This window comes from Borostomias antarcticus (genome assembly GCF_949987555.1).
Source record: "Borostomias antarcticus genome assembly, chromosome: 24".
Taxonomy (NCBI): domain Eukaryota; kingdom Metazoa; phylum Chordata; class Actinopteri; order Stomiiformes; family Stomiidae; genus Borostomias; species Borostomias antarcticus.
In genome coordinates, this window is record NC_140257.1 from 10,547,396 (window position 1) to 10,768,016 (window position 220,621).

At 47.0% G+C, this 220,621-nt stretch overlaps 6 protein-coding genes across 7 annotated transcripts in view; 2 read left to right on the forward strand and 4 right to left on the reverse strand.

Annotated features, from left to right (window-relative positions):
- Positions 1–27,841: 27,841 nt before the first annotated feature.
- rb1cc1 (RB1-inducible coiled-coil 1) lies at positions 27,842–45,757 on the reverse strand. Its single transcript, XM_084457983.1, has 23 exons — positions 45,401–45,757; positions 43,945–44,075; positions 43,691–43,817; positions 43,335–43,505; positions 42,921–43,123; positions 41,970–42,387; positions 41,204–41,374; positions 40,923–41,107; positions 39,967–40,153; positions 38,981–39,062; positions 38,768–38,832; positions 38,536–38,639; positions 38,295–38,421; positions 36,250–38,138; positions 33,960–34,152; positions 33,096–33,204; positions 32,185–32,482; positions 30,410–30,464; positions 30,256–30,303; positions 29,674–29,732; positions 29,386–29,513; positions 28,867–28,937; positions 27,842–28,723 (listed from the first exon to the last, which is right to left on the reverse strand). Exons 2-23 carry the CDS (start codon positions 44,013–44,015, stop codon positions 28,646–28,648), a joined length of 4,839 nt encoding a protein of 1,612 aa, XP_084314109.1. The 5' UTR covers positions 44,016–44,075; positions 45,401–45,757; the 3' UTR covers positions 27,842–28,645.
- A 4,416-nt stretch (positions 45,758–50,173) lies between these two features.
- agap3 (ArfGAP with GTPase domain, ankyrin repeat and PH domain 3) lies at positions 50,174–164,293 on the forward strand (the record flags this gene model as incomplete). 2 transcript variants are annotated; one of them, XM_084457985.1, is made up of 18 exons in its annotated part: positions 50,174–50,531; positions 102,149–102,207; positions 103,840–103,927; positions 107,460–107,545; positions 111,297–111,438; positions 111,619–111,753; positions 113,383–113,510; positions 113,739–113,894; positions 119,177–119,260; positions 124,300–124,404; positions 128,975–129,146; positions 136,173–136,337; positions 142,892–143,053; positions 150,705–150,859; positions 151,410–151,500; positions 151,701–151,923; positions 160,766–161,021; positions 161,551–164,293. In XM_084457985.1, the coding sequence occupies 18 exons, from the start codon at positions 50,174–50,176 to the stop codon at positions 161,773–161,775; spliced, it is 2,790 nt and encodes a 929-aa protein (XP_084314111.1). In that variant the 3' UTR covers positions 161,776–164,293. The 2 variants fall into 2 exon arrangements, with proteins under 2 accessions (XP_084314111.1, XP_084314110.1); XM_084457984.1 differs by lacking the exon at positions 50,174–50,531 and adding an exon at positions 93,437–94,729.
- Positions 164,294–170,426: 6,133 nt separating this feature from the next.
- On the reverse strand, positions 170,427–172,067 carry gbx1 (gastrulation brain homeobox 1; the record flags this gene model as incomplete). The annotated part of the gene is made up of 2 exons (XM_084458464.1): positions 170,427–170,941; positions 171,620–172,067. The coding sequence occupies 2 exons, from the start codon at positions 172,065–172,067 to the stop codon at positions 170,427–170,429; spliced, it is 963 nt and encodes a 320-aa protein (XP_084314590.1).
- A 2,359-nt stretch (positions 172,068–174,426) lies between these two features.
- Positions 174,427–178,972, reverse strand: asb10 (ankyrin repeat and SOCS box containing 10). Its single transcript, XM_084457861.1, has 5 exons — positions 178,558–178,972; positions 176,838–177,105; positions 176,226–176,730; positions 175,619–175,732; positions 174,427–175,382 (listed from the first exon to the last, which is right to left on the reverse strand). The coding sequence occupies exons 1-5, from the start codon at positions 178,880–178,882 to the stop codon at positions 175,197–175,199; spliced, it is 1,398 nt and encodes a 465-aa protein (XP_084313987.1). The 5' UTR covers positions 178,883–178,972; the 3' UTR covers positions 174,427–175,196.
- A 12,185-nt stretch (positions 178,973–191,157) lies between these two features.
- On the reverse strand, positions 191,158–191,594 carry h2bk1 (H2B.K variant histone 1; the record flags this gene model as incomplete). The annotated part of the gene is made up of 2 exons (XM_084457865.1): positions 191,158–191,394; positions 191,481–191,594. 2 exons carry the CDS (start codon positions 191,592–191,594, stop codon positions 191,158–191,160), a joined length of 351 nt encoding a protein of 116 aa, XP_084313991.1.
- Positions 191,595–204,801: 13,207 nt separating this feature from the next.
- asic1c (acid-sensing (proton-gated) ion channel 1c) overlaps positions 204,802–220,621 on the forward strand; it is a gene marked incomplete at both ends in the record, with an annotated part of 75,743 nt that continues 59,923 nt past the window's right edge. Inside the window, one exon of the mRNA XM_084458397.1 lies at positions 204,802–205,359. Within this exon, the coding sequence (XP_084314523.1) occupies positions 204,802–205,359 (558 nt within the window). The remainder of the gene's footprint in view (positions 205,360–220,621) is intronic.

A 220,621-nucleotide genomic window follows, 5' to 3' on the forward strand; every position in this document is an offset into this window, starting at 1 on the left:
TTCTGTTCAAAACTAATGCACCTGATTAGTTCGCAACAGTTTTCCACCACGCTCACACGGATACAAGGGCGCTCATTCCTTTTTTTACACAGTAACCCAGCTTTTACAAAAAAAAGTCTGTGTAAAATTGTTTCAACGCCAATAAGAGCAAATCAATTAATTTAAATTCAAATTATGTCATCAGTGCTCTTGTTTTAATATCATAGGTTGACTCATATCTCCACATCAAGCACCTCTGTCGTTAGTGAGGCAAAACTAATTATGTAAATCTATTGGTTTTAGACTGTTGCTAATTTCAACATAACCTTTTACACCACCATAGGTTCACCGCTCTCGAAATGGACTGAAAATAAACCTAAATCCTGATAGATTCTGCAAACCAAATGCTATTTCATAACGGATCTGCGATGTGTGTACTTTTGGCAAAAGATCAAAATGTTCACAAAATCTACTGCCATGCACTGTAGCCTACTCTCTCTATTCAATTTCACGAATGAAATGAGCCTGATGAAAGACACAAAACCATTGTGCTCAAGTATCAAATTTGAACATCGGGACGTGGATAAAGCATGTGCTTTTTCCGCCCTTAACTAAAGGTAATAAGACCATGAGAAAGGCTTCAAGAGATACTTCACAGGGTCATAGTGAGTTCTCTTAAAGAGACATGGCGATATTGTATGATGCTGAAAGAGTGTTTACACAGGTAGAACACACAGATATATTCTGATCAAATAAGGCTATGTTTGTATGTACTGTTTACTGTAGGCCCAGGCTGGGATTTGTGTGTGTTATGATCTTGACTCGGGATATCACACATTGACATATACTGAACCGATCATCAGGGAATGGCATTATATTTGATAGTCATTACAAGGTTTTGTTATTTTATTGAAAGGGTTTCCTTCACTATGGATGGTTGCCTATCATTTCCTATCAGTTACACTAGAAGACTTTCAACCTAAAGTACATTAGGCTACTTTTTTAAGCTGCTGCGTTATAAACGAAAAGCAGACTCAGCAATATCAAACTAAGTATGCACACCCCGCCCACGCCCTGCATAACTAAAAACAACATCTCAGTCCGATTCCACCAGGGTCAGGGGGGCACGGATGTGACGCAACATGGTGTGCTCAACATGCCGCATCCTAAAGACCTCTGCAATTAGCTCCGGAAATACACATGTATTTATTCAGCTTCCAGAGTAAATTGAGAGTATGTCGTGTTTTTTTTTTACTAGAATAATGTAAACATATTCCACTTAACAAAGAAAGGTTCATGACCAGCTTCATGCCCCAAACACAGTATTATTGAAATCCGAGAGAAAATATTTACCTTTGCTTGCAGTTTTCCAGGCAACGTGTGGCAAGGTTGGCCTAGTTCACCTTGGTCAATGTATGCACAACTCTTGACTTGTTTCAGGATGTGAGCAGGATACTCATTCTCTGTAACACAACATACACAACGCAAATGAAAATCATTCTTAGCACGGCGAGATACAACTGGGTATCTAACAATTCTGAAGCAACTAGATGTTGGTTCATTGATAATCAATAAGGACTGGATTTCTGCTAACCTAGAACCCCCTTCCTAAGATACTGTATTGGTCACGAGAGACATGGCAACATTCAGTCAGAGACAGAGGGGAGAGAGACCACCTCCCACGACATAAGAAACAAGATGCAAATTGATTGCTTGACAGAGATCAAATTGCTTGCCTCTAATTAATACAAAACATCCAAGAGGGAAAACAAGGATGAACACAAAGAGTACATTAAGCCTCTTCACTTCAACAGATCTTATTAAAGAATTATTTATTTCTGTTAGCTTTGAAAGAAAAGGAAAAAGCCCCATCTTCTTAATTATAGCTCTCAGAGCACCCCACCCAACCCAACCCCAGCAAAGGGGGGATTGAACATCATTTGCATAAGAAAAAAAAGACGCCCTACAATTGGAGTTGGTTTGTCATCTACTGAATCATATTTCAGGCCCCTCCCCCCTCAACACAAACAGAGGATCTCAGAGGACTGTTTGCCCATGTATGGGGCAGATTTCTCAGGGGGGGGGGGGCAAGCTGCCTGATGCTCTTGGGTTCTATTTGATTTTTTATGTGTTAATCTGGCTGCTTGCTGTCCTTGGGCCAGGAAGCCCATTCTCCCTAACCCATCTGCTAGCGTTCCCACCGAGGAGGAGACTAAGGGCTGAGACTGGGCGAGAGAGGGCCTTCCCAGTCCAACCAGTCATGAATAACCATCGCCTCACGCCGTTTTCCAGAGGGGTGGAGTTGGATGGCTGACTTCACATGGATCAATCTCCATGTCAACACACCCCCCCCCACACACACTCTAATACAACAGATAGTGACATTAAATCACAGATAGTGAAATGCAATCAAGCATATAAAGGCCTATCACATGCAGTTTTTGTCCATGACCATGGTATTATGTGCAGTTTTATACCTTATACTACAAATAAGCCAATTCAAATAGAGATGCTTTTTGTTGAAGTTCAGAGCTGCTCCCTCTATGTATCGTACTAGTGAGTGTCTACTGTACGAACTTGAACTTGATCATAGTACTAGTTCAGTTCTAAGACACTCAGCATGTCACTATCTCACACCGTTGTGTACCTCTAATTTTTTGCAAGTGCAGCTTCTATTTACGATTTTTCCAACGTACGACTACTCCGCTAGAGTAGATATTCATGAGTATAATCATGATCATTGACCTTCAGTCATTGAAATGTCCCCTTGTCCCCAGCTTGTCCCCAGCTTATCCCTGCACTTGGGACACTCTTGTGTAATTAATACAGACTCTATTGTGATAGAGTAAAACTGAATGGGAGCCTATGAGTGATACTTCATCAGGAAAACCCATAAAACTGTACCGTACCCAAAGTAAGATTTTTAAGATAGTGAAATTAATTACGTTGTTTACATGTTCTTTAGATAGGGGCCAAACGCAAGATCGCAGAGGCAAATGACTCAAAATAAGATTTGAAAACGTCAGCACGGCACATTCAGCCAACCAACTGTTATGATTAGATTAATCTTTTAACATAATTACCGTCCAAAGCTGCGCGTGTGTGTGGAAACAATGCATACATAAAGAAGTGGGTCTGTGTCTGAACTGATACCCATCCTCTCTCCGCGAGCCTGTCTCTTACCCTTCTTCAGCAGTATCATTTTGAATTATGGGGAGGGGAGGGGAGTGAGCAAGGTCACTGTCTGTTCTGTATCTACCATGCTTGTTTTGTTTGCCTCACCAGAGTCCCACAGAGTGAAGGGTTAAAACTGGAATGGATTTAATTATGGAATGAATGGAATTATAATGCGCCTGCAGCAAGTTTTGCTCCTTATTTATTAAAGCAGCTGATGGGCCAGGTTTGATGAGCCACTTCTGGCATAATTGAGTCATCACACAAAGAGGGTTCCTCGCATTCAGAGTGGTTTTATCAGCAGCAAACAGACCTGATTACTGGCAATTACACTCTGATCTAGGGGAAGGAGAAAAAAACCCAGAGTGAATGTGCAGGGTAACTTCTGTGTTTATAGTTTACCCCGGGAATAATTTCCACATTAATTCTACATGCTAAGTGTTTCTGTTTCTGCATAATAAAGAGCAAACGGCAAGAGATAGCACAATTTACTTTCATATTTCCTTGTAATGAATGTCTGAGCGCAGAGCACACTGATCACTATTTATGTGAAACACAGGAGCCGTTTGGCTTTTGTTATCATCCTCGGCCCTCAGAATCAGCAGTATGTAAAGTAGTTCCAACAGAAACAAAAAGGTGTGCTAACAATAATATGGCTGCTCGTGCAGTGCTATAATACCTTGTCTGTGAAGCCAAAGGGAAATGCTATAGGCAAAGAACACAGAACTGCTTTCACTTCCTTTCTTTGAGATGTAAATGGTTTCATGGTGAGTAAATCACACCCTGCTCAAATAAACAATTTTTTTCCAAAAAGGATTTTCTATTTGCAGTGTGACCAGGCAGCCATCAGATGCCCTCTGCCTAAAAAGCTAGCAGCTGGACATTAGAATAATAGCTAAGAGACATTTTAGGGAGGGGGAGGGGGGTTCTGATTTCCTATTCATATCAAAGCTGGCCATTAAATGTTGGCAGATTTTATATGCTTTTGGATTTTGTAGCATTCTACTGTGCTAGGCTATATGGACTCACCTCCTTCATTATTTTAACAAATATATATGGTGGGGCTTTTGTAGTGAATTTTCAAAACACTGAAAATATTAAATTACAAAAAGCTTGACAATTTAACCATGTCAGAAGCATGTACGCCAAATAGTACTGATCCTGGTCCTGATAAAAAAAAGAAAGGAGGTCCAGTTTTAAACAAAAACATTTCATGGAACCTACTGGAAATAAAAAAGAAATCTCCAAAGAGAGGTGCTGGTTTCCGAAAGACAATGAGACAAAATCTTGACGCCGATTGTGATTTTGGATATAACAGTCTCACAGGCCCATAGACCGCCAAGCAAAGTGTTTGTGTCTCAAGCCAAATGAATACTTTTATAAGGGTTGGGTACGAGCTTCTTATCACGTCTGCAAGACTGAGATACTTCAATAAAAGGACAAAGCTCACAGAAGTCTTAACAAACCATTAGGAGCCTGGCTAGCCACTGTCGCTTCAATGATTTGTTATGATGGCATAACTACAGGGGAAACTTGTTATTGGAACCAGTTAGCAAGGCTCCCATAAAAGAGTCAGATGGTGACACCTTCGCTGAGGTGATTTATGAATATATAATCTCTTTCCAAAGTCATGCCAAAGCCTTTCCTCTAAATTGAGTTCATCTGGAGCAGGACCACACAGAGGCACAAAGTCCAGATCGTTCCTTCAGCCATCAGGAAAACAAATTTAGTTTTTGACCAAATATCGGGGTCTCTTAGTTGTATTATCCGAGTCAGATGTCTAATTGATGACTGAATATCACTCTATATCAAAATGACAAAAATGCCACGTTTTCTTTTGGAAGTCTGTCCTCTATATTTCTTGGTTAGCAGTACCTACAGCAAGTTGCCACGTGGTAAAAAAAAAAAGAAAGAAAGAAAAAGATTTGAACATTTTATCAACATTGCACCATTTCAGCTCCATTTCTGGCAACACAATCTATTAACACCTTGTCATGTTACGTTGCATTGAATTTATCAGTGAGCACGTTTTTATTTTTTTGTATTATTATTATTATTATTATTTTTAAACCTGACTAATTTAAGGACAGGTGTTTGGGGAGAAAGAAGTTCCAACCCAGGTGTCTGTCATCACTACAGAGTAATCCTGCCCATTGTTCCTGTCCAAGGAGGCCCTTTCATAGACGAGGGTTTCTGAATGCTACCAGGTGGTCGGCAATTTGCAGAAACGTAGTAACCGTTCGGGCTAATCCCCGCGCCACAAAAGGCAGGTCTCCTGTGTTCTGGGGCCCTCCGGGCCGAAGGGAAAAGTTTACCTCGCGCACACAGTGTCTGAAAGGAGCCAGGGACTCTAGCACTGATTCCTAATCAGATTGCGTTGAAGTGAACAGCTCGCACGGCAGCTGTAGTTTTCCCAGGGTTAATTACCTTTCACTGCTCTCTCTAAATGAGTCAGCTGTTCCTGTCATTAAACAACTCCACTCTATCTCTGCTCCTCTGTCCTCCACACAAACACACACACACACACACACACACGCACACGCACGCACGCACACACACACACACACACACACACACACACACACACACACACACACACACACACACACACACACACACACAAACCTACACGCACAGTAACATGGATTCTATCCTTGTCTTTTTATCTTCCCAGAAGAGCCCATCCAAACATGTACTATGTAATGTGCATGGGACCCTAAAAGGGCAGAATGGGAAAGCAGGAAATGATTAGGATAGCCATTCGGTTGCTACACTAATGAAGATAAGTCAATGACTGTTGAAATAAAGGTCATTAGCATTTACTTTAAGATACAAATATTTTTTTTTATGTTATGCAGATGGGATGCAGAATTCCCAATATTACCCTCTCACACTCTTTGTCAAAGGGGAATTGTAGCGTTCTGTCAAGGTCTTCTGTGAGCCGGCTCCCAATGGCTAATTGAGAATAAAGAGGAAGTACATTACCAGCACAGATACGCACGCACGCATGCACGCAGACACACACACACACACACACACACACACACACACACACACACAGACTCACACAAACGGATTCACCTCCAGTTCAGCTCTGATATAGTTGTGCTGTCACCAATTCTAAAAAATCTGTCTGCTTACTGAGCCCTGTAGCTCAGGATGCTCTGGGAGTTTTAAGTGATTTTTGCCACTGTGTGTTTCACTGTGTGGCAAAATCCCTTGGCCACCTGGATTACAAACTCAAGTCCTTTAACTCATGCCAGTATAAATCCGTGTTAACTGGGATTTACCTCTGGCATATGAATTCTCAGTCTGCATAAGCTTTGTTTGGAATGAGTTGTACATAAGTATTTTATACAGTAAAGAGATGCCCATTGGTGAATTCCTGTTTAACTGCAATCATAAGAAGAAGAAACAACTCCTTATTGGATAAGAGTTTTTGTCATGAACATAGTGAATAGAACGTCACTGTCAGAAATATAGTCAATTACGAATCATTACCATCACTGCTCAAAGACTGGGCTACATGTAACCATGACAATGTGTACTATACACTTCCAATGGCGTGGTTTGGTCAACGTGCAATCAAATTCAACATGGCCAGGTATGGGTTGGTTGACAGAATGGCATTAATGCTACAGTATTTGCTCAGTTGTTCAAACACATGCCTTAGTCAGATATCAAAATGATCATGATGGAAAATTGTTTTTGTCAGGAGCAACCAAGGAAATCTAAATGAAGTATTATCCAATATCCATACAATCTCCTTATTCACTCACACTCTACACACACATGCGCACACACGCACGCACGCACGCACACACACACACACACACACACACACACACACACACACACACACACACACACTCACACACACACACACACACACACACACACACACACACACACACACACAGTCTTCTGGGATAGCAGAGTTAAGCCAGACCTATTTTGTACTTAAAAGGTTAGCACAGCTGTTTTGTGAGTTTGAATCAAGCTTGCCAGGTCAGCAGATGGTCTGTGATTATGATTATATGCATCAATATGAATGAATGAAATGAATAATCTTTAACAAAATGTAAATTTGACTTAGCTCCAGGATTTTAATACACAATAATACATGGACTATAAACCACTTTCCTGTCTGAGTAAGATATTTGAATGCACTTCAAATCATGTAGATTGCACTACTGTGATGAATCTAACTTACTATGATAACTTTTCCCTTGCACAGAAGACATAGTACACAAGACATAGTACACTCTCACACTAAATATCATGTCATTTGTTTATACAGTAGCCCACTGAACTTAATAGAACGTAATATGCTCAGACAAAGTCTAGATGCAGTATTGGGTCTGAAACATAATTGACACAAACTAAATGAAGCCAGGTCTATAAGCATGATATTGAAAAAAAGAAAAGAAAGAATGATAATCATAAAATACTAGAAAAGAAAGAAAATTAATGAATGTCAGAACATTTACCTAAATCCTATTATTCTGTCTTATGAATCAAATCTTTAAAAAATGTTCACCTGCTCCAGAGTGACAGTAGGTGCTACATGAGGAACAAAAGCTACAGTAAAAAAAAACTTCTGGGACAACTTGTGACAATGACATTTCATACTGTACATGGCTTCAACAGCAAACCTTGCTGGTGCTTTTCAGAATGAAACACCCGAGTTAGTAAATGACAACTCTACAACGATAAGTTCAACAAGAGAGTGGGACAAGGAGAAAGAGAAAGAATGAAAGCAGAAAGAGAGAGAGTTGCTACTGTTGCAAGTTATGTGAACATGCTGGGAAGTAAAGGGAAGTGACGGTTTCCCCAGACACTACATTAACATTTCCATCAAGTCTACTTAGGTGAGAGCACTATTTGCCCTCAGACTTTCAGCGCTGCGCCCCCTAAACAGACACAGATCCACTTGCTCACAGCTTCACATCTCTCCAGTGCAGCGCTGACACTCATCAATGTTTCCCACAGGGCAGAATTGTAAGCGTGACTTACCATGCCCCTTTTAGCCTTTGTTTTGCATTTCATAGTCGTCACATCAAGGAGGTGATGATGTAGAAGGAAATCGAGGTGGGGTAGGGTAGTCCAGCGCGTAGCTGCCGCGTGGACTGGACGTGCGGGGACACTGTGATATTCAGCAGAGCGGCTAAGCTTTTTTTGTAGCCTTTGTGTCATTCACTTAACGACCAATCTCATTAGCCGCCGGGCTACAATGGGCTGAATTATTTTCTGTGTAAATACACCACATGGTGACCCTCAAGGTAAGACCTCTGAAGGTCTTTTTAATCACATAAAAGATGGATTCCCCAAAAAATCAATGACTAAAAGAATGAACAGATTGCCCTTAAAAAGATTGAATAAAACATGGTCTGTTAGATATTCAGTTTAGGTCTGAGCTTTTTTTCTTTATGACAATTTATATGTATTTTGATACCAGTTTTATTGGTCACTCTAAAACCAGTGTATGTATGTATGTATGTATGTATGTATGTATGTATGATACTGTATACTACAGTATGTATGAATGTATGTATGTATGTATGTATGTATGTATGTATGTATGTATGTATGTATGTATGTATGTATGTATGTATGATACAGTGTAGTCCAGTACAGAGCCTTAATTCTAAAACTTCTTATACTCAAGAGTACTAAAAACAAATCGGAAAATGTGACATGGGACTATAAATGGTCAAACAACATAAAAACAGGTCCAGAATTATGTTTGACACATTCCACTTCCTTTCTGCTATTTTCCCTGATGCTGTGCTTCTGGTGCAGAACAATAATTCCATGCAAAATGAATTATTGTAAGCACTTGAAGTCATGACAGCTGTCCATAAGCGTCGGGGACGTGTCTATCGGCCAACTTGACCCTTGTTAGAAAACACAACAAAACACAAAAAGAGAATAGTGCACCCTGGGACCGCCGAGCAGGGTCACTGGAGATTTTCCAGACAAACACTGCACAGGAGAGGGGAGGGGAGGGGAGAGAGGGAAGAATAAAAAAGACAGGCTCAGAATCTCATTTTAACAGACCGCACACAATCTGGGCTCCCACAGAACTATCTCTGCCTGACCACTCTCTATTTATCCCTTATCAGTGTTTACCAACCGCTAGTTTTCTTTCATTCACAGTGTGAGGCAGTTCTCTTACTATCAGTCAACAGCTGACGCCATGGAACAGCCTCAAAGGCGAGAGGAAGGGATCAAAACTAAACCAAAGCTGTTTAAACAATACAACAGAGGAAATACATTCATAAATCCTAATTCTTCCCAACCCACAAGGGTACAAGCAGATCCTTTATAGTTAGGCCAACAAACAAAACCACAGCCAATGAGGTACATTACAATCAAGGTAAATGCTGAAATATATTTTGAAAAAAAGACGGGGGAAAAATCCCATGTAATTCTAATTAGAAACAGCACTTACACCCTTTCCATGTCAAGCAAATACAACTACTCACTAAAAAGCAATACATATATTTCTCACATATTCTCTTATAAGATACCGTAGATATTAAAACGTGAGTATTCACGATACCTATGAATTCCTCTCTAAATCTTTTTTGCATGGGTTACGTTGAAAGGCATATTTCAACATAAAAGTATAATGAAATGCAAAGTGCAAATTCAATGTGAAAATCACAAACCGATGCCTCATCCAACTCTATCTCGTTAAAAACAACCATAATTTGATCAGAATCAGAATGAAGGCTACAGCAACACTGATTCTCTAATGCTTGTTTCATATCGTCATATGCGAATGGATGAATCTGATAGATCTGTATGATTCTATAGGCTACCTACATTGTATTGTATTTGAAATCGTATTGCTCCAATTATTTCCAGAGTCCAATTATGGTGTAATCACATTTGATATATCAAGTGATGGTGGGTTAGTTGTGATAAGTTCATGTTATTTTACCCTTATCTTAACTCTTCCAGTTGTATAAAAATAGCACTGTTTTTCAGGACTACTGTTCAAAAGTTAAGTAAGTAATTACATTTATCCTTTCAACAGCTGCTCGGCAGCAGATGGAACATTTCTGAAGCCTTGTTGAATTAAATCCTCATAATTCATTTTCCTGGATTAACTAAGTGAAGTTTGAGTGAGGAAAACAGGTAACACAATGCATATCGGATGGTTCCTGAAGGCTTGTTGACATTTGCCAACTCTTAGCTACTCACTGTATTTACCAAATGAAAGATCACCAGCAATTTTATTCTTTCTGATGTTTCGCTCTTTCAAAGTTCATTTTGGCTGTGGATAACTTTGTTCTCATCTATGTCTTAGTCCTAAAGAGACATTGTTTAATAAATGAGCCATTATAAGAGAGTACTTGTTAACCTTTATCCTCTGAAGCCATAGCTGCCTCTCTTGAGGTTACTCTAATTCCCAAAAATTAAACAGATGAGAGAATCACAGTCCACTTCAAGTCATAGGATAGAGTTTAGTAAGCTGCATGGAACATGTTTGCAACAGTTCTCTACAGATGGTATCACTTCTGCTCAGGTCAACAGAGACTTTACTCGGTACCATGGACAGTTCCTGTTGCCATACTGGAGAACAGGCAGGGTAACATTACCCTGTTGTGTAGCAACTCAACCAGCAGGCCCCCACTCAGAGCAGGAAGGGTCGGAGTGTAAATGAGTAGAAAGGAGTTACACCTGTTCCTGGTCAATTCTGCGCCATGGGGTTCTGTTGGTTTGGGGCATCACAATAATATTAAGGGAGGATCTACTGTTGTGCCTTGACTGCTACTTCCACTCATGACGTGTCTCAGACTCCTAGGCTATTTGAGCGCACTTGGAAAACAACCATCTTTCCATCTTAGTTATCGAGTAAAATGTGATACATTAGAAACCCAAGGAAAGAAAAGTGAAAAGCTGGATTTCTCGTAATGTAAATGTCAGGGGAGATGTGCTATACCTGTATCCCACTGGGATCATGACATTGTAGATGGAAAGCAGGATGCTAGCTTACTTCGGTTGGCCAAAGATAATTGCACCCACACAACCTATGAGTAATCATAACAAGCTGCTATACATGTTTAAAAGAAGCAACTGAAGAAAACGTCTCACTTCTTTGAAAATGATAATCCGATCACAGACTCAACCACAAGGCCCAAGTACAGGCCAAGAAATAGATTCATGAGATGCACTAATTTTTCACACTCAGTCTTTTTTTTGCACATCAATCACAATGTAAACATAATCTTACAAGTCCTTTTGGATGTTAAAATCATTCATTGGATAAAAAAAATAAAAAAGATCAAGCCAGAGATGATGTAACCATCCTGATGCTGGGAGCTGTAGCCTACTGTTAGTGCTCCTAGTAAATGATAAACTTTCCAACATGAATCATTCTGGCTAAATCAACTGTTACCCTGGAGACACTGGAGTCCTGAGTCTCTTCAGTTTGCTCAAGGGGAAGGTATGGCCATTAACGCCACCAAAATCTCAATTCTGTACTCTTCATGACTATGGTACATTTAGAACACAGAAGGATTTCAGCATCCTTTTTTCCTTCTTCTTAAAAAAACAACTTTTTGTCTTTCGCAAGGTTACAACCCTTTAGAACACCAACATAGGTCATATGTACAGTCTATGAGATAAAATTGTGTTCTAACAACAGCTGAAATATGTTATTAAAGAACTGAGTCAAAGTTGAAGTGTGTTAGGAGTGTGGTTCTGTGTATACAGCTGTCACTGTGAAAGCTGTACACAACCAAACAATGCTTTGTCCCCACACACAATACTAACATGTGTTCCTCTAAGACTAGCTTATACTCCACACAAACGAGTTTAATTTAGGTAGACAGCATTCTAATGTCATCTGGATGAATCAAAAATAGGTCATGCTTCTTAAAAAAGAGTTTGAGCCTTCTAATCTCCTCTGTCTGAAACAGGGACAGAATCTGCAGTCTTTTTTTTTATGCATATCATGCCAACAATATTATTTCTATCAACTATATATTTCTACATGTGCCCATGTTTAAAAAAAAAAAAAAGAAAAAAAAAAAGACATAACCAGCATTATACATTAGCTACACAAAATAAGCAGTGGTCTTGGAACAATCCAACAATGAAAGGAAACAGTAATACGCACAAATATAACTTTAAAACACCGGCTCATTGTAAGACCTTTGATGAATCCATGTTACAGCATCAGACAGAGAGAGATAAAATGTCTGTCGCCTGCTCTCACAGTCCGAGCCGGATGTCAATGACAATAAATACTGACCAACACTACAGTATTAAATAAAAAGAACTTTTGTCACAAACCTACTTCTGTGATCCAGAAAGTTTGATTTCCTCTCAGTCTGCGATGGCTGAGCTGGTGCTGTGGCTTTGAAAGGTAGTCCCCAGGAATATGACATACTGTGCCTTTGACAGCCCGGAGATAAGCACCTGCGTTCGGGTCCCTTTCTACGTCACACCTCCCCATTCACAGCCCTTCAACATGATGCACATTTGCACATCAACAGCAAGACCCCCCCCCTCACCCCCCTCACCCCCACCCCGTCCTCCTCATTCTACTCCCACATCCGCAAAACACACAAACAGGCGCACAAGGAAGCAGATGCATGCAAGCTCCTACACGCACACACACACACACACTCGTACGCACACACGCACCGACACACTCGGATTCACGCACAGTCGCACGGCAGCGCGCGCGTGAAAAAAGAAGAGATACTTACACACATGCACGCACACACACTTTTTTGGGTAAATTTTACCCCTTATTTTATGATTTCAAACTTTCACTCGCTTTTTCATAAGACTGGGCATATGCCCGCGCAAGCTTCCCATATATCACTCATCATGCAAATGAGAGGGAATGTCACTCCTCGGCAGCAGATGGCCACGGATGATAACAATGGCTCAACAGACCAGTTTCAGTGTCTGCGACTTTATCGCTACGGCAACAACAACCAAAGTATATGTCATGAAAGCCTTGTCGGTTAATTTGATTCCCCCGCCTCTGCATGTTAGTACCTGTCTGTCTTTTTTATTTTTACTCTTGACTATTTGAATGAAAATCTTTTGTCTGAGACCTTTTCTGCTACTGGAGGACTGGCTATCAGTCGGAGGCAGGGACCTGGAAATGATTTTTGGTGACTAAGGAAGGCTGCTGCCTAGCAGTTATTTCAGTAATTAGGTGTAATTCCTCCCTGTAGGCCATGTTAGCCTCCTGAGTTAGCTCATGCATTAGACAGGCCTGGGTAGAGGGGGGTATGGAGAAGAAAGGGGCTCGAGACATCACAAATGCAGCTTACAAAAGCCTCAGCCGTAGTGATGTCACCCCGCGTCCTGCTGACTCCTGTTAATACAAGCCCCCATAGCAAAGAGCAAACAGTGGAAGCGTTTAGCAAACAGGGCCAGATTACAATGACAAAGGCAGCCACACTTCTGGGTGGAGCCTGGGGCGGGCGAGGGGGGTGGGGTAGAGGGTAGGGGGGAGGGGCGTGGGGGTGGGGTGCTGCGGCTCAGTCTTTTAAAATAACCGATACCCATAAGGGGCCTCTTGGAGATCCAAGTCTGCCCCATCCCCAGCTGATGATAGGGGCCACCCAAACACACTTATCTCTGGGTTGTGTCCCCCGTCTCCAGGGACCGACGTGTGAACACAATGTCTAATAATGTATTTTCAGTGCTTTTTTCTGTCATCTGCGCTTCTGGTTATGCAAGGCTGGGGACTGGAGGATGGGGCATATCATTACTTAAGGTTTGGCAGTTGATCATCACCTTGTTTAATACCTCATTTGAAAGTCTAATTTGTAACTGTCTTCAAGAGCCATTTCATGGTACACACTGAGCAGAGCACAGACAATTGCTCCATGTTCTCTTTCACCATTGCTTTCTAATGGTCAGAAAATATCAAAGAAACAAGCAATGTTGAAAGAAGTAAAAAAGCATTTTCTTTCTTTGCGAGATTGAAAATCTCAGAGCAAAAACATGCAGTATTTGTCCATGTTCTCAAGTACAGTATTGTAAGACAACAGTATAGTAAGACAAACATAGAAACCCGAAAAGGATCAGCTTACAAAAAGCAATCTTAACAAAATGATTCGAAAAATATTTAACAGGGTAGTAGGAATTCAAATATCACTTGCTGTCATTGGCACTGCCATGCCAACATAGAGAACAGGCAAACTGCAGCATATCTTATATCATATATCATGTCTTCTTCTCCATAGATAGAAGCTATGCTCTTGCAAAAAGGTTTATTTCGAGGCCATCATTGTCCATAAACTAGTGTTCTGTGAAATGATTTCATCAACAGGAAATGTGCACATAACTAGAGGTAGCAGGTGGAGAAATTAAAGAGGAGTGGGTTGGATAAAATTATGTGTCAAACAAAGGTTCATGTTTAAAAAGTCCTGGCTGTGTTTGTAGAAAGTGTTTGATTGCATTTAGAAAAGTATAACAATGGGTCACATCAGTGTCTAAAAGCTTTTTGCGTTCTGCTGCCAATGATGTAAGCAAAGTGAAATGTCAGAGCACCCCATTGTTTAAAACACCATGCAGTCTCAGCCTTGGTGAAACCTACAAAAATATAATGTTTGCCAGAATTCTTCTAATGTACTGTGAGATCAAAATGTCACCTACATAAGACCCCACCCCCTTCCCCCCCACCACTCTTCTCACCCCCACCCCAAATCCAACTACACAACACTGGGTTAGTTTCAGATGGCATGCAATCCAATAATAACACATATTCATTATTCCATTGAATATGACCGAAATATTAATTTGACTGTGTTTAATTTCAAATAAAATACTTTATTAACTGGACTAAAATCAGACAAATACTCAGATACCTCTTTATGGTGATCATGCAAGCCCTGTGTAGTCAAACCCTCTGCCAGTGTGCAAACCACTTGATGCCTTTTTCATCAGAGAAAGTCACATAAAAGGACTGAATTAAAATTTAAAAATTTGATTTGCATATGCAAATAGAAGCAACAGAACATAAGTACATGTTGCTGTGATGGCTCCAGGATGCATAACTATCTTTATGTTGATGTCAACAGACAGTGAATAACCCCTTTGAAAATGCAGCATTTTTCATGGGATTCATTATCTTCACTGCAGGGTATTGCATCTCACTGAGGAAACGACTAGAACTACCAGGAAACCCCCTTTGGGTTGACTTCTGTATGGCCGTGGACAACTCCACACCATTGTGTACTTTCAAAGCACGCACAATCACTGAAACGCAATATCAGAACCTATTAAGACATTCTTTGAGAGTACTTGAATCATATTAGGTTAGGATTAGTAATACTGTACCATGTGTAACAGAGTCAAATGTATATAGTTTTATAATTACACAAAATCTAAATTGTTATAACCGCACACGTTAAGCCTCCAGCGTCAAAACAGTATGTGAAAATACAGTAAGCATGTGACTTTCTGTACTCCTACTGTACATGCACTTCCGTGGCTTCTCCCCTATAAATTTATCTTCTGCCTTCACCTTCCCCATTTTATTTAATGTACTCCATGGGAGAGGAACTACTGTATGTTCGTGTTTGACTGACTGGAGGATTTTGTTATTTTGTCTCATTGTCAAAAATAAATGGAGATTAACTCCAAAGAGATCCTGGCCTGGGCTGTATCATCTATGAAACAACGCAGAACGCACATGATGCTAGCTAGCAACCACCGGTTACACATTTAGCACGGACATCAAACCCTAACCTTGACCCTATGCTACCCAACAACAATCAGTAGTAGCAATTCTATTACTATTTTTACTACCACCAAATGTCCTTCAGAATAACAGCCAAACAAACGCTTCTTTGAAATAATGTCCCTGGACCCTGTAATGCGCACATACCTGTAGAACCACTTACAATTGGGCTGCATTATGTTTTGGTGTTCTTTTGAAGGAAATTGTCATGCTGAGAACTCTATCTCCGCTTCCCCAACTGTCATCTCCATGGCTTCATGATCAAAAAGGGTTGCTTGAGGCGGCTGGACCTGGTTAAATAACTCAAACATCTGTCTGGTTAAATCAACAGGGGCCAAATCATATCAAAAGACTTACTGGGAGTGGCAAACCTTGCTTTAACCAACACTGTCACCAGTGTCTTCACTTAAATGCATTGCCATGAGCTTAATGATATGTCTACCAGAAAACTACACCTTTAACATTATTGTGTGAGTGTATCCCACTCACAGGACCAAGAAGACATATCCTTGTGATCCAAGCGTTACACTGGGCCAGCAAGTCATAAGCTGGGCTTTCTTATCATAAGGGCCTGGCCCCAAACCACCTTCACTACACACAGGAGGGTATGAAACAGCTTGTGTTATAGAATAACTGGCTAACATTGCAGCATGCTTTATGGTATTGGCTAAACCTTGACTGGTTTGGTCTTGACTGAGCTGAATGTGGTCTCCAGGGATCTGTGCTTTCTCTATCTCTGACAGGCAGACAGACAGACAAAGAGGAAGACACACCCACCAAAGGTCAGAGGAGTTGAAGCTTTGATGGACAGCCAAAATGCTAACCACAAACAATAGTAACAGGTGGGTCTAATTGCTTTTATAATAACGTTACTGATGAGTAGTAGATCGTCTAGACATGAGTAATGAAAGCAAGCCAGATCCCTCAGTCGTGACTGGCTCTATTTAATAACCTCTAATCTACACAACAACCTCAGTGAGTTATATGGTTAGAAGATCAGTAGCATCAATGTAAATATCTGAAATCCAATGTTGTGAGAGAAATGCTTCACCTTTATATTTTGTTATTGTCAAAATCAGAGTCAACTCCAGTGCCTAATCAGTAGTGCTGGTGTGTTTTCAAATAACTCTTACATCCGTTTGCATGACAAGCATTTTGTGGCATTCATGTGGTTTACAGTGTTTTGATTATATCCAAAACAGGAAGCTTGTCGGTGTGAATCAAAATGCAAATGTCCTTTGAGCAAAACAAAGACATTGATTATGAAGTAAGTTTCTGCTGCACAAGTAGCTTTCTTGAGTGATTAATGGGGTTGGCCATTGATTTCCTTTTGTTCTGATCTTTGTAACTTTCTGGAGACAATTATATAATTTGTTTCCTAACAATAACACCAATCTAGCTGATATTAAATCTCCCAACAGGCTCTTCTGAGTTATTTTACATTTTAAATAGATAGTTATTACAAGGCACAAAATGTAAATGTGTCCTGTTTCTGGAATTATTTATTACATTTTGATTAAGTCATGTTTTCACCTAAGAGGCTGAACATCTTGTGAGATGGGAGAGGGTGGTTTACACAGATCAGGCTGACTTGCCAGTTTATCCATTGTTGTCAGAGGTTAAATCTTCACATGCTCATCACAAACACGTTAAGCCATATAAAATGCAACAACATTTTGATGAGCTATCTATCTTGCACATATATTCATGATCTGTGGGAATGAGAGAGATTTCTGTATATTTGTTCAGGGAACAGCTATTGTTGATCTTTTAAAAAACATTACCGAAGGTGTTTGAATGTACTGTATGTACGGTATGTATGTACTGTATATATTGAATGTACTGTATAGGATGCACCTTACTCACATATCACGCCGCACACACATATACACATACACGCACTCACACACACACATACAAATACACATATACACATACACGCACTCACACACACATATACACATACACGCACTCACACACACACATACAAATACACATACTGTATACACATACACGCACTCACACACACATATACAGTACACATACACAAACTCACACACACATATACACATACACACACACACACACACACACATTCTGTACACACACTCACACACACATACACATACACACACACATATACACATACACACTCTCACACACACATATACACATACACGCACTCACACACACACATACACACATTCACACACACATATCAATGTGTATATATAATAGTATATTGTACTTGCTCTTTGCACTGTCCTGTCTTTGCACTGTCCTGTCTCGTCCCTGCACCCTATCCAATATAGTCTCCATGTTATGCACCACGACCGAAAGCAAATTCCTAGTACATTGAAAAACTGAATGGCAATAACTGAATTCTAATATGTTTTGAGTTCTCTCGATGCAATGTACTATTGACATTGACATTTGCAAGTCAAATGGTAATGTTCTGAGTACTTTATTGAAAGCTGTTTGCCATATTCTTCAAGACATTTTAAAAACTTCCACAGATACAGACATTACTTCCTGATTTCTCGCCTCATCTCTCAAAGATAGTGCTAATACGATTTCTGTGTTTTTCGCTGTTGAGAAACAAACTGGATTATGAGCAGATCACTACATAAACAGCTTTCTAAAAGGAGGCAGCTATTTTAAAAGAGGCTGAAGAAATGCAAAGAGGGATTTAAATTTTAATTTGAATTTATTCCAGCAAGTGAAAGGTTCTTTTGAGAGGGGATTTCAGCAAAGATGATGGTATTTAAAAGTGAAAAACAAGCATCTAGACCTGCTGTGAAAAACAGTCATTTTGCTTCCTTCTGGTTTCGGGGAGAAATTGGACTTGAATGTGGTCACGTCGAAAAAACAAGAATAAGTAATAGTTATAATTAAAATTGAGATATTTCCAAAGATTGTTATAGGAAATCTGGCAATTACCACAATATCTTCACACCTTGAGATACTGAATTTAGTACCAGTATTAGTTAACAAAGTAACCTGCTCTGTATAGTTTACACTACTTTATGTATTTGTTGGTTCAAGCTCACTCTTTGGATTCTTGGATTTGAAAAGTAGGTAGGCTACACAGTTTTAGGAGGCTGGGGGGATTCTTATGATGGTCGAGACTATACTACTTCAGTGAGAACCATGATGAACCAAAATGACAGCCATACAGTCATATAGTGGAGATGAACTTGATGGACTGTCGTATGGATGAATTGAATGTCTGCTTCTAGATATATGTACAGCAGACAGGATGACCAGAAGCCTTGTGCGGAGGAACCTATGCCACACAAGCAAAACAAAGAGTTGCATCATTTTGTTGTACAGATAATCCGATCATAGGCAGTGTTTCTGCATGCTATCTTCGGAAAATGCCAGCAAAGGCGCTAAGTAAACCCATTTTACAAGACTCCCTCACAAGGATAGAGTGCCAGTATCGGGATAAAATTTCACACAGCAGCATGGCTCAGTCGCATAACCTAAGCAGGCTTAGGAAAATGGAACAGAACGGTGGACTTTCTAGCTCGTCCTCCCTGTAAGGTCCACAGACAAATACATGGATGGCTGAAATGAGTCCCCCCATATCATATGAGGGCTCCGTGTAGTACGCAGTCAGAGCTCTGAGAGTTGGTGAAATGGTAAGACGGCGTTGGTGAGACGGGGGTGAGCACCTGGTGTTCTGCAGTGGAGCCTGGCAGCATTCCTCCCTTATAATTATACTGAACACTGACGGTTCAGCGTTGGGGCTGGAACAGGCACACTGGCCTCAGACAGCCTGCTTTAGTGGCTATGCAGACGAGATCCTAGAGAGAGGTGCAGATGGCAACGCCTTTGACGCTATTTACAGACCTCAGACCAGAGGCTATGGAAGCACCTACAGTATTTCATGCAGAGCCGCATTGCACTCAAGAACTACAGTACAGTACAATGGCAACAGATTGATGTCCAAAATACGTGTTACAGAACTTGAAAACTTTACTGTAAAGCTGATATTGAGCACCGCGAAATCGAGCACCATGCGCAAGACTTATGATGATAAGGTAAAAGAGACATCGCTGGCTTGTATGGGCCTGCCGTCCCGACTCTCTTCTGTCCAAATACGCCTCTCTGTTCTTACTTTGTCCACATAGGGGTGCATTTGCACAATATGAGGAGCATCTCTACTCATTTTGGAAACTGAATATAATGTGCTTTATGCTGATGTGTCATACATGGACACAGTATTGTGAGGTACAATAGTGTACAGTGAGCTCATGAATAAGAATGGTCTCTTGGGCCCTGAAACGAGGTCTCTGTACAAGACTGGACTGCATCCTTGAAGCGCCTATGGCTATGGCAGTCTAAAGTATGATATGCCAGTTGACCATCTATATATTATAACACAGGTTACACAACATTATAACACACATACTGTATGTTATCTAATACATAATGTACATATCATACTACGGGTGAGTGATAGCCTACTTAAAAAGGTATTAAAGCGACAAAAATACAAACTCAGAGGAAAGTTTTGCAGCATAAAAGTCACATAGGAGCCACATTAGCATGTGAATAGGATAAACGGGAGCGTTCTCAGTTACACACTCCACCTGGCTCCTAACCAATGTCCTTGTCAGAAGTCCACCCGCACCGCACTGGCGTACACTGAAAGACCTCCGGGGGCCCACAGTGACCATTCACCGGGTTCGCTCTTTTTTCCCCCATGCACCTGTGACTGTTTTTGTGTTTGCTATTCTTTGCTTTGTCTTTTTCTGGCAACGCTGTATCATTGGAGACACACTTTCCCTCAAAAGGAATTCTCCCGCCCAACAATGTGGTTTGTTTGTTTCACCAGATAGGCAGGCCAGAGAGTCAAATGGGGAAAAAAAATGTCACAGTAATAATTAAAATGGCCATGAGAAAAATAAGGAGAGATGTGTGTGTATATGTACTGTATGACAGGCTAATAGATGTAAATGGCCTATACCTTTTCCACGTGGTTCCATGCCTTTTTGCGATGACTCACAGGTGCAGCTGGAAAGGTTCTCCTCCTTGCTCTCCTCGGACGGCTCATCCGGTTTCTCCATGGTGCTGGACCTTAGAGAGCTGCTTTTCCATTTTCCAAAGGACTTTGCCACAATCGCTTTGTCCGCTCCTTTCATTGTTTTCTGTAAAACACATTTACAGCATGACTTCCCAGGTTTATCCCTCTTGTGAGCCATCTGCCCCCTTTTCCTGGCTCTCAGTAAACCTGGGCTCATCTTTCCCAAGCCCAAAGTAAAAGAGAATTAGGGCATTGTGTGCATATGCATTCTCTTAAGCATTCCAGAAAATGTCCTGATTGCCCTGGCCCCTGGCATTTTTTTTTTTTCAGACCGCTTGTACATTGTTTTCTCGTTTTCTCGTGTGACTGTTTGCAGTCCAGTGTGGAGAGAGCTGCATGCTTAAAACAGTATTAAAATAGTTTGAAAAAAAAGTAAGCTGTTGGTTGATCGAAACTGTGGCAAGAACAAACATGTTTTCCCATTTAATCCAACTTGAAGGAAATAAAAATAGCACATTATGCCCTAATTGAGTGCTGTACAGTCCACAAATACTATTAGCCTACAAGACCAATCAGGATTAGCAGTGGAACATACCTAGTTATCTATTTCTGAGTGCCAAGACTGCTAGCAGTGGGCAACTAAATTTCAAAAGCTGGCAAATCCAGTTGTCTCCTAAATACAGAAAGTACTTAAATCCATAGCTAACAGAAGAAAAAGACGGATAAAGGGTGCTCTGCGTATCACCGAAAAGCTTGTGCACTTTTCAGAATCACTGGCTAGGTTAAACAAATATGCTAAGTAGAGATCAAAACAATCCTTTGATCTGCAGCCTAGTTTCCAGAGAAATGGCTTGGCTGTTGTTGTAAATAACTTGTGTAAATCTGTACCATTTGCCTTCAGGTAATATCAAAAGTGCCAGGGATGCATAAGTAAATACATTGGATAGGAAATAGATCAGATAAAAGCATATAAATATTTTAGCTACAGTATACTGTACCGTACGTAGCTTGTAGGCTATGCGTAACATGCTGAGGTTGATTGTACCAGACAGTGTACAGTAGATATATTTCCACTCCATCATTATGGGAAGTATCTGACTGTTGAATGAGTTTCTACCTCTTTCCATTTAGTATTTGCAAAAATGTTCCTACCTCCATCATCCCAGTCAGGTCAAACACAGTGTAAAACATTGTGTCAAACTTCATACAAAAGAGGCTTGAAGAATTAGAATGCAGAAGCTATGCAACTTGCTGACTAACTTTGCCCTCTGTTTTGATCGAGCACACAAAGAAAAACGCTGTCCATTCAAAACAGACAGCATAACTCTTTTCAGAGAGGGGGGACCGTGAACAAACGAGGCCATGTCCTGAGCTGCGGTCCCTTTCCCAGCAGCCCCTGCTCAGAGGACGGTGAGGGCCACCGGGCCTGGGACCGGCTGACACCACTCAAGAGGCAACAGTGCAACTTTTGTGCAAACTATGGTCCTCTGAAAACATTTTTTTTTTCTTCCTCCCAACATGGACAGTGTGCTTTTCAGTTTAGCAGCTGGCTTCACCTCTCTGCTCATTTGTTCTTCCTGATGACAACAGAGAGGATTGAGCTGCAGAATGTTTTGATCTTTCTTTTTGGACCCATGAGAATGCACGCGGTAAAGAAAAACACGAATGTATACCCCTTAATGTCATTGTTTACTCTACTGTACTATAAGTGATCAAAATCCGAATTAGCCTACTAGCTACAGTAGCTAGTTTGCAAGCTTCAGTGGGATTTAGCTTTGTGCTGGCTAGCCTAGTGTAGGCAAACCACCATAATGAGCTAGCTATTGCTCAAGTAGGCCTAACTGCATAAATTGCTCTCTTAACTTTTTATACACTTTAGCACACTATAGGCTACACTAGCCTATTACTACTAGTATCCTACATTAGGCTAACCCATATGTGACATACCTTCTGTTGGCACTCGTCATGTGACATCACCTTTTTTAGGCCTACCAGTAAGTTGAGGAAAAATAAGATACAAAGTGGATATTAATAGCCTACACGTTTATATGAGAAGATCAAATATTCAGCTAGAGTCCATTTAGATACTATAAAGAGAACTTTAAGAGCGAGGAGAGCAGGGCCTAGCCATGGAGGATACCAAAGTGTTTTCTAGCGCCTCTCAGTCTCGGAAAGGAGAGTTAGAGATAGAACAGAATGTACCATATTCTTGACCCAAGTTCTGGCTCAGATGCTGCTGTATGGAGCTCAAACTGGACGTGAATTGAATCGCTCAGTGTCAACTTGTTAAATGGCATCCACTGTCGTGAAGTGGTGAGAACAGCACGTATGCATTATCGAAGAAAATCGTGAAATGACAGACTCCGGGTGTGATACTGAGGGAATGACTAACTAATAGGCGGGGTGCTACAGGCTGTTAGCGTTGAAAACCATTTATCACGTTACTTTATCTTGTCAATCAGATTCCTGGAGAGGGATAGGTGACTGATAACTTGAATTAATTATTGTCTTATTGCACATGTTAATTAATGTTAATTCTTGTCTCTTAATAACTTATCATGACGAGGATAATATTTAGTTGATCCAACAGACCTCTAGCCTGGAAGCGAGACTTAGAGAGAAAAAAAGCCTTTTGCAATACAGTCTGGACTTCTAGCCGCACAGAACGATTACAGTGGGCGGGAGCATTGCCTTGACAGACAAACGCCTTCAGCCAATCAGTGTAACAAAATGTTTACAGACCTCCAGGCTGGGTTTTTACATCATGATTAATTAAGATATTGTTAATGTGCTTTATGGAGCAGTTAATCACTCAAGTCATGGGATACCTCCATTGCTCTAAATGACTCAAAATGTCATTGATGAATATTAGCCTATGTCTCTTGAATACTGCAGAGTGCATATCCTCATATAGTTTCATAACAAACATGCTGAACGCTTTGACAAACCCAGCCTAGTCTGAAATGCTGTCGACGGTAGAAAAAAAATCTTCCTGACGAGAACAGAAACAGCAAGAAGTTCTAACAAGGAAAAGCCTGCCAGGTGGCGAACTGGCTGCACCAACAGAACGCACAATCTGTCTGCTTCGCCTTCCAAACCATTGACAGCTGCCATCACCAGCCTTGCACACTCGCACTCTGTGGCTCCTCGCCTCTCTGCCCATCCCTCTTTAGTGTTCCCTGCTAACCTCAGAGACAGGGTCACCTGGCCCCCTGGGCGCCCGTCTGTGGGCCCCTGCTGGCCCCCTGGAGACCTGCCTGGCCTGCATAGAGGGGAAGGGGGCGGGGCACCACGCACCTCGCAAGTCCGCACTGTCACACGAAGCAAGAGTAGGCCTTTTGACCTAAAAAGTCATAACTTGATTTCAAATGCAATAACGTTGAGGTGATATCGGCTTTATCGACAGTCTGACTGTCCATTTCTGATTGATTGGCACATGGGTGACAGTCATGCATGATTGCCACCCATGTGAGGTCATGTAGGCCTGTTTTGCTTGAGGATAATGTATAACAGGAATACACTGTATAAACAATTGAGGTCATTGAAACAAAATAGTCCCCTGCAAGAGGGTATCATTTAGGGTGGATCATAGACTGAATTCAATTGTAACACTATCACTGTTACATTAATGTTACAATTATGCAATATTGCAACTATCAATATCACCCTCCATTTTGTCAATTTTGATTACATGATGATTCTCTAAAACAGACTCAACCAAGGCACACCGATGCTCACAGAGAGGCTCAAATCCACAGTTTCCTTAGCATTGCAACCATGCTAAAAATAATACCTGGCAAAGTGATCGTGATCCCTTATTGGTCCCATAGTTTGATTTCACATTTAGCATTAGCATTTCCCTCCGCATAAACATTTCATTCTTCCCCTCCTGCAGCACAATGAGACTTGAGTGACTTTGGCAGGAGATTTTGGATCGGTGCTCCTGAATCCACCAGTGTATGTTATCAGCAGGTAAACAAGCTTTCGAACAAAACCATAATGGAACCGCAAGCGGCATAAAGAGGCTCATCTCAAAAGCTATACAACCCATCAAAGCTGCAGTCATTTCCTCAACACTGCAATGCAGCTGGAAAATACATGGTTGTTAGTTACAGTTTAAATCTGCTGCCTATTTTCAGACACTCCAAAACTATTTGTATTGATTACTTACTTGTCAGTAAGCAACCAGATTACCCAAATAAAACAACGGATATTTAATGTTTACTGGGTTCTTTGCTGATTTGTTTTTGTAGGAGTAAATGGGAAGGGGTGTCATGCACTGAAATCAATGGGATTTGCAGTGTTCGGTTTTTGAATAATTATCCTCAATTCCAAATGAAATAGTTCCCTGTGCATTTGAGAGGATTACTTGTGACTTTGAACTCAATGTGGAAATTATTTGGTGAGCTCTTAAAATGCACACAGTAGTTATAGGCTATATCTTGTACTTTGCACTCCAGATAAAAATCTTGTTAACCACACATGAGGTTTTCTTACCAAACTTTCCAGATTTAGACTTTAAGGCACGGAACAGCTGCACATCTAAACCTACGCACCCCCTTCTCTCTGAGTGGAGATGCCCCCAAGCCTCCTTTCTCATATGCTGAATTATCTTCATGGTGGTAATTAACGACAAAACTGTGCCATCAGATGTAAATTTCCAATGTGAACCCTGTAAAAAGCAATACATTTTTGAATTATCCATATTTATGTGGATATGTGTTACTAATAGTGCCATTATGTTGTTGTATTTTCATGTGGGTAGAAAATCTAAGATCCAGATATTGCCTCCTCTCACATATTTCTTAGACATTTCATCACACATTAAATGTGCCTCAGTCTAAGGAACCGTTCCACCAGTCAAGAGGAAGAGGACACAATACAGGAGAACATATAAGACGTGTCTGTTTCACCGTCATTCTGTTGAGGTGAACTTGTCTACTTGGTCTCTTTGGTCTCTGACAGCAGATACGTAACCTAATCTCTTTCCCTAACCCCATTCTTAGGCATGAATACTGGAGGATGTGATGGCATTAAGTCGATTTACTCCTCGGTTTGCAGTTTCAGCCTTAATGCCTCTGGTTCTTCTTCGTCAACAGACTCAGTTTCATTTTGATTTTCAAAAAATAAGAATGTTATAATGCGTGCATTCATTTTCATTCATCCATCATTTGGAGTTCACGCATACAATGTGTTTGCTTCATGAATAATACTTTATTTACCACCCCATCTAATATGTCAAATATGTCAAATCCAACTGAAAACTTATGGTTTATCTTGAAATTGAGAAGATATCAGTGGCCAAGGGCAGGATCTAAAACTAGGACATTCTTTGTGGTTCCTCTTTTTCACATCATCTTCTTGGTCCATACATTTGAGTATTGATTTGAACTGAGTTCTTCAGGCATATAATGACAAACAAAGCACTTTGAATTTCAATTTGCATGACATTTCAAAGAGATACAGTAATGATGAAGGATATTCTTGGCCTTTATATACAGTTGAAGGAATATCTTATGATGATTAATTCTATTCCTTCATACTGCATGAGTTAGGAGGATCCATGCGTTGGTTCAACTTGCTGCTCATGATGGTAGACATCTCTCCATCTTATGGATGCTGACCTATTGGTCCCAGGCTGTTGAAATGGTATTTGAAAGACCAGAAGATGGCAGCCATTACACAGCCTTCTGAGCAATATAATGTATCTTAGGTGATGGGTCAACAATGTGAAGAGACCAGTCTAGCCTACATAAGGTATAAGTCTTAAACTGCTACAGCGTGGTGGCAAGTTTTGACAACAGCCCTCGGCCGCTGTTGTGGTGAAACAAGCAAGGGACTAAATATGGCAAAGCTAGAACCCTCTGAGCCTGATGAGAGTGACTCCCAGCAGCACTGAGCTCAGTAGGGGGTGGTAAACATTTACACTAAGAGCCTGTCCAGTGCTCATGGTAGATGCCTGCCAGCCACCTCGCTATCGAATGTTGTGTTGCATATTTTGTCATTCAGGCCTGTCCCGAAATTGTAGGAATCACACCATCAATTTCTGAAGAAGCCATCCAAATGTGACAACAGGCTTATGCTAAATGGAGAAAATAGAGCTAAACATTGTTGAAACACCCCTAGACCCACATGGTGGAGAGTGCTCTGCGGAGAGCTGCTATGCTCCCTGCTGTGAACTGGGAAAGTGATGTTGGTGCGCTTCCTCTTCCACGAGGGCCGCACCGTTCTTGGGTCCTGATTTGAAGCCTTTTGAAGTCTGTTTCCTGCAATTGAGTGCCAACATACGCTAATGCTTCCACAAAAGCTGAAATTCTACACAGAATGGATATATTCTTTGTGAAATTTTAACAGACTTCTGAAAAAAATATTTCCTCACCCACAATGCAACAATCTAACAATTTTTGAAGGTTAGTTATTTTTGTTGCAGCAAAAAGTATGCACAATACACATAAAATGTACTGTGGCACAGAAATGTACAAAAGCGGGTAGAACAGTAAGGCACAAAATCAATAAAATATTGATTTTTGGTCACGTTTTACAAGCCATGGCCTGTTATTTTGTAGGAAATAAGTTCAGTTAGTCTAAAACAGTCTGTTTTAAGGTAGTACTAGTGAGCACTGAAAACCCTGCGAGCCTTATTCAAAATTGGCAGGTGGTGGCTGTAATGAATGAGCGGCTTGTCCTTTAACTAAGGAAGCAGTATTTTCCTTAGGAGCATTCCAAGGGAACCATTTACATAAATGGGCTTCCACTGCAATCCTCAAATGTGCGGGTAGCTGTTGGAGGGATTCTTGATGTACTTTTGATGTTGCACTCCGAGGTGGTCTCCATCAAGGAGATTTAACATTAACAACCAGGACACAGCTGAACATGTTCGGGATCAATCCTTTATTGTTTCAAAACTCTAAATTCTTTTACAATACAGTCATTTATTGTTACTTTTGTGATTTTGATGGGTAATATACAATGTCTTCCAATAAATGAAACACAGTCACAAACAAAGTAGTCCTTTCTACATATCAGTATTCTATGATAGTGAGAAGTTCTGTGCTGTTCTCTTTTTTTACTTTATTTTTGACAGCACAATTACTTCCCTTTTGAATCAACAAAAGCATTGTTTTTTTTGAAAGTGCATTTCAAGGATTGCAATGACTGTTTTACCCAGTCAGCCAAAATGTACATGTCAGTATTAACAGGAGGGCCATACTGTGTTGTGAGTAACAAACAGCATTAACTACATTTCCAACTACAACATTTATTTGTATAATTAAATCAAAGAAAATATATCAATATGCATGCCATGAACATTCCTCCATAAACATTTATAATAAATGTATATTTTTCATCTGAATTATGCTGATAATTATAGTATTTTCCACAAAAGGACAAATGCTGAAATAATGAAAACTAATATGTAACATCCAAATACTTTTTGTTCAATTTACACACAGGTATAATGGCGTCATGCCACAGTGTTTAGGGCCATGCCCTAATAAGGTAATAGCATTTGGTCCACAATAACATATCCTCTGGATTAAAAAAAGAAAAGAAAAAAATAATAATAATAAGGGAAGAGTGGGATCTTAAACAAAAAGTGGGTCTTTAACAGAAAGCCAAGATAGCATGATTAAGATCTTCTTTCTTTTCATTTTCAAGTTGATTATGACGTGAAGATTCTATTCAAATCTGTATGCAATATAAATATACATTTAACTCCTAACTTGGCTATATTATACTTTCTTGTTCCACGGTACCGCCTTCACTCTGTAGAACTTGGTGCCCAAAGGAACTTTGAACCGGTTCTGAGCCTGCGGGACAGAAAGTAGATGAGACACACAATACCTCCAAGACCTAGTAACACACACAAACACACCAATTACAAACTGGCCCTCACGGTATGAAGGGACACATTATTAAGTACTAGTTAAAAAATAAATGAATGCAACCTTACCTTTTTTGCCTGGCAATACTCCTTCTCCATCACTTTTCCAAGAACCCATGGCCGTCTTGTCGTCCCTGACGCTGAAGGGAAAGCACATGACTCGGTAAAGCACATCACTCAGTAATCTAAAGTATTATCAAAAACATGCAGTAGTTGTACAGCAACTACAAAACTCTCTGCCAATTGCATACCCCACCAGAAATTAATTGTTATGTTGGGCAGTGTTACTACTCTTAATATACTTGAATGAATCCTTTAACTATTTCAATTACGGTACTAGACATGGATAAAATGTATTCCTAATAATTAAACTATTTGTGACGTGCTTAGAGTACACTAAGAAAACACTTCATGGAAGAATTCCATATTTAATGCAGGTCTGATATTTTAGACTGATCACTTCCAGTCATTACATAGCAGACATGATCAAACCCCAGATGGGCGCCCAGGGGGCAAGGTGACCCTGTCTCTGAGGTTAGCAGGAAAGACCAAATCAAAAGAGTGCATCTGGGTTCTGGTGAAACTGACCTGGTTTGAGGTCCAGTGCAGTGAGAGACTCTGAATGGAGAAAGTAGAGCGTGGGACCGACGGTGAACAGCACATAGTTGTCATGCCTCTCATCCAAGATGATTAGGACTAAATCGCCCACCTGGAAACTGAAACAGACACACAAGTCAACATTACAAAAGAGGAACGGACCTAAAAATAAATAAAAATAAATAAATAAAAGAGCACACACAAAATAACAGAACTATTAGCAGAATCTGACACCATTCGAGCAGTCACACTGTAATCCTGTGATCTTTTTGCACTTACTCTCGGATGGCGATTTTCTCTGAGTGCCGTGACGACACCGATGACATGCTTTGAGACATCTACAAAAGCAAGAAGGAAGAGCATATCACTAAAGCAACCTTGACATTGCTGGTCACAGATGCTTTCCTGGTTCAACTAATCTTTGCAGGGCAACCGTGAATGTAAGTAAACTATCTAAACTCAAGACATACTGCAGCCTGGGTAGCCTGGTGTGTCCGCACTTAGACCATGATGCTACCGCCATCTAGTGGCCAGCCTGATTATAGCCCTAACTTGAGTTGCAGATTGTGACAAATCAGAAATTCAGTAAACATTCAACTTTCAGTAGACATTTGAACATTCAGTAAACTGTGAGCAGACATTCAAAATTCAGTAGACCTTTGTCGACGTTTAACATTCAGTAGTAATCTCAGCTGACATTGGAACATTCAATTGACATAAAAAATTCATTAGATTTTCAGTAGACATTAAACTCAAATCCGCTACACTTAACTATGTTTCAGTTAAGACATGCAAAACATGAACAGCTAATAGGGTGAACTATGCACACGACTGCAGATCCTGGAGGTTCAGAAAACCTACCAGTCTTTGATTTAGACGCTTGTTTTCTTCTTCCTTCATATGTAAAGTCTACAACAAAAAAACAACAACACACATTTCATTCATTTATTTAATAAAAGATCTTAGAGAGACTTAAATATATACAGTAAACCTGAAGACCAATGCATCTGCTTACCCTCTCAAGTAGCAGTATTCGTTGTTTCTCTTCTGACATCATTAGGATATTGTCGCTGAAAGTGGAAGGGGCAAGAATCAGACCAGTCTGACAAAAATCAAACAGTAGATGTTGAAAAAGATCGCAGAGACATACAGTGGTGGCCAAAGTTATTAGAACACTTGGCATATTTAAGATTTTTCAGTTGTGTGTAATTGGCCACTAAAATACCCATAAAACAAATGAAATATCTACAAAGTCATCATTATGCACTACAAACCATAGGATAGAGGCATTATGAGGAGATTTAGGTCATTTTCCTCACAAAAAACAAGCAATGCCTATTTCACTGTAAATGTCACACAATCACGCCATGATGCCACCCATTCACACCAGAACCGAAAGGGGAGAGGTAGGAAAAGAAACTTTCAGACAGATAAGTGAAGCATCTCAAAATTCTCAATCTTAAGGACCGAAGAAAGACCTCAGGAGAACTGCGTGACGAGATCAACACCACAATGACTAATGGTGCAACAGTGTCTTCAAGAACTGTGCGTCGGAAACTGGGAGAACAAGGACTTGTTGGCAGAATAGCAGCAAAGAAACCATTACTGAGAGAGAAAAATAGAGTGAAACGCCTTAAATTTGCAAAAGAACACAAGAAATGGACAAAGGAAGATTGGTATAAAGTGTTGTGGACTGATGAGTCCAAGTTTGAACAGTGGCAACAAGAGAAGAGTGTATGTTCGACGGAGGGAGGGGGAGAGATATAAAAATGAGTGGCTGGTGCCAACAGTTAAACACGGAGGGGGTAGTATTATGGTGTGGGGGGCATTTCAGCCTCAGGAACAGGTGACTTAGTAAAAAATTGATGGCATCATGGATAAGAAAGTATACCACAACATTCTGGTGAGGCATGGAGTAGCATCTGGGAGTCGTCTTATTGGGCCTGGATTTATTTTCCAAGAGGACAATGACCCTAAACATTCTTCTAACTATTGCCGGAACGGAACTACCTGCGACAGAAGGAATCTGCTGGAACATTGACAATGATGGACTGGCCCCCTCAAAGACCGGACCTCAACCACATCAAGCAAATTTGGGCGAGTTGGAAAATAAACTGGACAGATCTATTGTACATTCAAAGGAAAGCCTTTGGCTTGAGTTGCAGACATGGGTTAACATTGGTGTTGATGTTCTCAGGAAATATATTGACACTATGCCAAAGAGATGTGCTGCTGTAATTGCTGCAAAAGGTGGACATATATAATGTTATATAAATATTTTAATATAAATATTAAAGGTAAAAGTGGATAAAAACAGTAGGGCTCTCTTCGTCTGATATTTGTTGTGCTCAGAGCAACCATCTGCATGTTTCATGAACATTAAGGAATGAAATCATGTTTTGGAGGCAAAAAAAGGTCAATATTTTCAGATCTGTCAGGTGTTCTAATAATTTTGGCCACCACTGTACATGAAGCTGGGCTTACATTACCCAATCCTACCCTGTCTTCCTCTCATCTGTCCTGACTTTGTCCAAATTCTTTTCAGGCTGTCTTCAATGAGCTGTGAAACATCCTCTGAACTACACTTCAATTCGGAGGATTCTGTCCGCCTACGATTCTTGCCACCGTTCTACACCACTAACCACGAGAAATAGACCGTCTGCCCTAAGACTGCTCATCAAAGGTAAAGATTCACTGGGGAGGAGGGTTCTCTTTTAGTATCTCTGTTTATTGTACTGAGGTTGGAAGATGCTTTCTCTGTTTATTGTACTGAGGTTGGAAGATGCTTACTGCACAGTCACCATGCTGGCCTCCACTGCTGAGTCCACCCGGTCGTCGTCTCTGATGGCTGCCACGGAGGCCAGTCTGTCTGGGTCAGGGAAGGGCTCGGAAGAACCGGCCCCGGCCCCGGCCATGGCCCCAGCAGAGGCCCCGGCGCCAGCTCCAGGAGGCTCTAGGGCTAAAGGGTTAGGGGTGAAGTAGGCGGAGGAGACCAGGGTGGTGTTTCGTAGCCGGTTCAGCTCCTCCTCCAGCTGCTTCTTCTCCTGCATGACGCTGGCCCGGTCCTCAGACAGAGTCTCGATCAGACCTGCCAACACACCACAGAGGTCAGCAACAACAGTGGAAATCGATATATCAGGAACAGCCCATTCAATTAGAACAGGCCCTTTAAAACCATCTGGAGACAAGTTGAAGACCGCAGAACTGGTGGTCAGTCACACATAAGCCCTGGCGTTCCCACTCTCGAAAGCATTGTGTGATCAAGCCAAATCAAGAAAACTTTATTATCCCCTATAGAGTCAAATTGTAGCACAGCCAGCAGTACACACAGGCAAACAATAAACAATACATATATAATAAAAATAACATCACACTGAGTTCTTTAAAAGGCCGGTGGCTGCAGGGATCAATGAGTTTTACGTCTATTGGTCCTTCATCTTGGCAGATTGTATCTGTGGCCAGACGGAAACAACTTGATCTCCTTGGACAGAAGTGGGCTAGGATCAGCCAGGACTGACTGGGCGTTCTTCAAGGTCTTCATCTTATACAAGGTCTTAATCTTATACAAGGTCTTAATCTTAGGACCCTGACGAAAGCCCAGTGAGTCCTAATTCATGTTTACAGCGTGTGAACATCATCTCACAGCTTCGAAAGACATTATCACACTTCACTCCCAGCGCTTTATGTGAACAGCTAAGCACCTTTGTCCTTCTCCTGTTGCTGGGTGACCTTCCGCAGCTTCTCTGTGAGCTCATTGATGATCTGTTCCTTCTTCAGCTTCTCGCGTGTCAGAACGGTGTTGAAGTTGGTCTGGAAGGGACAGAAGAAAGGGATTTCAAACAGCTCCCGGCCCATGCATGGGAGGATGGACAGGACAATCAAACAGGGTCCGGGTTGCCAAAATGTGTCTGGGTAAAAGGTCTGATTGTCCTTTTTTTTTTGTTGCTAGCTCGCTGGCTAATTTATCAGCAAACATATAATATCAACGTTTCCAATTCATGTGAAATGAAAAATATGTCTATATAGAATTGAAAAATCACGTCCACGAACGTTAGCTACTTGGGAGCTGGTCTAGCTAGACAGCATCGGCTACCAGCTCCCAAGTAATGTCTGTGGATGAGATTTTTCAAATCTAGACGTCATTTTCATTCAAATGAATTAGAAACGTCAATATTTAATAATTCAGGAATATGAGCTACACAGCTCCGATGCTACCACATGTGCATTCCAGGGACAGCATGTTTACACCGACGATGTGACCTAACCTACTTCCTCAAACACGGTCACACTTGCCAGTGTCAAATTGCCATTTGGAATGCTCTGCAGCTAGTTCAAGGTCATGAAAACACACACTGTTCTATAATTATAATGACCCTCACGACCCCACAGACCTGCTGTCAATGAGGGGATGACAGCACAGGCCCCAGCTGAAGTGTGGTGGGGCGGTAAACAGACTGGCCAAACCCTTCAACGTGCCACAGACCACGGTTGTTCAAAGCAATTTCCGGGAAAATTACCTTAAAAATAACAGCGACCTTTAACCCCATTTCAGAGCGAGCACCCACCTGCTGCTCTGCTATGAGAGAGGTCTTGAGGTTCTGCATCTCCTCGTTCTTCCTCCTCTCCAGAAGCTCCAGCTGGTCCTGCAGCGACGCCCTCTCCTGCTGCAGCCTCTCCTGCAGGGCGGAGTCCAGGGAGAGGGGCGCCCCCCCGGCCCCCTCTGCTTGGCCCTCGGCCCGCAGGCACAGCCCAGCCTCTCTGAGAGACACAACCGCAGGACTCCAGTCAAACACATGCAGGGGTAGAATGGGACATACGCCAACCAGCATATATCTCGTCTAATCGTTCACCAGTAAGGATTTAGCCCTAAAGCTTCCTCTGAAGCACTGCACTGTGAATGACCCCCTGACTGAAGATGATATGACGTGTTTGTATTTCAGATGGTTTGAGAGCAGATATATGGGAACAGCTGGACAAGTACTAAGCACAGGGCTTCAAACCGGTTCAAGGAATGAAAACGAAACCAGAAACTAAGGTATTTTACTACGAACAAAAACGGAAAAGAAAAGAAAATCATCTTTAACTGTTCCGGAAGAGAACCGTTAATCTTTATTACAGGGTAATATATCACAAGAATTGTATATTCATGATATACCATGTGAAACCTCTTTACTATTTGAGTTAGATAAGGCCTAGCCTACTCTTTCCATTGCTTGCGAGCCCCCATGAATCCTATAGTTGGTCAAGTTTAAATGTGAACTTTTTTAACCTTTTTTCCCCATGTCTATAACTATTTTGTAAATACTGTGACAATTGCCAGAGGGTGAATAAACAAGAGCAGACAGTGAATTACATAACAGTTCTCATCTCTAAGGAAACCAGAAGAACAACTAGGTCTTGGACACACAGGGTCTACGAAGCCTGTCTAAAGCCCAGCGCTTATGTAGGCCTATTGGCCTGGCACTGCAAACCCAGACAAACTCACTAGGAGCAACGCTGCACTCCCATTTCATTTCATATGACCTTTTAAGTGTTTCTTGCACTTTGTCTTGATGCTTTTAATGTCTCATGTAAAGCACTTTGAATTGCCTTGTTGCTGAAATGTGCTATACAAATAAACTTGCCTTGCCCGGTCACACACGTTAGTTTGGAACAGGCATTTTCAAACCTGAAGTTTATTCTTTCCCCGAGATCATCAGGGCCACCACATTCACTGCTTTTGTTTCTTTTTGACACAAACTTTAGAATAACGCACCTTCCCAACCAGATGTGTTAAAATGTGTTTCATGCAAGCACTGAAAAAAGAGCGGCATTAACTGGTATTTTATCTCATTCTACCTGGTTCAGGAACGTTATGGAATGCAAGAACAGAGACGTTAAAATATTGGTTTTGCTCGGAATGAACAGATTGGAAAATATTTTCATTTTTAAGCCCTACTCTTACTACTCCTACTACTCCTACTCCTACTCCTCCTACTCCTACTCATCCTACTCCTACTACTCCTACTCCTCCTACTCCTCCTACTCCTGCTACTACTCCTACTCCCCCTACTCCCCCTACTCCTCCTACTCCTACTCCTCCTCCTCCTCCTCCTACTACTCCTACTCCTCCTACTCCCCCTACTCCTCCTACTCCTACTCCTCCTACTCCCCCTACTCCTCCTACTCCTCCTACTCCTGCTACTACTCCTACTCCCCCTACTCCCCCTACTCCTCCTACTCCCCCTACTCCTACTCCTCCTCCTACTCCTCCTCCTCCTCCTCCTCCTCCTACTCCTCCTACTCCTACTCCCCCTACTCCTCCTCCTACTCCTCCTACTCCTACTACTCCTCCTACTCCCCCTACTCCTCCTACTCCTCCTACTCCCCCTACTCCTCCTACTCCTACTCCTCCTACTACTCCCCCTACTCCTCCTACTCCCCCTACTCCTACTCCTCCTCCTCCTCCTCCTCCTCCTCCTCCTCCTACTCCCCCTACTCCTCCTCCTCCTCCTACTCCCCCTACTCCCCCTACTCCTCCTCCTACTCCTCCTACTCCTCCTCCTCCTACTACTCCTACTACTCCTACTCCCCCTACTCCTCCTCCTCCTCCTCCTCCTCCTCCTCCTACTCCTCCTACTCCTCCTACTCCCCCTACTCCTCCTACTACTACTACTCCTACTCCTACTACTCCTACTCCTACTACTCCTACTACTCCTCCTACTCCTCCTACTCCTCCTACTCCTACTCCCCCTACTCCTCCTACTCCTACTACTCCTACTCCTACTACTCCTCCTACTCCTACTACTCCTCCTACTCCTCCTACTCCTCCTCCTACTCCTACACAGGATCACTCTCATCCATTCCTCCTCTCACCTTTCTGAGGACTGTCTCTCTTGAAGCTCGTTTTCAAGTTGTCGGATTTTCTCTAACAGTCTCTTCTCCATCTCCTCTTTCTGTTGCTCCAGGTCTTTAAAGGCCTCCGAGGCCTCCTCCGTCCCCGCCGGGCGACTGTGCGCCGCCCGTCTCTCCTGCTCTAATCTCTCGGCCTGCAGGTCGCAGATAACAGTCCTCAAGTGTCGCTCCTGCTCCTGGAAGCTCCTGAGCTGCTCCTCCTTCTCCCCGCGCCGCGCCTCCTCCCGCCTCTCCAGCTCGGCCTGGAGCTCGCGGATCCGCTCGGCGCGCTCTCTCTCGGCGTCGCGGGCGCGGCGCTGCAGGGCGGCGAGCTGGTCGTGCAGCAGGGCGCTGTCCCTCTCGTGCCCGTCCACCAGCTCCGAGATGCAGTGGTCCTTCTCCGTCCGCATCAGCGCCCGCAGCTCGGCCACGCCCACCTCGTGCTGCTCTCCCTCGGCGCGGAGCCGCTCGCTCAGGCCGGCCAGCTCGCCGGCGAGGGCCCGTGTCTCCACCTCCACCGCGCTCCTCACGGCCTCCGCCTGCCGCCGCTCGGCCTCCTCCGCCTCCGCCCCCCGCAGGGTCAGCTCCGCCTCCAGCTCGCCGCGCCACTCGGCCAGCTCGGCGGCGCGGGCCTCCAGCTCGCGTGCGCGGGCGTCCCTCTCGCCCAGGGCGGCGGAGTTGCGCGCCGCCACCTCGCTCAGCCGCGCGCCGCCCTCGGCGGCCGCCGCCTCCAGGGCCTCGCGGTGCTCCGCGGCCAGGGCCTCCAGCCGGGCCTCGTGGCGCCGGCGCAGCCCGTCCTCCAGCTCCATCAGGCGCGACAGCCCGGCGGCCTCCAGCTCGGCACGCACCTCCCGCAGCCGGAGCTCCGCCTCCTCCCGCAGCCGCTCCAGCTCGGCGGCGAGCGAGTCCCTAGCGGCGGCGAGCGCCCGGATCTCCTCCCCCTGCTCGCCGACCGTCCGCTCCAGGCCCCTCGCCCTCTCGGCGTGGCCGAGCTCGGCCCGGGCGCGGCGCTCCCCCTCGCCCTCCAGCCGGGCAAGCTCCGCCTCCTTGCGCTCCAGCTGCCCCCGCAGCTCCAGCGCTGCCCGCCGCGCCTCCCCGGCCTGCTCCCGGCTCGCCCGGCTCTCCTCCGCCAGGGCGGCGAGCCGCTCCTCGTGGCCGCGCCGGAGGGACGACAGCTCGCCGCGGCGCCGCTCCCCCGCCTCCTCCTCGAGCCTCCGGCGCAGGGCGTCCACGGCGTCGCGCGCCTCGCCGGCCGCCGCTTTCAGGTGGGAGCCGAAGTCGCGCTGCTCCTTCAGCACCAGGCCCCGGAAACGGCGGAGGTCGTCCTTGACGCTCCTCAGGCCGGCCTGGGACTCCTCGGCCGCCGAGCGGTACCGCTCCACGCTCAGCTTCAACGCCGCCATCTTGGAGTTCTCCCTCTCCAGGGTGGTGGTGTCCTGGATGCGCTTGCTGTCTATGGCGTTGATGACCGACGAGTAGAGGGACTCCACCATCATCCCCGGGCTCGTGGGGTCGCTGACGGGCTGCGGGGAGGGCAGGCTCTCCTCGATCACAAACTCGTTGACGGCGGACATGAAGTCCGACTCGGGGCTCTCGGCCAGCGAGTCCAGGTCCAGGGAGCCCCCCCGCTGCAGGACGGGGTCCATGCTGGGGTGGCCGATCGTCTCGAAGTCGAAGGTCTGGGCGTCGATGCTGTCCGGGGAGAGGTCCTCCAGGGGGACGGGGACAGGGACGGGCAGGGGCTGGCAGGGGGGTCCCTGAAGACTGAGGGAGGTGGGGGTCTTGGAGGAGGTAGAGGCGGCGGTCCCGGGCGTGAATTCAGACCGCGGGGTCAACGGTGTGGATCTCTGGGCACTCTGGCTGCAGGACGCCTAGATAGAACGCATATGAACAAAGTGAGCGAGAGGAAGACATTTCAAACAAAGCCTACGTGTTCATTTGTTAGATTGACTTTGACACGATTCTTGCACACGAATCAAAGGCAATAATAGAACGTAATGTGATTTGAGCGTCGGGGTTTTCTTTACCCTTTGTTCGCTCAGTAGGTCAGTGATGGTTTGAGACATCTCATCCATACTCTGTGCAGCTTGGACTAGCTGATGAAGCATCTCCACGTGATGGTTCAAAGGCTCGAAGTCACAAAGTGTGGGAACCCTGTGAGGGGATGGACACCAAACAAAGACTTTCTCAGGGATCCGAAAATCCAGAAATCACGAGAAATGACTAGCACTGGTCAGTCTACAACCATGAAAGAGATATTAGCCGTACCTGAGAAAAGGCTGCACCTCTGTAGGACAACAGGTCTTTAGGTACTGCAGGTCCCCCAGGGAGATGTCTGGAAGCTCATAGTCAAACCTTCTGGGCTTTCGTGTCTATGAAAGACAAGGAAGAGAGAGAAAAATCTTCTTTCATCATCTTTTCCCTTTTTTTTTTTTTTTTTTTTTTTTAAATCTCGTTTTCATCTTTGGTTAAAAGAACACTACAAACGTGAGACACTTACGCAAAATGATGTGGGAGGCCATGAATCCAGTCCTCGAAACAGGCGGTTTCTGAGAAAAGATTTCCCTGGGAAGAAGATGACAGTGACAGTTCAGATTTTGCTGAGATAGTATATGTTCAGTACTTTAAAGGGTGTTCTCTGTTCTAAACCAAAGGTACTTGTAACATCAGCGGTTGGGAGGTTGAAAGGTGAAGGCGCTTCAAAGGAACTTACTGAAGAGCTTCCCAAACGTTTCCCTTTTATACTTTTCAGCCTCATAGAGTCGCTTCCCATCCTTCACAAGAGCACTGGCCCACTGAAGAGAGACGCAGAGAACAAAACATTCAGTTTCAACAGGAGGAGGAAAAATCCCCCCCCCCCCCCCCTACCCGTCCCCCCCGCCCCCATCATCATCAACGGGGAGGAAGTGGAGAGGAAGAGCCACTTCAAATTCCTAGGGATGCAAATCTCTGACGACCTGAGCTGGACACACAACACAGAGGCCATCTTAAAGAAGGCACAACAATGCCTCTACTTTCTGAGGTGCCTGTGGAGATGGGGCATGAGCACACAAACACTTGTGAACTTCTACCGCAGCGTCATTGAAAGTGTCCTGACTGGAGGCATCACGGCCTGGTACGGCAACACCACCACCACCCATGATGACCTTGCTGACCCCTCCCCCCAAACCCCCATTTGCATACACCCCACCTAGACCAACAACTGATCACTTGAACCTAATTGCACTGCCTATATCATGGACCCAGACACAGTCATCCTGGCTCAGATGGGATAAGTAGATGAGGATGATACTGATAAGACTGCTAGACTACAGATAATAAATTGCCAGTTTGGGAACCTTTAAATGTTTAGCTGCTTACCTAGATCTAGAATGAGGAACTGATTAGCATGGATAAGATACTGTAAGGACAAGTGATTACAAGAATTCCAATGTATCTGTACTTGTTACGCAAGGCAAATAAACTTAAAATTTTATTCTAATGGAGTGGAAACTTAAGTCCATCTCAGAGTAGGTCAACACTTACTGACCAGCCAAATCTCCGCAGTGACAATCACAAGATATACATAGATCTAGCTAGAGCAAGGCAAGCACTGGTTTTAATACTAGTGAGTTTCCAGCTCACTTTGGATCCCAAGTAGGCGTTCTTGATGAGGAAGGAACATTGAACAGACAGTTCATGACAGACTACAGTTCTGACCTCTCTGTAGTGGCCTATGAAGATCTTCCTCCTGACGACCTCCACCACGGCCAGGCAGTACATCTGGGGCACGGTGCTGAGGGCGTCCACCACGCGGACCCTCTCCATCAGCTCCGTCAGCAGCCTGAGCAGGGCCTGGAGCTTCTCCCCGTCCTGGTCGGCGTGGAGCATCACGTAGCAGCACCATCTGATGCACAGGCGCCACGATAAAGTGTTAGCTTACGAGCTAGCGTTCAACCTGCTCGACTTTTGTTTGTACGCGCAAATGGCGTACAGCGTGTTGGCAGAAGGATCATCGACCATGTAGTGGGAATAAATCTGATTGAAAGTAAAGGATTTGCTAAGGTTTGCTCAGAGGTTGAGTCTGATTTATTAAGAAAACATACGAGTGCAAGGACTTCAGGATATCACGCGTGAGTGGCTCATCTGACAGACGTGAAACAGAAAGGTGTTGCGTGGTCTTATATTCAAGCAATACACAGGTATGACGCTTCCAGAGATGTGATTGGCTTACCCATCTGTACACGTCATAATAAATGGCAGACATCATCAACAATGGTCAAGAGTTCAGACATGTGATCTTAGAAAGGGCGGTAAATCTTGAATAGGTTTCAGGTAGGGACAATAGAACAAAGAAAGGTTACTCTAGGCCAGAAAGTCTGGGGTGTGTCCCCCCCCCCCTGGAGATGCCTTCCTGTTGTAATGATAAAACCACAGCAGGGGTGTTTATCATTATAAAAGGTAGACGACAGGGGTGTTTATCATTATAAAAGGTAGACGACAGGGGTGTTTGGAATGGCAAAAGGTAGGACTGTGAACCAATAGGCTTAAGAACAAAAGGCTGAAATCTGAAAGGGTTGAGGCCAGTTGTCTCTAAAATTTGCATGACAACCACGTTACGGCTTCTGGAATATGAGCGCACACAGAAAACGGCTACACACAGTTAAGTGTCTTACTTGAGACGAACTTGTAGGTTGTTAGCAAGCTCCTGTTTGGCAGTGGTGCACTTCTGCTTGATGTCCAGCAGCTTCCTGTGGTTGGTCAGCATGATCATCAGCTGGTTGGCGTGGCTGAGACACAGGTCAGGCAGAACGGACGTGTCCTTCAGGTTTTCAGCCCGCTTTTGATTGGCCAAAAATCCCTAGAGTAGGAGAGACGGCCCAGTTATTTTAGTGATCAGCTGAATTAAAAGATGGCCGCCATCTTAAATCATTTTCATTCTCCTTGTTTTGCTTACCTGAGCAAGTTCCTTCTGTTCATTCACCAACTTTTTACAGCTCGCAATCATTTGGTCTAGCGCGTACAACCTGTCCTCCAGACCCTTGATAGCCTTCATGTTCTGATTATCCAGTTTGGCAATCGTGTCTCGGCATTCCGCTAAGAAGGGTTGTATAATCCGTGGGTCAAGCTGAAAATCAGGAAATATTACAATGAAGCTTCTGTGCATTCTTCTTCTACAGACAATTCACATAAAACCTCCTGGATGATCCAGTAGAACCTCAGAGATCCTCAGAGACCCCGACCCGTCGGGAATGAGGGTCATTGGGATCCTTGAAATGTTCGTTGGTGTCAAAATGCACCAAATTCACAACACAGAATATTTATTTTGTTTACTCTCAGAATAAATCAATAAATACTCTATCACAATTGGAAAGACGTTGAAATTGCAATCAAATAACCAGCTACTACAGTACAGTGGTCAAATGACGAATATCCTCGCAGTGTGCACTTTCACTCACTGAAAACATTGAATGTAGGCTGCTGCTGGTAATCGCTCGTTGACAAAATCTCTTGTAAAATAGCTGTAGTTAGGACATTGTTACGGTTTAAAATTAAGACACGTAAGTTGCTCTACTTCCGGTTTTTGACAGCGATCCGGTTTTTGACAGCTATTCGGTTGACCGGACTTTTGGGTTCTCTGAGGTTCTCCTGTAATTGGCAGGCTCATTGCCAAGAGGCCGGAGAGACGGGTACAATGGTTCAGGCCAAAAAGTGTTACTCACCCTGTTGATGGAGTCGAAGCACTTCCTCACGACTGATTCCACATCATTGGGCCGGTCTTGTACGTTGATCCAGTCCAACAGAGTGACGTTGAAGGAGAGGGGGTTGGCCCGCTCAGGGGGGTCCTCCTCCTGCAGCGCTGCTCTCAGCCCACTGCTGTCCGTCATCTCATTGGTCTCCTGGTCCTCGCTGGATTCGGGGGGAGTTGACCCTGGAGCTGCGAGAGAGCCAGGTAGCTTGGAACTCCTCTGGGACTCGGAGGGGCAGAGCACCGAATCTGTGGACTTGTCGTCCTCCTCCGTCTCATCCGAGTCCTTCTCTGGGGTGGAGCTGGACTTCTCCATGCTCTCTCTGTAGCTGTGACGGGTCAGACACTCCAGCAGCGGGATCTTGGCCATGACTGAGACTGCTGTCCCCAGTCTTGAAACAGAAAACATGACACATGCTGTCAGCGTCACCCTGAGAGCGCTCTCAACCTGATACAGCACTATACCTCAAATGCATCTATTCATCTAGCCTCAACAACAGAATGAAATTGAGCCCATTACCGATCACAGCAAACTAACACACACTATCGCATTTCACACACACTATTTGTACAAATATTACACAGAAACAAACCTCTGACTTAAACCATACACATTTTTTGATTATATTGATATTTAGTAGTAGTAATATTACATATTACTAATAATACTTATACGTGTCTCTCTCTGGAGAGGTTCAATGTTCTGGTAGAAGGTGTGCTCCATGTCAACTGTACATGTTTCTCATAGTCTTATGACCTCTTTTTATGATTTCATGTTGTTCTGTTGTATCATGCCCCTATTCTGTGTGTGTGATTATTGTAGTCAGGGTGGCACTGAAAAAGAGTTTGCTCTCAATTGTCTTCCCTGTACACACGTAAATAACGGTTTTAATTCAATTAAATTCAAGCAGAGGCAGTCACTCACTTAGTGAGTTTCAATTTGATGTCCTCAAACTCCTGTTGATAGTTCACGTATGCTGTGTCAAATTTCCAGAGTAGCTTCTGATAAGACAGGGTGCAGTCATCCAGGTTAGCCATGATGGCGGCCCAGCCTTGGTGTTGAAGGTGTTCATCATGAACCAGGCGTTCACAAAAGGAGCAAAGTTTCTTGGCAACTTCATACATTTCCTTCAAAGTGATAAGAAAGGGTAGTATGTCAGTAACAAAAAGAAAAAGAAAAACAACCATACATTGATTCAGTTAATGTAACAACGCCACAACTGAAGATGTTTCCCAAACACGGATGTAATTACAACATCATTTCGAATTTCTGGGTGTAATTCATAAGATAATGAATTTTGTGCTAGTGAATTATTAGAGGGGAAAATTTTAATTTTACCACAGCAAGTTGTGTTCGTGAGGCAACGGTGTGAAAGACTGCTGGCATCATCAGTGACTCCTCCACCTTCAGCTCCATCTCATTCTCTATTGAGAAGGTGGTTTTGGGGATCGTTGGAGCCCGGTCGCACAATATCATCTCTTTGTTAAATAGGAATATGGGGTTGGTATCCTGGAGGAACAAAACAAATCCAACACACGATCAGAACATACCATGAAAATAATTTCTCAAAGGTGTGACACTTCACATGTGTATAGTAAGAAAACAACATCATTGTGTGGAAATATTAAAGTGGATTCCACTCTACATGTATTCATCTGACAGTAAAACGTCCATTCCACATAGTGCAAACTTACAGTGCCTGCACTGTAGCTGCAGACTCGCCTCTCTGCAACCATGCATTCCCCTCCATTGACAACAAGGACTTGATGTTGGGTTGCAATTTTGTACTTGACCTGGATGGCATGTTTAAGGTCCAACACACTAAAGGAAAACAAACATATGATTACATTTGGTTTCAGACAGGGGGGAGGGTTGGTATGAGATCCTCAAAAAGTCATCTTGCAACTATTGAAGATTATTTAGTAATCGGATAATGTGTGTTTCTTACGTTTGGACAGCAAGCTCAGTGTCAAATGTCAGTGTGCTGCCATTGTTGACCTGGAACACGTACAACTTCATGTTGAATCCTCCAGATCTTCACACTCCCCTATCTTAATCATTCAGTCATTTAAGACCACTCTGCAAAAGCAAAACAATTCAAAACATGACGGTGTGAAGCAGCCATTAGCTGGAATGGGCAATAGCTATATCCAACATACTGTGTGACTTGTGATGTTGTATGTACATACAACATGACCTGTGTTGTTTTCCTACAACACGTGTTGTATGAAAAGCTATTAGCCGGAATGGGCAATAGCTATATCCAACATACTATGTGACTTGTGATGTTGTATGTAACACGACCTGTGTTGTTTTCATACAACACGTGTTGTATGAAAAAAAAAAGTCTTCGATTTATCCAATTGATGACTTTGTGAACGCTTTTGGGAAGGTTTCAATGTTTCAGAAAATGAAAGCTGCTTTCACATGTGCCAGAAAATAAGAGGTGCTTTCACACGTGGTGCCTACAACAACCTCACTATCTACATGTGAGCAGAAAAGAACTTTAGTTTCCAAGTTCAACAGGCTGGACACAGCGGTAGCCATCTAGCTCTGTTTATGACCAGCTATCATTACAGCTACATTGCAGCAATCAAAGATTGCAGAAAATCAAAATAGAAAGAGGTAATTTAGGCAACTGCTCTACCAGACAAGCAATGCGAGCTGAGTCATGTTGTTGACCATAAGCTAGCTTAGTAGCAAACCAAAACGTAGTTAGCTGATTATTTAGATACTCGCTACATTATTACCATCAATGAATTGAAAAGAACCATTTAATCCACATCACAGTGGGGTCGGCTCATTAGCACACACACTTGATCACCTCTCGGGGTCCTACATCGAAGGCCCTGGTGATCACGTTAGCTTTTAGCCTACTAGCTTGTACCCATACTAAACAGGTGGCCACCTGGTTCGAGGTCAGTGGAGAAAAGATACCGTCAATACAATTAGCTAGCTAAGTTAGCCTAGCAAGCCAAATAGTTGATACCCACTACTACTGGGCTAGCTGGCTGACATCTTAGCTAACCAGCACTAGTTAGTTGTAATAGACAGATAGCAAGCCAGCCAGTTGGGCAACAACGTTGCCACGTTAGCTAACGGAGCTAGCTAGCTAATTATATACGTGTAACCCATGGATGGAACCACAATGAGCACCTATATGCGGATAGCTAGCAAGCTAACGAGCTAGTTGCGTTAGCACTAGCTAGCTAGCATCCGATAAGCTAGCGTGTTTCATCCCCCTCCCAAGGCTCTCTCGCCGTGGTTGGACGAATTCTGCGAGTTAACATTATCAATAATCAGATGTATTGATATCAACTAATATCAACTGACACGTTTGCCGACAGTTCAAGCGAACATTACATACGATTACAAGTGAATGTCCAACAACATGAAACTCTTACCTTCCTTTGTTTACTCTCATCTCTCCCTAGTTCTTGGCGAGCTAACGTTAGCTAGCGATCTTGCTAGCTAACATGACTGAGCTCAGCATACATGGAAACGCTAGCTAGCTAGAAAACGTTAGCTAGCTGGCTCTGTGTGTGGGTAGACGACTATGCAGTGAGCTATCGAGCTGTAGCTAAATGTCAGCTAACGCTGGTCGATTCATGTTGCTCCGTGGATTCGGGCCACTTTCAGGGCTTTGTCATCTCTCTCTAAACACGGACTCCTTCTCTTCGTCCAGGATTGTGTAACAAAGCTAATGTTTAGCTAGCATAGCTTGCTAACACCCCTTTCTGCAGCTGCCAGTGATCCCTCTGCTGTGTGTGTTGTTGTCGTCGTTGTCGTCATTGCACAGCGAGGTGTATTCTGGGACAAGAAAAAGCTCATGGCCGACTGTTTTGCTGCAACGTGAGAAGGGGTGTGGTTTTTAGATTGCTAGTTATTTGCTGCTGATGCCCTCACTTTTACGAATTTAGTCAGAAACGAGTTAGAGGAGGACGTATTTCCTTTTTTATTGAGGAGGACGCAGTGGCATCATGGACAGCAATCATTGATAATAAGTGCAGTTAATGCTTAATTGATAGTCCACTGGAATCACCTAACAGGGATGATGGTTGAGACGCAGCATGTGAATGTTGAGTTGAATAATCCGTGGGTGATATCCTTTGCTGCACCAAATCAGTAACTTTGGACAATTTATTAACCTGAAAAGTAACATTGTGATACAGTTTAAAAAAAAAAAGAAACACAAGTTTCACAATATTTCACACTATTTTTTATTGCAAGTTGGGTGAAGACCTTAGTGAGAAGTTAAGATTCTGAATTATCCATCTCCGCATGGAAAAACTACTATACTCAATAATTCAAGGTGGTTTCATAAATATGGACCCTCCAGGCTTTATGCTCTGTCCCTTGCTGCTTTATATATTCATGGCTGCTTCCAATGTTGTCGACCTGGCCTCGGATCACTGGGAACCCAGCCAGGAGTGATCAGCAGAGAGTGAAGAGCTCACTTAGTCAGTCCAGGCTGGCACAGTGCATGGGACCTATTATGAAAAACTCACTTTTTCAGTGCTTTGGGTTAGGGTTAGGGTTAGGGTTAGTCTGTGATGGGCCTACTAATACAGACACTTTGAAATAAGGCAACCCTGTTGTGGGCAGCCAAGTTCTGAAAACATTTGATTCAACAAGCCGTTCAGATTTGCCTGGGCTTCTGACATCAGAAAATAAGTTGGGGGGAAAAAAGTAGCTCCATTTGCATTGTTTGAACTTCCGGAGGCCTGGGCAGAGGAGCAGGGTTTATTTGCATTAAAACTACAGACACAGAAACGGTGCATCCAGGGTGTGTTATGTACATGCTATTATTGCTATGAATAAAAAATCCCGGGGATGAGATATACTGTCATCTGCATTTACATGTATGGTGATGTTATATACACTAGATATTTGGCATTGTGTACACTGGGTATAGTGACACACTAGCTAGAGTCGTTCAGGAGCCGGATTGCTTGGGGGAAGAAGCTCTTCCTGAGTCTCTGTGTTCGCCATGTGTGTGCGGTACCTTTTCCCTGACCGAAGCAGAGAGAACAGTCCGTTGCCTGGGTGGCTGGGGTCCTTCAGGATTCTGTTAGCCTCGGTCTTGCATTGTCTAGTGTAGATGTCCTCGAGATGAGGGAGTGGCCCTCCTAAGGTACATTGCATAAGTAGAAGCTCCATCGAATCTGGTGGGAATCTAACTGCAGTGGTATGGAGGCATGCTAGAATGCTTAATCTGGGTGGTATTTTCAGTTTTAAAAAAATATATAAAAATTCAAAGACATGCTTTGGAGATCCCAGAGATCTATATTAACTTGTTCAAAATGAGCATAAAGTAGATAGACAGACAGTCAGATAGATAGATAGATAGATAGATAGATAGATAGATAGATAGATAGATAGATAGATAGATAGATAGATAGGGTAACATTTGGTGTTTGACCTTTAAGAGAGAGACTATGCCGGCTTAGGGCCAGACAGCAAATAGTAGGCCTGGGAGCAGGCAAGCTGGAAGCTTGCTAGGAAGTTATTTTGAATTCAACTGTGAGTACACTGGAGGGGGGGGGCAGTAATACCATTCCAACATTGACTTTGCCTGACTTGACCCAGAGAGATGGTTGGTGTAATGAAGTGTGATGGACTGTGAACTGTATTCCTGACAGCTTGTTAGATAGTTGGCTAATGCCAAATAGGAAAACCTTGCCTGCTACTCATTCCCCTCATTCATTGGACAAGACAAGTGATCCAGGATAGTGGTGCCAATACTGCCATCTGTCAGGATAAGAATGGCAATAAGAATTGGTTGCATGCTTCTGATTATATTGCATGTATTCTGTGTGAACATAGGAGATTGTTGACACTGTTGAATTTGTCTTTCTTTTACCATTTAAAAAAATATTGTTTCTTTGCCTGAAATGGACTGAAAAGGCTAGACAAATCTACACAACACTTATAAAGATTATTCATATTAACTGTAAATCAACAAGCAATGGGCCCTCGTTCATTAAAACCAAAGCAACCAAAACACATTCATTATTGTAAATAAATGACTGTTCCTAAACGCATAGCTTGAGAGTATAGAGGCAGCAGGATGAGTTTGGACTGAAAGAGAGTTCCTGATGTTGTCACCAGATGGAGGCAGAAAGCTGTGGGTAGTTTAGGGCTGTGATGGTTTTTGCACACACTATGCCATTTTTATGTACAGAGAAGTATGCATGTCTGGAATCCTCATAGTCTAATGCAGGATGAGCACACATGGCCGTATACTGTAACTCTGTAGGATTATTCACTAGAGTCATTTCCTTCAGCAGCACATGCTGGTACTGAATGCACTGTATGGATGTCTTCCCTAAGAGTTATATCTGCCTTCACTAAGAGTTATATCTATCTGTCTTCACTAAGAGTTATATCTACAGTTTCAAACTATTATGCATGACCAAAATTGAAACTTGTCGTCTCTAGCAATTTGAACCCAAAAGTGTGAGATAGAGAAATTGTTAAATAACCGCTCTCTCTGATCAAATTCATCTTAATTTACATAATCTGAAAGGTCCTTTGTGTAATCATGGAGTGCATTATTAGCAACCTGCTGTAACTAACACATGAATGTTGGGGATGACAACCATTTTATCTGCAGTAGACCTCAGTTCATATACATTATTATGTTATATCATTGTGCTACAAATTATTTGTTCTTTGTATCATAAGGACAATTGTACTACTCTTGGGGGTTGTGGTAAATATGCTTTGTATTTTGTAACTCTATTATTCTCTATTATTCATTTGTAAAACACCCCCTTAATTGTGTTAATGACAATATTACTTACAAATGAATGCTATTCAATTTCAAAATTGCCAGACAGGGATGCAAGAACTGTTATTCATATTATAAACATCATTATAGTTTATTCATTATGTTTTCTTTTAGATATTGATACTATTCAAATGACAGAGATGAACCAATGTTTCCAGCTAGAACTCTCTGTCCTGAGAGTTATTCAGACAGAGAAAGTAATGAATGTGCTCACTGTGAAGTCTGCCAGACCAAATGATTCAAATTCCGTGTTGACGCCGCATATGATTGAGAATTCAAGAAAACAACTGCAGACTGGGTGTTGTACAGATTCACCAGTAGATGGCGCTATCCCATCTCACAATTCAGCTTCCTACTCTCTTGTCTCTTTCCATGAGTTCCGTGAGGATTTCTCCTTACTTGTTATCCCATTCATTTGTGTTCAATTTTAGGAGAAAAAAAAAGTGACCGTATAATGTTAAGTTGATTTATTATTTTCTTTGGTGATGAACTTCCATTAAGAGTGTTCACTGTACTATGATATTGTATGTGATCTGTTTCATCCAGATCACATGTATTGTATATGTAGCAGCAGCAATAAAGTCAAACTTACCCTCTGAGATAATAATATTTTTCTTTTTCTTGTATTTGTATTTTGTGTGTGTGTGTGTGTGTGTGTGCTCAAAGTGGAGAGTGGGTTGGGGGGGGGGCTCCTGAGACATGCCCACAAGAAATTTATAAGCCGTTTAGGCACTTTTTTCTTATCAGACCAATTATTTAGTTACATAACTATCAGGTAGGTTATTAAAATTATGTGCACGTTGCTTTATTCCTCCCTCACACACGCACCCAATCGAATTACGCCCTCCCCCATCTCAAGCACAATTACGTGACGGGTGACGTTTCAGCATGCGGAGGAGGGCGCTGGGCAGGGACCACTTGGACCAAAGAAGACTGAACGCGATCTCGTTTTAACGCAGTAATAACGCATTCAGTAGCCTAGGCAGTGGACCAGGGCGCCTTGCCGAAGCTGAGCCCATTGTCTCCGTTTGACAGAGCAACTAAAGAAAACCATTCGATTTAACCACCAAAAAGGAGCGGAAAGCCCAAAAAGGACTGTCTACTGATAGGCATTGCGGTTTGCTAGCCACAGAATAGGGCAGGGCACGTATATTAGGGCTTAGTATAGCCTATAACGGAAAATGAATCACAGTCAAGTTTCAATAATATGAGTAAGAACCGCGTTTTGTTGCAATTGGCGACCAACAATTGATGCTTCAGCGCCGTCTCGTTTTAAGACTCCTGGTTCTTACGGACTTTTTTTGATCATCGTTTGAAATTCTAAAATCAGATATAGCCTGATATAGCCTATTCCCATTGTAAAGAGTTAGTCGTGCAACCCAAGATGAATTTCCAGTCGGGTGTCCCATCCGGTATCTCGCAGCAGTCTCAACCAGCCATGCCTACCCCAGGCACGGTCCCTTCGCCCGTTCCAGTACCCCAGTCTATTCCGTCCCAGTTCGGATCCGGATCGTCTGCAAGCTCAGGGGCCGGCCAGTTCGGTTCGGGGACAGTATCGGGACAGGCAGCACAACCCGGCCCAGGCTCGCAGTTTGTTTTGTCGAACTCGGCGGCCATCAGGGCTGAGATCCATCGGTTCGAGTCTGTTCACCCCAATATTTACGCAATCTACGACTTGATCGAACGCATCGATGACCTGGCCCTGCAGAATCAGATCCGAGAGCATGTAATCTCTATTGAAGGTGAGTATTGGAAAAGAAAAGCTTGTTGGATTTCACTATAGTGGTCAACATCAGGTGGTGTCATTCATTCATTGTCGGGGACAGCTCCTTTGAAGGACAGTGCCAACAATGTCGCCGCTACTCATTGTTGTCAACAATCCCTCTTTTAGGCAAAGAATCCCTTTAGTGGAATTAAAACAATAGAATGGGACTTGCAATATACTGTAGGCTATCAGAAGACTACCCGTATCCTAGGCTATAGCATATGGCTCATCTATCTATCTATCCATCTATCTATCTATCTATCTATCTATCTATCTATCTATCTATCTATCTATCTATCTATCTATCTGTCACATGTATCCTTGTACACACAACAACACAACAGAGAACATCTTAGGCATTCTATTCAGTACACTGAAGCTGAAACTTTGGGACAGACAGAACTGCACATTACAGGACAGTGCTGTGTGAACACTCTTGTTGATCACATTTTCTACCTGGCTTTTATATGCACAACATCCTCACGTTAAGTGTTGGATGCAGCACTGTGTGTGTGTATGTGTTTGTTTGTGTGTGTGAGAGAGAGAGAGGGAGGGGGGAGGCGTTTTGTGTGGGGTTTAGATTTTCAATCAAAGTCAGTTTTGAAGAGGATTATGACAACTCACAAAACCAGAGTTTTGAAGAGGATTATGACAACTCACAAAACCAGAGTTTTGAAGAGGATTATGATAACTCACTCACACATTTGTAGTGGACTTAGCTACCCTCCACCAGTTGTTTTCATTTCAATGTTTGTATCAGTCTCAATGTTTAAGGAACTAAATCTCTGTCCTCCAAATGTATCTTGTTGCCAGAGAAAAACCAGGTGGACTGGTTGCTTAACTGTAGGCCTACTATGAGTCATTTTGCAATGGGACTCACATGAACCAGGGGGCAGCCAAATATAATGACAGTACAATCAATATCTCACTGTGTCAAAGTGCCCATCCAAGACATTATAGCACCATTTTAGACTTGACATGTGGAAAAGGGCTTGCCAATATTGAAGTCCATAGTGAGTGTAGCCTCATTCTGATTTCATGTAGGTTTACTGGTTCCATTAGCTCTTGTGCTTGTGATTTAGTAACATGTATGTTACATAACAACTCCATTACAATGTAACCACATCGATTGACCCAATGCAGTGGTGCTGTAAGTCTGTTTCAGGGCACATCCGTTCCACTCAGACAGTGAATAAGGTCAGGCCTGACTCTGTACTCCAGACTCTCTTTATGGGTTAAGTAAACCGTCTACTTGCAAAGTCAGAGCTTGCATATTGCCTCCATTTATGCTGTGATTACCTGGCTTATTGTGATGGAAATTGTTGCGCAATTTTCTCGACGAATGAATGAAGCCATACCTTTATGCAATCACTTGATAGGACGACACCTGGGTCTTTTATGTCTTCTTAACAGATGCACCACATTTGTTTGAACGAGGACACAGTTAATTGAATGAAGCCATGCCTATGCGATCTATGATCATTTTTGTCAGTTACTGTTTGATTGAACTTAAATCCAGCCCTTTGTGCACCCCGAACAAAGCATATCCGATATCCCACTCCAGGAGCTGCAACAGGAGACTGTATCCACCTGTACTGTACCGTAGGACTGCAGATTTCTCTCCAACAGCAGCATCATTGCAGAGTCTCTGTTGCTAAGGAACCAGTGGCTCATGCCTTCAGATGAGAAAACCAGAGAGAAAATGAATAAACAATCTCAACCTGGCATCCTTATTGTGCATGCTAATGGCTCAGTGGATCATCCCCACCCAGTCTCATACTCAGACTCGCAGCCTTTTTTAAGAGAAAAACACAAAACACGCTGCGTTCTCCGTGTGGATCGTACAGAGCACTAGGTTAGGCTGCTCCCCACACGGCTTCTCCTGGCGCTATTTGATATTCAGATCACTAAGTTCGTCTCTGTGAGCACATTTTTACCGCAATCACTAATAACATCGCCAAAGCAGCGGAGGCCTTTCTGGTCGTGTGAATATCGGTTTATCAGACACAAAATATAAACTGCAGTGCTCACTGCACAGTTTGCAAGGACACGCCAACATATCCATTAAATGTTATATCTCATGTTATGTCTGAATTATGTAATAGTGCAGTACTACTAGTCACATTTCTAGTAAAGTGATTAGATGATTAGCCACAAATGTTACTAAATCAATAGTCTTTTTCAGTGCTTTGCCGTTACCAGTATTCCATGGCACATGCACTCTGGAGAGACTCGACATGAAATCATAGATTTAGGTCACATCGTGGCTCTCATGTGTGATATCCAGCCTGACAGATTGGTTCTTTGTGCCTTGCAGAGAGACATAGGGGCAAGGCAGTGTGGTATGTGCAGTAGAATATACCGATCAATCCAAAAGCAGTTGGAAACAGAAGCAACTGAAATGTTATCGATTTGTTCTGAACTTGGACTTTATACTCATAGGAAAAGTTAGGTAAATTCACTTTTAAATTTGCATGGAAACTACTGTATGCTGTACCATCCAGTAGGCATTCACTAGGAAAGGTATTTGATATTTGATCCCACATCCTCTTCTATGCATCGCACATTGGAAGGAAGTGGTTTCCATTCAGGGAAGTGTGAATGAGATTTTTCTCAACTACAAACGAGATTGGAGGCTAAGAAAAGAAAGACAAAGGAGTATTTGAAATGCTAGTACTATTCTTCACACCTTGTACCCCAGTGGAGATAGTTGATTATTTGTTTGCCTGAGAAAAGCTGTTAGGTTAGCAGTGTGGAGAAGAATCTAGATCAGGGTTCAGCAACCTTTACTACATGTATGAAAAGAGCCATTTTGGGTCAAAAAAAGAAATGTTTTTGTACCCATTTATGCTGGATTAGCCTGTCTGATGCTATCTAGCTAGTTAGCTAACTTGAAAGCCAACATGACCATTTAATTTAGTAATAAATACATGTATTTAATAGTAATACATTTATTTAGTTATTCATTTCTATATACTTTTTGTCAAAACCAGGGAGCCACTGGAGAGGTTGCAGACCCCTGATCCAGATCACTGAGATACAGAAGCAGCAGACAGCTGCTCAGATTGTGCAGCGTATCTCTAATGTGATCTAAGTTGTATTTTTAGCCAACCATTCCAGTGAGGAGGAGAGTTCCATTAACAAGAACGTTTGCTCTGGGAATAGTTCCCTTTGTTTTGCAACTTCTGCTGGATGTTCTGAGTGCTACCTTAATTTAGGTTCTCATCCAGCTTTTTAAGAAACTTCTTCGGTTCTGCTGCATAAGACTATTTAGTTTAGTGAACTATTAAGTTTCAGATGAGCTGTAAACCCTTTGCCCATGGGACAACTCATAAGCTGTTCTCTCTGCTTACGTAATTACATGATGATTTTGTGGTTTCCCACGAAACACAACCACCATGAAACAGCTGCTGATTATTGTATTGTTCACGGACAGAGTCCCAGGCATCCAATGTCAGGACATGGACAGAGTTTTACCCCCTGAGTCCAACTGTTACCTACTGCTGCTCAGCAGGGCTGCCTAGGGGGGTTCAAGCACGGACTAACAGGCCAGCACTCACTCCGGCATTGAGGAAGGCACAATGGCACACTGTGCACAGAAATGCCAGCAGAGAGGACAGAGACACACAGAGGACACGCAGGGAGGACACAGGGGAGTCCAGAGGCAGCAACGTGCAGGACCTAACCAGTCCCCTGGGACATGGCGGCGTAATGCATCTCTCTACCAGCCAGTTACTAGAGAGAGTGTAAGGCCACCGAGACCTTGTAGAGAGAGAATGGTAATGATGTTTCTCTCCCATAGTAGCTGGACAGTAACCCATTCCCTTATTATGATCATATTGGGATGACGCTGAACTGAAATTTGCAATGACAGAGGTCATACAGCCGGGGTTGTGGAAGGACTGTTTGCATATGCGATGTTCCCAATGTTATGACTCCAGTCGACTCCAGCAATCATTAGACATGCATTATGCCACAGCATCAGCATTAGCTTCCCTCTGGAATATGTAGGGGTGGGTCGTATACCCACCTCCCTTGTTCTCTGTGAAGCGCATTGTGTTGCCTCTGGGTATGAAATGCGCTATACAAATAAAGCTTTGATTGATTGATTGATTGATTGATTGATTAGAAGTACAGATGGGGATGAGGCTAGTCAGTTTCCTCTTGGTAGGCTGCTGAGACTACGTCGCTCCACACATTAGCCAAAAATATTGTTGAAATGATTAGGCACAGATGGACAGCAGGGAGGGGCCTTCAAAATACCAGTAGTTGAAATACTAGCCTAAAACAACTCCCATCTAAAGTTAATCAGCGAGGGTTGAGATGTTCAGAGTTAGTACCCTTGATTTGACGAACACCTCGGCACCCGGCATGATAGATGGCCACGGGCCATCAGTCAAAAGTCAAGACGGTGCTGTGGACATCATAGACCCGTCATATCCCACATACTGAGACCTCTGCTTACAAACAGGCATGAGAAGAGTGACTAGAGGAAGTCATTCAGTGGCACCACCTGCCCTTCCTAGGAAGAGCTTTCATATGGAATGCTGGTGTTTATAGTATCTCCGAGTGTTTACTGGCTGCACATCTACATATACCTAAGTTAAGCCTCACGCTCAGACACATCTTGCGAAGCTGGGAATCTATCCAACTCATGCCTGCACCTCTTATGTATTCGTGACGAGTCACGGAAGTAGCAACTGGAGCGTGAGACCGTTAAGTGGTATCTTTTAGACTGCAGCAGTACAATGTGTCCTTGTCTACATCAGATTTCCAGTTAACTGTCATTCCCAGAGCATTAATCTTAAGTGTACGACGACTTTTGTAGTCAGCCCGTGTTTCTCTCACTTATAAAACACAAAACACACCTCCTTCCAGTAGTTTCGATGGAGATTGCCGGCACCTGTAGTTTGTCTATGCCCCAAAGGTAGATGACGCAACATATCGCCATTTTCATGAAAGTGGTGGGGCCTCTTTGATGAAGTCATACCTCCCCCTTGCTTTCATTCTGGTGATGTAACATAGAACACCTGCCAGGTGGATGAAACTTCCTCATGTCACTCACACTTGGCGGTCTAATATGTATTAGCTTCTGTTGTTCTTCATGCTCTGTCAGAAACACTGAGATCAGAGCCGGTAAGGGTCGAGTGGCGCGCTGCTGATTGTCACGGGGGAGGCCAAAAGGTTAAACCCGCGCGCACGCCTTTTAGAGAGGCGCTAAAGATCGCCTCCGCCGCACGCGCCGCAAGGTCTGCCGCCGTGCGGTCAGATGGCCGAGTACAGTCAGGCGACACCGTTCGCCCCGGAGAGATGCGCGACCGCCGACACGGCCCGCACGCGCCTCGCGCTCAACAGCCTCCTTTGTCCGCTCATTACGCCGAAGGTCCCGCCCGTCCCCGGAGCCCCGAACGCTCATTACATCGCCCGTTCAGACGAGGCCAACAGTCGGGACCCGACCCTTGACCCTCCACTCGCCGGGGAGGTTCCGCGGGGCCACGTAGGGGGCATGCGTAGCGTCGGGGGAGGGGGGAGTGGGGGGGGGCTGCCTACTTCTGCTCTCCAGAGCCTGGCCTTGGTATATAGGCTCAGCGAATGTGACGCCATCCTCCACAGCAGAATGTCCTCCATTGTTCCCCGGAACAAAGACTCCCTCTCTCTTCCATTGATGGACAGTTGCATTTTTCCTCTGGTTTCAACGGATGGGCGGGAGGGAGGGGGGGAGGGGGTGAAGTGTTTTTTGTTTTTTTTAAGGGAAAAAGTAATACGATCTAACGTTTTGCTAAGTGCAGAGGGAGAAAAAAAACAACGTGAGAGGAAACATTGTTTTCCGTTTCTTTCTCTCTCTCTCTCTCCTACCAACGGATCTCTCTTAAAAAACAAAATCGGATGGAGAGAGACGCTTTGATCTGCTCCGCGCAATTAGAGTTGAAGAAGCGTCCGTTTCATTGGCCGCCCCAGATCGCCTGCATCATAGAAAGCCCTAGCCGGAATTACGACGGGATGAGAATGGTCTGTCACTCGATACCCATAATCCCCTCCACCGGTGGCTCCTTTTTCGAAAGGTGGAAGCGTCGGTCAAACTAATTTGCCCTCGCTTCTGCGCTCTGTATTAATGTCCTCCCGATCCCGTCATTGGAAGTGCGTATCTTCCCTGCCAGTGGGGTCCGGGCTGGAAACAGATGGCCAGTGACAGAGGAAGGGGCTTTGGAAGGCAGTGAGCGAGCAACAGATGGATAGCCGCATATGCCTCCAAATCCCCCATCAGTCTGCCAGCCCAAACCGGGTATCTGCTGTGGGGAGACGCAGCCCCGGCAGGTCTGGGGTCTGCGACCGTGGTGGTGAAGCCGGACGGTGTTTTATCTGGGCTCTCTAGAGGAGATTTATACCGTGGTTTGTTATTTGTGTCCCTCTCCGTGTTCATTAGAACGTTCCGGAAAAAGGAAGCGGGGCATATGGGGGCCCAGAATGTAGTGTAGAATGACAGCATGCACGGTGACGGTTATTGCATTGGAGTCTGCAACTCCCACTCCTTGAAAGCTAATTAGGAACACACAGTCTATTTAGGGGTTGCAGGGCTCTGGTAATTAAATCACATTCACACAAGGCCATATCCCAGTTTTTTTTATGCATCAGCAACTCTCAAGGACATGAGTTATGTCTGAATGTTGTCAAGCCCCCCAAAAAATTGCTTGTGGTTGTGGAGTTGTTTGATGAGTTTATGTGGTGGAAGTTGAAAGATGTGAATGGATTTTGTGGAGGCCGGAGTTATATATGATTGTGCTGTCTGCCTTCCTTTTGCCACCTTCATTAACACCTCATTGCCTTGGAGGACCTTAGAGCTCCAAAAAGGGCCCATTCTCATTTAAATTCCCTGGGGGGAAATACTGCAGGTCACACCTCCATGAAATGATAAATTGGTTTTCCTCAAGAAAGGAGCAGCCCTATAATACTTTACAATCTTTCCACCGTGTGCAGTGGGTGAATTGACATGGCATATATATATTTTTTTTTTTACCAGTGGCTGATAATAAAGTATAATACAAAATATGTGTTTTCGGTAACACTTTCTATGAAGGTCATGTTTATAAAGCGTCATAAAACACTATAAAGAGCTATAATGCTCTTTATAAATGTTAATTGTCATGCATGACAACTTATAATAAGGTTAGATATAATGTATTATACCTCCATGCTACACAGCACATTATAACTACCAATGGAAAAGACATTCCATTTCAGAAACTTAGAATTTATAATCTGTTATGAAACATTAGAACAGTTCTCCATGTGTTTTTATAACTGGCTAAAGTTAGGTAGTTATGTGCTGTGTAACATGGAGGTATAATACATTATATCTACCACTTATTATAATATATAAACCTTGTTATAGGTGTCATGCATGACTATAAACATTTATAAATAGTTTTATAAAGCCTTATAGGTGCATTATAATGTGTTATGAATGTGCTTCTGATGCATTATAAACATGACTTTCATAGAAAGTGTTAGCGTTGGTTTCTGCTCTTGGCTATCCTGGAGGTTTGCTTGGTGCTTGATCTTTTCTGTCTCTGAAAGGAGCCGACTGTCAGCGCAGCTTGTTTAACATGTGTCAGAAGAGCATAATCACCCAGGTCCCACATTCCTCATGGAGATGTAGGGTGTGGTGTTGACGCTCCAGCTAGGTGGCCTTGTGTCTGCTGCATTCAAAGGGGCTTACTTAGGCAACAAGCCTAGAGGGGAACTTATATAAACAGATTGTGCTTGTTTTTGTCTTTACATGTATTGTACCTAAGAGTGGTCTCTGTAACATTGTAGGCCTGATTACATACAATGTGTAGCCTTGGTTAGCTTTACCATTTACAACCTAACCTGTTAGATTATCTGAAAGCCCTAGTGCAACTTGAAATCCTTGAACATGGCCCGCTTCACCTTCATATGTTTTTGTTGGGGTGGGGGGGGGGCATTGTGTATCAGAGGCTGTAGAGACATCTCAGGGAAAGAGGATGTGTAATGTGACCATATTACTGTTTATTCCCCCATTTCCTGCGTTCCCTGACTGGAATTACCCCAAAGTTGTTCCACTGCACTCCCTCCGGCCGTGACCCGGGACCCCTGTCATGTGATGCGGCACGTCCCGTCCCCCCCTTAGGACCACTCCCACCCCCCGTGTGCACGGCCCCGGTGGCGGCGCGTTCACGGAGCCGTTTTGGACCTAATGCCTGATGGTCACTTGTCTGTTTGCGCGGGCCAAGGCACAAGCTGCAAACTGAGCTTTTTGTTTGTAGGTTTCCTGTCAGGGTCAGTCTTGGCTGGGTGCGGCTATGTTGTTTTATGTCCTGACTGGATTTGGGCCTCTGTTGGGCTTTACTTTTCAGCCCTTACTTAAGTGGCTTGAACAGACACTGTGGCTGCTACAGTAGAAGCCATTTGTGAGCAGGGTAATGCTATAATGCTTTATGATGCATTTATATTGCCTTATGTTTTATCCTATAATGCTTTCAAATGTCAGTAAAACACGATCAGCACAGTGCTCCTTAAAACTGACCAGGGAAGTGAAGACAAGCTAGAAAAGCAGCATTCCAAGTTGTTTCATATAAGCCTGTATCTATACAGTGTTACTTCACACAGAGGTGGTGCAGGGTATTGGTAATGAGGCCTACTTTATATATTCTAACAGCTAAGACCCATGTTACACTGATGGAAAGTGTAGCGGCTGCAAAGCCACAGCATGAACAGCATGGGAAAATGAATTAAAGATCTGTGCGGCATGTTAAGTAAGACCTACAGTAGCCTACCGGCAAAAGGACGACACATTTTTCAAGGGATCACAGATATATCAAAAGAGAGAAAACAAACAGGAAAGAGAGACCAGAAGGGAAATATGAATAAAGAATGGAACTGAAGCTGGGCCAGCATCCTGATTATTAATATGAATGATCTCCTCAACAGCTTGCCTGTTAGAAAAGCTGTTACTATGGAGATTTGGGAACAGGAAGGTCACGAGAATGCCACATCACAGAGAGACATGCTCATCATGTTTTCTTTGAAACAAGCTACATTTTGTCTTTGAGTGGTAGTGGGTAGGCTACTTAAATTCCATTTAAAGTTCTTTGAACTTTTGATGCAAGACGGTGTGAAATAAAACGCGGGGGTAAGGTCGTAGCCTAGTCGACTGTTTTGCCAATAATTAGCTTTCTTTCCCTTTGAAAGAGGCTGAGCAAATTGCTCAAAGCTGACTGGACGTCGTTTGTCAGCGTGGCCAGTTTGGATGATGAGATTATTCTATCATCGGCTTGGTAAGAGAGCTGGCTGAAAAAGTGCAGTAATCAGCAGCCGAAAGCAGGATCCTCTCCACTTTTTTTGCACGGGAACAAACTGCTACCCTCAGAGAAAAATACCGCGGGGTGAAGCGAAAGAGAGAATTATGACCCTCTCTTGAACATAGGCCAACAGTGGAGCTGGCGGCGCGCCGCTTAAGGGCTGCTTACTGTAAAGGCGGTGAGACGCGGGTCCCGATAACGCGCGCGCTTCCGTACTCGGGATGTCGGGACTGGCGGGGACCGCTTTCATTAGCCTGATGCGCCAGATGGTTTGTTTGCGAGACCGGGAGGGTCTCACGAGGCCACCCTTTCATGTCAATTAGCACGGGACTCTTGCGAGGAACTGGCCTCATTTCCTATACCAGCCCCTCATTACAGTGCCCTGCTCAATATGTATCCGTACCTGGTATTACAGCTGGTTACCCGAGGTTATTAATAGCTGAGGGGAGAGGAGGGGGTGGGGGGCGTTGGGTTAGGAAAGGATTAAGAGATCTCTTGTGGCGTATAGCAGGCCTATCCGCGCAGAGCCGCGGTGTCTCGGCGTAGGCGGCGTGTTTGAGCAGGGGGGATTGCCGGAACCTCTCTTTGAAGACAGCAAGGATTTCTGGTCGAATCGACCCTAAACGATAGATGGCCAGATGTCAGGCTGGGGGGGGGAGGCAATCCGAACGCCATCTTAGGTTACGTCGTGTGGACAGACTGTGCTTGTTCAGCGCGGGCCCCCGGTGACGGCAAACAGGGAGGGCTGTGTGTTTGTGTACTGTAAGTCTGAGCCGAAGCAAGATTTACCTGTAGGCTACCGACACACATGCCAGCGTCTGCCGCCCTAAATCAAACTGGTGGTATTTTCGCCGAGGGCAGCGCAGGTGAAGCTTCCGACCCGTCAGCGGGAGTCATGTTAGAATGCAGACGTTGTGTTTTCGTTCTCTCTACAGGAACGAACGCGTGCGTGTCTCTGTCAGTGTTTGAAGGCTGCTGGTGTGTGGGTGAGTGGGTGGGTGGGAGTTATGTAACAGCCAAGGAGTTGGCCGTACAGCTCTCGGGTGGGGGGGGGGGGGAGGGGTGCTCTCATGAAGCGTGAATTTCACCCGCACCCCCCCCCCCCCCCATGGCTGGGTGGGAAGGCTGTTTAGCGCAAAGCGGAGGGGGGGTTGGAGTTGGATGTAATAGGTTTTGAGGGGGGGGGGGGGGGGGGGCAGGGATGTAGAAGTCTGCCGTCTCAGCAACCCTTCACCCCGCTGTCCATTCTCAGCACCACTTTGAAAGCAGACACCCCGCCCCGCCTCTCTCGCTGTCCGTCTGTGTCATTCTCATCCTCTGTCTGTCTGTCTCTCTCTCGTGGGCTTTCCACAGTGGAAGTACGCGCTCGCTATCACACTGAGTGCCGCAGTGACTCATTTTGCTTGTGGCTCGCCCAGACATCCTTAGTCCAGGCCGGCACGGACGTGCGATCTTGTCAGATACGGAGACATTGGGGACGGTCGGCCAAGGGGCCGTGGGCCCGAGCCACTGAAGCCACATTAGTCTGTATGGATGGATGTCTCTGGAGATGAAGCAGTCCCCTGTGCCCTGTGTAAAAGCATCTAACCTTGTGGATGGCTTGCATGCATCTCAAAGATTTCAAGATCGTTGTAAGTTGCCGTGTCTGCTAAATGACTGTAATTTAAAAAGTCGTTTTTCCGCCTTCCCGCCTTCAAAAGTCCACAGTGTTCGATAGCTTGAAGTGCACAGATTCGAATGCATCAAAGCTTTTGGGGGGCTTTATATTGCTGCTTTGTGTGCCACTTATAATGTGTTGAACACACTTGCATTTGCATACATACGTTTGCATGTTTCAACTTAAAGGGCCATTTTACACTCCCACTGTATGTTGTGTGCACTATGCATCGTATTGTATTTGCATAATCGTTTTTCTCCATACCCCAACCTAGTCATATCCAAGTGAGTGTAAAATGACTTGCTGCTACTGTATGCTACAGTACTTAATGTCAAAGGAGCCATAGAGTGTTGATGATAAGTTAAAAATACTGGAGATATTATACTCTACGCTGTCGTTAGGTGAGTCATGCAATTTTCACATCTGCATATCCTCTCAAGGAATGGGAGAGTAGCTAGAACTCAGCAGCAAAGCCAAACATGGAAGAGTTTTGGATACTTGGAGAAGCACAGACCATCACACCCGTCCAAAACTATTCCATTTACTGAAGAAGCTTGGTTTGTGTTTGAACCCAAACATACTATTTACTACACTTGCCAGATAGAAGTAAACACTTGTCAATAGCCAACATTTTTGCTGACTTTTTTTAGTATGGCTTGTTAAGACATGGAGGTGAAATGAAAGAAATGCTCTCAACTTACGACACCTTACAGGGAATAGCACAAGTCTGCATCTCCCCAAAAACACAGACTCCTGTCTGAGTTTTACATTGTGATAAGAATAATACAATTTTAAGCATTAGGCTACGATCCACCGTGCTGTTCTAGTCCCCTCTCTAACAAGGTCATGTCCAGGGTTAGGGTTATATAGGACTAGTCCCCTCTCTAATAAGGTCATGTCCAGGGTTAGGGTTATATAGGACTAGTCCCCTCTCTAATAAGGTCATGTCCATGGTTAGGGTTATATAGTACTAGTCCCCTCTCTGATAAGGTCATGTCCAGGGTTAGGGTTATATAGGACTAGTCCCCTCTCTGATAAGGTCATGTCCAGGGTTAGGGTTATATAGGACTAGTCCCCTCTCTAATAAGGTCATGTCCAGGGTTAGGGTTATATAGTACTAGTCCCCTCTCTGATAAGGTCATGTCCAGGGTTAGGGTTATATAGGACTAGTCCCCTCTCTGGTAAGGTCATGTCCATGGTTAGGGTTATATAGTACTAGTCCCCTCTTTAACAAGGTCATGTCCAGGGTTAGGGTTATATAGTACTAGTCCCCTCTCTGATAAGGCCATGTCCAGGGTTAGGGTTATATAGTACTAGTCCCCTCTCTAACAAGGTCATGTCCAGGGTTAGGGTTATATAGGACTAGTCCCCTCTCTGATAAGGCCATGTCCAGGGTTAGGGTTATATAGTACTAGTCCCCTCTCTAATAAGGCCATGTCCAGGGTTAGGGTTATATAGGACTAGTCCCCTCTCTGATAAGGCCATGTCCAGGGTTAGGGTTATATAGGACTAGTCCCCTCTCTAATAAGGTCATGTCCAGGGTTAGGGTTATATAGGACTAGTCCCCTCTCTGATAAGGCCATGTCCAGGGTTAGGGTTATATAGGACTAGTCCCCTCTCTGGTAGAAGACAGGCTGGGTGGAGGAACCGGTAGTCAGCTGATTTGGAGAACTCAACTAAAGACAGACAGCCCTTCTCAACAACAGGGCTGGGAAAACATGCCATCGCTTATTTTAATATAAGATTTTATTGATAGACATTCTTAGCTGACATAACCTTGTTTTGTTTTTCACTTAACACTTTCTTAGGAAGAAACTAATACTTATATACAGTAGAGAAGAGTAGTCTTTATTATCCCTATCCACTATCAAAATATCAAACATAGGAAGTTGTACGCGATAAATCATATTCTGTCAGCTCGCTACACTGTGTGATGGCTTCATAAATCATTCATTTGAGATGCTCTATTATGCAAATTTGATTTGGTTAACTCTAGAAAAAAGCTCACGTTGAATTCAGCGTGGGCAACTGTCTCGCTAAAAATAACATTATGTTCCATTTATCATATAACTGTCTGCATGGTCATAATTTGCCATTACTGTCTGTTGACTGACGTTCTCCTCTCTCTACCTTTTTTTCCCTGAATGTCCTGTCCTTCTTCTGCTGCTGCCCACCATAAAACAACTCTGAAGGTAAGTCAAACCAACTGCACACAGTATCAGGCCTTCACAAAAATCACCTCAGACACTGATAGTAGCCAGGCCTTGAACCACAGTGAACGCATAACCTCATATGCCAGAGTGAATCTAACACAATAGACAGCCTTATACGAGGGTTGCCATTGACAGCACCCTGGGGTATTTCTCCAGGGCCCTAGTGAATGTTTACCTCCTCCTGCCCTCTGCTGACGCGAGCAGCTGGTGTCCTGTCCTCTCGCTATCAGCGGCTGGGATTGCCAGCTGTTGGGAGAGCGGCTTCCGGGCTCCGGCACCCGTGCTAAAGACGCTGTTCTGTATTCTCCTCCATGATCCCGATACTCTGCCAAACAGCAGGGCATGTGCACAAGGCTGCAGCCCCATCACGGCCGGCGAATACTAATGCTCCCCCCCAAAAAAGCACTTGAAGGTAGATTCTTTATCCATTTTGTTTGAGCTTTGACCCGCTTAATTGGCATGGGTGAGACGCGTTCGCCTGGACTCTTGGCTCAATTATTCTTAAGCACTGCGTCACGCCGACTTGAATGACGGATGGCGGCTGAGAGGAGTGAAGGGGAGTTTGAGGGGAGAGGTTTTTTAGGGTCAGCGCCGCGGAACTACTCCCCGCCGCCTGGCGTTAGCGGCGCGTGCCCTCTCTGCGCGGCGCAGGAGGACGCCGGCGTTGAGTTCTTCTCAGGGCTGGGCTGTGTTTGATGCAGTGTTAAGAGGCCTTCAGACCCAGCGGGGGGTTGGATCTGCCCCGGCCGAGCGGTGCCCCGTCAGGTCCCGCTGCTAGGGGGGTGGGGGCGGGGGGGACTCCCAGATGTCTGCCCCCCCCCCCCCCCCCCGGCCGGCCTACTTCCCTATGCCGCTCGCTGCGAGTCATTCCCCCTTTTTCTGTTTAAGCCAGGCATGTAATTGCCGTGATACCCTCCTGTCTCATGCCACTGGCGCGGTGTGGGGGGTAGGGGGGGGGGGGGTTGGGGGTGAGGGGGGTCGACCCGCCCTCTCTAGAGTGTCACTGAGATCCCGCTCTGTGGTCTGTCGGAGTCGGACTAGATCACCGACCCCCCCTTATCTGACCGCGCCCCCTCATCGCCCGCACGGGCGCGGGGCGACCTTTGCTCTACTCTGTGCGACCGACGATCAGGTAGCCGATCGGTGATGAGGCGGCGCCAGTCGGAGGGGCGAACGTGTCAAACCGACCCCAGATCCAGAGAGGAAGTCTCAGTCCGCCACCCCTGTATCTCCTCGGCTTACAGCAGTGGGATCATTCTGCGATTGTTTTTTTTATCTCCCTGTCAGAGAAAGAGAGAATCACACTTAGCGTTGTAGCATCGGCGAATATTTAAGCCCTCCCTGGCGCCGTCGGCAGCGTGGAGGATTGTGGGGGAAAGCTGGTTTAGTAAAGTACCGAACAGCATGAGAACGCCACAGTCCCAGATCAGCACTGTCCAAATGGTTCTCCACCATCATTTGGTTCTTTGTGTTTAGTCACTGAACAACAGAACGCTGCTCTCTGCCAGGATAAAGCTCTCCACACCCTGTGCAGAACTAAAATATTGTTTATGGCGAAGTTTATATAGCCCTTCTGTATTCAGACGCGCTGGAAAAGGAGCCAGACGCTGTGATCTACGCCGTTAGGCTGTTGTCTGTGTTCAGGCTGTTCCGGTGTTCAGGGTGTTGTCTGTGTTCAGGCTGGTGTCTGTGTTCAGGCTGTTGTCTGTGTTCAGGCTGTTGTCTGTGTTCAGGCTGTTGTCGGTGTTCAGGTTGGTGTCTGTGTTCAGGCTGTTGTCTGTGTTCAGGCTGTTGTCTGTGTTCAGGCTGTTGTCTGTGTTCAGGCTGCGCCGGTGTTCAGGCTGTTGTCTGTGTTCAGGCTGTGCCGGTGTTCAGGCTGTTGTCTGTGTTCAGGCTGTGCCGGTGTTCAGGCTGTGCCGGTGTTCTGACAAATAGACCCGCAACTGAGAACGACCTGCCTACGTGATGCGCACATGTGCAGCGTGTCTCAGAGGCATCCTGATCGACTTTTCTTACCTGACGGGACTCATATGATAGGTGGTATAGGGCACTAGGAGGTCACTGGGAGGCCCCCCCGAGGATGTAGGCCAACAAGGGGCTCTGCCCCTCAGCTGGGTGGTTCTGTGCTCTTGGGTGCATTGAGCCTTCCATCGTGCCTTTACTTTTCCCTACACAAAGCAACTCCCTGCTGTCGGTCCCTGGAGCTGTGCTGAAAGGTCCCTCCCTCCGAATTCAACTGCCATCGACGGCACCACCAGGAAACCAGAAATTTCAAATCAAATCAAACTTTATTTGTATCGAATTTGAAATAGTTAGAATTAGAATGGAATTCTGAACTTGAACTGGTTGGAATTTGATTCGGGACCCCTTACATTACGACCGCAGTGCTGGTACCAACAGACAGCTAGCGTTTTCAGAGCGGACAGACGTGGGAACATGATCTTTCCGAGGTGTCTTGCACGTCTTTGCGCTCGCCGGCGGTCCTATTGAGTCACCCTGTTGATCACGCGGTGACGAAACGAGTAATACTGCGGCTGTTTACGAGACGGGCCGCCCCTAGGCCGTTCCGCGTAACGGCGGTGAGCTCGTAGGACGTGACAGGGGAACGCGGGCGTGCGGCCGGGTCATTCGCGACCGCCCCGTCAGAGACGGCCGCCCCAGATGAGTGTGGTTGCGTAAGCGCCTGCAGCTCATGCATAAACACGAGAGGGGAGTCGTACGTCAGCCTGCTGACAGCAGAGACACAACTTTGGCTGAGCTCCCTGAGAGGTCGAAATACTCCTCCTCCTCCTCCTCCTCCTCCTCCTCCTCTCTCTCTCTCTCTCTCTCTTCCTCCACACACTCACAAGTCTGTCAGTCAGGGAGATGAGATCAGGGATTTGAAGCGAAGTGTGTGATTATAGGGTTAATAGTTGTGTTTTGTGGATTATGTGGGTAGAGAGGTTTTAGCGTTGATTTGAACTATTTCAAAAGCCTTTGTGTAATTTTAGCGCACACGACTATGGTCAAATTGAACCAGGAAACAATAGTGACGAAATCTGCAACTTGCACAGTTGTCTCTCTCTCTCTGTCACCCATAAATGTCATTTGTAAGGGTTTATACGACCCTGCAGAAGCTACTTTCCCCGGTCGCAACACTACAGTAGACATTTGTTTCCTAGTGCTTCTAAACATTCCTGCGGCACTTACGTAACTGAATTTGAGCATCTCCTGAAATTCATCCAGCAGTTGGGAGAAATGGGAGCTGACGCAACTCTTTCCACGCTAGTCGGATTTGACATTTTGGTCCAGACCTCTTCACCAGCCTCCCGAGTGTGAAATGTGTTGTGGCACTGTCGGCACAGAGAAACATCAAGAAAACTATCTTCTCTTATTCTTATATTTTTTTTAGAATAGGAAAAAGTCACATCACTTCTCTTATTTTACAAACGCAGGATTTTGAAGCACAAAATTTATTTATTTTTTGTTGGCAAAGAGGGGATTTGTTCACATAATCACATAATCTGCTCAAATCTGCCCCAGTAGGATTTCACTTGGCAATGGATCAGTATGACTGTCTTAGTGTTCAGCTGGGAGACTGCCACAGTAGGTCTGTTTGATAGTTGGTCTTGATGGCCGTTTGGCTCTTCAGCAGTTCAGCAGTAGTTCTCCCTAAACCTAGCTTCTTGTTACTCAATATCAAAAAACATATTCTCACTCAGGTTCATATATCGGTGGCAATAACAACATGTCATGTCAAAACCCACACAAACTGCAAACAGTGCGGCTCAGTGCTCAAGAACGGAGACACTTTCCCTGGTCTTTCCTGACATCTCGCAAAGTTGGGGAGGAGGAGGAGGAGGAGGAGCAGGAGGAGGAGGAGAGTGGGCCTCCGGATGTGTAGTCAGGAACCAGCCAGAGTCATCGCTCAGTTCAACCCCTCCCTGCCCCCGGTCGCCCGTCCACCGCCAGCAGCACCATCTGGAGAGGATGCCAGGGGCCGGCCTGGCGATGGCGTTGGGCTCACGGGCTCGGGGCCGCTGCCAAGGCCCGGGAGGAAAATCCTGGAGGGGAAAAAAGGCCATTTTGCAGTTTCACACCGGCCTCTCCTGCGCTCGCTCTCACCGGCGCTGGACGGCGGCCCAAAGTGCTGACGTAGACCGCAGCGGGACGACATCGGGTCGGACTCTCATCCAAATCTGCTCACCGTGGAACCTTGAACACAACCTGTGATTGGGAAGCACTCACTATGGTAAATGGACTGCGCTTATAGTATATATCGCTTTTATCCAAAGCGCTTTACAACGAAGGCCTCTCGATCACCCGTTCACACACACATACACACACCAGTGGCGGCAGCTGGCATGCAAAGTGCTAGCCTGCTCATTGGGAGCAATTTGGGGTTCAATGGCCCAAGGACACTTTCGACATGAGGAGCCGGGATTCGAACCGCCGACCCCTACGATCATCGGACGACCCGCTCTACCTCCTGAGCTACAGCACAGCCACCACTATAAAGGACTTTTGAACCCACAGCGTAGTACTTCTCTAAACCGACTGAGTCACGCGCTGACTCATCCAGGACGTTCTGTGTGGGGTTGTGTGGGGCGCTGGGTATTTATTCATCGAGCGGGTGCTATTATCTGACATTTGGGCTGGTTTCGTGGGGGAATGAAGATCTCCTTCCTCCTCGGCCGCCGGCTCTTAATTGGAAGCAGCGGAGGTCGGGCCTGAGGTGGCGCGGCCGGCGGTCTCTCTCTCTTAGCCCCGTCTCCCAGGGGAGCGCTCTGCCGCAAAGTACTTCCTTTCTTCACTTGATGAGAGCACAGGCGACCCGCCGCCTGCTAATAACGAGGCTGGTGTGCGCGCTCGTCGGTGTGCGCCCGCGCGTCGGTGTGCGCCCGCGCGTCGGTGTGTGCGCACGTCGGTGTGTGTGCGCGGGTGCAGTGTACACATGTCCATTTCACCCAGTATCATCCAGACCCTGCCTAATGTGTATTTCATCTCTCTTGAATCTGACCGGTCACTCCGTTGTCGTGGTATAAAGAGCAGTGCGTCGGCTACCATTTGCAGATGGCGAGGTTTTTTTTTCATCACCACTTACATCATTCAATTGGTAATCGCAGAGAAAGTGGGACAGAGTGTTGTATTTTCTCCTGATACTAACCCAGCTTTTAGTAGCCTCTGATAGAGCAGAAGATCTCTTTATCTGTCACGTAACATACGCGTGTACAGTCACAGTGAATGGTGCTGCCGACTCCAAGATCATGCTCAATAACAGATAACAATATTACATTTTCAAAGTAAAATTGTACGGGCGGGACCAACAATCACGGGGGGGAAATTTGAGGCCTTAATATTAGCTAGACAAATATTTGCCAAAGAATCATGTTATTGACACATCACACATTGATTTTAACAAAATACATGATTATATCTGATGAAGGGCCAACAAGCCTTGTATTTACGGCACTAAAATACCATATAAATTCAACAAATTAATCTGAGAGTATGAATCGTGTCAACATTAATATTACTGCTACACTGAAGCTCTACATTGTACCCTAACTGGGGTGGGCGCAAATTCCATCAGGTGTAATTAAGGGGGGCTCTGGGGAGTAAAGGTTGGGAACCCCTGGTAGAGACATTTGCATGTGGTTATGTTATGCAGTACATATTCTATGTCCACTAGATGCTCTAGTTTGAGTCGTTCAGGTGGCTTGCGGGAAGAAGCTCTTCCTGGACCTCTCCGTGCTCGCCATGTGTGCGCGGTATCTCTTCCCTGACCGTAGCAGAGAGAACAGTCCATTTCCTGGGTGGCTGGGGTCTTTCAGGATCCTGTTGGCCTTGGCCTTGCATCTTCTAGTGTAGATGTCCTCCAGGTGGGGGAGTGGCCTCCCCAAGGTACTGTACACACGGCTGACCACCTAAGTCCACCAGCATCTCCTTTGTCTTGCTGACGTCCAGACGAAGGTTGTTTTCCTGACACCACTGGGTCAGGAGCCTCACCTCCACCAGGTAGACCCTCTCATCATTGTTGGTGATCAGGTCTATCGCCGGCACCCATGTTGAGGGTGACGGAAGATGAGGTGTGGCAGCCTACCTTCACCACCTGGGGTCTGTCTGACAGGAAGTCCAGGATCCACTTGCAGAGGGCGTGCGTTTTGCCCCAGGGCCCTGAGCTTGGTGTCGAGTCTGGGTGGGGTTATAGTGTTGAAAGCTGAACTGTAGTCAATGAACAGCAGTCTCACATACAGTAACCCGACACGTTCCCCTTGCTCTTGTCTGGGTGGGATAGGGGGGTGTGGAGGACGTGAGCTATCGCACCCTCTGTGGATCTGTTGGGTCTGTATGTGAACTGTAGGGGGTCTAGTGTGCTGGGCAGTGAGGAGCAGATGTGCTCCTTGACCAGCTTCTCAAAGCACTTCATCACCAAGGAGGTGAGAGCTAGCGGGCGGTAGTCACTGAGGCAGGCCGGTCTTGGGTTCTTGGGTACGGGGATGATGGAGGACTTCTTGAAGCATGTGGGGACGATGGACTGCGCCAGGGACCCTTAGATGGACTCTTAGATGGAGCCAGAAGGATGTCTTTTTTAAGGCGGTAATCTTCATCTTTCATGTCTCCTGTCCTTCATGCCCACTGATAGGTGGTGATACCCGACAGGTGTCCTCCAAACCCTCTCCTGATCTCATCACCTTCACATGAGCGCTCAGGAGGAGGAGGGAGAGGAGGACGGGGGAGGGGAGGGGAGGGGAGGAAGGAGTGCTCAGGAGGAGGAGGGAGAGGAGGGCAGGAGAGGGGAGGGGAGGGGAGGAAGGAGCGCTCTGGAGAAGGAGGGAGAGGAGGACGGGGGAGAGGGGAGGGGAGGAAGGAGCGCTCAGGAGGAGGAGGGAGAGGAGGGCAGGGGAGGGGAGGGGAGGAAGGAGCGCTCAGGAGGAGGAGGGAGAGGAGGACGGGGGAGGGGAGGGGAGGAAGGAGCGCTCAGGAGGAGGAGGGAGAGGAGGGCAGGGGAGGGGAGGACAGGGGAGGGGAGGACAGGGGAGGGGAGGGGAGGAAGGAGCACTCAGGAGGAGGAGGGAGAGGAGGACAGGAAAGGGGAGGACAGGGGAGGAAGGAGCACTCAGGAGGAGGAGTGGGAGGAGGACAGGGGAGGGGAGGGGAGGAAGGAGCACTCCGGAGGAGGAGGGAGAGGAGGACAGGAGAGGGGAGGGGAGGAAGGAGCACTCAGGAGGAGGAGGAAGAGGAGGGCAGGGGAGGGGAGGGGAGGAAGGAGCACTCCGGAGGAGGAGGGAGAGGAGGACAGGGGAGGGGAGGACAGGGGAGGGGAGGAAGGAGCGCTCAGGAGGAAGAGGGAGAGGAGGACAGGAGAGGGGAGGGGAGGAAGGAGGGGAGTGGAGGAAGGAGCGCTCAGGAGGAGGAGGGAGAGGAGAGGGGAGGGGAGGAAGCTATTTCTGGCCGCTGGGCCAGTGTTAGTATTATGTGTTCACAAAATGAGTGGCCTTGACCGCGAGCCAGCCGTCCTCTCCTGCGAGAGGAGCTCGCCTCCGTCAACGATGAGGATGATGATGATGACGCATGCGGCATCCAATAACAAACCCTACAGTACCCCAACTCCTGTGACAGCTCCGCTTACACGCCGCCCGACGCGGTCTCCCGCCTCCTCCTCCCGCCGCACGGCTTCATGGGAGTCGAAGTCTTTGAGCGAAGCGGCTCGTGGGGAGGAACACGGTTGTTTTGGGGGTTGAGGAACCTGGCTAGTCGCGTGTTTTTTTTGAGTGTCGGTTAAACATTTGCTTTCAAACGGACGTTGAAAGCTGGGTGTGTATTTGATGTGTTGTCGATGAGACTCTTGTACTAAGAGCCTGGTGATTAGATATGTGTGCTATGGTGCACCTTAGAGGAAAGGTAAAAACAGGTATTTCCTCTATTCTTCTCCACACAATAAGTGATGTTGTTGAAATGGCCTGTGGCACAAACAATGGCCGCCTTTCTTGTGAGCCTGGCAAGGAAAGACCTGCTCAATATTCATTTATTCACTGGGCCACTATTGCTGAGGGGAACGCAGTAAACACTTGCTTATTTGAAGAACAACACAAATGTTATTTTATTTAGCGCTTTTAACTCTGTACTCCGGTAGGTGTGTGTGTGTGTGTGTGTGTGTGTGTGTGTGTGTCTCCCATGTTCCTGTCTATTCTAGCTTGGTTTTTCAGGAAAACAGCATGGAGCAATGAGCCTTGTGTTCCTACTGTGCATCTTTGGTATCTCACTGTGAAAGCACTTCCGCTCCCTCTCTCCCTCTCTCCCTCTCTCTCTCTCTCTCTCCCTCTCCCCCTCTCTCCCTCTCTCTCTCTCTCTCTCTCTCCCTCTCCCCCCCTCTCTCTCTCTCTCTCTCTCTCTCTCCCTCTCCCCCCCTCTCTCTCTCTCTCTCTCTCTCTCCCTCTCTCTTCCCCTCTCTCTCTCTCTCTCTCTCTCTCCCTCTCCCCCTCTCTCTCTCTCTCTCTTTGTGAGGATGGACGTGGGCGTTTTTTCAGTGCATGACAGCAGCTCTATTGAATGCAGGCTACAGATGAGGAGTAAAGAAATTCACATGACTATTGGAATAGGCCACAAAGAAATCTTAGCAAGGATGTCATATGAATATTGTGCAAATGCGTACAATGCATCTCTGGCTCAACTGTCTGTCTGTGTATGTGTGTGTGTGTGTGTGTGTGTGTGTGTGTGTGTGTGTCGCATTATAGCCTCTTTTCTATGGTAGCTTGATTTCATGTAAGCGTTCCTTTTCTTTTGTTGTCAGCGTTGCCGCGGCGCCTAATTCACTTTAGGCTCAGAAACAGTGGCACTGATGTGTGCAACATCGGCCTCCAGCTGTGCGTCTGTGTGTGTGTGTGTGTGTGTGTGATTATGTGAATTTGTGTGTGTTACACCCTCTTGACATTGCCATGGCATTGATGAATGCAGCATCAGCCCCCAGCAATGACACACACACACACACACACACACACACACACACACACACACACACACACACACACACACATTCTACCGCTCTGCTGTTTGTGATGTTTATTATCCAGACACAAGCGAAGGGAGTTATGACATTAGCATGGTCCATCAACTTAACTGTGAGCATCTCTGGAAACACGATACAAATCAAAGACACCCCGCTGCTTCAGGGGCACATTAGGTTTCATTTATGTGTACAAATGAGATCACAGTTGGCTTTCGAATCAGTAAATCTTATCTTCCAACATTTTCTGGTCTGTACATTGTTTTTGAAGCCTAAAACATCAGCCATGCACTAGGCCTCATGTCAATGATATGGGGGACCTGATGTTAAAGTAATTGTTTCAACACAGTGTCTCATGTCATTGATTGACAGTAGAGCAGGAACGGAGTCTATTCTGGTCAGGTTTTCTGGGGGACAGACAGATAGGCTACAGTTTAATATGAGCGGGGACATTTCTAGATAGCTACTGCTCAAGAAGTGGCTCACAGCATGCGACGGATGAGCAGACAGCAATATGATTGGACGGATAAAACACAGACTACTTGATTCAACTCGGGGAAAAATAAAAATAATTTGTTTTCACACCCGGACACACGCGAGCGCTTTGGGGTTGCCTAGGCAACAGGTTGCCTGCGGAATGGGTGGGCGAGTGGGCGTGGCATCAGCAGGGGGTTGTGGGCTGGTGAGAGCGGAGGCAGGCGATTGGCGCACGGCGGCTACAACGGCACGCGCGGGGGGGGGGCGGTGGGTGGGTTGGGGGGCGCCCTCTCTGACAGGAGAGATCAAAGGAGGAACAAACCGCAGACCACGTCATCCAGGACTGTGCGATATATCGGGCACCCAACGGAATGCGTGGCCTGACGGTCGTGGATGACGAAACGGTGACGTGGCTCCTGGAGGTGTGCCCGGATATACCCCCTCACCCAGGCTCGGATAGCCCCTAAAAGGATAGCCCCTCGCCCCCGAGCCTGGGGGGGGGGAGAGGACAAATAACTACACCAAACCCCTACGACGAAGATCAAAGGAGGGTCACGACGAGGTGACGCGTCGGACCGCACGCCTAGCCCCCACTGCGGCCAGGGTGTGGGGGGGAGGGGTCGCCGCTGGGCGTGAGGACGTCACGCGGGTCTCGGGGGGGGGGGAGGGGGGGTCCCTGCTGGAAGCCTGGGTGTCTCCTCGGTTCTGCGGGTTCTTCCCCAGAACTCCCCCCTAACGCTGTGAGCCGAGAGTCTCAGCCCGTTCATGAGTTCTGGGCTGTAAACACTTGAAAATACGGGAAAAGGTAACGAGCGTTGCGTCCTGTTTGTGTTGTCTCAGTGTGCCTCGGCGTTTGCTGCAAATAGAATCGGCTGTTGTGGTAATGGTAGGGTAGGAGGGAACTCGTCGGTAGGAGGACTACAGCTCCCACACCCGCCCTCGGTGAAGTGCTTTGAAACGGCATATGAACGCATTCCCACTGTCCGTGCCAAGTACCTAGAGCTGCTGCGACGCTTGTAGTTGCTCCCTATGGCCTTTACCTCTGGGGTAGCGCCTCAGGTCTGCGGCGGCTCAAACCCGGGGGCGTAGGCTACTCTCGTCACACTCTGGTGACTCTAAAAGGCCAGAGAGGCAGGCTGAACTTGAGATAAATATCAGAAGCCCTCGTCGTGGGTAAATAGACATTACTGTCTATGAATAATGGATGTGCTCAATTGCCAAATCTGATCTGTATTCCGTGGCTGTAGGCTAGCTCTCGGCTGGCGCGCGCGCGGGGACTGCGTTCTGTCTGTCGGTTCTCGACACGCCAGTCACCCAGACGGCCACCTGTGTTTGCGTTGAAAGCGTTATCCCTCGTGTCGCGGGTGAAACATAACATATTATATACCGCTCCACCAGCTCCCACCTAGTAATCTCCTCAGCCATTTTGTCTTTACCTTGTAGGAGAGGAGAAGAGAAGAGAGGAGAGGAGAAGAGAGGAGAAGAGAGGAGAAGAGAGGAGAGGAGAGGAGGAGAGAGGAGAAGAGAGGAGGGGAGAGGAGAGGAGAAGAGAGGAGAGGAGAGAGGAGAGGAGGAGAGAAGAGAGGAGAATAGAGGAGAGGAGAAGAGAGGAGAGGAGAAGAGAGGATAGGAGGAGAGAGGATAGGAGGAGAGAGGAGAAGAGAGGAGAGAGGAGAGGAGAAGAGAGGAGAGGAGAAGAGAGGAGAGGAGGAGAGAAGAGAGGAGAACAGAGGAGAGGAGAAGAGAAGAGAGGAGAGGAGAGGAGAAGAGAAGAGAGGAGAGGAGAGGAGAGGAGGAGAGAGGAGAGGAGAGGAGAAGAGAGGAGAAGAGAGGAGAGGAGAGGAGGAGAGAGGAGAAGAGAGGAGGGGAGAGGAGAGGAGAAGAGAGGAGAGGAGAGAGGAGAGGAGGAGAGAAGAGAGGAGAAGAGAGGAGAATAGAGGAGAGGAGAAGAGAGGAGAGGAGAAGAGAGGATAGGAGGAGAGAGGATAGGAGGAGAGAGGAGAAGAGAGGAGAGAGGAGAGGAGAGGAGAAGAGAGGAGAGGAGAGGAGGAGAGAAGAGAGGAGAAGAGAGGAGAGGAGAAGAGAAGAGAGGAGAGGAGGAGAGAGGAGAGGAGAGGAGGAGAGAGGAGAGGAGAGGAGAGGAGGAGAGAGGAAAGGAGGAGAGAGGAGAGGAGAAGAGAGGAGGGGAGGGGAGAGGAGAGGAGAAGAGAAGAGAAGAGAAGAGAAGAGAAGAGAAGAGAAGAGAAGAGAGGAGAGGAGAGGAGAGGAGAAGAGAGGAGAAGAGAGGAGAGGAGAAGAGAGGAGAGAGAGGAGAGGCGGCCAGGTCTCCACAGTGAGGAGGCTGTGAGCTGCGTGGGCCACTGCCCCGCTGACGAGCCTGGTTATGTAATAGATGTCACTCAGTGGCTCCGGGCAGAGGGAAGGTACGGTGGGCAGAGGGATGGTACGGTGGGCAGAGGGGTGGTACGGGGGGCAGAGGGGTGGTACGGTGGGCAGAGGGATGGTACGGTGGGCAGAGGGATGGTACGGTGGGCAGAGGGGTGGTACGGGGGGCAGAGGGGTGGTACGGGGGGCAGAGGGATGGTACGGTGGGCAGAGGGATGGTACGGGGGGCAGAGGGGTGGTAGGGTGGGCAGAGGGGTGGTACGGGGGGCAGAGGGAAGGTAGGGTGGGCAGAGGGATGGTACGGGGGGCAGAGGGGTGGTACGGGGGGCAGAGGGGTGGTACGGTGGGCAGAGGGATGGTACGGGGGGCAGAGGGGTGGTACGGGGGGCAGAGGGGTGGTAGGGTGGGCAGAGGGGTGGTACGGGGGGCAGAGGGAAGGTAGGGTGGGCAGAGGGATGGTACGGTGGGCAGAGGGATGGTACGGGGGGCAGAGGGACGGTACGGGGGGCAGAGGAGTGGTACGGTGGGCAGAGGGGTGGTACGGGGGGCAGAGGGATGGTACGGGGGGCAGAGGGGTGGTACGGGGGGCAGAGGGGTGGTACGGTGCTCTGCGTGGTACGCAGCCAGACTCCGGGAGAATCACAGGCACTGTGAGGCGACGGGTGTTAAAGACTGTGTTCCTGCTTACACTGTGCTTACAATGTTTTGTTGCCGGGCACAATAAGGCAATTACCGGCCAGGCTCACAGGCAGCCATCTTGGCCTGTATGCCTCAGGCGGTTGTTGATTGGCTGACTTGTACCTTTACGCGTGTCCAATTTTGTCCTGCGGCACATCAATGACACGTTGCCAGTTATAACGCTGTTCTTATACAAGACTGTAGTAAACCAATGAGTGTGGCTGAAATAAGTTTGTCAAATAATACGTTCTAAAAATTCCCTCCAACATAATTATCCTGAGAAAAACATGCAGATGTATTTAGATACTGATCAATTATTGTGAGGCAACAGTGACACCATCTGGACATAGTCCGTCACCACAGGCACACCACAGGTACAGTACATCCTGTTTGACCTCTGTCTGTTTTTAACCCTCGGTGCCACGCTCTCTCCGCCCTCCACCCTCATTTGGGAACAGAGTGGAGCCGTGTTAAAGCAGAATGCCGGCAGACCCACTGCAGCAAATGGAGTTGCAAAAATAGAAGATGCCTGTTGTGCCGTGCTAGGCTCAGAACGGTACGTGGGCAGAGCTTATGTTGGGATTTAGCTGGATCTCTGACGTTTATTGTGGTAAGGCAGCTCTCAATTGTTGGCTAAAGCTAGATTAGATTCTTTTTTTTCATCTTCTTCAGCTGCCCCCCCCTACCCCCCCCCCCCTGGAGTCAGAGGTCGGAGTTGCCGGCGCTGCGTTGCGTCGTCTCTGGATCCATCTGTCTCAGCACAGTAGCAGCAGCAAAGGTCACGGTGTCACAATAACACCCTGTCCTCACCAACAGAAAGCCCTGATCGATCAGGCATCTTCATGTTCAGCAATTGATAGATTGTAGACCTACAGATGCTATCTAATATATATATATATATATATACACACACACACACACACACACACACACACACACACACACACACACACACACACACACACATTATCCAGGCAATTTGATGATGCCAAAAGGTTGTCTTGCCTCATCGACAGAGAGTGGACCATTTTCCATTTCTCTTCAAAAAGCACTGCCTTTGAGAAACGTTGTCATTGTTCATCGACAGCCTCGACCTGGCAAGACGTTTCCGTGCGCTGTGACGTCCGTGGTGATTCATTTTTAACAAACCTTTTGAAAAGCGAAATACCGAATTTCGAGTCCCTGAACCCTCCCAGCTCTGTGATGCTCCTGTCTGTAGCTCTGTAGGCTGTTTGCTTTTCTAGGAGTGGGCTCATGACGTGCTCCTTGGCCTGATGCTTTCTAGCAGCAGGAGATGACGAGTCACCTGTGGAACTAGTGTCAGGTCCGCTTCTTACCTGGGGAGAAGATAATTAGCTCCCTCTCTCCCACCTGCATCTATGAATAGACTGGTCCAATGAGTCAGCACAGGGTCAGTGTCCCACATATTCACAGCCAATATGGAGTCTAAACTCCACTACAACGGGCTGAAAGAAATTCGAAATTCCACTCTTTTGTTTAAATATCAAATATATAATATAGGCTCAGTGACTCATCAGAGTTTGTGCCTGGGAAGCTTTGAAGTTCATATTTGCGGATGTTCTGTTAGGAAACATGGGGCTGCTCGCGTGGAGGAGGCTGGCACGGGGTGAGCCCGTTATGTAGCCGGCGTGCTACAGACAAATTAGGCGTCGCATCCTAACGCCCAAGAGTCAGTTTCACCTCTGCAGTAAAACCCTCGTTCGCGCCCGCTCCGGTCGACACACCGACGGCGGTGAGCGTGGTACGATCAATCCCGCGAGCTGCCTCGTCAGGTCGTCATCCCCCATCGCTATCCTTCCTGTAGACGGACCTACGACGGCTTTGATTCAGAACCGGTTTTGAACAAACGGGCCCATCAGGAGCGCTGTCTGTCCCACCCAGCACCCCGCCGGAGGGGGAACAAGGGGCTTCATCACTGTCGCGTTCCATTATCTGCCATTACGTTCATTCTGGGAAGAGAGCGGCACCCACATTATCGCGGTCACCTGAATTACACTCAATTATCAGAGACAAATGAATACAGATTGCAGCTGCTCACTCATCGGCCGCCGCGGCGCCGGGCAGGGATATAAACGTCCAATCACCACTCTCCGCTCGTTACCCGCGTCGCACCTATTTTCTGTTTTCTCTGCGTACGTTAGACGAGTGCGTCATCACCGGGCTCGGAGTGATGGTGTATTTATGCGGTATATCAGCGATGGTACCAAAAGATTAAGAGCTCAGGATACTGTGTAAGGTAAGTCCATGTCTCCTGGAATGACATTAAATAATGGGCTTCATCTAATTGGATGTTTCTAGATGACATGAAGGATTGGCATCAAAGAAGTTGGATTTTGTGGCTCAGAGTGTCAAGGAAGACTTCACCAGGGGATTTTTTTTACCAGTGTGGCTAGTTTCTATTTTTGTGGCGAGTTTCAGTGGAAGCTTCCTTCTCAGTAGTGGATATGCACTAAAACTTTCACAACTCCTGCAGTCGGGGCTTTTCTTGGGCGTGGCTGGGACAGGTTTGAGCTTAGATCTTGACTCAGGGAGGCCTGACTCCTCCCCATGCCAGGAGAGAACAGGGTAGTGAAAGTGAATGGACAGAGCAGCGCGGTCATCATGTCTTTATAGTGATCATTGGTCACATGGACTTGGAATGACCATCCTCTCTCTCTACTGCGCATGGTATAGCCTCTCTGCCCTAGGTCCCAGCGACTAGCTAGGACACAGGTTTGGCCCAAGGTCAGGCCTGGGTTAGGTCCTGGTTTATCCTGGGTTTAGGTCCCGGTTTATCCTGGGTTTAGGTCCCGGTTTATCCTGGGTTTAGGTACTGGTTTATCCTGGGTTTAGGTCCCAGTTTATCCTGGGTTTAGGTCCCAGTTTATCCTGGGTTTAGGTACTGGTTTATCCTGGGTTTAGGTCCTGGTTTATCCTGGGTTTAGGTCCCAGTTTATCCTGGGTTTAGGTCCCAGTTTATCCTGGGTTAGGTCCTGGTTTATCCTGGGTTTAGGTCCCGGTTTATCCTGGGTTAGGTTCTGGTTTATCCTGGGTTAGGTTCTGGTTTATCCTGGGTTTAGGTCCTGGTTTATCCTAGGTTTAGATCCCGGTTTATCCTGGGTTTAGGTCCTGGTTTATCCTGGGTTTAGGTCACAGTTTATCCTGGGTTTAGGTCACAGTTTATCCTGGGTTTAGGTCACAGTTTATCCTGGGTTTAGGTCACAGTTTATCCTTGGTTTAGGTCACAGTTTATCCTGGGTTTAGGTCCTGGTTTATCCTGGGTTTAGGTCCTGGTTTATCCTGGGTTTAGGTCCTGGTTTATCCTGGGTTTAGGTCCTGGTTTATCCTGGGTTTAGGTCCTGGTTTATCCTGGGTCTAGGTCCTGGTTTATCCTGGGTTTAGGTCCTGGTTTATCCTGGGTTTAGGTCCTGGTTTATCCTGGGTTTAGGTCCTGGTTTATCCTGGGTTTAGGTCCCGGTTTATCCTGGGTTTAGGCCTGGGCCAGGGCGCTACAGTGATAGTGACGGCGTTGGGGGGGGCGGCAGGCAGCTTGCAGCTGTCGCCGTGACGAGGCGGGAGAGATTGGCGCCGCTGCGCTCGTCCCGCTGGCGCGCGGCGGCTAGCAGCCTCTCCGACAGCACCGCCTGGAGGGCTTCACAGCCCCGCCGCCAAGCTCCGCCCCCCGCCACGCCTGCGCCTCTCTCATCGCCGCGAGCGACGCCCCCCCCCCCCAACGCCGGCGCTCGCACCTGTCAGCCCCCGCAGAGCCCCAGGAGTAGGGCTAGCGCTGCGGCGTGTGTGTGTGTGTGGCCGAGGGGCGGAGATGGACCTGTGGCCTACGGGAGGGCTACCTGCGGAGATGCCCGAGTAAAAATAGCTGACTGGGCCAACGGGCGTCTCGGAACAGGGATTCCCCGGGCTTCCATCAGTCCTGGGCGCCCTGCGGTTACTCATCACGCTACGTTGCATAACGGAAACCCCATTATGAAATCTCTGGCCCCTTCGAAGGATCTTCGTGGTTTGAGGTGGGTCGTTATTCTTAATGATCCAGTTAAAGGAACCAGCGCCTCTCTCCTGGGGTGCTGCTGGTGCAGTGTTGAGCGGCCTGGCGGATGGAAGAGGGGGAGGGAGGGAGGGAGGGAGGGAGGGAGGGAGGAGAGAGAGAGGGGGAGGGGAAGAGAAGAGAGGGGGGGAGAGGGAGGGAAGGAGGAGAGAGAGGGGGAGGAGAGGAAAAGAGGGAGGGGAAGAGAAGAGAGGGGGGGGGAGGGAGGGAGGGAGGAGAGAGAGAGGAGGAGGAGGGGAAAAGAGGGAGGGGAAGAGAAGGGAGGGGGGAGGGAGGGAGGGAAGGAGGAGAGAGAGGGAGGGAGGGAGGGGGAGAGAGGGAGGGAGGGAGGGGGAGAGAGGGAGGGAGGAGGAGGGGAAGAGAGGGAAGGGGGAGGAGAGAAAGAGAGAGGGAGGGAAGGAGGAGAGAGAGAGAGAGGCCCTGAAGGAACTCCTGTCCTGATCTCATTTCTGCTGCCTAAGGTGCTTTTCCCATGGCCCAGCTTCAGTTCTCGTTAGGCCGCCTCTCTCCTTACTTCGGATCCAGGAAGGCTGGGGGATGTACATGAGCTGTTGGGTCTGTTTGTTTGTGTGTGTGTGTTTGTGTGTGAAAGCGTTTGTTTGTGTGTGTGTGTGTGTGTGTGTGTGTGTGAGAGCGTGTGTTTGTGTGTGAGAGAGCGTGTGTGTGTGAGAGAGCATGTGTTTGTGTGTGTGTGTGTGTGTGAGAGCGTGTGTTTGTGTGTGTGTGTGAGAGCGTGTGTTTGTGTGTGTGCTGAGCCTGTGTGCCAGTTCTCAGTGCAATATGAGAATCAATTGCTTGCCAGGGGGTTGGACCCCTGTACAGGTGTAATGATGACACTTCAAATCCCGATGACGCACAATGGGTTGACCGAAGTGGCCTTATACGTGCTCGGCATATACTGTAGCTTTCAATGTGTTCGGTAGAAGTAGAAATCTACTTCAGAAAAAAACAAAGTAGAATCTTCAGTGCAGACAAATTAAGTAATTAGCATGTCACAACCAACAATAGGTAGTATGCCACTGAAATATTAATGAACAGCAGTCATATTCAGCCTGGTCTGACTCCGGCAAGGCCTGGCATTTCATCATTCTAGGTCCTGTGTTGCGAGTCCGGCTATTGCATCACTCCCATGGTCCTTTTGGTCTGAAGCTCTGAAGGGTCTTTAATGTCTGTCTTATGGCAACCGTGTGTCTCTTCTGCACCCGCATTGGAGCACGGTGTATTACATAACTGTCTCTGGCACGGTGTCTACGCGCCACTGTTGTATTGGCTGGCTATATTCTGACGCCGCCCACGCGGAGATCTCTCTTCGATCCGATAAACATGACTGGTCAGTATTTCCAACATTGCAATCTGGGATGGTGTAACTCCACAGTGGTTGTTTGAGGTGAACTGAACGTTTCGAGATCTTCTGACCTGCTCCCGTGTTCAAGTATGTTTATTAGCCATGTATATGGCTCACACATCCTGGGACTTTGACGGGGGTTAAGACATACAGTACACTGTTGCAGAGGACATACAGTAGGACAGGGTGCAGGACAGTACAGTGCAAGGACATGACAGCGCAAAACAGTACAAAAAACAACAAACAAAATACAGTGCAATGTGCAAATTACAATATACCAAAAAAGGGGAGGCACAAATGCAATATACTGTAAATACTACAGATTGGAGTGTGGTGAGTATACTGTATGTACAGTGAATGTACAGAGTGTAGGGTGGTGGATGAGCAGCGTTATGTAGAGTGTGTGCGATGCTGACGATGTTTCCTCGCAAAGGGAGAGTAACGATTCGTTATTGTTCTGCAGGAGTGAAGACGTATTTCCTCACGTTATTGCAAATTGGGACCGGGGGGCACAGTCTGCTCTCATATCCAGCTTATTAACTTCCCAGTAGATGATGAATTCTTATTAAATCTCAAGTCAAAGCTGTAGCGTACCTACGTAGTGGCTCGTCGTCTAAGTGATTGCGAGCGTCATATTATTAAGGTTTCCCTGGACGGTCTTGCTTTTCCGGTGCTGTTCTGGGCTCACCTAGTTGTGGTACCACTGCTCCAGTTCTGTCAGTGTTCCAGTCAGTGCCAGAACAGACTGCGGGGCGCTCATGAGAGACGGTGCGTTCAACTATTCGTCAGATAAGGAAAGGATCCAAAATTGCCGTTGGCTTCCACTAAAGTAGTCAAAATAGTGATGAAAGATTGTATTATCACAATGCAGGGGCTTCAGTGTTCTGCGGATAGGCTATTTAGTTCGGTTTCTCTGTTGCTGTTTTTTAAATTCTCTCCTTTTTGGGGTAGCGTGTAAATTCTCTCCCTTTTATCTTACTATAAAGGCAGGAATCTGTCTGTCTGCCTGTAGGCTATGGCTGTATTACTATGAACTCGAGAACAAGGCAGTGAATGAAGCTCACATTCAGCAGGTAGCCTATATTGCTCAGGACCCAAGGAAGTGTTGAGTGTGAAGTTGATTGGATGAGTGCTTATTGAGAAAGATGCAAACAGCAATACTGGCGAAAAAGCAATCTGCCCATTTGGAAGAGGCCCATTTTGAACTGTCACTGCACTAGTATTATCAACTTGCAGTTGATTTGAGCACCATTTGGTGACTAGATCCGGTTTTGGCATGCATTCCTGACCTGTTTGGTTAGGGAATAGGAAGAAATCCAAATTCATTACTCTTTTGTGTGCCAGAGTACTTTAACCAGTCGTAATACTGTGGAGAATGTTAAGGGAATGTGATAGATGAAATGTGACAATCTCAAATGTGCTCGGGACTGGATGACATCAGGCAGAACATGTCCGGGTCACTGTAAAATGGCAGCCATGGATTTGTCCTTGTCTTTGGACTTTTACAAATGAAGCTGTCGCAAACTGGTCGATTGGATCCAGATGTTTTCACCGGCCGGCCTAAATAGCACTCGGCAGCCGACCAAGAGGCTGGATGACAAGCCATCTGTTTGCCTGAGCTAGAAGTAGCCTAAGTGTGTCTGTCTAGACTGTGACATCTTCTCAATGTAATGCCATGCCATTTGTAGAGCCTATTTCGTTGAGGTCATTCAATTTAATGGCTGCTGAACTCTGCTTATAGCTGCGCCGAGGAGATTTGCCGCTTTCCGCCCTGTAGAGGAGATACTTTTGATTTTGTCCGTTTGATATCCAGGTGTGGTTAGAGAACGGGCCCTGGACATTGCTGATCGGTCCTCCTCCGCGATGCGCCCGTCACTCACTCTGGACCGCGGTAATTGCTTGTAACTGTCAACATGACGCCAGCCCGATTAGCCGGCCATCGTCCTTCAAATCTGTCAGTCACGCCAAGGATTAATTCTGTCCAGTTGAATTCTACGCTGCTCTCCTGAGAAGGCCGGGGGTTGATGATTTTCACAAGATGCGCCCGCATAATCAGGACCAAACGGCAGGAAGCGGCCTAGAACTCAGCATTCAGAGTCACTACCCACGAGCCATGCTTAGCCTAGTTACCGATAACGCAAGAGTCGTCTACTGAATACATGCATATTGATGATTAGTGTTCATTAGTGGCGATCGATGCGCAGCCCTTTAGCAGTTTTATCCCAGCTGCTTTAGGCTGGAGGTAAATACGAATGCTTTCTATTTCACCACGGCCTGCGTTTCTGTCTGCCCGCGTTAAACTGCCGTCCGTGCCGGTGTTAAGGGGGGGGGACGCAGGTCGGGATGATTGGATCCCTCCCGACAAGGAGTGCAAGTGCTGCTGCCAGCGCCATAATGAAGCTCCCGGCTCATCGTCTTAGCACGCGTGGGCGGTAGGAACGGAGACAGAAGACAGAGATTACATGGGAGCCCGAAACGCCACTGTTATTCTGGGTCCTCTTTTTTTTTGAAACATTGAAAGGAGTGAAATGGAGAGAGAGAGAGAGATAGAGAGAGAGATATGAATGTGTGGCTGCTTATTTGCTCTGTCTGAGGGAGATAGAGAAGGAAGTGCTGTTGTGGTCTTGTTCCCTGAAAATGAGGGACAGCCCTCGAAGTCTTGGGATATTTTCGTAAGATCTGCACCTATCTGTGACTTCCTTTCACATGGGGTCCTACGTTTATGATTGGCTACATGTTACCACATCACCTGTTTATTATAAGGTGTAATGCTAGTTAGTATTCGGCAAATAGGTAGTATTAGGCAAATAATGGTCTACAATGTTTTATGCATTACATTACATTACAGTCATTTAGCAGACGCTTTTATCCAAAGCGACTAACAATAATTGCATTTAACGTAGGAAAAGCCAATGTACTACTACTTGCCAGAACTCACAAGTGCACCTCCTTTCTAAAACAAGTGACTAAGAGCATAATCTAGTGCTGAAGGCAAAGTGCAAGAATATCAATCAAAATACGATAGGTGCTTAAGAGGGAGGATCGTTGTAGTACTTCTATGCATGTAGTCACTGAGCGATCATCGAAACCAGGGCATCTCTCAGACACCCATTATCTCCCCTCAACCTTCAGACTAAGGTCATGATTGTCAAGGCGAGGGGCGTGCCTGACGACAACAGTCCTCATCATGTTCCCTGTTTCAGGGATGAAGCCGCCGCATGTTTTGGTGGAACAGCGAGTTTTGGAAAATGACTCGTCATCCCCCCCCACACACAGGATTACCTTTCAAGGATTGCCACTCTCTCTTTCTATCTCTCTCTCTCTCTCTATCAAATGAGCTTTATTGGCACGATAGATCTATCTCTTTATCTCTCTCTATCTCTCTCTCCCTCCCTCTCTCTCTCTCTCCCTCTCTCTCTCTCTCCCTCTTTCTCTCTCTCCCTCTCTCTCTCTCTCTCCCTCTCTCTCTCTCTCCCCCCTCTCTCTCATTCCCCCCCCTCTCTCTCTCTCTCTCTCTCTCTCTCCCTCTCTCTCTCTCCCTCTCTCTCTCTCTCTCTCTCCCCCCCCTCTCTCTCTCTCTCTCCCTCTCTCTCTCTCTCCCTCTTTCTCTCTCTCCCTCTCTCTCTCTCTCTCCCTCTCTCTCTCTCTCCCCCCTCTCTCTCATTCCCCCCCCTCTCTCTCTCTCTCTCTCTCTCTCCCTCTCTCTCTCTCTCCCCCCCCCCCCCCTCTCTCTCTCTCTCTCTCCCTCTCTCTCTCTCTCTCTCTCCCCCCCCCCCCCCCCTCTCTCTCTCTCTCTCTCTCTCTCTCTCTCGTGGCTCACCGAAGGGGTTTTGGAGCCGGGGGGTTCGTACCGTAGTGGGGCGATGAGGACCGGGAACCACCAGCCCACGCAGAGCCGCCTCAGCACACTGCGCATCCTCCACCCTTCGGCTGGGCTCCTAGTCATCCTCCACACACACACACACACACACACACACACACACACACACACACACACACAGTCATTGCCAGCAGTGAAAGAGATTTTGGGCTTTAACGGCCCTGTTCCCTTTAAAGGGAATAGATGTGGTGCCGAACGTATTTCAATGACTGTGAAGTGTATCGGTCGTGGTGTGTAGGATGAATTTGGACACCAACACCCTGCCACTCACAAATACACACACGCACACAGGCGCACACAAAAGCACCCACACGCTCACACACACATACACACGCACTGTACGCACAGGATTACAAAGAAAAATCAAAGCACGTTCTGAAAACTGAAGTCTGGAATTTCTTTTTCTTCAGCAGCCTCCCACAGACGTGCTCAAACCTATCATTTTCTCTGCAGTGGAGGAATTGTGACGTACGCCCGTCGCTAGTGCAGCTGAATTTTAAAAAGCTCTACACCCACGCTCGATACCACTACTGCAAGCGTAATTATCCTTCTGTGCTCTGTAGCCCCTCATGCCATCTCTGTTCGTGAATCCTTTTGAGTTATTTGCGTAGCCTAAATTAATTCTTGTGCAAATGCGAACTGGACAGGATTTGCAACAGGAGCTCTCTATATTGATTTGTAAAGAGTCAGGGGACTGTGCAATAAGTGACACACAGACACCGTCTGTTATTAGCCCAGGACTGAGCATTTTTGGAGGGGCTGAACATTTCTGTTAGTGGGTGATTTGTGTGGAGTGCAGTTTTGTGTGTGATTTGTGTGCTGTTTTTGTGTGTGTGTGTGTGAGTGTGTGTGTGTGTGTGTGTGTCTATGTGCTTGTTGTATGTAAAAGGAAGGGTAGGTAATACACAATGCTTCATTGCTAACTCACTGATGGACTCACCTCATCCAGATTCTCTCAGGGAGTCATAACTACCATGCGGCCACAGAGCCAGGGAACGTAATCACTCACAGGCAGGGGTGGAGTCTGTAACCCCCCCCCCCCCGACTGCTGATGGCCCCCCTAGCCTTGCTCTCATCCGGTTTCATTAATGTATACAGTATATCCCTGGTGTGTCTTCAAGTCCAGATTCAGAATACCACTCTAGATTCAGAATACCACTCTAGATTCAGAATACTAACTCCAGATTCAGAATACTAACTCCAGATTCAGAATACCACTCCAGATTCAGAATACTATCTCCAGATTCAGAATACCACTCCAGATTCAGAATACTAACTCCAGATTCAGAATACTATCTCCAGATTCAGAATACTAACTCCAGATTCAGAATACTATCTCCAGATTCAGAATACCACTCCAGATTCAGAATACTAACTCCAGATTCAGAATACTAACTCCAGATTCAGAATACTAACTCCAGATTCAGAATACTAACTCCAGATTCAGAATACTAACTCCAGATTCAGAATACTAACTCCAGATTCAGAATAACACTCCAGATTCAGAATAACACTCCAGATTCAGAATAACACTCTAGATTCAGAATACCAACTCTAGATTCAGAATACCACTCCAGATTCAGAATACTAACTCTAGATTCAGAATACCACTCCAGATTCAGAATACCACTCTAGATTCAGAATACCACTCTAGATTCAGAATACTAACTCCAGATTCAGAATACTATCTCCAGATTCAGAATACTAACTCTAGATTCAGAATACCACCCCAGATTCAGAATACCACTCTAGATTCAGAATACCACTCTAGATTCAGAATACTAACTCCAGATTCAGAATACTATCTCCAGATTCAGAATACCACTCCAGATTCAGAATACCACTCCAGATTCAGAATACTAACTCCAGATTCAGAATACTAACTCCAGATTCAGAATACTAACTCCAGATTCAGAATACCACTCTAGATTCAGAATACCACTCTAGATTCAGAATACTAACTCTAGATTCAGAATACCACTCTAGATTCAGAATACCACTCTAGATTCAGAATACCACTCTAGATTCAGAATACTAACTCCAGATTCAGAATACTAACTCTAGATTCAGAATACTAACTCTAGATTCAGAATACCACTCTAGATTCAGAATACTAACTCTAGATTCAGAATACTAACTCCAGATTCAGAATACTAACTCCAGATTCAGAATACTAACTCTAGATTCAGAATACTAACTCCAGATTCAGAATACTAACTCCAGATTCAGAATACTAACTCCAGATTCAGAATACTAACTCCAGATTCAGAATACTAACTCCAGATCCCAGATCTTAGACCATCTCTGGGTCTCTGGTGGCTCAGCTCCTGACCTGTGGAACTGGCTGCACTCAATTCAATATGCTTTATTGGCATAAATGTCAGGTGAACAGTGTTTCCAAAGCGTTAATTAAGTAAACTAACAGATAACACTCTCTGGTGGCCACCAATCTCTTTAATGAATGACTTTAATCTGAGAGGCGTGAACAGCATATTGTTTTCTCGTGTTAAGCCGTGCTTTGGAGATTTAGCCGCAGACTTTTTTTGAACACCTCATGTCTTTGTGAGTCAGCCTCGCGCTGGTACAGTAGACTCCTACGGTCGGCCATTAAGAATACGATGCTGACTAGTCGTCATGACGACCATCTAAAAAGAGCTTTCTGTCGCTTCTAGAATACGGGACTACACTAGACCTGCTATTGTATGTCAGCATCCAGACCACCACTCTGAGGTCAGCCATCGCCTTGGCGACAGAGTGCTTGAGGGACTGCCGTGCGCACCTGTGGCTGATGGCGGTGCTGACGGTAGTGATAATGACAGGGCCGACAGTGATGGCTGTGACCAAGAGACGTCTCAAGAGCCTGCTGCTGCTGCGAATGGAAGGGGAACCGGTGCAGTGTGTGTGTGTGTGTGTGTGTGATTTTTGACACTGACACACATTCTCCAAGCATTAGTCAAGTGGTGAGAGCATGTCATACCATATGCCAGACGATTGTGGACTGCAGCGTCTGTGGAACTGATAGTACACCAGTATGCTAGCCTACGTCTGGCGTTCTGTGAGGTTTTGCCTTTTTTTTTGAATGGGTCTGTATCTGTTGTATTGACTGATGCAGCGGACCGTTAAAGTTCTATTTTCTCTCAGATACCCATTGTCAGGGGTAACTGGCAAACCAAGACTTTTAATTAGTTGGCTACCGTATCACCAGAGATGGATAGATTTTATCTCAGGACCTTGTGGGGAGATGTTCACTGATCTGGTGGAAATCACCTCCAGTTACTTTTCATGGTGTTTTTTTTTTCTTTATCAGAAAGAGATCACTTCCTGATTGTGCCGTGTGAGCTTCCTATCTCCCATGTTAAGAGTGGCTGCACTGCTACCTTCTCCCCTGGCTCGATCTCTCTATTGTCAACACGCCTCAGTGCTGTTTGTCCAAGTCCCTATCTCTACAAAGCAATGCGTTGTAATCTAGACACAGGCACGGTGATGCTACCTAGACTGCTAAGCATGTCACTGCCTACGTAACAGAATCCTTTGAACAGTATAGGCTAGTCTCCACAGTTAAGTGGCAGTTGATCTGTACCAGGCAAGTCGTAACCGGAGTGGGGTGACTGCCCCCTTCTGGCAGAGACATTAACTGCATCAGCCACACATAATGCATATTGCATAACATTGACCTTAATTTAATGAAATGGAGTGAAGAAGGCATAGGGAAGGGAAAAAAAAAACTAATTATGTAACGGTAATGAGTTTTTCCATAAAAAACATTTAATTAGTCCTGTGCTGAATAAATTCAGGTGTTATTTCCCTCTAGATAGCTGCAACAAAATGTCTCACTCCATTCCTAATCTAACTACTTTCCGAGGAGTGTGTTTCTGACAGTTTCATAATTGGAGTTCAGCTGTAACAGAATGAGTACAATATTTAAATATTTATTTTCTGGGATTCCACTTATGTCAGTGTTTCTTTCTTTTTGGTGTACTACTCTGTAAGAAACATACTTTTTGGCTGTCTAAACAGCATGGGAACATTGTGAGACTGTATGAATAATTTCTAGTTTCAAGCTATTTTCATAACTTTCTTCACTTTCCAAAGCTTCTTTCTGTTTACAGCTTTACAATAGGAAAAGTTCTCTTTCCATTACTGAGACAGGTAGGCTAGGGACGGTAATAACAATGCCTGTTCAGACTGCGCTGCAGTTGCAGTAGTTCTACTGCATTTCAAAAGAGCCTTGCCTCTAAGTGCGAACTATTATATAACTCAACAACTTGAGTATAATATTGAGGGTGGGGGTGGAAGGAGCAGGTCTACAAATGCCGTCAAAACAAATGTACCAATGAACCTTCCCTTAAAATGTGTCATGACGGCTCACGCCGATAAGATCGAGCAGACACACGCGCACACACACACACAAACACGCACACTTGCTCCAACAGACGGCACAAACACGCCGAGCCTGTTTTTCACAAAAACCAAAAAAAAACTCCCCAACGGCCAGATCGAGTTACAGGACCGCAGGCTAGCGGCGGCGTGGGGCATTCGGTAGAGGGAGAGGAGGACCGGGGGACACGCAGAGACGGCTCTGTCGCACCAGGGTGCCAGCGCCCTACTGGACGTCCATTTTGAGCATTGTGACAATGGATTAAGCCCTAATCCTATCAGCGTCATTTAGATAAAGGGCCAGGACCACTCCTCTCTACAGGGGGGATTACCAGGACCACTCCTCTCTACAGGGGGGGATTACCAGGAGGAAATGGCTCCCCACACCACCTGACCTGACACACATCCCATCTCCGACCGCCCCCGACCTCCCAGTCGTCTTCAAGCTTTAGGGAAAGTAGATGTGAAGATGTCAGGGGTCGCGTCGGACACCCTTTGAGGGCGTTAGTAGCCGGACCATGATGCTGTGCTTCGGGGGGCGCAGGCGGTCTAGGCCGGACCGCAGCCGCATCCAAGGGAACGAGGAGGATTATTTACTGGCTGACGAGTCTCACATCCTCCCCAACCCGTACTACCTGGACACAGGTAACACACGCTCACGGCAGGGGGCCACTGAGCACACACACATGCACACACACGCGGGCGCACGCACGCACGCGCGCACACACACACACACACACACACACACACACACAGACACAGAGAGGAGGATATCCTGACTATTAATAGTTATTAATTAGTTATAGATTAGACTCATAATGAGTCACAAATGGCAGCATTGACAGAGTCCAGTCAACTTTAGCTTGGCTTACTTTAAAAGCAAGATACCAGCAGGTATTTAAGCCATACTAACCTGGTTTTGTTTGAGCAATGTGGGATATTCAACTAAATCAACTTGGCTTGTTTGTTATTTGAGAAAACATTGGCCAGACCTGTTCTTCCTTGCACAATACTTTGGATACCTAAGATACTTTCCTTTCAATGTTTGCCAGTTCCCCCTGGTAACCCAAAACCTGAATCACATTACATGCACTTGAATGTGCAGCTTTATTAATATGACAACGTGACACGATTATGATACAGTAGAAGCGCGTTAGTGTGAGACAAGTCACGCATGCCTTTATTATTTTCTCTGTGTTCTCTAATGAGACAACAAGTTTGTTTCTGGTATGATCTTGTTGACGCTGTTACTTCAGGGGTGCTTCTTCCATTAGAGAGATTCATTTACCATGTCTAGGAGCATTCGTACCATGTCTACAATATCACTGAACCACGTGTCCTTCGTACCGTCTCATAATGTCATTTGAGTTTTTGTCATTAGTCATTTGTTATTAGCAAGGTTTTTTGTTCATTTTACTGTAGGTCCATGGGTATGGTTCTGTATAATGTCAGGTGTTGTATGGGGTTACTGTATGAAGTTACACACTGGAGGTTCAGGAAGTATTGTATAGTAGTTGCTGTTGAGAGAAGTACTACAGAGAGGTACTAAAAGTCTATGCATGCTATTTCCCACTTCCTTGCCACAGGGTGGCAGTGCTTTTGACTGCACCCCCAACTGACTCATGTCCCATAGATATCAGAATTGGGATTTAGGCTTGAACCAGTTAGCAGCCGTTTTTATTTGACCAGTGAATCATTTTCCACCAAAACTCTGGCAATGCAGAAACTTTATAATTAAAGAGCTGAATACACAAAAATAAGTGGTCTAATAACGGCTTGGCTGCTTCTCAAAATGTTGTAATTAAGGCAACTTAAATAGAAATGCCATTTTATACGGCCATTAATTCACAAGTTAATAACAGCACTGTTAAGATGAATTGTCCTGTTGTAAAAGGCATTCAGCCTTTCCTGGAATTCTTAACCTCTCTGCAGTTGGAGTGACTAGAACCAGGACTGCGTCTCCTCCTCTACTTACTCCATTGTCGGTGATGTTCTGTCAGACTGAGTGACATAGCCGACTTGGAATGCTCTCCTGGTTTTTGGTGAGAGGAAGAACATATTTTCCCAGTCTTGCCCTTTAAAAAATATGCAACCCACCTGTGTGCGGCCCATGTGGTCCAGCCTTTTTACAGAGCCTGAGATTAGCAGTGCTTTAAGTGGCAGCTAAAACCTGGCTGAAGAGAGGGTTGTTAGTTCCTGATACTCCTCCTCTTCTCTCTCTCTCTCTTGTCCCTCTAACTCGGGCGAGCAAGGGGAAAACTCCTCCTTTCTGTGTTCCCTCTCGCTTGTTTAGTTGCAAATGAGAACTTGTTGAGAGAGAGAGAGAGAGAGACAGAGAGACAGAGAGAGAAAGAGGCTCCAGGGACACAGTCTTCTTTCATTGCAGTTTGTTTGAGATCTTAGTCTTTGTTGACTACAGCGGGGGTATCAGCTCACCCCGGTCCCTCGACCCCCGACCCCTGCGCTCACCGTCCATTTCACCTCTGCGGAGGGCCGAGAGTCTCGGGACAGCGTCCGTCTACCGCCGTCCGTCCGGATCCGCTCCTGGTTTTCCGTCCGTCTTGGGGGTTGGGAGGGCTGCCGAAAGTTCAAACAGACACACGCACACTCGCTCATGCTCGGCAGGGCAAGGACCGGAGAGACTACGGGGTTCGTCTGCGCCGCCGGCGGAAAAAGGCTCGCTCGCAACCCGCAACCGAGGAGGGAGGATGCATCGTTTCTTTTTCACTTGTTGCGCATTTCACGTACGGCATGACGAGCGCGCGTTTGTTTGCTTCGACGCGAACTCCTTCGAGCCGGTGGTTTTCTCTGTTCCCGTCGGACAGGTAGGGGAGAGCGAGCGGAGCGGGAGGAGGCAGCCGCCTCTGTCCAGATGCCCTCGCCTGGGCGCTGAGTAGAGGACCCGGGAGGGCCGCTGGGGTTATGGAGGTGGCACCCGAGGCTTTGCTCACGCTTGTTTGAAGATACCCCCCCACCACCACCACCCCCGTGTCAAAGGTGAAGGATTACGTCTGGGGTTGGAATGCAGCCTGGAAGTGAAGGACTCGGAGAGCAGCTGTAAACAGCACCGAGCAGGGAGAGTGAGTGTGTGTGTGAGTGTGTGCGTGTGTGTGTAAGTCTGCCGTGCCATGCTATTGCTGAGCAGCCGCACGGATGATGCTATCCCCAGGGGTGTGGCTGTAGGCCAGCAGCAGCAGACTGTGTATCACGTCTCGGTCATCCTGAACAGGGATGAGGCCGAGCCGGGGCCAGAGCCGGGCCGGAGCGCCCGTAGCCCGGCGGAGGTGGAAGGGGGTCAGTCGGCTGGAAGCGGCAGCGGCAGGTCCAGGAATGGCCCGGGTCTCGGCGGTGTGAGGCCGGAGCTCGGCAGGTGGCCCTCCCTGCGCCGCGCAGGCAGAGCCGAGAGGCGGAGGGAGGAGGTAGTAGTGGAGGAGGAGGAGGAGGAGGAGGAGGGGGGAAGAATGAAGACGGACCGGTTTCTCCAACAGCCCTCGGCTGCCCGGGCCCGACCAGACGAGGAGGCGGCGCAGGCAGCGGCGCAGGCGTCCACGGAAGCTCCGGAGAACCAGACTCAGTCCCGAATGTCCCCCCAGTGCCGAGGCCCCCTCCCCGGGGAACACGGCGGCGGCGGCGGCTCTCCTCCCCGTGTCGCGCTGCGTAGGCCGCCGCCCCTCCCCAGCGACGGCGTTCCGCCCGGCAGGAGGGCGGTGGTGAGCATGTACGGAGGAGACGGCGCCCGGCAGGGGGCGGGCTCGCCGGGCGGACGGGAGCGAGCGCCTCTGAGGAGGCCCCGGAGCGTGTGCATGCTGGCGGGCCCCGGGGCGGCGCCGGCGGAGCCCGGGGCCGAGAGGCGGCGGGCGGGCTCTCTGGACGCCACACAGCAGTACCGGACCCGGAGGGCCGAGCTCCGGGCCGTGGACGGACTCAGGCCCGCTGCCCCCGCCGCCACTGCCGCCGCCGCCCCCGCCGCCCCCCCTCGGCGGCCCCGGGGCCCTGAGGAGGCAGTGGCGGCGGCGCCCCCCCCCAGGCTCCGCCAGAGGAGCTGGAGGCCCCGCCCCGTCAGTATGACAGTGCTGGAGCTGGGGAAGAAGGCCGACAGTCCGGCCGGCGGCGGCGAGGGCGGGGGCCTCCTCCGGGGTGCCTTCCGCTGGAGGCTGTTCGGCAGGGGAGCCCCCCAGGACAAGGACGTGGAGACGGGCAAAGAGGCCGGGGACGTGCGGGTAAGCCCCGCCCCCGCTGCCGCCGGCGCCGCCAAGCCCCCCGGACGGCCGGACGGCCCCAAGAAAACCCTGAGCTCGCTGCGGCGGACCCTCAGCCTGCGCATCAGGAGGGGCCGGCCCAGGGAGAGGGCGGAGGCGGCGTCCGGGCCGGCGCCGGAGGGGGATCGCTCCCGCGCTCGCAGCATGGGGGAGGACGCAGCGGCGGCGGCGGCGGCCCCGCGACCCTTCTCGTACCTCACCGGGAGGACCCTGCCGCCGCCGTCCGAGCGGGAGGACAATGCCGGCGGCGGGGGGGGGACGCAGTACATTCGCTACCACAGCAGGGGGAAGGTCAAGGTCATGGAGGTGCCCCTCTACCCGGCCAAACTGTCCGGCAAAGCCGCCGCCGAGGAGCCCAGCGTCTGGCAGCTCATCGCTAGCCGCTTCAGGAGGAAGGAGCAGCCATTGACCAGTAAATGTGAGCCCCCCCAGCCTCACAGTAAAGAGACTGGCAAACATCCACTGGCGAGGCATAAAAATCCACAGCCGGTTGCTATAGAGACACTGGCAGGCATTGACTTCAACAAAGGTCAAGGTAAGCATTGTAAGATTGATGAATTTATTCCCCTGAGTGCTTCCAAAACCCGGCGCAGCCCTCTCAAAAGACTGCATTGAAAAAGTTCACTTTAATTCAAGTGAAATGGGGTTTGCATCCATAGGGGGAAACTGGCCAAATGAAAAACACATGGAGTCTTGTGCACTAGACGATTTGGCATTCAAAACGCTTCAGCTCCCGAAGGAAGCAAACCGCATTTTTTCGGAGCTTGCGTTAATTGTGCTTTCTCGTTTTAAATGCTGCGGCGTTTCGGGTCACTTGTTGATTTGGCCGGCTCCCCTGACAGGAGGGACTCTCCTCTTTCTCGATGCGTTTTTGACCGGTGAGACGCTGTCCCGCGACCCGGCAGACATTGTGCAGTAACGGCCGGTCTCCCGGACACCGTGGCTGGCGGACTGGTAATGCTGCTGGTCTCTGAGCACCCAGGCTTAACGCCGGAGCATTAACGCAGCCAGCGGACGTAATAGGAACACTTTTGGCAGCCTAGCAGGGCTAAATTAGGACGGCTTACGCACTATAATGATGGGGGTTCGAGAGGCGTCTTCTTAAGCACCACGTTTTGAAGGTTAGCGGCCTCTGAGAAGCCAATGGAGGATTTTAGAAGTGGCATAGGCCTTACTGCCTTGCTTGTTGTTAATTAGTATTTTCTGTGGAAGCTTAAAACCTTTTGTCGACGTTTTCAGAAGTTCAGATGTAGCAGGGGTTGATATTTCTCTTGAGGGCTAATGCTCTGTCCCAATGCTACCAGGAAGCTCTATAAGTCTTCCTGAGGTGATCTGTGTGGAAGTCTATTTGTATTCGTATGAGACCAGTTACCAAGGACACCGAATCCTTTGTTGTGTTAAGTGCGCATTTGGTACAGTACTATTTGTCAGCGTTTTCCACTGTGGAGCCAGTGAAGTCAGTCAATCAGTCAGTCAGTCAGTCAGGCTGTTGGAATGTAGGTGTGCCAATCACGCTGACTAAAGCCTACTGTTCAATGCTCAGGGCGGTTCTAGGTTCCTGTTACTACCTGCCTAAGTGTTTGACACGGTGGCTGCTAAATAAATCAAGAGTGTTTGTGAGCCCAGCCCAACACACTCACACACGCACGCTTATCGTTGGGGTTCATACAGACAGATGCACGTTTTCTGTAGCAATAGAAACCAGAAGCCGTAGTTACTTTGCACCGGAGTCTCTGCCGCGTTCGACACGGTCGCCGGTCGGCGAGGCCTTGCTGCGGCTAGCGTCGGCGATGAGCGGCTCTTCGCTCTGCTCTGTTCTGTTCTGTGTGTGTGTGTGTGTGTGTCCCACTCCGGGGATGAGGTGTTGCGGTTCCCGTCGTCCCCACCCCCACCTGCGGATGAACAAAGCCATTCCTGTGTGTCAAGGCCTGCCGACGGGCACTGAACCATGCGGTCAGATGAGGGCTCCGTCTCTGGAGGAGGAGGAGGAGCAGGAGGGATCAGAAGGCATGAGGCAGCCATCGACGTGCTCTCCATAACACCAAGGCCTCTTCAAAGTACAAGTTGAAATACCAGAAGTGCTTAAGTTTGTACTTGTACTTTGAACCGGAGTAGTAGGCTACGCTATGTTGCGCTGTAGTCAAGTCGGCAGAGTGTCTTGCCTTGACTTGCTGCCTCGAGGCTGAGTCACCACTAAGACCATTCCTACTCTGTAAACCATTCATACTCTGTTAAAGATCGGATAGATAGATAGATAGATAGATAGATAGATAGATCATGATCACGGGTGGGGTAGTAGTGACTAAAGAAGTGGGTATACTCTGACTGAAGAAGTGGGTATACTCTGACTAAAGAAGTGGGTATACTCTGACTGAAGAAGTGGGTATACTCTGACTGAAGATGTGGGTATACTCTGACTAAAGAAATGGGTATACTGTTGCAGAAATGTTACAGTGTTTACATTAGTGGTGTTTAAAGAAGCGGGTGTACTGTGGGTCCATGGATAAAGAGGTGGGTGTACTGCGTATAACTAACCTCCACTACACCACTGGATAGATGGGTATGCTTTTTATCCCAGAGGGGAAATTGCTGTATTACAGCAGTAAGGAGAATAAAAAAGCACGTTCAGGGACTAATTTACAGTAGGTGCACAGAATATATATATATATCTTTTACAACAATTATATAAGCTCAAGCTGTACAAGAGTGCAATACCTACAGTGTCAGTCCAATAAAATATTGGATTATGTCCATGTCGATAAATAATAAATGAACTGTAATGTAAACTGTCCTGTCCAATAAAAGTATTGGCGACAAAAACAAACTGTCCTAGCTCCCTCCCTCCATGCTGGCTCAGGTCCAAACAGTGTCCAGTCAGTCCATGGATGTATGTCAGTCGCAGGGGATGTGTTGAGCAGCCTGATGGCGGCCGGTAGGACGCCGGTGGGAGGGTCATTCTGCCACGGGAGGGTCAGTCTGCCGGGGGAGGGTCAGGTGCTCCTCCGCCTGACCGTTGTGTGTCTCACAGAGGAGGGACGGACACATTATCTGTACTTCGTAAGCTGTGACGTCCGTCTCCAAAGACCCAGTGAGTAGAGTGAGTTCATGTGAACAATGCCTATTCAGTTCCCCCAGCAGGGTCACACGATGGGGACTTCTGTCCAGCTGATAGACTTACTATGACAAACACACCGTGTCACTTTCCAGCAAATTGGGAGAGCGGGCGCTGACACAGTGGTAATGAATCCCACCTGAGAAACAGAGAGGAAATAAAGAGAGCTGTGGGAGAGATAGAGAGACCAGTCGGGTGAGTCACAGTCTAGGAGGGCCGAGTCCTTATTGCCTCTATCGACTCACGTCACTCAAGATGGCCGCATGAATGTAACATCTCCAATAAACGTGTACCTGGGGGTTAAAGGAGTTCCGTTCATCGGTTGTCCAATCTTTTTCTAAGGAAGGGATCGATGTCGGGCCTTTGACGACACAGAAAGAAAGACCTTTAAGTCCACCTATTCACATTGGAATAGATCAGCACCTGGCTTTTTTGCCTGTTTCACCCAGGTAGAAATGACATTCGGCCGTTCAGAGCTCGGAGGATCACGGTAAGAGTTGCGAGTCCGACGTGGATGACGTATTTGTGAATGGCCCTGCAGAGAGTAGGCTACTACAAGGTGGGGAGATGATTCAGGACGATTGCGCCAAACCAGAGCCTGACCGTTTTAAGTATAGCCCTCGTCAGAGGGAATGGCAGTGGGTGGGTAGCAAGACGTGTGGTTTACAAATGAGGGATGTAAAAATACTTATTGCGAGCTAAATTCTCACTCTGTAATTTTTGACTATGGGAACGCGTCCCAGGCCTCTGGACTTGAGGGGAAGTTCAGACCTCAAGGTTGTCCTCTCTCATTCCATAGCGCGCGCACACACACACACACACACACACACACACACCACACACACACTCAGAGTGTACACACGAGGAGAGTTTCTGCTGCCTTCGCATTTTCCTTTCTCACAAACTCAAAAAGACGGTCTGATCGTGCATCGGTACCCTCGGATTGAATTGCCATTTTTATTCGACCGGACGTGAGCAGCGAAGTGAAAATCATAACAAACAAGGCGGCGCAGTTTTACCCTCAGAGAAACAAAGGCGCTGGTGTCCTCTCTTGTTTCCACGGGCATTCTAGGCCACGGCTGATGTCGTTGGGCCACAATTATTTCAAAAAGGATGACGTAACCAAAGGAACACGAACTCAATTAGCCGCTTTAGCAGGGCATGAGGCACGTTGTATCCGCTCGGCGCTGACTGGCTATCTGGCAGGCTGTAATTTGATAGTGACGGCCACAGGACGCAGCCATGAGCGAGATTATCACATGATTGGATATAATTTTGACCAGAAAGGATCCATGGCTGTTAAGCCTTATGTGACGAGCGTCCATTGTGTCGTGTCTTTTCAACCTCTTTGTCGGCGTCTCATGTCTTTTGAAAAGTAGGGATGACAGATGATGAGGGCTGTTGCCATGGTCTGTTGTGTCCCCCACCTTCCAGGAACTAAAGTGGCCAGCAACTCCACAGCGCCCCTTTTGTGGGCGATGGCCTGTCTATTTCTGGGCTTGACCTTGTGTGTGTTCGGTTCGCCTTTTAGAGACAAGAAAGATCAGCGACTGTCTGTTCTAGATTGTTCTGCGGTTGGATGCAGTTAAAACATGCAGTGAAGACTCACAATTGGGGCTCACATCAACAAATGAGGCCTATAGATTTGCCTCTGGGTATGAAATGTGCTATACAAATAAAGCTTTGATTGATCGATTGATATAGATGAAGAACCATATATGTGCGTTTTGGATTTTTTCGGGAGCGCTTGATCAGTAACAGACGTACAGAGTACAGACCGTCCTAATATTTTGTGTGAATGATATACATCACTTGCAAGTACACAATGTCTTCTGTAACAATGTAATATGCATTTAACCCTCTTCTGGTGTAAAAGTCAGAAGACACCGAGATTACAGAACAGTAACACACCTGTAAATGTAAACTGCACTTTGTCTATAAGCTTCAAATAATTTTTGATCAGAACCTACAGTACGCAGGATCAGCACTGATGGATCATACTGGTGCTGCTCCCCCACCTCCAGCTCCTTTCACGTGGGAGTTGATTTCTGTGTGTGAAATTTTGCTAGAGAGGTTGTTTACGTCTCACATGTGATTAGTTAAAGACCTAACAACCTGGCCAATGTGAGCAGTGACCTCATCTAACTTCCCCTGTGGTCGTTGTGAAGCGCAGCTACACTCTCGCCCTCTCCCATCTTCCCCAGCTGAAGAACCGGAGAGCCTCGGCTCGTGTTCTGACATGTTCAAGGAGAAGAAGTATCAAACTAGTAGAGTGAGGTCCTTAACGCCAGGCTTGGAATCCAAAACCACACAGTCTCACACACAGACCAGTCAGAAGAAACCACTGCTAAAGAGACTCTCTTTCAGGCCATTTTCCAAAAAGGGGTTTATTTTCTTCGTCTAGTCTAGTGTGGGTTCGAGGTAATCTTACTACAAGGTCAATTTGTGTTTAGAATGGTTTCCCTCTGCCTCACTGACAGTAAATCTGTTTGGGTGACGAAGAATGGCAGCTTGAATGATAAGGTGATACTATACTGTCAGCGTTTTTCTTAGTTTGATTGATTTCCATGTACAGTGCCATCACTGTAAGCATGGTGGGAGAACTCTGTTATGGCAACACACATGTTCACTCTATAATGATGCCTATGTGTTTGGTGTTTGAGATGCTCATTGTTATGATGTAGACATGAGAGGGTTGCACCTTGCTGCCTGGAGACATGTTGTCTGAACCCCCTTGTTCAGAGATGGTATCTCCATGGGGGCTCTGGCAATGGGGAATATAATAATAATAATAATAATAATAATAATAATAATAATAATAATAATAATAATAATAATAATAATAATAATAAACTATTTGTGTACACAAGGTTTGACAAAGTGCTTTAAAGAACATAACAGAAAATACTGGGTTTTATACAAATACAAATAAAACCAGGGACTCTCTTTAAAGAAGCACTAGATAAAAAGCAGCAGGAAAAAGATTACTTTCTTTTTGAAACTACTAATAGTGTTGATGGCTCTGATGTTTTCTGGGAGTGAATTCCAGAGTTTAGGTCCTTAGGAACTAAAAACTGACTCCCCACTCTTCATCCGAATTTTAGGAATGACCAGCAAATTGCTGTCAGATGATCTAAGAGGCCTAGTTGGAATATACTTGACAATCATGTCACTGAGGTTAAAGGAGTAGTAAAGGGAAAATGCATGTTTAGCCCTGTTTTAAGGTTACTTATGATCATATGATTCAGATCGAAACGTTGACAAAACTAGCACTTTTGAGAAAGTCTGATAATTGCTCTACCACCGTTTTGGTCATACAATGGATGTGGGTGGGCACCTTGAAAAATCTTTATCAATCTGATATCAAATTCGGCGCAAAGTATGAATCCTGTAGGGTTTTATTGATCATTTTATGAAATCTATTGATTTGTATTGACGCGACCGTTGTAGATATGTAGATCAATCCGCAGAAGGGATTCAGGAAGCGGAACTACTTACGGTAGCTATTGTTATTGTTTATGTTGCTAGGCTACCTAGTTTGCGGAGGTTTACACACGTAGTATGTGCTGCGACTAAATAGTTCTATGCTAAATATTTTAAAAAGCCTTTCCAGATGAACTCGAATCTTACTTTATGGCGAATTATATGTCAGAACGCCAACTAACACCTCGGTGAGTTTCTTGTCTTTTAAATTGAGTTTAACATGTTTTTTTAATGATTTTTCACGGTACCCACCCACATCCATTGTATGACCAAAACGGTGGTAGAGCAATTATCAGACTTTCTCAAAAGTGCTAGTTTTTTCAACGTTTTGATCTGAACCATTGTATATGATCATAAGTAACCTTAAAACAGGGCTCAACATGCATTTTCCCTGTACTACTCCTTTAAGTAGGGCAAGACAACGTAGACATCTCAAATAATCTTAAAATCAATTGTAAAAATATGGGTAACCATTGAAAGGATTGGAGAATAGGTGCGATATGATCCCTCATTTCTGTGCATGTTAGGATTATCAGCAGCATTTTGTCCCTGCAGGTTTTTAATGGACTTCTTGGCAGACCAGATACAAGTGCGTTACAGTAATCAAGTCTGAGACAAAAGCATGTATGAGTTTTTCACTGTCGGCAGAAGAGATAATATCACGGACCTCAGAGATATTTCTGAGGTAATAATATGCAGTTTTGCAGACATTGCTGATGTGGTTATTGAAACGTAGATCACTATCAAAGATGGCTCCTATCAAAGATAACTCCTAGATTTCTGATGTAGGTAGGAACTCCTATCAAAGATAACTGCTAAATTTCTGATGTGGGTAGGACATCAGGTCTAACCGGTTGTTTTGACACATGCTGACAGCCCATCTCTGCCCCTACCCCTGGAGAGAGGTTCCCATTGGATTATGACAATGCCTTGAACAGACCCGTCTTTCACACCTGTAATTGTTCTTTTGAAGTTTTTTTTCCACGACGATTATCCTGTTCCATGTTCCACGGTCGACATGTTGGGTCGAGTCTGGCGGTTCCCCTGAACGTTCAAGAAGAAGTAGCAGTGGCCACAGCGTCCTCAGAGTTAGAGACTGTAGAATCTAAACCATGACTCCATGTACTGACATGAACAGCACCAACATGTGAACCCTGTGAACCTCAAACACAGCCCTTCAGCGTTAAACAAACAAGCGAACAAACAAACAGTGTTTGTGAGATGTCAGACTGGGTTCCCTTTGTCTCCACAGAGGACCAGGAAATCAACTGTGGTCCGTGTGGAGAAGACGTCAACAAAAGGCTTACCTCTGGGTGCCCTAACGCTAATGGTGTTTGTACTCTTTCCCTTTTCTTCTAGACTCTTTCGTCAACAGCCAGGAATGGACATTGAGCCGGTCAGTTCCAGAGCTCAAAGTGGTGAGTACTCAGAACCACACCCCCGTGTTTATTTTGGTATGTCCCTTGGAGAGAATTTCACATTTAGCGTTAAATTGATTTGAAGGCCAATGGGGATGCATTCTCTCTGTATATATCGTGCTGGGTTGAGCATTTCTGCATGGGAGGAAATAGTAATAATAGCAGGACTGACATGGCAGTGGGTGATTTTTAATGGGATGCGTTGGCATGGTGATTCGGGAGGACTCGAGCAGGACCGGAGAGATGAGTGGCGGTTCCGGGCTGACCTTTTGACACCGGATCTGCGGCTCGCCAGCGCGGCCGTGCCAACCGCCGCCACACGCGCCTCGTGTCCACAGCACCATTAAAGCGCCAGAACCCCAGATCTTTTATTTCGGTCTCGGGCACATTTAGTCTGCGCGGCGGTTTCCGTCTCACAGAAATCCGCGGGACTGTTGCCGTCCCAAGAACTATAATTGGATCTGACATTCTGCTCGTTCAAACTTCCAGAAAAACAGGCTTACACTTTTTTCTCATCCGAGACACTCCAGTGTAGCCATGAATTTCCTTTCATGTAATGAAGGTGCTAATTGGCATCCTCTACACACCCAGGGGCTTAGTTATCTGGACTAGGACTCTGCAGCAAAGACAAGACTGTCAGACGAGGGAGACATCTTTTTTCACCAGTTCCATCTGGTCACTGAACAACGCGTTGAATTCCATTTAGCCGGTCGCAAGCTTTCGCAAACGCTTTCACTCGCGACGCGCGGCACGGACCTCTGCGCTCGTGAGAACCACCGACGTACGCTGGTGTTTTATTTGTCTTTTCGTTCAAAACATTTCAGACCTGCACATTTATAATTGAGCCCAGATCCTGGAGAGATCAAGGACAGTAGTGAAAATTACACCCAGCATTCCGGCTTTCATCTACCTGAGCAGCGCTGACTCAGCGAATCGCCTTAATGACGGCTACAAACCAGCAGGCGACAGAGCTTTGCAGTTTCAATAGCAGCCCCTGTAGTTTTGTCCTTCTATATATTTTTCTTGTGAGTAGCTATCAAAAATCATTATGCTGTACACTTGATAGATGACTGGCCCCCCATAGCCTGCATCCTCCTTAAAGAGCGCACTGTAAGTATAACTGTACCCAATGTTAGGAGAGCTTGGACCGGGCCTAAGAGATTATCTATACCTCCTGTTCTCCCTGTAATTAAAACCATACCTGACTTTACCACCCACTGATGATCAGAAGAAGAGTGGGGGTGTCGGGAGGGAGGGGGTGGAGGATGAGGGCGTGGAGGGAGCTTTGTTCTCCCAGACACGCTGGCATCGTCAGCCCACCCTCAACCATGAACCCCCCACCACCACCCCGCCTCCTCCCTCCCTCCCTCCCACCCTCGGGGTGCGGTAGAAAGGGCGGGTCTACCAGACACCAGGCATGGAAGGCTGGGACCACTTAGCTGGGAACAGTTATAGCATTGTTTCCTTTATCTATAAACCTCATCCATATGTGAAAGTCCACGCTGTGCATAGCAGATGTATATTAACAATTTGCCTAGAAATGTTCGGTGGCCGTTACCTTCCTCTTTGTTACGCCGAGTTGAAACGACGCGGCGCAATAAACGGTGGCGTTTGTTTTGTTTTTTTCCGCAGGGCATTGTGGGTAATCTGTCCAGCGGGAAATCGGCTCTGGTCCACCGGTATTTGACAGGCACGTATGTGCAGGAGGAGTCCCCTGAAGGTAAGAGCACTTCAGTACGGCCAGATGGGAGGGGGGGGGGGGGGGGGAGTGTGTCATCACACTAGAGCTAAAAGGTTATCAACTCCACTAGACAGGCTTCACGTAAAAGCTGCCTGGCACTACGGAATAATCATGAGGCTGTCACTTTAGAACCTATTCACTGTCAAACCCAGGTGAAATATCACTTAAGGTAGAGGACTTTGCTAGCCAGTCTGGCTTTGGTAGATAGTTGATTCAGCCTGACAATGGCTGAAATACAGCTGGAAATACACAGAAGCGGGAAATTGATTCATACTGTGCACACTACACAGTATACCGAATAAATTAACGAGCTGAGTTGAGTATGAGAATGAGCATGGAGCAGAGAGGCAGGAATGTTGCATCGCTGCTTATTAGCCGTGCAGCTTTGAAGCTAGCTATTTGCTGAGTTTTGTTTATGTTTTCTGTTCGGCAGACAGTAGACAGAGCGACAGGTAATCTCAAACTTCTGGATGCGGGGAGAGATGGCAGAGATGGACTGTAATTGGCAGAGATATAACTTTCCATCTGTTAATTTATCTCCTCCCACACCCCAGCACCGTAAAAAGACAGTGACAGAGCAAAGTATCTTCTGCGAGACAGAGGGTTGTGTAAAATTCAAATTCCTGACACACATCAAGCTAAAAGTAAAGCCTGGGCTTAGAGCACAAATCCTAAACCCTTCATTTCTGAGGGATGGGAGATTATAGTGTCTGCCATGAATAAAATCTCTGCTCTAGGTATTGTGTGGGAAAATGACAAGGAAGCTAGAATCTCCAAAGTTCTCCATTTTGATGGAAGGCAGGATCCTGATGAGTTTGGCCCTGGCCGGACTCGGGAGGTAAATGTTCTTGAAAACCTCAAAGGTGTTGGCAAACCAGCGGTTATGTTGGAGGGGTTTGTAGTGTCTCATTTTGCTGAAATGATTGCAAGGATGAGACATGGAAGGAAATAATTCGTTTCTGGCATCTTGCTTCACCAAGGGAAGAAATCAATGATGGAAATGTTGGAAAGCATAACCCAAGTGCTGTTTGTGTAATTAAGGAAACATGCCGCTTATTATTCCATGTTCTACAGATGGATGCAAGTTGCTGCGATACAAGATGAACCCTCCTAGTAATGGCAGGAGACAAAGGCTCTCCCTTTCCGGCTCATTTCAGGACGCTTTCAACGTGCCACGCCGATCAACGGCTACCTGGCTTGGGAGAGCTCACTGTGGTTGTTTGTTCCATTCTGTTTGGCCAGCTCTACGCTGTTTTGTTCTGGCGCCATTGCAGCGATATCTGGAAATGGATACCGGGGGCACGTTTCCATGGCAACAGCGGACAGAGCTCCATTGGATTGTGGCTCCGTGTCAAGGCACCGGGCCTCGGCGCCAGGACGTGGGACACGGCCTCCTCTTCCTCAGGGCCCGGAGAACGGGTCGACAGAATTAGACGAGAGATTTTTTTCAGTCGGCCATTCTGGGAGCTCGGCGCCACGGCAGGCAGATCGGCGGGCTTGACGAGCTCGCGTCTCCGTGTCGGCTGTTCGGCAGTAACAGATGGCGTACCCTCAGAACACGACGTCGAGGCTTGGCTTGGCGAGGGGCTATCAGCCTATCAACAGCCAAAAGACTTATATAATCCAAATGTAAGAGGGATCATTGTGTCGCTCGTCTGTATCACTCCCACCCCTCGTTTGCTCTCGGCCAGGTTGGATCTCTCAAGCTTTCCCAGCTGCGCCTCCCAAACAGCCAGCTAGCGGTTCCATCGCGCTGACGCTGTTTGTATCGCGACAGAGGAGCGAGTTCCAAACGGCTCCGGTACTTTCATGTGCCGCCCGCCCCCGGTCCACGGTTCCGTCCCCCGGCATCTAGAACAATCCGGCCGAACGACGTCCGCGTTCCTTGATCAGGCATGAGTCCGCCGCCTCTAAATGGGGGACGCCCGGACATATGGACATGCTGTCCTCTCTGGTCCGCTCTCAGAAGACGCCACGCTCGGATCCTCCAGCGGAGGAGATCTGGCCAGGCTTCTGTCAGTCAGCCCTCCATGGCTATAATGCGAACCAACTGGGGAGCTGCTAGGATGTCTGGGAGAATCCTCCCTTTGCCAAGTGGGCTAAAGTGGACTTAGCGAGGGGAAGATTGGCTTTGGTGGATCTATAGAGCGTGTTTGCCCAGGGACTCCGCGGTCATCTCTGTAACACTGCAGGGCCAGTTATCTGGGACCCCTGGCGGTCCAAGTGTGGAGTGGGGACTACAGCGTCTGACCGCACGACCAGGGTTTCCGTGCGAGAGTTTAGATTTGAGCCCGTAGAAATCCTCTCCCTTTTGCTGTGTAGTACAGTTTTAGACAGGAACTGATAAAGCGCCTGACGATGTGCGGTGTCTTTTATGTTGCCTCCGACAGACTTTTCAACACTAGTCTTGTTCGTGCCTGGCCTCGGTTTGATAGCTATTATCTGAACTCTTACACCTTTCACTGCACTACATCATTTCATATCCTTAATTAAAGATTGCTTAAAGCTCATTTCTGCATTCTTTAAAGCAATGTTTGTATTCCCAGAGATGACTCTCGCCTCCCAACTCTCTAATTTGAATGCTTTTAATCTCTGCAGGATCTCAAACCAGCAAAATCCAATTTATACTGAGGCATTCCCATCAGACTGCGTTTTATCCGTAGCCAGCTTTGCTGAAGGCAGGGAATACTTTAACGAACAGGAATTAGAAGAGAAAGGAGGAAAAAAAAAACAACCTCAAGGCTGTCGAAGTAGCTGGATGCTACGCCGCCCTGTGGACTTGAACCCCTCCAGCAAGTCAAGGATGACGTCTCCATTGCTTTCTTCTGCCATTGTCTCCCACCCTCTCTCTCTCTCTCTCTTCCTCTCTCTGTCCCGCTGTCCAGCCCACCACTGTTCTCCATGCCCTTATCACGGCACTACAGGGAGGGCTGTGTGCCAAGGAGGCCGATAGAAGAGGGGGGGTGGGGGTGGCTGTCTCCTGGCCAGACCTTAGGTGTGCTGAGGCGGGGTGGGGGGGTCAGGGCTGTAGCTGGGGGGGGGGGGGGCTCTGCTGCTGTGACAGCGGCGCTGCAGAGAAGGTTCCCCTCAGCAGCTGTGCATTAGACACACTAAATGGCAATTATCCTCCCACGTAATCGGCTGGCGTAAGTGACTCTCTGCCTCCCGGCGTGCGATCGCTTTCATCGACGCGCATTCGGCGGGGTCCAAATTGAGATGCAGCCCCCGGCAGCCGGATACCCGCCGAGTTTTATTTGAACGTTCATCATATCGGAGGCTCTAAAGTCATCTGGAATGTGATGGGAAGTTTGGTGAGGTCTGACACGCACTGTCTGCACAGATCAGTCTCGGAGTCGTCCGTTTCTGTAGACTAGTCCTTCATCGGCAAGCCAAGGCTGATGAGTCTGCATGTTTTATATTGGGAACTGGAGGACTCAAGTTCATCGTGTCCCTCTCTTGGTGAGGGTTTAAAGACGTCTAAAGACCTTCCCTTCTCTCTCTTCTTCCTCAGGTGGACGTTTCAAGAAGGAGATCGTGGTGGATGGACAGAGCTACCTTCTCTTGATCAGAGATGAGGGCGGACCCCCGGAGCTACAGGTGTGTATGCATGGCCGTCGCTATGGGCGGACCTTAGGGGGCCGGGACCTTAGCCCCCAAAAGTGCTAGTGCCCCCCACTGGCGCTTTTAGTTTGAAAATTAATTAAAATGTGTAATAAACAAACAATGGTGTGTTTTTGTCTGACGGGGTTGTGAGCAGCAGCCTGTGCATGTGGCCGGTATATTGAAAACGGGAGTTACGCTGATGTAGCGGTCAGTGCGTGTGTGATTTCAGTCGAGCTGAGCTGAGCTGAGCAGCCCTGGTAGGCTGGCTGGTTCGTTAGGGCGACTGGACGACACACCACCATAGGGAAAGAGAGAGGGACCCCCCCCCCCCAGCCCATTCTACCACAGTGTTACACTAGTAGCTTCTAGACACTTGGTCCTGCTTCCGAATATCACAGTCCAATAAGCGTCAAGTTGTGTTCTGTGGAGTACCGCCCCTTTTGGACGATTTTAGTCTGGTTGAAAATCATCCAGGTCGTTCTGATAGACTTATATGGAAAATCTTTTTTTTCTCAAACTGTAGGCCCTGTCATGCAATCTCTATGGGTTCCGGAGGGGCTTGCACTAATGTGTAAAGTACATACAATAACACTGCTGGCACAAAGCTAGAGTCACTGTCATATTCAACATGGCCTTAAGAGCAACTCAAACTCAATTCAGTCATTAAAGGGCCACAGGAACGCTTGTTTCAGTTCATATTATTTGGATTAATTATTTGGATTAATTGCTTAAATTATGTGTGTAGGCATTTTTAAAATCACCAGTCAGTGTAGCTGTTTCCTATATCACAGAAAACCTCAGAGAAATCACAAAAGAATTGGGCAAAACTGGGCAAAAACCCTGCATTTTGTTCCATCCTGATGGCAGCAAGGACACTGCATGGACAACTACAGGTATCACAGACATGCATCATCTCTCAGAGAAGGTGAAAAAGCATGAAACATCAAAGATGCATATGGACAGTTGCCTGATAGTATGTAGGGAGTAGTATGTAGCAGTAGGCTATGTCAAATCAAATGAAGTAGAAAGATAAAGGTAGCATAGCCTACACAACATACTCCCACTTTTAGATGTAAATGTAAGAAGTTAATAGTTTTATCCATTGCACATTATCAGCCCCAGTAACACTGCTCTTTATTCTGGATTTGCTGCACCTAAATACAATGTAGGTCTGTGATAACTGAATCAGATGATTCTGTGAGTCAGTTTATTTTTCAATAATGCTAAAGTAGTTGCCTTTACATCCAAAGGTGTCTTTGAGGGTGAACTGATGATCACTGTGGAATGTTCATTCATTTTTCTTTCCAGTTCATTCATTGTAGAGCCAAACGCTATTCAAGACTGACAATGAACTCCAGGATGTAGCTGTCCCACAAATACTGTAGCCTACAATAGGCTATGTAACTTAAGGAACAATCCTTGTCTTATATTGTCATGCAGCTCATAGGCCTACCCTTGTCCTAACTTTGGGAACAACTAACACAACTTGTGAAAACTCCTTTTCAAGACTTATGTTTTATCTGAGTATCGGGCAGTATGTAGAGCAAACGCAAGGCTCAGCTTATTCTGCCCGCCAAGGAAAAGGATCTTAAGTTCAATGATGAATGGAAGGACATTTTGATGAGAAGATTCAAACACTCAGAAACGCCACCTTCATCTTTAGTGAGTCAGAGGGAGAATCGAAGAGCTCAGATTGGTAGGCTATATGTCAGTGCTGCACAAATACAATAGCGTGTCGTATTATCAAAAATATGTCATAGCCTAATAATTGTGCCCACTCATGCAGTTCATATGCCTCATACGACTAAGCCTCTGCGACAGGCTTGTGTGTATGGTCCTGATTGCAAGCAATAACTGCAGAGCAATTCATATCACTCCAAGCCTAGCTTTTAAAGCCCCGCTATGTCGTTGATTTCATCTTAAAATATCGGTTTCAAAGTCGTTCTATTGGTGTGCTGGATTATTATAGCGAGAACAGCACCTCTTCCATTCCCACAGAGGGGTCCGGCGGGCTGTATTTGCACTATGTAACTTTTGACTGCGAGCCATGTTTTTCTCTCACATCAATGTTCTGCTTTACCTTTAGCTCTCCTCTTCGACAGCAGACTCCGTTTTCCTCAGCTTGTCAGCTGTCAACAAATGCACGTGAGGTTTTAATAGGGTCTCTCAGCGTTTTACGACAATGATACTGCGGTTGTAATGGCTCTAATGGCCTTTAGGGGCCGCTAAAGTGCACAAAACTGGACCGCTACATAATGGGGCTTTAATGTCTAGACCTATTAATACATCCATAGTCTAGACACAGTCATTGATATGGATGGAGCGGGAATCTGATTTCCACGTCTCTCTGGGGAGTCTAGAGGGAGCAGAGCTGCCTGATGTTCCAGCCTCGCCAACGGCACAGCGATAGAACACCTCGTCCTGGCGGGGCTCAGAGCCAAGCTACCATTTGTCCTATTGCTCTTTCACAAGGCAGTGGAAACGACTTGAGCTCTTGTCGTCAGCTGCCTGTGTAATTAGTGAGGAATAGCGAGGCCTTCATTACGTTCCCACTCACGCTGAGCGAGGGTGCGACTGAGGGCTAGGTCTGCCATTCACTGCCTCGGGGAAGGCCAGGGTTAGATGTGACCGCTGAATGGAGACAGCGAGGCAGCGGACGTTCACACTGTCACTGTGTAACACTCCGTTTTCACAACCGATTGGATTGTTAATTTCCTTGTTCCATTCAAAGGGAGACCCTTCCAAAAGATAAGGTCTGTGTAGACGCCAGATAAAGCTCACGGCTCGGTGCTCTTGATAACTACAGAAGACTGTGTTTGATTAACCTCGCGTCACCAAGGTGTCCTCGGGGTAGGAAAGCTTGGATAACGTTCACTATCTGATTCAGATCCTATCTAGAGCCCTCCAATGAGCTCTCCTCAACAAAGCTGTCATCCGTTGGACGCAACTCACCCTAGACCCGCCTTAGACCGGTAAAGTGCAAAGCGATTGGCCCCAGACTATCTAGAGCCCGCCTACTCCAAAACTGTCATCCGGCAGATGCAACGTCGCATCAAAAAAGCAAAGCGGTGTTTTGACAGTTGAAAAGAGAATGGTGACTGGAGCGCTGCTGGTATCCCTCTAACCACCTGTGCTCGTGGAGGGGAATGTAGACTTGAAAAAGGAAAAATCCAGGTACTCAGGATGGATTAGATGAAGTAGAGTATCTGTTTGACAGTGTTTGAGATATTCACCCCGGAAACTTGCCAACATAGGCCTTAGAGGAGTGTCTATACGACTGCATACAGTAGCTGTTGCGATGCTGCCCTCTTCTGGCCAAACGTGGAAACTCTAGTCACGTCTCCCCTGTCCCTCTTTCAGCCATGACAGGGGGAATGCGTTTAGTTTTTTGCATAGTGATATCTTGATTCGGAAGGTAATGCTTATTTCAAGGTTGTTTGAAAGCAGAACTTTATTCATTATGGCTGTCTTATCCATTTGTCCATTACATATCATGCATTTGCTATGGTTATTAATTCGCATCTCTGTGTTCTGTGAGTAATTGATTACTAATCCTTGTGTGTTCCTGACTGTGAACACTTCAGAAAGCTCCAGTTATTTTCAGATGAAAACCGCAGAAGGGCACAGATCAATTAAATGTCGGCTCATTCATCTGTTTCATACGCAGACGTAATTTGAAGGTGACTGCCCTGTTTGTCTTGCATCGTTTCACACCAGGTGCTGTTTGTGTTGTGTGTCTCTCCAGTTCGCCGCCTGGGTAGATGCTGTGGTGTTCGTCTTCAGCCTGGAGGACGAGATCAGCTTCCAGACGGTCTACAACTACTTCCTGCGTCTCTCCAGCTACAGGAACACAGCCGAGGTCCCCATGGTCCTGGTGGGGACGCAAGGTGACATGAAAACCACCATGAGAGCTCATAAAGATGACACAATAAGTCAGACCCGGCCTAGTCCTACTGCATGTGCTATTTCCATCCGCACAGAATCCCAAAGACTGAACAAAAAATGTGTATAAACAGATGAATTCCCATTTGTGAAATATGTATGCTTCGAACCCTGACGTTTCCCAGACGCCATCAGCGCCGCCAACCCCAGAGTGATTGACGACTCGCGGGCCAGGAAGCTGTCCAACGACCTGAAGCGCTCCACCTACTACGAGACGTGCTCAACGTACGGCCTGAACGTGGAGAGAGTCTTCCAGGACGGTGAGAATATAGAAACAGAAAGTTTGTCACCTGTCCAAGGTGTGTCTTCATCGGCGGTCTACTCACTAGTGCTGTTGGCTGTGAAGCTCGTGGACCGCCTCAGGAAAGAAGCTGTTGTGGAACTTCTCCTTCGCAGTCCTGAAGCTCAGCCAGACAGGCAGAGAGGCGTGTGAGTGGGAGTACGGTAGCTACTGTAGGCTGTCCTGGTGCTGCGTTTAGGCTGTACTGTGAATTTGACACACTGTTTACCGAGAAGCCAGTGCACTTATCGAGTCTCACGTAGTGCGACACAAAGAGTGGAAGGGCTGTTTAAATCCATCTTCACCAACATGGGGACAAACACTGAAGTACAGGGAAAATATAGAGCTTTGAAAACCTAGTCTGTGATCATAACATACAGACGCTGCAGTCTGATCATAACATACAGACGCTGCAGTCTGATCATAACATACAGACGCTGCAGTCTCTGATCATAACATACAGGCGCTGCAGTCTCTGATCATAACATACAGACGCTGCAGTCTCTGATCATAACATACAGGCGCTGCAGTCTCTGATCATAACATCCAGACGCTGCAGTCTCTGATCATAACATCCAGGCTCTACAGTGTCTGCTCTGGGGGTTATGAGAACGTTGATTAGCATTGATAGCGCTTTCTTTTCGGAACCCACCAGACACACTGAGAACCACGTCTGAATGCAGAACGCCGGCGCCCTCACCTTCCCTCCTCGCTGACTAACGAACGGGCTCGTCGTCTGCTAACAACAAACAACGCCCACCCCCCCCCACCTCCGACTCCTCATAATTGCTTCCTGACGCGCCATTTGAAATGATGAAAAGACGTAAAAGTGTTTTCTTTCAAGAGAACACTCTCTCTCTCTTTATCTCTCTCTCTCTCTCTCTCTCTCTCTCTCCATCTGTCTTTTTTGCTTTTTCTCCCCACGTTTGCCATGCTGCGGTCGTCGGTACGGTCCCGGCTGCCAGCGCAATTATAATTCAAGTCATCTCTCCCTAATCTTCGACTCTTACTCCCCCCACACACACACACACACACCGGTACCCCCCACGTGGGCGCCGTCGCTGTGCGATGACTCGCCAGTCTGTCCATATGAGTCAGGTCCCCCCCCCGGGGAAGATGACAGGCTCGTTTGGCTAGCGTCGCGGCGCATGTCTCGGCGGACGACAGACTAATTTTGCCACAACGCTGCGATGTCATTGTTTTTCCGGGAAATGGGCGTTTTTCTGGGAAACCGAGACCACCCTGCTGTCGCCGATGTCACTTCCTGCAGGTGGCGAGACGTGAGAAGCACAGTCTCCCGTAGGTCGCCTATTACCTACAAATTGCCCGGCGGTTGTTCAGACAACGCACAGACACTGTTCTCTGTTGACTCGATGTACGATTCGCAGATGATATTTTTGATGAATATGATATTAAACCGTGTTTACAGTACATATGAGACTCAGCGGACGGGCGATATTTCGACCGCGTTTGCGCAGGCGGACCGATGTCCGCCGCTGAAAGCCACCCCGCCGTCGCCGACGTCACTTCCTGCGCGGTGGCTCGCGACCCGAGTCCCCGTTCGAGACGGTCAACGCTTCTGCCTCTGCTCTGTCCTGTCGCCCCCTAGTGGCCCAGAAGGTGGTGGCCCTGAGGAAAAAACAGCAGCTGTCCATCGGCCCGTGCAAGTCCCTGCCCAACTCTCCCAGCCACTCCTCGGTCCCCTCCGCCTCCATCCCCTCCGTGCACATCAACCAGGTAAGGCCCGGCGCCCCCCCGAGCGCCCGCGGCGGTCAGACGGCGCCTCCGATCAGCCGTCTCGACCGGACGGACGTTCTTAGGCCCGTTAGACCCCCGTTCCCCGTGTACGTCACTGACGAGTCCGCTCTCCCTACTCCTCTCTCTTGTTCTCCTCTCTCCTCCACCTCCCTCCCTCCCTGTTTCTCTCCCTCCTCCTCCTCCTCCTCCTCCCCCTCCCCTGGACAGGCGGCCAACGGCGGGGGCGCGTTCAGCGACTACTCGTCCTCGGTGCCCTCCACGCCCAGCATCAGCCAGCGGGAGATGCGCATCGAGACCATCGCCGCCTCCAGCACGCCCACGCCCGTCCGCAAGCAGTCCAAGCGCCGCTCCAACATCTTCACAGTAAGTATGCGGCAGCTGATGCAGAGCAACACCCACTCACACTACTAGGGGGCGCCGCGCCCTGCAACGCCTGCCTGCCTGCCGGGCGCGCGGCGTCCACCAGGGGGAGACAAGGCAGCCCAAAGCTCAGCCCGAGCCCCCCCCCCTCACCTTCCTCTGCCCCCCCTCCCACAACCCAACCTCCATATCGGACGCGGGTACAAACGCCCGGCTTCACTTATACTGCGAGCAACACTACGGACAAAGGAGAGAAAAAGGAAAAATTTAAAAAAAGAATAATAATATGTTTGTTGCAACCTGGGTTGTATATATATACCCATGTGGAGAGAAAAGAAAAAAGAAGCTTCATATCCTTTTCGTTCCTAAAGCAAATATCGAAGCTCAGCACTGTGGAAAACAAAACGACAAAACTCAAGCATTCCCAATTCTTTTGTTTTGTTAACGTTTCCCCTTTTACTTTCCAATTGGAAGCTAATGCGCATGAGTCTCTCATCTTTCACATAATTCCCCGGCCGCCTCTTTCTGTCTCTAAATCTCTGGCCTCCTCCCCTCCCCCCTCTTATTTTTTTTTTTACTAGATCCTTTCTTTGCAGTGACTTCTCACTGAGGGAGAGAAGGAGTGAGACGAACCCCCCCCCCCCCCCAAAAAAACCCCACCCCGCTCCCAGCCCCCCGCCACAGAACGGAGGCCCCACCCTCACTCGCCGCTTACAGCACACGTTCTCCACCCCCCCCAGTCCTCGGCCACTCGACCGCCAGGATGACCGCGGCTCACCCTGTCCTGCCCCCTCTCCAAACCCTTCGCCCCGTCTCATAGTCCCCTGCTGTGACCTCTGCTATACCTGTGATGCCCCTGTACTAACCTCTGGACTCTCCTCAGCTCCCCCCCCATCTCTCTCCTCCTCCTCCTCCTCCTCTCAATCCTGCTCCTGCTTCTCTATCTCTTTCTCTCGCCCCTCCTCTCATCCCGGGCGCTCCCTCTCTAATCATCCCAAAACCGCTGACCTGGTCTCCCTTCCCCAACCCTGTCCTGACCAACTGACCCTACCTCCCCTACCCAGCCTCACCGGCCTGCCCCTCTCTCATCCCTCCTCCACCCCCGCCCGGCTGGTTGACTGGTTGACTGGTTGGCTGGTTGACTGGTTGACTGGTTGACTGGTTGGCTGGTTGACTGGTTGACTGGTTGGCTGGTTGACTGGTTGGCTGGTTGGCTGGTTGACTGGTTGACTGGTTGGCTGGTTGACTGGTTGACTGGCCGGCTGGTTGACTGGCCGGTTGTTGGGTCAGGCGGGGGTCAGCAGGGTCAGAGCAGTGCCGGCGGTGTGCTAGCTCCCCTTGTTCTCCCCCTCCCCTGCTAGGTAGTGACTAACCCTGTCCACCAGAGAAACCAGCCCCTGCCCGTCCGCGTCATGGAGGTGAAGCACGCCACCTACCCCGTGTGGGTGCCGGAGTGGCAAGCCGAGCGGGAGTTTCAGCTCATGACCTTCTGAGGAGCCGCGGGGGCGGGGGGGGGGGGCGAGGGGGGGGGGGCGGGAGGAGGGTCGGAGGTCGACGTTTTCCCCACTAATGACACTCCCAAGAGCACGGCGGCCCGAGGGAAGGAGGACCGGCGCCGCGGCGTTCTTTCCAAACCTGGAGCAGACCAGATAGTTTTGACTCTCCACCTCCCCCCCCCCTCCCCCCTCGTCAGTCGCAGCTCGGACAACTCCGACCGGAGAGAAACATGTATCATACGCATGCAGCGCAGTAGTTCTTCAAATCTCTTGCTGGCGACAGATATATAGTTTGCTAGTTAGTGTTAGTGAACCTGCTACGCCACCTCCACTAGCCATTCAATATGTAGTAGTTGGTAGCTTTGTCCCCCTAAAACGTTTGGTTCAGTTATGGAGTTTCACCTAGGATGGAGAACAAGCCTTAATATCATGGAACAGTGATTCATGTTGGACAGGTACTTCAACAGCATGGTTAGTGTCTCGTTGGCCATCGCTTTATTTGATCATTTAGTGGCAATGGCATTTCTGACTGCTTGAAATGACCTAGGAAAGCACAATCTAATACTAGAAGATTAACAATTTGATCTAAGTACGAAGCTCTGTATGCAGTAGGCCTATCCAACACAATCTGATGAGTTTTAGGAGGTCACAAGGATATCTATGGTGCATTGGACCAATCTTGAAAGGCCATAGTTTTTTGTGTTTCTTTGATTTCTGTGATATATTGACCACGATGGACAGAATCAATGGCTAAATTACCCCCCACTAAAAGGCATCACTATGATTTTCAGCAGTGATTTCTTAGATAAGTAGACAATTAAGCTTTGTACCGCAAGGTGAATATTGAATCCATTTCTTTTTGGAGTTTTCAATGTAGTTTTAGGGTGATTTTTCTTTTCAAAGGTCCTAAAAGCTTTACTCAGAAAGAAGTTGGTCCGTCCATCTTCACCAGTCAGTCTCACAAGCCACGATCGATCATTTCCCACTTTTGTTATAACTATCAACGGCCACTAGATGTCAGTAGAACACAATCCAGAACACAATCCTTTCCTAGCGCTTCCATTGCTAAGTAACCTCAACAGTATTTTCTGAGGTGTTTTAGGCTGTTTGTCCCCTTTGTGTTCAAAAGCACCTATTGAGGAATCATGAGGAACCTTTTTGTCATATCTTTTTTCATTCCCCCCCCGCTTCTCTACTTTAAAACCTCATCCTCATCAAGCCACGTTTAATTGTCTGTCATACAGTCCTTTAGTTCTTACTTGTTGTCAAAAGACAAAACAAAAAAATAACAACCATCTGATTTTTTTTTTTTTTTTTTTTAATATTTGCAGATTTGTGCAACTCTTTTCAACCATTCTTCAACTAAAAGGGCTTTCCAACTCCTTCCAAATTAGAAGAGCTTGATAACAAAAGTTCATGTTGCTCCCCTCAAATGAGTGTCCCTCCTGTTTGACATTCCCTATAGGGGTTATGACAGAGGACGTTAAAGGAAGAGTCCTGCTAGAGTCCCTGTGCATTATGGGTCAAACAACGGCGAGTATGAAGGTGCACAGAAACCCTAGAAGTATGTGGCAAAAGCTATCTGAAGCTGAGTAGATCTCGGAGTCGGTCACTCGCGTGCGAAACAGACTGTCACACACTCTTCTCTGCTGGAACCGCCCCCTTCCCGCCCGTGCCCCCAACCCCATTCGCCCTGCCTTGCGTCCCATGCCCCGCCCCCTCCCCGCCCGCCCGCCCCACCCTCTCACCCCCATACAAACAGTGTGTTTTCAGTCAAGTCGCTACTGGACCCACTGAATTATTCAACCACTCAAAGGACAAACCCCTAAATGACGTCACACTGCCTTTTGCCATAAACAAGGACTCGAGGACTCGAGGTGCCAAGTGCAGCACATTTACTTTCAGATCTCCCTCATTCCTTTTTGGCCTGATTTGATTTGATTTTGTGTTTTTTAGGGAGGTCTTGAATGGACTTGAAAATGTGGTGTGTTGAAGGGTATGTTAGTGTATTAGGATTAATATTGGGTTAGTTTTATGAAGGCCTTCATAAAAACAGAGTAGGGTGTCAGGGCAAGAAGGGTTATACAGATTTAATCATGAATGGAACTGGATTACACCGACTTGTATGAATGTAGTTTCTATTGATTTGATTCAGTTTCACTTTTATTTATTTATTTATTTATTTATTTATTTATTTATTCACACCTCCTTATTTACATTTATTTACTTCTAATTTAAGTTATTTCCATTTAGGTATGGTATGAAGATTATGAACTACTCCATAATCGCTTTTCTATCATGAATGGATTGACCAATATAGACTGCTGTATATCTTGTATTGTATTTTATTTACAATGGTACTCTATTAAAAGTATATTATAAACATATATGAAATATATGAAATAATGCCTTTATTGTCCATCCTATATTTTGTGGGAACTGCAATGTTTGGCTCAATCTGTCGAATATTTGGAAGTGAACCTGTGACTTGATTTGTATGGTGTCTGTATAGAAACATAAATATATAAATAACTATAATAAAAATACAATGGTGAAAACTATAAACCAGAGTTGGTTTACTTGAAGTCAGACTCTACCTCTCTCCATTGACGACTGGGCATCTCTTCATCATGTTCTGAGTGAGACCATCACAGTCCTGTCTGTCAGTTTGAGTGAGAGTCTCTGTACTTCATGTCTGGGTTTGTGTTTTGGGGATATTTCATGTTCAAGTGATGTCTGTTAAAAAAAATCAAATTATATATATATATATAAAGTGACGATATTCTCACCGATTGACTAATCATTTCCTTCACAGTCTGTTCCAGAAAACTGAAATGTGTTTTTGACAGTTGCTCCACCTGTTCCAGTGTTTATTACTACTGTATGTGATTCTTATCAAAGTGCAGCTGTGTGACTAACCCTAACACTGATGGTCTTCACTGCCGTGTTCACAATGTCTAAACAGGTTGTGCTAGATGTGAGGAAGTGCCACATGCCGTCCACTCTCCTGGACAATAACCCTTTCTCCTTTCTATACTGCTAACTGGATTTTTCCTCTCTGTGATTGGTTGTGTTGCTGACATTCCTTCAATGTCTCTATGCAAACGGCCTGGTTCCGGGTCTGACCCGGGCCTGGCTGGTTCTCCGCTGGTCCCGCCCGGGGCCCTCTCTGGGTCCGGCTCTGACCTGGGCCCGGCCGGGTCTCCGCTGGTCCTGCTGGGCCCTCTCTGGGTCTGGGTCTGACCTGGGCCCGGCCGGGTCTCCGCTGGTCCTGCTGGGCCCTCTCTGGGTCCGGCTCTGACCTGGGCCCGGCCGGGTCTCCGCTGGTCCTGCTGGGCCCTCTCTGGGTCCTCTCTCTCGGCCCCGGAAAGGATCTCCGTTTGGGTTTCAGGGCTGAGTCATGACTCTATGTGGTGGTCTTTGGTCTCCTCTGTGTTGAGATGCTCTTCTGTGTGGCGCTGGTCTTTGTCTTCTTGCACGTCGGTGTACCGTTGTCTGCTCCGCTGGTCTGCTTGTTTGTTGATTTTTTCGAGCTTTATTTGAGACTTTTATTTTGCAAATGTCGAATCTCCACCACCACTTCTACCCGTGCACGCACACACACACACACACACACACACACACACACACACGCGCACACACACAGGCCACTGACCCTACACGCTGGCTCACATGATCAACCCACCAGACACACTCACTGCCACCTCAGCTCCCCCCCACCCACCCCCCCCCCCCCCCTGTCTCCATGGTGATTGCCAGTTACCGACTGACTCTCTCGTTTCCTTGCAGTCACGGAAAGCCAGTGAACAAGCAAAGGTCACTGACAGTAAAACAGACAGCATAGGCAGTGGAAGAGCCATACCGATGAAGCAGGTGAGTGCCGCTCTGCATGCTACACCACTCCTAGTTTGAAGGGTACAAATTCATTTCAATGTCAAAAGGAAAATGAAATACCTGCCAACAGGGCTGAAAATTAACACCTGCCACCGGCCAAATGCAGGTAAAATGTCCAATTGGCGACTAGATTTTGGAAGGCTATCTGAAAAAAATATATACTTGGCCGGTAGATTTTTTCATCTACAGTCCCCTTGGCAGGTGACTCACCATGAGCCAAAAAGTTAATTTTCACCCCTGCATGCCAATATTCTTTAACATGGTTGAAGTCCGGCACCGTGGATTGATACAACTACTCATTCCAACCACTAGAGGGCGATTTAATACAATGATACAATGATAATGCAGAGAGAACCCTAGTGGGTTTGGACCCACTAAAAAACATCACTGAGAGAATTTCCCCCCTGCTGCACTTATAGATGACTTGGGAACATATTTATCACGTTGGATGAACTGGATCCAATTAAATAAAATGCAGAAACTTTGCAAACTGTTTAAAATGCCAGTAACTGATTGATTTGATTGATTTAGAATATTGCACAATCAGAGTTTTAATTGTATAGTGCATTTCATACACAGAGGCAACACAATGCGCTTTACAGAGAACAAGGGAGGTGGGCAGACGTCCCACCCCTACATATTCCAGAGGGAAGCAAAAAAACAGTATCACCCAGGGGCCAGAAAAGTGCGCTGTAAAAATACTTTTTCTATGAATCAAAAATGTTCTATTCAGTTCCCTGACATTTCTTCCGAAAGGAATACAAAGGCCTAAGTAAGTCATTAAAATGTCAATTCCTTTGAGAGGTTTGGAATAATGCAGAACAGCACGTATAATTATGAATTAAATTGGAGGAAAGTAGGTAATTTCTCCAGGTATAGCTGGAGGAGAATGTGATTGGCACATGCTGTTCGCTCTTGATTATGTGAGGGCTTTAAACAAGGATTATGCTGTACATTATGAGAATGGTCAGCGTATATATACTATGGATTTTTGAACAGCTAGCCTTTCCTTCTGTTGAGGAAATTGTCCCTGCTTTGGTCAAGCAGGTTAAGGGGACCGGGCCCAAATGTCCCCCAGAGTTCATATGTTAACGAACAACACTCCATCAAACGACAACATTCAATTCACACAGTACCACGTCTTCAAATAACTAGAGATTTTTTCCACATTACTTGGAAAATTGAAATTCTATTTTAATTCGAAAGTTTTTTTTTTTTTAAATAAACGGCATATGAGCGCCAACAGGCCGGTTACAATAGATCAACGGCACACTGTTGAAAAGGAACTCTCAGAATCGCTCCGTCGACTTCAGAATCTCCAGCTTGGACACTGTATGCCGAAGCGCTTCATCCCAATAACGCCATTTCAATTGGATCTCAATCACATCCCCCTGTCCTGTTATCTGCCACCAGGTGTTAGTGGATTAGACCATCAGACACAGGTGAGAGGGAGGTCAGCGCCCCGGCACCCCCCATCTCCTCCTAAACATACTTACTGTAAACTCACCCATTCTTCAGCATCAGATAATAGCCTGCCTCTTAAAACAGAGGTGCGACTTTTGAACAATAAGACGGGGCCATCTTCTTTCTTGCCCCAGGAGGGTTTGCTCGGGGTGGGAGGGGCCTAGCGGAGGGGGGGGGGGGGTTTAAAGAGCAGCGGATAGCCTGGCCAGTCAAATGCACAATCGGGAAGATCAAAGTGCCAATGTGAGCTTAATTACCCCCCCATTGGGCAAATTACACACTGCCTGCCCCCCTCCCACCCCCCCCCAACCCCCGCCCTGGCCCCCTCCCCTCAGTTAAAAATGGTAAAGAAGGACAACAATGCGGTCACTGCTGTGGGGCTGTCCACACTGGGATTTTCTCACCCCCCCCAACTCCCTTCACATCCCAAACCTCCCTCCACCCCCCCCTCCCTCCTTCTGTTCTTCTCTGGGCCGTCACAAAGGCCGGGCCCCATCACTCAGCCGCCGTGGCAGGATGCAGCTTTTTTCCAGAGAGCGTGACAATGGAAGGGGAAGACACTATCTCCTCTGTGTGGATATGACAATTGTCTGGGCACAGAGAGCGCGTCTGACGATCGGCCCGTCTCCGTATGTCGCGCGGGCCGAGCATGGCTGATCACGGCCCGACATGGCCGATCACGGCTGACTGTGCGCAAGCGTGTTTGTGCGTGTGCGTGCGTGTGTGTGTGTGCGTGCGTGTGTGTGTGTGTGCGTGCACGTGTGTGTGTGCGTGCGTGTGTGTGTGCGTGAGTGGCAGAAGGAGAGGGGGAAGCTTCCTCCACAACACTTTGCCTATGACTTTAAATCGCCTCGATAAAAGACACTTAGCTTCGATGTGCTAATTAATCTAATTATAAGTGAGATTTATAGCTAACATATGGCATAGATACAGAATTGGACCAATAATTGAAGCATAATCCTTGCCATTTTGAACTATTGAATTGAAGCAGTTGTAACATAAATCTGGATACTGGGAACTACTACAGTAGCAACTGTGGATATGAAATTCCCCCAGTGATACTTAGTATTGATCTCCATCAAAGCACTGATGAATTTATGTATGGCCTCAGTGATTGCATATATGGATTTATGAAACCTTCGATACGGACACAAGATGAGCAACATATCTGCTTGTAAAACATGGAGTACATAGTTGCTGGAGGCCTAGTGACTGGATCATTTGCTTCATGTAATCACAAGGCCATTAAAATGTGTTCACAGTTCTTTTATTGACCAAAAAAAACAACATACATCACAAACAGTATTTGTGGACAGCAGATCTCAACTGGAACATTGAGACACCTTTAAAAATGTCTTCATCCCTGATAGAAAAAGTGTTTCAAATACGCGCCGAAGATACTGATTTGATGAACGCGTATAAACGTGTATATTTGTCAGGCAGTCACAAATCATCTGGCCCATTGTTGGAAAGTGCCGCTGCTTATTCACCGACCGTTAGTTGAGCCACGCTAAATCTCTCAGCGACTGACAGTAAGTGTCAAGCATCAAACTGAAGTGTGTACCGTTCTGTAAATGAGCGTGATCAGAGCCCCATGGGGGGGGGGGGTGTGGGCGGGGGGGGCTACAGGGTGCTGCTGTGGTGGGCCCCAGCATGCAGGAGTCCCCCCCCCCCTCCACCAGATCAAGCGGGGCCAGGATTAGGGATTAGGATGATTGTCGGCAAACAGCCTGATGCCCAGGTCACCGAGGTCAGCTCCTGGCTGGTGTGTTAATCAGGATTATAGCTCTGCAGGACGGGCCAGGCTAGGAAAACATTAGAGAGTCCTTTACACACACACGCGCGCACACACACACACACATGCGCACAAACACACACACACACTCGCGCGCACACACAAACACACACACACGTACGCACATTCAAACACGCGATCAAACTTTCACTTCTCTCACACTTGTGCTCACTTTGGCCCAGTCCACACGCCAAACACGCCCTCAACAAGCTTCTCAATCCTACATTGAAGCACACACACACACACACACACACACACACACACACACACACACACACACACTCTCAGAGGCCCTGGCTGTAAAAGCACAAACATTCCCCTGTTAATCCCCTAATTAAGCAATACCCTCCTCAGTGCTTAGCCACAGAGTACCCCCCCCCCCCCCCTCCCTCCTAGCAGAGGAACCACATTGTTTACTGTGGCCCGACTAAACAGATAAGGGAACTTCTGAGGACCTACAGAGAGGACCCAGGAGATAAGAGAACTTCTGAGGACCTACAGAGAGGACCCAGGAGATAAGGCAGGACAGAGGAGCACATCAGGGTCAGGGCTTTGCTTTGAAGAGGGCGGATCACACTCCCTAATCCCCGGGTTCAGAGGTCCTCCAGAGTTCAGCCGGCCGAGCTCGCAGAGACAAGGCGCATCTGCAAACCCCAATCTGAATCTTTAATTACGAGTGCTAGAGTGTTACAGTGCTAGAGTGTTACAGTGCTAGAGTGTTACAGTGCTAGTGTTACAGTGCTAGAGTGTTACAGTGCTAGAGTGCTAGAGTGTTACAGTGCTAGAGTGTTACAGTGCTAGAGTATTACAGTGTTAGAGGGCTAGAGTGTTACAGTGCTAGAGTGTTACAGTGCTAGAGTGTTACAGTGCTAGAGTGTTAGAGTGCTAGAGTGTTACAGTGCTAGAGTGTTACAGTGCTAGAGTGTTACAGTGCTAGAGTGTTAGAGTGCTATAGTGTTAGAGTGCTAGAGTGTTACAGTGCTAGAGTGTTACAGTGCTAGAGTGGTCACGCTGGAGCGCATACAGAGTAGGCCGAGTGTAAAAACCTGTGAACCTGTGGACATTAAGCCGGTAGACTGTTTGATTGTCTCAATGGGCTCCCCTGGCTAAATAAAGGATAAATACATAAATAGATAGATTGATAGATAGATAGATAGATAGACAGACAGAGATAGACAGACAGAGAGACAGACAGACAAATAAATAAAATAAAAAAGAAGAATCAAAGGGTTGTGTGAAAAACGCATTGTGTTCACATGCTTCAAATGCAGGCACTCCTATAGTGTCTCCCCTCTAGGGATAGTGTCTCCCCTGTAGGGGTATAATGTCTCCCCTCTAGGGATAGTGTCTCCCCTGTAGGGGTATAATGTCTCCCTCTAGGGATAGTGTCTCCCCTCTAGGGGTATAATGTCTCCCCTCTAGGGGTATAATGTCTCCCCTCTAGGGATAGTGTCTCCCCTCTAGGGATAGTGTCTCCCCTGTAGGGGTATAATGTCTCCCTCTAGGGATAGTGTCTCCCCTCTAGGGGTATAATGTCTCCCCTCTAGGGATAGTGTCTCCCCTGTAGGGGTATAATGTCTCCCCTCTAGGGATAGTGTCTCCCCTCTAGGGATAGTGTCTCCCCTCTAGGGGTATAATGTCTCCCCTCTAGGGATAGTGTAGGACAGGGCCCTCACAGCCGTGCCAGATCTGCTGAATGATCTGTCCACCCTGTTCCAAGTGGAGGGTCTTCTCACCCCAGACCCTCTCTGTCCTCCAGGGCATCCTCCTGAAGAGAAGTGGGAAGTCCCTGAACAAGGAGTGGAAGAAGAAATATGTCACCCTGTGTGACAATGGCCTCCTCACCTACCACCCCAGTTTACATGTGAGTATGGCCACACAAATCAGGAACTGTATGTATGTAGTTTGTGTGTGTGTGTGCGTGTGCGTGTGCGTGCGTGTGCGTGTGTGTGTGTGCGTGCGTGTGCGTGCATGCCTGACATAAATGGTATAACACAACAATGGTATATTGAAGAGGCTGTGATGTTGAGAGGGTCAGTTAGTTCTGTGTCATTGATAATAATATTCTAATAATCTATCACAACTGAGCTGGGTTACATTTTGCTAATAAAATATCCTAGGCTCTGAAAACTGAACAGTGCCATGCTGGGCATCAAGATACTGTAAGATTTTGCTTTAAGATTTTTGCCCGTTTACAATGAACTTGCCATGACACAGTTGAACCCCCCTTCCATTATACCCCCCAAAACCCGAGATACGGATATCGAAACGGCCGCCATAGAGATTAAAATGTTTGTACTCTGTGCTTGTAACCACAGCAAACGGCAAACTGCTCAAAAACAGATTCTGTAGGCAGAGAGGAATCCAGTGATGTCTACCTCTTGACATTTGGTTGATTTTACTGACTGCTAGATCGATATAAAAAGCCCCTGAATCTTGTTCCCCATAATTGAGGCTTATGACACAAACATTGGACAATGTCCAAATGTTCATGTTCCATCATAGCCAGTGATCGTGATCCGGTGATGGGGCTCGGGGGGTGGGGGCGGGGGGTGGCGGGGGCACAGAGGGGTGTTGGCGGGGCGTGATGGTCATCTCAGCCACGCCCGCGGCGCCTGGCCCCGAAGCCAGGTAATGAAGACGCAGCGGCAGCCGCCGTGCCCGTCCCGGCGCCAAGCTGGCTTGTATTTATAATGGCGTTCGCCGCGTGGCAGTGCGGCCCGCCACATCCGTCTCTGTCAGGACCCCCGCTGGGGACGCTAATACCTCTTAAACACGCCGGCAGACGGCTCAGGACCCCCGTGCCGTGGCCCCTCCGCACAGCCTGACTGTCCCTCTCCATCAGGGGATCATTATTACCCATTAGGCAAAGGTAGGCAGTCGCCTTGGGCCCCCAACCTATCAAGGGCCCCATAAACACCTCATAAACATATAGCTAAGAATTATTTTCATTAACTAATCGCTAAGAATTATTTCTTTCTAAAAAAAAACATACGCCAAATAGTGTCAGAATGTCTAATTCATGAGGGTCTCAGTCAGGGCCCCCCTCCCAGTCACTACAATGGACCATTCTATTACTGCGCATCTGCGGAAATGATTCAGACACTCTTGCCGCACTGTTTCAATACTGAACCAGATAAGCTAACGTTACCCTGGTGATACTGAAAAAAGTAGAAAGCTGGAGTAAATTTAGGAAAGTTTTTTTTTAGCAAAACTGCCAAAAGTAACAACTTCTTTCACAGTGGCTACTGACAGCACTAACACAGAGTAGCAAGAATGCTAGCAGTGAGCATTTCTATAACTAGTAGTGAAGACGAGCTAACTGCAATCTTACAGGAGAATCCTCCTTCGACTGGAGATGCTAACGTAGCTAATGAAGATGGCAATAACAGATAACCCACTAGTGAGCAGCAGTCAACCTACAAACCAGTTACTTCCCCCAACATTAACTCAAGTCAAACTAAGTCACTGACAAACCCAATGATTCATAATCAATAACTAGCTAGCTAGCTAATATATTATGAGGTGTTGTGAACATTACAGTATGTGAGACAAGTAGGCTTGCTAGCTAATGTATCTAACTCTACTCAAATTAGCTACAGTAACAGTAATCTTACTGACATCTTATTATCAGCAGCATTGCTATCTTTAGTAGATATAGCTAATATCAGTGTAATGCTACAGTGTATCCATCCAGCCAGTAAAAATACCAGTAGAGCCATTAAATAAGGATTGATAAGGGTGGAGAACCAGGGATGTTTAGGACCCCCATGTCTATGTTCGCCTTAGGCCCCAAAATGGCTAAATCCGCCCCTGCTCACCACGCCCCTCCGACCCCCTCACACTAGCAGTCAAACGCACCCACTCTCATCTGCTATGCGTGTCCTGTCTATGACCTCCAAGACAGGCCAAGCCCTACAACAGGCCATTTGTCGGCCCGTAGGTATTAGCGGGTAATTTGTGTGAAATCTCTCGTTAGTCTTTAATGTGCTAAGCGGCCAGAAGAGATCCCTCCTGCGCGAAGACGTTGACACGTTGTCATTTACATCCTCGGCCGTGCGGCCTAGCTCTGCAGACGAGGCGTTAATGGGTTAATTTACCAGCTCTTATTAGCGGCGCAGAGCGACGCGGTACTGATGTACTTAATTGAGTGGATGAGCTGAAGACTCCTGGTCTGACGATCGTTGCGGCCATCGCAAGGCACCACCGTAATGGACCGCCCATAAGAGTTGACCGTCTGGGTCTGCTGACTTCCTGAGGAGCAGAGGTGAGACAGGAAGGAGCGACTGTTAGTAGCATTAGTGGCTACGTGCTCGACCCCCCCCCCCCATCTTGAGCGGCGGAGCAGAGAGAAGGAAAGAGAGAGAGAGAGAGAGAGAGAGAGAGAGAGAGAGAGAGAGAGCACTGGAGTCAGATACAGAGGCGGGGGAGAGAGAGAGGGAGAGTGAGGGAGAGGTGTAGAGAGAGGATCCCTTTAATTTCACAGGCAGCCAAGCCATCCACACAATCACCTTCTGTTAATTCTATCTGCTACATCAATTAAATTGTTTGTAGAAACTAATTGAATGTGGCTTAATCACACATCTTAATAGCTTTGCACGCTTCGATCTGGCTGTTAATTCCGGCAATAAAATGAAATGAGAGCGCTCACTGGGTAATTAGCGAGGAGGCTTGGGAAGAAATGAGTGCTTTATGGCAGGGTAATAAAGGAGAAGAACGAGTGAGAGACAGCAGAGGCCAGGGTGAGCACAGAGAGAGCAGCCAGAGGAGAGGATGAGCACAGAGAGAGCAGCCAGAGGCCAGGATGAGCACAGAGAGAGCAGCCAGAGGAGAGGATGAGCACAGACAGAGCAGCCAGAGGAGAGGATGAGCACAGACAGAGCAGCCAGAGGCCAGGATGAGCACAGAGAGAGCAGCCAGAGGCCAGGATGAGCACAGAGAGAACAGCCAGAGGAGAGGATGAGCACAGACAGAGCAGCCAGAGGAGAGGAGAGGAGAGGCAGACCAGAGAAAGAGAAGGGGTAGAGGCAGAGCAAAGACAGAGGTAGAGCAGAGACAGAGACAGGTAGAGCAGAGACAGACGTTGAGCACAGACAGATGTAGAGACAGAGATAAATTAGAGACAGAGGGAGAGCAGAGACAAAGTAGAAACAGGTAGAGTAGAGACAGATGTAGAGTAGAGACAGATGTAGAGTAGAGATAGAGGTAGAGCACAGACAGATGTAGAGCAGAGACAGATAAAGTAGAGACAGAGATACATTAGAGACAGAGGTAGAGCACAGACAGGTAGAGCACAGACAGGTAGAGCACAGACAGGTAGAGCACAGACAGGTAGAGCAGAGACAGGTAGAGCACAGACAGGTAGAGCACAGACAGGTAGAGCACAGACAGGTAGAGCACAGACAGGTAGAGCACAGACAGGTAGAGCACAGACAGGTAGAGCAGAGACAGGTAGAGCGCAGACAGGTAGAGCACAGACAGGTAGAGCACAGACAGGTAGAGCAGAGACAGGTAGAGCACAGACAGGTAGAGCAGAGACAGATGTGTTGTGCTCCTCTGGCGGTTTCTGCCGGGGCTGGTAACTCTCTACTTGGCTTCCCCCGTTCGGACCGGCTTTGCTCAAATCCAAATCAAGCGGTCAAAGTCGGAGAAGAAAGACGCTGTTTGCATTCATTCAGTCTAACGGCCGTCTGTCGGCGGGATGGCGCGGGCACAGCTGATGTGTAACCGCTGCGCCGCCGCCATCTTCAGCTGTCTGTCGCCCTCTCAAACGATTATTGCGGCCGGGAACACTTGCCCTGACAAACCAACTCCTTCAGCCAATCAGCGTGACGAAACGTTTGCCGCATCCAGTCGGAAGAACGGGGAACCTGTGCATAGCCTACTCCTGTTCAGTTTTAGTTATTATTGGGTCTATTTCTGCAATACTACACTTATGTGTTAATTCCGCTAACGTTAACGTTGCTGCTCGTTGCTACGGGAGACTGTTTTGTAAGGGAACCAACGCAGGTGCTGCGTTCTACTGGGGGGCAGAACAGTCCCTGATTGGCCCGGTCAAAACGTAATTTTGAGAATAATCGTTGGAGACAATGGAGTATAATCGTTGGATGTCCGGACTGATCTGCGGAGGCAAATTTGCCGCTTGCCGCCATCGGTGTGTGAATGTGTGTGCGAATGTGTGTGCGAATGTGTGTGTGAATGTGTGTGTGAATGGATGAATGAGAGGCCTTTGTAAAGCACTTTGTCTGATAAGGTAGAAAGGCGCTATTTAAGTGCAGTCCGTTTACCAGACTGAAAGTGAGCTCGCGAGATCAGGACGCTAGTTCTAGTCAGATACGGTAACCGAGGTGATTAGCTTCTTCATGTTTCATGTGCTGTTGAAAGTGTGCGTGCTTCTGCTGAGTGTTTTTCTCGCGAAACCTGCTGTTTTCCAGGACTACATGCAGAACATACACGGGAAGGAGATCGATCTGTTACGCACCACGGTCAAGGTTCCCGGGAAGCGTCCGCCCAGAGCGGTCACCACCATCGCCCCCACCGCCAGCCCCAAGACCAACGGCCTGACCAAGGACCGCAGCGCTCTGCAGCTGGGCGTGGGCGCCACGGGTAAGACCTCCTCCCGGTCCAAGGGGTCACAGCGTAGCGTGTAACACAGACAGACACCCACCCGTTTAGTCACGCGGTGACAGATTTTCGAGATCTCATCGGAAATTGTCACTACAACAGTGGAGATAACTGACGCTACCAATCAGCACCACTCCCTACATCTCCAATAGGGTGAAAGGCCCGCCTTACCAGAAATTATGTCCCCCGAACAAACTTGAGTGGAGAATCAAAACAAAACAATCTCCACCCCATTATGAAGGACCGCTGTAAAGATGTTGGATTGGTTATACAATGCAGGTTTTTTTTCAATCTCTCAAATTGTTTCCACCCACTTTTAGCGAAGAAATCTGGATGAATGTCTTCAGTCTCTAGTTGAGCGCAGCGTTAAGAAACTACCACCCATTCAACCACCAAAGAGTTAGTCTCAAATGTATTTATTCAAATAAGAAAGCGGTTCACCTGCTATGTCAGCCATACTGACTCCCTGTCAAATCCAATGGAAAGTCAATTTAAAAAAATTCTGAGAGACCTGAGAGAGATCACCTGAGTCAAATGAACAATTTGAATCGTTTGATGGTTGTAGAATCTATGTTTTATTGCCGTCTTTATTTGATAATCATCATATCATTAAAATGGGTCCCTATGAGCCAATTATCTCCATTTATGATTTTTCACTAATGCTAATTAGCTGCCTCTGAGTATGTCCACACAATAATGACTTCATGACTGCTTATGTGAACACTATTAGTTCCTTAAATGACTAAACAGGGAATTTACTCATAGCTTATATTTAAATACTACAAAAGCAAAACATTTAGTACGCTTTTAGGTGAATTGCTGGATAGCTCTGACCTTGATTGTACACCCCAAGGTCGTTACTGTAAATGTCACATTTAACCGAGACCAGGTCCGACTTGCACGCCCTGACTATGTTTCCCAGCACCCTGGAAGCTGTATAAATTGCCTTGCTGCCTGCCTTGCTTTACTGGCTCACTAGCTGGCTGGCTGACCGATAGGTCGTCCGGCGTGCCGGTGGACTGGCTGGCCGGCTGACTGGCCGTGCCACCGGTGGCGGGGGACGCTTATCTGCTGGGGCGGAGCCCATGATTGGATTCATGGGGTCAGGATTAAGAGTAATTAATACTAATTAGCAGAGTAACATCCCGCGGGGGGGGGTCGTCCATCGGCCGCCGAGCATCCCTCTCCCGGGCTGCCCGCCGATTGGCCCGAGCCCGCGGCGGTGGAGAGGCGTCTGGGGAGAGAGCTCCGGCCTTTCCGGGCCGAGCCAACGCGCCTCTGTCCCAGGTCGGCCGGCGCCAGCTGGACCCCCACCGAAGGGCTTGGATCGGTCAAACGGAGAAATGCGGGGGCTTACGGGGGGGAAGGGCAGCGGGCAGAGAGAGGGGGGGGGGCGGTTTGCCTTCCAACCCACAAACGATTAACCTTCAGCGGAGAGTAGAGGAGAGGTGTCCGAGCCAGCTAGGGGACACGGGGGACTGGAAAAGAGGCCACCACCATTTTTTGGGGTTTTTGTTTCTAGGAAAAACAACAATAGGAATTCTCCGCCTCTTCGCGTTTCGCCATTCCTGCACGACGACGGTTGGGGGACACGAGGCCGACCGTTGTGACACCGGCTAGAGACGTTCCGGCGTCGGGGAACGATACGAGGAAGATTTGCGTTTATCTCCACTTAGCGGGGAAAGAAAGGTTACAAATCACAACGGGCCTCTCTCTCTCTCGCTGGAGGACCCTCTCCTGATTATGCGATCGGGCGTTTGATTTCATTAGACATGCGATTGATGAAGGGAACAAAGGGCTCATTTTTCATTCACGGCGCCTGAATCACAAACCCTGTCCTCCTATGCCTTCGGTAATTCATTCACTCCTTTAGATCTGAAGACCTTTATAATCACAGGAGAGAGAGAGGGGGGGAGAGAGAGAGAGAGGGGAGAGAGAGAGGGGGGGGAGAGAGAGAGAGAGGGGAGAGAGAGAGAGGGGAGAGAGAGAGGGGGGGGAGAGAGAGAGAGAGGGGAGAGAGAGAGAGGGGAGAGAGAGAGAGAGAGAGAGGGGAGAGAGAGAGAGAGAGAGGGAGAGAGAGAGAGAGAGGGGAAGAGAGAGAGAGAGGGGAAGAGAGAGAGAGAGAGGGGAAGAGAGAGAGAGAGAGGGGAAGAGAGAGAGAGAGAGAGACGGGGAGCGAATGAGCGAGCGCATGTGTCCGCCAGCCTGGCGCACGCGCCCCCCCGGTTTAATTCCTCCGCCGCGTGCCGAGCGGAACCGTTTTAAATATGATCCCCCCTCGCCCCCCACCCCCCCCACCCCTCCGTTAACACACACCCCGCCGCGTCACCCGCGACAGATACATTGTATCAAAGTATTAATGGGCCCCATCAGTTTTAATCAATCCTGTGGGTGAGAGAGATCCAGTTGGGGTGGTGTGTGTGTGTGTGTGTGTGTGTGTGTGTGTGTGTGTGTGTGTGGGGAGGGGGGGGGGGGGGGGGGGGGTCGGGGGGTTGTGTTCTGCTGCTCACTCCTCCTCTGCCAGTCTGAATCTGGGTCCTTCAGTCCTTCTACCCAGATGCCCAGCTAGACGCGCGGCCCGAGCAGCAGATACCGACTCGGGTGGGGGGGGGGAGGGGCCCTCAGCGCCCGCCACCCTACTCTTGGAGCCTGACGCGTGTGTGCGTGCGCGCGCCTGTATTTGTATGCGTGTGTGTGTGGGTGCGTGCGCGCAGGTGTGCGTTCGCATGGGGTTGCAGGTGACATAGCCGAGCCACAGTGCCGCTACGTATGTATGTATGTACGTGTGTGTGTGGGGGGGGGGGGGTGTTGTATGTATCACAGGGGGCGGAGGTGGCGTAGCAGCGATGGCGGCGGATCACACCGCCCCAGACGCCGGCGCCGGGGCTCCTTCCTCCACATTAGCATGAATGCTTCATTATCCTCCTACTTGTACATAATGGCAACAGCTCCACAGAGAGGTCAGGCTCCTCGTCACGGCTCATCAGCCCTCTGACGCCCCGGCCCAAAGAGAAATGAGAAGCCGGGCTCGGCGCCGCCGCTCCCCCCCACCCCCCCCCCTAATCCATCGCCTCTACTTAGCGCCCCCACCCGCCCCGCGCGGCCGGGGAACACAGCGCGCCGCCGCTTAGGCCGTAGACAGAACCGCCGGGCGCCACGCACAGCTAGGGGCCCTTTGTACAGAACGGTACACGCTGGATGTTCTTCGCGGTTAGGGTTCTTCTCTCTCTCTCCCTCTCTCTCTCACTCTCTCTCTCTCTCTCTCTTCTAGCTATAGCCACATTTCCGTTTTGCTGGCGTTTGGACTCAAACTAATATTTCGAGCGAAACGTTTCAGATGGTGATGAACTTCCGAACGAGACATCTCGAGGCGCGCTCGCCCAAGTTGCCCGGTAATTGCGTCCTAAACGACCGGGCCGCTGAATTGCTCAGACGGGTGATTGCGGCGCGATGGTCTCCCCCGTACGGGCCGACGTCCCACCTCCGTAAACATCCACCAGACATCCACCATTTACTAATGGACAACGAATGACTGGAAATAGGCCCGCGGGCCATAAAGGTCTGGAGGACTGAGTCACCAGCCCTGTCCCACGCCTCAGACTCCGAGTGACAGAACGAGGCCCGGAATGTGTGGCGCTCTCGCCGAGTCCGCCGTTCGGGGAATGCGAAAGGCACATTGTGCACATTCTGAGAGAGAGAGAGGGAGAGAGAGAGAGAGGGAGAGAGAGAGAGGGAGGGAGAGAGAGGGGGAGAGAGAGAGAGAGAGGGAGAGAGAGAGAGGGAGGGAGAGAGAGAGAGGGAGAGAGAGAGAGAGGGAGAGAGAGAGAGAGAGAGAGAGATGTAAAGTTGATCATTCTGACGCGCGGACCTGGAGTCGGAGGGTAGTCTAGTCGGGGAGGGGGGGGGGGGGGGGGTGCCACCAGCTGATTATTCCCCCACTGTAATTACATTATCCTCCTCTTTATGCAGGAGGGGTCTGTGGGGACTAATTGATGGAGCCATGTTTAATTCATTAATCATTAGCATCGAATTTGACAATTAGAGATGATTGTTGAATTTTAAATACGAATCCAAGCAGAGTTTGTATTTTTCGGAGAGCGTTATTTCTTTTCTTTTTTTTAATCTGTGATGGCCAAGAGTCAAACTTCGTAGCCGGTAAATGTTTTTCTCCTGAAGAATCACTGCTCTATCTTAGGAAAGGATGGAATGTTCTGCAAAAGTGTGATCTTTCCACATTAACTGTCTTGATATAGATTTTTAAAAAAATGTAATGCCAAATACTGTATAGGCATTGGGATTTCATATTCTTTTGAATTACCTCACAGCTTTGTGAAACTTCACAGCTTTGAGTCCTTATTTTGTTGGGGAAAAGCATTTTTCCACATTTAGTTAAAAGATTATGATTTTTCATCATGTTATACAGTAGCCATATTGACAGGTTGTTACATTTTTTAAATGTGTTGCTGTAAAGTTAGTCAGGTATTCAGGGTTTTCCTCGCCCAGAATGGGTCTTCGGGGGCTGATGAGCACTCTATTTTTGGGGAAACCTCTATTTTATGCCGAGTAGTCTACCAGCATATATAGGCCTATATTCTTTGCTGTCGTTCTGACTGAGCTCACAATCGTGGTAAATCTCCTGACATGACACAAAGTGGATATGAAGACAAAATGTTTAAGATACTGATAACCTGTCAATTATCTTGATTACTAGTGGTCTGAACCTTGGACAATGCAAGAAAGAGGGATGGACTGCACTTGAAACAAGCTATCAAACACATTAGGAGAGGATTTGAATCGCTATTTCTATTCTCAATTTTTTTGCATTATGGCACTGGTGATTTTCCTTTGGCTCTGACTAAAATCTCTTTGGAGGGCGCCAAAAAATCCTCTATGCAGGAAAAACCCGGGTATTGATTGCAATCCATTTTGAAAAATACAAGAAACTTGTGACTCAAGAGAATCTCAATTTCTGATTGAACTATGGATGACATCAGGTATCAATCAGGACGACCAGAACGATTGAAACACCTGGAGCAGTGTTGAATCATTTCCTTCTTCAGAAGTTACAGCCCTTTCCTGATCACTCATCTCTCACTAGACACAATGGAAGTTTGTCTTCATTGTTTTCGCTGGGGTTTTATCCCTCGCTCGCTCTCCTCAGCCTGATTTGGGCGTGCTAATTTACCCAGCCTCCCCCAGCGTGGGCCCCTCGCTCTCTCCCTCGCTCTCGCTGCCATACTGCTCCCTCCTCTGGGGCCCTAAGATTAATATTCCCGGGCCCAACAAGATAATTACTGATACTAATTAGACATGATTATGTGAATTTGATACACTTATTACTCTGACTAATGAGAAGGATGTATTTCCCTAACAAGAGTCAGCGCTGTTTAGTTTGCGTCACACACGGAGCTCCATCTCCAGTTACCGGCGCCTCAATCACAAATAGATATTCAAACCATCAGGTGCTATTGTGGCTGTAATCAGAAATGATATTCTCGTGTCGCTATTCCTCGATGCCTTGGCCTTGATGTGTCATGTTTGTCTGTCTCATTGTATCATAATTAAACAAATCAAGGTTTTATTTTGTAAACCAAAACAGCGCCTTTGGCTGCTAACCTGTCTGGTTAATCTTTTCTGAGAGCAGATTAAATCATATTAGATAGCTTATCAATTATTTCCCTAATTAAACATGTTATTTTATTGTGGAGTACATCAGGTAGAAAAGATACAGTATTTCTGCTTTAGCCTGATAAAGTGCTTCACGTCACATGCAGATAAACATTACAGTAGCTCACTTATGTCACTGTTCACAGGCCTGGTTAAAGTAGAAACATGCTTGAACTATCCATTTTTATTATAAGTTGTATTTATTTATTTAACCTTTATTTAACCAGGTTAAGTCTCATTGAGATAAAACTAATCTATTTTGCAAGAGAGACCTGGCAAGAAAGCCACAGAAATCACACACATCCCAACATAATACATTACATGAATGCAGATGAGGCATCTAGATAAAGAACAAAGAAAAGACACAGCAAGTTACACACTGAAGGCAGGCAAGATTATTTCAGGCAATGTTATAGATCTGGATTTAATTTTCCTCCATGACTTCTATCCTAGCTTTAAAACTGTTTAGTGAGACAATCTCCTGCAGCTTGATAGTTCTTTGAAGCTCATTCCAGGCCAAAGGGACAGACAGCTTGAAGGTATTTTTATACGGTAACCCTATACAAATAGCCTGTTTATAATGCACCCTAAACGCATGCATAACATTGTATGAGCCATACATAACCCTAATAACGCACATACTTATATATATTAAAAAAGATGTTGATTATTGTGACCCAACAATGAGTAGACTACTTTTTTTACACGTTTTTGTGGCAGAAATGTTCTGGACCATTTTCAAGAACTGCCTTCCCCTGAGCCTGGAGTTCTAACTGTAACTGTGGAGTAGTTTGGAGCAGTTTTAATGATGAGACAGGAGCAGGGGGGAAGGACCCCACACAGCGCAGCCTAGCCCATGAATTAGTAAAGAGAGTCGGGCGTCCGCGGCTTTGCCTGATTGGAAGTCGGGGAGAGAGCGCCTGCAGACGCTGGGAGAGATGGATGTGGCAGTCAGAGGGATGAGGCGAGATAATTAGCGTTCAGAGTGTATCTTGTTAATTAAGGGCTAATTAGAGGCAGAGGCGGAGGGAGAGGGTGTGTGTGTGTGTGTGTGTGTGTGTGTGTGTGTGCGTGTGCGCGCGCGTGTGTGTGTGCGTGCTTGCGTTCTACACATGTAGCAAAAATAGATCCATCTATTGCGTTGTATATCTATGCATCTATGCTATTGTTATAGACCCGGCGGCAAACTCTATAGAAATATCTTGGTATAGGATGCTTGGTTAATTCAGTGAACAACTAGCGTGGGTGAGCCCGTACAATGACATCACACTGATGTAACACGAGATGATGATGTGACTTTATTTAAAAGTCTCTCTCTCTCTCTCTCTCCATCTATCCCAGGTGCCCCTCACTCCAACAGCAGCACGTCGCTCCAGTCGGGGGTCTCGGCGGGCGGGGTCGCGGCGGGCTTCGGGGGCAGCAAGGACGGCATGCACCAGCGCTCCTTCTCCGTGTCCAGCGCTGACCAGTGGAACGACTCCGTCGTCGGCGCCAACGCCGCGGCCGGTGAGACGCCCCCCCCCCCGCCGTCCTCTTCCTCCTCCTCCACCCTCTTCTCCTCTCCTCAGTCTTCCTCCCATCTCTCCCCCCTACTTTTCTCCTCCGGCTTCCTCCCCCCCCCCCTCCCCTCGTCCGTAAGATCCCCGCCCCGACCTCATCCCCGCGAGTCCGGAGGGTTAGCGCCACGGAGCGTCATTGAAACGGAGCTGCCGCCGTTGACGGCGGAGAACGGCGGCAGAGCCGCCCCGGCAACGCGTATCTATGCGCCACGCTGGCGTCCCGTACACGGCGAAGCAGCAGAGCTTGTTTGGGTAATGGGCTAATCAGGGCAGCCACGCCCCTGACCTTCTTCTCGCCCACTGTTCTCTGACTGGGGCGCAAGGACGGAGCGCGGGGGTCGTGGGGGGGGGGGGGGTTATGACGTGCCGCTCTCCTCCACCCCTCCCTCCCTCTCCCCATCACACCGTGCCTTGTCAACGCACTTGAGTGAAGTAAAATAATACATTTCTCTCTCTCTCTCCATCTCTCTTTCCCTCTCCCCCCTCTCTCTCTCTCTCTCTCTCTCCCTATCTCTCCCTCTCTTTCCCTCTCCCCCTCTCTCTCCCTCTCCCTATCTCTCCCTCTCTTTCCCTCTCCCCCTCTCTCTCCCTCTCTCTCTCCCTCTCTCTCTCTCTCTCTCTCTCTCTCTCTCCTTCTCTCTCTCTCTCTCTCTCCCTCTCTCCCTGTGAATAGGAAAATGAATGTTTTTGGGGGCTCCATTCATCACCAGTTATTTCCCTCTCTTTGTGGTTGGCAGTAAAAAAGCACTTAAATGCACATCAACAGAATAACAGTCATTTCCATGCATGTTTGCACTCTGGTAGTTCTCATTAGCGCGGCGTCGGCTCCCCCCTCGCCGTGGGTTCCCAGGGGCCCCGGCAGTTTAAAGAGTGCTCTTTACGAGCGCCGCTGGAGTCCAACGGCGCGGCCCTCGTGGCTCGGCAGACAAGCCCGTCTCTCATTTGGAGCTGCCAAACGATCAATTCTGCCCGGACGCGGGTACTTCCATCACCCCCTACCCCATCGCTCCCATCAGCAGCACGCCCAAAGCAGAATTACTTAGATTCGTGGGGTCCTCAAATAAATGAGCGCGCGCGCGTGTGTGTGTGAGAGAGAGAGAGAGGAATAGAGGAGTGTATGTTTGTGTGTGTGCGTTTGATGTGGTGTGTGCCTGTGTGATTTTGTGTTTGTGCATGGGTGTATGCAAGACTGCATGTGGGCGTGCAGAGAGAAGCAGGTTTGAGACGTGCTACATTGCAAGTGGACGTTAAAACACCAAGCATGCACCTTGAGCTATGGTGCCTGTTAAACTGCCTGTTTAAAATGTCCCTTGTTTGGTAAACTAGGAAGCCTTCATATTATCATAGCTCATTACCCATCATTCAGACTGCTCCTCAATCAGCTCGACAATTTTCTCCATTACTCTCGTTTTCTTCAATTATTTTCATGCTTGTCTTTGAGGTAACCACAAATGAGCTTGAATGAGGCAAATGAGCTGAGAACAATATTATAGAACTTCCTGTCAAATGATACCAGTGGTCCATTGTTCTGGCAATGGTACTGTAGTCCAACAGTTTGAACATTTCACCTCGGAAAGCAAGTAAAAAAAGCAAGGAAGGCGTCGTAGAAAGACGTTCAGTGAGTAGGGTGCGTTGTTCGTTTCTATGCCCCCTTACAGATGGAGAAACCGGAAGTTATAGCGTGGAAAATCCAGTCACCCACGCTTGCGCTGTGGCAAGACCGGAGAAGTGGAGAACGCTTAACACTTGATTGAAATGTGACCTTGCATCCCGCATCCTAATGGGGGCTTCGACAATCAATAGGGGGAGTTCCTCAGTAAAGCAGGCTCGTGTTTTGCCATTTGAATAGACTTTCCGCCAAGCCCAATCACTCCATTATCCTTGGTGAAGGTTGCAGGTTAACATAAAACGTGATTCTGAGATGCAAAAACAGTAGATTGATGAGACGTCGGAGAATGAATGCGTCTTAGCCCAGGTAACCATTTCCATATTATTTAAAGAATGTCCTCATTTGTAAACCCATTGAGGCAAAGGCAGCAGCAGAGGTAGCTACATCTCTTGAATATTGAACGCAGCGTTTTGATTAAACCGCGGCCCATTGTGTCTATTGCTCGCATTCATAAGACACCCCTTCTTAATCTAGGAGTGCTGCGGACGCTAGTTTGGAGCCCGCGCTCCGCGGCGCGCTTCAATCTTTCCTCCTGCATTAAAACCGCGCGACTGCGAACGCACCCAAGCCATGTGACGTGTTTCACGAAGCGCCGAGCAGGTACATCACTGTCAGAGAGTGACCGCCGCTGAAGACTGTGTTGCAATCTGTGCACCTGCTGCAAATCACCCTCACGCGTTGAGGCGCCGTTACCTTCTCTGCCGCACGCTTAGAAAGTGTCGGCGTGGGTCCGTTTTAGGGCCCATTCATAGTCAACGCAAGCTATGCTAGCGCGTTGACGCGTCCTTGCATAGCAACGTGTGTCGTGCAGAAATGTGTAACTTTACACGCGCGCAAGTGCTATTTCAATAGGGGCGCTGGCGCAAGGCAGTGACCCCCGCGCCAGTGAACCACTTGCGTAGAGCCGCGCTCACAGCCGCGTCAGCGTAGCTTGCGTTGACTATGAACCAGGCCTCACCCGAGCCTCGTGAGACCATCCAGATCTCGCTTTCGGTTCCTCCAGCGAAAGCAGTCTGCGTACTCTCCGTAGAGATCCGTTTGTGCCAGACCAGAAAATGATCTCGAATCAGCGTTTTATGAGGAAAATACAAACGGCTACGCCGGGGCGGGTTTAGGTGTGACGACACCGAGGAGCGGCTGAAGTTAGCGCGTGATAGACGGCGATAGACAGACGGCTCACCCAATCACCTGCCACGTATTTTTGAACGTGCCTGCCCTTTTCCGAACAGTTTCCAACAGAGAGTTCCCAGATGGTTACGCGAAGCAAACCAACTGGTGCGCCAGGTTTGTTTCATCCCGGTCGGGTCGCCAAGTCCGGGCTAGCCTTTGACCCGGGCGGCGTGCTCCGTTCGAGAGCCTTCTCTGCCCTCCTGTTGCGAGTTGAGAGCGCGCGCAGGGAATGATTTCAGGCCGTAATGAAGTTTGACATTTAGTTTGGAGTGAGCAGCAGAGCGCGATCAGGCCTTGATTAGCGCGCTCTAATTGAGGATAATAGGGGGGAGGCAGTGATTGTTTCCAATTTTTGCCATTAATTGCAGCCGTTGCCTTTGATTGAGGGCAGGCAGGGCTGCCGTGTCAAGAGGCCCGGTCGAAATCACGGCGCTTCTCACCCGGAGCCTCTTGAATTACGGCAGAAAGAGATCTCTCTCCTCCACTCTCTCTACCTCTCTCTCTCCTCCACTCTCTCTACCTCTCTCTCTCCTCCACTCTCTCTACCTCTCTCTCTCCTCCACTCTCTCTACCTCTCTCTCTCTCTCAACCTTTCTCTCTCCTCCACTCTCTCTACCTCTCTCTCTCTCAACCTCTCTCTCTCCTCCACTCTCTCTACCTCTCTCTCTCCTCCACTCTCTCTACCTCTCTCTCTCTCAACCTTTCTCTCTCCTCCACTCTCTCTACCTCTCTCTTTCTCTCAACCTCTTTCTCTCCTCCACTCTCTCTACCTCTCTCTCTCCTCCACTCTCTCTACCTCTCTCTCTCCTCCACTCTCTCTACCTCTCTCTCTCCTCCACTCTCTCTACCTCTCTCTCTCTCTCTCAACCTCTCTCCTCCACTCTCTCTACCTCTCTCTCTCTCCGGTTCTCGTCGGCTCTTGGCGAGGGGCGGGGCCAGGGAGCCGTTACCGGCGGCGGCGGGCCGCTCTTTGTATCGCCCACGGTCTTCATCACGGCGCGCGCTTAAGCTGTCATCCGCTCGGCGGGAGCGTAATGCGCCGTAATCACAGGTTAGCCCGATACTCGTCCCGTCGCCCAGGAGAGACCCGGGGAGGGGGGCGGAGGGACGCTCTACCCCGCTCTACGCTCTACCCCCACCCACTCCACCCCCGCCCCCCCACCCCACCTCCTAGGCATTAACCGCCAGCTAATAACCCCGCGGTGAACTCCGAGCTCTCAACGCCATCGCCGAGAGTCGCCGGAGTCCCGGCCCCACTCTGTAACTCATCGAATATCAGACATGGGTAGTTTAGAAGCGAGGTGCGCTGGCGAGGCGCGGGGCCGCATCACGCCGGATGACTAGGTTTAGGTGCTCTGATATTGTTGCCCAATGATCTGTAGGACTACATACGGTCGGGCCCGGTGGTTTTTATCAGTTCGTAACGCCGCGGTTTCCCGTCGCACGGGGGTCCGCCGGGACTACACTCACTACGTCTTCACCCCCGCGCGCCGCGAGAACGAGAGAGAGGTCGAGAACGAGAGAAAGGTCGGCGCGCCGCGGACAAAAGGGCAGGTCCACAGCCGGTTCAGGTGCGGGGAAGAGCACGAGCGGGGTCATTTTCCACAACATTAAGGGCATAAATGGATAATTACGAGCGCTCGTGACCCCGCCGGCCCCCCGCCCCGGGGCGCTGGGGGGCCTCCTCCCCCTTTCACCTCGAGCCACATTAAACAAATGCCGCCCGTCAGCAGGCCGGAGCTGCCGTCGTCTCGGAGACCACCGCCATACGGAGCCGGGCTGGGAGAAGGAGGGGGGGGGGGGGTAGCGGGATAGGGAGGGGAGGGGGGGGGGGGGGCACGGTGGACCCCGGTGCCCCCAGCTGTCTGCGCCGGCTAATGACTGGTCTCCGGGGGGCTGTTGCGAGCGAGCAGGGAAATTGAAACAGACGCCTCGACACGGCAGTTCTACATGTGTGGCGTGGGGGGGGGCGGGGGGTGGGGGCGTTCAAGCTCCCAGGCTTAGAGCGGCTGGCCAGGCCCAGCGTCGGCTCCATTGACCGGGCCTCTCTATAAGGTTGTGGCCGCTAATAGCTGCTTGATCACTATACAGTTTGGCTGTTCGTGATGTCAAATCCGAAAAGAGAATTAAATGTAATTATTTAAGAGATTACCGATTTTTTTTTTTCTCTTCCAAATTCAACCGCTCATTTCGATAACTCAATTATGCTTTTAAATTGCCGTTACACGCTTCTTAACGGCGCACTGGTCAGGCTGACACCGACACGCATCGAAGGTGCTCGCTTCCAAATGTGTGCCTTTGTCAGCGGCGGCGGAAAAACAACTCTCGCCCGTTCCCGCCGCCCCCCCCCCTCCCCCCTGCCGGATATCCACGCCCGCGCTTAAACCGCGGCGGCCCGGGGTTCTTTAAGGAGCGGCGGTCTCTCCTCCACTCCTCAGCCCCCCTGCCGGGGCCATCCCTGCACCTCCCAGAAAGGCCCATCTCCCTAAAGGTAATGACCAAATTAGGCCTAATGTTGTACACTGGCTAATGGCACAGCGCAGCTACCACATTACCACATGTGCGGCTGGCAACGGCGCCGGCGATAATCCCCCAGCCCCTTGTCCTGCCGCCCGCCGCCCCTGGGGCCTGGCGGGGGAACGCCGCGCGGGGAAAATGAATGGAGTTTGCCACACTACAATGAGCTTTTGATGGGAGACAATGGAGGAGGCTGCCAGGCACCACACGGGGTGGTAGGAGGAGAAGCAATATGGGGGCCCATCGACTCACCCCCCCCCACCCCAACCCCCAGGCCCCCGGCCCCCCCCACCGCCCCACCCGCCCCCCCCCCCCCCCGACTCGTAATGGCGTCCGCGGGGGGAAAAGAAAGGGAAAGTGATGTCAGATGTCAGGAAGCCAGAAGGATGGCGGGCCGACGCCGCCCCCCCTCCCCTCCCCCCTCCGTCCACCGTCACATCCTCTCCCCCCGCCCCTCTCTCTCTGGCTGACGGTGGCGCAGGTTAATATCACATTTATAAAATCACTTACAAGAAACAAAGCCGGCTCTCAGCCCCCCCCCCCCCCCCTCCCCCCCACCCTCTGTCACCCGGTGACAGTCGTATGGAGAGCCCGGCCCGAGGCTAACCTAACTAACCATTTGTTAGCCGGGCGCCGCCTACCTGTCCCTCACCCCCCCCCCCCCCCCCCCTCTCTCAAGCCCTCTCCATCTGAGTTGTTTACCACCCACTCTCTGTCTCTATTGTGCTATCGACAACACTCCGCATCCATTACCCCTCTCCGTCTTTCCTTAGCGCCGTCTCTTATCGGCGTCGTACGATTCGAGATTCGCGACGTCGCGATCCTCTGCTTTTGTGCGCGTCGCATTATCTTGCGATGAATGTTGATTTGGCCACGCTTTAATGCTCGGTACATCTGTCTGTCTGTCTGTCTGTCTGTCTGTCTGCCTGTCCTTCTGTCTGTCTGTCTGTCTGTCTGTCTGTCTGTCTGTCTGTCTGTCTGTCTGTCTGTCTGCCTGCCTGTCCTTCTGTCTGTCTGTCTGTCTGTCTGTCTGTCTGTCTGTCTGTCTGTCTGTCTGTCTGTCTGTCTGTCTGTCTGTCTGTCTGTCTGTCTGTCTGTCTGTCCGTCCGTCCGTCTGTCTGTCTGTCTGTCTGTCTGTCATGCAGCCAACGGGACGGGCGAAGCCGTGACGGGCGTCTCGGCGGCGGGCAGCGCCACCAGTCCCAAGCTGGAGCCGCCTCCCTCGCCGCACGCCAACCGCAAGAAGCACCGGCGGAAAAAGAGCACGGGCATCACGAGGCCGGACGGGCCGTCGACGGGCAACGAAGGTGAGACGCGTTCCCGCCTCGCCAAAACACAGAGGCGGCGCAATGTGAAGGTCAAAGGTTAAACGCATTTCGCAAAAGGGCGCGAAAAGGCTGTACAGCAGCGCGGCGCCTATCTGTTTGTTACCCTGCCCTGCTCTCTCGCGCAGTGGTAAAACAAAGAGTGTGTGTGTGTGTGTGTGTGTGTGCGCGTGCGTGCGTGCATGCGTGCGCGCGCGCCGTGTGAGCTGCAGAAGCTGCGACTCTCCCACTCAGCAGGGGAGGGGCCTCGGACCAATTAAGAAGGATTCTCCAGCCTGATGATGAATGGAGCGTTCTAATTGGACGGCATTGTGATAACACAGAGTCGCCTCTCTGAGGCCATAAAACCGATGTCGAACCGAGCGGGACAATCAATCAACATGATTGATACGCCACACATCAACAGCAGTTTGGCACAGACGCCTCCTAAATGGGGCCCGGTATTTATAATCATGACACTTTTTTATCATAGGTTCAGACAGCCACTCCTGGAGTTTGAACGAGTGCGCCGGCCGCGTCGTTTAAGCACGCACGTCACCAAGCACCGAGTGATGGAGGTCGTGAAGTTGTGGTCAATGTGTTTCCCTGGTTACGATCCGCTTGCTGTCCTGTCGCCAACTCCACTCCCATTTCCTCGTTTTTCGCCCCTTCGTTTTCCCTCACGCGTACCGTTAGACGGGCCTTAATGGACCAGGACCGGAACCATCAGAACCGCCCCCGCCGTGCGACAGCCTTGAGTGAGTGATGGGGGGACATTAGGGACTTAGGAGGCCTGGGAGGACCAGCGCAGCCTGTTGAGGGAATCATTAGTGGACATTAGCCCCGTCTCTCGGCCCCCGGATAGCGTCTGAGGATAATTGCGAACGCGGTCCGCCTGCGGAGGGAATCGGCCCGGCGACGGAACTTTCCAGACTCGGCATGTGTCACGGTGGCGCAGGTAGACGGCGAAAGTTTTTTTTCTCCCCGTCAAAGAAGCGCAATCTCTCTTTCCCCCCCCCCTCTCTCTCTCTCATACTCTATCTCTCTCTCTATTTCTGTCCTCCGAGATTTCCTATTAGCATCAGCATGTCTGTTCTACTGGATGCTTCCGGAATACAGACATATTGCTTAAATATCGGAGTCCGTCAACTGTAAGATGCAGGTTGTGTCTGTTGAAAGGAAGGGGGGGGGGGGGGGGGAGAGATGCGGAGATCCTTGAATAAATTGCTATCAGTTTATCTCATTTACGGGGGCAATCAGAGCCCTAGGACGCGGGCTGAAATTGAATTTGAGTACTTCTGAAGCGTCGTAAATCAAAGCGGCGCGCGTGTGCACGTTTTAAGGTGAGCAATCGCTCCGGTCAGCGCGGGAGACGGATGACGGGCGGAGGGGCCTGTAGAGAAACTGTTGTACTAATCTGTAAACCAGATACACTAGTTTCCATCACCGAAAAATAGGAGACGCCGACCGAGGCGACGCGCCTCGCCTCCGTTTGATGAAAGAGAGACAGACACGGCGGTCGACGCCGACAGATCGGGTTCTATCGCGCTTTGGCGACACCGGCGGAAGAGACGGTTTTACCGCTAGCGGGGCGGCTGTCGTGAACCTCGAGCCTCCGACGGCGCGCGGCGTCGAGAGGCGGCGCGAAGCCTCGGCCGCGCGCGGCAAGGCGGCGGTTTCCCGCGGTCGCCGTCAGAGGCGCGCGGCGTAATGAACGTCTCGCGCGCTTAAAGGATGATGCTTAAAGGATGATGCAGGACGCACGTCGGCCGACTGACAGGGCCTTAATGCGTTTCCCAGCAGCCGCCCCGGCGCCGGGCTCTCCTGACGCGCCGCGCGCCTTAAAACCCACTGGAAAATCGATGGCCGATAAAGAGGCGTGTTCGAGGGGAGCCCTCGCTGATTAATGCGGACTGTCAGCGGGCGTCGTTAATGTGGCGTCTTCTTTCTTTTTGAAGAAAGTGTATCAAAGTGCTCATTGTTTTGGGGGGGGGGGGTCGCGTGTTCATTAGGAACAGACAGAGGTAGAAGTGGTGAAGAGAGAGGAAAGCGAGACTCGACTAAGTTCTGCTGATGAAGACATCGTCAGCGCCACACTGTTTCGCCCCTCGTAACGAGCAAAGAGCTTCAAAGTTTTAACTCGAACTGAGTTTACATGGTATTCATTGGGCGGTTTTTCGGATTTCATTATGATGATGTGGTCAACATTGAGGGCGGGTAGGATCTTGACCCTTTCAGATCAGAAATACTGACTGTCGCCGAATACTGCGTTCACTTTCCGCCAACTAGTCATGAACTCACACACCCCCCCTACACGTCCCACTGGCGTTCAGTGGATCCGGGCGTTCAGTGGATCCAGGCGTTCAGTGGGACCGGGCTTTCAGTGGAACCGGGTGTTCAGTGGAACCGGGTGTTCAGTGGGACCGGGCGTTCAGTGGAACCGGGCCATCGATACATACAAACGTATCATTCCGCGACAGACAGACTGAGGCGTGTTCAACCACGACCAAGCGCAGCAAAACGTTTATCGAAACAGAACCGGCGGCGCGTCGGACCACCCTGCCGCTCGGCTCCAACGCGCACCGAATGAGAGGAAACGCGCCGTCCAACCCGGAAACCGTAGCGATTTCATATCGAACTCGCCCCGGGTAACCCAGTCAGAACCTTATTTGTCTCAACCTCTCCCACCTCGGCAAGGAAAGGGAGTCGCGGAGTCCAGCTGAGGGTTGTGGGAAATGGAGGTTTTAAACTGCTCGGGCTAACGGCGGGTGTTTATCTCCTGCGCTGTATCGTCACTCCCGGCCCGGTCTCATTTCCCAAAGCTGTCCCTGGAGCCTCCGCCCCGGCATAATGGCTCTCCGCGGCTTCTCGGCGCCCCCCCACACTTCCGAGGGAAAGAAATAACAAGATTCTCATCTTGGGGGGCCCCCGCACACACTGCCCACAGACACGGCGTATAATCGGGCCGCGTTTTCATATCTGCCGCGCGGCCGCGTGCGTGCCTCGTATCGGGGCTGCGGCGCGTGTTTTCGGCAGGATGTTGCCACCGTTCAGGTGTGTGTGTGTGTGTGTGTGTGTGTGTGTGTCAGAGAGATAGAGAGTGCACTCTATCTCCGTGCTCCCCTCTTGGAGTTTTTTGCCGTGCCTCCCCTGAGGCCCCTGTCCCGGTAATGGCCTCCTCCTGATTGCTCTGATACAGGTTAGGAATATTGGCTTTAATGATGTGTAAAATGAGCACGCGGCGCCCGTGACATTTACAGATGGCGCCGCCTCGCCCTGTTCTTCCCAACTGCTCGTTAATTCAGAGGAAAAAGGGGAGCGCTTCTTTAAGTGACCGCCAGACGCCGGCGCGCGCACGCCGCCGCCGCGGCACAGGACGCCGCGCGCCACACGGCAAACGAAAACGTCACCTGGCCGTCGCACCGTGGCGTCCTATCATCCGCACACGCGCACACACACACACACACACACACTAACCACTCAGTCTCACACACACCAACACCTTAAGGCCTTTCTGGGGTGCTCAGGGAATCGATCTCTCAGGGTGGAGGTGGGGGAGGGGACAGAAGAATTGCTCTGTGTGTGTGTGTGTGCGTGTGCGTGTGTGTGTGTGTGTCCTTGCCCCGACAGGCTACCGTAGCCGGCTCAGCTGGGCTCAGCCCCAAAACCCCCAGAGGTGCTAATCTGCTCCTCAAGTACCTGGCAGAGCGCCTGCTGCCACCACACACCGGAGTCCCAATGCACCCTGGGAAGCCTGTACGGTCAGCCGAAAGCGCCGCTGTTACGGCAACCCGTTAGGGACACGCACCAGCGTTCACTTCCTCTTTGTTCATTTCCAAACTTTTTTTTTCCGCAGCCAGGTGCCACACCGTTGCGACGCGCCCATTTTTTTAACCACAGCCGAACGTCAGCCGCGGCGCTCCGGGACCGCGGGTCGCGCCGTTTTTTTTTTTACGAGCGAAGAGGTGTCGTTTTTATCGTCGCCGTGCGATGCGCGGCGTCCTATTTCGCCCACTCCGCCTGTAATTCGAAAGGCCCTCCGGTGGTTTTATGATGCGCGGACGCGCCGGCCCGGCCACGTCTGGAGGAGAGGAGGGAGGAGGAGGAGGAGAACGTCTCGCTCTCCCCTCACCCCCGCCACATCACCGACCATTACGCTCTCATCTCCTCTTTCATTGCGCCGCGTTAATTAAACCAAATCATATCCGCCTCGCTCTCCACAGTCGGCCTCTCCGTTGCATTTCGACCGCGCTCCTCCGTGTCCGCCCACCGGTCCCCCGGCTTCGTTAATTCAGCTGTAATTGGCGAGGACCTGTTGATCGCGTCGCCGCCGGATAAATACGGCGGCCGGGGTCAACGCCGACGCTTAAATGCGACGCAGCCGCTGGTTCCCTCCGTTAGCGCGGCGCTAACTGGACCCGTTGGATAGCGTCAGTACGGCTAATGGCTCATCATGGCAGCTGCCTCCGCGACGGCAGAGATAACTCGGCGCCATCGTTCACGCTCATTTTTATTGTCTTCGAGGAGGACGTTTTGACCCTAATCGTCAAGCTTACGCGGGAAGGGAATTGCTCGGGCTTACGCGCGAGTGGAACTGCCTCTCCAGTTGCCGCTCTCACATTAAAAAGCAATACCAGTGTAGGACACTGCGTCTGAGTGTGATAATGGCCCTGGCGTGGCCGTGACACTTCTCTGCCGCGTTGACATTGCGACTATCCCAGCCCTTCCGTCGGGTCAATGTTCTGTTCCTGTTTGTGTTGGTAATACTGTGTTTATGTCCTGTGTGTGTTATTATATTACGCATGAAGAGTTTGGGTCGTTTTTCCCCCCCTCATTAGTTTAAGGAAGCAGCCATTCGTTGGCTTTTTAATCTCCATAATGAAAGTGTTTTAATGCCTCCAATTTATTGCCTGGTCAGCCAACGAAATAATTAGCTTTGTTCAGGTTTTTAAAAGCCGAAACGCGAAGTGTAACATCATTGGACTCTAAGGAGATGCACAAATTAAAGTGGAACCAATAGGCCACCGTAGTTTGAGGGAACATTTCAGGCCACCTTAGAGTAAAGTACATTGTTTTTAATGTGCTGTGTTTGAACATTCTATCAACCGTGACAAAACTTGGTATTTTGCTTAGTATTCTAGGAAGTATAATTGATCATGTTTAGTCAAAACATTGCATCTGCTAAACCAACTGCTAGTAGAATTCCATCCTCTGCAGCTTCTGAGCCACGACTCTTCTTCCTACACAAACACCCGCTCACCTTAGGTTTAAATACAGAGCCTTAGAGGCCTGTATTGATTCTGTGACCTGTAGTCGATTTCACAAACTAAATCAGATAATTGAAGTTGGTGTCGAGCTAATTGGATTATAGCTTTCCCCCTGCAGAGATGGCCCTCCACTAGAGCATTGGGATTGCTCCATTAGTGCTGTCTGTCAGGCATCTGTCGTCCACTAGCACGGCCTGGCGTGCAGAGCATGCTCACGACTCACACAAGGAGACTGAATTGATTAGAAATATCAGATGGAATCATATCTCTGATAAAACCAACTTGGCAACGTCATCAGTTACTAAAGGAAAAGACTAGCAAGTCATGAAGGATTCCAAGGAGAGATTTTAGGGGATGAGTGATTCCAAGGAGAGATTTTAGGGAATTCAATTTGATTATTGAAGAATTTTGGGATATATCTGTTTGTCATTGGACTCATTTTTTAACATAGACATATAATCATGGATGCCTGTACTCCCTCAGGAATAGAGAGCCTAAGCACTGTCCCAAAATATGAACTTGTCAGCGGAGAGAAACTAATTTCTTGATCCTGTTGAATTGTGCCATGATGTCACAATTAACGCAGCCACTGAGGAAGGCAGAAGCCGAAACGTCAATCATGTTTTGAAGTTTGAATAAAAATAGATGAACATTTATCCAGAGTGCGGGTCATATTGAACTGTATTGCATTGTGCCATGACCATACACATACTGTATGATGTTTGTCAATTTAAAACAACAGTTTTAACAACAGTTTCCCAAGTCAAGAAAGCCACAGTTTGTCGTAAAACTATAAAGCAATTCTTCCAGAACGAGGGAAAAAGTTAGCCTTGTGAGACTATCCTGATTTTGCGAGCTTACATTCTATTTCTCTCGCAAATCAGTCTAGGTACTGTCAATAGAGATCCGTTTGTGGCAGATCAGGAAACGATCTTGCCATTCAGCGTTGGTTCTGAGGAATTTGAAAGACAAACATCTACACTGGGCGGGTTTAGGTGTGATGACAGTGAGGAGCAGTTGAAGTTAGCGTGTGATAGACGGTGATAGACAGACGGTTCATCCAATCACCTGCCAAGTATTTTTTTTATAGTGCCTGCCCTTTCACCAAACAGTTTCCAACGGAGAGTTCCCAGATGGTTATGTGAAGCAAACCATCTGGCGCCTCAGGTTAGGAGAAAGTACTAAAAGAGAAAATCACTAAGTCTGGCCATGTTGAGAGCAGCTACGTGGAAAGAGAATTAGTCAGCTCTGTAAGAGCAGGGATGCGGGACCGGCTCTACAAGGTTTTGACGAGTGTTAAATGAGTATAATGTCCGCTAGCTAAGATTAGATCTCTAAAGTTAACAGTGAGGAGTTAAAATTAAGTTTTCAATTGACAAACATATGTGTATGGTCACAATTAAAATGGGATTAAGTCATTATTTCTCTGGCCGTTGACTACCGTAGAGTACATCTTTTTTTCCGATTTATGGTCCCATGGCGAAGTGCGCTTGCTGCTTCCGTTTAGGCCCTATAAAGTACAGTAACTACACAACACAGCTACAGAGTAACTACTCAACCTCACCTCCTTAACGCACATACAGTACTGTGCTCAGGTTCACCCATTGGAGAGAGGGAGAGAGCTGTGTAGGAGGGAACCATTCCCCCCTGTGACTACTTGCCTCCAGTCCACGAAACATGGTTTATGCAAATCAGCCCGCTATTTGCATAGCCATAATTAGGTAATTACAAATCGTTTGGCAATGAGATCAAGCATGTGCAGAGACCAGAGGATTTACATCACTCACATTGTACCGTAGCGTCTTAATGAATTGCGTTGGAGCAGAGGAGGCATTATGACATGTGTTATAGCATATGTCATGTCCAAGCGCCAGACCCACATGACAGGTGACATTTCCATAAAGCCTGCTTCATCATAGATAGCATATTATATATTATTATTATTATTATTATTATTATTATCATGTTTATCTGGTTTTAATGGGGTTTCATAAGGAGTTTTTATCTGGAAGAGGAAAAAGGGGCATTTATCATTGAGTGAAGTATAAGAGCCCAGCAGAACAAATGCACTGGCCCACTGTGTGTAGACTACAGGGTGTAATCAGTCTTTTTAAGTGTCCAGCACCGGTCATTATTTTCAAGGGGTATATAATCAACATTGAGTAAGGGTGCCCACACAGTGGTTGCGCCGGGCCTCCATGCCCAACTATCAATTACATATCAAATAAAATCTGAAAAAGATTCACTCAACAGCACTTGACCGTTCGCCCACCATCTCGTGGCGTTGTCCGACTAGCCGGGGAAATTACCGCCATTTTGTTGACCCCTCAGGCATCCAACTCGAGCGGCACGATAACGAGCGCTCGATTTGCGTTGTGTGTCCGCAGAGCAAGAGGAGTCGTTCGAGTTCGTCATCGTGTCCCTGACCGGACAGATGTGGCACTTCGAGGCGTCCACGTACGAGGAGAGGGAGCTGTGGGTGCAGGCCATCGAGAGCCAGATCTTCGCCAGCCTGCAGTCCTGCGAGAGCATGAAGAACAAGGTAGGTTGCGGACCGGCCCGAGCTTCAGCCACCGACGGCGCCGGCGTGCAATTATCGGGTGAACCCCGGCATATGCAGCGAGTAAAAGGGCTATATTTGTTTTTTGAAGTGTAGACGTTGTTATAGGCAACCCGAGCCAGCGGGCGGAGCCTCCGCTCGGAGTCGCTCTCTCCGTCGGCGTGCGAGCTGTCACACGCGCAGGAGGAGGGGGTGGGGGGGGGGGCACTGCACCTGTTTGTCAGACAGGTGCAGTGCAGTGTGGGGGATCTCTTATTAGCGCTGACAGACAGGCGAAATAGGAACCCGGCGCCTGTGTCAGCGCCGTGAGAGACAACGCATCATTTTCATATCCCTCTCTCGCTCTCTCTCTCTCTCGCTCTCTCTCTCTCTCTCTCTCCATCCCCCTCCCTCTCGCTCTCTGTCAGTGATCATTCAGCATTCTAAATTCCTCTCCTCTTCCCCGACCTGCTTCTTTTTTTTCTTGCGATGTTCTCATAACGAGCCGTCTCCTGTCCCCCCCCCCCCCCCCCGTCTCCCCCGTCTCCCACAGTCGAGGCTGGGCAGCCAGAGCGACGCCGTGGCCATGCAGTCCATCAGGAACGTGAGAGGGAACAGCTTCTGTGTGGACTGCGACGCGCCCAGTGAGTACCAGACTCCGCCCCCTCCTCCCTGTGTGCCATCCGAATCATATTGGGGGTAGGGGGGATATTGGGGGGGGTAGGCCTTGGCAGAAGCCAAAACCATGGCCCTGTAAAAGCAGGCGCGCGCGCTGGAACAAGTCCACGTCTCTGACCCGTTCTCGTTCGGTTCCCTCCCCCGCCCCCCCCTTCCGGCCCGCCAGACCCGGACTGGGCCAGCCTGAACCTGGGGGCGCTGATCTGCATCGAGTGCTCGGGGATCCACAGGAACCTGGGCACCCACCTGTCGCGCGTGCGCTCCCTGGACCTGGACGACTGGCCCGTGGAGCTCAGCATGGTGATGACGGCCATCGGGAACACCATGGCCAACAGCGTCTGGGAGGGCGCCCTGGAGGGCTACACCAAGCCTGGCTCGGACTGCGTCAGGTCAGTAACCCCCCCCCCCTCCCACCCCTCCGACTAGACCTGTTTGTCCCCCTCAGCGTCTGTGTATTGCTGTAACTGTATGCATTAGTGTATTTACTGTATCTGTCTTCGTATGCGTGACTATGTCTCTCAACCCCTTCTCTTAAAGTTCTCTCTTGTCTCTGGTCTACGTTCTCTTTAAACACACTAGTACAGTCTGTGCCCGTCGTGTGTGTTTGTGGTTGACCTCCGGTGTACGCCACAAACCGAAACGAATGCACCTAATGGGTGCATAAACCCGAGATTTGGGTATGGAAATGGCCGCCATAGAGAATGAATGGAGAAAAGGATTGTACCAGCTGAATGGCGGTCAATGGGGTTGTTGTTCTCCATACACACACAAAAACACAACACACACACACAACAGTAATCGACTCCAAACTGCTCAAAAGAAGATAGCTAGATTCTGTAGACTAAACCAATGATGTCCACCACTTGACATTATTCAATTTTACCGAATGCTCGATCTACCAGAAGATGACCGATTTCATTCAACAACTGTACAGTACATTATTTCACACAGGCGCGTTCCATCACCTCCGCTGCCATCCTAAGGGAAACACTGTAAATGTACGTATATCAAGCATATTCTGTTCGTTAGGTATTTTGACCTTTCTTTATTCCTACAGAAAGCTAGACGCGTGCTAACGGCACGCTATCTGTTGCTAGCTAGCTAGCTAGCTGGAAGCATTGTAAGCCGCCCTTTGGATCTTGGTATGGGGTTGACCATAGCACTTGACGGGAGTACCGTTGTGTGGAACTACTCTTTACCGGCACAGCGCCCGTCCAGAAACGCTTATCCAAAACAACTTCACGGGTGACACTGCGCAGTCCCTGAGCAACACCTTCTGAATGTTAACTTCATGCACTGGCCGGTTCCCGGAGAGAGAGAGAGAGAGAGAGAGAGAGACGCAAGATAACTCGGGCGACATGTGTCAAGTGTGACGTCATTAATTGGCGCCTGCGTGTTAAATGCCTCCAACCAGCCACTGTCACTTCACGCATCAGCCCCAGAGCCGGGGGTTGGGGAACCCAAACACGTTCAGCCAGTGAGCGGTCTTACCGGTGCGTTAATGAACCAGCAGGGTTTACTCATTTAAGGGCTCCCGATATTATCACCATATTACTACTACGCAAGGGTCAAATAGTTACGTAAAAGTTAAGTATCCAATGTATTTTCCGGAAATTGCAAGCCGCAGTAGGTTGGAGTCCGTCTATCGGTTGACTCTCAACACTGGTCTTCAAGGCTGTAAGATAGGGTTCCAGTGTTCCCAGTGTAAACCGGTAACCCCCAGACCAGATACCGTGGGCACCCCGGTCTGATGGGGAAGCAGTAGTAGATTGTTTATCTCTAGCTGACAGGTGAGGCCCGGCCAGTCAGTGTGACTAATGGCCTGATGTGTGGAGGGGCAGGTAATTAAGCAGCCCATTGTGGTGTTGAAGCCCCCCCACCCGCAGGGGCCCGGCCCCAGGGCCCCAGGCTGCCCTGCCTCATATTCATCACTCAGGGGGCGGCCATCAGTCTGTCTGTCACAGGAGGACAGGGCACAGAGGACGGCACTGTAGGGGCCCCCTACTGTCAGAGGCCCCCGCATGCACAGGACGCACACACAGGGTCGGGTTGCGCTACTGTTCGGGCGTCATCTTTTTCACACCGCGGTCCGATTAGACGAGTGAATAATTCTTCGATGTTAGCATTGGGAAATGTGATGGCGTTAAGTGAGGCCAGATGAATGCGTTAATAGACGTAGCAGAATGAATAGAGAGAGGTCCCCATCCCTTTTCGACCCGCTACCCCCCGCCGAGGTCAGTCCTGAATCGAGCGATGGCCCAGAGTTATGTATCGAATGGCCAAAGCGCCTCGGCGCGGACCTGATGAAAGATTATTGATGTTGAATCTTCTCCTTCCTCTGTCAGTCCGTTCCAAGTCGCCCCGGGGAGGAATGTTTCTCATTGTCAAGAGAATCAGATCTTCCTCTTCCTGGGAGCGCGCTATCTCCACTCTCCTAACGCCATCGAACAAACACGCCATCTCCGACCCCATCCCCTTAACTGATCTACGGGGCAACGCGGCGGTTGTTCCTCTCCCGACATAATCGCCGTCGATTATCGAAACGGGAGGCTCGGCTGCCGTACTCGCCGTTTTACCTTGTTCCTGTTTTACAAAAGCTATTGAAGAAACAGGGCGTGTTATGAAAATGTCTGTTACACAGAGAGAGAGAGAGAGAGAGATTTGATCTTCTTGCCCACCCTGGCGTGCTGCACGCATCACGTTGCGTTCCCTCTTCGCCGCGCGCCCCCCCCCGTCGGGAGCGAACACTTTTAATTGTGTCACCCGGACGACGCGCAGCAGCTTTTGTGATGGCACCTAGACGGCCGATGCACCGTCTCGTCCCCCTGCTAAACATTAGTGACACCTAATCTAAACGATTCAGTAACTACCTGAACATCAGCCCCGGCGTCTGATTGAATGTCTCCTGCTAGACTAGGTTCGCCCTCGTCTTTTTGAAATTTAACTTAAGAGGCATTCATCCAGAAGATTGGTTTAGCTTTTTGCGATTCTAAATGGAATACAATACGATGCACAGGTTTCTGTTGTGTAGATTCGGTTTCTGCCCGTCACTACGGCGCCCTAAATATTAGCACACATGGCGCTGTGGACGAGGCCTATGGGGGATTGTGCTTTCGTATCCATTGTGCTTTAACAGCTTAATGATATCAATCAAGAACGCTCCGAGACAAGATTAAGATCTTGAATTGCGATATACGTTTGGAATGAGTTATATGTTTGAACACCAGTTAAGGTGTGGATGCATCAATAGATCATCGTGACGTAAATTACTGAGTCCCCATAAATCTCAAGGAGAAATGCGTGCCAGCTATCTCTGCAGTCAGCATATTGGAGGGGAGTTGTTCCTTTAATTAGCACCTGGCAGTCGTCGTGTTTTGCACGCCACCTCTAATTGCCTGGCACGTTCGTGAAAGAAAATGCTGCAGACTATTTTGACTGGTAAAGAGGAAACCATTTAGCTCTTTTTAACCTAAGCCCTCACCGACACACACACACACACACACACACACACACACACACAGGCATACACTCACTCGCATTCACACACACACACACACACACACACACACACACACACACACACACACACACACAGGCATACACTCACTCGCATGACACACACACACACACACACACACACGGGTATACACTCACTCTCTCTCTCTCTCTCTCACCCACACACACACGCCTTCTCATTTGGGGGGAGATGTCCTGGAGCGTGGCCGGATGTGGCCAGCTATCCCTCACCGGCGCGTCCCTCTCACTGTCACCCTCGGAGGGGCGCGGCGGCGCCCGGGGCCAGGGCCAGGTAATAGCTCTGATGAGAGCCCACCACTTTGTTTCAGAAATAATTTGGCGCTCCTGCCGCCTGCAGGGCCCGCGCGGTAATAAAAATGAATCACACCGCTAAACTCTCCCAACCTCCCGCCTGCTGCTTAACTCCTCCCTCCCCGGAGAGCTGCGGCCCGGGTGCCGGCGCCGCGCCCGGCTCCTCCGTCCTCGGCAGGCGGACGCTACGGCGGGGGCAGCGGGCGGCGGGTGGCGTTGCTGGCAGAGAGGCCGGGTTGACTCTGCTCCGGGGGGGGGGGGGGGGGGGTAATGAGTCTGGCGAGCCCTCGTCCCCCAGAACGGTCCCCAAACCTCTGGGCGAGGCTCTCTGGCCAGTCACAGGTTAAGAGGGGGGGGGGGCAACTCTCCGAAGAGGCTTTAGAATAGCTGGCCTTGCCAGGAGCCCTGGTGGAGGTGGGGTAATTAATTTAGACAAATGAATGACTCGGGCCCTGCCGTCCAGAGCTCTCTCTCTCTCTCTCTCTCTCTCTCACTTTCTCTCTCTCCTTCTCTTAATCGCTCTCTCACTTTCTCTATCTCTCTCTCTCCTTCTCTCTCTCTCTCTCTAAATGAAACCCACAGGTCAGTAATTAGCCCCGCCCGGAAGAGGACACTCCACAGTCACTAATTACCCACATGTCACTGGCTTTCAGGGCCAGGTGGGCCAGACGAGCCCGGTGACTGAGACGTTTAGGGATGATTTAACCAGCAAAATCCAAACTATACATTTCCTTAATTCCAAAGAAAACACACACGCTATCATTTACCCCAATATGTGTTTTATTAATATTTGTTGTATTTAATTGCACAGCGCATAGCCAAAAATTATGACTTCATGTCGAGCGGGTTTCTTCGGTGCGTTCGACCCGGCTGCGTGTGTGCGTGCGTGCGCGCTCCGTCGTCTCCGAGCTTCGCGGTGGAGAGTACGTGGGGGGGCGACGAGGGGTTAACAGCGAGAGCGTTTAAGGGTGTGGGTCTCGCCGGCACAAAAACACAGCCACTCCATCACGAGGGCTCTGACAACCTCATTAATGTCACAATATATTCAACTCGTCCTGCTGCCTAGAGCTCACAGATGCTCCTCTCATGCCCCCCCCCCCCCCGCCCCCCCTCCTCCTCCACACCGAGGCCGCCCCACGGAACAACCTTTTGATTCCAGCAGGGGCGATTACGCCAGTCTAGACCGCGCTCGGAGGGCCAAAGAACAATAAGAACGCAGGTATCTATCCCAGAGATCTTGTTGCTGTGTTGGGTTTGTCTCCGCTGGTTATTGAGGACGTGGTTTAGAGACTCCAGCATGTCGACCATAGAGAGCCTTATTTAAAACGCTCTTATTCACTGGGCCGCTCTTTCATTTCTCGCCCCTAGCAACCTTTGAAGCTCTGGGGCCCGGTTTTCTCTCCCTGTTGTGTGTGTGTGTGTGTGTGTGTGTGTGTGTGTGTGTGTGTGTGTGTGTGTGTGTGTGTGTGTGTGTGTGTGTGTGTGTGTGTGTGTGTGTGTGTGTGTGTGTGTGTGTGTGTGTGTGCGCGCGTGCATGTGTGTGTCTTCTCTCTCTCTCTCTCTCTCTTTAGTTTTTCCAGTCCGTCCCCTTCACTCCCAGCTTTTCACAGCGTTAGTGGAGCCGCTGGCTGCATGGGAATCGGTCCCATACACCCCCGCCCCTCCCCCGTAGAGAGGAGGCCGCCCCCCTGTGAATGCTGAAGAGCAGAGAGGGGCGGGGGGCCGCGGGGCCCTGATTGTCTAGGAGGGCCGGGGCCGGCCCCGGCTGTGAAGGATGGGGCAGCGGCAGTGGCAAGATGGACATCCTCCTCTTCACGCTGCACCGCTGAGGGCACCTTTATTGGCGGGGGGACCGGATTGGTCATTCTCCGGCCTGCCTTTCTGCAGAGCCCCGCCCCCTCTGTCTCAGTCGCTCTTTCCCTCAATAAATCCCCGCTTGCCTTTGTCTTTCAGGCTTGACTAATTATCCTTGTTTGTTCCTCTTTATTTGAACGCAGTCATGTGTTCTTGACTCCGTGGGCCGGGTTTAGGAGAATCATTCCGCCATTTGCCACTTAATTAAGTCAGGGTCAGAATCCATTCCTCAACTCGGAGCTAAACAAGCCTATAGAATAATAAGCAGGCTTTTGTCTTTTCCTCCCAACAGGTTTTCTGGTCGCTGATGCTACCGGTTTTAGAATGGCCCGTGCTTGAAGGGAAAAAAGAACAAAACGTGAATTAGTATGTTTTGTTTTGCGCGCTGTTGCCGACCTCGTATGCTTCCGCCGGCTTCGGAGGTTCATGATGCAGCAAACAACAATGTTTGTAGTTCAGAGACAAAGGCAGAGGTTTTCATTGAGATCTCCGAGCCCCTCTGTCTCCTCAGCAACGGAGGGACTTTTAGCAAGTATGTGGACAGGGGTGGGGAAATCAGTATGCGTGTGTGCGCATTTGTGTGTGTGTTTTACTGTGTGTGTGTGTGTGTGTGTGTGTGTCTGTAGTGTGTGTGTGTTTTACTGTGTGTGTGTGTTTTACTGTGTGTGTGTGTGTGTCTGTGGTGTGTGTGTGTGTGTTTGAGAGAGAGAGAGAGAGAGAAGAGGGTAACCATGGGTTTGATTTCCTGAATATCTTCCCCCGCTGAGAGAGTTCCCTCTCTATCTCCTCTCTCTCTCTTCCCCCTCTCTCTCCTCCAGCTTTGACATGCTAAATCTGCTGATTTTATTTTTCTTCCTCCTGCGGAGAGGAAGTGTCCCTTTCAAGGGTCTCAGTTTTCCCCCCCGACTGCCTAAACCCTGCCTCCGTTTGGATTGTTGTTCTATTTCAAACAAAAGACAGAGGCGGGATTACCATTCCACTTCCTTTCACACTCCACCTTTCAAGTGGCGGCAGCTGAGGAATTTGAGACGCCACTGCCCCGGCCGCCTCTCCGGCTTTAAACGGAACTCTTTAAAGTAGTGCGGTCGATGTTGGACCCGAAATACCAAGCCTCAGGTCTCACTCTCTTTTTTTGTGTGTGTCTGTAGTATTTTTGGGGCCGGTTTTGTGGCTGAGGCTGACAAAGTGTCCTCCGGGCTCCTTTCTCAGAGGGCTGACATCTTGTTAATGGTTCTCCTCAGTCTTTTTGTTTCACGTGTTGGCGCTAACTTTCTGCCTCATTTAGCTTGTGTCAGCTCACTGTGCTCTCCACATACAGGGACCCCCATTCAGTGGTTAGCTCTCTGAAGCTAACCGAGTTTGGACAACTGCCCTCAGCGAATTTTATAACCAATTCCAAGATTCGGCGACTCCTTGCCAGGCGATTCAAATCGATTTGTGGACTAGGAGAGGAAGCAGAGCTGAGTTTGCATAAATCTTTGTCGTTTTCTAGTCCCGGTTCCTCTGCAGGAAAGTGTAAGGGAGGAGAGGCCAGGCTGTCACCCTCCTACCCAAAGCTATCCACTAGCGCTGGGCCCCATTGATCTGCTAACAGGCTTGTCCACACATAATGACAGACTAGAGTTTGATGAAGGGCTCACACCATAAAACTGCTGGCCACTGCAATTGCCTGTCATTAGGGCTACATTGTTGCTCTTCTAGCACCCCCAGTCTGAAGAAAAGGCTCATTTATACTGTGTAAAAAGGGGGTATCCTTCCCCAAATGTGAATATACAAATTTCTATTCAACTGGTCCTTACTGCCGGCCATATTGAGCTGTTCTGTGAACCATTAAAGGGGCCCCATGTAAAAGATAGTACACCACGATTTAACCTGTCGCAGATGACCAGTCTTTTTGAATTGCCGATGGACGCACAAGTTCAAGGTAGCGTTTATCAGTGAAGCTGAGCTTTATGATCTTCTAATGGCGCTTTAACAGTACATCTAAATCCACGCTGGTGCCGACAACACCTGGCCCCTAGCTGGCCAGATGATTAACCCCTGTTCTGAGGCTGAGGCCAGGGGTGTGTGTGTGTGTGTGTGCGTGTGCGTGCGTGTGTGTGTGTGCGAGACGTATCGCAGCAGTGAGGAGCAAGGCTGGGAGGTGACACACGAGTCCGAAACGCTCTCCGTCTAAAGAGGGCAGGCCGCTCCCACAGCCGGCTGCTATACGAGGTCACGACGGCGCGCGCCGGTGCTACGTCAACTGTCACCGGCGTCGTCGCCATCTCGGCCCCGACGAATGGAAATCGCAGACGTGAGAAAATATGCGCGATATCGTGACAGTGATCAAATAGGTTTCCCCGCCCCTGAAGTGAACCTTGTTTGTTTCTCGGGTTTACCCGGCCCTAATTGGATGATTGAATGTCGGAGGCGGAGCAGACCGTCGGGCGGGCCTTGCCTGGCGGGGTGAGCGCTCTGGAGAGTGACGTCTGATGCCCAAGCCCGCCGGCCGGGGCCCCCCCCCTGGGGAGCCTTGTCACTCTAACCAGCGGAGCCGTTCGCCCCTATCAGCGCGAGGCCCCCTCTCTCTGTCACTCACCCAGAAACCCAAACAACGGCCCCTTTCTCGCTCGCCTTATCGCGCCGCCCGACGGGGTCAGGGGGTCAGCGCCACCACACTGGGCATGCTCGGCCATTCACGTATTGATTTTGATTTGGACAGTTTGCGCGCGGGGCGGATAAAGGAACGGGAGGTCAAGATGGAGAGCGATAGAATTCTGAGCGCCCCCCCCCCCCCCCACCCCCACCTATTCTCCGCTCCCGGCCGAGCCGAAGGAGCCACATCTCCCTCCCCGGCCTCCCTGCCATTCAGCCCCATCGATCGAGGCTCCGGACCCCCCCCCCCACCCCAGGGGAGGTCCGGGCCCGCTAACACCTAGCCTCCTTTGTGGCGGGATCCACCGGTTCGGACTGACAGCGCTGATAACGTGCCCCCCCCCCTCTCCTCCCCCCTCCTGAATTGTCCTCAGCAGACACGCTGTTCACAATGTGTAACCTTTAGATAGGCGGCCAGACTCTAACCCCTCCGTCGCAGACTGCCATCACTGGAGGCGGGATCATCTCTGGCCCTCCAGCGCTCCGTCATCCCAACAACGGCCCCCAGCGATCGGGGAGGCCCCGCCTGGCCCTCCTCGGCTTTTTTCGGAGCTGGCGAGTGAACCGGAGGGATCTCTCCCCCCCCCCCCCCCCCCCCCCCCTGCGGTCACGGGGGTACATGCCGTAGTACCCGTTGTATTAACACGGGTACGCTTTCCGTGGTCGCCTTTGAGCACCGCCGATTGCGTTCGCGTCGGCGCTGCGTATGTCGGGCGCGTGGCCTGTAGCGCTCGAGCGCCGGTTTCAAAACTAGCCGAGTGCAGCCATTTTTTTTTCCGTAAGCGTTCCACTATACGTTCTACCCGTACCTCGCGCATAGCGACAAGCGGACCACCTCGAACGTCGTAACCCTGGGGGTCTCGGCCTCTCTAACCCGTGTCCCGTCTCTGACCCCCCCCCCCCCCCCCCCAGGGAGGAGAAGGAACGCTGGATCCGGGCCAAGTACGACCAGAAGCTGTTCCTGCTGGACCTGCCCCAGTCCGACGTGCCCCTGGGCCAGCAGCTGCTGCGCGCCGTGGTGGAGGACGACCTGCGGCTGGTGGTGCTGCTGCTCGCCCACGGCACCCGGGAGGAGGTGAACGAGACGTACGGCGACGGGGACGGACGCACCGCCCTGCACCTGTCCTGCGCCATGGCCAACGTGGTCATCACACAGCTGCTCATCTGGGTGAGGATGATGGAGGGTTTACCCCAAAAAAAGGAGGTGGGGGGGGGCGAGTTGTTACGGAAGGGGCGGAGTTAGGGTTGAGGTGAAAATCGTGAGGGAGCCGTATTCGTAGGGATGCACGATATATCGACAATCGTATCGGTATCGGACGATGTTAGTCATTTTTTAATATATCGGTATCGGTCCAATGTGCAAAAGAGGGCCGATGTGCACAACCGTTGTGTGTGTTGTTTTTGAGAGGAAGCAATGCGGTGAATCTATGATTTATTGGCTTTTCCAAAGGTTTTGGAGGTAAAGACAGTGTTTCCATGTGTTTTTCAGTATGTATAACATTTGATTATCATAGAAACGTGTTTTTATACAGATCATATCGACATCGGTAAATATCGCTTATCGGCCATGACAGCAATATAAACATGTTATCGGTATCGGCCAAAGTGTTCATATCGGTGCATCCCTAGTTATCCGGGGCCGCGTGTTGAATTGTACTAAAAATGTCCCTCCTGGCGCGTCTCCCTTCCCTTCGCAGTACGGCGTGGACGCCAAGAGCCGCGACGCCCGCGGCCAGACGCCCCTGTCCTACGCCCGGCGGGCGGGCAGCCAGGAGTGCTCGGACATCCTGCTGCAGCACGGCTGCCCCAACGACGCCGGCGGCCTGGCCAACGCCGCCACGCCCAACATGGGCCGCCGGAACCCCAACGTCAACAACAACAACGGCCAGTGCGAGCTGAACCGCAGCGTCAGCATTATGTAGGAGGAGGCGGAGGAGGAGCGGACGAGGAGCGGAGGAGGAGCGGAGGAGGAGCGGACGACTCCCGTCGACGGGCCCCGCTCTCCTCCTCTTCCTCTCTGCCTCGTACCGCACACTGGTGAAGGGGCGCCAGCGGCGGTGGACAGAACCCTGATATTTCATTCACTACGCACAGAGCGTGAGAGGTGAGGGCTGTCCGGCGGACGTCGTGCGTCGGTTGGGTCTTCACTTCGTCGGTCGTTATATTTCTTTGCGTTCGTCCGCATTGTCGTCACGGGGGCGGCATCTCTGTCGCCAGCGATGGCGATGAGCTTTAAGCGTTTTCTTATTGTTAAGCATCAACCAAACGGACGGCTCACACGACGCCGTTCACCTCTTCCTACGATAAGCATTCGTTTTATGCTTGAACGTTTTGTTTTTCGTGTCTTCCCCTCTTGAAGCCAAACTGTTTTTTTGTTTTCTTTTTTTGTTTTGTTTTTATTTTCCTCCAATCACGCTTCCATGCTGAAATGTAAACAAAAAAGAACAAAAAATAAGAAAACGTTGGGAACTGAACTGTCAAGTGGTACCACACAGTCACACACAAAGTAACTGTAATGTTAAAGTTTACAACTAAATCTATTTGACCTAGCGACTACGGCTCACGTGATTAGGAAGTACGAGTTAATTGTTGCCGTCAAACTCTTGACATGCCGTTCGTACAGAGGGGGAAAGCAGTTCTGGATGAAACGTGTAAAAGGTTGAAATACTTTACTCACAGGCAAGAGTTCAAATCATTTGACATAAAAGAGTTGATTGCACAATGCATTTTGGGGGGAAAAAGTGAGTAATTTGTTCTTCCACCCTTATCTTGGTCCTCTCGCAAATCATCCATGATTAGAAGGGAATAAAGTGGAATACTGTTTATGGCCATCGAGATGAGCGGCTTTGTAAAGATGCCTCTTCAATCAAAAATCATTCAAAGGAGTGATTGAAAGAGGGAAATTGTATCATTATGACATCTTTGTTGGAGTAATTTTCAGACAGATTAAAGTGTGTTGATAATTGTTTGACACAGACACGGTCACCTAGCCCCATTTTCCATCCACACGTGTAATGGAATATCTGTTCACCTCCTGTGGCCAAAGGTTCTGCATCTGTACTCACAATAGCATTTCTTATGTTGTTGCTGCTGTGCACTATGTGGTACTGTGTAGTGTGTGTGTGTGTGTGAACGTGAGGGTGTGAGGGCATTTCTGATTCTGGATACTATCGGGAGAAAAGGTAAACACCTACTGTTGTTTGACTTGAAGAGTGGGAACAAAAATCAGCTTTCTTGTACAGACCTGTAAAAAAATAGATCTTCTTCCTTCAACGTATCCTGAACTGTGTGGATTGTTGGGAGTCAATTAGAAACATTTCCTCTCCTTTTCTCAAACTTTAACCAACCAGCCACCCCCTCAGCCTAATTCAGGGGACTTAACCGAGTACGTTCGTGTCCGAGTGTTGAGATGATGCTCTGTTTGGAGATTATAAGGGTCAAGAAGGGATGAAGAGAAAAGTATAGACGACTTAACTCTCTGATAACTGTAGCTCTGATACATGTATATATCAGTACTTGGTCATTATAAACCAAGACCAGGGACATGGATAACAGGAATATTGATGTGGTATTGGCACATCCTTAGAGACATTTCTTTATTACCTTGTGCCATTTTGAGATAGTTTAAAGCCATGTTTACAGTGGCAGTGTTTATGTTTACAGAGCAAAGACTCTTTATATGAATCCGGTACATTGATCATATACATGGTTTTGTTTAATCTCTCAGTATTGTAGTTTATTTTTGAAGCTCTGACTAAATCAAGTTGTGGTCAGGACACCATTTGCCGTTGTCCCAGATTGGCCACAAATTCAACCAAATTAACCCTGATAGTCAACAGAGCTTGTAGATATGTAGCCTTAAGTTGCAATGGTACAATTGTTTCGGCCTTCTCTGGTGTACAGTACAATGGTGTGGACGGGAATTGGACCAACAATATATAACAACATATTTCAATAAATTTGCTAGAACATTTCAAGGCATGTCTGAAGAGAAGACCATGTCTTAGTGGAGTCAAAGGAGTAACTAGTATGACCCCCATAGGGTCACAACAACCTACTGTGTCATATCCCCCCTAGAAACTACTAGAAACGTAAGGAACTCGCCTAATAGTAACTCCTATTCTACACAATGCAAGTGTTTCCCTCCCCAAAGAAATGACATACTGTAAGTGTAAATATAAGTCGAATACTTCTACCACCAGACATGCTCCCGGTCAAACACATTGAAATGATTTTAGGTCTACAGTCACCATCCTTGACTTGTAAGCCCTATTTTGATATGTTGTTAAAAGTTTGTTCCTTGTTTTTAAGCATATTTTAGGTACTTCTGTTTGGTCTCAATGTATCTACATTATGTGACCGTTTGAGGTACTTTGTGTATAATGATGTACATTTGACATATTTATAATGCAGTATGTAAATATTGTTTTTTGTTTGTTTAATTTTCCTATTGTATTTTTTTTTCTCCTTTACATTCAGAGCGTGAAACAAGGCAAAGGCTAAAGAGTTACCTGTTGTGTGCTTGGACGCTTGGCTGATTGTTGACCTATTAATAAACACTCCAATAAAAACAATGTAGCCTTTCCTGGATCTGGGAAAATAACTGTGTGGAATGTGTCCCCGCATGACTCCGAGATAAACTTGGATTTGTTCCTCACACCGTAGCCAAAGTACAATCCTGCTTTATAATCTCTTTCTAAACAGACCCCTGCTTTGATATCACTTTCGTCTTACAGTACTGCCCTTCTCTAGCCCTTAGCCTCCGGGACAGCGTCTGTCCGCTGTGTGATAATGGAGTGAGTCAAGACGATGACCTGCCAAAGTACGCCAGGCCACAAGATTGACAGGTTTATCGGCGTCCGTCGGTGTGGAGAGCGGTGAATGGCTGTACCTCCGCCCACTCGTGTGCAGTGTCACACAGAAGCTGCGTACCGAGAAGTGACCCGTTGGTGTGGTTAAGAGGGCACCGGACCGTGCCAGAGGGCAGGGCTCAGACACTTCCTCTGCTGGTCTTTGGGGTAGGCAGGGGTTGCCCCCCCTCCCCCGCCCCGCCCCACACCACTTCCTGCTCGTTGTTCCCCCTACCGGCTCTGAAAGAGGATTAAGTTAAAGATCGGGGCTTAGTGTCGGGCAGCAGGGCCTGGTGGGGGGAAGTGAAAGGGCTCGCTGTCGAGAGGAGTCGACCTCACACTAATCCACTCCTTACTCTCCGCTAATCTTGTCTCGGCAAACACCCCCCTCGGGTCAAACACCCCCCCTCCAGTCAAACACCCCCCTTCCAGTCAAACACCCCCCCTCCAGTCAAACACCCCCCTTCCAGTCAAACACCCCCCTCCAGTTCTTCCTTTCTCTGTTTTCCCTCCTGTCTTTTATCGCCTGCCACTTTTTGTCTTGTCTACTTCCTTCCTCAGTGCCGATGGAGATGGACACACACACACACACACGTTACTTTTCTGTCCGAGGCCGGTCTTCATACTGCACCTTGGTAATAAGGTGCAAACCATGTCTCCGGCTTTCCTTTTGAAGACCAGTGAATGTAATGACTGTAATGCACATGTTGCCATGCCGTTATCGCCAGCAGGTTCTGCCATCCTCTTGGCAATAATACCACGTGATCAATATATAGTTTCAAAGGGACTAATATAACCCAAGCCCCATGTGCTACTGGGGAGGATGTGGCCGCAGGTCCCCAGTCTGTCTGATATTCCGTGGAGCTGGCTAAACCCAGAGGAGGGGGACTCGACCGCCCATTTCAGCTCAGATGAACGACCTCCCAAATTGCAGAGGTGGTCTCCTAGCCTGATGGATGGGTAAGCAAAGACCTGACGTGACCATATGTACAAAACATATCCATATTTGCATAAGATGTTGCAGGGCCTTCTCGCACTGAAGGCACATTTACCCCAAGCTACCTGTAGCAGGCAGTTGGCCCACTCACGCGTAGCCTACTGGGTCAAAGTAAAATAAAAAGTGCCTTGGTAGTCTAAGCATTTTCTCCCCTTTCTTCCTTCATGTTTGAAGTCTTTCGTTGCTTGATTTCTTTCCAAGCCTGTGTGAAATATCACTGCTTTTTGCTAACCTTTCCCCTTCGACAAGTATGTAGATTATTCATTCTCTGGCCCTCATGATAAGCCCTTAATATCCTGTCATCAAATTCCACTCGTAACGTGCCTAGTAGCCTAACACCTGTCCATCCAATTTCTACTCGTTTTCAGTCGGGTTTTCGGACTAATTCAAGTCAAAGTTTATTACGAGGAATGTCTCAAAGGACTAGTGTGTCCGGGACCTCACACACTGTCCCTGTTCAGCCCCCCCCGCCCCCGCCCCTGGATCCATGTCTCCACTCTAATTTCCATATCCTTGAACCTCTCGCTAATCAGCCGATCTCTGAACATCTCTCTCTCCCTCGCTCGCCCTCATGTCCCCGCTCCCTCCCCTCTCTAGCCTCGTGGCCCTCTCTAGCCCCCCCTCTCTATCTGCTGCAGCCTCTCCCTCCGTCCACTCATACCTCTCTCTCCTATCTCTCCCTCGGTCCTCTCATCCCTCTCCCCCCCCTCTCTCTGTCCACTCATCCCTCTCTCTCCTATCTCTCCCTCGGTCCACTCATCCCTCTCTCCCCCCCTCTCTCTCTGTCCACTCAGCCCTCTCTCTCCCTGTCCACTCATCCCTTTCCCCCCCTCTCTCTTCCTCTGTCCACTCATCCCTTTCCCCCCTCTCTCTCCCTCTGTCCACTCATCCCTTTCGCCCCCTCTCTCCCTCTGTCCACTCATCCCTCTCTTGCTTGCCTTTATGCCCCCCTCCCTCTCTCTCTCACACCCCTTCTCCCCCTCTCTCTCTCCCTACCCCCCCCCCCCCCACACACACACACACCCTTGGCTTGTGCGTGGTTCTCTGTTAATTTGCCTGAGAATGCATTAGCCGTAATGAAGGCTGAGGGCCAGGGAATCCTCCAGGGTTCCATTAATCATCCCCCCTCAGACAGGCAACCTTGATTACAAGTGGCAAGAAATTCATTAGAGCCAGGCCTCTGACAACTCTTATCTCCGCCACTAGATCTGACTCATTAGGCAGCCAAATTAAAGCTATGATGGCCCTGATGAAACTCATCGCTTGTTTATCTTGTGCGATTTGATGCATCTGCCCATACATCACTGCAGCCGCGGTGTCCGGCGGACCCTCCCAAGAAGTCAGGCCTGCTTCAGCCCTGTGCACACATGAGGGACACTATAGCTTTCTGTCCTGCTGGAGAAGGAAAACGCTGGTTTGCAACAGGAGAAGGGGAGGGATTCAGAAGAAAGTACAGCACATTATGTGTCAATAAAGGGTTATAGTGCCACATTGATTTAGATGATACTGCTCTGAGCTTATGGATAAGCAGTGAATTAGGGATATGGGTTTACTTACACAGCGTGACACTCGGAGTGAGAGCTCTGATATCTGCTGCAGCTGCTCCTCTGGTTGGACATGCTATTCATAATCTCATCTCAAAACAACAAGGTTGCTGGGTAGGCCTGAGTCATTGCTCTTAGTTGTGCATAAGCTCACCAAGACTGAAATAGCTACAGTATCACACCCTGGCGGTATGTCATCCACTCGACATCCCGTATTAGTCAGCTCTGGGACCATAATAACACTCATCACTTGTTCACAAGACCGTCCGTCCTTAAATCTCCATCTATGTGTCACAATCTTGATGCATGAGACGATAGCGGAATTCTGCAGTTGGTTTGTTTCAAAAGCTAACCACTGTAGAACAGTCAAATGATCGTTTCTACTGAATTTAGTTGATACTTAATAGCCGCTTACTCTCACTAAACACGTGTTTACGTCATGGAAAGTGAAATCTACAAATGTATAATAAAAAAATAAAAAACGGTAGGCTATAGCACTGATGTTTTCTCGACGAATGGAGGATGAATTTACACACGTAGCCTATAGTAGGCTAATGATAAAATGAAAGCGTGCATGGTGGAAGCCAAGCAGGCCAAGCACGTTCTCTGTAGTTTTAGGTGAGTTCCCGTCGCAATTGATGTCTTAAATCCGACAGTAAATAGCCTGCAAATGACAGAACAGGCCAGGCATAGAGGTGAGTATAAAGATAAAACAAGATAAGCTTATTATCTCGGAGTAAACATTTTCCCCGGTCGCCATGTGCACTTTTCAGATAGCAGCCTATACCTTTAGGCTACATCAACAGGTGTCTTGGCTAAGCCTCCTTGTTAAACATTTAGGCATATTCATTCAAGCTTTATTTATACTCGAAATTGCACTAAATAGTTACTCATTTGCAGTGTCGCTGTATAGCCTTACTAGGTAGGCAGCCTATACTATACTACTTTTATTAGCAAACTGTACATAGTGTTCAGAGAAGGAGACAGATCACTTCTCTTCATCTGAAATGTTTTGGTTTAGGGTTATTTGGAGGTGCTGCATGTGTGTGTTGCCGATATGAGCCCCACTTTGGCGCCATATCAAAGAGATCTTTCCGAGGCCACATCCGGCCATAGAGGAAGTCCGTCTCCCCTGTAGATATTTGGCAGTGCTGCTCGTGAGTTAGATGGAGCAGTGAGCACAGAAAAAAACTAACGAAAAACCTATGGGCATAAGACGTTAAAGAAGTGGAATACTGTTTTAAACATGAATATGGCTGATAAACACACGGACATTCTTATTTGGGTGTCCTGAACTCTAACTGAAGAGTGTAATTACGACCCTAATGATGATGACGTGGGTGGTGTTCGCACACACCTCTGTCAACACCTGTGTCAACTCTCTCACTCCATTAACACCTCTGCACTAGAACACACATGAAATATTTCGGGCACTTACATCAACTTCGACCTGCAAGGGAAGATTGAAACGTTTCAGTGAGAAAATTAGATTGCCTTCTATAACACCGTAAGAGCTATATAAGGCAATAATTTAATAAGGTTGTGTGTGAGTTAGTTGTGTGTGTTATTCAGCTAGTTGTATGTTGTAGCTTGATCTTTATGCTAAATTCAAAAGCAGGTGTTGCTTATTTGTTAATTTATTAGGCTACCTCGAGCAATGTCCTCAATAATTTAGAGCCAAGTTCTCCAAACAAGGATAATATGTAGCCTACATGCAATTTATTACTCCCTGTAGCCACGGTGTTCCTAAGCCTCTGCTTATTTAATCACAGTTAGTCTATGAAGATCAAGTTATTTTCATGATTTCATTTCAGGTCCTCTAAAGGAAGTAAGGCTAATGAAAATCGACCCTAGAGTCAAACATAAATGTGAAACTTTTACACACACACACACACACACACACACACACACACACACGCAAGCTTCCCAATCATCCTCTCTAACAGTGATTGATTGTGAAGTTCATTACAATGTGTTGGATATGACCATTCCAATGGGGATCCATCATTCCACCTTGAGACAACATGGCCTCCTAAAGAGAGATAAATGACTACCGCTGCGATTAACAAAAAGTGCTCCTCTCCCCCTTTCTCCTGACTGCTTTGTGGAAGTCTTCATTTTTTTCACGAAGAACTAAAGAGCTAAGTGCTGATAGGCATAAATGCAGCAGGGTTAAAGGCTATTTAACATTGTATCAGTCCACTTGACTACCCAAATCCTCTTGTGAGAGGAGAAATGTAGCCTTGTTTGTAGACCCATTAAAATAGTATGCTTATTATTTTAACTTGTCCAAAATGTAATTTTGAGATGTTGCTCTAAATATTGAAGTTGAGATATTTGGATATCTAAGTCATCTTATTTACTAAGCCATCACATTTTTAGCTGCCGTCTATTTTTTATCAAAGTAGCTATATAAGTAGTAGTAACCTAGTTGTAGTAGCCTATTGTTGCTGCTGCTGCTATTATTATTATTATTGATATCGTTTTTTATTGCAGTTATAGACTAAACGTTTTTTTAAATTTTTTACATAGGCTATATAGCCTATCTAATCCAGACAGAGGCAATTGCGTCAAATTACATTTCTCGAATAGGTCAACTCCATTAGCAATAAGTCCTCTTGCAGATTTATAGCTTTGATATAAATGAATTTATTAAGTCAATATACTTTACAGTTTTTCCTTGTTTGGTTACTTATTTCCTTCATATCGTTTTTCCACGAACAGCTGGCGAATACAGTTCCTACAATTTACTATCAAAATCAACTGTAGAAGGTACATGCAAAATGTGACCAACAAAACGTACCAAATACAATAGGTCAGAATAGCTTCACTGGGTGAGTGAGTAAAGCACATGCAATAAGTAACAGAACATTTAGGCCCTACATATAAATACTTAAAAAAGAGAAGAATTTTTACAATCGCATAGTGCCCATGAGTGTCACCTGACACATTATCATATTTACAGATTTACAAAAAATTAAATACAAATACAAAGCATAATGCTATACGACAATCCTCTGCGAGTGGAGTAGGCCATGTCCTCAATGCCGAGTTTACGCTATATTTGCTGATGCAAAAGTCTCACCTGACACAGATCAATGAATCCTTTTTTGTGCTTCATGCATTCAACAAACCGGCTGGGAACCAAATGTCATTTCCCCTCTTCAAGCTATCAGAATAGTTCATGGCCTGCTCCCTTGCTCAATTTGTTGATGTTGACTCCTCACGGCAAACCTGTTGACGTGCACTGGAATGGGTACAACAATTTTGGGATTTCTCACAGGTTCCCCGGACCTGTTATTGACGTTTCCGGCTTTGATCCTTTTCCACTTGGCCCTACGGTTCTGAAACCAAATCTTGACCTGAACCTCGCTCAGTTTAAGTGCATGTGCTATTTGAGAGCGCTCTGTGAGAGAAAGGTATTTTTTACAGTGAAATTCCTTCTCAAGTTCAAGTAGCTGTTCGCTAGTAAAGGCTGTTCGTCTCCTTCTGCTTTTTCCCGCTGAGCTTCCTGGTGGTAAGGGCTCCTGTGATCCAGGTTTAAGTTTGTTCTTTTGGGATAAAGAACTACAGTTGTTCCCGTCTGAGAAACTCTCGTTTTCGCTGTCGGCACAGCTGTCCTCTCTGTCACTGCAAACCGTGTCTGCCGATTTTAGGTCCAATTTCTCGTCATCTGAGCTGTACAACTTGGTCTCACCTGAAATGTAAAGAAAACAAAAATGCATTTTGGTTACAGTATTAACAGTTCACCTCACCTGTTTATGCCGTACAGGCATGTGCAATGATTGGTTTGGTTTTACCATCAATAGTAGCCTATAGCCTACTGTATGACATTTATGGAACAAACGACCCAGGAAATTAGACTAAATAAAACGGGCTGCTGAACCTAACAGTTTATACTGCTGTAGGCTATATTATACTCAAAATGCTGTCATTGATAACCTTTAGTCCACGGATATGGCACTACGCTACAGATTAAATAGGCTGCTTGTTGATTAGAACGGTTCATCTGTTAGGCCTACTTCTTATAGCCCATTCAAGTTGCACATGAAACAATGTAGCCTCTACTGGTACAATTTTAAAGTAGGTCCAATGTCAGAGCCTAGATGTTTGTTTCTATTCCAAAATTCCCAAATAGGCTATAGGACTGTTAAGAGTTATTGGAAACCCACCATATAACCTAGTCCAAAATTGCGATAGCCTGTTTCCACAAACTTTCGATAATTTCCCAAGTGATGATAATGGGCAAAAACAAAATTTATTGAGATGGAGATACGCACATTGGCCAACTAGTCTATTGTGCCAAAAGCAACGTAGAAACGTGATGCCAAATAGAGAGAGAGAGAGAGAGACAGAGAGAGAGAGAGAGCTTTACCTGAAAGTGTTTGAAAAGTTTCAGAGAAGTTGAGAAGGTCCGAGCCCTTTTCCCTTGCATGCAGTTCATCAGAGTGTGGGCTTGCTTGCCTCCTCGTTCCCGGGTCAGCGCTTAACCGAGGTCCGGGCAACTCTTGGGGTGGATAGAAACTGTCCGGAGCGTCCGAAAAACTTGGCAGTGTTGTTGTGAGTGCGACCATAGATGGCATCCCCTGTCCCAAACTCGCACAGAATGTGTTCGTAAGACGTCCAGCGAAAGAAGCCAACGGTGCTAGAGGAGGTATGCCAGATGGTAATGCTGAATGAGACAACGCTTGCGGAATCACCAAGGGTCTGTATGGCATGAACATAGGGTAGCCCGTATAGAGCAGGTGTCCCGGCCGAGGCTGCGGAGTTCCTATCAACGAGTCGATAGAAAACGCCGTCCCATGGACGCCTGGTCTCTGCATTTTGAGGAAAATATTGTCTTTTATGTCGAAAACAGCCAGGCTCCCTTCCGTCAATAAATCGCTTGGGCAGAAGGGTGAAGTTGTACGTCCTCCGCTGTGGTATTATCCTATGCCCAGCGTCTCCGAGACCTCCTCAGCTTACTGCGAGTTGACGCTTTCTTGTTTGGTGCCCACTCCCCCTGCCTATTTGTCACACACTGAGACATAAACACACACGCTCTCCCCATCTACCTCTCCCTCCTTCTCCCTCCACCCTCTCTCTCTCTCTCTCTTTCTCTCTCTCACTCTCTCGCTCCTGTGTGTGTGTGTGTGTGTGTGTGCGTGTGTGTGCGCGCGTATGTGCGTGTGTGTGTGTGTGTGTGTGTGTGAGAGAGAGAGAGAGAGAGAGAGAGACCATGGCTTATCGTGTGCAATACAAGAGGAATGAAAGGGGGTGTTTCCCTGGGGACTCATCCATCTTCCTCAAATTACGCTTCATTTCCTTATTCAGCTTCTGACTTTTTGGCCGCTTGAGAGGCGGTAGTTTCCCAGTGGAGACCAAATAGACGGGTCGCACCCCCAGCCCTCCGCCCTTTTTGGCCGGTCCACATGACTGGAAGCGGTGTGAGACTGTTTCAGCCCTTCCCCTTCTATAATCGTTGACCACACCAACCCAATCAGCTATTATTAATTTTGATTGATGATAAGTAATTACTTTGGATTCAAGGGACGACATAAAACTGCGGTGCTTTTGTGGAAATGTTGGGACGGATGGCATCGGAGTCGGGAGGGAGGAGAGGCAGATGTTTCTCCTCTCCTGAGAGAGAAAAGCTTTTCTATTCTGCGAGATAAAACAATGCATTTGGCCTTAGAAAAGTGCGGCAACAATTATTCCCTGGAGAGAGATATTCTGTGCAAAATTAGATTAGGCATTTATGCGAGGTCAACGGCAAGTCGGCAGGGCGCAGTCAGTTGCACAATTTTGAGTGACTCAACTTTTTTGAAAGTTTTGAAATCAAGACGAGTGTATTTAGACGTTAAAATATACTTTTCTGATTAAGAATGTGTGTGCTTTATAATTTCTACATCCTTCCTCCATGTTCTATATGTCCGTGCGAAAACAACGAAGGGAAGAAAACAGTATCTTCTCCTTTGAGTGTTGATTTAATCGGAGATCATTTTACCGTTTAAATGCCAATCCGTACTGATGATGATTAGCCCCTATTGAGTCCTGGGGGCGCGGGCACTCCAACTGGCCTTCTGATTGCATGAAGACATAAACATATCACCACCGACTCTGATTAGCAATGGATGGCCAGGCGATGCTAATTATTCTTATAATTGCAAATGACTCCATTCAACAGAACCTCTCTTTGATCTATTGAAACCAGATAGCTGTCCCCTCCCGCGCTCTTCTCCTCTTTCACTGAACTTTATTTCTAAACGCAGTCTGCAATAACATCCACCCTTTACTTTTAATAGACAATTTTATAAAATGCTTAGTATTTTAATATTTTAGTATACATTTTAGTATAAATACATAGTAGGCCTATGTCTCTCTTTTAGTGATTTCTGTAATGATCGTTATTATTATCATCATCATTATGCCTATGTAGCCTAGTTATTGTCATAATAATTACCATCAATACCATTATCAATAGGCTATAATAATTACTATACTCGTTTAATAATGACAATTACAATTACATGACCCTTATTATTACAATAATAATAATAATAATAATAAAGATAATAACAACAATAAAAATGCTAACAATAATAAGAATAAGAATAAGACTTTTATTGTTATTATTTTGAGATGATTCTTATTCATCTTATTATTGTTATTATTAATATTATTGTTGTTATTATTATTATTATTATTACTATACTGCTACCCTATTACTATAGCTGTAGCATTGCTTTATCTAAAGCATTTTGGTAGATTGTTTGTTCAAAGTTGATATGGTCATAAGCTCATTGTTTGCCAGAAGCTGAGAAGCTCTTCCAGGAGACTGTGACAGGTTCATTACCCTAGTCAGCTTATTGTCTCCGTGTCACAACCTTTTGTTACAGGATCACCACTCCTCTCCAAAGGGCTAGTTGGTATTCAAAGCCTCATTTTGATTCAATGCAATGATTTAGACCCTGCATATGGCCCGACATGACTACCCAATTCCATAATAACGATATATATTGTACAGAGTCAGGAATTTATTCTTTATAATTTAATTGCCTGTAGGCCTATATGAAGGCCTAATCATTAAATGTTTGAATAGCCTACCGTTTTGCTTCAAGTGTATTCTCCTGTATAATACTATAATTATTGAGCACTTTATTAATAATCAATCTGCTGCCATTTAATGTGTACATTGTTTATTTATTTATTTTGACGGGATATGCTTAGACATTGAACACTTAGGCCTACAATAAACATATCTTTAGCTTCATAATCCAAAGGCTATTAATTGGCCATCTGGGAACAGTTTAAAAACATTACAGTAAAAATATATGTTTAGTGTGGAATATCAATTATTCAACCATACTCGTCTTAAACATTCTGCAAATTATTGCATTTTCTCAAGACAAGTGTTCTCTATGTTCAACACAGGCTATAACAATTGCTTCATCAATATTGCAGCCCAACCGGCCTTAATATATGCACATTTAAAGTGGCAGTGGAAGCATCAATGTAAAAACTAAAACAATTCTAGGTGGAAAAATAAATACAATACTGTAGGCCTAGCAGCCCAAACGAGAGATTCAAAGGTCTGATGAAGTGCTTTCACTACTCATTTGTCATTTCAAGACCACAGCGCCCCCTTGTGGTGCCAATTGGTTTCATGGCTCTGCGTGGAAAATAATAGGAATAGAAATTTGGATAACTATGACATACAGTACAAACATATACTGATCAATTATCCACTAGATGTGATGGGGTGATAGTTAATAATTGCTTTCAGTGTTATTATATGTCTTGTGTCTAATGTGTGCTGTGGTGATAGCCTACTCTTTATTTGTAAGACTACCTCACTCTCACCTCATCATGTTAATAGCATCCAGATTGGGAGAGGTGAAAAGGGGGGAAAAAAAGTATTTGACCGCTCCGTCATCCGTGTCCGACTCTCTGAAGGAGACTGGTGCTGCGTCTCAGTGGACGTAGCCTCTGGACTCCAGGAGCAGATAGTTCTTGAGGAAGGTGGGCAGGTTCAGTTCAGGGACTACATTGGGCACGCGACCCTGCAGGAAGGTCCTGAACCTCCAACGGGCCAGGTGTTGGAGGGAGCGAGGCGTGTTGGTCAGGGAGAACAGGGACTCGTAGAAGTCCTTGTGTTCCTGAGGGGGAAGGGGTTTGGGGGGATACAGGATAAGAGCCGCCATGAATATATAGAATACATGTGTGCAGTAGCTTAAGACTGTGGAACCCGCCCACTTCACATGCAGAAAACTACTAGGTTATTTATTTCCTGTATGCCCGCTACTTCAGTATAGACTGAGTCATGGAAGGAACCGTAGTACTGATGCGGTTCTACCGTACAGTATGTGTAATATCTAATGATCTAAGAGCTCACCTTGAAGACCTCGGGGGGAACAGCCTCCACCCATGCGTCTGTGATTTTGAGGCGATCATATGCATTTAGAAGAACCTCAATGGTGCCTGGAGAGCCACAGCAGTGTTTCAGAACCTGGAAGATCAGTTTACAATCTGTCAAATTCCCATCCATGTTTACGTTTGAAGCTTTTAAGGCCATAGTATATAAAGTAATTAAACACTTGAATTAAGTTACAAATGAAATGAACAGATTGGTCTACCCTCCAGGGGTTTAACTGGAAATTATGCAATTAGTGCTAATTAATCTCCTATTAACACATGCCTAATTAGGAGTCAGGCATTTTGTCTAGAGCATGTGAGTTCAGCGAGTAGTCGAATAGTTTATTTCCAACAGAGAGTGCTTCACAGTCATGTGGCGTCAAAGTAAGGAAGCAAAAACGAGTCAAACTGTGCAGCAGCACATTAAATGTGAATATAAATCAATCAGCACATACGATCTCTCATGAACTCTGCGTCACCGGCTGTCTTTGAAGAACCGGGCTGATTCACCACCGTCGACCGCGTGAACATATCTACCGAGAATCCCCGAACGCGCGCTTGAGCGTCTTCGCCTGTGGGGGACTTACCTTGGGCAGGGCTCCCGGCCACACGCGAATGGAGCCGTGGTTGAGCAGCGAGCGCACCACCCTCTCGGGCCCGTGGGCCACCTTGTAGCACACCACCTTGAGGATGTTGTGCATGGGGGCGTCTCCGCCGTAGTCCATGGTGTGGACGCAGGCGCCGCGCGCCAGCAGGAGGTCCACCACCTCCGGGTTGGCGCTCTTACAGGCCATGTGCAGCGGGGACTGGTTGTCCCGGTCGCCGGCGTGCACGTCGGCCCCGGCTTCCAGCAGCAGCTGGCACACCCGCCGGTAGCGGTCCAGGTCGTGCGGCCCCTGGGGACCGGAGCAGGCGGCGTTGAGCGGCGTGAGGCCCTCGTTGTTCCGCTTGTCCAGGGCGGCGCCGTGGCGCAGGTACAGCTCCGTGTGCCCCGGGAGGCCGTTCCGGGCCGCCACGTGCAGGGGCGTGTCCTCCTCGTCCAGGCTCCGCCCGTTGATTGCGGCGCCGAACTGCAGCAGGTGTTTGGCGCACCTGTCGACAGGCAGGGCCCAACCGATAGAATCACAGTAAGCGCCGTTACACACTATAAAAGTATGCATGAATGTATACTTACAAAAGTGGTGTTAAACACTACTTACTCTAGGGACTCTGGGGTGGTGCACAGGTGGAGGGGCATGTCTCCGTCGTCGCTCACGGCGTTGGCGTCGGCGCCGTAGGACAGCAGCAGCTTGACGCACTCGGGCTGGCAGCTCTCGCTTGCCTCGTGGAGGGCGGTGGCGCCGCCGGGAGACAGGTCCACGCTGGCGCCGCGCAGCAGCAGGTGCCTCAGGCAGTCGGTGAAGCCCCTGCCCGCCGTGACGTGGAGCGGCGTGGTCAGCTCCTGCTCGTAGGTCAGCGACCACAGTCCTGCAGGGGTAGGAGGGCGGACAGCAGCGTATTGGTCACTTACCTCTCTGACCACGCCTTTGCGTCTCAGGCCGACGTTCACCATACGGGGCGAACGGGCCATCCTGGTTACATGTGGGCGTGGCATGACCGTTAGGCGATGCACAATAAACACCGGTCAGTCACATCTGTAGCCTTTGGGTCAGAGTAACCGTGTCACACACTAGAATTGATCAACGCTACATTGACATCAATCAAAGCGGTCAACGACCTACTCAGCCCTCTATAGTTGAATCGGAAGTTTTTCCACTCTTCGATGTTGCTGGTATCGTAGATGGCGTCAACGAGGTGGGCGTACTCGGGGTCATCCATGATGCTAATTAGGGTCAGGTCATCGCCCACCAGGAGACCGTTCCAGAACTGCAGGACGCAGCCCGTCGCCTGCGCCGTAGCGATCACATCGTTGCGGTACGCTTTCTTCTTATTGTGCCACTTGAGCTGTGCAGTCATGCGCCCAGGAAACGGACCCTTGCTCTCAGGCGGAAAACACTATCGCGTACGAAACCCGCCACCAACAGGTCTGTTTTTGTCTGACGCGTTCTGTAGCTGCGGCAGTGGCTGCTTCTCGCTGCTCCTGCAGGGGGGAACTGTCTGCTGTTATGATGCCTGTTCGTCCAGAGGGGGCTATTTCAGGGAGGCATGATGTTAGGCGATACTGCGTTTTGGATGGCCCAGAAACCTCTGCCAGTGGCGCAGTACCAAATTACCTCTGTCAGATATAATTCAACCCCCTCTTAACCCCCTTTGCCCACCTTGTTGTAATCTTTGGACAATGATCAATGTTTAAACCACAAGTAGCCCTTGTCTTTATATAGATATACAGTACAGTGAATGCAAACACACAGTTTTGTAATTTCAAAACAACAGAGGACACTGTCCATTGACTGAGAGTAACTACCTCTAGATGATACATGAATCTAAATAAGTCAAAAAAAAAAAGGAACACTGACACAGAAGTAACACTATTCAACAGTCAATTATAATTTCTCCATGAAAGGATTATGTGAATGCAGTTCATGTCCTTCTCTCTGACAGGAACACACAGCTGCTACTGTAAGTGAGCCAAAAGGCAATTTTGGGATTGAACGGTCATGTGGATAAGCGCATGACTAACAAGATGACCTCTTACTGGCCAATAGTTGTTGTGGACATGTGGTGGAATAGACCTGTAAATAATACACTCCACAAATCATTCATTGATACCCCAATGGTTGTTGTTCCATCTCAGAACTATTCAGAGACAGGAAACCATATGAGTCTGATTGGCCTCTTACAGTGGATATTGGACACATTTACTGTACAAATCCAATTTCTTCAATTTTAGGTGGAATGCTCTTTATGTATGTAGAGCACACAGACATCCCAGCTCTCACTGTGTCAGTTGTCTTCCCTGACTATTCCAGATGATCTTACCTTCCCCCCGGGCTTCCCAGCGCATGTCCCCTCCCTGCGGTTCGATGACCAGGCTCGTTCTGGCGCCCTTGGGGAAGACACGCCGCACGGCCTCCAGGTCCCCTGTGAAGAGAGCGTTCTGGATGACCAGATCATGGCAGACGACCGGGCATGCGGCAGGACACGATCCGGCCGGCCCCCTGCCCCCGGCCTCCTTCTTCAGCAGGTAACGGTTGACCTGACGGGTGGCCAGCTGCTTCTTGTAGCGGTGTCTCTCTAGCATGTCCTCGTCCAGCTGGAGGGAGCGCAGGGCGCTGGGCGTGAAGACGAAACTGTTCCGGGACATTCTCGACGACCGGCTTCTCTCACTCAAGAGAAAGGGTGAGTTAGTCTCTGCCTGTCTATGTGTATCTCTGTCTAACGTCCACGCTCGACCTCCTGCTTAGAGGCTTGTTTTGATATCTGATATGAGAGCCTCCCAGGGAAGGGGGGCTATTTTTACACCCCTCACGTGACCACCACTGTTACCCTCCAGCCTGGTGACAGCCATGTTATCACTGCCATAAGCCTGACCCAAAACCAGAAATGGTTGTAACAAATATACTGCAGTAGGTTAACTCTTTGACTTTAGATTGAGTCACAGCGCAACGTAGCCTATTATTCACACTGTATGACCACACCTTGACAGTGTGGTATCCAACGAAGTGCAAAGGGAAAAAATAATATCCCATTTAAATAACATGTGTAAACAGTGTTTATGTTGGGCATTTTCTTTATCTAGCTGTAGTTTAGTCTAAGATTTGGACCAGTGCCTAACAGATAAGGCAGATGGGATTCATTAAGGTCAAGGTCTCTCTGACCGGGGAGAGGGGGGGGGGGGGGGGGGGCTGACTGGATAGTCAACTAACATTGTAGCAGCTGGTGGCTCTTTGTCTAAAAAGTCATTGTGTCAAATGAATGCACAAACATTCCAAGTCATTCTTTCATTGATTTATGAATGTTGATAATTAACATTGTCAACATAAATAATAATACGTATACTTATAATAATACTTACCTTTCATACAAAAAATGCTGAAGTGATTTACATAAAAACAGACAAAATCAACATTAAAACAAAAAAGAAAATGGTCATGAAAATAATGGGGAACACTTTATATTAAGGTCCACTTATTAGGCATTAGTTAATAGGTAATAATGTCCTTATAAGATGCTTATTAGCATATGTATTTATAAGACATTTAGAAGTGTTAATAATAGCATTATAAATAAGACATTTGATAATGCTTTAGAATAACCATTTTAATACACTTTAATAAAATGAGTAGCTATGCATTTATAAACATGTTTCAAATGATTTTATGATGGTTTATATGTGTGTAATCATAAATCATAAATCATTTGTAAGGTATGTATGTATGCATGCATGTACGCACATATGTATGTTTGTGTGTGTGTGTGTATGGATGTAGTACTTATTTTTTGTTTGTTTGTCAAATGTGTGTACTATGTTATGTGTTGCATATGTGAGCTGTGTCGCAAGGCCAATTTCAGGATTGCTGACAATAAAGTTATATCGTATGGTATCGTATGTGATAATGGTCTTCTCACATTTAATATATCACTTACAGTATGAATGACTAATGAACCAGTTTTAAATGATTTACTAATTGTATAAGGTATGTGATAATGGTCTGCTCACCATTTAAGGTGGGATAGGTAGTTTGCGTTTGGCTATATTTGGTAAAATTGGCATAATATCCTTTCAGCTATCAGTAACAGAAGTGCTCTGAGAATAAACTTGGATCTCCGTGTTTACCGCTGCCTCTGTATTTTGGATTCAAAGAATGCACCGCGCCCGAATGTATTGACCAATCAGGGTCTCTATCTCGCCACACCGACCAGTCATATTTGGAGGGAGGGACTACATCATGATTGACAGGAGGGAGGGGTGGGTTCTTTTGAAAAAGATGACCAATCGGAGGCCTTGTTGACGTCAAACTACCTACCCCACCTTTAATGCATTGTGAATTCATAAATGCTAGCACATGTAGTAATACCTCAGTTGATGCTTAATCCAGGTCTTTAGAAACCATTTATCAATCATTAGTAAAGTGTTCTGCAAGTATCTAAAGCAGAAAATATCTATACTTTCTAGATATTTATATATGAGCCATTACTCAGGGACATACTATAGAAACCATAGTTATATGTAATAGTATTACAGCGTTGATACTGCGTGCTGGGTTGCCAGGTACTATTCTAGCTTCACCACTGTGAGATGAGCAGTAGCCAGCTAACGTTATACTTCCATGAATTAGCAGCATTATATATATTGGTTAGTGTGTGTGCGACTATAAAACGGCAGCTTTTCCGTCCACTTCCGCTCACTCTTTACAGCTAAACGTTTGGTAAAATGGCTGAGTTTCGTCATCCTATGTGTGATACGAATCTCAAAAGCTCAGTGACCGAAGAAGGAGCAAAAGTCAGATAGATATCGGAGATCTTATCACAGTATGACTGAAACACTGCATTCTCTGGCATTTTGGCAACCAATACGTTGTGTTGTTGCAGTTCTTATCTTTAGACACTAGATGGGGGAAATAATCCACATATAACATATTATACCTTTAAAGCCCCATTATGTAGCGGTCCAGTTTTGTGCACTTTAGCAGCCCCTAAAGGCCACTCGAGCCATTACAACCGCAGTAACATTGTCGTAAAACGCTGAGAGACGCCTGTTACGCCTCTCACGTGCATTTGTTGACAACTGACAAGCTGAGGAAAACGGAGTTTTCTGGCAAATTCGAAGAAGAGAGCTAAAGGTAAAGCAGAACGTTGATGCGAGAGAAAACCGTGGCTCGAAGTCAAAAGTTACATAGTGCAAATACAGGCCGCCGGACCCCTCTGTGGGAAAGGAAGAGGTGCTGTTCTCGCTATAATAATCCATCACACCAATAGATCGACTTTGAAACTGATATTTGAGATGAAGATGAAATCAACAACATACAGTAGTGGGGCTTTAAAGGACAATGCTCGTTTTTGACAACCTGGACCTTATTTACAACATATTATAAGACGTTTGACTCACCGAGATCACTTTGGTGTAGTTCGGAGGCCTGTAGAAGAAATGTAAAATCCAGCGCGAGCCAGTATATCCATGTAATGGCGGTGATCGGGGCAACGAGAATGCAGCTTCTAAAAATCTATTTTCTGCCGCGAAACGGTTGTTTTCATCAATCTGTCTGGATGAATCGCTAGTTGTGCTTACATAGAGCATAACTGTTGTGGTTTTCACATGCCATGATCTTTAGAAACGTCTTTCGAAACGAAATAGCTTCCTCACTTACTCCAGCACTAATGCGCACAGCGCGCAATCGTTGCTCCAGCACGCTGTGCGCATGCGTGCTGGAGCAAGTGAGGAAGCTATTTCGTGTCTAACGACGTTTCTAAAGATCATATTACAGAGGCATGGGAAATACCACAACAGGCCTATGCTCTCTATGTAAGCACAACTAGCAATTCATCCAGACAGATTGATGAAAACAACCGTTTCGCGGCAGAAAATAGATTTTTAGAAGCTGCATTCTCGTTGCCCCGATCACCGCCATTACATGGATATACTGTCTCGCGCTGGATTTTACATTTCTTCTACAGGCCTCCGAACTACACCAAAGTGATCTCGGTGAGTCAAAGTAAGTACCCTTGAGAACCAATGGCTCTTGAGCCCCGTGGCCCATAGGCCAGGAGCCTATCTCCTAATTCCTTTGTCTGAGGCAGCTAAATGATGCACAAGTACATCCCTGGACATGATGCTAGTATGTCGCAGGGACCTACCCCCAATCCAACCTTTGATGATGAGTGCCAAATAGGGAGGCATTGGGTACCATTTTTTATAGTCTTTGGTGTGACTTGGCTGGGGATCGAATCGCAAACCTACCAATCTCAGGGCAGGCATTCTAACCACAAGGTGGTTTGGAGCTGGTATATTCAAGTGTGCTGGTATATTGAAGTGAATGAGGCGTCGGTGGTATATCAGACTCAGACCAAAGCAACAGCATGCCATGGATAAGAGATCTTGGTCAGAGCATGGATGTATGTAAGCAGAAACACCCTGCATTTCAGAAATTTGCTACGACAATTTCTAGCGGATGGAAGGCACACGGTTGTTGTGCAATGTCTGACACAGGAGAGAAGAAAAGCATCTCAGAATTATTGAGAGGCTGCCAACCACCTCGACACTGCCAACCACCTTGACGCTGTCAACTGCCTTGATGGGCAGCCACCACCTACAGCTGCCGAAGTGGGCCCATTTCGGGCCCGGGCCCAAGCCCACCTGTCCAAGGTAGGTAATTAGCTATGTTAGCTAGCTAGCTAGGTAGTTCGCCCACACATTCATGATTATTCAGTATAGATAGATGGCCCTACATTGTTGGTATGGTTTACAAGATTTGATGAAACAACCTGTGACAATGAAGTCCAGTTCTGTAATAATAAGTAAATATAAATAATAATGAGAATCTATGTGTCCTTATCACTTGTGGTAGCATAACTTCATAACATTTGAGACTTTTTCCGTGAGCTGTGTTGCTGCCTACAGTAGCGAGCTAGCTAGCTACCTTTCTTGGTATTTTTGAAGCAAGTAGGTTTAAAACCATTTTAAATCATAATTATTAACTCCAGGAGCAGAAGTTGATACGTGATAGGCTGCAACCACTCACAAGATGGCGCCTCTGTCCCAAACATGCATGCAACATGGTGTAATGTCAACTTCACTTTCTCTTTTATTCAATGTATTTTGGTGGTTGTGAGCTCAGCAGTTATCACATAGCACCTCTGACATACATAACTTCTGATCCTGGAGTTATTATGATTTTAAATTGTTTTAAACCTAGGCTACTTTATTCTAACAGGCCAAGTAAGTTAGCTAGCTACAGTAGCTCTGCAGCAACAGCAAAATGGCGCAGGAATTGTAGTCATACATTTCTGAAATGCAGGGTGGCAGGTGAGGGCTCATTAATATGCCTAAAAAAGTGCTACCTGATTGGCCGGTGTTGCCGCTAATGTACATCCATGCTCTGACCAAGATCTCTTATCCATGGTGCTTTTGCTTTGGTCTGAGTCTGAGATAACCACGCCCATTCATTTGAATATAAGGACTGGAAATGTGGCATTGCATTATGAAATGTGGCATCATGAAATGAAAGTGCCCTGAAATAAATAAATGTGGCATTATGAAAAATGTCATTTTTAAATAAAAGCATATTTATTTATTAATTCATTTATATATTTATATTTACATGTATTTATATATGTATTGGCTCATTTATTTATTTCAGGATTTATTTCATAGCCAATTTTCAGTAATCAGATTACAGTTACTGACCTAATAAAAAAAGTGATTACTTTGAGTTATGTATGCACACGCCTGCTCCCTTTCATTTGGTTGAAATGTGCATGCAGTCTCTGCAGTCGTGGCTGGACTGACTGTTATGCCATCAGGGTTGAGATGTGCCAAGAGTGCTGGTATAGGATCAGATTTTCTTGTGTCTATTATGATCTAAGATGCAAAACTGATCTTAGATCAGCACTTCTATGATTCGGGTAAGGAATGATCTGTTTTTAGAAAGTAACTCAAAAGAGTTATTAGTAAAGTTATCTAATTACAATTGAGAGAACATAATCAGTAACTTTACTTGATTACTTCTATTAAGTAACTTGCCCAATACTGGTTATAAGACATTTATAAGCTATTAGTAGATAATGCTAATCGTGCACAAACCATTTGTATGCATTCGGAAATGATATTAAATAATTTATAACTATTTGTATAACGTTTACAAATTATGTATACATTATTTATAACGCATTGTACTTGATTTGTTCATCATTAAATTATGTTATTTACTGTGTAAGAACACATTGGTAAATGATTCGATTAATACCCCCGTGTCAGCTGTGGATGTTGTAGTATTTAGTTACCACACACACACACACATACACACAGACACACATCAGTCCACATCCGGCTTAGGCCTGGACCTGATGCTCTTAGCCTTTCTTGCCCTGAAAATGTAATTTAATGTAATTTATTGCTCTGTAAATGTTCTAAGCCGTTAGACAAATATATTCCAGGAGCTTGCTCCAGGTTGCCTGTTTTAATATCCGTGTTGCTTTTATGGCTCTGTGTGCTACTAACCCTGTTCTGCCTTCCCTCTCCCTAGTGCCTCTCTCTCTCCCTCCTATCTTCTAACCAGGTCCAGTGGATGCCCCACTGTCACTAGCAGACCTCCCTGAGTCCAATAGATACCCCTGTGTCTGCTGTGGATATCGTAGCATTTAGTTAACACACACACACATACACACAGACATACACCAGCCCACTTCTTTAGACCTGGGCCATAGCAAACACACACCAGTATTTGCCATGTCTCTCCTATGTTGTTTTTTAGCTTATCTTACTCTGAAAATTTAATTTAATGTAATTTATTGCTTTATAAATGTTCTTATCTGGTAGACAAACATACTCCAGGAGCTTGCTCGATCGCCTTGTTGAGAGGGGTCAGGGAAGAATTTTTACAGCTCACTTATCTGGCCCCCAGGTGATTACTGTTTTTTTGCTTCCGTCTGGAATATGTAAGGGTGAGTCGTATACCCACCTCCCTTGTTCTCTGTAAAGCGCATTGTGTTGCCTCTGGGTATGAAATGCGCTATACAAATAAAGCTTTGATTTATTGATTGATTGATTGATTGATTGATTGATTGATTTTACTAAAATATTTGATTAAAGCTACAGTTTGCATACAGAACATGTCACGGCCGTCTTGAGTTGCTTGGAGCACATACTTATTTGTCACAAAAAAGTGAAGCTTTGTTCTTTTATGAATTTACTATGGGCGTACTGAAAATGTGACCAAATCTGCTGGGTCAATGCAGATGTTTTGAAAAATGAATATGAAAAAAACTACCTCCATTTATTTGTAAATGTTTAACAAATGATTTATGAAACATTCTTAAAAGATATATTAATCATTTGCAGATGTTATTGTGTGCTCTAATCTAAAGTTAAGACTACTTATTATTTACAAATATGTTTGTTGTACTGTATGTATGGCTGAACAACTAGATGGTAATTCCCCTCTTCTTTGAGACGGTAATTATCTTTACCTCATCTCCCACACAACAATGCTTTCCCACACAACAATGCTTTCCCACACAACAATGCTTTCCCACACAACAATGCTTTCCCACACAACAATGCTGATGATAATTCTCAAGGCAGATGAAAATTCCCTTCGCCTCCTTTAATATAATCATGCAGTAAAAATACAGTTCTAAAAATAAAGAAATCAAGTGGAATACAACATTTTAAAAAGAAGTGAAGCATTAAGCAAGTGCCTAAGAGTTTCATTCCTGTATGAGGAAAGTCATAGCTAGTTAAAAGCTAAAGTGAACAGAAGGCTGTGTCCCTATCTTCTTCCGGTGTTACTGGCAGCCTCAAATAAACCAGCAGCAGATGATCAAAGTGTTCTTGAAGACAAGTAGTTAGTCATGTAGGTTAGTCATGTAGCTTGGTCCTTGCCCATTAATGGCTTTGTATATAAGGTGGACCTGATCAGGAAAAATAGAGTCTGCACACCAGAAATATGCTCCCAGGAATATTTAATTGACACAGAGGTGACGTTTGTAGCCCAAGCCCTTCTTCAGACTCCAGCTTGGTCCTCGCCCATTAATGGCTTTGTATATAAGGTGGACCTTAAAATCAACTTGAAGTGTTACTGGAAGCCAGTGCAGAGCAGCTAAGACTGGACTTATGTGCTCGCTCTGCTTGTTTATGGCTAATAGCCAAGCTGCAGAGTTTTGAATGAGCTGAAGTTCTTCAGGAGGCCAGTGAAAAGTACATTACAGTAATTGAGTCAGCTTTAGGAAAAAAAGGCATGAATCAGTTTTGGTTTATAAATTGTCATTTAGCTACTGTATATTTCTAAGGTGATTTTTTTTCATCCTTGTTAATGTGGGACTTGCATAGAGTTCCAGAATATTCACGTCATAATTATCTTCATCGGAATACTTGATTAATAGTTGATGCAGGTGAATTTGACTAAATAGTTAAGATTGAAGAATTTATGACCAGCAGAGCACATTTCCTTTGGAGCAGGTTGCCTTTCTGAATATATTTGTCACCATAGAAACAGGATGGAAGACTAGGGCTAGTAGGGATCTGTTGCTAGTGAGGGGGAGCCAATTTCAACCATTCTGCCCCCCCCCTCCCCAACCCCCTCCAATTAGGCTTTTACTTCCTCATAGAATTCATAATGTGTCATAAGGTACAACATGGCTGCCATTGTGCTTGGTCCTCGCCCATTAATGGCTTTGTATATAAGGTGGACCTTAAAATCAACTTGAAGTGTTACTGGAAGCCAGTGCAGAGCAGCTAAGACTGGACTAATGTGCTCGCTCTGCTTGTTTATGGTTGATAGCCGAGCTGCAGAGTTTTGAATGAGCTGAAGTGTCTGTTTTTTTTCTTTCTTCAGGAGGCCAGTGAAAAGTACATTACAGTAATTGAGTCAGCTTTAGAAAAAAAAGGAAAAAAGGCATGAATCAGTTTTGGTTTATAAATTGTCATTTAGCTACTGTATATTTCTAAGGTGATTTTTTTTCATCCTTGTTAATGTGGGACTTGAACTTTAGATCAGAATCTAAGAAGATACTACTTGTAACCTCAGGTAATGGCACAAATACATACATCATACAACAACTATTTAAATTCAAGTCTTACAGGAAATCACTGTAACTCAGTGAGGTTAGATGGTTTGCAAAATGACTGTTTTGCCTGGCATTTCTGCCTGGACCTTAATGGATATGGATCCCCTGCATCCGCATGGATCCTAGGTACATTAAGGACATTAGGCTGAACGAGTGGCCACCGCTGTTTCCTTCAACACCCACAGGGTAGTCTTATGATGGCGGAGGGACAGCAGACAATTAAGCCTCTTAAGCCTGCTCGCTGGGCATCTGACACACACATCTCTTTTGAAAGATGAACCTCTATTTTCCTGGACTGGTGATAATCTGTGCCTATCAGCACATCCTGCTCTCTTCCCCTGCAATGAGACCTCTGTAGATGATATGGCTTAGATGGATGTAAATTATATATTTTGCAACATGGAAAATGTTGCAAGTCTGAGTTTGATATGAGAGTTCTTGCAGATTCCAATTGTTTGTTGTCACACTTCATGTCGTCTTATCTATATGCATTTTGTTTTATGTTTTTTAGAGGGGGGATATTCTGTGGCTCGAACTAAACCTACCTGTGATGATATTTAGTCCTCTTTTTGGTTCCTTTTTTTCCCCACTTGAAAACACTCTCGGTTGCATCTCATCTGTACCTCTGCTACGCTGGTATGGAAATCAGGGGCATTTATTTCATGTTACAGTTTTGGTAATAGATGGCACATTAAACTGAAGGCGTGTAAGAGTTTCAACTTTGCAAACACACATTACTAGAGAGAGACTGGGAATATTGTTTTTGCTGCTGGAGTACATCCTTTTAAATGATATCCATAATGAGTTTATAATATGCATCTGGGCTACCTCCTCTCTACTTTGATGTCTTCCAAATGGCCCGGGTGTCATCAGCAAAACATGTAGGCACTTTCCCGCCTCATTGACTCCCAAATGTATTTTAAATATCATTCCTGGTAACGCAATTATTTAAAACGCTGAACTAAACACTTACTAATGGGGAAAAAGACAGTGACTTCGATAAATTCATTTCTCAAATGGTGGGCATTGTTTTTTTTTTTCCCCTCCATGAAGCGGGGACTATTGTCATTATATATATATTTAAAAAAATCCCAGCGGTAGCACCCTCCCCCCACTGCCCTTATAGCCCCCTGTGGACATGCTCAGTCTCTGGTCTCCTCATGTGCACCTCGAGCACTTTCTAGTAAGGTGGCTGTATTGTGGTCAAGCTTCTCTGGTGGTTAGTGTGTGGACATTGAAAACAGCTAATGAGTCCACGGCTCTTCATTTATGCAATTAGGCAATTAGTTCCCTCTGATTACACGCCTCTTAATGCTGTTTTGAGTACTATTGCACATGTAGTGATACAGTGGAAGTGATTAAACTATGCCCCTGACACACACACATGCATGCACGAGCACACACACACCCACGCATGCACGAGCACACACACACACACACACACACACACACACACACACACTCAAGCACACACACCACTGAGTAGTCATCTAATATCCACAGAACATAATGGAATTAATGTACAGAGCAGTTAGCTACCAGACTATGAATATCTTGTAGTTTTGTAATTGGATTTTGCAGTCAATTAAGGGTGTATTCTGGGACAAACCTGCATAGAGTTCCCGAATATTCACGTCATAATTCTCTTCATCGGAATACTTGATTAACAGTTGATGCAGGTGAATTTGACTAAATAGTTCAGATTGAAGAATTTATGACCAGCAGAGCACATTTCCTTTGGAGCAGGTTGCCTTTCTGAATAAATTTGTCACCATAGAAACAGGAAGACAGACTAGGGCTAGTAGGGATCTGTTGCTAGTGAGGGGGAGCCAATTTCAACCATTCTGCCCCCCCCCTCCCCAACCCCCCCCAATTAGGCTTTTACTTCCTCATAGAATTCATAATGTGTCATAAGGTACAACATGGCTGCCATTGTGTGCCATCTCTGAAAGCTCTTCTCTGTTGAGCTGTGGATCCCTCTGATGGCTGTATGACTTCCCATATCCGTGGCCCATCAAGTCCCTCAAATACGGCTTTACACAGAGACACTCCGCATACCAGTCCAGCCCTGCCTCATCACTTTGCTCCAAATCTTATGTGGGAACCCAAATGAATTTATAGAGCCTTGAATTGAATGGTAGCTCTGTGCCATTCCATGGTAGCATGATTACTCCTTCTCCTCCTCTAAAGCCCTAAACCTACTACCTATAATACATTGTCTGTCGTTGCAGATTCCAATTGTCTCCCCAGTGCACTGATCGCCACGCAAATAGCCCTCTGCTTCATTATGACAATTGAGAGGTTCATATTTCAACCTAATAGTCCTCCATAACTTTAACCATCTATCACAACCTCATTTCATTGCGAGTGCAGTTAATACGCGCTTCCCCACCAAGTGGAACATTTTCTAATGATGCACTCTCAACACCAAAACAAGGCCAGCCTGGGCTCTGCATCAGTCACTAATGCATTCTATCCATAATGTGTTTATAACACGCTCCCTTAAGGAGACAGAAATGACTACAGCTAGACACAGACTGCAGTGGGGATATACTGTATATATATGGAGAGAGCCTGATGCCACCACCAGTGGCAAATGGCCATGATAATCATGAGCAAAAACACTGGCATTAATGATGGTATCGCTCTCATGATAATATGTCTGTAGATGTAATACCCATTAGCAACATATCAGCGGCCATCAGAAATAGATACACCGAGGGAGACAGAGGTGGAGGGAGTCACATACAAGCACATTAGGACAGAATACTTGACTTTCTGGGTTGTTAAGAGGTTTGCGTTCTGGGTGATATAAACATGATCCTAATTTGGAAAGACCTCATCATTTTACCCCTCACACACAGATTGCATTCGCTGACTTCATTAGTGATATTATTCTGTAATCAAGGACTATTCAATGAACAATGACATTATGCTTAGACAAGATTTCCATTCAATTAGGACATGGCATAACGAGGCTCTGTAATGTTCATTCTCTTCTGCTATTGTGATGCAAATGTCAGCAGCTTAGAAATGCATACATTCAGTTTGACATTGATGTAACAGGTTCTATACATGTCAATGGCGTTTGAAGATGTACTGCCTTTAACTACACAGTTCAGAGGGGCACATTCCAGTAGGCCTAGTTCTCTTCCCCTTCACTTGAACAGATTGCATAAAAACTTCTGGAAGGGTTTCATATCTACTGACTGAACTAGAATTGACTAAGTATATTCTTACTGTAATAGGTAGTACTCTAAATTCTAGTCTTCAAGTGTTGTTGATAAGCTGTTTTGATATTTGCCTTCAGCACTAGATTATGCTCTTAGAACGCTTGTTTTTGAAAGGAGGTGGACTTGATTTCTGGCAAGTAGTAGTACCTTGGCTTTTCCTACATTACATGCCATTATTTTAAGTCACTTTGGATAAAAGTGTGAGCTAAATGTAAAAATGTAATGAATTGCTTTTAAGCTTATCGATAGCATCTGCATTATTGACACAAGGATGCTAATAGTGTTAGTAGATAGGATTAATGTAGTCCCATGTCTGAACTACATTTCAGGCCTATTCAATCCGGGAGCATCTGTAACCTAGGCTACTCAAACCCATTTTAGATGGCCTTAAATGGTGAGCCTATTCATTCAAGATACGAATTGCTTAATTCACAGAATGAATTGGCAAAGACAATGGTGCCACCAAGCGGTGAGAATTGAACATTGCCGCTAATATATTGTGGAGGCTTTATTTTAGGACGATAATCAAGCTTGAAAAAACACGGAGCAAATCAATGACAATGTGAACAAAACGTTGTGTGTATTTATTTACCCAAAAATAATAATGCAAAGCTTTTCTTTATCATTTCGAGCTGGTGTACTTAGTGACAGCTTTTGTCCCCTCGGACACAGCGTGCTTTGCCAGCTCTCCAGGTAACAGCAGCCGGACTGCGGTCTGCACCTCTCGGCTGGTGATGGTGGAGCGGTGGTTGTACTGGGTGAGGCGGGACGCTTCTGTGGCAATTCGCTCGAATACGTCGTTGACGAAGGAATTCATTATGCTCATGGCTTTGCTAGAGATGCCCGTATCAGGATGGACCTAAAAAGAGAGTTCTCGTGAAAACTCAATGGAGAAAGAATGGCCGTCTGGAAAGTGCATCATTTTGTCGCCGATAGCTGCCTCACCTGTTTCAAAACTTTGTAGATGTACACAGCGTAAGTTTCTCTTCTCTTGGCCTTTCTTTTCGCCTTTTTTTCGCCTGGTACCTTTCCTTTCTTCTTGGTTACATCATTACTCATTTTAGAAACTCGACAGAGACCTCGATAAGTTTGGATCAAGTAATGAGAATAAACCGGCTACAAATACTCGAAATTCCGCAGCACTATACTCGATGGTGTGTTAGAGCCACTATAAGGATAGAAGGATTCTAATGGCATCCCTCCCTACCTTATCCCCACCTGCTTTTAACTGTTCACTAATTAAGTCGCCCACGTGACGCTCGGGCACTTAATTGACAGTTAAACAAATTAAACTCTGGGGTGCGTCTTAATACTTTGCTCCTGTTTAATACAACTAGAGCCGCGGGGTAGGTTATTGCGCGCGATGGCACTACCAATTAAAAGCAACAAGGCTGCTCTTGGATGATTTTTATAATCTTTCCAGCAGCCTGGACTCCAGGCTCCCATATCCTTCATAGACCTGCACAGGCGCAGTCCACTTGGTGTCGCGCGAGCACTAGGCTTTTACCCATCTATTAGAATATGGAAGCAAATACTTCAGCTACTGTTACAGTTTCAATTAATCAAACTAGTACCTTTATGACTAGTACCTTCGTGGTCATTTGTACCATATAATGTACAGTACACAGTGCAGTAGGCTATATGATTTTAATCAGGTCTTTTGTCTTTTGAAATACATGCCCCCGCTTTCATTGCAAAAAGAATTTGCTTTCCTACCTGTCCATTAATCTAAAATGTTAAATCTTAAATGTTATTGCAGGAAGTCATCAAGATTCGTTACATGGACAAAGCACATATGTGGAAGGTAAGACACTGTATTTCGTTTCAGTTACAGTATAACAGTTCCAATCAAATGCCATGGGGCATATAATTAGCCTGGCTTCACCAGACCCAATTGGCAAAAAATGTGAAATGAAATAGAATGAGCGCACGTGATCAGACTGGCGAAGCCAGGCCAGCGTATAATATCCCAATCATTTAGAATAATTGTCAAAGATCTAAAATGATTTAATTTACTCCACCATTAGTTCCCAGCACCATTCTCTAGTACCAGAAATCTCTGGTCGTACAGTAACATTACTTTATAGGGCCATGCATTGGTTAAGACACACCAAGTAGATAACTGGAACCAGGCTCTATGAACAGTCTACCAGAGTACCGAGACCAAACTATAACTGAATGAGCACTAGAGGGACCTGTTTAATGAAGCCCCCAAAGACGAGTGGGCTTCTGCCAGGAATAACATCTTCATCATGCAAAATCATTGCCTTAATTTAGAAATGAGCTCATTTGTCAAAATCGTGAACAAGCTTATTTTACTCCTTCCACACACTTTTGGAGCCGGTATATTTTTTCATCAGTGGAGTGTTCCTAGAGCCATTAGAGCATTTAATTAGAAGCACCCCTCCCCAACCATGGCCATGCTCAACCCCTTCACAGCAGATTGTCATGCACACCCAGCGCAGGGTCATAGACCTTGTGCTCCCTCTAATTGTTCCTGGCCTTTCCTCTGCAAATATGCAGCATTCCGTCAGCAGTAGAATACAGATGAACACCGCTCTTATCGTCAACACATTTTCCTCCCAGGTCACTCACAGCCACCCCGCCCGCACATTCAGCTGCATACGAAGATTAGCAAGCATTAGTATGTATGAGATCACTTGACGTGAAGGCCATGTTTATTTCTGTTGGTTCACAGATAATCTGATGGTGTCTCACAAGGCAAGATAATCCGTACTTCCTTTGTTATGTGTGTGAAATGCCAGGGGATGTGTTGTGTACTGTATATCTGCTACCCCCACCCCTGTTAGCATCACAGATCAGCATCCAGAGCAGATCGGGGGCTCTCTCCATAGTGTTGTACCTGTAATGTGAGGATGACAGTCACAGCTAGTCAATTTCGAGACTGGTTGCAGTGGTTATTTGTAGGATGTTTGCCCTGTCTCATCACGCAAATGGAAACATCTTGACTTACTGCAGGTGGTGTCCTCATTCAAAGGTTTCTTGATAGCCTGCCAAGTTTGAATACATGCGCCAGGAAATCAGATTCATAGCACGGCTTCGCTTGACCATCGATTAAGATCGGCACCCTTTCCCCGATGAGCACTGATTCACATCAGCAACTTAAATAACCCTAACACTTTTCAATACAGATCACTGCAAAAAGAGTGAGTGGAGCAGTCTCTGTCATATGAAAGATAACACTATTCATTGCGTACCCCTGACTACTGTTGCTAAGGATTTATAGATGTCTGCCCGGTGTCCATGCCTGATTGGTTACAGGAAACTCGCCTTTCCTTATGCGTATGGATCTCAACTGATCATCACATATTGATTTGCTATACCGGTCAGTGTATTTCAAATGAATAATCTTTGTGTAGAACAGAACTTCAAGGAGGCCAAAACCATCGAATCAACAATTTATTGAGCATACCTAACACAGGGGACGAATCTCTAGGCAATACTGGTGTTCTAATGGAGGTGCCGAGCTTTTAACCTGGCTTCAGGCCAGGAATCACATGACTAACAAATTTGCATACAATGAATGCTCATTTAACACAGATATGGTCACAAAACGGTCAACTGATCTTCTTGAATGGTCTTTGCATCATGTGAGCTCTGCCCCCTGGACCCTAGGAGCTTCCTGAGTCCTCCTAGGATCACATTACAACTGTAGGCTACTCACTTCAGAGGTGACCATTAGGTCATGCTGACTCATAGACAAAAGCCATCTGTTGTCACCCACATGTTAAAACTCTAAATTAACACAGTTCCAACAAAAGTGAAGTTTATTCATTATTCTAATAAAATGATTACTACATGAGAGTAATACAGATGTGATTAATGTAATGCAGTATAATACAATATAAAAATGTACTACACCGGAGCAATTGTTCAAGGGCAGAGTGTACTGTATGGTGTCTTTCTGGATGTGAACATCTCTCCTACCATTATGGGCACCTGGCCCTCCACCCTGGCACTGCAACGTTTTGGGCATTGGGGAGCTGTCTCTGTCAACCCCTCTGTCACTTTTTGACACCGGTGCTCTCAAATTTCAGCTGTAAACCGTTTAAAAGTTCAGGAGCTCTGAGGCGACCCAGTCTGTTCTCTGTGGCTTACGCCAGATCCCTGCAAATTAAGGCCCGCAGTCTCTGCACAGTATATTGTCTGGGGTCTTACTTGTGCAGGGTTTTTCCTGCATAGAGGATTTTTTGCCGCCCACCAAAGAGATTTGAGCCAGAGCCAAAGGACAATCACCAGTGCCAAAATGCAAAACAATTGAGAATAAAAATTAGCGATTCCTACTGTAGCAATTCCAAATCCTCTCCAAATGTGTTTGATAGCTTGTTTCAAGTGTAGCCCATCCCTCTTTTTTGCATTGTCCATAGTTTGGACCACCAGTAATTGAGATAATTAATAAACAGGTTATCAGTATCTTAAACATTTTGTCTCCATTTTGTGTCAAGTCAGGAGATTTTCCGTTATTGTGAAAAGTGAGCTCAGTCAGAACAACAGCAAAGAATATAGGCCTGTATATGCTGGTAGGCTACTCAGCAAAAAACGGAGGTTTTCAACCAAAATGTGTGTTCATCATCCCCCAAAGACCCATTCAGAGCCAGGAAAAACCCTGTTGTGTATGTGTATATTACCTTATTGATTATGCATTTTTTTTCAGATGCCTGGCCCTTGAAACGGTTTAAGGGGGGTTCATAGCCACTGTCAGGGAGGTTTTCGTGGGTGTACGTTTGATTTAGATGATTGCAGATCTGAGCGTGGGGTGATTTGTCACCTGCAGATCAGTAGTATAAAGATCATGCCAGGAGACAGAGTACTGAAGCAACAAAAGTACAACACTAATGCACATGCAGGCAGATACTACTGCCACTTGCTGCAGATTAGGTACAGTAGGTAGGTAGGTATGTACATACTAGGTTGGTAGTACTTTATTGATCCCCAAGGGGAAATTACTGTGTCACAGCAGCAGTATGCAAGAAGCATAATCAAGTTGAAGTACACATTTAAATCAAAATTGACAGTACATACAAAATATACAAGAATCCAAATACAGAAGACAAATAAAACCATGAGCTACTGAACTGACTGGTCAGAAAGTTGTGTTTCATATGCATATCTGCATGCTTGTTATGTTCCAGGAAACCAAGCAGTTTAAATCTGGTTAACTAACCAATGAACCTTGCTCCATCTGTTCAAAGTCAAGTAAATCATCATTTCATCTAATCTATACTTAGCCCTTCAGCAATCCGCAGTAGAAATGGGATGTATAATGTTCTGCTCATCTCCCTCCTCCATTATTGAATTTGGAATAAAGGAATCTCTCTGGACTAGAATACAAGTAGCCTACTGTATGACATTGCATTTGTCACATTGTACCACTCCATAGTTCAGAGTTTGACACCACTGTTGAGAAGTGACAGAACTGTGGTTTCACTTGAACCGCTTATTGTCGTTTTGCTGTCATGCTCAAAAGCCAACATCAAGAGCATAGCACTTAGGAGAGAGGGGCTCAAATACACGTATTTCTCTTATTCACATTCACTGTGTTATGTATATCCAGTCCCGCAAGCCACACGAAAGCAAAACGTCTAGTTTTTTTGCATAATCATGTGCACAGTGTTAACTCCATCTTGCAAACAGAAATACTCCCAGTGGAACAAATTGTGAGCTGTTTGTATATTTTATGATTAAATACACAAACAGCTGTACCTGTGGCAGCCGAAAGGGGGGGACTATAAATTCGGTTTGTGAGTCTGTGTGTGTGTGTGTGTGTGTGTGTGTGTGTGTGTGTGTGCGCGTGTGCATGCGCGTGCGCATGTCACCCCATACTACTAGAATCCACCACCGGGATGTTTTTTTCCAGTCATTTTTCCACTGCCAAGTACATTTTGTTATTTACATTAAAAACTATGCTTGGTGTCCGGTAGACTCCTCGAGATGGACAAGCCATAAGATCAACGGATATTATGAGATTGTGGCGGGACATAATAGGAAATACCAGTTACTTGCATAACTGTCATTCTATGAGGGAGACGTAGCCCCTTAGCGGCTTCGCTCCTATTGGTATATCCCTCCGGCTTGAGAGAGAGAACTTGGGGATGCATCTTGCAGGTACAGTAAGCACGGACAAATGAGGAGGGCATCAACCAGACAGAAATGTCTCACACACCAACTCCCCTGAAAAGGGCAGTAGATGTTGCCACACCCCGAGTAGAGTGGGCATTGAGATCGGCTGGTGCCACCCGACCTGCTGACTGATAGGAAACGCTTAACCAGAGGGTGACTAAACACTGTCCCGTTAGCAGCACCCTCATGACAGACTGAGATAGCAGCAAACCTTGATGGTGGATGTTGCCTTGCAACACATGGGGTAGATCTGCCTGTCTGACACACCACATGACGGAAATCTGACCCTTGGCTGCGTGAAGCTTAGATGTAGATGAAGCACACAAGCCCATGATGGTGGCAATCGCCGTCACAGACAAACTGCGCTGCTCTAGTCTGAGCCTCTCAGGAGCCAAGCTCACAGAGGGAACCGCAGGGTCGGCAACGAGAGCACCAACCCCATGCAGTGCATCGTGACACGGGTATAAGCCACGGGCCTCCCACTACCACGGATGGAGATCCATCATCCAGATGGCTTTGGAGCTGTAAGGCGCTACCAACAAGATCGACAGCCTCTCCAGAGGCACGCGATCCAAGAACCCTGCCAACAGCTCCAGAAGGGGGGATGAAGGAGACCTCTCGGCCATGGGTCTTGCAAGCACGTCCACTCCCACGGATCGATTTTGGACCACCCATTCCCCAATTTGGTCATCACCAGGCGTCTCTCCCGTGGTCGGACAAAATTCCTTACAGAATTTCAGTATTAACTGAGCACTCGCCTTGGTTCCCCCCACTGCCTTTGGATCGGGCAGGTGGGCCATTGCGTCTTTCATGTCAACCATAGTCCATGGGCGGTGGACCAATATGGGTCCTGCTGCCTTGGAAACCTCGATCATGGGTAGTCTGAAGTCCATGGGGGTGTGGGCCAAAGGGGGTGAGCAGTCCGCGACCACCTTTCTCATCGGCCTCCTCCGATTTCCCATCACAGCTCACATGCACAGTTTCTGCCACAGTTGTTGATGTGTCTCAGGCTCTGATATAGATCTCAGAACCATTCAAGTGGTCTCTAGTTGTTTTGCCGGTTTTGGTTTGGTTTCGGGCTTCCTCTGGTTGTCCTTCTGTGAAGGTGCAGTTGGCTGTTGCGGTGGGTCTTCCAGGCCGCCCACAGCTCCGTCCTCGTTGTACCGGTCCGGGTCAGCTGGCGGTGGCACATATGGCGGCGGTGGCGGGGGGGCACCGTTGAGGTCAAGATCCACCTTAACACACTGAGACAAGGGTTGAGTCCTAGCTTTCCCTGCCTGTGTTCGTCTCTCCCTTTTGCTAGCCTCTTCTATCCACATGCTAAAAACTCTCTAATCTACCTGAATCTTGCCCTTCTTTTTATTACTTTTGTCTTCCTCAGCTTGCAATTTTTCTTTTAGTTGTTCTAACTGCCTCATACTAAAGATTCCATCTCTTGGGAATCCTAAATCTATCCATTTACTGTATTTAATTGTGCCAGACTCCTCTCACCATAATTCTTCTGCATGAAAAACATACAGTATTGGGAGACAAATTGTCTTTTCCAGGTGAACTGGTCTTACTGTCACACACACAATAAATTGCTTTTTTTCTATACAGACAATCCAATAATCCCTAATGTACTATATAGCACAACTAAAGTAGCATGTATTTTCCTTAAATGTACTTACTTCTGATCGATGAGTTAATTTTAGATGTATTAACTCTTCTGATCAAACAGTTAATTGTTATTGTAATAACTCCTTCTAATCAATTGGTTAATATAATTAATTTTCACTCTTTCATGAGAATCTGCATGTTCCCAGGTTACGCAATCCTACAGCTGGTTCCAAACCTATTATACTGTAAATCCGTCCTGGCCTTCCCCGAACATGTCGTTCCCTCGGGTCACGCACTGATTGAATGGGCAATATCTAGAAAACTATTGCGGCGATCTTCCCAGTCATGAACTTTTTAACACAGTACACGTCTGTATGTGTTCCGATTTCTCTAAAATCTGTTAAAATGTTGTTTAGGTGTGTCCTAGTTTCCACCTATCCCAACCAGAATCAATTATCATGCAAATTACTGTCTAAAGATCCACATTAGCCAAATTACAAAATGTCCCAGAATTCATACATTTATCAATTAGCCTGAACAATACTCTTGTCAAAAATCCACAATTTGTTATTTTCTGAAATGCGACAGTGAACAGTCCAGACTCCAGTCCTCCTCTCTTCTGATTTGGTCGGTGAGGTTTTGAGGTTGGTTACTCAAGATGATCGATCACTGTCAGCACAGAGTCCGTCCTGGTCACTTGTGCAATCCCACTTCTGACACCAAATTGTTGTGGAAACTCCTGTCGACAAAACAGGAGAGAGTGAATGCCAACGTTCTAAGTTCAACAAAGTTCATGACATGCAAGCAGCACAGTAGCCACATACAATACATACAAACAGCACAATAACATACAAACACCCCCAATAACCCGTCTCAAGAAGGGGACCATCAAACCTCAGTTGCTTCATGCACACAGCAGTCTGCAATGTGAGAAGTGGCAGCCCAGATCTGCGGTTACAGTCAACATTTATACTGTCAAAGAGAGCCACCTCGGCGCCTGGGCCTTTTCCCAGCCCTCGCTTCCCACCCCCCAGTCCAGATGGATTCCTGTTTTGTCGACAGATAGACTGGCATGGCTGGGGTGCGAGCAGAGACAGTTACAAAAACATCAAATTACAAAGTACACAGCATTCTTTCTCTAGCCAAGGTATGAGAGGCCAGTTCTGTGGCCTAAACAACAGACACTGTTAAAGAAATGTAACTAAGGTCTAATATGTTAAAGGAGTTCAGATAATATCTAATAATACATAATTTTCATTACACCGGTTACCACTCTCTGTAGGGCCTTGCGATCCTGAGAGCTGCTGTTCCCGTACCAGGGGGTGGTATTCCCAGTCAGGATGCTGTTGACCGTGTATGAGTAGAAGCTCCATCCCATCTGGTGGGACGCTCTGAATCTCCTCAGGTATCTGAGGTGGTCTGAGGTCTATGACGTGCTTTCCTCACCACAGTGTCCATGTGTGTTGACCATGTCAGGGCCGTGGTGATCTGGACGCCAAGGTACTTGAAGTTGTCCACTCTCTAGAGCGTAGTTCCTCTCCTGCTTCCTCCCAAAGTCCACCACGGTGGCTGTAGCTCAGTTGGTAGAGTGGGTTGTTCAATGATCGAAGGGTCAGCGGTTCGAATCCCAGCTCCGACTGTCCACATGTCGAAGTGTCCTTGAGCAAGACACCTAACCCCAAATTGCTCCCAATGAGCAGGTTAGCACCTTGCATGGCAGCTACCGCCATTGGTGTGTGAATGTGTGTGTGAATGGATGAATGAGAGGCCATTGTAAAGCGCTTTGTGCCGCTAAGGTGGAAAAGCGCTATATAAGTGCAGTCCATTTACCACCATATCCTTTGTCTTGCTGACGTTCACATGGAGGTTGTTTCCGCACATGGCTAAAACTACATTCTGCCTGGTGCAGGCCCACAAAAGTTGTACTTTCCTACTCATGCATATGCATTCATCGGAGGATCGAGGGAAAGGTGGGTGTAACACGCACAAAACGGGGAGGAGATGCCCATGGAGAGACTGATTAATATCCCGTCATATGTATGAAAACTGCGGGGTAAAAAGCGTGTCTGTTTTGCAGTGAGATTTCTCCGCCTTTGAACAGCAGGTGTAATCCAGTTCCGCATAACCCACCTACACATAATCATATCCCCTGTTAATTAAGATCATATCCCGTTAATTAAGAACATACAGTTTTTATGAACTGCGTGCATCGTTGGAGGGGGAAGGGAAATATTTATTCAATATTTTTGATAATCTGATATTTGTGCTACACAGATACAGTATTTATGAAGTCGCATAGCCCATTAACCAAATTTGTCTCAGATACATTTAATATTGTGTATTAAGGCCTGAAATTATCCAAAAGCAGTAAATTACAGTACGATTATAACATGGATTAAGACTGGAGCATTCACAATGCAGACATTAACTGCAGACATTAAATTACACCATTGCACCATTCAGGGATACCAGGTTTTGTAAATAATTGACTTTAAAAAAAGAATAGATGCCAGGGATAGCCTACAATGCCAAGTGCCAAACAAGATACATGGCTGATGTGATCATTGCGTAAAGGCAAAGACCAGCCTAAAATAGCCTATCACGTCAGTCCTCATAATTTAAAGCAGCCAATTACACAGAGGTAGCCTAATTATGGACAAAGCAAGACTGCATACTGCAGGTCGCTATATTTTCCCCGCCAGCCTGATCTCAGTTTGGGGCGGCTGTGGCTCAGTGGTAGAGCGGGTTGTCCAATGATTGTAGGGTCGGCGGTTCGAATCCTGCCTCCTCCTGTCTATTTGTCAAAGTGTCCTCGCGCGAGACACTGAACCCCAAATTGCTCCCAATGAGCAGGCAAGCACCTTGCATGGCAGCTGCCACCATTGGTGTGTGAATGCGTTTGTGAATGGATAAATAAAGAGTGGCCACTGTAAAGCGCTTTGGATAAAAGCGCCATATAAGTGCAGTCCATTTACCATTTACCATCTCGCAAGCTCACATTGTATTTCACTCCACAGATCAGTCTGGATATCAAATTCGAATCCACTCAAACCAAGATTGGTTTGTGCCAATCACAACCGTTTATCTGATATGGGGTGGGTTTAATAAGATGACGGAACAGAGGAGCGCCGTAGAGGCATTTTCGCTGATTGGTTATAGGTGTATCCAATTGTGTCCAGAGGCATTTTGATCTACGGCCGTTGGTAACGCCCCTTGGGAATCGGAAAGCAATTGTGAGTTTCAAGACCTTTCGCATTTTTGCAAATTGGGTCTGGCAAAGCCAGGCTATAGTTTAAAAAAATGTGTTGTTGACGGTTTGAAGAGTTCAAGTGACCTCTATATTTACCGACAAGTGACATTTTACTCTGGCTTATGGAGTAATTTAGCTGCAAACAAGTTTATAACTCTTTGAGTTATATATTGCACATAACACGAATAACACGTAAAACATTTAATATTAATATTCATTAAGAAAATATGATGTTTACATTCTATTCATTCATTCTATTACATGCATTGTGGGTAAAGGACAACAGGTTTACTATGTTTGTGAATTATTCATATGCAAACGTATACAATTTTGATAGCACTGCATATGGAGTGTGTTTTGCATATTAAACCGTGTGAGGTTTAATTATATGTTCCTGGAGATCAAGGCTCAGTTATGTTCGTGCAGCATCACAGCTAGATCTCATTGACGGACGCGGAACGATTCGTAATGATTTGCCTCTAGGTTTCTAACAGCTTTACACAGGAAAGGAGGGGGGTGGATCACATACTGTATCTCCTTCACCGCCCACGTGCAGCACAGCACCCAGCGAAGGGATGCATGCTGGGGTATTCTGCCAACACGCTCGCCACACGCTGGCTCGCATCGAGGAGAGGTGTTGCTTGGAAGCAGGGGGCTGGAGTGTCATTGCTTTTGTACCACAGCACTGCACTGTCGTTGAACGTTTCTTTGAAAAGGACGAGCTTGTAGCGTTCAATTTTGCTAAACTGCGTTGCTCTCAGCCATCCGCGGTCTGAAATAGTTCTCCATTGTTTACCGTTGCTATAGGCAACTTAACTTGCCCGTTGGTATATCGTGGTTATTGGCAGGGTTATGAATGCGTCTCGGCCAATCACAATGTGCGGTCGGAACTAGATTTTGTATAATTCCCTTTAAAGAGTATGGACCTTGGCTTAATGACCTTCTATGGCTCAAACCACTTCAAATAGCTGGTCAAGTGATGAAAGTAACTAACTCCTTAGTCACAAGTGTATAGAAATAATGAACGATAACACTGATGGGCTTGCAGATATGGTTCTCACTGAATGTTACTGTATTTTACTACTAATATTCTAGTGAGATTACAATAGCATTAATTGGAAGAAATGTCTTAAACCTTGCATTGTCAAGAGCAATGTAGTAGAAACAGCACAATGGAATATGGACTTGGATCAATACCAGACATAAAACAACCTCAGGCATCATGTTGTGTCTCCCTGAGTGAATGTTCTTCAAATTGCATTTCTAAGGTGGCAATATCCGTTTGACATCGCTTTCTGTGATAAGCTGACGCATGAGAAGGTATTTTTAGTATACGCCTGTCTCTCAATCGCATGTTACTGTAGTATTGTGGGTAATGGTTGCTATGGTGTGTGTGCGCTTGGCTACTAGGACAGCATATTGATTAACTCCTTCTGGGTTGCGGTCATATCCTTAGTAATTCACCTATTGTTATGATAATGAAGCTTCTCGGGCTAGCCAATGGGTTATAATCTTGTTTGCCGTTCAGGAGACGTGAAAGGGTTTGCCTTATAAATGTGGTGAACTTTTAACCCCAGTTAGAAGCGCAAGCCCATTAGTGGTCAAGCCTGAAACCCTGAATCACATTTGGTCAAGGATCCAACAGAGACAGATCCAGGGGCAGGCTTTCTGGCTAGAACAGGGACAAGCCCTGGGGAATCAGCCTGCCAATACTCCCTCAAATGTCAAAGAAATGAAACGGCGCCATTTAGTTCATCCTGTCACGAAACACAATACCTACACTGCTCTGAGCAGGAGATAAGCAATGCAATCAGCTCTGCATCATAATTCATCATCCATGTCACTGAGCTGTATGGAATAGAGTCTTCATACCACAGTATTATTACACATGTATTATTATGCAGTCGCACCACCGTACAGTCACTGATATTAATGTAAATGTGCAACCTGTGACACTCCTGTGTCAGTATGACAGCTAACACTTCGTGACAGGTGACAGACAGCTAGAGAGCAAACCCACAACACAGCTCCCCCCCCCCCCCCCCTCCTCCCGTGAGCACAGGCAAAGCAGCCATTCGGCAGTGGGATGGATCCAGACTACTAAAGAGCAAGGAGGGAGGAGAGAGAGAGAGAGAGGGGGGGGTGGGTGGGAGTGAGATAGAGAGAGAGTGAGAGAGAGAGAGAGAGAGAGAGAGAGCAGTGGTGGTGGAAGAGCAAGCAAGCTCGCAAAACATAGGGAGAGGCTCTAGACAGCAGAATATCAACCTGCATGTTGTGATCAGTGCTGTAACCGGAGGTGTCGAACAAGCTTCAAGCGGTTAGGCTCACGCCGGGGTGGTCGTCCAGCATCAAGAGGTGGGCTTCCACCGCTAATTGTGGATCAGCGCGAACGAGGAAGCGGAGCCCGCGGAGGCTGCAGAACGCCGGCTGTCAAGCCCAGCGGCAGTTAGGCGGGAGGTCCCTGACCACCACCACCACCCCCCCACCACCCACCCCCCCATCTCCCCCTCGTTTTCCTCCGGGGAGACCAGAGAAGACAGCCGCACAAAAAAAGGGAAGGTGCGAGGGACCAGTGAGCCATCTCTTTATCCCACCCCCCCCCCCCATTCACAAATCCACCGCATCCCATTATCACGGCAATGTAGAGGCGTTCGCTTTGCTTGGAGAGGAGGAAGGGTCCCGTTGACTCTCCGAGGCTTAGCCCCCCCCCCCCCACGCTCTCCGAAACGCCGGTCCTTTTCATCGTGACTCCCGTCCCCCCTCCGCCTTCTCCTTCACATCCCCAACCCCCCCCCCCCACCCCACCCCCCCACCCTCCCTTCCTCCCTCCCCAGCGTTTGTTCATTTCATTGTCCCTTTCACTCCACCCGAGACTCACAAGAGGCATTGGCTTTTCAGTAGAAGTGCGTGTCTGCGGGAGCTGTCATTGTGTTTGGCTTCTCCACACGCTAAAGACCGGGAGTGAGGGAGCAACAGAGGTAACGGAAGCGGACCCCGAAAGAAGCGCGGGAGGAGGAGGGGAGGGGGGGGTGGTGGGGGGTGACCCGGGACTACAGGAGCAACTGACACCCTCTGGAAGGTGAACTGTGACGAAAGAGGCATCGAAATAGGGACCGGCGGCCGTTTTAAGACAGCTGTTTAATTTATTTTTTCCGCGAGAAGGAACGGAGCCGCCGCGCCGAACGCCGACCGTTGGCTTCCTCCGTTCCTGTTGCTAAGCAAAGTCCCCCAAGCCGAAGTTCTCGTCGGGGAAAGGTGTGCTGCTCCGTCGCAACCATGAAGGGGGACTCAGAGGAGAGCATCGAGAGCATCAGGCCTTCCAACCTGCAAGCCTTCGCCAACATATCCACCCTTCACGGCATGAGCCACATCTTCGCCTACGGCCACATGACATTCAGACGGTTCCTCTGGACGCTCTCCTTCCTGGGCTCGCTGGGCTTACTGCTGCTGGTGTGCATGGACCGCGTGTCGTACTACTTTGAGTACCCCCACGTCACCAAGCTGGACGAGGTGGCCGCCCCTAACCTCACCTTCCCCGCGGTGACCTTCTGCAACCTTAACGAGTTCCGCTTCTCCAAGATCACCCGGAACGACCTGTATCACGTGGGGGAACTTTTGGCCCTCCTCAATTCTGAATACAAGATAGCCAACCCCCATCTGGCCGAGCCAGAGGTGCTGGCCGCCCTCAAGGATAAGGCCAACTTCCCGGCCAACTTCAAGCCCAAGCAGTTCAACATGACTGACTTCTACAACCGCACCGGCCATGATATCGGTGACATGCTCCTGCAGTGCACGTTCCGTGGGGAGGACTGCTACCCGGTGAACTTCAGCATTGTGAGTACCGGCGGTTTCAGTTGAGTCGTGTGTCATTATGTCCTCCCCAGACTGAACCATGGGGAATTTTCCAAATTATTCTGCAAGCTCTCAGCCTTGCTAGCGAGGTTTTATGGGCACACTAACTATTTATCCTGAACGAGACAAAAGTAAACACCGGGGTTCTATGTAATCCATTTGGTGTCCTCGGGGATCACAGAAGGCCGGCTGGAGGTAGACATTTCTTCACAGCTGTCATACCATTCCATTAAACCTGGGCTTTTATGTTTTTCTGGAATTTAGGAGAGGGCCTTATAACTCATTTGAGATTTGGTGCGTTGATCGTCTGCAGAAAGTTCAGCCAGATGCTTAATGTTTTTGTAGCCAGAATTGAAAACCTAGAATTGCATAGAATGTCCTACAGTACCTCTCACTCACTGGGTTTTAGCACAGGCTACCATGCTAGGAATTGGTTACTCAGACTACTAGGTTGGCCAGTAAAAGATAAGAAAGGCCAAGACAAAGATAAGAGATGTGTTGTTCTGACCAACATGTACTCTCAAGCCAGGGTCTTTCATGCGCCAACTGAAATGTCAACCATGTAAGGTCCAACCAATAGGTTCCTGCAATGTTTTGCTCATGAGGTACCATCCTCTGAGTGTGATAGTATTTGTGTCCAATGTCTGTTGCGAAACATTTAATGTAATGTTAATTTATTATTCATGGAAGCAGCTCTGTTATATGTGATACATATGTATGACAATAATTATCTAGTAATCATTAATCAGACAGTGGCAAGTTTGTAATCAATTTAAAATGCCAAATCATAACAGAGACATAGTAACAACACGTGAGACAGAGAGTAGTCTTATTTAGAGAAAAATATCCCTGAGAAGTCTTACATCTCTCTACAACCAATCGTTAATTCTACCTTTCTTTTCAATTTGGGCGAGTTCTGCTCTTGAACACCGAAATCTTCAAAGGAGTTTATTTTGATCCTCTGTGAATATAAGATTCTCCTCCAAGTAAGCTCATTAGAAAGCTAAAAGCCAAGTAATGTATCTCAGAGGATGAGTTGGCTAATCTACTGTCACTACCACTGCTCTGTTGTAATACCTGATATGAAGAACATGTTGAGACTGCCAGAGAAGATGTGTTTGGCTCTAATGGAAAGCTTCTACTTCTCACAGCTCCCACGATTAAAGCAGAACCAATTCACTTCTATTCTTATTTTTCTGCAAATCCTCAATGGAGATCTACAGTCAGCATTTTCTACAGGCTCACTGGCTTGATCATCACGCACTGCAGTCTGTCACATCCATTTGCTCCCTTAGGTGTAAGGGGAACCGTTTCAGGCTAGCCACATTCTTTTAGAGTTATTAAATGATTCAACTGGAACGCCTTTCCCTTGCTTTCAAGGCTCACCTTATTGGATTTTCCTTGCAATATTTGTGGATGAACTTGGCATCATATGCCTTCTAGAAGAATCGTCTGTACTGGTCTGTTCTACTTATTAGCGCCATCCCAATTGCATCACAGGCAGAATACATCAAGGAAATGAAAGAACAGCAAGGCAAGGCAAGTTTATTTGTATAGCACGTTTCAGCAACAAGGCAATTGAAAGTGCTTTACATGGGACATTAAAAGCCTCAAGACAAAGTGCAAGAAACACATAAAAGGTCATATAAAGTGAAATGTAAAAAAGGACATTTAAAACAAAATATAGGAAACTACAGCTCATCCTACCAGTGCAGCAGATGATGCTGTAGCACTCTTTCTATGAGAGTGATATGGTCAACAGCATGTAATTGTAGCCCAATATGTTGAAGCCTAGTTAAGCCTAGCTCATAAGCAGTTTGTCTTTCTATGTAATATACAGTACAGGTTCAATATTTGCAAGACAGAGTGAGACTTTCCATTTTGTTCCAACGGTAGAGATAATTTTAATAATAACATTATGAAATACCAGATGTTGTGAACCCTAGAAAAAGGGTTGGAGGGCACTCAAGCTCCTGCTGAAAATGTTGAAAAGTAACATAATGACTCAACAAGAGGTTGTATGAACACATTCATGTTCTGAATTTGGTCACACGAGTAGTTCTCATGTTAAACACCTGTCCTGTTCATCCAGACATCTTTTTGATGTTGCAGTGACAGACTTTGTCTTTGATATCAGTATGAACATACAGTATGATCAGGCTCATTTAATTCCTTCACCCCCAAATAATGTACTGTACCTGCTAAAACCATACATTAGCATAAGCATAGTTTCTTGTTCTTTTTTGCTTTTCTTTTCTTAAAAAAAACTTGTATTTTGTGTGCAATAGAATTTGTTGCCTGGCAACGGTCAACAGTTTGGAGAAGCTAATCAATCATGGGTAACTGCTGTTGTAAAGCTCGATTGAAAACATTTGCAATGTTTAAGAGCTGACTGAAGTAGACAACCCTGGAGCCTATCTTTTAGGATGCCGATTTCGTTACTCTCATTGAATATTGGATAGTGAATGACTGTACACTGTAGCACATACACCATCACCATATAGTGCTTTATATAGACAGACAGACATACAGACAGACGGGCTACTTTATTGATCCCCCAGGGGTAATTGTGGTTGTATGTTGTTAGATGAAGAAGGTGAAGCACTGCTACGCAATACTCCATTATACTCTCCCCCTGAGGGCACAGAGAAACGTTTGACAGAGGTAGGCAGCAAGCCAACAGTCCAATACCCATCTGGCTGACATCTGATCACAATTCATCTCTCACAACAACATCAGGACCCACCCTCTCACACACTAGGCAAAACGCAAAGTATCCTAGCCTGCGTATGAACCAGGATGGGTGCCGACCGAATCTGAAGGGTCCTATAGGCCCAAATGTGGGGTGGGGCTGTTCATTGGTTGACCGTGCTGACATGGGGTTTGATCAGTGTGCATAGTGACTTGTTATACACTGTACAGCCGCGCACTGCGTCAGTTTCAGGAGACAAATTGGTTTCTGGAGACATACTCTGCTTATTATGCTTAGTGTTATTGAGCTGAGAACCGCCATGACACCACGGTGCTGATCCCATTTCAGCTGGCCGTTCGCCATTCACTCTGAACAGGGAGTCTGGCTCATCGCTTTCAAAAGAAGCTCTTTGGCCCCTGAAATTGCCCCAGAATGCTTTGAGCCTGCTTGCTTTGCTTCAAAAATGTGTGCGTCCGTCAGAGCTTGGACAGAAGCCCGTGGGAAGCAAGTGTGGAGCCGCATGGACTCTCACAATCCTCGCAAGCCCCTGTGGCTTTGGTACCTGGTGATACTTGCTTGCTCAAGCAGTCCAAATTTTGGTTTCACACTGGACACATGCATTTGTGATTAACTCTGCTGACCACCACTAACATCGTTTACAATAAATCCAGTCAGTCGATGTATTTTACTGTATTACGTTCACTTGAAAATGGGGCTACATTCAAACCCATAAACATGTATTATGTTTTGCTTGCAATACCATACATTTTTTAATATAGTCTTATCAAATTAGTGAATCTGTATTCACTGGCAGTATACTATAACAGGAAGGGATACCACAAGAAATGTTCAATTATTCAAATTTCCTTTGGGAGGTGTAGGACAAAAGATTTACAATGCAAAGCATTATGGGAATGATGAGCTTTGACCTTGAGTGAGGAAAGAATTCTGGAGTGTGGTGAAGCTTGGAAATTCTTGTGTCCTTATTACAGGAAAAATAACTAATTAAACTACCAATTAAATAATACATTCATTTGCACAATTTCATATCAATTTCAACAATTTCTCCTCAGGAATAAACAAAGTAATTAACATGTTATCTATCATACCAGGGTTTATATATTAAACATGGCATAGAAAATAATCCCACATTAAGGTGACACTCACTGTGCAGTAAGGCCACTTATTTTCTCCATTTGTGTTTGCTCAATGGTAAGCTAAAGTATTGCTGTAAATAGTGAGCTTCCACTGTTGGAAAGCCTTGTCAGTTGTCAGACAGGTTTGGGCTTTTAATTACCTTCTCCGTAGTTAGAATGCCATTGTTAAAATCGTATTCAGCCTATCGTAGAACTGTATCTAAACCATGCATGGTAGAAAAGAAGATGGAGGATACAATAGGGCTGATACTAGCAATCATCAAGCAATTTAGAATGCTTCCATTTGAACTTGGATAACATAGCGGCACTTTCCAGCACTTGAAATTAATATGATCTCTGTCTAGGTGTGAACTACTGTATGCCTATGAAAATAGAACAGTAGTTTAGGCTCCCGATGTACTACAGTGCTGAGACAAGGCTGTTGTCGATATGTTATTGGCTAGCCATATTGAAGAGACCACGGCCAGGGTATGCAAAGAGTTTCTCCCTCACTGATGGACATGCCAGCTAGTGATCAAGAGGTTGATGATCATGATCTGATAGCTTGGATCTAACGCCCCAGTCTTAAATCTTGACAGGTCATGACAAGCCCCTCAAGGCTGCAGCTCTGTCTTTTTCTCACACATCTTTGTTCAAATCAGTATTCATTGGCGCGTTTTGCTGAGACGTGGTCCTCTTTTAAGAGCAGAATTGGCTTTCATCTCATTTTCTGGATGACAGTAGGTGTCGAGGGCTGGTGTGATGAGGCCTATTAATATGCCTCATTGAGTGTCTGGTGGATCTGCTCAATCCACAATTGAATGTCAACCTGAAAATCAATTCTGCCTCCAACATGTTCTGAATGTTTATTAATTCCCCTTAAACTTAGCCCAGAGAACCTCATAACACATTTGCACAGGTCTTTAAGAGTTGTAAGAACTTACCTCAATGCACCATCACGCACGCCCTCACACTCTCACACACAGCAATACTGTACAGGCAACAGGCAATACACACACAGGCAATACCGTACAAACAGACAGTCATTTCACTTGCTGCCGCCCTGATTGTGGCCTGTCTTGCATAATCATAAACGGTGCTGCGGATCCAAACTCATTTACATTCATAGGCTGCAGTACGACTGTAGGATCTCTGTCCCAGCAACAGGGCCTAAGATCACTGATTTAAATAACATCTCCTGGGTATGACTAAGGCTAACTAAGATCCATTCTGTGTCAATGAGAGGTAAAGTCATGTCGTTAAGCCTGTAGGATATTGCTGTGATTCAATATCGAGCTTTTTGTCAGATGTACTGGTAGTACTGTGCACTGTGAGGATAAGAGAGACGCCACTCTCTCCAATAAAGGGATGGTTTCCATGGAGAAGCTAGCTGTCACACACTGTCTATGATGCTCAGTGCCCCAGGCTGCATCTACGCGTTTGGCAACCCAGTTTAGCGATAGCACCATTGAGTTTAGGGTTAAGGAAGACCCTAACCTTAACCCTAACCCTAACCCTTAACCTTAACCTTAACCCTAACCCCAACCCCAACCCCAACCCTAACCCTAACCCTAACCCTAAACTCTATGGTGTTCTTGCTAAACTGGGTTGCGAAAAGTAATCTCGCCCCCAGGCTATTGTGATGTGGCTCTGCCGTGGTGCGGGTGGGGAGGGGGGGACTGTTTACGCTGACTAATATGGCCAGCTAAGCATTTTTTTGCATTTCATGAATATGTAAGATCCTTGTCTTCAAGGAGACACTGATACTGTATAGCAGAAGACAGAATGAACAGAGCTTTAAGGAGTTTTAGCTGTGGACAGTGAGGTCTAGTGGGTCCTGCTACACGCACAAGTTTTTTTTAGTATGCCCTGACGGGACATTTCTAGGCACCAGGAGGACCCTTGAGCAGTTACACTCCCCCAGCCAAAACGAACCTCCAACTCTGAGGCCTTGGGATACGACCGGAGCTACGTTTTGGCGCTCGAAATACAGTGCTGGATTTTAGTGTAATGGGCAGATTTTGGAGAAAAAAAAACTAGGCTTTTAGGAATAAGCTGTAACACTGTGTTCACTTCACATTATAAAAATCAAACAGGTGATTTATGAGTTTGAGCTATATAGTGGATATCTATCTTAATGGATAATATAACCTAGTTAATATCAACTTTGAAATAAAAATAACAGGAGTCACGAAGGGACAGTTGACGCACAGAGAGAAGGAGAGCAATACTGTCAGAGGCACAAACCTAAATTAAAGGAGAATTCCACCCTAGAACAACATTAGGCTCAACAACTAGACACCCACAAAACAATAAAGAACTAGAGGGGCTTGCCTCCCACCACCACCTCTCATGTTCTGTGCTCTCCTACTGGCTTTTTGAATTGGTTACTGTAGCATCACCTGTAGTTTCCTCTTTCTACTTGGCATCTTTCCTCTCCAATTTCCAAAATGCTGCTAGTTTTGTGAAGACTTCCCATTCACATTGATTAACAGCCAAGCAGAGCAGTAGTGGAGGGAGGAGTGGGCTGGTTCAGAGTCTGCAGACAGTAGTTTACAAGATGTACATTTGAGATGGGTGTTATACAGTTATACATGTTAAATCTATAGTTGAGATATAGTTTTCTATGAAGTCAATCATTTTAATGTGCAGACACTTTATTATCATCCACCTGAAAGTGTTTGCAGTTTACTTTGAATGCTTGAAGTTTACATTATCGTTTAAATGCAAGTTGAGACACTAGTCTATATTCGGACAGAAAAATTATGGTAGGTGGGCTCTAGCGTTCTACCCTTCCGGATCGAGCTGAAAAAGTAAATAGACACCAGCCTGTTGACAAGAGCATAATTGATCATGGCTGGATCATGGATGTATTATAAGAAGTGGATAAGGCATGCAAAGATGGCGGCCCATTCAATCCAATGAAAGTTGCTCAGTGGCGCATGAAGCAAGCCCCCATGGCCAGGAACAGCCAGTTTTTGACATAGTGGCCAAGCTCGGTATCGCAAGTGGCGCCAAGAACCTGAAACCTATGAGGAAACTGAAACCTAATGAATCATGGTCAAAATTTAATGGTGAGTTCCTTGGCCCATGTTGCACCCCTCCACCGAGTTTCATGCATATCGGGCCGGTATTTTTTGTTTAATCCTGTCCGCCTACAGACACACACACACACACACACACACACACACACACAGACAGACAGACAGGGGCGAAAACATTACCTTCCGCCCTGCGGGGCTTTGCCCCTGGGGCGGAGGGAAAAATGTGGTTTCCTTGACTATAGTTGCACTGCATAGCGCATGCTGTTGCTTTCACCGGTTCACGCTTTGAACCTGATTAAACCAAGACCGGACAGCGTGAATTGACGGTCAAACATTAGTTGCCCTCAAATAAACACAATCTAATACCTCGTCTCTGATTCATTAGTCCTCCATCCCAGCAATCAAAGATCTGGTGCCTAAATGGTAATTTTGTGAAATAATTTTCCAACAAATGTTCTAGATCTCCATTTTGGAAAGTGTGTGGATTGCTACCAGTAGCTAGCTAGCTAGACTAGCTAACGTGATTGTGATTGAGATTGACTGGCCTCGTGTCCTCAGGCTCTCCTCGGGTGATTCACAGCCAGCTGAATGGCTGGGCTATCATGACAAGTTTTGATTGGATAAACTGTCCCAATGTTAAAATGTCAATGGGAATTCTTATACTGTATAAGGCACTCGAAAGCAGGCATACCCTAGGCCCACTTTTAAGCATTTTGACAAATCACAGGTTAGGTTACACTACATCTCGACCGATGACATTTTTGATTTTTCATTTGCCTTGACTTCCCTAAGCCAGACGCCTTTTAGCTGGTCACAATGTTAAGTGAATGACGAGCTAGTTAGACCGCTGTCAATGGACCGTAACATGGCCTGTTTATTACACAGATAAGAATGAAGCGATAAGCCAGAATACACGATGCGGTTAAGTGAAAAACATTCAGAAAATCAATCTTTGTGCCTGCTTTCACTGAAAGAAGGCACAGAAATCAAGTTTTATAAGGTTTTGGATGGGTGTGGCAGGCTTATATTGACATATACAGTGTAGGAGAAAACGACTCTGGCTGTGGACCAATTAAACATTTGTACTCACAGATGTAAGATTGATAATGTTAAATACATGGGGACTAAGCTTGATAATGTTAACTCCATGGGGACTGGTGGAAAAGTAGCCTGGCTCCACAGTGACCCTGACATGGTGGAATTGGAGTCTAACCTCTGACTGGAAAAACAAACAAACAAACAGTACTGGTCATCACGTAGAGCGGTCGGCAGGGACGAGGTGGCCATCAGGAGCACCGGGAGTTTTCCCAGTGTCCTGGCGGCGCGCTAACTGGCTTGGCCTACAGGCGAGAAGTACCCCCCGCGAAAAGTACCCCCCCCCCCATCAACAAATCACCCGACAATAAGAATTGCCTTGCCGACAATTTATTTAAAAAAGCCCACTCATTTCACGTTTACAAAACTAAACTGAAAGTGTTCCATCTCACCGCATCGGCGCGTCGCAAGATCACTGGTCTGGGGCTACATTTCCCAGCCTGAATTATTTCCACAGTCCGGCCCTGGTGGTCGGTTGGGGTTGGCAAGGTCCCCGGTTCGATCCTGGCTTCCGGAGTGTGCAGAACACTGAATCCCAAAATCGCTCACGTGCGGCATGGTGGCGCAGTAACTAGTATTGGTGGACCAGACATGGTGGACGCTCCAGCCACTCGTGTGTGTGTGTGTGTGTGTGCGTGTGTGTGTGTGTGTGTGTGTCAGCATTGCTGCCTACAATGTGTGATGTGTGCATGTGTGACACATAAAGTTGTTTGTTTTGTTTTGTATGCAATTCAGTCCTAGAAATGGAAAACAATTCTTAAATGTTTGTTGGTTGTGCCCTTTTCCTAGACAGAAAATAGCTTTTCAATTATTTTTCCTTAATGGAATTTATCTCTGGGGTGGTAGCTGGCTCTAAGCTATTGTCTGGTTTAATTTCTGTTCTCGTCCTCCAATTAATTTTGTTTTCTTTGTGTGCTCAGTGTGCTCTGTCATGCCTTTTACCTTTGATTTGTCCCACAAGAACCATGCATGCTCACTGCAGTGATGAAAAGCTTAGGTTTGTAATTGAATGTAAAATCCATTCCATCACTGCAGTTTATAGAAGGATTTTATTCTGAGTGCAGTATGCAATGACCATTGAACTCCTGTGGGCGTTTATTAAACCAGATGATTCTGCTGTTGTGTCTCTCTGTTAGGAGAGGCGGTGATAAGAGGTTTTCTGATGACTCTTTTCTGCTGACTATAGTCACGTCTATTGTTGCTGTTCTTAAGCTATTCCCATCTCTAGGACACATATGGTCAAGACTCTAGCAGACCAGGTGCAAACAGTAAAAGCCAACTAAGGCACTAATGCAAACAGTGGATAAGAGTGTGAGACTGAGCTATGTATAGAATCCAGCCACACCGTGACTATAAAGCTAGCACAAACTCAATGCCATTTTGTCTGATCACACTGAGTACACTGTACTGTCTGTGATTGAACCGGGGTCTCGTATGCTAATGTACTCAATAAATCTGATTGAGTCTGATCTACGATTCGGTTCCGGCGCACTACTTCCTTCCTCTCTACATTTGAATCTTCCATACCAGAACTCCATCATTCATCAGGCGGTAAGAACTGTGAGTGCTCTTTCAAGCTGGATTCCAAACGCAGTCCCAGTCACGAGTCAGAGAGCACGCAGCGACAGGCTGACAGACACAAAGCTGTTGCAATCAAGCGAGACACACCAGCCTGCGACTAGAGTATGATGTCACCCCTTCACTGTCACAGTCGGTGTTTGTGTGCTGGAAGTGAACAGACCATCGCAGTTCCCCACAGAGTCGGTTCATTTCCTGACACCCTTTCTCTGAGGCTGCCGTTGCTGCCGTTTTTTCATCGGAACACATTAATTGTAGGAGACTACCATTTAATTTCTCTTTTAATTGAGCGTATCAAGCTATTTAGTAACACAAGGTACTCCTCGCATGGATTGTGGATATGAATATGGAGACTGTTAATGATGTTTTGGTTGGCGATCCAGAGTTTTGCTTTTGAAATATATCTGACACAAACTCTCACGATATGATAATCTGACAATATTTTGCCCTCAACACCGATTGTATCACAGTACAGTGATTCTACGATAATCGATACATTATAAGACAATTCCTCAATGATACAGCATAATATCTATATTAACTGAAGATAAAAAATACTACCATAAAGGCAAAATGCAGGAATTATGATTTTTATTCATTCACTGCAGCATTCGCTGGTTGTAGTGAACAATGGAACAAACAATACATTTCATATCTCTTACTGTTAGCTTAATGTCTCTTACAACATACAGTACACACATACTGACTGCAACTTGTCCATGTGTGCCTGCTATCAATCCAATATTAAATAAAGTACCAAAAGCCCAAACTGCCCAGAAAGCAAGAGTAAAAATGTTTAAAGGACTTGTTCGAAAAAATCACAATATTTGCCGATGTGTATCGATAGTTGTATCGCAAGTGGCCACGATACGATAATTGCGGTATTGATTTTTTGTCCCAGCCCTACACAAAACAGTGGACTACTACAGTACCTATTGCCTAACTTATTCACACCAGTAAAACAAATGTGAAAGTATCAGTCAGAGCAAATTACAGCAAAGAGACCGGCTTTAATAGAATGGTCTGTGGCTTGATTAGAAGGGTCTGTGGCTTTATTAGAAGGGCCTATGGCTAAGACTGAAATTTTAAAATCAACAGACATCCACATAATTATATATGTGTGTGTTGATGCACATGATACACACACACACACACACACACCCATACATCTCAGAGGACTGCAGTGCCTATGCTCTCTGAGAAGTTCTAATTCATTATTTATGATCTCCAATCAGTCGAGACAAAATGATCAACAAGCAGCGAAGTACAAAGCTTGCACTCTTATTCAGCCCATGATGTGTTGACGCCAGTCATAATGTGTTGACACATTTTCTGATTAAGCTTTACAGGAACATGCAAACCAAATAGGCTATAGTGGCAAAACAGTCCTACTCAACTGCCTACAGTTCACCATTGGAGCCATGCATCCCCCTGCTTATCTCACACCTTCAACCTTATTCCCAGCCATACTGTAGGTATTGTAAAAATAAAATGCTGGATCATGAATTCAAACAATAACAGGGCCTTGGCGTTTTGGCTTTTAATAAATCCAGATTAGCATTTTTTCTCCCAGCAGCATGTAGCTACTGATTTGAAATCTCATCCCATGGTACCGCTACGACAGGCCAGTCTGTTGCCATGGCAGTGTCTCCTGTGATGCATGTCGGGAATTATCAAGAGCTGCATTACTCTAGAGGTTTAGCACTACAGTATTACACACACGCACGCCCACACACACACACACACACACACACACACACACACACGCACGCACACACACCTGTCCTCGGTTGATCATTAGACGCTACAGCCGGCCCCTATTAGATAATAGCTGGTACCATATTAACTAGGGTCACTTCAACGGCAGTGCGATTCGTCTCCTCAGACCTCTCTCACATGGTCCTCTGTGTTCCTCTACTCTGTGCTCAGACCTAACCGCCCACAGACCCATGATGCACAGCTGCAACAGTCTGTCATTGCAACACTGATGGATCTGCGGTATTGCAGAGGATTTCCAAGTATGAAAGACGGCACTATCCATTAGCCTACTTTGATACAAATCAATATTTCAAAGGGCTAGCCTCGTGAGACCATTCTGATGTCGAGAGCTCACGCCGTTCCTCGCAAATCAGTGTGAATACTGTCGATAGAGGAAAAATTTGAGCCCCATCGGAAAACGATCTCGCCAATCAGCGTCGGCCCTGAGGAATTTGAAATACAAACCGCTACGCCGGGCGGGGTTATGACAGCGAGGAGCGGTTGAAGTTAGCGCGTGATAGACCTTTTCAGATTTTGTTTCAGATGGTTCATCCAATCACCTGCCGAGTATTCTTGAAAGTGCCCGTCCCTTTCCAAACAGTCTCCAACAGAGCGTTCCCAGATGGTTATGTGAAGCAAACCATCTGGAGCGTCTGGTTAACAAACAGCCATGAGGAATACCTGATACTTTTTGGTTGTTTTCACTAACAAGCTATTGTGAGGCAGTTTTGTGTTTGAAGCACCCATTGAGAATGGTATTGGATCTGAGTACTGTACCATTTATTCTGCTCCTCCTCTACACCATCCCTGCATGAAGGGTCTCTAGCTGTAATACTGTATTTGTGAAAAGATTAATGTGATGAAGTTCATTGTCGAGAGCAAATCTAATTAACTGTCAGACTCATTGACTCACTTATTTCCAGCTCGCTGCTCGTTTGACGATAAGCTAAAGCTATCTCCAGCGTTTGAATTAGTGGAAGCGATGCGTTCTCCCCATCCGGATTCGCGCACTGCTCGGATGGCGTTACGGCGGCACGTCAGACGGCGAAGGCCTTCCCCGAGTCCCCCGTATCCCGTTTGGCGTGCGATTCACCGATTCACAGCGGGACGCCTGTAACGAGTTCCGTTTTTTATTAGAGAAGCCTTTCCTGTCTCCATCTGCGCTCGGGAGGAAGACTTCCTCCCATTACCCAAACCTCCCCCGAGGCTCATTAAGGCTCTGAGACGCGAGGATACGAAATAATGGCTTCTTCGCAAGACACTTGAGCCTCAACACAGGTGCCTCGTGTTTGAAATGAAAGTGGCCAGGTCTTATCAAGGTGCTCTGCTGTCAGATGGGGGCTACTGTGAAGTCAGCGGCGTCACAGAATAGGCACTGTGTCTTCTCTATCTACTCTGTCTACTTCTAACAGTGTAGCTGCAGCCTGTGTGGTCTGGTTCACGGACATTTTAACTCCAAAGTGACCCAGTGTCATGTGGCTTATGTTGCTGAGACAGAATGAAATGCGACGCTGGGCTCCAGCCGTGCGAGTCTGCCTAGTCAAAGAGGGAAACAGACCCACTGCATTCAGCACCTGAGAAAGGCAAGCAGTGAAACAAGCTGTGTTGTTGTTGTTGAACTCGGAGGTACATTATGGTTATCTGCAATTTAAATGAGCTCACCTATGTTGTTTTAACCTGTGCATGGAGAGGAGGAGTGATGACTCATCCCTTTTTTACATTTTCTCCTTCTGTGCTTATCTCCAAGTCGGTGTGTGTGTGTGTGTGTGTGTGTGTCCTACAGCACAGTATGCTGCTGTCTCCTTCCTGCCTCCCCTCATCTCACTGGGTGACTGAACACTGCTGGTTTACTCCACGTCCGCTAGCAATGCACAGCTTTACTCAGTCTGTTTGGATCCCAAACATGTAAATCCCCCAGAATACGGTCTGATCTGAATAGTGTGTTAGTGTTCTGTGAAGAATGCTAATTGCAATTCTCCTTTGTGCACAAACTACTGTACATGTTTCACTTGTAAAATGATTAACTTGGGATGTGTCGTATCATGTTCACCAAAACAGGCCCTTCATAACTCTTGTTATATTACCACAGCAGACACAAATCGACCACTTGTAGCACCTTTGTTTTCAGTAAGAAAGCTTTTAAGTCTGTATTTTAGAAAAAAAAGATATTGAAAAATGACTGTTTAGCAGCCTGAGAATACAATGATTACAGAGATAATTTAGTGCTGCGCTTATGGTATTGTCTCTCCATTTAAAGTTCAACCAATGCAGCAATCGGATAATTAATGTCCCTTGGAAAGTTCAGCCATACCCAAGGGAATCTCTCCCCTCCCTGTAAATGCAGTTCTGTGTGTGTCTCTCTCTCTCTCTCTCTCTCTCTCTCTCTCTTCCCCCTCCCCCCCTCTGTCTTCCTATCTGCCAATATAGCCGATTAGGGCCCTCCACATATCACAGCCACAGGAGTGCACTCCTTCTTGAAGGCACTTTACACTGTTCTTGTTATTTAGAAACGACTGTTTTAAGTTGGCTGCTGGAGTTGTCCCTGATGGTTGGATCCAGGCCACTTGTTCCTACAGCAATCGTTTGATAATGTGCCTCTTTCATCCAGCACCCTTTGATACTCACACCGCTGATCCTCCTGTCTAAACGCCTCGGGCACGGCGGTTCGAGCAGGCCTAGTTTACAGTGTTAGGGCTCGGTCAGTGTTCAGCGATCGATGTTCAAGGTTGGGTCAAGGCCACGCCGTGCCAGAGAACTGCAGGAGCTCCACCGACGGCTCCGGAGCGGAGGAACCCGGGGCCGGAGCTCTCCTCCCGAGGACGGCGTTGGTGGGGAGGCTCTCGGCAGACCAAGCCAGTCTGTCCATGCCTGTGCTGACTCAGACGCGGCACATCTGCCGGCCCATCTCTCTCCATCTCCCCCCCGCATATAAATCGAGGTATCGCCTAACGCGTTTATTATCTGGCGCGTGGCCGACTGCCGTTTCCAACTTTTTCCGCGGCGACGTGCCAACGCTCATGGCGGGGGCGTGGTGGGGGGGGGGGGGGTGCGATGGTAGACGGGAGCTTTGAAGCAGTTCAGATGTGTCGAGCGTGAGTAACAGCCGAAGCTCGGCATCTGTGTTGATGACGTCATCACAAACTAACATTAGCTATGCTTTTTGATTTATTGTGTACACTCGACGCCTACTGTATATCATACAGTAGTAAATGATGACGCGAATGCGAATTCCTCTTACAACCCACGTCTGTCCTTAAGCGTTGGACAGTGGGAGTGCCGTCTGTACCACGTCTGTACCAAGCCAACATTATTAATCAGTCAAGATGCCAGGTACAGACAGCTCAGCCCACTGCTCAGATTTACACTCACAAACATGGATTTGTATACCTCTTGTACTGAACTGCCACGGTCCACAGTATTGAAAGCAGCAGTTGGGTCAAGGAGCACCAGAACAGCAGAATTACCTGAATCGACATGAGATTATTGAACACTTTTGAAAGGGCTGATTCAGTGCTGTGGTGTTGTCTAAAACCAGACTGGAACATTTCATAAATACCATGGGCAACAAGAAATCATTGCAGCTGAATAAAAACCACTTTCTCCAAAACATTAGACAGAAAAGTCATACGGGTAAACGCAATGTGTTGACTGTTACAGTACGTGTTCAGTCAATTGATTCCCCAAGCTGTGTTGGAGTCTAATCTAATTAGCCTGAGTTGAAACCGATATGAGGGTTAAAGATAGGCATTCATAAAGAATCAGTCTTGGTCAAGATTTAGGATCAAGATCCATTTTATTGGCATTGTATACAGTTCACACATTCTAGGAATTTGACTAGAGTAATAATGACATACGCTGTTGCAGATGATCATGGGACAGGGTGCAGGACAGGACAGGACAGGACAGGACAGGGCAGGACAGGGTGCAGGACAGGGTGCAGG

Excerpts from the sequence above, each read along its gene's own strand:
- rb1cc1 (XM_084457983.1), bottom strand. The coding sequence starts at position 44,015 with ATGAAGTTGTACGTGTTCCAGGTCAACAATGGCAGCACACTGACATTT. Across the intron at positions 40,154-40,922 it reads AACCTACAAGTTCGTCTCAA|ATGGTGCTGCTACGTGATGC; the intron begins GTAAGACACTTA and ends CCTGTGCATCAG. Across the intron at positions 38,640-38,767 it reads GGCCTCCCACATCATTTTGC|ACACGAAAGCCCAGAAGGTT; the intron begins GTAAGTGTCTCA and ends TGTCTTTCATAG.
- asb10 (XM_084457861.1), bottom strand. The coding sequence starts at position 178,882 with ATGTCCCGGAACAGTTTCGTCTTCACGCCCAGCGCCCTGCGCTCCCTC. Across the intron at positions 177,106-178,557 it reads CTGGGAAGCCCGGGGGGAAG|GACTGTGGTCGCTGACCTAC; the intron begins GTAAGATCATCT and ends CTACCCCTGCAG. Across the intron at positions 175,733-176,225 it reads GGCCGGGAGCCCTGCCCAAG|GTTCTGAAACACTGCTGTGG; the intron begins GTAAGTCCCCCA and ends CTGATCTTCCAG.